This window comes from Dreissena polymorpha, chromosome 2 (assembly GCF_020536995.1).
Source record: "Dreissena polymorpha isolate Duluth1 chromosome 2, UMN_Dpol_1.0, whole genome shotgun sequence".
NCBI classification, from domain to species: domain Eukaryota; kingdom Metazoa; phylum Mollusca; class Bivalvia; order Myida; family Dreissenidae; genus Dreissena; species Dreissena polymorpha.
In genome coordinates this window covers 24,787,919-25,031,711 of record NC_068356.1, presented here as the reverse complement: position 1 = coordinate 25,031,711, position 243,793 = coordinate 24,787,919, and the positions used below count along the sequence as shown (strand labels likewise).

General features: G+C 35.5%; 9 protein-coding genes across 28 annotated transcripts in view; 5 read left to right on the top strand and 4 right to left on the bottom strand.

Annotated features, from left to right (window-relative positions):
* The first annotated feature begins 10,106 nt into the window (after positions 1 to 10,106).
* LOC127869598 (melatonin receptor type 1B-B-like) lies at positions 10,107 to 22,061 on the top strand. The gene is made up of 7 exons (XM_052412254.1): positions 10,107 to 10,112; positions 11,131 to 11,440; positions 11,816 to 11,982; positions 12,785 to 12,895; positions 15,019 to 15,182; positions 20,980 to 21,186; positions 21,678 to 22,061. Exons 1-7 carry the CDS (start codon positions 10,107 to 10,109, stop codon positions 21,937 to 21,939), a joined length of 1,227 nt encoding a protein of 408 aa, XP_052268214.1. The 3' UTR covers positions 21,940 to 22,061.
* Positions 22,062 to 31,974: 9,913 nt separating this feature from the next.
* Positions 31,975 to 140,664, top strand: LOC127866295 (protein FAM149B1-like). Of its 8 annotated transcripts, none has more exons than XM_052406758.1 (18): positions 31,975 to 32,447; positions 47,208 to 47,388; positions 83,518 to 83,613; positions 83,890 to 84,034; positions 93,380 to 93,522; positions 94,520 to 94,666; positions 108,280 to 108,450; positions 108,762 to 108,894; positions 111,044 to 111,095; positions 113,977 to 114,068; positions 114,504 to 114,610; positions 115,369 to 115,531; positions 116,106 to 116,261; positions 118,325 to 118,441; positions 126,463 to 126,553; positions 126,839 to 126,973; positions 131,595 to 131,658; positions 134,023 to 140,664. In XM_052406758.1, exons 2-18 carry the CDS (start codon positions 47,258 to 47,260, stop codon positions 134,036 to 134,038), a joined length of 1,959 nt encoding a protein of 652 aa, XP_052262718.1. In that variant the 5' UTR covers positions 31,975 to 32,447; positions 47,208 to 47,257; the 3' UTR covers positions 134,039 to 140,664. The 8 variants fall into 8 exon arrangements, 7 of the variants coding, with proteins under 7 accessions (XP_052262718.1, XP_052262719.1, XP_052262717.1 ...); XR_008042945.1 differs by lacking the exons at positions 31,975 to 32,447; positions 47,208 to 47,388 and adding an exon at positions 75,809 to 76,854 and having other exon boundaries at positions 134,023 to 135,030; positions 135,185 to 140,664; XM_052406759.1 differs by lacking the exon at positions 47,208 to 47,388.
* Positions 140,665 to 157,824: 17,160 nt separating this feature from the next.
* Positions 157,825 to 168,859, bottom strand: LOC127866294 (voltage-dependent calcium channel gamma-5 subunit-like). Its single transcript, XM_052406751.1, has 4 exons — positions 168,747 to 168,859; positions 160,857 to 160,943; positions 160,378 to 160,512; positions 157,825 to 159,112 (listed from the first exon to the last, which is right to left on the bottom strand). The coding sequence occupies exons 1-4, from the start codon at positions 168,790 to 168,792 to the stop codon at positions 158,817 to 158,819; spliced, it is 564 nt and encodes a 187-aa protein (XP_052262711.1). The 5' UTR covers positions 168,793 to 168,859; the 3' UTR covers positions 157,825 to 158,816.
* A 1,779-nt stretch (positions 168,860 to 170,638) lies between these two features.
* Positions 170,639 to 189,146, top strand: LOC127866292 (testis-expressed protein 47-like). Of its 3 annotated transcripts, none has more exons than XM_052406750.1 (8): positions 170,639 to 170,785; positions 181,997 to 182,069; positions 182,472 to 182,575; positions 183,807 to 183,911; positions 184,208 to 184,366; positions 186,433 to 186,496; positions 187,318 to 187,419; positions 188,556 to 189,146. In XM_052406750.1, the coding sequence occupies exons 1-8, from the start codon at positions 170,687 to 170,689 to the stop codon at positions 188,597 to 188,599; spliced, it is 750 nt and encodes a 249-aa protein (XP_052262710.1). In that variant the 5' UTR covers positions 170,639 to 170,686; the 3' UTR covers positions 188,600 to 189,146. The 3 variants fall into 3 exon arrangements, with proteins under 3 accessions (XP_052262710.1, XP_052262709.1, XP_052262708.1); XM_052406748.1 differs by lacking the exon at positions 170,639 to 170,785 and adding an exon at positions 180,019 to 180,489; XM_052406749.1 differs by lacking the exons at positions 170,639 to 170,785; positions 186,433 to 186,496; positions 187,318 to 187,419; positions 188,556 to 189,146 and adding exons at positions 179,967 to 180,489; positions 185,594 to 186,412.
* Positions 189,147 to 192,428: 3,282 nt separating this feature from the next.
* LOC127866291 (progestin and adipoQ receptor family member 3-like) lies at positions 192,429 to 207,128 on the bottom strand. 5 transcript variants are annotated; one of them, XM_052406743.1, is made up of 7 exons: positions 207,014 to 207,128; positions 205,209 to 205,629; positions 204,833 to 204,995; positions 204,397 to 204,549; positions 201,799 to 201,996; positions 201,340 to 201,430; positions 192,429 to 193,028 (listed from the first exon to the last, which is right to left on the bottom strand). In XM_052406743.1, the coding sequence occupies exons 2-7, from the start codon at positions 205,466 to 205,468 to the stop codon at positions 192,895 to 192,897; spliced, it is 999 nt and encodes a 332-aa protein (XP_052262703.1). In that variant the 5' UTR covers positions 205,469 to 205,629; positions 207,014 to 207,128; the 3' UTR covers positions 192,429 to 192,894. The 5 variants fall into 5 exon arrangements, with proteins under 5 accessions (XP_052262703.1, XP_052262704.1, XP_052262705.1 ...); XM_052406744.1 differs by having other exon boundaries at positions 207,019 to 207,115; XM_052406745.1 differs by having other exon boundaries at positions 206,992 to 207,062.
* Positions 207,129 to 208,466: 1,338 nt separating this feature from the next.
* On the top strand, positions 208,467 to 218,885 carry LOC127866290 (dynein axonemal light chain 4-like). Its single transcript, XM_052406742.1, has 3 exons — positions 208,467 to 208,644; positions 216,185 to 216,268; positions 217,945 to 218,885. The coding sequence occupies exons 1-3, from the start codon at positions 208,567 to 208,569 to the stop codon at positions 218,107 to 218,109; spliced, it is 327 nt and encodes a 108-aa protein (XP_052262702.1). The 5' UTR covers positions 208,467 to 208,566; the 3' UTR covers positions 218,110 to 218,885.
* Positions 218,886 to 219,859: 974 nt separating this feature from the next.
* LOC127866289 (solute carrier family 15 member 4-like) lies at positions 219,860 to 238,371 on the top strand. 5 transcript variants are annotated; one of them, XM_052406737.1, is made up of 11 exons: positions 219,860 to 220,288; positions 228,662 to 228,974; positions 230,514 to 230,612; positions 231,054 to 231,124; positions 231,372 to 231,511; positions 232,564 to 232,733; positions 233,419 to 233,609; positions 233,828 to 234,014; positions 234,335 to 234,535; positions 234,918 to 235,052; positions 237,382 to 238,371. In XM_052406737.1, exons 1-11 carry the CDS (start codon positions 220,247 to 220,249, stop codon positions 237,648 to 237,650), a joined length of 1,818 nt encoding a protein of 605 aa, XP_052262697.1. In that variant the 5' UTR covers positions 219,860 to 220,246; the 3' UTR covers positions 237,651 to 238,371. The 5 variants fall into 5 exon arrangements, with proteins under 5 accessions (XP_052262697.1, XP_052262696.1, XP_052262698.1 ...); XM_052406736.1 differs by lacking the exon at positions 230,514 to 230,612 and adding an exon at positions 230,369 to 230,466 and having other exon boundaries at positions 228,662 to 228,975; XM_052406738.1 differs by lacking the exons at positions 219,860 to 220,288; positions 230,514 to 230,612 and adding exons at positions 228,056 to 228,301; positions 230,369 to 230,466 and having other exon boundaries at positions 228,662 to 228,975.
* A 2,114-nt stretch (positions 238,372 to 240,485) lies between these two features.
* On the bottom strand, positions 240,486 to 242,744 carry LOC127869597 (uncharacterized). Its single transcript, XM_052412252.1, has 2 exons — positions 242,324 to 242,744; positions 240,486 to 242,215 (listed from the first exon to the last, which is right to left on the bottom strand). The coding sequence occupies exons 1-2, from the start codon at positions 242,742 to 242,744 to the stop codon at positions 240,486 to 240,488; spliced, it is 2,151 nt and encodes a 716-aa protein (XP_052268212.1).
* Positions 242,745 to 243,233: 489 nt separating this feature from the next.
* LOC127866282 (inactive serine/threonine-protein kinase TEX14-like) overlaps positions 243,234 to 243,793 on the bottom strand; it is a 31,130-nt gene continuing 30,570 nt past the window's right edge. For all 3 annotated transcript variants that reach the window (XM_052406727.1, XM_052406728.1, XM_052406729.1), the window contains one exon: positions 243,234 to 243,775. In XM_052406727.1, coding sequence (XP_052262687.1) covers positions 243,602 to 243,775 — 174 coding nt within the window. In that variant the 3' untranslated portion in view covers positions 243,234 to 243,601. The remainder of the gene's footprint in view (positions 243,776 to 243,793) is intronic.

Here is a 243,793-nt window from a genome sequence, read left to right as displayed (position 1 = left end):
CAAACTCACATGCTTCCGGGAACGGGAATTGAACCCCGGTCCCCGAGGTGATAGTCGCGTGTCATAACCACTGCGCGTAACAGACAGCCTACTAAAAATTACTCTGTCGAGGTTCTGAATCGGGATTTATTTGCGCATTTAAACAAAATGTTCCCCAGAGTGCATTATTATGCATCTTATACTATCAACGTACACATTAATAATATTGTTGTCATTTATGTTTAATACCATTTGAATTTACTTTATTATTCATTGCTTATATTGAAGCGAATGGCAAAGTTCAAAAAGAGAGTACGAACAACAGATTAAAGTTATCTGTTAAACACAATAACTGCTAATATCTCTAAATGCGATAAAAGCTTCCGTATTGGTTAAATATTTAGAGTTGATCGCGACAACAGCAACACAATCAGAGCCGATTACATGTCATTATAACTGCTAATATCTCCAAACGCGATAAGAGCCACCATGTAATCTTAATATATAGGGTTGATTCTGTAGGAGTGGAAGCGTCGTTACCTCGTGACAACACATTTATAGAACATTCTCGGAAAACATCTCGATCATAGGACTCAGTTCACCATTCTGCAAGCAAGAAGCGATATCTTAAAGTTGTTGCAAGCTTGTAGCCAAGGAACTTTTCAAAATGATGAATCCGAAGACAAAAGAGTTCATGGATAGAATTGAGAGCTGCTTTTCGGAGGTAAATTTATAATAACTATTGCATCGATAAGGTACTTCAAAAGTGGAACATAAAAAAGTGTTGTCAACGTTTATCTTTTGTAAATGTTATATTATCATTCTAAAAATCACTACTTAAAATTAAGTAATATATATTTATATGTATTGTATTTTATATATTTATAGAAACGTGCGATTGTATAAACATATACGTAAATTACATGTACATTGTATTTTGATACTAGTAAGCGGTATAGTAGTGTCATTCATAAAGCTTGTTTCATATTAAAGCATACCACATGCTTTATTTAATATGTATATTAAACCGTAACACATAGCTACTTCTGCGATACTTCATTCTTCGTATATATCCATTCTTGGCATTTTATTTTAATAAGAAAAACTACCAAACACTGTAAGCCAGAAAAGATAATACCCCCCAAAGTATAGTCCAAACATTTATCTTTAATAGATACAAACAACATCAACAAACATATATTTGTTATTGTCCCCTACCGGTTTCACTCTGTGTGTCCGTAGGTCCGTCAATCTGTCACACTTTTCTGGATCCTGCGATAACTTTGAAAGTTCTTCATATTTTTTCATGAAACTTGAAACATGGACAGATGGCAATATGGAGATTATGCACGTCATTTCATTTTGTTCCTATGTCAAGAATTTTGGTTGCTATGGCAACAGATAGACTAGAAATACTGCTGAAAACGGTGAATCCTGCACACTTTTCTGGATCCTGCGATAACTTTAAAAGTTCTTGATATTTTTTCATGAAACTGGCAGCATGGATAGATGGCAATATGGACATTATGCACGTCATTTCATTTTGTTCGTACGTCAAAAATTGTGGTTGCTATGGCAACCCAAAATAAATAAATCTGAAAATGCTGGAATTTCTGACAATGATGGAGCCGGTAGGGGACCATATTGCTTGACAATAGCCTCGTTTATTTAATTTTTTATTTATTTATTTTTAAGCATTCATTTATTTGTTTTTATTTATTTATTTATTTATTATTTATTTATTTTTATTATTATTTTTTTTTTTGGGGGGGGGGGGGGGGGGGGTAAACAAACGCTTTTAACATTGCGCAATTGTTTATACCAACAACACATATTGTAAACATGGAAGTCATCCTAAGTATCGAGACTAATGCCCAGTAAGCACGACCGACTTCTCTCGGAAGTCTATCATAAACATGTTGACCCAAGTATATCATTCTACGATACCAGTCGAAGGTGAGCTACGTCGGTTAGTCGTATTCAAACGTGTGTCATTTAAAAGTACTGGTTTAAACGAATTTGTGAAATGTTTCATAAACAAAAATCAACCACGCTACTTTCAAATATGAAATATCAACGTATTAGTGTAATTTTATATAATTTTCGAACCATTGTTTCGGTATGTTTTTATTTGTCTCTGTAACAATCTATAAACCTCATTTTTCATAAAACTTCAGTGACTTTGTTTCTCCTCAAGTGATGTTTCGATCATGGCCATATCATCGGCTAAAAGCAAATTGGCTAATGACTAATACGACAGGTTAAGACCGAAGTCAACGTCTGTGTCTTGTTTTAATACATATAAGAGGTAAAAGTAGAGAATAACCCATTCTCATATAAACATTATATATACGGGTTACTCTATGCTTCATAATGTTCACGAGGATGTTTACACATAATAATTTAAAGTAATCATGAAAGTTATGTAAGAATCAAATTTGCGGAGATACCAGAAAGCTATCGGTTGGATTGCTGCCGTTCTACACGTGAATATATACATATATATTCAAATATCAGTATATTTGCACGACATTTATTATCTGTATTAATGATCGGCTACGGATTTTAACGGAATATTCATGAAAGCGCGATTAAATGCGACATAAAAACTACATGTGTGTATGCTAACATTCGTCAACAAACCGGTACCGCCATCTCGTCTTCTGAGACCGGGCTACATCTATATTTCTGGTATAAAACATGACAATAAATGGAATATAATCATAACAATTGCCTTTTTTTATCATCCTTATCAAACCATACAAAACCTTTACCATAGTGTTTAAACAGAATTGACTTAAAAATGTCATAGAAAATAAATCTTTGAAAGGATCGGTTAAAATGGAAAGTTTTTGGATACCTAGACAAGTACTTATTTCAGGTACAGACAAAACAGAATAGAGAGTTTATTAAGACTTATACAAATGTACATCGTCTAAATACATGAAATATAATACAAAATATTGTCATGTGTCTATATATTGAACTAATGGGTTATAGCAGAATGTAATGTAACAATTTGAGACAAAGTATAATTAACAAAATAGTACGACTTTAAATAAAAATAGAAAAATATCATTTCACTGGCAGTAAGATATATTTAGTTTGCGTTGATAATATTATTTGTGAAAAAATATCTTACGGTTAGAGCTTCCTTCATATATTTACACAAATTTATAATTTCAATTTTACAATAAAGTACGGAACTTAAAAACTGATGGATTCACGTAGAAAACAGATTTTATTTATGTTTGCCTTATTTGACGGAAACATGGACATTTACATATTAAGTGGAATTCGTCTTCTATGTCCCTTTGAACACAACATTGGCAATATCGTGCATTACGATTAATATGGTTACGTGTGTATCTTCCAGTTTGAATTATCAAAGGGTGGGCAGAAGCCCTTATTTTAACAAGGTATATACGCAAACTTGTTGGCAATAAATGCGTTTCGTATTCAAGAGTTGTTTTGAATATCCTATACATATCTAAAACAGAACTATTATCATATTGCCAAACCATTCTTGTTTAAATGTTTCTATAATTCTACATTTCAATTCACACAGAAACGACTTTGTATTTATCATATTTGCATGTATATGTATATGAAAATCCATAATTATTTAACAACTTTTTTACATTCGATAACCATTTTGTATACCCTTTATCACAATCATTTATCGCTTGGTTATACACACTTTGTATGATAATATTTCGATATTTTACAATGCGAACATATCTATTTACATATAGTGTTTGTCATCCAAATTCACTATACATCGTAGCATTACATGTGTTGCTTTTAACATTTAACAACCTTTTGCAAAATTTTAAGTGAATGCGATCAATATCGTTTAATTTATTAAAGCCCCATACCGCTGATGCATAATTTAAAATCGAGCACACAAAGGCATCGAGCAATTGACACAATATTCTAGGTTTAAGATCGTACTCTTTGCATTAAAAAAGCAAGGTATTCATAGCCTTTAAGAGCTTTTCCTACTAAATGTTCCTGATTTAATATAAAACTACCAGTATAATTAATAATAGTGCCCAGATAGTTAAAATTATCGACTACTTCTTTAGATTCTCCTTTATATGTTAATATGTCAGGTACCAGAATGAGCCCTCTATAATGTACTGAAGGGATTATAATCCCTATACATATGAAGGGTGATATATCCGACCCTTGTAATTATAGAGGCATCACCTTATTAAGTAACTTCGCAAAGCTGTTTACCTGTGTACTCAACCAGCGAATTTCAACATGGTGTGAAATAAACGATGTTATATCTGACGCGCAGTTTAGGTTTAGAAAAGGCAGGTCAACAATAGATGCGGTTTTCATACTCCATTCAATTATTCAAAAATATGTTAATATGAATAAACGATTGTATTGTTGTTTCATAGATATGAAACGTTGTTTTGATTCTATATATTTAAATGCACTGTGGTTAAAGTTATACAAGTCCAATTTGGACGGCAAAATATTGCGCATAATACGCAGTATGTACCAGTCGGTCAAAGCATAAGTTAGACATTGTAACACATATTCGAAGTATTTTAATATAGCAATCGGACTAAGACATAACATCGCCGATCCTTTTTTTCTCTTTTCGTGGACGATCTTGAAATGTTTTTACAAAATAGACATAATGCTGGAATAAATATACAAGACATATGTTTAATTCTACTTTTGTTTGCAGACGATATGATTGTCATAGGTAAAACGCCGGAAGTCCTACAACAGTCTATCGACCGTTTATATGAATATTGTAATACCTGGGGTTTGCAAGTTAACATTCTAACAAACAAACTTATTGTTTTCCGCAAACGCGGAGCTTTCAAACGTAATGAGCGGTGGGTATATGGTAACGAAAACATAGACATTGTTAACGATTTTTTATCTGGGTTTAACCCTTAATTACACAGGGAACTTTAATCTCAATACTAATACTTTGCGTGGTAAGGGCTTAAAAGCACTCAGAGTATTGTTACCCAACCTGAAAACTTATAATTGTTAACCAATGGTAGCTTTGCAGTTATTTGATGCTTTTGTATCTTTAATTATCACATACTCGTGTGAAATAAGGGGTTTCTCAATGTGTAGCGAGTTGGAAAAATTGCACCTTAAATTCTGCAAAGCTGTTCTTGGTGTCAGAAAATCAACCTCAAGTGTAACCGTTTACGGTGAACTTGGTAGATACCTGTTGTATATTAACAGATATGTACGTATCGTAAAATATTGGTTTAAAATAACTAGAAGCGAAAACATTATATTACGATATATATTGGAAGATGGTCTAATTGCCGTAAATGATAATACATTGAACTGGTTTGGGAAGGTTAGGGACTTACTATCTAAGTACGGATTTAATAATGTTTGGTCTAATAACTCACAAATCAACGAGATTAATTTGTTGTCTTTGTTTAAACAAAGAGTTATCGACGAATACTTACAAGAGTGGAATCGAGATATTAAAGATAATAGGGTACTAATTGTATACAAAGCAAGATAATACAGACTGGAAGATATGATAGATTACAACGAAACTTGCGACTCTGCCAATTATGTGACAGTAATGAAATAGAAGATGAAAACCACTTTTTGTTGAAATGTTCTAAATTTGCCCAAATACGAGAAAACTACATTAAAACCTATTATAGAGTCAGACCTAGTATGTTCAAACTCACAATATTATTAACTACAGAAAATAAAAATGAAATGCTAAAGTTAGGAAAATTCATTTCAGAAGAACTCAAGATTCGGTATCGTTATACCAATAATAATGAATAATTTATACAATGTATTTGTTATATAGTTTAAAATAAAATATTGAATACAATATGACATCATGTGATATGTATATTTGAACATGTATTGTTTTTATTATATGATGATATAGACGTTGCATTCATATTAATTATATGTATTATCCGGTACTGTTTCGATACCTGATTTTGTGAGTGTGATTCGAATGTATAATGTGTGCTCCTTCGAAAGTATAATTATTGTTATATTTTGAAATTAAAATTGTTTTTATATTATACTGATTATAGACTATGCCGATGTGTTATGATACAAGTTCAACTGTAATTGTGCCGTTGCTACTTAAATTGTATGTGGTTTGGATGGGCACTGTTATATTCAATGCTCCTTCAATTTACAATTAATGTTTTACCTTAATGATTACAAAAGCAGTAAAATGCATACATATGTAGCAATATACACTGTTAAAATGTGATTTAAAACGAGTTTTGTTCAAGTATCTCTAAAATTCACCCATAACTATTATATATCATTTCTGCTAAATCCACTTACTATATTCATGTATTTTGTATTATTGTTTTTGTTTAACACTAGAAACCGTAAAGTTTCTGTGTAATAAAATTATGTTCTGTTCTGTTCCTCTATAATGGAGAATGGTTAAAACTACAATTCAATATACCAGAACAATCTGAATAGTATTGCCAAGAATCCGTACACTCCTTGTTTAATGTCCTTCATGTGATACCGTATAACAGTTTAATTCAAAGAAAACACTACGCATAAACGAGTTGTGTTCTTCCTGTTAAAACAGAAGAGTCTTTATAAATGATCAGTGCTCAAGTAGCGTCTGAATATTTCAGAAGCGAATTAATTGCCATTCAGTAGAAGCCAAAATCTACAATGTAAGCGTCTCCTTATATGTGTATATGAAAAACTTGAAATGGATAATGGTAGTATTTATATTTTTTGCAATTAGTGTATTATTATTAATGTAAAATTGTTTCAGAGCATATATATCAAAACACGCTTCAGAACACCGCGCTACTGCTGAAGGTGGCAGGCCTCAACAAGTGCGAGGGACTTGTTTATTGAACGTTTGAACAGAACAACTATCGCATGTTCATTCAGCGCAAAAACATAACAACACAAATGCATTAACAATAATATAAATACCGGTACTATGACATAACACATGGTTGACAAGCACACACAATACGTTACTTGTACATAAATATTAGTCCTTTATGAAACAGTTACATGTAAGTCGCGCTCTGGGAAACCCGGTCTTAATGCATGTGCACGTCATCCCAGTTTAGCATGTGCAGTCCAAGTGCGCTTATCAGGAGCGACAATGTCCGGTTTGTTTAAATGATATTTTTTCAAAACGTCACTGCAGTCAAAGTGTCGTCTTATTTTTGGGCGGACTGTGCAGGCTAATCTGGGACGATACTTCACGCACATGCACTTATATTTGAGTGGTGTTCTGAGAAAACTGGGCATAATGCATGTGCGTAAAGTGTCGTCCCAGGTAAGCCTGTGCAGTCTGCACATGCTAATCAGGGACGACACTTTCCGCTTTTATTGTATTTTTAGTTTCAAGGAAGTCCCTCCTTACCGAAAATCAAGTTTGGGCGGAAAGTGTCGTCCCTGATTAGCCTGTGCGGACTGCACAGGCTTACCTGGGACGACACTTTACGCACATGCATTATGCCCAGTTTTCTCAGAACAAGGCTCACTTAGTTCGATTTCCCCAGAGTGCGGCTCAAGTGCGGATTGCTTCTAAAGTTCTTCACGTTGTAGTACAAATGAGGCGATAAGTACTATTTAACCGACACGCGTTCGGGCTATCTGTATCATGTCGCTTAAATAAACTCAAATGTACCATATATGGTATATAATAAAAATCACATATTGCTCGCATTCGTCGCGGTAGATGGCGCAATTAAAGGTATACATGTTTACATTATCGACAGCGCAATTCAACGGAAAACATGGCACCTTTGATTCGAGTCATCAGTACACAAAGCGACTAGGAAAATGCGATTCCATAATACAGATATCGCGATTAAAATCATTTAATTAAACTGATCAAAGACTATTTCTACAAGGAAGTGCGGCAGCATTTACGCGACGTTAATTTGTATATAACGTGTTACATGTGAAATATGTCTTTCGATGCTAATGTCTTCATAAAAACACTACGCTACAAACGGCTGCATTATAGAGGGTGACACCCTCCTCTTATGGTACGCAGTATTCAATGAGTGATTTCATGCAAACAGGTGTTCAATGTGACAGCTGGTTAAAATACACTTAACGCTGATCTTTAAACGACTTCATCCCATGGCAAGCATTCACCATGTGGTCATTCCACTTTAGATGGTGATCAGTTTATATATTCTAATCCATTAATTTGTTTTGAGAACCCATGACCATGTACTTTGACTTTGTTGTTTTTGTTTTTCATTAAGAAGAAGCGGATGTTTTAAACCCGGTAGGCTCCTGTATACGCAAGCCCCCCCCCCCCCCCCCCCCAATTGGATGCCTGTTCGTGATTTCATTTAAAAACAGCATCATCATCAAAAGGGGGCATGTGTAAACTAGAGCTTACTGGGTTTAAGTGAGTTTAGTTAGAACTTACTTCCAAGATGGCGACGTTTTCGTGTTATTTAAGGAGTAGTGGATATTTTCACCTGGTAAGCCACTTTATATCTATATTCATTTTAAATGAATACGCCTTTTCGGCTCTACGGTGTTTGTCCTTCCCTCGAGTTTTTGTTTCAAGATCGTAGACGTTCTGATAAAAAGGTTATTGAAGGACAACCGTCTACAAATTTGTTGTCTACTGACGAGACATTTGAGAAATCGGATGTTCAAATATCATTTTCTCTTATAACACGCAATATTGACAAATATGCACAGTAAAATATAACTAAAATCTCAATTATTTAATGTTCCTGACGCCGCTTCATCTCTGATAATTAATTTATTGCAAACACATGTTTTAACCCCATATTATGAAGTGACTTCTTTTACGCACATTTTGGGACCTGACTTCCAAATGACAAACAGCTCATTCCTTTGTTAAAGAGCTTGACACGTAATACCCCCCATCTTTAATAAAGTGTTTATGTGTACTTCAATATTATAGTTTTATAGCATGTTATTTGGTGCAAGTGTTAAACACGTTACTTACTAACAATATATCAATGCTGTACGAAAAACCTGCCAACCGACTGAATCAAATTCACAACTTTCAAGAGGTTGGGGTGTGGGTTGGCTAATGTACGGGATAATAGAATATTTATCAGCCCTTTTTCAGTAACATTCTTATTAATTTAATGTATTGTATGACGTGTCTCCCTTATTCTAATATGAACGTTTGTTTAACCATTATTTTACTGTCTTTTGATAGGATGCAGGATAGAGGGCGATAATAAGTGCATCTTTCGTTGCCGTATATGTACTTAGAAATAATAAATTAGCGGAGGACTGAGATATCATGCCATAAATGCATGGACCATATGAGTTTAAATTTATTATATGCCAAAAAAAAATCATTAAACAGAGCCATACTAAAACAGCAAATAAAATCACACGAACCAGACAAAAACATGTTCAGCTGATGTTTGTTGTGTTTTATTGTATTTTATAAAGTCTACATAGACAAGTCTGACATATAATTGCTATGGGTGCTACTTAATTACCCGTTTCGCTCCGTATATGGCATGATGCTAGTTTCTCACGTTTTTTTTATTAAAATAAACCATTATCCGTGTAAGATCATTTTTTCACACGATGTATCTGCATACATTTTCAAGTGTATTCAGCATTTACATTCATGGTAAACTATTCGTTTGGGTCGGAATGAATTCGTTTTGCATTTGACATAGTAACATTATTTAAGATTAGTAGGCAATGTTAGGAACAAAACGAAATAACCTATGTAAGTGAGCCACGGAGCGTATATTGACCTAGAGTCCGTGAGTGAGCCAGTCATTTATTTCCTCATTACAACAGTTTTAAATAATATCCGAGACGTATATATCGTTATATGTTTTCAATAAATGTATAAATTGACCAATTCTACTGATATCATAACGTGTATTGCATTTGCACAAATCATTCTATACATTACAAGTTCACTTTTTTCGATTATAATAGGTTCACCAACTCAGAACTTGTTTAAAAGGAGATCGCCTAAATGTGTTATACCAAAGTTACATACATGTATTAGTATCGTTATAGTAAAACGCGTTAAATGTCATTGTATTAAATACACAGTTAATACCGGTGATATCTTGTTAGCAAGTGTCAGATATTCCAAATTGCTTCAGGCATTCCGAATAGCAATAATGGATGTATTTGGTCACATAAACATTATAATAGTATCGAACCGGCTTTACCCTTTTCTGTTGTTCATTAATCTTTTATTGCACGTATGATGCCATTGTTGTGTGTGTTCAACTGGCGTAGTTCTTCGACGTAATCTTTTTTTGTTTGATTGGTGGGTTTTCATGTACGTTTCGCTTTCTAGAGCGGTATACACTTCGTAACGCCTTCTTAATTCATCTTGGCATCCTCTACGTCTTTAACTGTCGTCTTGATACCTGGAAATAGTAAGCATAGTATTCCGTTTAGTAAGCATACTATTCCGTTTTAGGCATATTCAAACATAAGTATGTTCATATTTATAAAATTAAACAGTTAGAGTTACACTGTGTAAAGAATACCGTCAAATGCCTTTTATTACGCACATCAAATGTTAGCGTTAAGAATATGAAAAAACATATAATAATAATAATAATAAATAATAATAATAAAACAATAAATACAAACAAAACAGGATAACTCTTGATCTCTAAAGAAAAATTGATCTCCAAAATTTTCGCACCAATGCCGGATTCATTCACGACAGTTATTTCGTGTAAAACCTTCGAGCAATTAAAATAATAGTGATTTATGTGATTTGATACTGTACACGTGCGTTAATACTGTGAATTATAATATAAATTGATATTTGTACAGTCGATTTGCCGGGTCTCTTTCAATAACTTGGTACACAAACCCATGGCAGCACAAACACTATAGAGCCGAAAGAGCGTATTCCTTTAAAAGAAAAAAACATAAAATGGCTTACCGGATGAAAATATCCTCTACTCCTTCAAGAAAGACATGGGCACGGCGCAATCTTGGAAGTAAGTTCCAACTTACCTCACACAAACCCAGAAATTAACAGTTTACGCAGCCCCCCCCCCCCCCCCCCCCTGCATCCTCTTTGATGTAAATACGATTATCACAAGTACATTTCTTAAACATCAAGATATTGTACCAACTTCACGCACCAACTCTATTAGTACCGCATGTGCAAAATTTCAGTATCGAAATCAGACCAACGTCACGGATGATGACTCACTTCCGGTGTCATTTCCGGCGTCCTGTAACGAGTCAATTGTGGGCGAGATCCGGCACTATCTGACGCCGCTTGTAGAGTCCCACTTCCTGTTGGCGCTCATCTACTGCATCCTCGTCGTCGCGGCTCTCTTCGTCGGCTCTATCGGCAACATCATCATCCTGGCAGTGAGCACGACGACGCGCGCCATGAACCGCGTCGGCCGGGACTTCGTCATTAACCTGGCGCTGGCCGACCTTTGTGTGGCGCTGATTTCCGACCCCATGTGCATCCTCGGTGAGTTGGTTAGCCGTGGATCGGTATAAATATTTTGTGTGAGCAAATCGGAATACTAGTAATTAAAGAAAATAATTCAAATTTACTTCCGAATCAATTTAGAATAAATAGCAGTCATAAAACGTTGGTGGTGAGAGTATTATATTTAATAAGAATTTTTAAAAACTTAGAAACACAATTGGATGACGGACACATTTTACCATTTTACTGCATCATCAAATCTATAGTATACGTATACTTTAAGTATATACGTGTGTGCTTCAAACCGAAAAAGGACAAAGCTGCATTCGTTATCATTATAATAATGTCACGCAAGTAGTCTCCCATCACCTATTTAGACGTTTATATTGTCCCTGTCCGTATCACTCCCTGCAGGCGTGCTGAAGGGCGAGCGATGGTTCCAGAGCCGCTGGTTGCTATGCGAGGTGGTCGCCTCCATGTGCCTCACAGCCTGCTTCTGCGCTTTCTTAAGCCTCACCCTCCTCACGTTAAACCGATACGTGTTCGTCTGCAAGAACGTCTGGTACGACACAATCTTCAAGGTAACCAGCAAAGTACTATTTTAAAGTTTAACCGTATGAGCCTTAGGCCTATTGCGAATTTATTCGTATAGCGAAAAGCAATTAGAGAAGATAATAAGTGATATCTGTTTTGTTAGACTATCATGTCCCATTTATAAAAAATAGCATATAAAATGCCTATGTTGTATTTGCTGTAGTTTTAAATCATAGTGAATAAAATATCATTTTTATTTTTGCATTTCGATTGTAAATTGAGAAAAAAAAAGATAAACAAACTCAATAAATGTACGCGAACAAGGTTTACAAACACTTGCATTAATTTCTAAACTAAAAGAAATCTTTGACGACGATCCATGATTAAAAGTTGAGCATGATAACAATGGTTGTGATGGTGGTGGTAATTATGATGCCGATGACAATGATGATGATGCTAATGCAGCAACTGCTGCTGCTAATGATGATGATGATTACGACGAAGACGACGACGATGATGATGATGATTATGATGATGATGATGATGATGATAATGATGATGATGATGATTATAATGATGATGATGATGATGATGCTGATGACGACGACGGTGGTGATGGTGATGATGATAATGATGACGATGATGATGATGATGATGATGATGATGGTGATGATGATGATGATGATTATGATGATGATGATGATGATGATGATGATGATGATGATGATGATGATGATGATGATGATGATGATGATGATAGTGGAGGTGGTTTTGGCTTTGGTGATGATGGTCATAAATATAATGGAGATAATGATACATATGATTGTAAGTATGGTATTTCATCATCAGAGGCCTGTGTGCATCTTGATGTGCGCATGCGCGTGGGTGCTGGCCTTCCTGTTTGAATTCCCGAACTTTGTCGGCTGGGGAGACCACTACTTTGACCAAAAGAGCCAGCAGGTAAGCGTCATTTTCCTCACAATACGCTCATGCATGTGCTATGTTCTGTCATTGTTTTTGCATAATGATGATAATAAGGAGGTCAACAAGGATTGACATATCCGTTGGTCCACGAAACCTTACGAAGTAAACTAGATTTTACCGTCACATCTAGCATTACAAACTCTTGCTATGACATTTCGATACTTACGCAGTTGAGCCGATGACCATATTCATTCCACCCAAATAACTCAACCACAACAGGACTTTGAACATAACGGAATTTGAGTTTTTTATTATTAAAATCGGTTATTGCTTTATAAACTTGATATGTTCGTTTCATCAAGAACCAACAGCAATAACTAGAACGCCCAAATTGTACCCACAATATTTTGGTTAAAAACATTACAAATGCATGCCAATCTTACGATTTCACCCAACCTTATTGCCATATTGACCTTATTTTATTATGCTTTCTCTTCTTATTTACGTTTTCCTATTTTTGTATGTTACAGTCTGTGTCAAACAGTTAGAAAAAAAACTTTTTTTTAAAAATCAAATTGTGACGAGTCCTTTTAAGGCTTGCGTTCATAGTTTACTTCTTGATTTATTTGTCCTGATGTGGTTATTGTTTCTTCTCCTCTCAGGTTGTGCACATTTACGGTGATTCATTTCCATCCAATTTCCTTCACATGCTTTACGGCTACGACTTTAAACCATGAAACGCGTCAGAAAATAAACCAGCAAAATGAAATCAACAACACAAGCATACAAAATGCCGTTGATTGCCATCAGTGCTGACGTACATTTTGTGTGAACATTTAGTGGCAAAAACGTGTTTGCTTAAAATGCAATTGGTAGAAAGAATATCGACAAGAACAAACGAACTTTCGAATTATATTTTTCTTTGCAATCAAATTTTCACTGATGCGTTACAATATTTGCCAGGGGCACATTCAGCAATATTTTAACCCAAACATATGCTACAACGTGTGAACTAAATTATCATACATGATGTGTATATTATATCGTAAATAACAAAAACACATTTCGCTTTAGAATCGCCAGAGCAAAATAATTCAATATTACCGATAGAACTGACCTCGCGACGCGGTAGGAGAATGTATTGTTCTATGTCATTCAGCTCTTTTATAATGCGAAGTCGATTTGTTGTAAAGGATCAAGCTAATTTGATGCGTTATCTTAACATATCGCACCCAACTTTTCACTTTTACTTTGGAATTAGTCCGTCGATATTAATTGCGTATTGTTGACGATGCAAATAGATAACAATTCTATAAAATTAGCGCTCGACCTTCAATAAAGATGGTTATTGAGAAGCTTAATACGATGTGTTGCTTCAATGTTATGTTGTGTTTGCGCTCACCTGCACAACATTGTTGCCTTTTGTAATGAGGAAAAAATGCAAAATTACATGTGTGCTTTGTAGAAAGTGCATGTTTCATTCGACTTTGAATTGTTCACAGCGTGTCGAATGTGGTTCACGATGTATGTAATTTCCTTCGCTTTTCAGAACAAGTCAATTTCGTTGTTATGTCACAGGTTAGCCCATTGTGGCATAATGGATCTCTTTTGCCAGAGACGATGATCTTAGAAACGCATCTACTGATAGAAATAAATAAAATTAATCGGTCGGTTGTGTGATTGTTGACTTAATGATTCAAGGACTCGTGTCTTAGCGTCGCTTTTAAGTGATACAAACATCAAACTTTATTTATTGTGGCCAACTTGTTTATCTTTGTGTGATTTCATTAGCAAAATAATTTAAAGCTTGTAACCGCTATGAGAAGCTTAAACTTATTACTATAATTGCTTATTTTATTCCATTTTATAAATGTCCATACTCAATCCAAGTATGTCATGGTTTTATTGTATTGTACATGAGATGCTAGTACGACTTTTGCTGTTGTCACTTACGTCGAGGACAATACTTGAATTAAAAGTATCATTGACATGGGTAGCATAAAACTGTTTCATGTCTTTATCAAATTGATGCATGACATGGTCATTATATATACCTTATAAATAGCAGGTGTCTCCGTTTGATTCAAATTACAAAGGCCATCAGCCAATACAACCCCAAATATTTCTTACACATACTATGGTGTTTCCGTTTTCCGCAGTGTATCTGGGACCGCACGGCCAGCTTCTCGTACACGCTTGTGGTGGCGGCAGGACTTATCGGCTCCCCGCTGCTGTTGATGGGCGTCTGCTTCGTGCTGATCTTCTACAAGATCTACCAAAGCAAGATGGACGTCTACTCTCTGAATGTTGACGATCCCCTCAGGTATAAAATGGAAAGATCTGTTCTGGTGATCGTGTAAATTTCGCATTTGTCATCATTGATTTGGTCTTTAATTTGGGTACTGTGCCGAAAATATCTAAACAGTATTTAAACCTAACAAGGTATGTCTATCACAAGGGTGTATACTTGCACATGAACGCTAAACCTTTGAGTTGGCATGATAAAATATATTGGATACTATAAATTGTATACATAATTTATAATTACCTATATGTATTACATCAAGGTACCATACAACCATTAAATATAGTACGATTAGTTTCTGTACAGCTATATAGTAGACCTAGTTAGGGAATGCCTTAGGACTTGGGTTCTCAAATCAAGTGAGCAATGCGCATGACGTGAGTAATGGTATGTTGCATTATAAGCGATACATAAAAATGGAAACATTTAATCATAAATAAAGGATTTGTTTAATCCGATTTTAATATTATTTTATCGTTTGTTCTTAGTTCTATAAAGGTAAAGCGAAATAAAAATACAATTAGACGACAGGATGAAAGTTAAACTAAAATTATATTTTGGTAAATCACGTAAGAATATTTTCCCCTCCTAACTCTGTCTGAGTGTGGACTTGCGGGGATAAACAATAATTTATATATTACAAGAAAACCTTTATTCTTTATGTCGCTTACCTTGACATGTCGAATTTAAACTGTAACTTGTAGAGTGTGTGATGTTTGTGTAATAACGGTAGTTTTATCTAGGTTTTTACTTTGCAGTACAAATACTTAGCGAAATTCTGAGAAGTTAGTGTAGCAAATTAAAGATTCTACATTTAAAATGGAAAACAAACACACAAGTAAATTTTAGCGTGGGGCAAATGTTTACACCAGGGGCATACTTTTAACAAACTTAGGAGTGGACCACCATACGATGTCGCAACCAAGTATTAAACCTTTGATCCTTGTTTTTCAGAGAGTAAGATTGTCAACGTTATTTACTATATATTTCTCTATACATCTTGTGACCATCGAGCTTGGTTAGCTTTAACCCCAGGTGTATGATTTGAACCTATTAAAAGAGGACACATATCCTATGTTGTACACCAAATATAAAACCCCTGGCGAATGCTGTTAAAGACATGATGTAAAGTCATATTTACTAATAATAAGTCTTCGTAAGTAATTTTACCCCCAGGCGTGGCAAGTTTTGATCACATAGGGCATGATTTATGACAACTCGTGCCAGATCCTATAGTTATTAAACAAGTTCAGGAACTTTGTAAGTAAGCGAGCCTTTTGCGAGCTTACTAACGAATTTCCTGGGCGAGTTTAATAAAATATGGTATGATATGAGAACGAGTGTCAGATCTTTTTATCACATGCTTTTAAACCCACAAATTAAATAAATATTCACGAAAACATAATGATAAATCCCGAATGTTGTTTCCATTTCTTGACGTCATTTGACGTTGCAACGTCATTTCAGCAAAATAACAAATTGCGATTGGTCAATAAACGAAAAAAGCCAAAAAAAAACACTTAAAAAGTATATTACACATGTGTAAGATAAAAATATATGTAATTGTTATATTACATGGGAAACAGGGTATGGCATGTGATAAATAAATGAATATTTGTTGGTTTCGATAGTTTATCGATGTAAATTCATGAATGATCAAATACATAGCTTTTTTCCCGACTGGCGCAGTGATTAGTCAGAAAATAGTGGAAGGCGTGAAACCATTATCGAGCGACGATTACCGAGTTTTCATACACAGCTTGTGCTTTTTGCTCCTTTTTCGAAATAAACACTGATAATAACGCGTTAACACGTGCGTAAATCGTGCATTTAAGTTTGAAATAGAGATCAGACTTCAAAATTGGGCGACCTATTCCTCTGTCTCTTTTAGTCGGCCAATCCCTTTAATTCTCGGAAACTGAGTACACTGTATTAGATTACTTTATAAAACATATTACTTTATAAAACATTGAAACACATTTATAATGGCGTTGTACCTAACTCCAGGAAGTACTTCAAACCTATCACCCTAAAAAATGCACGACAAATAAATACGACTGATGCACATGTCTATATATGCGGCACATGTATTATTGCACAAGAATCTCTTGGGTTTTAACAATTACCAACTAATCTTTTATAAAGATTACATGTTTTAGTTAAAAGTAAAGCCGTACCATAAAAAAGTCATGCATCACTTTGAAAATGTTTAATGACAAAGTACAAGGAGAGAATAAATTAAGGAAATATCTATATTACTGACTAGATATAGTTTTCTGTTTATCAATATTTTGTATTAAAAGAAATAAATATATTTTTCAAGTGTCCTGTCCTGATTTAAGAACACGGCTGTTGTATTCCAGGACTCTTTATAGGCCTTTATTAAATCTGTCTCTTTCTTTCAGTGGCCAGTTTTCAGTAATATTTTGACAAATCTTTCAAATTGAACTACCGTGCCACTGTGTATTTTTGTTGGATGCAGTTATTTTGAATACATTAGTAAATTGTCCGTATGTAGGTACTTCGCCAGTATATTGCAGTATAATATTATGTTAATTATAATATAAAGAAGTCCATATATTTTTAAAGGCAACTCTATGATATCATGAAATTTATTTGCATGGTAAATACAAAAAAAAACTTGTGGTTTTTACACCAATTCAGCTTTTTAAAGAACTGCTTTGAAAGCACAGAGCGAATTTTATCAAAACTGTTCTATAATGTTTATGTTGAGGTTTTTTAAAACATACATTAATCTTGACCTGTACGCATATAAGTAGAACTATTTCACCGCAGTTAGTAGGAAGTGGAAGTGACCGTCGACCAGTCCGCTTGCCCTCTGTGGCATCATGATACCAGTTCTTGGAATTACAACAAAGCCAAATTTGATTTCTTCATCGTCCGAACCAACGCACTGACGCAATACTTTGTCACATATAGAAGAAACATCAACAGTATAGTATGAGAATTAAACACACGCATCATGAAGGCCGCTAAAACAATACCTATAGGAGGCAATTAAAGTTAGTCTCAATACTTGACGCAATAATGCGCATGACAATCGGACATAAGCAAGCGATCAGACTGAGACCAATCCCAGACACGCGAACACAATCAAAACTCCAATACAGTAAGGTCCGAAATTTGAAGATCAAGCCGGAAAGTACAATAAAACTGATAAATTACATCCACACTTCAAATAGAGGGAGATACAATCAAGCTGTGGAGACTGATATCAAAACCTTTAATGCCGAGATCAAAAGGGATTATTCTGGAAAAAAGGAAGGAACCTTGACTGTAAAGGCGACCAAAATGCTTTGGCAAAAGTATACTCAAAGAAAGGCAACACAACAGTACCGAGGGAACTCAAAAAAGAAGTCCTACATGAAGAAAGAGAAGAAAATAACAACGCGCATGAAGCCATGGAACAGATCACACTAGATGAACAAAAGGATCTGTCAAATAGCTGAAATGATCCCACATACAATACATACCTCCAGAAGATATTTGACATATCAACGTTAGTTGGTCGCAGGACCAGGTACTCCAGTAATTGGAAGGAGGACAGGATGATTATGTCATGAAGAAATGGAAGAACAAGTCGATCGTAACTCTGAAGATACCGATCCATTAAACTGGTTACCGTTAGTCGCATCTGAAAGACCATGCAGCGCATCGTCAAACGGCATGCAGTGGTACATGTAGACAGAGAACATTATAGCGCCATGATAAGCCGGTTTCAGAAGATACAAGCCAATGTCATGTAAGACGCATTCCAGAAGATGACCAGGACTAGTGGAGGCATTTGACAAGGCGTGGAGGGACGGTCTCCTTTTGAAGTTTATCCGCAGTGACGTGCAGTTCTACATTAATCGGGTTATGACGTGTAACTTGCACAGCCGGAGAGTACTTGTGTCGGTTTACGGTTTCTGTTGGCAAAGCGTGATTTTGCGCCAAGAGGTCTTACAAGGGGGAGTTTTATCACCTACCCTGTTTATTTTCCATTTGGACCACATATCGCCAGAAGCAGCCCAATACGCAGCTGATCTGATGAGTTTGTGCTCAGAATATAAAACAACAAACGCCCCACACAGAATGCAATTAGCTTTACATAAGATATCAGCTTGATGGGCAAAGTGATGCGAGCAAGAAAGCCATGACGGTGGCTATGTTTGAAGGATGGTACCACAGAAAGCATGGATAATTTCTGCACAGATGAAACAAAAGCTGTAAAAAATGGAGCTTGAGCATCTGTAAAGTACCCAGACAGTAAGTCTCAGGCACATAAAATACCTAAAGGCCTCAACTGCACAAACTGCAGATCTGTTGTGGAAACATTGATTTATAATTCAATAACCGTCAGCAGCAAAGCTGAAATAGACTCCCAGATAGTATTACAGATGCTTTGTCAGTATTGGAAGCAACAACAGCCGATTAACTATCTCGCCTCTACAAATGCTTCGGAATTGTGCTCCAGTGGGTAACCTCTCACTATGGAATACATAGACATGATGAAACTGGTAGCAACAATGACCAAAGAGAAGAATAATTAGTCTAAACAAATGGGAACCATCGTCACAAATCTGTTCACGCGTAACAGCCACGCGACAGCTTCCATTAGCTTGACATACTAGAACAAATGATATTATTCTGACTGCGAACAGCGCCCAAAATACACAACCACCACATGCACAAGAGATTCCACCTCGTGCCATCAACTCAGTACACCAGTGAAGAAGTCGACCAAACGTCTGAGCTCATTGTCGATGAATACAGGGTCCGCCAACCGTTTAGGGAAAATCAAACAGCCGTTTCTTAATTGCCACCGGACTCCACGTAGAGTGGCGATCGAGGAGGAGAAGAAAAGAAACAGTAGTAAAATGTGACCACAAACCACTAAGGAAAATATAGAGATGCTTTACGGATAGGTTAACGCTCTTCATAAGACCGGTCGTTTCCTTCCCTCTAAACTCCAAGTGCAGTGGCAATATTTTCCACAACGCTGACATGGTCGTGGAAAAGTTTCTCAAACAAGACTATTGCCAAGCAATATATGTCCCCTACCGGCTCCTTATTGTCAGATTATTATTTTTTATTTGTTGCCATAGCAACCAGAATTTTTTACCTAAGAACAAAATGAAATGACGTGCATAATGTCCATATTGCCATCTATCTATGCTTTAAGTTTCATGAAAAAATATGAAGAACTTTTAAAGTTATCTCAGGAACCAGAAAAGTGTGACAGACAGACAGACTCACAGACAGACTTACAGGCGCACAGAGCGCAAACCATAAGTCCCCTCCGGTGAAACCGGTAGGGGACAATAAAATGTAGTTTACGTTAAATACCTGTATTCAAAATCTTCTTCACCTAAACTGCTGACCGTATTTTGAAAACCAATCCATGGCAAAGTGCATTTGGAACCCTTCTTTTGTACACGTTTGTTTAAGTTGTGAACAAACTTATCGTATCTGGAAGGTTATCTTTCCTATAGTGTACAATAACACAATCCGTGTGATAAAGCAGCATTATGGGGCTTTGCGAGTTACAATAGTGTCAGTAGTTGTTAAATTTAGTACAGAACACCGGCCCATGGTGACTTTTTGCAATCGATTTTTATTCCAAATACGAGTTAGTTTAATTAAACGTCAATAACACCTTAGATAAAACTTTAAAATTGTATGAATGAAGGCGTCACAAAAAAATCTATTCTGTTTCAAATAGCTAGCTTGATTATGGCTTACGTTCTAGTTTGGAGTTTAGTGAATACCAGCGCCGTTCTGTGGAGTACATGATATAATATGTTCTCACCAGGATGCAAAAGGTCTGGGTAGAGTCTCTGAGGTCCTCCAAGACGCTGCTTGTCATCTTTATCGCGTTTGTCGTTTGCTGGACGCCGTACGCCATCGTGACGGCTCTCGACGTTGAGAATGCGTTTCCCATGGAGCTGCATTTGTTCATCACCCTCCTGGCGCACCTGCACTCCAGTCTCAACTTCACCATCTATATGTCCTTTAACAAGTAAGACCGTTTACTTACTTTAACAACGGGTATTGTATCAATATTAGCATCGATCGGTATAACCAACGCCTCTTTTAAGAAATGAACTATTTCTTTTAAGAAATGAACTATTTCTTTTAAGAAATGAACTATTTGTTTAAACACGTATTTTAATTGTACAAATCGAAAATATGTGCAATGATCACGACAACGGAAAAACACCATTTGACATTTGCCAATGTTTAACTTAATCTTCCTGTGAATTATTTACCAATTGTTAGTTTACATTCAATTGTTATTTGTAGTATAGCTAACGGTTAGTTTTATGCAATCTATTAAATTAGAAACCCCAATATATCCAATACAATTCTTTTTTTCTATTGAAGAGCATTTAATGAAAACGTATAGCGTTAAAATCGTTATGAGAAAAAACACAATATAGTAATAGTACATTAAAAGTTAACTTACTCTATTATATATTTATTTGACTGCTAACACACGCCCTGTTTTAGAACGTTCCGGCGCACGGTGATGACCATGCTCTGCTGTCGCGTGTCCAGTCGGTCGTCCAGGAGCTCCATGGGCACATCGGAAACCAGCGACTCTGTCAAGTCAGGCTCCAAGTTCTCACACGACCTGCCGCTCGACCAGAAGAACGCTTACACGATCAAGTCTGGAGAGCCGGTGGGGACCCTGGCTCTGCGTCCCAGCAAGGTTGACAAGTTAGCGGGGATGGGGATGGCTATGTCATCGGGGATGGATATGAGGTTTTAGAGAGAATGTAAATAAAGGAAGATAGAGTAGGTTTTTAAGAAAAACAAGAAAGATTTGTATTGTCAGTAAGGCCAACGTGTATACTCACTAAGACATAAAAACATTGTCATAAAGTAGTTCAGGCGACAGTGAATTTTTTTTATATACATAATTATCTAAACGTAGACTAACACTTGCACGATAAATTGTCACGTTTAAGCGTGTAAATTGTCAGTAATAAATATGAAGGGAACGTACTTGAAAAGCAATGAATAATTTCTGCTAAAAATGTGCACCTTGACAGCTTGGAATGACAAATGTATTTTTTAGGTTTGGTGTTTGTGTTGTCGAAATTGTACGTTATAAAATGGTGTTTAAAGAAAAATGTGCATCCCACAAAATAAGAACACACGCAATAATTGCCAATCTGTGTATATGACATATGATAAATAACGAGTACTGTTGTTTATAAGACAATATGGAAATATAACCATGGCAAATAAACACAGAATTGTAAAACTAAAACTAGAACCATATTCAATCGCCATTAATACCATTTACCAATTCAGATACAATTTCGTCATAGAATACCTTAGTTATAATCTTGTCACTTAACAAGTGTGTATTAACCAGTCTTAGTAGTTACGTGGCCCCTGAGCTTAATGTTTCAATAATAACAATTTTATGTAAATTTACAACATTACTACAGTCAGCTATTGTTTGGTTTTGTTCTTTGGGTATTGTTAAGTTTTGTAAACTGTGATATAATAGTAATAGTACTTAGTCGTATGCGTATATAGTTCTTGTTAAAATACTCGAGCATATGATGAGATAGAACTGTCCTTCATTCTGTCTTTCCGACATCTGGATCGAATCCTAAACTTCGCGATCCAATGTTTGAAGTAAAACTTTGTAATTAAATATATATACGAAATTTTTAAAACGTTTTTACTTAGCTCCATTCAATCTTTTCTTACTTATTGAATACCTTGTATGTGTAAAGAAATAGTTATATCCAACACATGTATAGCTTTGTCCATTTTGCCCCAATCCAGCGTCAAGTCCTTTGGAATTGCTGAGCTACAGACATGCATGCACGAACATTTATCATCCGGTATAACACATGTATGTAATGAAAAACACATAGTGGTTAGGTAAACATATATACTCTGTGATTTAAAGATGTACTGTATGATATCTAGATGGATGTCTTTAAACTCTCGTTCTTTTATAATACTTTACATGATTGATAGTGTTAAGTTTAGTATAGTGTCTGATGTTTTGGTGGAGTTAAGGTCCACTGACACACCTTTGCTTTTAATCCTGTATCTGTCATTTTCACCTTGTAGCAGACCGTGTATGCGCTTCATCTCTGTAAGCCCTACACGCATAGAGACGCTCGATTGGTCATTGTCGGCTCGGGTACTACTTACATGTACCCCGGATACTCTTAAGTATACTTACATGAACCCCGGGAACGGTAAATATACTAAAACGTACCCGGGAATTTTAAAGCTAAATCGGTCGTTGTCGGCATTTTTTTAAAATTAATTATGTTCACATTTATGTCAATTTTTGGTTAAATGGTCCCTATATATTATCGAAACTCATACTCAAAAAGATTGATGCAGGTTTTTTAAAAGAGAAGTTTGTTTAAAATAATCGGTAGCGCGTTTTACGACATCGGATTTTGGGCGGGAATACAACTCGGGTACAGTCTAATATCGACAGGGTACGAATAAGTATATTTACCGTTCCCGAGGTACATGTAAGTATACATGTACTTAAGTATATTCGGGGTACATGTAAGTAGTACCCAAGCCGACAATGACCAATCGAGCCATAGTGACGCACATATGCAGTATTGAACAGCTGTAAGTCTGTTTGTGTATAGTGTCAGCATGTCGTTGTCGGTGGACTTTTGCAGCGTTATTGACCAAGCAAATGTTGTCCGAGCTCCTTTATATAACTGCCAGATGGACTGCGATACAATGTTTTCGGATTGGTTATAACAAAGTTCATGTTTTCTGTGTCAAAGGGCTCGAATCGGCTTACTCTTCACGAGATTGAGCAGCATCAAGTGTCTTCGGTAAGCAATGTGGTGCAAAAGTATTACGAGCGCCTCATTTGGAGATATGATTCCTGTTTCAATAAAAAAAACTCTTGTTTTCTTGATGAAGCATGTACGCTTTGCTGTGTATATTGATTCGTTGGTAGATACACAAAAATGTTGTTAATATGGATATTGTATAAGTGTTAATAAAACAAAAACACCTTACATGTATTTGTTATAATTCTTATTTATTAGCCCTATTGATCTAATTTAATTCGCTACGCTTGGATAACCTTTACATGGGCCAACCAAGTTGTTGCCCTAAAAATGTTGCGGTACATTATCTCAAAACGTTGTGCATGAAATTCACGTGAACAATTGCTGTTTCTTCGCCTACGCTGACTATCCGTTGTTATCGACAGCAAAACTCTGTACGTGAGTTATTCCCGAGGACCTGATGTGAAACTATAGCTGCATGAAATGCATTCGATAAACTTGGCTATGCAAAAAGCCTTATCATAGGACCCAGCAGGCCGGATTATTGTGTTGTTGATAATATCATTTGAACGTGACCAATTATACGAGTGTGTCTTCAGATCTATCTATTTGATTATAATGAGATTGCTCACTATCCAGTATGTTCGTTTTAACTATCCTTTTATGATATTATGGTGGCTGAGTCCAGCTTAATCGTTCTGTTGTGTTGGCGGACTTGAAGAGCGACTAATCGACGATGCACCAGAACGACAAATACATTTCGCAGTGCGCGCCAGAACGACAGGTACATGTACGCAGTACGCACCAGTACGCGCCAGAACGATAGATACATGTACGCAGTTCGCGCCAGAACGACAGATACATGTACGCAGTGAATATAGATAATTGATGAAGCTCACGAAACACCCTTAGGAGGTAAATTCTTAATAACCCTCGCTAGTATGTCACTTAAGGCAAGTGACCAAATGGTTATACATGACGATAAATACAACACGTCATAAAACATACAAATAACCAAAGCTGGGGTCACTGCCTTGGGACGCTCAACGCAAATTATTAGGGAATTTAAACTTGTTTAATGACGCGTCGAACCTCACGCTTAGCCCAGAATACGAAACTGCACGTTTTTGTTACACATAATTAAATTTATCATCGCGTTAGAAAACATATTCAAGATTAATTGATTTTAAATTCAAGCCCTTTGTTTACAATTTCAAAAAATCTGAACAGTATTATGTCGCTTACGTTTAGCATCGACCGTTAAAGGGAAAGTATTTATATAAATATCTATCTGGAGTTAACATAGATTTTAAATATGTTAAGTCCTCATATCCAGGAGAAGTTCTTAGGGTTTCTAGAGAATTGTGTCTTAGATAATCAATAAATCACACAGTCTGTTCAGGAAGTACGGTGTCCGTGTCTGCAGTTACGCAAGGTTTAGTGGTCTAATTACAGACACGGTAGCTCCTTACCAGACTCCGCGGATGCGCTGGCTTGACATTGTGTAAAGGTATCATACCTAGGAGAATTCCTAAGGTTTCTAGCCAGATCTATTGTATATTATCAATCAATATTTGTTTCAATGACATTTAAAATAGTTGAACGCTTCGTATTTCTTGGCTAAACCAAACATATTTCTTCAAAATAAGTTTACTGATGTTAACCAATTATTCCTTTCGATATCATCTTGTCCTCGTTTTAACAATATATAGCAATATAGGACATCGATTTTTGTCAAACAAATGTTATATGAGCCTGCGCAATCTCGCAGTCAGCTAAGGAGCCACGATGTCTGTTATAAAGTCATATAAGGATTGGTAGTCTCATACGCGGACAGTGTAGCTCCTGACAAGACTGTATGGTTGCAAGCGCTGGGCCTAATATGTCATAAGACCCATTTTTGAAAGACGCGACTCATGTGCACTTAACATTATGTTTTATACACACCTCTATGTAATCTACCATGTTCTCCAAATACAACACTGTCATTAACGGAATAAATAACACCAAGGAACAATTTGCAATATCTCATCTGAACTTGTTCGATAGTATTTGAAAGTTCTCTACCGTCTATTTCAAAGCCAATAGTAAAAATATGTTTGACTATGGAATCAAACAATTTACTTTGAAATGAAAAAATATCCAACATTTCTCTGACTTAATTAAATCCTTAATAAAGGATTTAATTGCAAAAGTAGCTGTTCTGGTCTGAACTGCAAGTGTACCTTTAGCTTTTATGAACAACAAGGGATTGCCAAGCAATAGTGTCCCCTACCGGCTCCACCATTGTCAGAAATTACACCATTGTCAGATTTTTTTTATTTGTTGCTATAGCAACCAGAATTTTTGACGTAGGAACAAAATGAAATGACGTGCATAATGTCCATATTGCCATCTATCCATGTTTCCAGTTTCATGAAAAAATATGAAAAACTTTTAAAGTTATCTTAGGATCCAGAAAACCACCATTTTCAGCAGTATTTCTAGTCTATTTGTTGCCAAAGCAATCAGAATTTTTGACGTTGGAACAAAATGAAATAACGTGCATAAGTCCATATCAATAGCCATCTATCCATGTTTCAAGTTTCATGAAAAAATATTAAGAACTTGTAAAGTTATCGCAGGATCCAGAAAAGTGTGACGGACAGACTGACAGACAGACTGGCAGACAGACGGTGTGCAAACCATAAGTCCCCCTCCGGTGAAACTGGTAGGGAACAATAAGCTGCTAAAAGTAGTCCTATCATCCTATGCATTCATATTCAGACAGTCCAGTTATCTAATGGTTATCATGAAGCCAATGCGCGTATGACCGAAGCGCCGTTTCTATATGCAATAATTTCGGTTTTGTTTGGGTGAATATTCATAACCGCATTTTTCAAAATTTCTGGGAGAGATAGAGAGTTCACTTCCGATGTTAATTCAACAGCAGTCGGTGTAAGCGCGGCTTGCGACGTCGTCAACGTTAGTATACGTACTCCGCGGGGATAAAATACCGCTGGCATATAGTCATAGAAAGGGAGACAACTCGTTATTGCACAGGTTAAACAGATTATTCTGCTGCCTAGTAGCTGCCTAGGTTCAATTGCCTAGTACCTATGTTGCAATAAAAGTTATCATCATGACTAGCAAACATCCGACATTTAAAAACATTGATTTTAAAACTGATATAGTCTTCTTCTATCAACATTTTAAATATAGTTTTAAATAGCTTTCGGAGAATCCGATTATCAGTGTGATAATATGTAAAGCACCTACATAAAAAACATTTGCACAACGCCTTCGGTCACATGCGACTTCATTATTGGTTCTCTTTGAATTCAAAACTTGGTATTGTTTGTCGTCATTTTTATTCAACTCTAGGTTGAACATCGCATTTAAGCTCCATTGATTGTCCTCTAAAAGAATGGTTTTACAATAATCATACGTCTCACTTGCATATATAGCGGTATACTTAGTTTTGACCGTCTTTCGTGAATTCACAAAATAAATAGCCCATGGATTATTACGCAATACAATACATTCTTTTTTGAAGTTCAATACTTGCTTTGCCGAACACATATTTTTAAACTCTCTAGAGAGTGTAACATAGGGCCGGTTATCTATTACCGGTACATAATTTAGTCGCGTTCTGAGAAAACAGAACATAATGCATGTGCGTAAAGTGTCGTCACAGATTCGCCTGTGCAGTCCGCACAGGCTAATCAGGGACGACACTTTTCGCCTTAATTGGATTTTTGCTAAGAAGAGACTTCATTTAAACGAAAAATGTCATTAAAGCGGAAAGTGTCGTCCCTGAATAGCCTGTGCGGATTGCACACGCTAATCTGGGACGACACTTTACGCACATGCATTATGCCCAGTTTTCTCAAAACACGACTTAATTAGTCAGTCAAAACTTCAGTAAGAACGCGTTCTTTTCCTGTTTAGCAGTTCATCATTTCTTGTCATCAGAATTGCAATTTCTATATTCTTACTTCGTTTTATAATTTACTTTCGTTTTGTTTCTTGAATGTTTTTACATATTTATTTATTACCAACTGCTTTGCCGATATCCGCGTAAGCTATTGCAACTCATATGTCTGAATACCCAGAGATCAGCATGTTATTTGAAATACTTGCTGAAAATTTTGCTTCTTTGTATTCTTCCGTGTGTTTTTGTATATTTTACCCATTTTTTTCTTCATTTTTTTCGAAAATATAATTGCTATTGGCAGCAACAATGCATTTTCCTGTAGAACATTTTGAGCAAACAGGTAAATTATCATATTAGTCATTCAAGTCAATACAAAAATGTTACTTTTGAATAAAATATGTGTTGACACTTGCACCATTGTAAGTAACGAATGTACAGTTTCCCAGTACATCGTCATAAATACGTCCATTTCAAATACATCTATGCATATCATTGGATAAATTAGCTCATTAATGGTATATAGCATTAATGGTATATAGTCCAATAAATGTTTGAAACGTGCTTCCGAATCTTCAGCTAAATATATGTGCATGCATCTACCAGGGTAAATTACTTTTATAGCAGAAATATAAGAATCCATAAAAGATCGATTTGGGGATGCATAATTTATATACACTATTATATCTCAAAGACCTGAGTCTAGTTTAAGTAGAAGTAATCAAATCTTTTTAATATTAGTATTTATATTTCTAAAAAAGGCATGAACAAACATCACGGACTCTAGATTACACGGATATGAAACGGGACCGTTACGCCAAATATCTTGTTGTGTCTAAGTCACGTGACCGTGTCGTATCTGTCGATCTTTTATCGAAGCGCCGATGTTATACATTTGATGTACCCACTCACGTATTTTGTTAAATTATAGTTTCATTTCTAGGCCGATTATGACAAATTATATATCATTAGAAAGCTTACGTTATGTAGTTTTCAGATATATAAATATATATTAAGTTTTTCTTCTGATTTTGGCAGCTCGGCGAGTTATAACTTTAACTTTTGCAAATATCATACCGTTTTGGAGTTTTAGAATCTAGATTTACGGTTGACATTTTCGTACTTTATACCGATTTGTAGCGTTTATATTTGGAGTTCAGTTTTAAAAATAACATCTTGCTTAGGAGAATAGAATTCTGTATATGATAGAAAAAAAATTGGTTTAAAAATGAAAGCAAGTAAGGAATGAAGGCGGAAATAAGTAGCGCGCGGGCCTAACGAACCGAACTGATGGCGATTATGCTTTTGTTTAGATACCGGCCATTGAATTTCCTTTGCCACGATTATTATATTTTTTATGGAATATATTGAAATATTTTGTTCTAGAGACATATCCATAAAGCTAAGTATTAATGAAGCTTAATAAATTTACGATTTCAGCTCTTGATTATAACACAGAAAGGGTGTTAATTTTATGATGAAACAGCGTATACAAATGTATAGCGGACCCTCTTGATATTTTTCGGCTTTGCATACTTCAAATATAATGGGTGTCAAAACATTCATCGTTTGTTGTTTATTATCAAAAAGGTAATTATGTAAAATTATATGAAAGGTTATTAACCATAAATTATCAATTAATTAAAATTATTTAAAGATTCTTGAAAATCACGGTCAACTGTCTATGCATGTATATTGAAATATCTTTATAAGTTAACAGAGTTATAAATATATAGAATTCTAAATTAAAACTCTGTATTATTTGTATTTTTCGGAAAGATTATTTAACCCCGTTGTGGTCAAATGAGAATGCTGTTTTTAATTATGTTGTTCCGTACACTACCATACACTCTTTATAGGACTACGAAATGACGGAGTTTTTTTACCGGTACCCGCTAAATACGTTAAATGTTAAGTATTAGATTTTTTAAATGTTTAAAATGTACATGTATAGGTATTAAGCACTTATAATTATTGTGATTTAGCTGGCTGACATCTATACAGTATTTAGTTTATGGCAATCTGTATGGGCAGATGACTATAAATGTTTTCAATACGCTACATATCTTATAAACGCAAAATTGAGTATTTGGCGTTACATTACTCCAAGAAATGACCACTAATACCACGAGAAGACATGGAGGTATCATAAAAAGTGTAAACTGACCAGACATTGCCACCTGTGGTTAGGGACCAATATACAAGTATAGGTCCCTGCTCTGGCGTATGACACCATAGTGTTATTTAGTATTGGTCGGCACAGTTTCTGATCATAACGAGATTATTGGTTTGTGCTGAACACAGGGGCAATAAAACCACAGATCTATCAATAAACAAGATTGTTGAGATATCTTTTTTTGAACACCGCGATGAAAATGCTCAAACCATGGACTCTAGATTACACGGATAAGAAACATGGCAACATTCTCAGAATCATCACTGCTATATGTGTAATCACCTAACAATTCGTCTAAAAATAATTTATATATTTGAGTTGAAGACGATGTACTGTTGTTAAAGTCTAAATAAACTATCTGTCTGCCTGTCTAAAGTCAAGCCGTCATCGTCCCGGTGAAAAAAAATCTGATTTTCAATAGTTGGACATGATGCCCTGATGTCAAAATACGAAATGACCCGCGTAACACGGACCGTGATTTTCAAGAATCTTTAATAAATTGATAATTTAAGGTAAATAACATTTCAAATAATTATACATAATTACCTTGTTGATAATAAACAGCAAACGATGAATGTTTTTGACACCCATTTTATTTCAAGTATGCATGCAAAGCCGAATAATATCGAGAGGGTCCGCTATATACGCTGTTTCATCATAAATTTTACACCCTTTCTGTGTTATAAACAAGAGCTGAAATCGTTAATTTATTAAGATTCATTTATAATAAGCTTTATTGATATGTTTCGTGAACAAAATACTACAATATATTCCATAAAAAATATAATAAGATGGCAAAAGAAATTCAATGGCCGGTTTCTAAACAAAAGCATAATCGCCAAGACCGTAGCATCAGTTCAGTGCGTTAGGAACGCGCGCTACATTTTCCCGCCTTCATTCCTTATTTACTTTCGTTTTTAAAAAAAAAATTTTTCTATCGTATACAGAATTCTATTCTCCTAAGCAAGATGTAATTTTTAAAACTGAACTCCAAATATAAACGCTACAAATTGGTATTAAGTACGAACATGTCAACCGTAAATCTAGATTCTAAAACTCCAACACGGTATGATATTTGCAAAAGTTAAAGTTATAACTCGCCGGGCTGTCGAAATCAGAAGAAAAACTTAATATATATTGATATATCTGTTTACTACGTAACGTAAGCTTTCTAATGATATATAATTTGTCAAAATCGGCCGAGAAATGAAACTATAATTTAACAAAAGACGTGAGTGGGTACATCAAAATGTATAACCTCGGCGCTTCGCTGTACGCTAATCGTAAAAGATCGATAGCCACAACACGTTAAAACGCGCGGTTGTAAAACATAAAATGTGTATTTCTTGTGTTTAACTCGCTATAAATCCATTAATAACAACGGGAATATACTAAAAGTTATATTTTTTGAAAGAGGAATTAATAAGCAACAAGATAACGTATAAACCAATAAAATCGGATGAATAGTTTTTGTATAAGTTTGAATTTACTACAGTAAGGGTCAAATACTCGATTCATCTCCTGTCAATATACACTCCGTGGTCCAATACATCGGAAACAACCTTTCTAATGATACAACTTATGTATGCAGCGGTTGGTACACAGACATTCACAACAGTGTGCCTATAGTGCGTAGTTATTATTTATGAGGTTTTCTGCGCCATATGTGGCTGCACTATATGTGGACACAACGTATTCTCGAAAAATAAAATCGCCACTATTATATTTCATTTAAAACATTTTGTAAGTTGAAACACCGTCTCTAAGATCCAAGAGTATGCGAATAAATTCAGAACTGTCCCGAGTCGTCCCATAATCTAGATCCGGCGCAATGGTGCCTCATACACTTTGACGAAATAAAACATGTGGTTGTAGCCTATGGATGACAGCGACATTAAAGTTCGTACACAAAATCCGCCATTTTGTTTGTTTAGAAATGGCTGTCAATTGATCGCAACAACGAACACAATATTTGTTTAATGAAAACACTGCAATACAAGGACCTTTCAAGAACAATCTTACTGCGGGTTATTTTAGATATAAGTACACTTGGTTTTGTAAAGCTTATTAAGTGTATCAATATAATAATTATATTTCTGCAATTAAGCATATCTTTGCAACTGTCGGTGCCAGTGGCAGTGATATTGAGTGAATAGTTACAGTATTGTCTATAGAAACTTACCGAAAACGATTTAAATAAGATATTTATACACAGATTTGGCTCATTTGTTCATATAATTCATATTTAAAAAGTTGTTTGTATGAACTTGATCATACCCTTTCCACATTTGGATGACTGTGCTGAGGAAAAGACCACATTATGGGGCTCAAGAAATATCAGCCAACATGACTGGGAGGTACATGAGAAAAACTGCAATACCTCTAGAGATGTGAGTATCAGTATTACTATTTTGAAAACAAATCCAATCTAGTATTCGTTGAAATAATACAAGTTTTAAAATTAGTAAAACTAACCCACGTGTCCTATTAGTCTTATTTATTTTATTTTTATTTTTTTCACCAAAGTTTTTCAACTGCTACATTTGAGTTAAGTTGATTCTCATTAGTGGGTATAAAAGATTAACCCAAATCTTGCTCATTCTGTTGGTACTGCCTTTTGATATTTATAGATGTTCATATTAAATGTTAGCTTTTTTCCTCCCCACTTTGGGCCAGGTATCGGTCAAAGTGGGGAAAGGAGCGTCATTTTCACCCAATATTTTAAATAAAAAATAATTGATGTAAAATGCTTGCATGAATAATATAAAGGTTTAAAAAGGCAATTTTTTTTTGTTTTAATGGGTTGTGATTCACGGTTCCCGCTGACGATCGCCATTGGCGCCAATGGCGACAAAATAAAAATTCTGGAGACAAATTTTCGCAAATGGCGATTTAGAAAAAATCCACATTTTTTCTGCTTAATATTTCCTTTAAATGACATACAACGCTCTCTTCACCAGCCGCTTAACGGCAGTCACAATGCAATTGATTTCTGTGATGTAAGCGACACTGATGACAATTAAGCATGCGACTGTCGCAAAGTGGTATGTTATGGTGATAATTGACCTTTCCACAGCCGATTGATTGACAGGCTTATTAACCAATCCGATTACAGCATAGATTAGGCCTGTTTCTATCTGCCATTTTATCCGTCAAACTCGCCGTTGTCCGACACATTAGCTTATACGTAATTCTGTGTTTTAAACAAAGAAAATGGTTAAAAGGTGCTGTTATGGCACTTGTTATTCAGACACAATGTATCCGAAACGGTTAAAAGATGGAACTACGTTTTTTCCGTTCCCTAAACTGGGATATTATTAATGCTAATGAAATGGGTAATAACAAAGACAATCAGTTATAATTTTTAATAGTATCACATAGACTAAAGCATTTTTATTTCTTTCGGTTTAAGTCTTCCGAATTTAATGTAGCTAGTTTTATATCGTTAAAAGTTAAGAAACTATTTTAAAATGTGCATGTAATTATCAATTGGTTCCAATAAGTGTCATTTTACACCATATGTGGGCTTTCTACTAATCCGTTATCAAAACAGATGCCGCAAACTGTAAATGACCCTTGACACTTTGATACCCAGTCTGATTAGCGAGGTTTTTTGTACATGAAAATTCTTTCAACTTCTTATATTTTAAACATTGCAAAAATAGTTTGAGAGGAAATTAATAATATATTGTGTATGTTACTTTTTTGACGACATTGACTTATATGTTATACGATTATAACAATGCTCATGGGTCATTTTGACCAAACGCATTGTAGATATGTGTTATATCGGATTTCAATAAACGTTCTTTGTCTTCTTATATAATAAATTTACTTACCTGTGCCACATTTGCGATGTTGCCATCGGTTGCAAAATTAAAGGCTTTTAATTAAAAAACTGAAGCATCTATAACTCAAGGAAAAGTTTTGTGACAAACGAACAATTCATTCTGTATGTGATAATTGGCGATAATTGGCCGACTTTGATTATAAAATTAACATACGACTTTTAAGTAGACTAATAAAAAAATTATGACTATTTAATAGATATGATAATTATATTCAGCATAACAATTCAATTATAATAAAAAATATTGTATGGCCTTTCTGGTATACCATGAGGCCTTTTTGGTTCACTTATGCGATCTTTTTGGGAAGCCTTTTTGGTAAACGGCCTTTCTGGTACTATATCTTTGAGGGGAGCTAAACACCCATTTGATACATTACATTTAACACATTTTGAATAAAACATGATAGCAATAGAAAAATTTCATGTAATTTGGACCGAACTCATTGGGAATATCTTCCAACATACCGATTATCGATTCAAGTAGCCAGTTTTATGACGGACTTCGGCGGAGTGACCTCCCTTGAAATCGGGGGCGTGGCTTCACTCTCTCTGTCGAAAGGTCAATTGCGATGATTTGGGGTGTTGTTATAAGTTATCATAATTGGTTGTCAGTTTTATTGCTTCAGAGATATTAAGACAACATTGAAATATACCGACTTTGCGCTTTAATGTGAAGTATTTGTCACAGTGTATGAAGCCGATTCAAGACTGTAACGTTGACAACCATGACAATCAAAAAAGTAAGTATTGATTGTTTGTAGCACAATTGGTGTAATTATAGGAAATAATTAAACATTTAACATGTATTGGTTCTATTTAAACGTGACATGATATTTCTGTTTCACTTGTCAAAATAAGAAAGTTAGGCGTGTTTAACGCCCTGTAGACAGTGACTGTAGATTCTGATAATGTTGAGACTCATTCATAAATGCAAACGGCCCCCCACTAACATTCACCAGCTAACACAAAAAATCAGAATTTCCTTTCTTTCAATATGATTTCCAACACACAATCTATGCTGTGTGTACTCTTTATATTCTAAGAACTAATCAATTCATTCCCTACAGGATGTACTGTTTTAAAAAAAGGTGAACAGTGTAGAGCACATCAAAATCAATTTGAAATTTGATATACACAAATGCTTATTTTATTTGACTGTGTTGTGTTATGGGCTGCATGTAGTAGGTCATATGATAGAACACATTGATATTATTTACATGCTACACATTACTTGATAACTATTAGTATTATATTAATATTATATTTCCATTTTTGTATATTCAGATTAGCAGAAAGCTGCTGAAGCACCCAAACTGTAGCAACATATACAGGCTGCTTTATCAACAAGACTTACAACTAATTGAATGTGCCTTAATAAAATGAACTTGTTAAATGGGTTGTTATTATTAATAATATTGTTATTAAATCAATTTATTTAATTTATTTAAAATACTGCAAAATGCTCAGATTTTGTTTGTATTATATAAATAACATGATCTTCATTGTCCCAATGTAGCCCCAGTGTGGCTACACATTTTTAAATTTGGCGAAAATAAGTGGCGACAACTTTTTAAAGCCCAGAGGGAGCCCTCTGATTGTATGTTTCTGTACATCTTTGGATGAATTTATTATCGCTGAATCGCAGTACATTGGCTGATTTTTTAAAATAATGTTCAAAATATGTTGAAAACACATATAAAACCTAATCACCCTGTAAAATTAACCGTTAAATTTAAAAACATCCAGGCCTGAGCGCCACCTCGGAAGTAGCCTTTGCTTATTGATTAATGCATCTCAAAAAAGAGGTGGCGCGAGTTATTAACATCCGTGTACAGTTCCAACTGTATATCTTTATCAGCTTCAAATACGTTTTTTGGGTAATTAATATCAGATGGCTGAAAGAAAAAATGTACATAGTACTTTGAAAGTGGAAGGATACTCTAGCATGCTGTTTTTTGACTGCTCTTAATGGTAAACAGAACATTTTTCTTTTGCTTGTATAGATAGCATTCCGTTTCAGACCTGTTAAGAGATCCACACTTTAAACAACATAAAAATCTATAACACATTGACCTATGCTTGTGCATGCGCAAGGGAAGTTGACATTAAAAATCAATCATAATTTGTTTTGGCGTTAGAGGGTTTATATGAGTATTCACCCCTGTCTATTTCATTCTCATGTTAATTATGATTTGTCTACTTTATCATTAATACATAAAATGTCAGTTCTCGACAAAGTCTTGTTTAATAAGAAAACATTATTTGAGGGCTAGTTCTTCAAGACTGCTTTGTAGCAACAACCTTATAAAATAAGTCAAAACCAAGTCCAAATTAAAATGCAACTTTGTAAAAAAGTGTTCTAATGCCATGTTGGTCTTCTTAGGAAGAATTTGTCTTTGAGCAAAAAACGGATGTTGCATGACAATTATAGTTTCAATACAAAATGACAACTTATTGTTGCAAAAGTGATTTGAAATCAAAGATTGAAACACAAATTTATAGCATCATCAGAGAACATTGGATCTTCTAGAGGATAGTTAGGTTTATGTGGAGATTTTTATAAGCAATGTTTTCATGGAGCAGAGTTTATATATTCAAAATTTTTAATTGATCATTGACCCTAACATTTGTCAGGTAAAATTAGTACATGTATATGTTCAAGATGTGGTTACTTACACTACCCAAGTTATGAGGTGAATCACACTGACTTTTATGTTTTAAAGAGACAATTGATGATATCACCATTCTTTTCAATGCAAGTTTATTATTGCTCTCCAAATGTCCTCCTTACATGTATATGGTTATAGTGAAACCTATAGCAACCACAATTTGGATGAATCTTGCTCACCTCAGGAAATTGTTTATACATTAAATGCTATGTAAATAATATTGTTTCTTAATATTACCAAAAAGTTCATTTTTATATGTACACATATTTTAGATTTCAAAGATTTTAGTGTAATCATTTTGATGAATACTTTATTTAAAAAAAGATCAGGTAAGTAGTATTTAAACAAGTAAATTCTTTGAATTAATATACTCCACCAAGTAAATTTTGTTTATATTTTGGTGCAAACCCTTGATGTATGGTAGAATCCTAAAATAAAATGTATCCACGGGGTGCAATTTACAGCAGACCAAAAAACAGGTACAATGTATGAAACAAAAAAACGGCAGTATAAGCCTGATTTTCTGTTTTTACAGACCAAAATGTGGATGAATGAACAGGGCAATGACTGTAAAATAATAAAAGTGTAAGGTTTATTGCTTGTATGCATTAAAATTATGTAGCCCTGAAAATTTACATCATTTAAAAACAACAATTTTATTTTCTAATTGTTTGATATGCAGGAATGTTACTTTAATATTAAAGTAAGAATTAATTTTCCAATTATTACATGATACAAGGGAGGTACAATGTAATTCAGTCACAGCAAGTATTTAGTGCAGAACTGGAATTTTTACTTAATCAGTTCTATCCACATTGCTTGGTTGCTTATGTGCTTCTTGTAATATATACATCTATTTTCTGCCTAAAGGTACCAGGGTGCTTTTTATGATATTATCTGATCAAAAGATACTGCTTGAATACAGGCTTTGTCTAGATATGGAAATAGTGAACTAGATATCACTATACAAATACATAGGCAGTACACATAACACTGCCAAGGCCATTATTACTTTAGTGGAGTAATGGTAAGACATTGACAAGCATAGTGTCCATGATCAAATGCTTAACTTTGTATAGAAGCATTGCATTCACAAACATAAGAAGTCTGAACATGTCTGTTTTGTTTTATTAGAGTATAATCTTTAGTTATACAGAAACAGTACTGTGATGCCAGTATAAAGTAGTGTGTTAATATGAAAGTTTTGTTGTTAACATAACATCTTTTTAGCCCACCTGGTTAGCTTTTGTGATCGTCTTTTGTCTGTCGTGCAACGTCAACATTTGCCTTGTTAACACTCTAGAGGCCACATTTATTTTCCGATCTTCATGAAATTTGGTAAGAAGATTTGTGTCTTGTTCTGGGAAAACTGGGCTTATCTTGGACGAGTTCGAAAATGGTTCAGGTTGGTTGGAAAACATGGCGGCCATGGGGCAGGGCAATTTTCCTTACATGGCTATAGTAAAACCTTGTTAGCACTCTTAAAGGGGCCTTTTCACGTTTAGGTAAATTGACATAATTGAAAAAAGTTTTTTCAGATCCGCAAATTTTCGTTTTAGTTATGATATTTGTGAGGAAACAGTAATACTGAACATTTACCATGCTCTAAAATTGCCATTAAATTAATCTTTTGACGATTTAAAAAACCCGAAAATTATAAAGCGTTTCAACGCGAAACGAATTAATAATTTGGATAGTTCTGTTGCAGGGCTCAACATTAACGGTTGTCCTATTGTCCCTGGCAAGTAAAAGTTGAGTCCGGGCAAGTTATTTTATAATCTAGTTGTCCACCCGGGCAAGTGCAAAAAAGAACAAAGAGCATTTAATTTAGACTTTAATTATTTTGTTAAATGTTCACAAATAAAAAAAGATTTTGTGGTGTATCATTTTGATCTTTATTAAAGAATATGAGATTTACAGTTTATGTGATATTTCATGTTTGGGCAAGTGGCTTTACGTTCAGGGCAAGTAGATTTTCTAAGAACTTGCCCGGCAGGGCAAGTTGGGTTTTAGGTTAATGTTGAGCCCTGTGTTGTTGCCGTTATATTTTGAGAAACTACGAGGATTGCTTATATAAAGTATAAAATACATCTAATATTGTATTCGGAAGGATGGTCGCGTGGTCTAAATGGTTTATACTTTTACTCCAGGGGTCAGTGGTTCGAGCCCTGCTGAGGGTTACCTTTTTTTCTTTTTTAAATTTTATTCTTGACTTTTTACTGGTGCTTTTTATATCCAATGTTAACATTTATCAATATAAAGCATTTAGTGACAAACTTCAAAACATGCCAAAATCTGTAAAAAGGCCCCTTTAAAGTTACATTTATAGTTCACTCTTCATGAAACTTGGTCAGAACATTTTGTTTTAATGATATCTTGGGCTGAAAAGAACAGGTCAGTTCCTTTGAATCTCAGGTGAGCGACTTTGGGCCTTCAGGCCCTCTTGTTTATAACAGGTTTTAAATGAAGTTGAAGACCCTTGTTATTAGATTGGGGTCTGGTTGGGTAGGGTGGTGGTGTTCAACAGGTGGTTGCCAGTCAATTACTTTAGTTTGCATTTAAAAGTCTTGAATCATGGGTCCATTTTGGATATTGTAAGATTGCTGGAGACAGCTTTGGTTTGTATTCAGGGTTAAGTTAAAAGTCTTTGATACCGAAAAAAAGGAAAAACTATTTGCACTATATAACTTGAGTTTGGATGGTGGTATTGTAATTGAAATTGTGTATGTAGCTGACAGACAGACCCTGCATGCATATACAATTATTTAAATGAAATAAAAAAAGTAAACCATTAAAAAACTGGTTTCTCAGCATTGCCATATGCCCTGTTACTTGTATTAGTTATCTACATAGTTTATAATGAATGCATTTTTTATTCTCTTGCTTATACCATTTAATATTTATTGTTGCATATGTTTGTTTTTTCAGCTTTATAATTTCATACTGGATACCTTTAAGGAATACCATGAACCAAAACATATAATATCCCTTAATAATTAAGTCATTTGAATGTTATTGCCAACCACTTGAACAGTTGTGAATTATTAGGGCTCAACAATCACTCTGTGAATCCGTGCAAATATAGAACCACCCCATATTAGACCAATTTTAGCCGCTTCATGCGAAAATGTGTCTTCTGCAATATTTGGCAGATGTAGCTCAAGACCAGCCTGCCCATTTGCCTAGTCTAGTCAGCAGCTACTTTGTCTGCCACAAAATCAAGATTGCTGTTCTCATTAGAGGCCAGGGTAGCTCCGACCATGGGCTTGTTGGTTTGGAGCTATGTTGGGCGTATATGGCATAAGACCCATTTCTGCATGATGCAGCTCATTAAAAAAGTGCCTGTCCATTTTGCAAGTGGTAGCTTGCATAGTATGCCTTTTATACTTGCAATGCCTGGTGAATATTTGCTTCTCATGAATTTTGTATGATTACACTGTATGCATTCATTGTTTTACCGCAAGATATGGTTTGTATCCAAAGCATTCTTAATGTAAGTCAGTACGTCATTTGTATTGAATAATACAAAATTTACAAAATGTCAACTGGTGTAAAATATTTATGATAAGCTTGATCATTGTAAACAGTTTTGATGATAATTATTGGCCTTATTGTTTATTGTTCAATATTTTTACACAAAACGCTTATTGAGGCAGATACTGAAAGGTATTGTTTTTATTCAATAGTTGTTCTGCCTTATTGGCACATTGTTATGTTTAGAATTGATATAATCTGTTTGAAGAGTTTTGAACCAAGAAGAAGGGTCAAGTGGCAAGTTTTTAAATTAAATGATTGAACGTGTAGTGCAAATTTAATGGTGTATATGATAATTGCTTATGATATCTAATTAAGTACATTACTATGTGTTAAATAGCAAAACATACAATCTTAGATACTGCTAAAATGGAATGATACTTATTTTAGCCTGGCAATGGGAAAATGGTGTTTAATGCATTTGCTTAAAGTGTTGTCCAAGATTAGCCTGTGCCATCCACACACTCTTATCAGGGACAACACTGTCCGCTTTTATGATATTTTGCATACATGGACTCCTTGCAAAAATTCAATTAAGGCGAAAGCTTGATCTCTGATTAGCCTAGGCTTTATGCACATGCATTAAACCTTGTGTCATCCCTGATTAGCCTAGGCTCTGTGCATATGCATTAAGCTTATTGTGTCATCCCTTATTAGCCTAGGCTCTGTGCACATGCATTAAACCTAGTGTCATCCCTGATTAGCCTAGGCTCTATGCACATGCATTAAACCTAGTGTCATCCCTGATTAGCCTAGGCTCTATGCACATGCATTAAACCTAGTGTAATCCCTGATTAGCCTAGGCTCTATGCACATGCATTAAACCTAGTGTCATCCCTGATTAGCCTAGGCTCTATGCACATGCATTAAACCTAGTGTCATCCCTGATTAGCCTAGGCTCTATGCACATGCATTAAACCTAGTTTTCCCATAGTGAGGCTCGTTTATGATCCTGGAGTCACAAAACTCCAAAGCCATGACAATTTTGAATTAATTTATTTTTGCAAAGTCATCAACTTTATTATAAGGCATTTAATGATGATAATTAAACAGCCCCGAATTTATCAGCATCTTATTTAAAAATGTATGTAATATGAGATTTTGCTCTGTACATGACATTGTACTGCATGGATTAAAGCCATATTATCCAACCCCTGAAACTCTTTCCTCCATGAAAATCCGGCCTTTAATAAATATTACTTTAAAGCTCACCTAAGCATTAAGTGCCCAAGGTGAGCTATTGAGATCAGTTTATGTCCAACGACATGCAGTGTGTTTGTTCACAAATCATTCAGATACCATTTCCACTATTTCACAGTCACTGTGTAGTTTCATGTTGTATTATAACTTTGCAGTTCAATCCACATCAAACAAACACTGCCAATGGGAGGCATGTTGACTGAGTTCAGTAAATATTGTTCAATTCATTCTTTTGGGTTCACCATGACATTGTATTTAACTCTTTCCCCCATAAGAAGCAAAGTGAAAATGGTTTTTATGCCCCCTTCGAAGAAGAGGGGGTATATTGTTTTGCTCATGTCGGTCCGTCGGTATGTATGTCCGTCCGTCCACCAGATGGTTTCCGGATGATAACTCAAGAACGCTTAGGCCTAGGATCATGAAACTTCATAGGCACATTGATCATGAATGCAGATGACCCCTATTGATTTTCAGGTCACTAGGTCAAAGGTCAAGGTCACTGTGACCCGAAATAGTAAAATGGTTTCCGGATGATAACTCAAGAACGCTTATTCCTAGGATCATAAAACTTCATAGGTACATTGATCATGACTCGCAGATGCCCCTTATTGATTTTCAGGTCACTAGGTCAAAGGTCAAGGTCACAGTGACCCGAAATTGTAAAATGGTTTCCTGATGATAACTCAAGAATAATTAGGCCTAGGATCATGAAACTTAATAGGTACATTGATCATGACGGGCAGATGACCCCTATTGATTTTCAGGTCACTAGGTCAAAGGTCAAGGTCACAGTGACAAAAAAAAATTCACACAATGGCTGCCACTACAACTGACAGCCCATATTGGGGCATGCATGTTTTACAAACAGCCCTTGTTTCAACCAGCATAAAACTAGAACAGCCTGCCAGTAAATCGCAGTCTGTTCAGTTTTTATGCTTTTTGCTGCTCATCAGTAACTAAGGGTTGGAAAAGGAGCCTTTTAAACTTGAATCTAATAAGAAAGGTATTTAATAAAATGTAACTTTCTAAGGGACTGCAAATGCGTCAAAATACGTATCTAAGTGGTATAAAGGGTTAACTTCTATTTCAGTTTCATCTCCTAAAAGCTGTATAGGGATTTACTTTATATTCTTTAACATCTTTTCTGTGTTTAAGTTTTTACCATACATTTTTTTTGTGTAATATTCAGTTCAAAAAGGATATATTAAATACATTCAGTTGGTTAACTTTTGTAGGTAAAAAACATAAGTTTAAAGGCAAGATAAAATTGTTCTTTGATGTTTGATAATCCATGCAGTCTTGTCAGGGGCTACTTTGTTCGCTATAAAGTAATGCAAAGATTTGTGGTCTCGGTGGACAGGATAGATTCTGACCTGCCTTCAAAACTTATATTTGTTATCCTCTTTAATATAAAGAATACAGTCATATGGATTATTTGTGGCATGTTCTAAAGTCATATCGCAGTTTGATAATCTTATCAGAGAATCCTATGAAAATGTTCAAAATACATCTCTTTTGTGTTTTCCACCATAAATTATGTACAAATTAATTGAAACTCTGTACAGCTTTTCTATTGTTGCATGTGTAACAGTTTTATCAAATCAGAATCAGAAAAATAAGATTTGGCAAGCATATTAAAGGGAACTTTTCACAGATTTTGGCAGATATTGAAGTTTTTCATTAAATGCTTTATATTGATAAATGTCAACATTGGATCTAAAAAGCTACAGTAAAAAACAAGAATACAAGTAAATAAAGAAAAAAAAAAGTAACTCTCAAGAAGGCTTTAACCACTGACCCCTGGAGTAAAAGTCTAATGCTTCGACCACTCAGCCGTCCGTGCTCATACAATGAGTGATGTATTTTATACTTTATATAATCAATCCTTTATAATTATCAGGTTTTTAAATCGTCAAAAGATGCATATAATGGATATTTTAGAGAATGGTAAATGTTCAGTATTACTGTTTCCACACAAATATCATAACTACAACGCAATTTGCGAATCTGAAAGTTTTTTAAAATTTTGTCAAACAAAACGTGAAAAGGTCCCTTTAAAATGTGGCTTCAAAACTTCAATTGTTCTATTTCTATAGCAATCCGTCTTTGTTATAAAATATCTGTTATGAGATATTTGTCGGCTTTTAATTAATGAAACACTTCATTGGCAATAATACATCTGATACTTATACTTTCAGCCAGTGCACGAAAATGATATTTTCCAATACTCATGCAGGAAGACATGTTCCATGGATTTTTAGCTCTGTAGATATGGCATAAACAATTTGTTTTTTGTTGAAAGAAAAGGATTGCCATTTTTTTTTTTTAATGCACTACACATTTGTTAACCAAAAGTAAATATCTTAATGGTCTCATCATAACAAAGTTTTGTTCAGCAGTCAAATATTAAAGAACACAATTTCCCCAAGGAATACCTGACATTGTACATGAAGTTTAATGGTGCAAGTTTTTTATCAGGACAAAGGATTTACATGTAATATATGAGAACTGTATAATTCTTACTTGTTATTGTTTACATCATGTAAACAAAACAAATTTAGCAATGCGTTTACAATTACAAATTTAACTAGAAATGGCGCGGCAGAGGCCGACGCGTATCCCCACGCCGCATGTTTGACCCAGGGGTGCCTCAGGGTTGGTAATGGAGCCATGCATAGTTGAGATTGACCGTATTGTCATAAGAGAAATTCAGTATCAATTAGAAGTGAATCGTTGTAGAAATGAAGAAGTTAAGTAAAAGGCAATTTTGGGTGGGTGTGGCCTACGTGGGCGGGGTGCCCCAGGGTTGATTATGGGGCTATGCATAGTTGAGATTGACCGTTTTATCATAAGAATAGTTCAGTATCAATTAGAAGTGAATTGGTTTAGAAATGAAGAAATTATAGTAAAAGGCAATTTTGTGTGGGTGTGGCCTATTTGGGCGGGGGGCGCCCCAGGGTTGGTAATCGGGCCATGCATAGTTGAGATTGACCGTATTGTCATAAGAGAAATTCAGTATCAATTAGAAGTGAATCGGTGTAGAAATGAAGAAGTTATAGTAAAAGGCAATTTTGGGTGGGTGTGGCCTATGTGGGTGGGGCGCCTCAGGGTTGGTAATGGGGCCATGCCTAGTTGAGATTGACTGTATTGTCATGCATAGTTGGGATTGACCGTATTGTCATAAGAGAATTTCAGTATCAACTTGAGGTGAATCGGTGTAAAAATGAAGAACTTATAGTAAAAGACAATTTTGGGTGGGTGTGGTCTATGTGGGCTGGGCGCCCCAGGGTTGGTAATGGGGCCATGCATAGTTGAGATTTACCGTATTGTCATAAGAGAGGTTCAGTATCAATTTGAAGTAAATCGGTGCAGAAATGAAGAAGTTAATGTAAAATAACATAAAAAATGAGTGAAAATCTCTGACCCGGCCCCGCCCCAACCCCCCATAACTTTTGACCCAGGGGTCAGATCAAAATTTCAAATAGAGCAGGGTCGCACATATGCTCATAGCTACCATGTGTGTAAGTTTCTAGGTTCTAGTGCTTATAGTGTAGGAGGAGAAAGTGGCCAGGACGGACAGACAGACAGACAGACGGACGGCGGAGATAACCTCAATATTCACATTTGAAAAAACATAGAACAATATTATTTGATATACTTATTTTTGACATACTGATGATACGCAACAACAAACAGGTTGGTTTGTAAAATCATGTGAGATTGCCAAACCATGCATCCATAGATATTATTATTGTTAATAATACTTTAAGGCTTTGAACATTTATTAATTCTGAACTATTTAATCATTTGCATTCATAAACAGTTCAATAGTCTTGAATTTTCCTTGATTATCAACCAAAACTTTTTAGCTCATAGAGTTTGAAAATGGTTCTGTTTGGTTGAAAAACATGGCCACCAGGGGGCATTTTAATTTTAGTGGCTATAGTAAAACCTTGTTAACACTCTAAAGCTCACGTTTATTGTCCGATCTTCATGAAACTTGGTTAGAACATTTGTCCCAATTATGTCATAGATGGGTTTACAAATATTTCCGTTTGGCTGAAAAACATGACCACCTGGGGGCGGGGCATTTTTCCTTATATGGCTATAGTAAAACCTTGTTAATAGTCTAGAGGCCACATTTATTGTCTGATCTTCATGAAACTTGGTCAGAAGATTTGTCCCAATGATATCTTTGAAAAATTCAAAAATGGTTCCAGTTGCGTCGTGTGGCGTCAAAATTTGCCTTGTTAACACTCAAGACGCCACATTTATTGTCCGATCTATATGAAATTTGGTCAGAAGATTTGTGCCCATGATATCTTGTTAGTACTCAAAAAGTTAAATTTATAGTTTTATCTTCATGAAACTTCGATCGTCAGAACATTTGAACAAATGATATCTTGGGCTGAACAGAACAGTTCATTTGTATCTCAGGTGAGCGACTTTTGGCCTTAAGGGCCCTCTTGTTTCATTATTTATATTATGTCTTTGACCTGCAGGCTAGCAGATAACAAAAAATCTTGTAAACCATAAGATAAAACAGTTGTGGCCTGTGTGTAAACAAGTGAAAAATTATGGCCGCAATTTAGTAAAGGGTCAATGCCACTGATAAGATGGGCTCACATTATATGGTTGAAAAGGCATATTATTTATATATGGTATTTGAACAATTCTTTTAAATATTGGTGCCGGTCGATATTGAATAACAATATACAGGGCATACACTTAACCATAAAGCCATGTTGAATTCAAGGTTTAAGTCACCACTCTGCTGTTACAGATCAAACTACAGCCTATTTAAAGAGTTTAAATACGTCGTGTATTGTTTTATACGTCTATTATTTTATTGAAGATAGTTTTACAATATCTGGCAAATTATAAAAATATATGTAGCTGTTTGAAGATAACAGAGTTAATACTGCTGCCTGCTGTGTTTCATTATATAACGAAATCAATGAAACACTTAAGTGGTGAAATGGGTGTTCATATAATTATAATAGACGAACAAAACTGACAGACAATGGAGAGATGATTGGAATTTGTGATCTAACATATTGAGCTACTGCTGATTTAACTAGAGATTATTTTAACTATTTTTCAATGACAATTGGGAGAATTATAGCTTGGATATTTTGTTCTATTCCAGTTCTTGTTTACCAAAATTGCTTTAGTTATTAAGAGGATAAAGTGATTAAGAGTGTTTTACCATTGGGTTATGCAAATGTATGTCTGAATGACCTTTTAAACCAAAGCCAAATGTATTTGTAATACCTTTAATATATTCTGAATTATGTCAGGCAAGAATCAACTTAAGAATTGAAATGTTAAAATTCAGTGCTTGATTATATGAAAACGTTCAAACCTGTATCTAGTCTTGATTTTGAATGTGTCGAATCAATTTGGACGTTAACCAAGATTTTTTATAGACCAGTGTAAACAGAAATGTGAAGAAGTGAATACAGGGATTTGTATTAATAAGATTGAAATTTAAAAGATATTGTGCCTGCTGAGAAAAGATTTCAATGGGATGTTTTAGCAGTTTACTGCTTGAAGTTCAGAGTTGAATTGGCCTTTGGATCTAACCACAGCAGTTGTATATTAATGAACAATTTGTACTTCTCCTTGATATAAATGTGTCCTATCAATGGAACATTACCGAGTGTAACTTTATTTAAGTGTAGTATAGTACATAGGTTTTAGAATATATGTGTGAAATGGATTATGCCATTAACCTAATCTTGGAATAATTGTTCACAAGAAAAAAGAAGGAAATTATATATAAATGGTTGGTTTTAAAAGATTCAAATAAAAAATGGTGACTGATCTTTAATCAAAATAAATATCGGAAATTAATGGTTATTACCAAAAGTTTCAAAATCAAACATTTCTTTCAGTTAGTGTCACTTGAGTGTTTTCAAACATGGGCTAGTGATTTGAAGTGACCATGTTACATTTGGAGATTGTGGGCATGAGTCCCAGAGCAGGTGGGGCTATGCGTATCGGATATACCGACCGGTCGGCAAGCGTTACACCAACCCTCCGTGAGGCGCATACACCTTCTCTGCTATTGTCAAGGTATGTGAAACATGGACATTTTTATCAGTGGTATTTGGTTGGTGCCGTTTTCTTCATGGAATGGATTTTCGCAGCAGTCTCATCTGTTTTCTTTGCAATGCACTGCTTATTTAATTACAATTCATGTGTGACCAATGCAATCCATTGTCAATTGAAATTCCTTCTTGTTTTAAATCTTAAAAAAAAATCTGTACAAAGGTTTTATTAAAGGGCAGACTTATTCAAAACTTCCGTTTAGCCTATCTCAATTTAATGTTGTTATCAATTATGGTAAAATTACTACAAAACTATAACCACTCTTTGGAATCATTACAAGGTTATACCAAAAATAATAATGATGAAAGATTTTAAAAAGAATAGAAAACATTGTGTTAGGGTTTAAACTTGATCCCCTGGATCAAAAGACGTACCACTTGGCTATTCTTGCTTTTGTGACACTTAGCTAATCTGTCTTACTTGAATGTTTCTGCAATCTTTATTCCACAAAAGAAATTTCATTGTTTCCAGTATTTGATAGTTTATGAAATTATTGGTAATGTAATTTTTTTTTCCTTAATTTGATATACTTTTTTTTGGGGGGGGGGGGGGAGATACACAAACTTGGATAATTTTCAATTAAGCAAAAATCTTTTACTCGAGTCTGATAAACATTGTTTATTTCTTTTGTTATACATGGGCTGCTTCCTGAAAAAAGAAACATATACATGTTTGGATGTTGATGTGTATGGTGCATTCATTTTGAAGTTGAACAGTGAAAAAATAATAAAGTTACGCACTTCATGATGTCATGTAATGTTACATTTCCTGTGTGAGATTGAAGTCAGTTGAGTAGCTTTGAAAATATATCACATGCTGTATTTAAATTCTGTATGATTTCTCATCTGAATTCTATACCTTGTCATGTGGGGACAGAAACAATGTCAGCCAGTCATCTTGAAATACATAAATAAAAATTTTGAAGTCAGATCATTTGCCATATTTTCATGAAACTTGCAAAAGATATTATTTTGTAACCTATTGATATCCATGACGAGTTTTTGAAATGGTTCAGTTTATTTAAAACATTACTGCCTGAAGACAAGTCTCATATTAAATAAGAAGTTTAAAACATGTTATACAATTGCAAGACTATTTAAATATTAAGATTGTATATGATCATATAACAAGTATATTCTACTTTGTACCACAATCTTGACCTCACATCAGTATACGGCTGTTTTGCTCAGGTAATTTCTTTACTTTTATATTGGAATCTCATTTTATATACTGGTATAAATACCATACGTGAAAAATCAGCATTTCCTTACTTTCAAAATTCAAATATTTATGCCATTAATCTTTATTTCTGAACCCTTTTGCTAAATCTAGGCTTCTAGATGTGGAGCAATGAACATTGGAAGGGTCTCAGCTTGTTTACTATTTATTAATTTGCGCTCAGAGAAAACTTATGCATGTAAATTAAGCATCATCACAGATTAATCAATGGCTAAATCTGGGATACTTTCCATCTTAAATAAATTTTAATTCAGACAAAACTACTTTTAAAAGAAACATTCTGTAAAAGTCAAGGTGGATATGCTAAAACTTTCACAGGTCAATGACCTTAGTCTGAAGATTATTGTAAATTAAGGAATTTTAGATGAGACTTTAGGCAAATTTATGGCCCTTTGTCTGTTTTTCCACTACATACTATAAACAGGGGTGTGAATTTCCGATCGTGTTGTCCGGGGAAGATTTCCACAATCTGCGTAAATTCCTTTAAAAAATGGGGGAGGTGGATAGAACCAATTATGCGGGTGCATTTCATAAAAGGTTAAAACTTTCTGCATCTGTTTATTATTGGCTGCATCTTGCTCCGACTTTTACAGTTGAAAGAACTTGATGTTCATTATGTGTACACAATCATTAATAAAGGAATCGTGACAGCAACCTGAGATTTGGCTTAATTACGGCCCTTAACCCTTTGCATGCTGGTAAATTTGTTGTCTGCTAAAACGTTGTCTGCTGAATTTCTAAAATTTGCATTTTCTTTGATTTTTTTCAAAGAATACTATCAGAATAGCAAACAGTTTGGATCCTGATGAGACGCCACGTTCTGTGGCGTCTCATCTGATTCCAAACTGTTTGCAAAGGCCTTCAAAATTCGGTTCCAGCACTGAAAGAGTTAATATTCTGGTTTTCTGTAGAAGATAAAGTTTATTGTTCTTTTGGGGAAACAGTGACGCTGACACATTTCCTGTTATGTTTATTATGTCCCCCACCACTATAGTGGGGGAGATATTGTTTTTGCCCTGTCTGTTGGTTTGTTTGTGTGTTTGTTTGCGCAAACTTTAACATTTGCAATAACTTTTGCAATATAAAAGATAGCAACTTGATATTTGGCATGCATGTGTATCTCATTTTGAGTGGTGAAAGGTCAAGGTCATCCTTCAAGGTCAAATATATAGCTTCAAAGCGGCTCAAAGGGGACATAGTGTTTCTGACAAAAACATTTCTTGTTTTTTATTTGCTCTCTCTTGCTCCTGTTGTTCAGGGGCAAAACTCAGTGGCACAACTGAACAATTTGGCACGGCCTGAAGACCTAGAAAGAAAACATTCTCCCGTTGACTGCAAACAATGTGTATTGTTGACATTGATTACCGGTACCTACAAAATGTTGGTTCAAGTCTTTTGTCAATAAAAGAATATTTGCTCCAACCTGTGTAAATTTGACGAAAAAGTAAAGAGTACCTTGACAAAAATGTGATCAGAAAATCGATGGTCATTGAAACATAATTGCTTTTATGTTTGAAGATTGAAGGGGTTATTACCATAATGATCCTGTACTTTCTATATACTTATTATTTGCTTTGTGTGTTCAAAGTACCTACTAAATTCATGTAAAGAAGAAAAAAGTGCATGATATTAATTATACCTATTAACTTTCATGAATGGCAGGATAAATGACAAAATCTGTTCAGATTTTGTGGTTGTCTAATTTTTTTGTCATATTTGTTGTACTTTTTTTGTATCATAGAAAGGTGTGTGTCCGCCATCCGTGTCGTGCTAAAACCTTAACATTTTGTCAAGGTTTTGAACATTGGCTCTAAAATCAAAGTGCTTCAATCTACAACTTTTAAATTTCATATAAAGGTGCACCTTGATGAGTTCTACATGCCACACCCATTTTTGGATCACTGCGTCAACAGTCAAGGTCACCGTGACCTTTAAAAAAAAAATAAAATCTGACAGTCTTTCATTTATTAAAAACTGCACCTGCAGCCAAGCCTGGCACCTGTTATACGGTGCTCTTGTTTCTTCTTCTTGGTACTTTAATCCTTTAAACACTAGCTATTTTAATAGCCATACCAACATGTTTTATGTTATTCATGGTACACAATAGTTATGACATTTAACTATTTTTAACTTATCAATAAAACATGCACAAAGCTAGTAGTGCTCATCAGAAAATGTGCACTCGTCCTAAGCTTAGAGACTTAAATTGTCAGAAAAGTGGCCAAATTAGGGTTTTGTCTTTATGAAAGTGTGAAAAGAAAGATTAAATAATAAAAATAGCTTTAATTTGGACATTGTATCTGGGGACACTGTTTTCTTTTATTTAAAAACCATCAGTTTATAACATTGGGCATGTTTATTTGCCCCCTTTTATTTATACCCGCAGTTTATTAACACATTTATAAATTGGTTATCAAAATGTTATAAGCAACAGACCATAGAATCTATAGTACCTCTGGGCATTACGACTTATTTATCTGTGTTATGCAAGATTTAGGAAAAAAAAGTAATATAGGGATATAAACAAAGCTGACTGATTCAAAAATTCACATTCACTCCAAATCACATCCCATATGAACTGTTATTATTTAAATGACAGATATGATTGATGCATACAACTGGTCAGCATGTTTTGTGAGTAGGATTTAGGGTTAGTTTTTTTGTGGTGATGTGAAGATCTGTATTACAACTATTTACCAGTATAGAGCATTGCTTTTTTTCTCGTCTCATTGCATCTTGTGAAATCAGGGCCTGTCTTGCAATTTTGGACTGGGCTTCAGACTGAATGTGGCAGAGTCAGGCATTGGCTGCTGTTGTGTTCATGTCATTAACTTGTTTTTATGCTCTCCCAAAATTTATTTTGGGGGGAGCATATTGTCTCCGCTTTGTTTGTCCGTGTGTGTGTCTTTCTGTCCGTCCATGCACATTTTTGTCCGGGCTATTTCTCAGCAGCTAATGACCGGAATTCAATTAATCTTTATGGAAAGCTTCACTACCAAGAGATGTGTATATTATCAGCGGGTTCTAGTCGGATAATTTTTCACAGAGTTATGGCCCTTTGAAATTTTCTATAAAAAAATTATTGTCCCCCCAACTACTGTGCCCCATTTTTGTCCGGGCTATTTCTCAGCAACTAATGACCGGAATTAAATGAAACTTTATGGGAAGCTTCTCTACCAAGAGGAGATGTGCATATTATCAGCGGGTTCTGGTCGGATGATTTTTCACACAGTTATGGCCCATTGAAATTTTCTATAAAAAATGTCTTGTCCCCCCAACTACTGTGCCCCATTTTTTTCCGGGCTATTTCTCAGCAATTAATGACCGGAATTCAATGAATCTTTATGGGAAACTTCACGACCAAGAGGAGATGTGCATATTATCAGCGGGTTCTGGTCGGATAATTTTTCACAGAGTTATGGCCCTTTGAAATTTTCTATAAAAAATTATTGTCCCCCCAACTACTGTGCCCCATTTTTGTTTGGACTATTTCTCAGCAACTAATGACCGGAATTCAATGAAACTTTATGGGAAGCTTCACTACCAAGAGAAGATGTGCATATTATCAGCACATTCTGGTCGGATGATTTTTCACAGAGTTATGGCCCTTTGAAATCTTTTATAAAAAAATTATTGTCCCCCCCAACTACTGTGCCCTCAAGACGTTTCCTTTTATCTGAATATATAGTGCAATATTGTGACAAAAAAAACTTTTGGGGAGCTTCACCCGTCTCCGACAGTTTTTGTTAGTAATCATGTCTGACCTGCAATGTCTTTCTAGAAAAATTGTTGATAAAAACCTGCAGGCTCTTGTCTAGGCATTTATAAATTTCCCATGATTCAGTACAGCCAAGGAGGACTGTGTTCACAATGGTTTTGAAGACATGGAAGATTGTTTTCAAGGCACTTTTATGTATCAATCTTGATCAAACTGGGTCAGAATATTTTTCTTTACACTATGATAATGACTTCCTTTTCTGGGTCACATTTGTTAAAAAACTTGGTCACCAAGTTTAGACAAATTTTGAATCACTCTAGAAATCACATTAATAATTTAATCTTGATATTATGGTTTATCAGAATCTTTTCCTTTCAATATCTACAAGTTTAAATCTGGGTCAAATGTGTCTGAATACTAGGCCATCAGGTCTAAGTTAAGAAAAACATCTTTAACACTTTTGATGAAACTATGTCAGAAGTTTCATCTTTATAATACCAAGGTCTAGTAAAAACCTTGGTCAAGTGGGGTCACTTTTATATCTCAGTGTTGATGAAACATTGTCGCATGTTCAGAATGTTTATCATTGTAAAAGGCCAAGTTTGAATCTTTTTTAAGAGGGAAAAAACAAGGTAACCAGGTCAAGTATTCTTTAATTGTCCATGAAACTCAGGTGAGTGCTTCAAAGCCATCATGCACCTCGTGTTTTATTAGCTCAACTGAGCACAACGAACTAATGGTGAGCTTTGTGTTTGCCTTTTGTCTGTCGTGCGTAATCTGTTGTCAAAATTTACATTGTTAACACTCTAGAAGCCACATTTATTGTCCAACCTTCAGGAAACTTGGTCAAAACATGTGTCAAAATAATATCTCAAACAAGTGTGAAAATGTTTGGGGTTGGTTGAAAAACATGGCCGGCAGGGGAACTAGGCAGTTTTCCATAATATAATAAAGCCTTGTGAACACTCTTAGAAGTCCAATGTACATCATGAAACTTTGTCAGAACATTTGTTCTTAAGATGTCTTGGTTTAGATTGAAAATGGTTATGGTCTGTGGCCTCCTGGGGGCGTGGCATTTTTCTTTATATGGCTAAAGTAAAACCTTGTTAACACTCTAGAAGTCGCATTTTTAATCCAATCTTTAGGGAATTTGTTCAGAACATGTGTCCCAATAATATATTTAAAATGAGATCAAAAATGGATCGGGTTGGTTGAAAAAAATGGCCACCGGGGGGGGGGGGGCAGTTTTCCTTTAATGACAATAGTAAAACCTTGTTAATTTTCTAAAAGTCACATTTTGGTCAAATCTTCATGAAACTTAGTCAGAACATTTGTTGTTATTATACATGTGTATCATAGGTGAGTTCAAAAGGTTTCAGTTTGTTGAAAAAACATGGTCACCAGGGGGCAGGGCATTTTTCCTTATATGGCTATTTTAAAACTTTGTTATCTCTCTAGAAGTCACTATTTCAGTCCAGTCTTCAGGAAACTTGGTCAGAACTTTTGTCCCAATAATATCTTGATTGAGATCGAAAATAGATCCAGTTTGTTGAAAAACATGGCCACCTGGGGGCGGTGCATTTTTTCTCATATGGCTTAAATAAAACCATGTTAACACTCTAGAAGTAACATTTATGATCTCAAATCTTTATAAAACTTGGTGAGAGAATCTGTAGAAATTATAGTTCGAAAATGATTATGGTTTGTTGAAAAACATGGCCCCATGGTGGCTGGGCATTTTTGCCGAACCTTGTTTACACCGTAGAAGTTACATTTCAATAAAAATGAAAGTTAGTCAGCACTTGTTATACTGACTTTGATTGATTTTTCAAATCTTTTTCGGTTTGTTGAAAAACATGGCTGCTGGTGGCCAAGGTAATTTTCCTTATATGGCTATAGTGAAAACTTGTTGATGCTATACTAGCCACATTTATTGGAAAGTCTGCATGAAACTTGGTCAGAACAATTGTCTCAATTAAATATCGCATTAGATTGGAACTGGGTCATGAGAGCTCAAAACTGGGTCACTAGGTCAAATACAAAAAACATATTAATACTTTTGAAATCACCTTTTTTGTCCAATTTTTATGAATTAGCTTTCTCAGAATAGTCTACTTCCTTTGGATCTCAGGTAATCAATCACCTTAGGGCCCATATGGTCCTCTTGAACAAACAGTGTGGACAATAAAGTTTAACACAGTAATTTCCAAAAAAATGAACAATAATAATGAGATTTTTGATACTTTGCTATCTCAGATTTCAATACCAAACACGCATGATTCGAAATGTGACCTTAAGTTCTAGATTGTTGATTCCGTTCCTTTATGGAAAGTAAAGAAAGTACAATATCCTGTTTTAAATATTTATTTGCACAAGGTAAGGTATCTGCTTATGTAGGATTTATATGTTTACATGAGACATAGAAATTTTAAGGGAAAATCCTTGTATCTTGGTTTTTGATAAGACCGAAGTCTTATGTCAACATCATTAATAATTTATAGAACAATATTGCTCTGATTGAAGGCTAATATTGAACCCACTTTAAGAGATAAAATGTGTTTTTGGCAAAAGTTGGCAAACTGATCTTGTTGTCTCTGTAGGGCCAGCTTGAAATTAAATACATGGTTTTGTTTTATGCAAATGTTGTAGTATGAAACATTCTATCATTATACCCCCATGACTATTGGTAATTGGGGCTATATAGGAGGCACTTTGTCAGTCTGTTTGTAGGTCTGTCGGTCTGTCCCAAATTTTCATCCGATCTTCACCAAACTTGGTCACAAGTTGTATCTAGATGTTGTCTAGGTCAAGTTTGCATATGGGTCATGCCGGATCAAAAACTACGTCAAGGGGTCACTTAGTACGTTTTAAACAGAAAGTTTTTTCCGGACTATAGCTATGTAATTTATCGTTAGATTTTAAAATGACTTGGTGCATTTGTTCACCATCATGGAGCAGTGTGTCATGCAAAAGAAGTACGTCAATATCTCAAAGGTCAAGGTCACACTTGTAGTTCAAAGGTCAAATGCTTGTCCAGGCCATAACTTTGTCATTTATTGTGAGACTTTAAAATCATTTGGCACATTTGTTCACCATAATTGGACGGTGTGTCCTGCGAAAGAATAACATCAATATCTCCAAGGTCAAGGTCACACTTTGAGTTCAAAGGTATAAAATGGCCATAAATAAGCTTTTTTGGGCCATAACTATGTCGTTCATTGTGAGAAATTAAAATCAGTTGGCACATTTGTTCACCATCATTGGACGGTATGTTGGGCGAAAGAATTTTGTTGATATCTCCAAGGTCAAGGTCACACTTTGAGTTCAAAGTTAAAAAATGGCTATAAATTAGCTTGTCCGGGCCATAACTATGTTGTTCATTGTGAGATTTTGAAATCATTTGGTACATTTGTTCACCATCATTATACGTCCATTACCATTGGTAATTGGGGGCTATATAGGAGTCACCTTGTCGGTCTGTCAGTCCGTTGGTCGGTCTGTTGGTCTGTCAAAAATTTTATCCGATCTTCATCAAACTTGGTCACAAGTTGTATCTAGATGCGGTATAGGTCAAGTTTGAATGTGTCCTGCCGGGTCAAAAACAAGGTCACAGGGTCACTTAGTGTGTTTTAAACTGAAAGTTTCTCCGGACCATGACTTTGTCATTTATCATTAGATTTTAAAATAACTTGGTAATGTTCACCATCATGGGACGGTGTGTCATTTGAAAAAAGTACATGAATATCTCTAAGGTCAAGGTCACACTTGTAGTTCAAAGGTCAAGTGCTTGTCCAGGCCATAACTTTATCATTTATTGTGAGATTTTAAAATCATTTGGCAAATTTGTTCACCATCATTGGACGGTGTGTCACGCAAAAGAATTACATCGATATTTCCAAGGTCAAGGTCACACTTAGAGTTCAAAGATCAAAAATTGCCATAAATGAGCTTGTCCAGACAATAACTATGTCGTTCATTGTGAGATTTTAAAATCATTTGGCACATTTGTTCACCCTCATTGGACGGTGTGTCTTGGGAAAGAATTTTGTTGATATCTCACAGGTCAAGGTCACACTAAAAGTTCAAAGGTCAAAAATGGTCATAAATGAGCTTGTCCGGGTCATAACTATGTTGTTCATTGTGAGATTTTAAAATAATTTGGCAGATGTGTTAACCATCATTGGCCGGTGTGTCGTGCGAAAGAATTTTGTCGATATCTCGAAGGTCAAGGTCACACTTTGAGTTCAAAGGTCAAAAATGGCCATAAATGAGCTTGTCCGGGCCATAACTATGTCATTCTTTGTGAGATTTTAAAGTTACTAGGTACATTTGTTCACAATCATTGGACAATGTGTCATGCAAAAGAATTATGTCAATATCTCCAAGGTCAAGGTCACACTTGGAGTTCATAAGTGAAAAATGGCCATAAATGAGCTTGTCCGGGCCATAACTATGTCATTCATTGTGAGATTTAAAAATGACTTTGTACATTATTTTTGTTCACAGTCATTGGACGGCATGTCATGCGAAAGAATTCAAGAGTGCAAAGGTCAAAATGGCCATAAATAATAGTGGCATAATAATTCTAAAAAATCGCCATAAATAAGATTCTCTTGTTTTGTGAAGACAGCATGCAAATTAGTCTGTGTTAATGCGGCAGGTGGGAGTATACGTCTGTGACATAGCTTTAGTTTGACAGTGTGTCACGCAAAATAATGACATCAATATCTCGAAGGTCAAGGTATCACTTTGAGTTCCAAGGTCAAAAATGGCCATAAATGAGCTTGTCCAGGCCATAACTATATCGTTCATTGTGAGATTTTTAAATCATTTGGCATATTTGTTCACCATCATTGGCCGGTGTGTTGCGCGAAAGAATTACGTTGATATTTCTAAGGTCAAGGTCACACTTTGAGTTCAAAGGTCAAAAATGGCCATAAATGAGCTTGTCCAGGCCATAATTATGTCATTCATTGTAAGATTTTAAAATCATTTGGCACATTTGTTCACCATAATTGGATGGTTTGTTGCGCAAAAGAATTATGTCAATATTTTCAAGGTCACACTTTGAATTCAAAGGTCAAAAATGAGCTTGTCCGGGCCATAACTATGTCGTTGATTGTAAGATTTAAAAATCATTTGGCACATCTGTTAACCATTATTGGACGGTGTGTCATGCGAAAGTATAACGTCGATATCACCAAGGTTATATAAGGTCAAACTTTGAGTTCAAAGGTCAAAAATGGCCATAAATGAGCTTGTCTTGCCCATAACTATGTTGTTCATTGTGAGATTTTAAAATCATTTGGCACATTTGTTCACCATCATTGAATGGTGTGTTGCGCGAAAGAATTACGTCAATATCTCCAAGGTCAAGGTCACACTTTGAGTTCAAAGGTCAAAAATGGCCATAAATGAGCTTGTATGGGCAATTACTATGTTGTTCATTGTAAGATTTTAAATTCATTTGGCACATTCGTTCACCAACATTGGACGGTTTGTCATGCAAAAGAATTACGTTGATATCTCCAAGGTCAAGGTCACACTTTGAGTTCTAAGGTCAAAAATGGCCATAAAGGATATTGCCCGGGCCATAACTATGTCATTCATTGTGAGATTTTTTTTTAAAACGTACATTAATTTTGTTCACAGTCATTGGATGGCGTGTCATGCATAAGAATTCATGAGGTGAGAGGTCAAAATGGCCATAAATGATAATGGCATAATATTTCTTAAAAATCACCATAAATAAGCTTCTCTTGTTTTGTAAAGACAGCATGCAAAATATTCTGTGTCAATGCAGCATGTGGGGGTATACGTCACGTCTGTGGCAAAGCTCTAGTTTTAGCCAATGCCATAGGGCATTGCAGTTAATGTAAAAGTGTTTCTATTGTGAGTTTTTATGCTCCCCCAAAATTTTGCGCGGGAGCATATAGTCGCCGCTTCGTCTGTCTGTGCGTCCGTCCGTGCACAATTTTTGTCCAGGCTAGTTCTCAGCAATTAATTACCGGAATTCAATTAAACTTTATGGGAAGCTTCACTACCAAGAGGAGATGTGATTATCAGCCGGTTCTGGTCGGATGATTTTTCACAGAGTTATGGCCCTTTGAAATTTTCTATAAACTGTACATATAGCGCAATTCATTGGAATTCAATGAAGCTTTATGGAAAGCTTAACTACCTTGAGGAGATGCGCATGTTATTTGTGGGTTCTGGTTAGATGATTTATTTTAAGAGTTATAGCCTTTTGAAATTTTTAAGTTGCTAAACCATCTATCGTATTATTTTGTCCAAAGTTATGCCCCTCAAGATGTTTCCTATTATCTGAATATATAGTGCAATATTATGACAAAAAAGCCTTTGGGAAGCATCATCCCTCTCCGACAGTTTCTTGTATAAATTGGTTATCAAAGCCTTATTGATTTCTCCAACTTAAAATATAATTGATTTGATGATTTTGTATGAAGTGCATACTATTATGTCGTCCTTAATGTCAATAAATTTGAATTGTGTTATAATTGCTAGTCGAAAAGCTTAATAATTTGAAAGAATGTTATTTAAAGTCATCAAAATTTTGCTTAGGGACATAATATTTACTGTGAAATCATTTAAATTTTGTGTGGTTTGAACTTGACTAAAAAAAATTAGCGGATATAATTTGTAAGTCTTAAATTCGCACAATTTCAATATCACTGGATTCTTTTTTATCAATTGATGCTATACCCAATTGTGTAACCTTTCTTACACTTCAGAAGTCAAATAAATGGGCAAATCTTCATAAAACTTTGTCAGCACATTTCTTCTAAATGATATCTGAGCCAAGTTCCATTTAAAAACATGGCTGCCTGGAGGCAGTTCGGTTTTCCTTATATGGCAATAGTAAAACCTTGTTAACACTCAAGTTTCACATAAATACTACTCAGGTTAGAGGCCCTCTTGTTAGCGAGACAAAGAGTCCACATGAAAGACATGGGCACGGTGTAATTGAAGCTACAACTGTTTACCATTGCGTTGGATTCAATTATAATTTGTTAAAACTTTTGATGTGCGCTATAAATAAAATGCACAATTTCCACAAGGATTACATCTGCTTGCCATCATTAGTCAGTTTAGTTACCTGACATTATTTTATAGAAGAGGATCGCGAGTAAACCGAAGATGTAACAAAACCGATAAACTTCCGGACATTCCCTGAATTTATTGACTGATAATGACACGGGGATTTTCACACAGCTGACTGATTCCCAAACATTCGCAATTTGATTGCCTTAGGGCAATGTTTCAGGAATATTGTAAAATAAATAAAATCATAAGACCACTTTTGTCCTGAGGAGTTTTAATTTATATTCTATTAAATATATATACCAGTAATGATTACCGGAAATCCGCAAATATAATATGCCATCGTGTAAAATATTGGTCCAAATTCATCGGTAAAAATTGAAAATCCGAATATAATACGCACATAAAAAATCGTGTCCGAAATCTACCATGACGCTGTCATTTCAAACAAATGTGTCAATATATTTTTGTGTTGTGGAAAAAGCAAATCAATTAGGCGTTATCAACAATCTGTTTCACAGTAATACCTCAGTATATTGATCGCGATGTGTTATCGGGCCGTTGTCAATACAATTGCATAATAAATATTTCTGTCTATTGTTTATATTACTGTTGTTTGTTTTATTTACGCAAGCATATGGTTGATTTGATATCAATGTAACAATTTTAAGACAATTCTTTCTTAGATAAATGGTTGCCCTGAAAAGGGCTGTTTTGTTGTTTCTCGAGTGACGAATCGATCAGAGGTCACTTTCGTCGAATCCCTCGAAATCGCTCTTGTCATGGTCGCTTTGGGAAAAGCGGGCAATTTCTTCCGAAGACATGCCTTGCGGTGAATCAACATCCGTGTAGTATGTCTCCTCTCCAGTTGGATGATTCTCTTCATCTGCCACGAGGTCCGGAACTGCTTGCAATAAGATCCTATAAAAGTACGTCATCTTCTCTGCCATCAAGACAGTTGCTGATGCAGCACTTCTTGAATGCATGCTGAATGATTGCAGGATCTAGTTGCTGCCAGCAGTCGACTATCCACAGGCAGATCTCCTTCTGTTTTCGTTTCCCGTTGTGGTTATCGAAACCGACTAAAAATCTGCCCTTTTGATGATACAGTGGTGTTTGTTGGCAAATATGACTTCAGAGGCGTTTGATCAGCATTCTGGATCAATTTGAAATTGTAAAGCTTTCTTTCTCGGATGATGTAACGTTGAAATTCAAGCAGCTTGTCTTCGTAATCTTCCAGCAGCTTCTGCCCTATGTGGGTGCGCCATCGTACGGGAAGGCTGTGGCGCTCCATAAACCTCCACACCCACATGTGCAAGGCCTTGAATGTCTCCATCCCTTCTATCCCTTTGGCAAGTTTTTTGGCTTCAAAGCCCAGTTCCATGGTTGAGACGGTTTTTCCTAGTCGAGGCCGGTCGTTTACTAAATCAAGAAGCCTCATTTCTAGTTGAGGGAACTTGGCCGCCTGCCCTCGCTCAGCCCGTTGGTTTTTTTTTCTGGCGAAGCAGACTGGGTTTCTGCTTGCGCCACAGACGAACACATGCTTCATTACAGCCAAACTCGCGTCCGGCTGCTCTGTTGCCATGTGCCTCTGCATAGGAAATAGCAGCTAGCTTTTCCTTGGCAGTGTACGATGCACGTACTATGCCCATTGCCACAATTCAAGATTGGCGCTAACAAGTGCCTTTTTTGACAATAACAAGATCGGCGCCAAAAAGTGCCTTTTCCGACAATTTCAAGATAATTAAATTTTGGAGCGAAATATTTACAGATCCAACAATTGTCAGGGTACTAATTGTCCATCCATGTAAAGAAGTAGCGTTTTCACAGGAGGGCATAGGGGCATGGCACACTCGCACATTTATATTATGTGTATATTTGCTAATGTATTACCAAAACTGCGTTTGAATCCCCCAAAACTGGCTTACGCGTTTATGCATAGACTGTGTGTTAAAATGCCCTTTTTAGCTCATCTATTTTTTGAAAAAAAATTATTAGCTATTGCCATCACCTTGGCGTCAGCGTCGGCGTCCGGTTAAGTTTTGCGTTTAGGTCCACTTTTCTCAGAAAGTATCAATGCTATTGCATTCAAACTTGGTACACTTACTTACTATCATGAGGGGACTGAGCAGGCAAAGTTAGATAACTCTGGCGTGCATTTTGACAGAATTATGTGCCCTTTTTATACTTTGAAAATTGAAAATTTTGGTTAAGTTTTGCGTTTAGGTCCACTTTTCTCAGAAAGTATCAATGCTTTTGCATTCAAACTTGGTACCATTACTTACTATCATGAGGGGACTGGGCAGGCAAAGTTAGATAACTCTGGCGTGCATTTTGACAGAATTATGTGCCCTTTTTATACTTAGAAAATTGAAAATTTTGGTTAAGTTTTGTGTTTAGGTCCATTTTATTCCTTAAGTATCAAAGCTATTGCTTTCATACTTGCAACACTTACTAACTATCATAAGGGGACTGTGCAGGCAAAGAAATGTAACTCTGACTGGCATTTTTAAAGAATTATGTGCCCTTTTTAAACTTAGAAAATTGAAAATTTGGTTAAGTTTTGTGTTTAGGTCCACTTTATTCCTACAGTATAAAAGCTATTGCTTTCATACTTGCAACACTTATTAACTATCATAAGGGGACTGTGCAGGCAAAGTTATGTAACTCTGACTGGCATTTGGACGGAATTATGGGCCCTTTATACTTAGAAAATTGAAAATTTGGTTAAGTTTTGTGTTTTGGTCCACTTTACCCCTTAAAGTATCATAGATATTGCTTTCATACTTGGAACACTCGCAAACTATCATAAGGGTACAGTAAAAGGACAAGTTGCATAACTCTGGTTGTCATTTTTTTATGGAATTATGGCCCTTTTTTGACTTAGTAACTTTGAATATATGGTTAAATTTTGTGTTTCAATCCACTGTACTTCTTAAGTATCAAGGCTATTGCTTTCAAACTTCAAATACTTTCATGCTATCATGAGGTTACTGTACCTGGCAAGTTGAATTTTACCTTGACCTTTGAATGACCTTGACTCTCAAGGTTAAATTATTAAATTTTGCTAAAATTGCCATAACTTCTTTATTTATGATTAGATTTAATTGATACTTTGACAAAACTACTCTTACCTGACATACCACAATAGACTCCACCCAAACCATCCCCCGTGCCCTCCCCCCCCCCTCCCCCCCAATTTTTTTTTTTTTTTTTTTTTTTTTTTTTAAGATCATCTCACAAATGACCACCACACCCTCACACTATACCCCCCCCCCCACCCACCCCCCCCCCCAAATTGTATTTTTGAAACGGTTAAAAAACAAAATTTTATTTTTATTATTTTATGTTTTAAATACCGTCCAACCATCGCACCCAAAAATCCCCCACCCCCCCTCCCCCCACCCGAATCCCCCCTCCCCTAATTTTTTTTTTTTTTTTTTTTTTTTAAGATCATCTCACAAATTACCACCACACCCTCACACTATACCCACCCCCCACCCCCACCCCAATTTTTTTTTTTTTTTGAAACGGTTAAAAAACACAAATATTTATTTTTATTATTTTATGTTTGAAATACCGTCCAACCATCGCACCAAAGAATCCCCCCCCCCCCCAATTCCCCCCACCCCCGAATTTTTTTTTTTTGCGTTTTTTTTTCGCATTTTTGGAAGATAATCTAATAAATTCCACACCCCCACACTATACACCCCTCTTCACTCCACCCCTCCCTCCTTTGTGATTGAAAATGAGAGTCCCTTCACCTTTAAAAAGAAAATAGATCATCAGAGCGGTCTGCACGGCAACGGTGCTCTTGTTGACTAAACTATGCCATGCCCCTATGCCCTCCTGTGAAATCTTGTTAACACTCTAGAGGCCACATTTATTTTTCGATCTTCATGAAACTTGGTAAGAAGATTCATCCTAATAATATCTTGGACAAGTTCAAAAATGATGCCGGTTTGTTGAAAAATATGGCAGCCTGGAGGCGGGGCATTTTTCCTTAAATGGCTATAGTAAAACGTTGTTAAAACTCTAGAGGCCAAATTTATTGTCTGATCATCTGTCATCATCATCATGAAACTTAGTCAGAAGATAGTTCCCAATAATTTCTTGGATGAGTTCGAAAATGGTTATGGTTGCTTGAAAAACATGGCCGCCAAGGGGTGGGGCATTTTTGCGTCATATGGCTAAATATGGCTATAGTAAAACCTTGTTAAGACTTTAGGGTCCACATTTGTTGTCTGATCTTCACGAAACTTGGTCAGAAGATTTGTTCCAATAATATCTTGGATGATTTTGAAAATTGTTCCGTTTGGTTGCTTAAACATGGCCACCAGGGGGAGCAGAGCATTTGTCCTTATATGGCTATTGTAAAACCTTGTTAACACTAAAAGTCACATTTTTAGTCCAATCTCATGAAACTTGGTCAGAACATTTGTTCTAATGATATATTAGATGTGTTCCGAAACAGTTCTGGTCTGTTGAAAAACATGGCCACCTTGGGGCAGGGCATTTTTCCTTATATGGCTATTATAAAGCAAAACCTTGTTTACACTCTACATCTATTGTCCAATCATCAATAAACTTTGTAAGAAGATTTGTCCTAATATTATCTTGGACGAGTTTGAAAATTGTTTTAGTGGCTTGAAAAACATGGCCACCAAGGGGCGGGGCGTTCTCTTTATATGGCTATTATAAAAAAAATTAACACTCTTGAGTCCACATTTATTGTCCAATCCTTTACCTGTCATACCTGATTAGCCTGTGCGTACTGCACACGCTTATATGGGACGACATTTTACGCACATCCATTCAATCCCCTTTTTACAGTGCACAGCTCAAATCATTTAATGACCCAGAAAATATAGAACAGATATGAAAAAACTGGCTGAAATATTTAATCTTCAAATGTGACCTGGGCCTTAAGCAAGCTTTTCTGGATAATGAGATTTGCACATGGTCTCAATTAGCACGAGACTTTGTACAAATGTTTATGATAATTCTTTTAACGGTTCATGATGTATAGAGTAGACACAAAAATAGAGGCTTACAGCTCTAACATTAAATAATGACATTTTTGCTGGAGATGGTTTGAACAGCATGTGTATCAATGACCACAACATTTCAACCCTTGGAAGGGCTTGTTAACACTATGTCTGATTATTTTAGTTTTTGGAAAGATGTTCTTACATGCCACATTATGTATATCAGTAAGAAAGTTGTTTGCAAATGTGAAGATATACTTAACATGCATTTATTTTATAATCACAATTTTAAAATAGGTCTTAGTAGTATATATAATAAATCCATGTATGACAATGGAATTTGATTTGTTAGGGATATTGTTAATACCTCTGGACAATTTTTACAACAATCTGTTTTAGAAAATCATATTGGCACAAAGATCAACTTCTTATTTCATGAAGGATTGATTAGAACTGTCAAGTTATTAAAAAGCCTAATACAGAATGTGCATTTATATCATCTTACTTGAATAGCATAGTTTTTATGCAAAACCCAAACCAAAATGTTTATACAACTTTTATTATCAATTCTGATGTACCGACTTGCCAAACAAAGTGGAATACATTTTTCAACAACATTGAATGGAAAAATGTACATAGTCTCGTTTTAATATTTCCAAAAATAGTTACACTCAATGGTTTCAAACAAGAATAATACATAGAATCCTAGGAACTAAATCTCTATTGTATAAAATGAACATTTTGCAAGATAACATGTGCACTTTTTGTAAAGAAAGTGAGGAAACTATAGAACATCTGTTTTGGGATTGCTGTTTTACACAGAGAATTGTGAATTATGTTGTTGAATTTTTATGTGCACATAATGTGCAAAAACACTCAGAAATAAGTTGTAAAACAATGATATTGGGAAGTACAAAAAGTTATATGACTGATATAAATATTCTTATGCTAGAATTGAAGAAATATATATACCATTGTCAGAGAAAGGGGATAATTCCATCCATACAAGGGCTTACAATGAGCCTGACTTTGTCTTTCAAAATCCAAAACAATGTTAAGTGTCATGAAACAGAACTACAGTCTTGGGCAATTTTAAGTTTGTTTGCTGAACCAATAGCATAATATGATTATAATTTATCCTCTCAAAGGGGCCTTTTCACAGATTTTGGCATGTTTTGAAGTTTGTCATTAAATGCTTTATATTGATAAATGTAAACATGTACAGTCCACTCTCGTAATCTCGAAGTCGGCGGGAACAAGAAAAAATATCGAGATAACGAGAGTTCGAGATATCCGATAAGGCGTTTTCAAAGAAAAAATTTACCTTGTTTTTAACATCTAAATACCTGCTAAGTGGTCTAACTAAAGCCGTCACCGTGTGGCATAATACTCTCTACCTGATATATACGCGTTTTTTCGAGGCACGATTAGTTTTGCTATTTAAATGCTTAAAATGACGTTTTAAGTATAACATAATTGCATGAACACACGCGGTTATAATTTTTCTAAACTGTCGAATAAACATCCGGTAATGTTGCTATTTAAAGTTATGATGCAATTGACGTCCAATCAAGACGAGGGTTTTCCATCTGAACATGTGTAAATCACGTTACGGAATACTGAACTGTACATGTACAGTTTGTAGTTTGAAATGCAAAGTTAAATCGATTATTAGTCCATGATCAAATAAAAATTAAAAGCCATTTTGAGTCTTGTCTTTATTATCTTTATTACTCAATATCCCCAGAGTGACAGTTAAAGTGACAGGCCTTACTCAAGTGTTAATGGCTAACGAAATAACACACGTGTGATCATTGATGCAATTAACGGATCAATTTCCTACCGCACAGTATCGGGAGCAGCCGGGCGAAGCGGGACGGTGAAGTATCAAAGACAAAATTTCTCACCTTTTGCCGACACTGGAACAGTTATTCGCACTTCGAGATAAACCACAGTAAATACATGTAAAATCGGGACTCAGGACAAATTTTATATCGACATATCGAATTATTCGACATAACGAAAATCGAGATATGCGATGTTTATTTACATAGATAAAGAAGGAAAAACGTTGGGACATTGAGCTTACTTCGACATATCGAGAATATCGAGATATCCGATGTCGAGATAACGAGAGTGGACTGTAATTTTAAAAGCTCCAGTAAAAAATCAAACATTAAATTTAAAAAAGGAAAAAAAGTAGCCCGTAGCAGGGCTCGAACCAGTGACCCCCAGAATCCTGAAGTAAAAACGCATAAGCCAATTGAGCTATCCTGCCAAGCTTACATAAGTAGTGTATTTTATACGTTATAATAGCAATCTTCGTAGTTTCACAAATTTAAACGACAACAACAGAACTCCCCAAATTATTCAATTGTTTCGCGTTGCAACGCTTTATAATTTTTAGGTTTTTAAATCGTCAAAAGATGCATATAATAGCTATATTAGACCATGGCAAATGTTCAGTAATACTGTTTCCTCACATATATCATAACTAAACCGAAAATGTGCAAATCTGAAACAACTTTTTTCAATTTTGTCAATTTACAAAACCGTGAAAAGATCCCTTTAAAAACTCCACAATCAACCATTTTAAAGATCCCAATTAACAGTACTTAATAAAAGTATCACTAGTCCGAAACCTTTTTATACTTCCACAATGAAAATAGTTTGTGCATATGCTTTACATAACACTACATGTACATTTGCTCTCCATTTTTATGTCCCCCACTATAGTAGTGGGGGACATATTGTTTTTGCCCTGTCTGTCTGTCTGTTGGTCTGTTGGTCTGTACGTTGGTCTGTTGGTCTGTTTGCGCCAACTTTAACATTTTGCAATAACTTTTGCTATATTGAAGATAGCAACTTCATATTTGGCATGCATGTGTATCTCATGAAGCTGCACATTTTGAGTGGTAAAAAGTCAAAGTCATCCTTCAAGGTCAGAGGTCAAATATATGTGGCCAAAATCGCTCATTTTATGAATACTTTTGCAATATTGAAGATAGCAACTTGATATTTGGCATGCATGTGTATCTCATGGAGCTGCACATTTTGAGTGGTGAAAGGTCAAGGTCAAGGTCATCCTTCAAGGTCAGAGGTCAAATATGTGTGGCCCAAATCGCTTATTTTATAAATACTTTTGCAATATTGAAGATAGCAACTTGATATTTGGCATGCATGTGCATCTCATGGACCTGCACATTTTGAGTGGTGAAAGGTCAAGGTCAAGGTCATCCTTCAAGGTCAGAGGTCAAATTTATGTGGCCCAAATCGCTTATTTTATGAATACTTTTGCAATATTGAAGATAGCAACTTGATATTTGGCATGCATGTGTATCTCATGGAGCTGCACATTTTGAGTGGTGAAAGGTCAAGGTCATCCTTTACAAGGTCAAGGTCATCCTTCAAGGTCAAACATCATATAGGGGGACATTGTGTTTCACAAACACATCTTGTTCATAATATACTTTATTTGCTTTTTAAAGATGTTTAAACGTTTGTAGATGATATAGTGTATATGTATGTATAAGGATATTATATTCTAACACTTGATTAGAACACTGTTTATTGACGCATACTAACACAAACATATGTACGGTATGGAGCAGGATGACCTCAACCTGCACATACCTATGGATGAGGCAAATAAAGTATTAAAAAAAATAAAAAATAAAATAAAATAAAAATGTCTGATTATGTTTGAAACTAATTGAACATTAAATCTGTCAGATATACATTTTTTAACCATGAAATTTTATTATTTCTTATTAAACATGTATGACAGTGTCTCTGACAGTTCCCAATTGTTTATCAGACATGGCAATTTTTTCTCAAATTTCTCAGACTGTCTAGTAGATTTTATGGAGTCAACCTGTGAGCCCCCCAGTTTCATGAAGATCCTTATAAAAAATGTCAAAAATATTGAGCAGGAGATATATTGGTGTCTCTTTTTCTTGACCTTTAGCCTGAATAAAAGATTTATGCTGATTGTACATTGTCTCAAAGACCTTATAATCTAAACCAAATTTTATGAAAATCCTTCAAAGGGTACATGTATAAAAAATATGCACTTTTGCGTGGAAGAAGGACATTCATATAATCTCCTTCTTAACAGCACACATGATTACATGTTTTTCTTAAATGTATTGAAGCATACAATTACTCTAGTTTAGTTACAATTACACTTGTTTGATTATAATTTGATACCGTTATCTATCCTACTGCCAAATTCAAGGGAAGTTAAAGATTGTATTATAAATCTTTAAACAATGGGCTAAGTTATTTCCCTTTAGATAATCTCCATTATAAATTTTTGTTTAAAAACAAAATATGATACACAATGATACACAATGGTATCATTAAATATTTTAGTTATACTGGGATTGAATACTGGAATCACCATGGACGTCTGTTTATTGGTCGGTCTGTTTATACATTTAATCGTCTGTCTTTCTGTCAAAACTTGATCTCAGGCACTCTCCTCAAGTTTTCATTTACCTACAACATTCCAACTTTTAGGCAATGTGTAGTATGTTATATTTTACATTTGCAATTTTATCATCCTACATGAAAAACATTCAATTACTTCATGATTATTTATATGAACTATAAGCAAAGTAACTTCTCAAATCACAACATTCAAGGGTTTTATATTTGGTATGAAGCATCATATGGTAGTCTTCTTTTAATTGTGTTACATTGTGTCCCTGGGGTAACTACTGGCAAGGCCATGAGGTTACAAGGTAATGTAGACTTTTACAGCTCAATAACTTAAAAAAATTACTCTGAAACCACAATCACAGAAGTTTAATATCATGTAAAATTGTATCTAGGACCTCTACACATTTTGTTTTAATGGGCCAAGGTTCATAACTGTTCTACACCACGGGAATCACATGATTTATATAGACTTGTACATCAAAATAACTTTGAAAAATATTGTTCTCCATGTTTAAAAATCTCTTTGTTACAAGTTCTCTTTGTGTTCTTTTTAAGTCTTACATGATCAAATGAGAAATAAGGATTCTGGTGTATTAAAAGCCAAGTATAATATAATACAAAGATTTTACAGACCAATGGTTATTAGTCCCCTACCGGTTTCACCGGAGGGGACTTATGGTTTGCGCTCCGTCTGTCTGTCTGTCCGTCCGTCCGTCACACTTTTCTCGATCCTGCGATAACTTTGAAAGTTCTTTTTTTTTTCATGAAACTTGGAACATGGATAGATGGCAATATGGACATTAAGCATGTCATTTCATTTTGTTCCTACGAAAAAAATTCTGGTTGCTATGGCAATAAATAGACTAGAAATACTGCTGAAATTGTTGGTTTTCTGGATCCTGCGATAACTTTAAAAGTTCTTAATATTTTTTCATGAAACTTGGAACATGGATAGATGGCAATATGAACATTATGCACGTCATTTCATTTTGTTCCTACGTCAAAAATTCTGGTTGCTATGGCAACAAATACAAAAAATATTCTGACAATGGTGGAATTTCTGACAATGGTGGAGCCGGTAGGGGACTTTTATTGCTTGGCAATAGTCTTGTTGTTTTTACTAATGACAACTAGTATTTATTCTGACTACAGTTTTCACTGGTTTGTAATTGAATTTTGTTGGATAAAATTACTTCTAAAATGAAGAGTAGTTAACTGTTGATCCGAACAAGTTTAAAATCTAATGAAATAAAACATACTTCTATTGCTGATTAGTCAAAGAAAAAAATACCTTTGGGCAGAATAATGATCACAGGATTGTTATTGTTTATGGGAATCCAATGGTGAGTTTGATTTAGTTTATTTCAGTGCACATGTTTCTATTAAATTTGCAAATAAACTAATAAAATAGCCTGCAAAATAACATTCAGGTGAGTGCATTGTACTCGTCACGGTAAAATTATGTGGCATTTTCCTCATAATTTTGCATTAGTGTCTCTTTGATGAAACTACAAACAGAATGCAAGAGCATGTTACTCTTGATGACCCCAGACTCTGTAAGACTTATTGCTGGGTTTTCTGAATGTATTGAGTCCTCCTTATTGGTTAACCCTTTGCATGCTGGGAAATTTATCGTCTGCTAAAATGTCGTCTGCTGAATTATCACAATTAGCATTTCTTCGATTTAAAAAAAAAAAAAATACTATCAGAATAGCAAACAGTTTGGATCCAGATGAGACGCCACGTTCTGTGGCGTCTCATCTGGATCCAAACTGTTTGCAAAGGCCTTCAAAATTCGGTTCCCGCACTGAAAGGGTTAATTATGCGTAGTAGTTGTGACTCTTGAGTATTGCAATCAACAAACAAGTCTTGCCTTAAACCCACTGTTTATGATAGGCTAACCCAATCACTCCAGGCATTTGTTACTGTATTTACATTGAGTGTTTGAAGTAACTCTGGGTTATGCAATAAATATTTGAAGGCCAAGAAGTCAAACAAATGTGGGTACTAGGGAAAGGGATAGTTATCTGAAACAAGAAATATCTTTTAAAAAGATATATGGGCGTTGGTTGTGGTTGGAGTTTATGAAAGGTAAAGAGTTCAATGAATGAGATCAAGGATAGCGGATGTCTTTCTGTGCAGATACAAAACAGAAAACCAAAAGAATAATGGAAGTGAAATTAAAACATATGAGCCAACCGGCCACATGCGAAGTATCCGTACATATTTTAAATATTTATACGCGTGTTCTTCGAACAAACCTTTTTTAGTGGTTTGTTGGGCATTGCTATTTTATCGAAAATTAATAGTATCGAGAATCGTCGCGCTCATGCTTAATACATTAGTCAATATGGTGGAATAATTTTTGTTAAATTAATTAAAAATAACATTTATCATGGTATTGTTGGAAACACATAAAGAATCTATTATTGACATACCATAATTATATCGCTGGATATCTTCACTTAACATCTTTTTGGTCTAAAGAAAATTGCAGTTCACATAGTTCACGCTATTGCGTCTATATAATGATTATTTTACTGGCCGCGAACTCCGTTCAGAACATAAGGTATTCGTGAAGACCCAGCAATGACCTGTGTATAAACTCTGACATTCACACACACTAACCGCGAACTGACGAAGGTGTAGAATCTACGCACAAATTGTATTGATGTGAAGAGTTTAGTGTAAAACTGTTCTATCTATCATGCCTTTTCATAAGAGATAAAATAGTTTCATGCTGAACATGCAGTAAAACAATGTTAGAAAAACGCGGCCATGTTTCCAATGTTCTGGTGGTATTCTCAAATCAGCCAATGGACTAAATGAAGTGTATTCATTCATGGGTAGCCGCAGGCATTTTTATGAATGTGACCTAAAGGTCACCAAAGGTCAAAAGTGATGTTAATCAGCTACGTTGTAAAAATGGCACATTTGTGTTCACAATTATAAAGCAGCTGTTAGCAAGATATTTTAATTTTACATTAATGTGCCACAATATGGGAAAATGGGGCTTAATTTATTTGTGTAAAGTGTAATCCCTCAAATACTTATGGAATTTAATATTCAACAAAATACAGCTGGCCAATATCTGATACTTGTGAACTGTATTAGCATAAATTACGAGCTTGACTTGGTTCAAGGGTTCAAGAATTCATTATTAGTTTGTTCATGCATACATTTCAAAAGTAATTTCAATAACACCATAACAATTTTAGTGGTTTGTACTTAAATCTATATTTTTGCAGCATGATAACCATTACATTCCTTTTAATAATATATAACAGGCTGTCCCTAGGCAGTGTTTGCACAACTGCCCCGCGGTGCCTGGACTTCAAAATCTATTTTCCCGCTGCCCTTATTTTTCCAATCATATCACATTGATGCTTGAAAATTTTACAAGCGCTTGTAAGCTCTGGTCCAAATGTCTGCGCTCGGCCGACATCAAATCAACACGAAATATCGCCCTTGTGTTGGTATCCCAAAAGGCGATATATCGTGTTAAAAATATCGTGCGTCGCCGCGACTGTTGCGAAAAATATCGTGCATCGCCACAACTGTCAAGCAAAATATCGTGCTTCACCGCAACTGTCCTGCAAAATATTGTGCGTCGCCTCGAATGTTGCACAAAATATTGTGTAACACTTTGTGGGTCGTGTCTCGCGTTCAAAGGGTAAAGCACGAAACACTAAGCAACACACAATATTTTAGGCGACAGTCGCGGGGACGCACAATATTTGATTATCAAATATCGCCCATATTATCAGAATCTCGTGTATCGCGGTCTAATTTCAGACCTCAACACACGAAGCAATACTCAATATTTTGCGCGACAGTCGCGGCAAAGCGCGATATTTGTACTGTTCAAATATCGCTGTAAAAAATGTTGCCTGTAAATTTTACGTCATCAAGCATGTGCATCATGTCGTATATATCTTTTGATATAATATTATTTTATAATAATATTTATGTCTGATCAGCAATTAAAATGTATTTATTGATATAGCAAGCTTTTTACCTCTTTTACTTCAATCTGGCCATAGATAAATATTTAATATTACATAAATATTTTATATAAACGTATATTTGATGATAGGAAAATCGCTTGGAATAACCATTTTAAATATATCACTGAGTTCCCTAGGTTGAGTTATTAGTTGTTCGATTCTATGGTTCAACGTGCATTATGTTCTTTTTGTTTAAATCATATTAGACATGCACAAAAGTAACAGCTTGAACTTTATCTGTATATAATTATATAATAGTCATTTATATTATATCTGTAACCCTGTTAAGCAATATGAAACAAACGTTTTGTGCCCTTCAAAAGCGTATTTGTTAGCAAATATAAATATTATAAAATATGTTGTTTGCACTGTATGCAGTTTTATTTATGACGATAATTTATTTGATTAAGCATTATACATGTAAAAGGTATTTAAAAGGTGAAACAATACCAACAACAAAAATACCGTCTAATTAATGTATCAATAGACTGGACATTAATGTTGCTCGTCAATAATCTGGATAACCTACATGTATAAATGATGATTACACATGTCCTGAAAAGAAATCTTCTGGTTTCATATTGATGTCTTAGTCTTGAAGTTAAATGTTATCTACAAATCTGCAATCCTATTGGATGCGATACAGATTATAATGATATATTATCTTAAAATTGATAGAAATTTTACTACATCGTTCAAATTTCTGAATAGTTTTAAACATTTTTCCTTGTCAATATATATCAAAATTATTCTGAAAATTAATTAATTTGTACTCAGGTTTACTAATGCTAGAATAATCCCTATAAGTGTGTTGAGGGCAGCCATATTAATAATAAATGGTTAAAAATTACTGTAACACCGTTTAAAAAACGTGACAGTCAACAGGGGATAGTATTACAGCGATATTTGAACAGTACAAATATCCCATGTAGCCGCAACCGTCGCGCAAAATATTGAGTATCGCTTCGTGCATTGTGTGTCACGGTCTGAAATTAGACCGCAATGCACAAGATTTGGATAATATGGGCGATATATGTATAATAAAATATCGTGTGTCGCCATGACTGTAGCACAAAATATTGTGCATAGTTTCGTGTTTCGTGCATTGCCCTTTGAACGCGAGACATGACACACGAAGCAATACACAAGATTTTGCGGGACAGTCGGGGTGACGCACAATATTTTGCGCAACAGTCGCGGTGACACACAATATTTTACGTGACAGTCGCGGCATTCCACGATATTTTGCGCGACAGTAGAGGCGACGCACGATGTATTCAACACGATATATCGCCTTTTTGACTACCAACTAGATATTTCGGGGTACATTCTCGCATGTTGCTTCGTGTATCGCACAAAATATCGTGCATCGCCGCGACTGATGCTCAAAATATCGTGCGTCGCCGCGACTGTCATGCAAAATATCGTGTATCGCTTCGTGTGTCGTGTGTTGCCCTTAATGCAAGAAGGGCAAGATTATAGATTGGCACTATCCTGATTCCGTAACCAGCCCAAAGTAAGCTGTCAATGTAGAAGTGCACAAACACGAACAAAGACAAAGACATTTTTTCATATTTTATTCCAACATTTTAATTCATATCTGCTGTAACAGATTTTTGTTGTTTAGACAACGGCCCTTTCAGTCTGTAAGTTTATAGGTTGTAGTTTTCTTGAATAAAAAAAATGATGACTTTTATGAATATTTAAGATTACTAAATGAATTTTTCGCAATATAGCAGCCAGGATAGTTTTGTGTCAATGTATAATGCGCATCAACTTTTTAATTTGAAATTTGGAGATAATAAACTGCCCGCCATACATGTCAACTTCTGGTACTATTTTCTTGGTCAGGACTGACTCTAATGATCTTTGCTGTCAGAGAGTGTAATAAGTTTAAAGTGTTTAAATACTTTCAAAGAAGTATAGATTTTGATGCAGAATATGCATTTAAAAAAAAGAAGAAAAAAGAATGTTGTCATGCGAAAGGGGGTCAGCGCCCTGCTGCACCAACCCCCTTCCTTGCTGTCTTGCTGCTGTGCCTGACCAAATCCTGGGAAAATTTCTATAATTATTATTTAATTAATAATTCATAAAGTTCAGGTAAATGGTGGCAAGCTTATATTATAATTGTACTGTAGTATTACGTCTAATATCTGTTTGAACAAAACAGCTGACAGTTCTCTTATTGTGTAAAATTAGTATTTACTGAATATTGCATGTTTCAATACATCTCACAATGTTTTTAGAATAACTTAAATTGAAAGAACTGTAAGTTGGGTTTTGAAATGATTTTCCTTTAATCTCATTTTCAAATATTGGTACAAGAAAATGTAGTTAACATAACTGTTCAATTGTTCCCAAAAATCAAAATCTTTATTTTTTTTTAAACAGCCAAACATTTTTACAAAGACAATATAAAGAATTCCTCTATAGATAATTATTATACTATCATTTAATTTTTTTGTCAAGTATAAGCTTATAAAACTGTTTTAGTAACCATTAAATTTGGCTTATTACTTCGGAAGTTTTATTTCAAATTAACCTTCATTTAGGCTGGAAATATATTCACAGGTTGAATAGTGTCTATTTACTTTCACTAACTCTTATCAGATAACCTCATACTGGTCAGTTAAATGTTACTTGATAATATATACCAACGCCAGTGATCAAACATTAAAATAAAGTTTAGATATGTTTATTACCGAAAGATCCATTGATCTTCAACCTTGGTAAATTGAACTCCCTATGGTTACAGTGATGTTTGTGGATGGATTAGATTGTTCATACTTGTTTGCAGCCAGTTTGCTGTTCATTGTTACTTTGTTTACGGAGTCATACCACCAGTGGTAATAGAGGGTTGAGTCGTTACTCAGTAACTCGGCTCTAGCTAAAAGAAATCAGTGAGCCGATGGCTTGTCTCTGTAGAGTTGAACAATAGGATGTGTTTTTTATTAGAGAAGACCTATTCATGATTGGAGACATCAATCCTGTAAATAGACACCGTTAAAAAGTTTATTGGTATTCGGAATGTAAAGGATATCTATTATTTGACATAGAAACTCAGAAAGCATAGAGTATGACTTCAATAAGTTTGAAGTCTTTTGTATTTTAAACTGAAATAGAAGAAAGAAATATGAGCTGGCTTATTGGTGAAATAATTTGTGACAGTTAAACCATGTGATTTTTTGTGAGTGTTAGTGCCATAGCTTTTAAGTTTTTTTCCTTTCACTTAATATTGAAAAGCTGTTATTACAAATAATTGCCTGACAGTATTCGGAGGGTGACATAATGGATTAATTGTTGGTTGTATAGGAATAATGGGCACAGAGGTGGCTGCTAGGCCCACCCTAACCCCAGGCCTGACCTCCAATAGTCAGGGACCTGGGCCCAAAAAAAGGGAGCGCAAACGCTCGTTTTCTAGTTCTGCAAGTGTGACAAGTAATGGAAGTTCACTTCGTACGATTTACAGCCGAGATGTTAGTCTTAGGATACAGAGACGGAAGTACAGTCTTGCCACTGCCATAGTGTGTGTTGGTGCTAAAATACATCATCGTTCGTCCCCGGCTCAAAGCCTTCAGGATGAAAAGTCACGAACTCATAATGTCTTCCGGGAAAACACCAAACTTTCTTCTACCACGCTAGACCAACTTAGAGAAACAAGTTTCAATCCAAGTTTCAACTCTTCAGACTCATCTTCTTTCAATAAAAAACCAAACCCAGCAGTCTTAGACTCGCATGACTACAAAAGTCGCTACCGATGTGCGCCAAGTGACAATGTGATGACGGAGGATGTCATATATCAGGACACTGTTGAGTGCCGTGTTTCAGAGGAATCTCAGTCTCAGGAATCTCAGTTTAGCGTGTCAGATCAGTCAACGCTCAGTTCTGACACAAGAACAGAGTGGTCCGACAACAGCAGCTCAGAATTCGATGCGGACTTTAATCAAAACTTTTTTCGCATTGACATATCTAGGTATGTTTGTCATGTCATTTTTATTTTCTTATGTTGATCTTTGGGAAATAAATAAATTTATCCTACATGTAAATGATAATGTTTAAGTAGTGTAAAATATGACCTGAATTTATAATCGTAGTTGAACATTTACCAATTGTGAATTGGAAAACATACTGAACACATTTTTACTGTACAATAACAATTTACCGGCCTTAAATAAAGTCTCTCTTCTCAAAGACCACTTATTATTTTGATAGATCAAACAAAAGGACTATTAATCTAAATCTGTGGGTGTTTTTTTTCAATTTGGAAGTGATTTATAACATATTTAAGATATTTAATCATAAGCACATGACATTGGTGGTAAGCGTTTTCTTCAAGACAGGGTTATTAATTTGAGATAAATATTGCCAGGTGTTAGCCTTAAGATTTAAGAATTTGTAATAAATATGACATTGTTTTATAATCATTTAAAATAATTGTGTGACTTTAAGGCAGTTATAATGATGACATGCCATAATTCTTCAGGTAAAAATTAGGCCATTCTGTTACAATTGCCAGGGCATTTTACTTTATGGCATTAGAACTGAAAACAATATTCCTCCTCGTGATGCACAATAAACACATAATACTTTGAATTTTCACTTCTGGTCAATGTTAACAACAAAAATGTTTCAGAATTACATAAACACGTACATTTACCATATCTGGATGTAAAACACACAGGGGCACCATGTGTGTGGTGTCAAAAAGTGAGTTGTTGAATATTCATCTATTTGATGTCCATTCAAGACAGGTATTCCAATTAATATGAATTACATGATTTTAATGACACTCCTAAGATGTTAATTTATTGTGCTTGACATTTCATTTTTGAACAGTTAAGATTGCATGAAAGAATTATTTTCAGACAATATGGATTTAATTTGAATAATTTACATTTTTTAGGTATTCACATTATAATTTAGAAAAAAAGTTTCCTTTCCCACACACATTTTAATTAAGCATATTATTGCTGTATGGATATTTAAATTAATTTCATGGTGGCATTGCTGTTGCTCTGACACGTTTGGCAATATGTCAATTAAGACTATTAAATATGCAGGGGATATAAAAACTAATGACAAAATGTGATTAATTTCACTAAATATTAATTAACCATATTTATGTTTACCCCGAAACAACACAATAATGTAAAAAATGGTTTTATTCCCTGGCATAAATCATCTGCATTTCAATTAAGAAATATTTGAAAATTCACATAATTACATTGGGATTTACAAACGAACAATCATTAGAATATATGTGCATGTCTGAAAAAAAAGACTAAAAACTATTAAGCTTTTAATTCTGATTTTCATGCAATTATCTGTAAATTTTCAACATGTTTGAATCACTTATTTAAAATAAATTAACCAATATTCTTTACAAAATAGGAAGCTAGTTGTATTTTTGTGTATAAAAGAAAAAAATATTTGCAACAAGGGTTAAGAATATTCTGGCAAGTAAATATTTGTTTTAAAAACCGAGTTTTTTAAGTTTTAAAAACTAGGCAACAATTCAAATATCCTTTCAGTGGGACTGCTGGTGTATTATACTGGTAGATTTCCATAACTCATATACCGACATTATATTTACTGGCTTTGTGCATATGTCCACCGCCTAGCGATCAGGAGGTCCTGTTCCAATCACCATACTAGAAGCTATCTCAAGACACAAAGCACTGGTTCAACCCAGGAAAACACTTGAGTGGTTCAATAAACCTAAAGCTTTTGACCCAATCACGCTTAAATAAGTAGGCTTAAACTTGTCTTAACTGAAATTAATTCAGAACAGGAACATACATTTTATCCCTAGATAAACTTTCTTACAAGAGCAGTAGTTTTGCAAAATTCAAACACGTGTAGAGGAGTTACTCAAGGATTTGCCAAGTATATTTTCTATTTTGTGATATGAAACTTAATTGCCATCTGTTTGGGGCCTTTTCATATAATATGTATTTATTAAAGTAACCTAATACTGACAATCACCAAATATTCGCAAAATATTTTGTTAAATAGAGTTCACCCATAAAAAAATCAGTGTTCCTTATAGCAACTTATGCGGAAGACGTTGGATCTTGGACATATCCGATGAAATTTGCTGATGTCAGATAATATTCATCCAACAAAAAAACAACAACAATATCTAAGACTTTGATTAAAAATGAACATGAAACTATGAATATGTATGAAAAGATACCAACTGATTAATTTTATTTTACTTCAATATGTTATTTAACAATAAAATTAAACAGATGTAATCAACCAGTCGAACTGGCAATCTTTGCTGGTGACTTAACAAACTCCAAGCTTGATTCTTACAACTGGTCAAATATTGCATCTAGTTTTCTGACGTAGGCGACACAACAAAACTTTGAGGGGTTGAAATTAAAGTGTACTGTTTGCAAAAAAGTAGGACATTTCTTTGCGGGATCACAAGAACAGCTCCCTTTAAGAAAATTCTTATCGAGGAAATTCAAGATATAAAGCGAATATTAATACAAAATTAAGCTTATTACTTTCTTACTGATATGACTGAAGTGGCATTCAGAATAATAAACACAAGTAATAAAAGGGTATAAAATGAGCCGCGTTCTGATAAAACTGGGCTTATTGCATGTGGGTAAAGTGTCATCCCAGATTAGCCTGTGCAGTCCGCACAGGCTAATCAGGGACGACACTTTCCGCTTAAACTAGATTTTCGGTAAGGAGGGACTTCCTTGAAACTAAAAATACCATAAAAGCGGAAAGTGTCGTCCCTGATTAACTTGTGCGGACTGCACAGGCTAATCTGGGACGACACTTTACGCACATGCATTATAACCAGCTTTCACAGAACAAAACACAAATAGCTAAAAACACCTTTTTCGGCACGAACGTTGCCATCTGGATTGTCATGTGAAGTCTAGTAAATTTTAAAGTTATTTGACCTCATATCCTTTAAGATTTTTTTGTCTTTCACATTGGTTGCTTATAGCAATAATCAAAATTTTAACATGAGATGTGGTATGGTAACATAGATTTAACAAGATACAAAATGATTTTTTGTGGGACAATCAATATTCCATGTTAATGTCCCCGCCACAAACAATATTGTGCTCCAAAGCCCATTTTGCGTTTGCTTGCAAATATTCGGGTATTGTAGCCGGAAACTCACATGGAATATATTGTGACACAAAAAATTAAAACTAGTATTTTGTATTGCGTTAAATCTATGTTACCAAACCACATCTAACGTTGAAATTTTGGCTATATTGCTAAAAGGAAATTTTTTTTTTATGTGTTAACTTTATTTATCGAAATATTGTAAGATATATTCGTTGATTTTGAGTGTTTATGTGCTTTTAAAATATAGCAGTTAGCTCTTGCAGTGATGGATACTTTCAAAATTATGTACATAGACTTCAATTCATTTTCATTACAAATTCTGTGATGAAAGAGGTTCAACCATTTCGCTGTGTTTTATTGAATCAATATCACTAGGACAAATTATGACTGTTATGTCAAGAAGACTTTGTTCTTGAAAAGTGTCTTGACCTTTTTTGTCATCAGTGTAAAAACAGTTATGATATTACATTGTTTGTTTGGTATTACATATTATCATTCTTACTTCAACCAACAAGGTTTTGTTACAAGTGTTTTTGTGTTTGAGAATAGTGTGTTGTTGTTTTCTCTGAACAAGAAAATATTAACAGGGGACTTCACAGGCTATTTTTTTCCAACCCTTTACACACATACATTAAGCCTGCTTTAATTCCTCGAGACCAGCTCGTATTTAAAGTGACTTTACATCAGTCATACTAATATGAACTTGTATACTTGTGACTCAGATAACAAATGCATTTCAATTTAATATTCAGGTGTTACTGGACAAAATTCTCATGACAAATCAGAAACTAATGTGAATACGCCTTGGTTTGTAAATAATATTGGTGCAATTTGCAAGAACATGCAGGAACAGGCAACCTGGACTGGACTTACTTTGAAAAGAAGTCATTTATATCAGTGTTTTTTTTCTACCATTTTGATTGGAAAATTTGCAGCGTTTTGACTAAAATTGGTAAATTAGTGTTGTTATATATTATAGTGTTTCTAAATTAAGAATACAGGACTGGTGTTTTCAGAAATATTGAGATCTAAAAATAAAAAATAAACAATTTTGGAAATCTTTATTTAGAATTTTTAGCTCTCTTTGGGAAATATAAATACTTTTGTCCATTAGGAATGGGGCCCATTACCGGACCGGATTTTGAATGAAAGAAAAAGTATATTGTATACAACAAGTGTGAAGTGGCCAATAATAATAAAAACATTAATTGCAGGATTTAAAGTTAGGAGTGGGGAATAAAATTATATTTATGAATATTTGTCTGCTGTTTAACACTAAAAAAAAGCCTCTTTCATTCTCATAATCCCTAAATGACTGAGGCCTCGTCACACGTGATGTTACAGGCAAAGGAACTTAAATTGACACAAGAAACTATTAATTGACAATCAAATTTTTCAAACTACATGTAGGAGGCAATTTCAAATATTGCAAATTCTATACTCTAGTTTGAAACTTGTAAAGATTTTACACTTACAAATTTACATACATTGTACTATACTATAAAGGAATGTAAAATGTTTAGCCAGTTTCTCAGGAATGACATGATGGATATCATGTAAAGTTGTTGCATTTATTCCCCGCGTGAATATTGAATATATAGGCATAGTTAACGGTATTTTGAAATATATGGGCCTTTTAATACTTGGAAATTGTACATATATGCTATATAGACAGGTTACAGGTCATCAAACTTACATGATTGTCACCTTCACCTTTATGAGAAACTAGGGATTTCTAGTTTACATCAATTACACATATTGATTGTTGGCCTGGTATTTTTAGTGCAACTATTGTTTTATTAGTCTCCAGTGATGTTTATGGTGTGAAATAATTATTCTTAATGTTTTTTGTCCAAGATTGGGCGACCTTGTGTCTGTTTAATGATTATGAAAGTCTATTGGTCTCTGGGAAATTGTCTGTTTTATTGTTCCTGTTGATAGAACGGTTCGTAAAACATATTGATTCAGAGTCATAATTTCTTAGCTAATTGGTTTCATATGTCACCACAATGAGTTCTATATGTCAGCTTGAATGTAGAGTGTTAAAATTCATTTGGTAGTTCTGGGAAATTGAATATTACTGCCTGGTAATAAAAATACTGCACACTCATTATTTGTGACATACATGAGTGGAGTGTGCACTAAGTTTTCTATTATCTTAATTGCAAAATATATGCTCTTTATTTAAAGGGAAAGGTGTTTTCAAGTTTGTATTATGCATTTTAATTATGATTCCTTAGGAATAGGATATATTGTTTAACCTGATTACTTAGGATGTATTGTTTAACCTTTCAACAGATTTTAATTGTTGTAGTCTGTACAATTTTTTTTACAAAAGTATTTTATTATCCCCCGCCATAGGCGGAGGGATATTGTTTTGGCGTTGTCCATCCGTCTTTCCGTTCTTCTGTCTTTCCGTCCTTCCGTCCGGAGCAATATCTTTGAAGTGCTTTGGCGAATTTCATTGAAACTTGCTTTTTAATATAAGCTTACAGCTTTATCTCCATTGACACATGAGCCAGAGCCATGAAACTTGCCATAGTTTTTTTCAATCATCTGGGGGTGCTTCACATTCAACACCCATAATCCTATGTGCCAAGGTCAAGGTCATAGATTGAGGTCAAAGGTCACAAATTTGATCATTTTGTTCATTAATTAGTCATTCCATTACTATGCCATGAAACTTGCCATAGTTGTTCTCTATCATCTGGGGTTGCTTCACATTCAACACCCATAATCCTAGGGGCTAAGGTCAAGGTCACACATTGAGGTCAAAGGTTACACCCATCCATAAACAAAATTTATATGGCGGGGGATATCAATTCAACGAATTTGCTTGTTATTATTAATGTTTTAACTATTGTTTAACCTACCCCTGAACACTTTGAGATTGTTGCATTTTCTACAGAGTTGTCTTACATTGATAGTCATGGTCATGCTTGATGTGCAAAAGCCTTGATTATAATCCAAAGTTAATACATCCTCACCTTGCATCACTATTGCATTTTGTGACAGATGCTTGGATGCATAAATCATGAGTGAAACCAACAGATTGTATATATTTGTCCTGCAGTAAATGTTCTTCGGCAAATCTGCCTTATATAAATATTTTTACAATTGAGAAGGATATGTGGTGTTGTTTCACATATATCTAAACAGTTGATAGTACTATTTCACATATAATTTTACAGCAGATGGTACTATTTCACATATAATTTTACAGCAGATGGTATTATTTAACATATATATGTACTGATGGTATTATTTCACATCTACCTTTGTTCCATGGTGCCTTGCCTGCTTTACATGCTTTCATATAGAACAATAATTTGTAAGCATATTGACAGCATGGAGGCATGAACCTGCATGTTCTGGGTTCATATGACTCATTCACACCACTATGCTGCACTCCATTGTTCTCATTTGCATATCAGTGTGTTATTGGTACATTTGGTGTCGGCTGGTTGCTCCCCGTTTTTGTCCAAACAGACACAGGTCCCTGAAACCTAAACAGAACTGTTCTGTGTTGCAGACGAGGCTTATCGCGAGGTGTTCTAGACGAGCATCCGTCCCTTGAGATTGTCACAGCAACGAACTTCACCAAGACCATCGCAGATGCTATTGCCAAGTAAGACACAACTTTCTTTTGTTGAAAAAGTGTGGATGCTTTTATTGTTTTTTCATCTTTTAAAATGTGTTGTTGATTTTTGCTTCAAACAATCAGTTTGTTAATAGTTTAAAAAAAATTTAAACATACAAACATTTTAATTAAATATTCAAAATCAGTTGGAGCTGGTTAACTAATGGCAATTTAAAAACTGAAACACTGTAACAACTGGCAAAAAATCTGACTACAAAAACAAAAATGAACATAACATAAACTCCACTCTTGCTATCTCCACAGTTACCAAGAGCCGTTGAGCAGTCAGCAGTCGTCCCCAACGATCACCGAGGATGCAGCTAGCTCGGGCCAGTCCCTACAGGGTGACCTGTGCGCCACGGGTTACACCACGGAGCGCAGCAGCGTTGAATCAAGCTACTCATGGGATGTAAGTCACAACTTCCAATCACTCAGAACCAGAGTGAACATGGCTTTATGCAACCAGCAGAAAACCAGAACAACTTGCAAGTAATTACTCTCAGTTTGTTGTTTGCTGCTCATCAGTATCTTATGGTTGGAAATGTAGATGCTAAAACTTGAATCTTCTCTGAAATCTAATTTGAATTTCTAAGGGACTACATATGTGGGCAAAGTGTGTAGCTGAGTGGTAAATGGTTAACCCTTTGCATGCTGGGAAATTTGTCGTCTGCTAAAATGTCTTCTGCTGAATTTCTAAAATAAGCATTTTCTTTCATTTTTTGCAAAGAATACTATCAGAATAGCAAACAGTTTGGATCCTGATGAGACGCCATGTTCTGTGGCGTCTCATCTGGATCCAAACTGTTTGCAAAGGCCTTTTAAATTCGGTTCCAGCACTCAAAGTGTTAATAGCCTAGAGGTAAGTGCTTTTACCTTATGAGCATAAAAAGGTAAAAGGTTTGAGTCTCATACAAGGCTGACATGGCTGGTTGCCTACCCAGCAGCTAGTTGAAAAGAGCGGTACAGATTATACCTTCTTGCCAAGCCTCCATCATAAAAGATATTAAACAGGAATGAAAATTTTCATAAGTCCAACTGGCTGGCCTTTTTTGAGAAGGGTGACACTATAACTTTACATAGGCTTCTTATCATAAAGCATTCTATGAACCCTTGTGATGGAAACCTTCAAAAACGTGTGTAAGCATTTTGCATTTTTGGTTAGGAATTGACTATTTTAGCTCTTTGTTTAATTGCCATGATTAAACTGACAAAACTTTTAATCAATAATGAACAAATTAAAAAGCTTATTTTTTAAATTGATTTTCACAAAACTTTTACATACATCCTTTAAAGTAGGTATGTTGGTAATGTCTTATAAAGGATTCAATGACAATCGGACCATTATGTCTAGCCCTTGGTATACTATAATTTGTTGTAAATATCCATTAAAAATTTGATCCAAAGATTTTTAACAAAAATGTTTTTAAATTGTTTGAAATGTGCTGTTGCATCACGATGACAACAGACTGCGGAATATTTCATTTTAAATAAAACATATTTATCTTTTAAAATTGCACTTAAAGTAGAGATTATAACACTTGTCATATTTATCCCATTACCTTGCTGTGAAAATCATCATGTTAGTTATTAAACTTTTTCAGTTTTTTTCCTCATTTGAGAAATAACCCACCTTGTTGAATCATCCATTTAGACTGTCAATGCTGTCAGAACAGGCTTGCTCTTCTCAGAATATGATGTAATATTCAGAATATTTTATTTCATATTTGATAAATGAATAATGAAAGTAAAAAATGACAGGTTATTAATTTCCCATGCATTTAGAAGTTAGATCTTATTAGTAAATCAAAGCATTCATAGACCACATCGGCGCAGTCAATTTGAGTGCATTTGGTTGCAGTGTCATAAGCCCATTATTATCTGCAGTTGGAATGCACACAGTTTTATAGGGACATGACAATTTAATACCATTTATTGTGATATGATCGTTAATAATTGTACTGCTTACAGTATCCGGGTGTCTGACGGGTGTGTGGTATTGACTGTTTCAAAAGATTTGCTCCAAGTGGAGGCATATCTGCCTGTGTTGTGAAATTTAAGCCTGTTCAAATCTTAAATTTTTACATTATGCACGTTAGATTGAAGTTTAATTCTACCATTACTGATTCAGAAAATCATGATCTCTAGTGTGATTCTCCTGCTTTCATTAAAATATATCAAATGTCCTTGATTGAATCTGGTAGGCTTGAATCCTACTGAAGCAAATGACCTATTAATGCGTAAAGAAAGATACGGTTTTCTGTAAAATTTCAATTTCAAATTGGAATTTAGTTGCATAGTTTGTATTGAAATGTATAAATCATAGCTTACTTGTGAGTTATTGGCTTTGTAGGGTCTAGGATTGATAGTGTTGTATTGTTGTCATGGTTACAACTTGTTAAACTTAATTTTAATACAACATGCTTGGTGCTCAGTGAGCTGTTGGTAAAGAAGACCAGCTCCTACCTCAGTTTGTTGGACACCATGAGTTTAAGATCTTGTCAGAACAAAAAAGATCAGGGCATGACAGCAATCTCTTGTTAAACACTGTCATTTTTGCTAGCACTTACCTTTATATCATAGCCCTCTTGTTTGTTGATGTGTTTCTACAGGACTCATTAAAATCCAATGGGTATTTCTTTATAAGAAATAAATATAAGCATCTTATGGATGGGGATTTTTTTGTATGCCCCCCTTCGAAGAAGAGGGGGTATATTGTTTTGCACATGTCGGTAGGTCGGTTGGTCCGTCCGTCCACCAGATGGTTTCCGGATGATAACTCAAGAACGCTTAGGCCTAGGATCATGAAACTTCATAGGTACATTGCTCATGACTGGCAGATGACCCCTATTGATTTTGAGGTCACTAGGTTAAAGGTCAAGGTCACAGTGACTCGAAATAGTATAACGGTTTCCGGATGATAACTCAAGAAAGCTTACGCCTAGGATCATCAAACTTCATAGGTACATTGATCATGACTGGCAGGTGACCCCTATTAATTCTGAGGTCACTAGGTCAAAGGTCAAGGTCACAGTAACTCAAAACAGTAAAATGGTTTCCTGATGATAACTCAAGAATACTTAGGCCTATGATCATGAAACTTCATAGGTACATTGATCATGACTGGCAGATGACCCCTATGGATTTTCAAGTTACTAGGTCAAAGGTCAAGTTCACAGTGACAAAAAACGTATTCACACAGTGGCTGCCACTACAACTGACAGCCCATATGGGGGGCATGCATGTTTTACAAACATCCCTTGTTTTATTATTAATTCTAATGTTGTTTTTTCTCTAGTAAAAGTACAATCAAACAGATCACTGCTATAATGACATATGTCAGGTAAAAAGTCCACTTGGATTATTGATTAAACTGTCTTAATTCAAGGGTGTGGCGTATCATCTTCACTATCATCTTTCATGAGTCAGAGTTTTTGCCAGGCTTTAAAACATGTTGTGGCCGACATGTGATTTTAAATTTACATTGAATGCAACATGTACAAACTATATCTTATAAATTGGGTGAAAATTCAATAAAATTCCAAAATTTGAAAATAAAATTATTATTATGCCCCCCTTCGAAGATGAGGGGTATATTGTTTTGCACATGTTGGTCGGTCCGTCCACCAGATGGTTTCCGGATGATAACTCAAGAACGCTTAGGCCTAGGATCATGAAACTTTATAGGTACATAGGATCATGACTGGCAGATGACCCCTATTGATTTTCAGATCACTAGATCAAAGGTAAAGGTCACAGTGATTCAAAATAGTAAAATGGTTTCCGGATGATAACTAAAGAATGCCTAGGCCTAGGATCATGAAACTTATAGGTACATTAATCATCACTGGCAGATGACCCCTATTGATTTTCAGGTCACAGGTCAAGGTCACAGTGACTCAAAATAATAAAATGGTTTCCGGATGATAACTTAAGAATGCTTACGCCTGGGATCATGAAACTTCATAGGTACATTGATCATGACTGGTAGATGACCCCTATTAATTTTCAGGTCACTAGGTCAAAGGTCAAGGTCACAGTGACTTGAACTAGTAAAATGGTTTCCTGATTATAACTCAAGAATGCTTACGCCTAGGATCATTAAACTTCATAGGTACATTGATCATGACTGGCAGATGACCCTATTAATTTTCAGGTCACTAGGTCAAAGGTCAAGGTCACAGTGACTGGAAACAGTAAAATGGTTTCCTGATGATAACTCAAGAATAATTAGGCCTAGGATCATGAAATTTCATAGGAACATTGATCATGACTGGCAGATGCCCCCTATTGATTTTCAGGTCACTAGGTCAATGGTTAAGGTCACCGTAACAAAAAATGTATTCACACAATGGCTGCCACAACAACTGACAGCCCATATTGGGGGCATGCATGTTTTACGAACAGCCCTTGTTCCTAATGGTCTTTATGTAAATTGCATTTTCCCTGTTTTTTGTTTTACATAGAATATTCACTGCAATAAAATACATCCATATATAGTTTGGTTGTGATGCAATGGCAAGCATTTACAGACTTGCCATCTTAAAAATATAGTGTTGTAATCTTTTAAATGCCAAAATACTAACTGAGGTCTGCAAATTTATTTTTAAAAACCTGCATGCGTGAATTTTCACAGTATATTGAAGACAGTCATGCAGGTAGTATTTAGTCTCTTTTGCTTTAAGAAAGAAACGTAAAACTGACAGATAAATAAAAATGAAATTTATACTATTTTTGTATGAGAAATGATTATAGACTTAGTTTGTACATGTTTGAGTGCTTAACATCCTAGTTTGTCAATGTTTACTGTTCAGATATTGTGAATCCATGGAGTGGATCACCCCATATTCTGATGTGCAGCATGATAACCAATCAATTAGACAGTATATTTTTATGAAGACCAATCAGTTAGACAGTATATTTTATGGGTGTACTTTCAATCATTGAGAACATGCCATTTTTTAAGGAGATTTGAGATTATTACTACACCAGATGGGACAAAAGGTTGTTTTCTTTATAAGTACATTGAAAGGTTAACAATATGGTTATCTATTTAAAATATATGCAGCTCTGAAATAAACCATTAAGCAGTTAAACAATTAAATTAAATAAAAAACAAGTAACTTGTTTGTGTGATAAACTTTTTCTTAGTACGTAGGCCACTTAATAATAAGGATAAAATTTTCAAGTTTTTTTAAGAATTCAAATTCTTGTAACAATTTCCTAAGTAAACATTTTTGCTTAATAATTTATTAAATTATAAAAGTTATCATTTTCTTGCAGTTATTTGGGATTTTAGTTATATTTTGTATTAAAAAAATCAGCCAACATTTGTATAGGCCTTTTTATGCACCCGGATCGAAAGATCGCGTGTATATTGTTTTTGGCCTGTCTGTCTGTCATTCATTGTGTGTGTCCCAAAACTTTAAACTTGGTTAAAGTTTTGCGATACTTTTGCAATATTGAAGATAGCAACTTCATTGGTATTTGGCATGCATGTGTATCTCATGGAGCTGCACATTTTGAGTGGTGAAAGGTCAAGGTCATCCTTCAAGATCAAAGGTCTAAAAAAACAAATCCAAGGGAAGTAATAAGCTTTAAAAGGGAGATAATTTCTAAGCCTGCCAAATGATATATTGAAATTTTATTTCAAAGCGGCACAATAGGGGGCATTGTGTTTCTGACAAAAACATCTCTTCTTCATCAATAATCATTGATTTTATGGAGAAAATTTTGATTGTTAATTCTGTATATCTTGTTATCATCATGTTGTGACAGTAAAATGTGATTAAGGAACCAAAACCACATCAATTGATATTCTTAATCCTCAGTTGTTAAGGGGATAGGGCATTATAGGAATGTCTTCTGTCCGTCAGTCTGGATTCTTTTGTGTCCGCTCCATATCTCATATATAATTTGTTGGATTTTTAGCTCACCTGATTGCTCAGTGAGCTTTTGTGACCGGTCTTTGTCCATCGTCCGTCCGTCCATTTTTGTTCGTAAACACTGTAGAAGCCATATTTATAGTCAGATCTACATGAAACTTGGTCAGAAGATTTGTCTCAATGATATCTCGATCGAGTTCGAAACTGGGTCATGCTGGGTCAAAAACTAGGTCAAAAAAAAAGGAAAAGCTTGTAAACACTGTAGAAGTCACATTTAATGCCCAATCTTCATATAACTTTGTCTAAATGTCTGTCTTAATGATATGTTGGTTGAGTTCAAAAGTGGTTCCGGTCCATTGAAAAACATGGCCGCCAGTGGGCGGGGCAGTTTTCCTTATATGGCTATAGAGAAACCTTGTAAACACTCTAGAAGTCACAATTTTGGCCCAATTATCATGAAAGTTAATCAAAACATTGGTTTTATTGATATGTCAGACGAGTTTGAAAATGGTCCAGATCAGTAAAAAAACATGGCCGCCAGTGGGCAGGGCATTTTTCTCAATATGTATATAATGAAAACATGTGAACACTCTAGATAACACATTTTTTTGCCCAATTTTCATGAAATTTGGTCAGAACATCTGTTTCCTTGATACAAGAGTTGAGTTGGAAAATGGTTCCAGTCAGTTGAATAACATGGCTGCCGGGGGGGGGGGGCAGTTTTCTTATATTTATATAGTAAAAAAAAGCTTGTGAACACTCTAGAAGTCACATTTTTTGCCCATGAAACTTGGTGAAAACATTGGTTTAATATATATCTCAGAGGAGTTTGCAAATGGTCCCGATGGGTCAATAAACATGGCTGCCAGGGGGGTGGGGCAGTTTTCCTTATGTGACTATATAGAGAAACCTTGTGATCGAATACTTTAGAAGTCACATATTTTGCCTAATCATCGTGAAACTAAGTCAATACATTGGTTTTATTGATTTCTTGGACAAGTTGGAAAATTGCTAAGATCGGTGAAACACACTTTTTAGCTCACCTGATTGCTCAGGTGAGGTTTTAGGATTGGTCTTTGTCCGCTGTCCGTCCTTCCACATTTGGTTTGTAAACACTCTAGCATTCACATTTCTCAAGCATTCTGTATCAAAGTTGCTGAAAGATCTCAGTCAAGTTTGATGATGAGCAAAATCACATAATCAATGCCATAATTATTGCCCTTAGATTGTTCAAATTTTCATTATATTATCCAAAATCTTTGTAAGCAAAGTTTGATGTTTGGTAAGGGGGGTCAACTCAAAATATAGGTCACCATTTCAAATCTTACAAAAACAAAAACACTCCTTACGCCAGAGTTTTGGTTCAATAATGATGAAACTTGACCAGGATGTTTGTCTGGTCAATATCTAGGTCAAGTTTGACATTAGGTAAAGATTGAATGAACCGACTCCTCTCAGGTGAGCGAACTAGGGCCAAGATGGCCCTCTTGTCATACAACTTAGTCTCAAATGTTTAAAGCGCAAGGAGAACACAGGCAAAAGGCACAAGCCAAACAATCTGGTTTAAGTTCACGGTACTACTTTCCTGTAAAACATTTTAGCCCCTACTTTTGTATGTGATCCTATTATATAACAAACTCATTGTAGGATTTTCATAAAACCTACCAACAAATTTAATGTCATTGATGCATAGTGCAGAAAGCATGAGTCAGTAATTATGGCTGAAGGTCAATGTCATATTTGAAGGATCAATTATTTGAGCCTTCATTATCATTTCATCTTTTTATCTCCTTTATGCTTTGAAGGAGTTTAATGAAACTCGGCCTACCATGTTAAGGTTGTTGAAACTATGTGTAGTAAGCAAGAGTCAGACATTATGGGTCAAGGTCATTCTTCAAGGTAAAAAATTAGAGCTTCAATTTTTGCGTCTCCTCTATGTATCCTTTACTCTTGAACATTGGTTACATTATTTAACCCTTTACCACTTAGATACGTATTTTGACACACTTGTAGTCCCTTAGAAAGTTAAATTTAATTAAAGACCTTTCTTACTAGATTCAAGTTTTAACGGCTTCATTTCCAACCCTTAGAAATTGATGAGTAGCAAACAGCTTACAATCTGAACACACTGTAAGTAACTCCCAGGCTGTTCTGGTTTTATGCTGTTTGCACATAGCCATTTTCAATATGCTTCTTAGTGTGAAAGGTTTAAGTCATGGATGCAATGTTTAGAAGGCAGAAGTCGACCCTAGTTGCAAAAATTCAAAGTCGAACTTGAAGGTCAATAGTTGAGCTGTCTTTTTTTGTATCTTCTTCTTATCTCCTGATAACATTGAAGGAATTTATGTCACTCAGAAGATCTCTATAACTCAGGAGTCAATCACACTGGATCATAATCAAGGTCACCTCTTCAAGGTAGCAAGAATATCAGCGGGAATATAGTTGTCTCTTGGACTGCCGCATGATATTCGAGTTAACATTATTTCAAGCAAGTTTGAATTGTCAATTCTCAGTTATCAAAAAACAAATGTTCCAGCTTTGCCTTATATGTAGAATGGAATCAGAGCAGGTTTTATCTAGCAGTTAAATGTTACCATTAGAGTGCTTATTTGGTCATGTTTTGAACATTTTCACATATAAGTGCTATTAAATATTAGGCTATGTCGAGGAAAAGTGTGGATGATAATTGTTTATTTTGTAAAACACACATCCCTGAATATAAGAATCATGTCCTTAAGTTGTGAAATTGCTTCCTCTGTCAAAAGATATGCCTGATTTATGTCAAATTGTATTCAGTTTCAAATTTGTTGAGCATTAAAAAAATTGTAAAACTTTTTGGCATTTAGAAATCGACTTTTTGATGAATGGGCTTGAAATCAGAAATACCCACTAATCGGTTGCAAACAGAGCAGGTGCATTATAAATCCTTTCAAAATCACAACGGTTAATACTGTTGTTATTTGAATGTTACTATCATTGGTTGATAAATGGGTTGTTTGTACCTATATAATAGATGTGTTTTTCTATAGTTGAGAAGATCCGGATAATCCCTATTGATAAGTGCATTTTGTCATGAAGGGTGTTAAATGAAATCTACTGAGGTGTGAAAAGTGACTTATTAATTACAAAAATCTGTTTGTTGCCGCATCTTTAAACAATATTCACACTTGCTTAGACAAGGACACAGCATGTATTGATCTTCTCTGAAATTTGTTTTGCAAAGAATGAAAAGGCTTCAATAATTGTGTTTTAAATCTGTTAATTTATTACATGATCTGTTGAAACAACATTCATAAAAGTGCAAAATCAAGCTGTGTCTAATTTGCATAAATATTTGTACAAACACTGTGCAGTGGTAATCAATTCCCGTTGAAATAAATATCCATCAACAAGTAGTTGAAAGCATGCCTAGACACCAGCCAGCAGTATTGTGCAATGAGTAAATAACTGATAGCAATAGTGAACATTACAACGTTAAGAGATGTTCAAAGGAATATAGGCATCAAAATAGAACATAAATATTGACTGCTACTAAGAAGCAATGCTCATCAGTAATTAAATAGTAGAAGAGATCATTTCACAGATGCACCTAGTTTGATTTACAAAAAAATGCAAACTGACTAATGAGGTCATTCCCAAATTTGATTACTAACTTTAAATCAGAAGATTTTTGCTCCCATTTAAAAGTTTGTGTTATATATACATATATCAGCAACTCAACTAAACTTTAAAGAGGTTGTCATTGATTTTTTACAGTAACTTCTACCTATGCAAATTTCCATGAAATGCACACAATGATCGACTCTTTCAATTACCAAATGAAAATAATAATCCTTTCCTGTTGATCCTATCAATAATGTGTTCATTTTCAGGAGTTTGACCGGCAAGCTGCCAAGACAGTACAGAGGTTGTTTGATGAGATAGATTCAGTGTTGTTTGAACTGCGGTCAAACCAGGCCGAGCACAGCATCTACAAGGAGTGCCAAGAATGGGGGACACTCTTTCCACATTTACGGTTAATACTGTCTGATGTTTGTTTGCGAACATTTGGTGTCTGGCTCATATGTTTTGTTGTATGTCAAGGAATTTATAAATGCATTTGCACAAATGATAATCATACCATTACCAAGTGTTGCTTATAACAAACATGCTGCTCACTTGAATGTCAAGGTCACAGTGGACACCTGGAGATTTATTAAGTGAAAGTACATTTTATGTATGGCTAATAACTTTGTCTTGAATTATAAACTTTTGAAATTAATTGGTGTAAGTAATCATCATATCAAGGCAACAAGTCATGTGCAACAACGATGTTGCTTGCTTCAAGGTCAAGGTTAAAGGAGATATTTGGGAGTTTTAAGATATTCCATGTATGTGAATAGTGAAGATATGTGTCGGGTCATTTACATTGTTATGCAGGAAGGGATCCCAACATTAATATGCTCAAATGATCATAATATCAAGGCCACATGTTGCACGCAGCAAACGTTATTCATGCTTCAAGGTAAGGTCACAATGGACACTTAGAGTAGTGTGCACATTCCTTATATTGCCAATAAATCTGTAGTGTATTATTGAATATTGAAATAAATTGGCACAGATATTTATCATATATATAATAAAAGAACTAGGGTCACCATGGTTACAATTGACACTTGAAGTTTGTTCCTAGACCTTATATGTGTTAAGGATAGTAATATTATGAGTGTTAAACAACACTTGTTTGGGTTTCCAGTGAAATATGGGGGGGGGGGGGGGGGCATCCGTGTCATTGGAAACATTTCTTGTTTGACTTAAATCAGGAATTACTTGTTCAAGCAAAATGTTAATTACTATAAATAGCAGTCATGTCACAGAAAAACACTGTAATCTTAATATGGTTCACAACACAAGAAAAATAATTTTGGTTAGACTCAAATCCAATGAATTAAGGGGAGGAAATAGCAAATAAAATATGCTTTTACTTATCAAAGTTCTTTATCAATGCTTGAATGTATTGTGTTGTATTACAGGGTACTTGGTCGTCAGCTGGTTCCAGGCCAGGAGGTGGGGTACGAGATGATTGAGCGGGAGTTGACGCGACCAAGCACCACCAGCAGCATGGGCATTGAGGAAGTCACAGATCAAGACCTCTCCCTCAACTCAACTGACTCTCAGGGGTAGGGGAGGCGAGGATGCCTTAACTGTTGTATTTGTGCCACACTCTGGAGAACGGGGCTTTATGCGTGTGGGTATAGTATCATCCCAGATGATAATCTGCACAGGCTAATCAGGGACAAAACTATCCACCTAAAGTGGATTTTTTTCTAACAAGAGGCTTCCTTTAAATGAAAAACTCTATGAAAAGAGGAAAGTGTTGTCCCTGATTAACCTTATCAGACTGCACAGGCTCACCTGGGATGACACTTTACGGACATGCACCAAACCCCGTTTTCCCAGAGATAGGCTTATTTTTGATAGCTACTAACAAGCACTCAGGGATGCAGAGCTCTAAGACTGCGTTGCCATTCTTATTTCAAAGCTACCGCCGCCTGTTTTCATTCAGCATGAGCACTTTGCCATCTTATAAAGACTATCAGGTGTATTGTCTCTTCAAAGATGGGTTTATACCTTAGTTTTAGACTTAAAATATTCAACCCACAGGCTTGAGACACTTTTGTGTAAGTTTTTCATTGTAAGAGTCAGTAAAATCATTTTAATATGCCTCAAAAAGGTTCTAACTTGTGACCTTGCTATTGGGATTAAGATACTCAAAGCATTTAAAGATGGCTGAAAAAAACACAAAATAAAAATTAAACGGTTATGTTTGGGCTTAAAATTTAACCTCATCTATAGAACATATGGTTATACTTTTACAAACATTTTGTGACAGGCATTATTAATATAAACACTATACTTGCGGTAGACAAACAGTCAATGGTCGGCTTTAACTTATGGAAATGGTAGGATATGTTTACTCTTTATTGATAACAATCAAAATGTCTCAATGCCCAGTCCCTATACAAACTCTTCAGATTTGGCTATTTTGGTTACTTACTTGGCGTAAAATTGAACTTTTGATGTAAATGAATGTTGTTTTTAAAGAGTTTGTAGTCAAATATTTTAATATTTTAAGTGGTCCTGCTCTGATTTTCAGACAAATTTAAGTTCTGCTGTACTCTGCAGTTTGATTAATTTCTCAAAGCTCAAAGAGGATTAAAAGAAGTGCAATATTTTGCATAAGCCATGTGTAAATTAAATAATTTTGTAATAATTGTCTGACGTCCCGCTTTATTTATTTGATATAAAGCCAAACGATCACAATTTCTTTAGTGTAATTAATCTAGGATAGAATTTCAAAAATATTTATCCATGTTTCGAAGTTTGCCATTAAATGTTTTGAATTGATAAATGTAAACAATGAAATTAAAGAGCGCCAGTATTAAACAAAAATATATGTAAAAAAAGAAAAAAAAGTAATCAACACCTTGGCTCGAACCACTGACCCTTAGAGTAAAAGTATAGTGCTTTTACCATAAGCTTGGCCATCTATGCTAATCAGTCTGCAAAATTCCCCTATCGCCTGATCGCCAATGCTATGAAATCTCGGCTCTGGCGATAGAAAAATTGAATATAGATCACCTGAATTGCGATGAAAAAAAATCAGAGAAAATAAACCAATAAATAATCAATTTACGCATTTCATGAGTAAATTCTTACAGTGACACCGCTTGGATACTTCCCTTAGTTTTCTATCATTAGAGATCTCCCTTAACTGTTATAGAGAGTTTAAAGTCCGGCTTGCGTATTTAAAATGTAATACTTTTGGTAAACTGAACTTTAATTCTACGCCGATAAATGAAATAATAGTGCGATTTTTTTTTTTAATTAAGTAAAACAGTGGAATGTGTGTTATTAATAGCTTTGAAATTATGAAATAACCGTTACAATGTAACACTTCAATATTTGCACATGTCATAAAGTCACCGATGACCCTTTTAAAATATCGGTTTATTATCATGATCGACTGATGTAAAAGCTTATCCAGGCTTAGATCAAAAGATGAAAGCTAGAGTTTTGATAGTTCTCTGGAAGCGCAATTAATACACCGCCTTGCAGGCGGAGTTAAGCGGTACATTGAATATCGATAGTATCCAATGAGAACGCGCGCATTCTATATACATATGCAGTAGTTTACCTAAGCGATGAAATGACGTTGTTATGGATATATATTTACGCACAAAAAGTTAACACGGGCAACACATTCCCAACAGTAAATATGAATACGACTCACTCTAGGATTTTAACTGTTAACTTGTTTCGTGTTTCAAAACTCTTAAAAAATAATTCCCCAGTCTATGCTCAATTTATTTTGAATTCATTACCATACACACGAAAACTAACTCACCCATGCATAGTGCCAATGTATCCATACGTAAACGACTTTATTTTATATCCCTCTTAGTGTATTATGTTAGTAAATGCATACAAATAAAAAAATATATTTTCAAAATATAGTGATCAATTGAATCAAAACACTTGAACTCATAAAACAAAATTTTAACATTCTAGCTAATTAATATGTGCCCATTGGCTCTTATTGAACAAGACATGTGGGTCTGTAACGAATGCGAATAAATGTGTTGGTATATACAGTAGTGCACAAAATTTAAGACACCCTCGCTTTCCATGCGGTAAACGTGATGTTTGTACATGTCCCGCATAATTTTTGCGAACTTCTAATCAGGACCTTGAGTCAACACAATATACATGAACACAGTTTATTTGAAGCACGAATGTTTTTTTTACGTCGCGTTAACATTAAAATTCAGAAGTGTTTTTCGACAGAAAATTTATTTATGCACTGAAATGCTCAATATCCACAAGGATTACACCTGCTTTTCATCATCAGTCTTAAGTAACTGGCCATGATTTTTTCATGAATGCATATACCCATAGAGACCGATTAGTGTGGTAGATTAATCAATTTAATTAGGCTTTAATTTAAAGCATGTATGTGACAGAAGGCATGAGTACGGCGGGCATTTTGACTGCTAATTAAAATAATAGTAGTAAAATGAGATTTCTAATTTGGGTTTAAGCTCTACAATATGTAATAATCATATACATTATAATGTAGAAAGGGCGTTGGATTGTGATGACAATATTTAAGTACTGCTGATTTTTATGATGCACATGGAAATCACAAGTTGTATTTGTATGAATTGATTTATGTGACTTAATATGTAAGGATTTATTTAATTTGTAAATATACTAGTATTTGTTTGTCATTGATGATGATAGGCTTGGTGTAATGAAGGGTATTATAAAACATAGTTACAAGTGAAGAGTTTATTAAACGCTGAACAGAAACCACTTCTCCTTTTATTGGCCTCACTTCTCCCTAATTTAGACTCGATTCTCCCTAATTTCAGCTGTTCTCCCTCAAATTTGAACCTAGGCTGAGCCTCGGTGTTTATCATTGATATGATTAAGATCGATACATGTGAGCACCGGCTTTGTATTTTTACTGGTAACTTCTTGCTGCCGAGAATTACACTTTTATTGTACTGCTAAAGCTAACCATTTTTAAACTGAAACTGCAAGCTACTACAGAATAAAAGTTTAATACCTGGAATACTGATTTGTTTACAATCTTACGGTTACCCCCCAAATGCAATCTATATATAACGACTGTTTTCGTCCTTTCATGATAATGTCATTGTAAATTAATTCAACTTTTTTCTGGCTATGAAAACTTTCCTCTGGCTATGACATTTTTAAAGTTTCATAGCCACATTGGCTATGAAGACAAAAAAGTGAGTTTTGCAGACTGGCTAATATGTTAACAGAGGTATTTTGTAATTTATATAAACAATCATTGTAATATTACATTTTCAATGATTACAACATAACTCCAAATTACTCCATGGTTTCAAGTTTGTAATGCTCTAAAACTTTCAGATTTTTAAATCGTCTAAAGATGCATATAATTGATATTTTAGAGCATGGTAAATGTTCAGTATTACTACTTTAATCTTACAAAAAAAATACAAAATTACAACACAAATTTGAAAATCTGAAACAAATGTTTTCAATTTTGTCTATTTATCAAAACATGAACAGGTCCTTTTAAGGTATGACAAGTATGATTTTCTCAAATATGTTTGAACAACTGTCTTCTTCACTTGTGGCCAATTAGGACAAGAGACACTTAATGAAATCTCCCCCTATCACAGTGAAACTAACACTGGTTTCATCTCTGTAAACCTGTTGTCACAAAACATTCTCAATCAAGTTGATATGCATTGATTTTTAATCCCTTGAACATGGGAAACAAATATTTCTCACTTGAATCCAATTTAAACTGTAGCTTTAACACACTTGTTTATGGCTGTATTCTTTTTAAATGGCCAAAGGATGGCTATAAAAGGTCAATTATTTGCGCGAGAGAAAGTTTATAAAAAAAATTCCCATCAATTTTGACTTACATAGCTAGTTAACTCCTATGTTTCATGAAACTTAAATTAATTATAATCTAAATATAGGACTTATTTCTCATTTTAACATAAATGATTTATGAACTTTTTTTATAAAACTGGTCTCTTTTCAAGGTACTCTTGTTTGCTATGCTGCTCAAGCAGTATAGTTTACCTCATCAATTATTGACTCATATCGTGGATATCAGGTCTTTCCATCAGTCGTTGTCATTATAGCAAGCTGCATTGTTGTGGAAACAATGCATAAAAAGTGAACTGTTTCAATCATGAAATAATGAGTGTAATGACTATAATAATGGAGCACTTTTGTACTGTATCCCTATTATAGCGCGATCCCTGCATATTGTCATTTTCTAGATTTTTTATCAGTGTAATGTTTTCAATATTTAATAATTTGTGCAAAGAAACTAACAACTGATTAACCTTTTCAAAATATAGGCACATAATTACAAAATTGAAAAATAGTATTTTAAAATAGGTATAATAAAAAAATCTGAACAACACACTTCCGAAAAGATTGCATTCATTGAAGATGTTTTGTTAGTCAGCTTACATTTGAAATTCTTTCTTCAGTCACTTTGGTTATGCTTCAAGTTGTCATTACGTGTGTACAGTTTTGTGACAGAGGCGTGTTGTAAAAAACTTGTGTTGTGACAACAGCAAGGTAGCTGGGCGTCCTAGCAGAATAATTGTATTAGAGTGTTCACAATGAAATCTGTCACCCACTTGTTGATATGAGATGATTTTAATTACATTTTTTACAACAGATAGCTTAGAAAAATTATCCACGGTATCCAAATGCAAATAGCCTTTTAAAGATAATTGTGCGCATGAGTGCTAATTGAAACTGTTCAACAAAACCTTTTTGAATTCTGATAACATCATGCTAAAAAAATCATTTCAACGATTCGCTGCCTGTTAGTATTAAGAAAAATGTGTCACTGTGGTTATTATCACCTGTTGTTTGACTTCCACAAAATCAAACATGCTTGATAGTTGGCAAGGCTTTTTATCACATTAAATCCATTACGGAACAAAGATCAATGCAATTTCAATCTATTTCTATCAGTGAGACCGCAGTCTCTTATCTGTCAAGCAGTGGTTGTACATACCAGGGACCATGAGCACACAGTTGCTATCATCAGGCCGCACTTGGAACTACTTTTTATACAATTTGTATTGGAAAATTGCATAAAATATTGATTCAACAATAGTACTGCCACAGGGATGTTGTTATGATGGCAGTACCAGGTTTTCAAGGGCAGAATGAGTGATAAAAAGAGATGAAAAAATTCATTGTTTATCAACACGTCATGCTTAAAATGATTACAGCTTTCAGTCAGCTCTCAAAAACTCTCAACATTGAACAAATAGCCTTCCATAATCTTGCTCTTGACAGTGTTTATATTTGTCTTTTCCTATTGAGCAATAAAACAGTTTTATCAAGAAAATGAAGTTTTAGAAAAAGGCTTTTTTTCATTAACCTATTTGTTTGTGCGCCTTAATGGTGGTATCTAACCAGGCGACATATGTATAATGTACTGTTACTTTTTGGTCAGCATCATGCAGCAGCATACTTCTTCACATGTCTGGACCATAGACAACTCAAGATGTAAATGAAGAATAGTGCCCAGCACGAGAATCAAAACTCAGCAATCTGCTTTGGAGTTAATGCCCTTTGTTATTTTATTTTTTTTATACTTTCAGAAGCATAAATCAAAGACAGTATGACATTATCGACCATATTTCACGCCAGCTTTCAGGCACAAGGCGTAGCACTTACGACTCACAGAGGTCTATTGTTATTAAATAAGTTTTCATCTCATCAACTGACTTTAGAATGTGGGTTTATTAAAATGCCATTTAAGTAATATTCCAAATAATGTATATTTGTTTCTTGAAATAGTTTTTACATAAAGATGTCAAAGTGTAATTTGAAGCATTAACAGATCATCTGATATTGCATCGTTATCACAATTCTATTTTCTATCAAATGAATCTGTGACATTCTGTAGCTATAAACCGTCTTCATTCAGTAAATAATTCCACATTCAAGTTAATGTATGTGCAAATATTTGTTTGTGTCGTATGGAAAATATAATGATTGATTACCATTTTTAATAGAACCTTGGCCTTAAAGGTGGCATAAATATGTGCTCATCTGTTGAACTTGATTCTAGAGAAATTGAAAATCTTGTTTCCCTGTAACAATAAAGGGGGATGGATCAGGTTTTATATTTATTTATGCTAGGCACTGAACGACTTTAATACACGAGTTAATGATAACCTGGTCATTGCACTCTAGCTGGAGTGAAATTGTAATGTTTAATCATTTAACTCTGGTATATTGACAAATTTTTTTGGACTATTTTAAAAACATTTATTTAATATATTTATATATATAAACTTGGCTAGAGTAACTCGCCCTTGAGTGGGATGAGTTAACGGTATAAGTCTATAATAACAAGCTTTGTGATCAAAGCCGGGGCTAAGCTTGTGCAGGCTATCATATCATATGAGTCTATTTTATAAATAATTATTTGATTCCCAGCTTATGTTCATTTGAAAACAGTTGATAAACAAAACCCACTGAATTCGCCCATGAGTCAGACACTTTCGCCCTTAACACGGACACAGATTTGTATGTTTTTTATTGTCTACCCAAACTTTACAACAACGGAACCATTTGTAGCACTGAGGGAAAACAAAGAAAAGTACAAACAAAGATCAAACATGTGATTCTTGTTGCTTGTGAGCTATGGGATTCCTTATAGATTGAGTCGTGTTAATTCGAATGAATATGTGGTTAATTCTCAACTGCATGCTAATAGATAAACTAATGTTCGCCATAAAGGCAAATTTTGTTTGCCTTAAGGGTTACTTGAGTTGTAATACATGTTTTACTGTAAAATCTATACAATCATGCAAACCACTTCAAATTGCCTTTCATTATTACAGAATAAGGTAATGATTTCGATATCAAGTCATTTGTATATGATGTGTAACGTATCTGACAAAAATGCTGATGGTATAAAAATGATCGATGATGAACGATAATTGAAAACCCTGAATTGCTGTCACCAGAACTTATGAATACTGTAACAAATCCGAATTCAGAGTGAGATAATATTTGATAACATTTTATATCAAAATTTTATTTATTTTGAGTATGAAGGCTAAAGTTATTGTTATAACATCACAAATCATGCTAAACAAAACTCATCTTCGCAAACCACAAAGATAAAAATGTCTGACTCAAGGGCAAAATCGACTCAAGCCGGCGAGTTACCCTACCCTTTTCCCACTATTAATTTGTTAAAATACAAAAAATGTTAAGTTGCTCAATAATATGTCACACATTTAAAAACAAATTGTACAAAAGCATGAACAGAAATGTTTTGATTGCTGTGTAAGATCATTTGATCATACAACTAAAAAATTAAAATACGATCTTTCACTTGAGTCAACATATATTCTCTATCTCATCAGTTTACACAAGGTGGTTGACTGTGTATCCTGTGTAAAAAGTAAAAAGTTATAAGTAATTTTAAGCTTAAAAATCATCTCATAAATGGTAAAGATGTGATCACAGTCCTTAATATTTATGCCCCCCTTCGAAGAAGAGGGGGTATATTGATTTGCACATGTCGGTCCCTCGGTCTGTCCACCAGATGGTTTCTGGATGATAACTCAAGAACGCTTAGGCCTAGGATCATGAAACTTCATAGGTACATTGATCATGACTGGCAGATGACCCCTATTGATTTTCAGGTCACTAGGTCAAAGGTCAAGGTTACAGTGACTCGAAACAGTAAAATGGTTTCTGGATGATACCTCAAGAATGCTTACGCCTAGGATCATGAAACTTCATACTAGGTACATTGATCATGACTGACAGATGGCCCCTATTGATTTTCAGGTCACTAGATCAAAGGTCAAGGTCACAGTGACTCGAAACAGTAAAATGGTTTCCGGATGATAACTCAAGATTGCTTACGCCTAGGATCATGAAACTTCATAGGAACATTGATCATGACTGGCAGATGACCCATATTGATTTTCAGGTCACTAGGTCAAAGGTCAAGGTCATAGTGACTCGAAACAGTAAAACAGTTTCCGGATGATAGCTCAAGAATGCTTATGCCTAGGATCATGAAACTTCATAGATAAATTGATAATGACTGGAAGATTACCCCTATTGATTTTCATGTCACTAGGTCAAAGATCAAGGTCACAGTGACTTGAAATAGTAAATGGTTTCCAGATGATAACTCAAGAATAATTAGGCCTAGGATCATGAAACTTCATAGAACCATTGATAATGATTGGCAGATGACCCCTATTGATTTTCATGTCACTAGGTCAAAGGTCAAGGTCACAGTGACAAAAAACGTATTCACACAATGGCTGCCACTACAACTGACAGCCCATATGGGGGGCATGCACGTTTGACAAACAGCCCTTGTTATGTTAATGGTTACTAGAAGACATCACTTTATTTATACATAATTGTGCTGGCATTAATGAACATCAGCAACAAATAGGATAGAAGTTGATTTAAGTCAGACTTTAAAGTGTAATGTGATCTTGTTTAATTCTTTATTAGCTTAATGTTAATAATTTGTGAACATTTCATTAAATAATAAAAAAACAGCCTTTTTCATTTTCTTGTTTCCCAAGTATTGGAAACCATGAAAGGCTTTATACTTGATCAATGTTCCATTTAACATGTTTATCTGCTTTAAGATGATAGCAATTTTTCCCCGCTGTCTTAACAGCGTAATACCCAGTAAGCCTCTTATAGTGACATTAAGCATGGCATCATCAACATGGGAATTTTCATGGCATGCACTTTCCTTGATATTCAATCAATATAAAGAATATCAGTGCCTCCTAGGGACTTAGATCATTAAGCAAAAAACAAGTCATTTGTTTCCACCAACATCGCCAAAATAATAAAGGTGTGTATTTGGGAGGAACATTAACTTTTTAAACAAATCCCAATTTAATAAACGTATGCGATGACATGCAGAAATCTTCCACATCTTTTTAAAACTTTTTTTCTTTAGGTTATTTACTTAACTTTAAATGAGTGTACCAAATTTGATTTATTGTAAACTAAATAGTTTTTTGAGCTTAAACAATCGAAAACTTAACATGGAAAACAAAATAGCGTAGGGTATGTACAAACAATGCGTAATGGGTTAGTCAGTAGAAACAAACAACATATTTTTAAGGCTTGAAGTCAAACCATGTATTTGATAAAGGTGATTTGCTAAAAGGTAATGTGGAAAAAAAATCTGATTGAAACATTTTGTATTCACTATGAGTTTGATACGCATCATCAATGCTTAGTAACTATTGTATTGGTGGAAAAGATTTTACATGAAATAACTTAAAACTCCAAAAGCACACACAGATATAAAAACCATATAAATGAGAAATAACTGTTCAGTTGTTTCCATAGGTAATTTGGCAAATAGTTTTCAACCAATATACCGGGTAATTGTTAAAAAATGTTACATTCATTCAACTTAAATGTATATTATATGAAGTAAATTAAGTAAAGAGTCTTCCCATCCAAATATCTATTATTACAAGAAGACTCTCAAGCAAAGTCCTTTGGGTTTACTGTAAGCATCATAGTCTCTTAAATTAATGATTGAGTATGTATCTGGCTGTAACTGATGTGACATTGGGCTTCATTTGTTTAATGACCTGTTTCAGAGCAGAATGAAATAAAATATTGATTAGTGAAGAGTTTTTCCCGGAACTGCTTGTATTTCATAACAATACATCATCAGTTATTGATAAAGTATCTGTTTTTAGCTCAACTCAGCACAACATGCTCATGGTGAGCTTTTTTTGTCTGTCATACGTTAAAAATTGGTTCCAATCAGTTAAAAAACATGGCTGCCAGGTGGTGGGACAGTTTTAATATATTAAATAAATGAAACCATGTGGACACTCAAGAAGTCACATTATTTGCCCTATCATCATGAAACTTGTTCAGAATATTTTTCATAATTATATGTCAGCTGAGTTTGAAAATGGTTTTGATATGTGAAAAACATGGCTGCCAGAGGTCATGGCTATAGAAAATCTTAGAGATTCTAGAGTCACATTTATTGCCGAATCTTCACCAATCTTTTTCAGAACATTTGTCTCAATTATATATCAGATGAGTTCAAAAGTGGGTCACATAAGGTCAAACTCTGGATCACATTGTCATAAAAGAAAGATCTTCTAATACTTTACAGGAAAATTGTATTGTCCAATCTTCAGGAATCTTGGTAATAACATGGCCCCAGTTATAGCTCTGTGAAGTTTGAAACTGCGTTTTGAAGGGTCAAGTTCTAAACTTGGTCATGCGGGATCAAAAAGTAGGATACTTGGTCAAAGTTAAAGAAAGATCTTCTGAATACTTTAAAGGCTCATGTATTGCTAAATTTCATGAAACTTATTAAGAATATGTGTACACATGATATCTTAGCCTAGTTCAAAACTGGTTAAATCAGAGTAAAAGATAAGGTCTTCAGGTCAATTAAAGAAAAAGCGTGTGAACATTCTAGAGGCAATATTTATTTCCAAGCTTCATTCAACTTTAGGACAAAATTTTTCCCAAAGATTTCTAAACCAAGTGGGAAACTGGGTCACATCATAATTTGAAAAAGCTTAACAACAATTTGGAGACCACATTTTTTTATGCCCCCGAAGGAGGGCATATAGTCATCGGCTCATCGCACTGTCCGTCCGTCGTCTGTCTGTCTTTCCGTCACACTTTTGCGTTTAGGTTAAAAAAATACTCATAACTTCTATGTCGCTTCAGATGTAACCTTCATTTTTGGTATGCATGTGTATATGGACAAGACCTTTCCATACGCACAAAAATGTTGACCCCTTTGACCTTGACCTTGAACTTAGGGTCCGCGTTTAGGTTTCGAAATCTGCATCTAGGTTTAGAAAAAAGCGTTTTTCGGGGGCATATGTCTTCCAATGGAGACAGCTATTGCTTGTTTAATCTTTGTGATATTTATTTGGAACATTTGTCCTGATGTTATCTGGGCAGAAAGAGGAACTTGGTCACATGGGTATACAAAACTAGGTCAGTGTATCAAATTAAATCTAAAGTTTGCAGACTCTCTAGGAATCTCATGTTTTTGGCCAATTATCATGAAACTTGTAAATAATATTTTTTCTAAGGATGTTTTGTCAGAGTTCTGAAATAGTTCACATAACGTCGTAAAAGCTGATCAGTTAAGCAGAACAGTTAAGTTCCTTTGAATCTCAGTTGAGCAGCCTTTGCTTTTGATCCTTGTGTAAGGATAATAGATAATTAGATATTTTTGTAAAATTATCTATGAAAAGATAACATGAGACATGTTACTTTCAAGGCATTAAATCACCTTTTATTTAATTGTTAATTAATGTGTTTGAGCTGACACTGTTGTTCATTTCAAAGAAGTATCAAGTTTACTCCAGGAATGAAGCCTGAGTTTACTTGATTTACTGCTGAGCTTTGGCAACTATTGTTTACATTGGCACATACAATGAAATTATGGTTGATATGTATGTCGGAGAAAACATGCATAATGCAGAGCCATCAAACTATGAATGCAAGGAAGCATAAAATCACGATATTGATGTCATAGTTTTATTAGAAATGCATTACGAATGTAATTTAAAGCAAAACTAAAATGTCATTCTTTATTAATATAATTGTTTGTTAGTGTTTTATTTCATGTCACTTCATTGGAACAGCTATTCCCAAAGGTGTCGTTATACAATTTTATGAATGTTCACAGATATTGTACGCATTAAATGTAAAAAAAAAACCTGGTCAGGTTGCCCTGTGTTTGTACTTAATAAATTGTTTTGCCATTTGTTTCACAGTATCAGTCCACATAAATGTTTTGGCGGCAAACTACTTGTTTCTTTTTTTTAAGAGTTTAAATTGAAACATTATATGTGTCATCAACCAGGGCTCAACATTAACTTTTGAAGCCACTTGTCCGGTCGGACATGTAAACCAAAATTTCACTTGTCCTGACCAAAAAGCAACTTGTCCTGACCATTATATCTTATTCTGCTCAGTACTTTGCAAAATAATGAAATAATACAAAATGCTCAAATCATAAAGACTTTAATCGTTCAAAATACATGTTAACATAATTGTAGGCAGGGCCAAAGAAAAAAAATATGTCTGGAGCCGTTGACCCAACTGACCCTATTTTTTACCGCCAACCCTAAACTTTTTTCTCGCTCCGAGTACGAAAAAATTTAGAACGAAAAGTTGAAAGATTGATCTTTCTTTTAATGCCAAAAGTAATGGTTTGTTAAGCAGAAATAGGTGTCCGCATCTTAAGTTAACCCGAACTTGACACAAAGACTGAGCCGACATTTTCTTTCGCCATTTTGTATTGAAACTGGAATTCAGTGTAGCGGAAAAAATCCAATAACAGGGCAAAGTCATATTTATATTGAATAAAACTTGACTGATTTTAAAAGGTAAATACATTTTAAACATTATTTCAAATAATTGTAATTTAAATTTCTGTAATTTGTAATATAATTTAATTATACAAACCGATCGTACCCTTGATTCGAAGTTTGACAGCTTTGCATTTGTTTTTATGTGAACATTTCCGTGTTTTATTAAATGAAAACATAACCTCAAGTGTGCAACAGTACTTGCTATATCAATAAGGTAAATATCTGTAATATCTTTCATAGTTTTTGTGCACAAATTTTCTTTAAATTATTTAAAACATGTTGATACGAAATAGTTATCTTTAGTCCTGAGTACGGTGTAGTATCAATTGAAAATATCGGAAAATCTCGGGCTTTGTCGTATAAACGTAAACAAAATATAATCGACACAGTTTTGTGGTAACTCCACATAAATAATGGATTTAAAATTTTAAAGGTATTTTTTCTCAGTAATTAAATTATCAAGACCACTTGTCCCGTCAGCTTAGCAAATTCTTTATTTACTTGTCCGGACTAACAATTTAGTTGTCCCGGACAGTCGGACTACCGTTAATTTTGAGTCCTGTCAGCATAAGTGTAGATGTGCAAGTTAATTTTTTTTATTATCCACACTTTTCTGTGGATTTGCCTTTAATCATAGTGGACAAAACAGTTGCTTGGGTCACATCTAAAATAGAGTTTGTGACCATGCCCAAACAGGTTTATGGAAAGCAAAGTTTTAGCAAAGAGGAAATTGTTATGAAAAGCCTTATGCATTGGTTTATAGCAATTGGCTGATGTGTGGCAATTGTTTTCATGTTCAGGTTATCAGTGAGCGGACGGAGCGTGCGGGCAATAGTACCCCCTCCAGAGGCCCGCTCACGCTCATCAAGCACGCCATCATCTCAACTGTCAGAGTTCTCGTTCCTGGAGGAAGAGATATTTGACTGCGAAGGAGAGTACGAGGAAATCATTGCCATTGACTACAAAGACATGTATGTAGTTCAACAAATAAAAAGTTTTTTAAGTATCATTTGCCGAAACATGTAGGTTGTAGATGAAATCATTTCCCACAGGGTTTGCTTAAATATTTGATGTTCTAATAATAGTGTCTAGTGTTCTTAGCTGTGAAAATATGTTTTGATTGCATCCCTGCATACTTCATTGAATACACTGATATAATTTTATCGATAGAGAAAACAGCTTGTCAGGTACTGAAGTGGCCCATTTTTTTTAAAGAAGGGAAGTTATTCAGCAAGATAATTTTAGAATCATGTCATGGATGATCTCCCTGTCTACATTTCAGCTATGAGGAACAGTCTGACCACAAGAAGCAGCTAACCCCAAGGCGGCGGCGTGTTGCCTATCCACCTATCACCCCAAATGCCAACTTCAAAGATAGCGTTGCGAGTTCAGCATTTGATTGCATGTGGCATGAGGTAACACAAAATATGTTGGGGCTAAGAACTTCTGATTCTTCCTCCTTTAAGTTTGTTATTTCAAATCCTCTGTAATTGCTGGATCTGATTTTATGGGTGTTGCAGAACAATTTAAGGGGAAATGTCTTGGTCTTTTCCCATATTTACAAAACTCAGTGACAATTTAAGGAAATTCCTCAAAATAATAAAACTCTGGCTCTTTCATGTTTATTTCTCTTTTAACATCAATAAACATTTATAAATATTGCAAAAATTATTAATATTGTGTTTTTTTGTAATCAGTAAACATAAGATTTCATTAAGAAAATTTGATCTGAATATTTACCTTAAATGCAATTTTATTTGAGATTTTGCTAAAACATTTTTATGAATAAAAGCCCTGAAGTACGTGTTTCTGGACCCACATATGTCTCAACTATACTTTTAGACATTGTTTGTATTACAAATGATTTTTAGCTGGGCTGTTTTCAGAGAAAACCCGAGGTATTGTCATAGCCAGCTCGTCGTCCGCTGTCAGCCATCCGATGTAGGTGTCGTGCTAAAACCTTTACATTGGCTCGAAAATCAAAGTGCTTCCACCTACAACTTTGAAACTTCATATGTAGATGCACCTTGATGAGTTCTACACGCCACACCCATTTTTGGGTCACTAGGTCAAAGGTCAAGGTCGCTGTGACCTCTAATATAAAACTTTAACATAGGCTCTAAAATCGAAATGCTTTCACCTACAACTTTGAAACAAAGGTCAAGGTCACTGTGACCTCTAATATAAAACTTTAACATAAACCTTAACATTCTCTCTAAAATGAAAGTGCTTTCACCTACAACTTTAAAACTTCATATGTACATGCACCTTGATGAGTTCTACACGCCACACCCATTTTTGGGTCACTAGGTCAAAGGTCAAGGTCGCTGTGACCTCTAATATAAAACTTTAACTTAGCCTCTACGATAAAAGTGCTTCCACCTACAATTTTTAAACTTCATATGTACATTCACCTTCCTCATTTCTACACGCCACACCCATTTGTATACGCCCATTTTTAAAAACGGGACGAATTATTGTTTCACCCTTAGCGCGCGGCCTCCACAGCAGTGTCTGCTCTCTAATTCAAATAGTTTTCATCTGATCTTCACCAAACTTGGTCAGAAGTTGTGTCTAGACAATATCTAGGTCAAGTTCGAATATGGGTCATGCCGGGTCAAAAACTAGGTCACGGGGTCACTTAGTGCATTTCAAGGATTAAGCATGGTGTCCGCTCTCTAATTGAAGTAGTTTTCACCCGATCTTCACCAAATGTGGTCAGAAGTTGTGTCTAGATGATATGTAGGTCAAGTTTAAATATGGGTCATTCCTGGTCAAAAACTAGGTCACGAGGTTACTTAGTGCATTTCAAGCATTTAGCATGGTGTCCGCTCTCTAATTGAAGTAGTTTTCATCTGATCTTCACCTAATTTGGTCAGAAGTTGTGTCTAGATGATATGTAGGTCAAGTTCGCATATGGGTCATACCAGGTTAAAAACGAGGTCACAAGGTCACATAGTGCATTTCAAGCATTTAGCATGGTGTCCGCTCTCTAATTGAAGTAGTTTTCATGTCAGATGTTACATCTAAATGATATCTAGGTCAAGTTCAAATATGGGTCATGCCAGGTCAATAACTTGGTCTCGAGGTCACTTAGTGCATTTCAAGCATTGAGTATGGTGTCCAAAACCTTCGAACGGGCGTATCTTGTAACAGTTTGGCCCTCTTGTTAGCTTGGCTGTTTTTGGAGAAAACACGAGGTATTGTCATAGCTAGCTCGTCGTCCGCCGTCTGCTATCCGCCGTAGGCGTGGTGCTAAAACCTTAACATTGGTTCTAAAATCAAAGTGCTTCCACCAACAACTTTGAAACTTCATAAGTAGATGCACCTTGATGAGTTCTACACGCCACACCAATTTTTAGCGTTTGCACCCGTTATGCGGTGCTCTTGTTTCACTTAAGTATTCAGATATTAAATTAATTGCCCCATTTAACTGCCTAACAACAAAACTTATATTCATACAATTGTAAGTATGTTGATGTAATGATATGTTTGTTACGTTTGGTTACTTTAGTTGATGCTTTTGTTTAAGTTTCTGTATCAACATGTCTTTTTTTGTTTCAGATAATTTCATGGATGAGACCATTATTGAAAAAATACTCAAGTACCATTTTTGGTACGTAAAAACTGCATTTGCATTTAATTTAACATAATTATAAATAATTTCAAAACTGTCAACATCTGATTTCCTGTCACAAAGTTATCTAACCCAACATCCAACCAAATGTTGTGTCTCAATTAAATATTGTCTTTTGGTATAAGGTTGTTTTGTCTTCATTTGAGTGTACTTGTATATACATGTATTCTGAAAGTCATAGGCTCTGATTTACAGATGTGTAACTTTAAGTTTGCAATGTACAGTTTCTGCTGACTCTAAACTTAAGTTTCAATTAACAATATCTTCTGATGTTAAGTTCACTTTGTTAGATATTAAAATGCTTTCACTTCATGCAGTACAAACTCAGGGCTTAGATGGTAGATATTGTTTTTGTAAACACAAACATGTGGATTTCAAATTGTTGAGCCTCATTGTTCAAAAATAGTTATTATACAACATGCTGCCAGTGTAGCTTTAAAACTGGACTGAGAGACATATCTGGAGCTACACTGTGGATTGAGAGGCATATCTGGAGCTACACTGTGGACTGAGAGGCATATCCCGAGCTACACTGGATTGAGAGGCATATCTGGAGCTACACTGTGGACTGAGAGGCATATCTGGTGCTACACTGTGGATTGAGAGGCATATCTGGAGCTAAACTGCGGACTGAGAGGCATATTTGGAGCTACGCTGGATTAAGAGGCATATCTGAAGCTACACTTTGGATTGAGAGGCATATCTGGAGCTACACTGGACTGAGAGGCATATCTGGAGCTACACTGTGGATTGAGAGGCATATCTGGAGCTACACTGTGGACTGAGAGGCATATCAGGAGCTACACTGTGGATTGAGAGGCATATTGGGCGCTACACTGTGGATTGAGAGGCATATCTTGAGCTACACTGTGGACTGAGAGGCATATCAGGAGCTACACTGTGGATTGAGAGGCATATCTGGAGCTACACTGTGGACTGAGAGGCATATCTGGAGCTACACTGTGGATTGAGAGGCATATCTGGAGCTACACTGTGGATTGAGAGGCATATCTGGAGCTACACTGTGGATTGAGAGGCATATCTGGCGCTAAACTGTGGATTGAGAGGCATATCTGGCGCTACACTGTGGATTGAGAGGCATATCTGGAGCTACACTGTGGACTGAGAGGCATATCTGGAGCTAAACTGTGGACTGAGAGGCATATCTGGAGCTACACTGTGGACTGAGAGGCATATCTGGAGCTGCACAGTGGACTGAGAGGCATATCTGGAGCTATACTGTGGATTGAGAGGCATATCTGGAGCTAAACGGTGGATTGAGAGGCATATCTGGAGCTACACTGTGGACTGAGAGGCATATCTGGAGCTACAGGGGGGATGTAGAGGCATATCTGGAGCTACACTATGGACTGAAAGGCATATCTGGAGCTACACGGTGGATTAAAAGGCATATTTGTAGATACACTGTGGATTGAGAGGCATATCTGGAGCTACATTGTGGACTGAGAGGCATATCTGGAGCTACACTGTGGATTGAGAGGCATATCTGGAGCTACTATTTTGATGGAGAGGCATATCTGGAGCTACTATGTGGATTGAGAGGCATATCTGGAGCTACACTGTGGATTGAGAGGCATATCTGGAGCTACACTGTGGACTGAGAGGCATATCTGGAGCAACACTGTGAACTGAGAGGCATATCTGGAGCTACACAGTGGAGTGAGGGGCATATCTGGAGCTACACTGTGGATTGAGAGGCATATCTGGAGCTACACTATGGATTGAGAGGCATATCTGGAGCTACACTATGAACTGAGAGTCATATCTGGAGCTACACTGTGGACTGAGAGGCATATCTGGAGCTACACAGTGGACTGAGGGGCATATCTGGAGCTACACTATGGATTGAGAGGCATATCTGGAGCTACACTGTGGATTGAGAGGCATATCTGGAGCTACACTGGATTGAGAGGCATATCTGGAGCAATGCTGGATTGAGCGGCATATCTGGAGCTACACTGCAGACTGAGAGGTATATTTGGAGCTAAGCTGGATTAAGAGGCATATCTGGAGCTACACTGCGGACTGAGAGGCATATTTGGAGCTACACTATGGATTGAGAGGCATATCTAGAGCCACACTGTGGATTGAGAGGCATATTTGGAGCTACACTGTGGATTGAGAGGCATATCTAGAGCCACACTGTGGATTGAGAGGCATATATGGAGCTACACTGTGGATTGAGAGGCATATCTGGAGCTACACTATGGATTGAGAGGCATATCTAGAGCTACACTGTTGATTGAGAAGCATATTTGGAGCTACGCTGGTTTGAGAGGCATATCTGGAGCTACACTGCGGACTTAGAGGCATATTTGAAGCTAAGCTGGATTGGGAGGCATATCTGGAGCTACACTGTGGACTGAGAGGCATATTTGGAGCTACACTATGGATTGAGAGGCATATTTAGAGCTACACTGTGGATTGAGAGGCATATTTGGAGCTACGCTGGATTGAGAGGCATATCTGGAGCTACACTGCGGACTGAGAGGCATGTTTGGAGCTAAGCTGGATTGAGAGGCATATCTGGAGCTACACTGTGGACTGAGAGGCATATTTGTAGCTACACTGTGGATTGAGAGGCATATCTGGAGCTACACTGTGGACTGAGAGGCATATTTTGAGCAACACTGTGGACTGAGAGGCATATCTGGAGCTACACTGTGGACTTAGAGGCATATCTGGAGCTACACTGGATTAAGAGGCATATCTGGAGCTACACTGTGTGGACAGTCCAAAGGTCATTTAGCGCTATGTGGCTCACATAGTTTTTTATGTGGGAGTTTCACATCCTTAATCTTCATAGAAGAGTTCCATTCAGAGGTTTGCTCTGTTTCAGATTCGAAGCCTCAGATTCACTCTATAAAGGCAGAACAGCTGAGGAATGAATCCACACCAGCGCCTCCTTCCAGGGAAAATTCAAATATGAAGGTACTCACTTCTCACGAGGTCTTAAAAAATGAGTCTGGTCAAAATCTGTGCTTGAATGGTTTTCATCTCTCATGTAAAGAAAGTATGTAAATCAACAATGATTTTATTAATAAAATTCAACTTTCCATCATTATTACTGCAACTTGTGATGTTTAAGATTTCTGTCATTGAAGAACATAAAGTTTTCAAACAGTTCATATTTCCATTTAAATTAACTTCTTTCACAGGCCTTAGTGTCTGTACTTTTAGAAAAATCAATTTAAATTCAATATTTGAAAGAAAACTACATGGATATAAGTATTCTTACTGTCATGATTCAGAAAAAATGTTTCCTGGAAATGCTCTTTCCTAAAATTTACTCCACACAAAAAAAGTCCCTGTTCATTTTATATCTTGATTTGAACTGAGTTGTCAGTGCCTTGTTCCATATTACAGAACTCTCTGGGTAGTCGGGCGCATACGATGATAGAGCCCAGGCAGCTGGATGACCTTCTTAAGATTTCACGCAAAATTGCTATCCCTAGAGAGGCCTCCACCCTTGGGTATGTTAACTTGACCTTCAGTGAAGGACTGCAGGAAAATGTTGTTTCTGATCTTTTCCCTGTTTGTATGCATGGTATAAGGGTGTTTCATGGTTTATTCCTATAAAAGTGACAAATGTTAGATAGATTGATAACTTCATATTTTACCATGAAGAATTAATGTAAAAAAATATTGTTATTGTCCCCTACCGGTGAAACCGGAGGGGACTTATGGTTTGCACTCCGTCTGTCAGTCTGTCTGTCTGTCAGTCTGTCTGTCAGTCAGTCTGTCACACTTTTCTGGATCCTGCGATAACTTGAAAAGTTCTTAATATTTTTTCATGAAACTTGAAATATGGATAGATGGCAATATGGAAATTATGCACGTCATTTCATTTTGTTCCTACGTCAAAAATTCTGGTTCCTATGGCAACAAATAAAAACTTTTTTTTTTACCGACAATGGTGGAGTTTCAATGGTAGGGGACCATATTGCTTGGCAATCTCTTGTTTCTACTGTAACTTGATATACAAATATTTTGTAAATAAAATGAAAACAAATACAGGTTGCTATCCACCAGTTGAATTATCAATATTTCCATACTGATCATAAAGAGACTATATTTAAAATAAACAGAAATTTCATCTTCTGGCAACTTGTCCCATGAACTGCAATCTGTAAGTCATTGACTTAAATAAGAAAATAATAATAAGACTAACAACATTCGTGATAAGTGCAATGGACACAGAATAACATGTGACATTCCTGGAATTTTCCAGTGAAATTCCTGATGCTCAACCAGCGTTTCCGTCTGCCCGCCCAGTCTCCAGTGTGCCCACAGGGGGTGCAAGGAGGGCTCATTCAACCCGGGTTCCTTTTATCCGGAATATCAAGAGCAGTGTCAAGCTGGCGCCCATTGATCGCTCAAAGACTCCCAGTATGGTAAGTGGTGACTGCTATAACAGGGGTCATCTACTTTTAAAAAGGCATAAATGACCTTTATAATGTGTACAGAGCAAAGTGGGTTATAATTTTAATAGTGACTGGATTTCATTTAGGAAACAAGCTAGTAATTTCAATCCCAAGTTTTTTGTACCATGTGACAGGGTACGAGTGCCTTGAGTTCAGATAACTTGATTGATGTCGATATTTGAAAGTCTTATTAGCTTGGCTGTTTTCAGAGAAAACCCGAGGTATTGTCATAGCCAGCTAGCCGTCCGCATCGTGATAAAACCTTAACAATGGCTCTTAAATCAAAGTGCTTCCACCTACAACTTTGAAAATCATATGTAGCTGCACCTTGATGAGTTCTACTCGCCACACCCATTTTTGGGTCACTTTGTCAAAGGTCAAGGTCCTTGTGACCTCTAACCACAGCCGAGCGTTGGCACCCGCTATGCGGTGCTCTTGTTTTCTATTGATGCTGGTATATAATAATATAATTATATGTTTGTGTTATATTTTATTTCATTACGTCTGATTTCACAGAAGATGTAATACATTTATTTACCTCTAGGATGAAGAGCGAGCATCTGCTCTCAGGGTGCGAAAAATCGACATTGGTGTGAATGGTCCCATCACTTCATCTCCCACGTACAACTCCCGCAATGGGGCCCTGCCTCCTATTGGCACTCCAGGGCCGCTAGACATTGAGACTGGGCACCGTTTTCAGGTATTACTTGCACTAGACTTTGTAAGCTTTTCTTATGTATTTTTTTGTCGTTGCTTCCAGTGTTTTCATGCATTTTAACACAACATTATATGTGTACCATTAAATGGAAGTTGCAGAATTTAATATCAATTTGTAGTTCAGTGAAAAGTTGTATGAGAAATTATAACTTGAGTCTTAATTGGCCCGTTTGTATATTGCTTGACTAACATTTGACGATTTGCAGACTCAATTGCCATCCACTTTTCTTCTTTGGAGATAGGATGTTGATTTACCCTCTAATTTAAGTATAAGTGAATGTCATGTACACTAAATACTGGTTATAAAACTTAACCAGGAAATAAATGAAAATTATTGTAAGTGACCACTGTTATGGGATTGAAAGACTGTTAAATACAACAACAAAAAATCAAAAAGACATTAAAACAAGCAATTACATAAATGTGTTACAATAAAAAATAAAACTTCCTTGACAGAAAATAATATTGAATAAATTGCCAGAATTATTTATGCAAAAGAACCACACAATATATCAATAAAAATGTTTTTTAATTGACATACATATAATCTTAGATCTGCAACTTTCATTACTGTCACAGGCTTGCATAATTTTTTAACAATATAACAAAATATTTTTTCCATTTTGAGTTTTCTAGTATGTTTGAAAGTAAAATATTTTATGTTTAATAAAGCTTACCGGTAGCTGTTAACTCTTTGTTTGAACTCAGTTTTTATTTTTGTGCATTTAATTGTCACAGTTTTCTTACTTAGAGAGTAAAAGGTTGTGTATTCACAAACATCAATTTTACTTTAAATTTCATAGCACATTAAACTGGATTTAAAGTGTCTTCAATATTTCTTGAAACATAAATTCCCATAAAGACCAGTTGGTTTCTATTTTAAACTTACCTGAGCACGTAGTGCACATGGTGAGTTTTTGTTATCGCCTTTTGTCCTTCGTGCATCTTTACCTTGTGAACACTTGTGGCTACATTTATTGCTCCATGAAACTACATCGTATGTCATAGCATTTGTCTAAATGATAATTTGGCTTAGTTTTTATTTACTGGATCACGTGGGGTATAAAACTAGTTCAAAACTTTTATCTAGGTCAAGTTTGAAACTGGATCATGAGGGGGTCAAACACTAGATAAATAGGTCAAAGTCAAGAAAAAAATTGTTGACACGTTAGAGGTCAAATTGATTGCCCTCTTTATGAAACTTGTTTTGAACATTTGTCCCGATAATATCTCAGATGAGTTAAAAACTGGGTCGTTTTCTTGAAAAACAAGGTCACTAAGGTAAAATAGAAGGAAACGTTTGTGAACACTTTAGATGTCATGTCTGAACATTTGATGTTATGATAAATCAGACAAGAAAAATATGGTTTCTGTCTATTTATGCGCGGCAGATTTGCTGATGTGGCAGCAGAAAATAAAATTTGTATAAATCTAGGGTTAGTTCTAAAATGATGGTTGTTTAAAAAACATGTCAGCAAGTTGTTAGGGCAGTTGTCCTTACAAGTCTTGTGTTACATCTTGTGAATACTACAATCTCAGTTAAGTTCTTTGTGGTCTCAGGTGAGCGCTTTAGGGCCTGTGGTCCTCTTGCTTTTTAAAGCTCTAACATTAATTTGCAATAAAGATAAGCTTACCCAGTTTTTTGTTGTGTCAGTCAATGTTTGTGATAACACAACCAGAGGGGTGTAATATAGATTCCTGCTAAGTTGCCTAGACAGTGTAGGCTCTAGAGAAAAGGAGGAAATAGATTTAGAGGAGTTGGAGAGTTCTGTAAAAAGTTTATTTGTTAATCTGGTGGGGAGGGGGCTTGATCTTATAACAGTTGATTTTTAGGCATTCTTAATTTCAACAATCATATGTCAGTAAAGTAATTATTACCATCAGTAATGTTAAACTTCTTTTATTGAAACCGAGCTTGATTTGGATATAATTTAGTATGACTGGAATTCAAATGCAGTGTGCATTGTGTTTACTAACAATGTCCATTGTTCTGTTGATTTTTTTTGCGTTTCTAATCCACCTCTGCCATTCCACGTTCCGTTCCAGAGAAAAACAGTGACAAGTCGAGCAAGCAGTGCGGTAGATAAAGATTTAAGAGTTGCTTATCGGGACCGATTTATCGGCCTAACTGATGCTCGTCCCAGTACTACCCACGCCTTTAGGGTATTGATGTTCTTCCATAGTTTTACTTAATTCTACACTTTGCTTTTGTTTTGGGTCTTTTTGTCTGTTTGGGTCTCATTTTCTGTTGGTAAAGCATTACTTCTGCAAGGACCATTTATGATTATTAATAGCATTTACAAACATAATTTGAAAACAAATTTGGTGGGATGTACGATTGAATAATACCTATTGAACTTTCATGAAATTAATTAGTTATTCTGTAAAGTTTCTCCTATAAATATGAGGTCGATATATAATCGGTAGATTACTTCTAATTACTTGGACTACGGTAAAGTGGGTCACTTATTTTGTTAAGTCCAGATTGATGTCAAATGGATGCTCCTTGCAGTAAGCTGTTAGTTGTTACTGGGCATGCCAATATAGTTCACTGTAATCAATTAACTTTGAAATGTAATCCTTGCACTTATCTCCACTTTTTAGCTCTTCTGAGCACAACCTGCTCTTGGTGAGCTTTAGTGATCGTCTTGTGTCAGTTGTTAGTCGTTTGTCTTCAACATTTGTCTTATGAACATTCTAGGAGCTGCATTGGAAGCTGCTAAATCTTGTTCACTTATTTGAAACATAAGTCCCAATGATACATGTACCTTGGTCAAGTTTAAACTCGGTCGTGTTGGAACAGAAACAGATCAATTTGGATCTTATTGAACAAAAAATGGTATGAACTCTGACATAGTTTTATCCAATATCACAATATTCATGAAAATTGGTCATAACATTTGTCCCAATTTTAGTTCAAAACTGGTTCAGATGGGGTCGAAAACTAGTTTACTAGGTCTAATTAAAGAAAAAGCTTGTGAACACTAGAGGCTTAATTAATTGCCCAATCTTCAGGAAACTATTTCACTTTTAAATTGGTTAAGACAGTTGTATCTCAGCTGATTCAAAATACGTTAATGTGATCATAAACTAGTTCACAAGGTCAAATAAAAAAAAAAAGCTTGTGAAAAGTCTATGAATGCTACATTTATTGCCCAGTCTTCTTGAAATTCGTGAAAACAGTTGTCCCGATGATAGGTTAGTGAAGTTCAATGTGGTTGATATGGTAAAAAGTAGGTCACCGAGGTCAAACGAAAGAACCAGCTTGATGACACCCGAGATGCAATGTTTATGCACACACTTGATTACGAGATGCAATGTTTATGCACACACTTGATTACAATGTTTATGCACACACTTGATTACAATGTTTATGCACACACTTGATTACAATGTTTATGCACACACTTGATTACAATGTTTATGCACACACTTGATTACAATATGTATGCACACACTTGATTACAATGTTTATGCACACACTTGATTACAATGTTTATGCACACCCTTGATTACAATGTTTATGCACACACTTGATTACAATGTTTATGCACACACTTGATTACAATGTTTATGCACACACTTGATTACATTTGGTAATAACATTTTCACAAGGATAACTTAGCCAATATTAGGGCTGTAACGATACATTAGAATATTCGAATTACTCGAATACGGCTGTGGACGAATCGTATTCGTTATTCACCACCTCCCGAACCGAATATTTGACAAATACAAACATGTTAACATGGTTTCGAGTTTGAAAGTTTAATCATCGTATATTACCTTACAAATGAAGGTTCATACAATAAACCCCTATATTTAAATGGTCTTCTCCTTATTTCGGCGTTTTTCATCATGTTTACCCCACCCACTATGTTACACAGTGATATTATGATATCAACAAAAATGGTGGGCATCTGTTTAATATTTACGACATTGAATTGAAAAATCTTTCCATGGTTGTTTAATGTTTATTTAGGTAAATACGAGTGATTTGATGCTCAAACATACACACAATGGATTAGCAGATGGAATTTCTTTTTTGTTTATCTTAACGACAATGATTGTGCAACTTACCAACAAACATGGAACCTAGCATGTCAAGTTCCTTAATTGTTCTACTCAAGAATTGTATTGGTACTAGTGATGTTTTTTTTTAAACTGTGTTAAAAGTTTAAGCAGTTCTGGTCAGTGTTTTGTTATTTCAAAGTATTATATTGCATATTTTCAGTATGCAATGATACTCAATTAATCAAATTGACAAATACCCATAGTTTCATATTATATAATGTCATGTCAAATTGTCAGTATTACTTTTGTTCATTGAAATTCATATTCACGAATAAATATTCGTATTCGCCACCTTGTATTCGTGATACGTATCGTATTCTTCTCCTAGTGTATTCGTTACAGCCCTAGCCAATATCAAAACTGTTTCAAGCAAGATAAAAAAATTGGCCACTTGCTCAAATACAAAAACACATTAAAAGCTGACCTCACATAAGGTATAATGGTGAAAGTTAGAATACACCTAGTACTTGTAAATTTCACCCTCTGTGTCTGTCTATTTAACCTTTTGTGTATTTATCTACATGTATCTCAGTCTGTCTTTCCACACAACTAATCTAAACAATAATCCTATGATACTTGGTATTCAAATATCAAGAGCCTGGTATAAAAAAAGGACAATTCTTTGCCACAATTAGTAAAAAACATTAAACAATTATTTCTAAATACACAATGAGCAATAAATGTAAAGTTTATTAATTAATCACTACCAAATGTAATATTTCCTGTCAGTGTTTTATCACAACAGCAAGAAAATTTTACTTTTATGTTAATACACATTTGCTGTATACAAAGCAATTATAAAGGTATGTGTAAGTAGTAGGGGAGTCTGCAATGCTTGTAATAATGGATTTTAAAACGAGTCGGGCTTTGAAAAAGCAGTCTTAATGCATATGCCTAAAGTATGTCCCAGAATAGTTTTAAATGAAAATCCAGTCTAGACCAAAATTGTTGTCCCCTTTTAGCATGTGCTGACTGCACAGGTTAATCGGAGATGATACTTTACCCACATGCATTAAGTCGAGTTTTCCCACTGAGCTAAAAGAAAATGCATGTACCCAATCAGTAACATAAGATTCTATTGTTTGTACTGTGTCTTCAATTCAGAGCCATTTGTCTGACATGTGTATCTTAGAAATGTTTTATTGAGTTTGAGCTTGTGTGACATTTTGGAAAGACATAAATTACATAATGTACTTTAGTTTGTTTTTTATACGCCCGTATAAAATACGGGACGTATTATGTGAAACCCCTTGGCGGGCGGGCGGCGGGCGGAAGGCATCACTTTGTCCGGACTCTAATTCAAATTGTATTCATCCGATCTTCACCAAACTTGGTCAGCAGTTGCATCTAGTTGATATCTAGGCCAAGTTCGAATATGGGTCATGCTGGGTCAAAAACTAGGTCATAGGGTCAATAAGTGCATTTTCAAAGGGGCCACTTTGTCCGGACTCTATTTCAAATTGTATTCATCCGATCTTCACCAAACTTGGTCAGCAGTTGCATCTAGTTGATATATAGGCCAAGTTCGAATATGGGTCATGCCGGGTCAAAAACTAGGTCATAGGGTCAATTAGTGCATTTTCAACGGCGCCACTTTGTCCGGACTCTAATTCAAATTGTATTCATCCGATCTTCACCAAACTTGGTCAGTAGTTGCATCTAGTTGATATCTAGGTCAAGTCCGAATATGGGTCATGCTGGGTCAAAAACTAGGTCAAAGGGTCAATTAGTGCATTTTACTTTGTCCGGACTCTAATTCAAATTGTATAAATCTTATCTTCACCAAACTTGGTCAGTAGTTGCATCTAGTTGATATCTAGGCCAAGTTCGAATATGGGTCATGCCAGGTAAAAAACTAGGTCATAGGGTCAATTAGTCCATTTTCAACAGCGCCACTTTGTCCGGACTCTTATTTATATTTTTATTGTTTCTTTACATAAACGATTAATTTGATAAACTGTGACATTGGAACAAAGGAAAACAACCGTGAATCTTACTTTGCGTGAACAGGTGTGTGGGGGGTGGTAAATTTAGCCACTTGACGAATAATTTATGATTACGTTTTCTTGTAACAGCATCAGTTTTTAGGTGGAAATCGTTAATATTATATATATTTATGTGATATTATTTAGTGCTGTTTATATTATGGGCTAAGGTTGTACTTTTTAATGATTATTTTTTTATTTCAATTTTTCCTGTATTGATTTTTTTTCAAAATATTTGGTTAATGTAGTATTATATTATGCTGAAGAATATAAGTAAATTCTTGGAAAAAAATCTTTCTTTTGCTATAATAAAATGCATTTAAAACTGCTTGGAAATGCAATCTAGAAGGGTCTGAAAATGATTTAAATCAATTTTTGTCCGGGGGACTTAGCCCCCCTTTATCCCCTTGACAAAGGCGCTGCCCCTTGACCCCGCTGGTGGCCTGCAGAGCCAGACCCCTGGCTTGTTTTCAGGATTGGCAATCTGGTCCTGTTATGACCCCTGTAATAATATCTAGGTCAACTTCAAATATGGGTCATGCCGGGTCAAAAACTAGGTCACTTAGTGCATTTCAAGCATTTAGCATGGTGTCCAAAACCTTCAAACGGGCGTATCTTGTGACAGTTTGGCACTCTTGTTATGAAATGTAAGTCTTCTGAAGAATGTGATTGGCACCATTTTGAATGGTTTTGGGGGTGTTGATAGGTTTTGAGTTGTTTTTGTGTAACCAGTTGTTTTCCCCTTGTATCCTTGTCCTTTTCAATTTCTGGCTCTATGCAACAGCTTACATTTTTAGCTCGACTATTGTATATAAAATAAATATAGTGGAGCTATCCTACTCACCCTGGCGTAAGCGTTAGCGTCTGCGTTAGCGTTAGCGTGCAAATCTTAAAGTTTTCGTACTACCCCAAATATTTTCTTTGTCCCTTGACATATTGCTTTCATATTTTGAATACTTGTTTACCAACATGACCCCAACGTATAAACAAGAGCAGACAACTCTATCAAGCATTTTGTCATAATTATGGCCCCTTTTCCACTTAGAATATGCAGCAAATGTTAAAGTTTGCGTACTACCCCAACTATTTTCAATGTCCCTTGACATATTGCTTTCATATTTTGCATACTTGTTTACCAACATGACCCCAACCTATAAACAAGAGCAGACAACTCTATCAAGCATTTTGTCATAATCATGGCCCCTTTCCACTTAAAATATGCAGCAAATGTTAAAGTTTGCGTACTACCCCAACTATTTTCAATGTCCCGTGACATATTGCTTTCATATTTTGCATACTTGTTTACCAACATCACCCCAACCTAAAAACAAGAGCAGACAAGTCTATCAAGCATTTTGTCATAATTATGGCCCCTTTTCCACTTAGAATATGCAGCAAATGTTAAAGTTTGCGTACTACCCTAACTATTTTCAATGTCCCTTGACATATTGCTTTCATATTTTGCATACATGTTTACCAACATGACCCCAACCTATAAACAAGAGCAGACAACTCTATCAAGCATTTTGTCATAATCATGGCCCCTTTCCACTTAGAATATGCAGCAAATGTTAAAGTTTGCGTACTACCCCAACTATTTTCAATGTCCCGTGACATATTGCTTTCATATTTTGCACCCTTGTTTACCAACATCACCCCAACCTATAAACAAGAGCTGACAACTCTATCAAGCATTTTGTCATAATTATTGCCCCTTTTATACTAAGAATATGCATATTATTGATAAATCTATGTTAAAGTTTGCGTACTACCCCAAATATTTCCTATATCCTTTGACATATTGCTTTTATTATAAGTTGCATACTTGTTTACCAACATGACCCCAACCTATAAACAAGAGCAGACCTATGTATCAAGCATTTTGACATAATTATGGCCCCCTTTTACACTTATATAATTTAACATTTTGCTTAAATTCCCGTAACTTTTTTATTTATGATCACATTTTATTATTACTTTGACAAAACAACACTTACCTGAATACCACAATGGATTCCACCCAAACAATACCCCACGCCCCAACCCAAAATCCCTCCACCCCCCCAATATTTTTTTTTAAACATCATCTAATAAATTACCACACATCACATTATACCCCCCTCACACCCCCCCACCCCCCTAACCCCCCCCCCCCCCCCAATTTTTTTTTAAACATCATCTAATAAATGACCACACCCCACATTATACCCCCCTTTCACCCCCCTACCCCCCCCCCCCAATTTTTTATTTTTAATTTTTATTTTTGAAAGATCGTCAAATTAATTATTGAATATGAGCAATTTCCCCATGATGGCTTACGTTATACTGTCAAGCACTCGAATAGTCGAGCGTGCTGTCCTCTGACAGCTCTTGTTAATCTTCTTTATTACAATTTCTTACAGAAATAACTCTACAGTAACAAACAGCTGTATTGTATGTTAATATGGCCAGGTTCTTGAAGTTTGTGATTATATGTATAAAGACAAAACACATGTGCCAGCATGGACTATTAGTAATTAATGAACATAACAAAGATTTCTAAGAGATGAACTTTCATTTCCATATGGATGAAATAGGAATTCAAGTTGTTAATATAAGTTCTATAAAGATATATGTGATTTAAGTATAAAGTATGTGTATAAAATTATAAATATTAAGGTTTAATAGTAAAATTCAAATTTGATGGTTTAATAACTGATTTTTTATATCATTTCACTTCATATAATAAAGGTTAAGTTTAAGCAACCAAACATTATTTTGAGAACTCCTTGTGAACAACTGTTTACATATTTATTTCAGATGAGCATGGTGCATGTAACTGACAACCATTTTCACCCTTCTAGCATATTGTATCTGCCTGCCACAAGCCCTCTGCAAATTATTCGCAAATTGCATGTCTTTTTTTGTACTAAATGGTCTTGCCTCAGACAATATCTAGATATCAGTTAATAAAATTATGTCAGAAGGTAATTCCATGGCTTTTATATAGACTGGATACCATACTTACCATAAAAATGCACTTTAGATAGACAATATGAGTTGCGTTCTGAGAAAACAGGCATAATGCATTTGTGTAAAGTGTCGTCCCAGATTAGCCTGTGCAGTCTGCACAGGCTAATCAGGGACAACACTTTCTGCCTAAACAAGATTTTTGGTAAGAAAAATACCATAAAAGCGGAAAGTGTCGTCCCTGATAAGCCTGTGTGGACTGCACAGGCTAATCTGGGATGACACTTTACGCACATGCATTAAGCCCAATTTTCTCAAAACTAGACACATATTAAGCTGTCACTGACCTTCATGCATGATTATATCGAAATACAGTTGTCAGGAATGTATAAGCTTCTGTACTGTAAGGAATTTAATCAATTGAAGCATACCTTACTAAATAAACTATTATGACCCTCATTAAACTTGTGCAAAGTATGTACAACAAACCTTAACATAGATATAGGGATTGGTCATAGTGTTTACTTGGACCATAATCATGCAAAATTTGGTTTTATGCCATGTTTGGCCAGCGTAGCTCCAGACTAGCATGTGATTTCGTTCAGACTGGTCTGCGAACTACGCTTGCCATACTAATATATGGCATAAGACCCATTTTTGTATTACTTGGCTCATATATGTTTATTGCGTTCATGAGTGAAAAGTTAATATCATTTAGCTGTAATGGCTGTTAAATGAGAGTTTCATAACAGACTTAGTTAAGTTAACTTTATTTGGAAAAAAGGTTTAGTTTAGGGATTATATAATATGATGTATGTTACTTTTCATGCCCCCTGTAGGGTGGCATGTAGCAGTCTATCTGTCTGTCTGTCAGTCTGTGCGTCCGTCCGAAAACTTTTACATTGGCCATAACTTTTTCACTATTGAAGATAGCAACTTGATATTTGGCATGTATGTGTATCACATGGAGCTGCACATTTTGAGTGGTGAAAGGTCAAATTCATCCATCAAAGTCAAAGGTAAAAAAAAAAAAGCAGCGCAGTAGAGGGCATTGTGTTTCTGACAAACACATCTAATGTTTACATTCAATTTAATTTAATTGAGAGGAGATTAAAAACAAAAACATATAATTGTTAAAATCTTTGTCCAATTATTGTATCTGTGTTGATTTTTCAGTCGGAGACCCCGTCAGGCCAAGGTAGAAGGGCATCTACACCATTTAACTCTAGTGCATTTAACAACCCGTCCATATCAAGAAACAGCTATGGTAGGTCATATAATGGATCAAATCCTGCTTCAAACACAATCAAGCAAAACAAATTGGGTTTTTATATTTGTTCATTGGGTTGAGCTTGATGGTAAAGAAAGCTCATATTTACACTCAATTTGATTTTCTAAGAACAAGCATTAGTATCATTATAGTAGACATAACATTACCAATGCCATTGTGGGCAATTTTTAGCATGCTCCCACCGATCCTTTGATTAGTCTAGGTTATACCATGTATACATTAGACCCTTACAAATGTTTATTTATTATTTCTGTATTGCAGGTGCAGGTATGCACCAGCACCTGGATGTCAGGGGGAGTGGCCTGCAGCCATCACATGACATTGGTCACCTAGGTAACATCCCCCAGGAGGAGGACCACGAGGGGCTGGATGAGCCAGTGCACCCGAACCAGTGGAGTAAGTGACGGCCCAGCACAAGCGCTGTCATGGCTTTGTTTGTTCTGCCATGCACAAGTCTCCATATGCCAATACAAGGGTGTGAATTTGTAGCCAAGAGCTTTATAAAAGTAGAATGCTTAGTCTGTAAATACTAGGTTGAAAAGTCATAACAATGTGCTTTATAGAAGTATTATGCTTAGTCTGTAAATACTAGGTTGAAAAGTCATAACAAAGTGCTTAATAGAAGCAGTATGCTGTAAATACTGGGTTGAAAGTCATAACAAAGTGCTTTATAGAAGTACAGTCTACTCTTGTTATCTCTAAGTCGGGGGGAACAAGAAAAAATATCGAGATAACAAGAGTTCGAGATATCCAATAAGGCGTTTTCAAAGAAAAAATGAGACAAAAATTTAACTTGTATTTAACATCTATATACCTGCTAAGTGGTCTAATTAAAGCCGTCACCGTGTGGCATAATACTCTCTACTACGCTATCTATTACCTGATATATACGCGTTTTTATGAGGCACAAATAAATTTGCTATTTAAATGCTTAAAATGACATTTTGAGTTTTACTCAATTTCATGAACACATGCGGTTATCATTTTCTAAACTGTCGAGTAAACATCCGGTAATGTTGCTTTTTTAAGTTATGATGCAATTGACGTCCAATCAAGATGAGGGTTTTTCATCTGAACATGCGTAAATCACGTTCCGGAATACTTAATTGTACATGTACATTTTGTAGTTTGAAATGCAAAGTTCAATTGATTATATAAAATAAACCCACAGGTTATAAAGTGGCAGGCCTTACTCAAGTGTTAATGGCTAACGACATTACACACATGTGGTCATTGATACAATTAACGGATCAATTATCTACCGCACAATTTGGGAGCAACTGGGCGAAGCGGGACAATGAAGTATCAAAGAAAAAAATTCTCACCTTTGCCGACACTGGGACAGTTATTGTCACTTCGAGATAAACTACAGTAAATACATGTAAAATCGGGACAAATTTTTATATCGAGATATCGAATTATTTCGACATAACAAAAATCGAGATATGCGATGTTTATTAATATAGATAAAGAAGCAAAAAAGTTTGGACATTGAGCTTCCTTCGATACATCGAGAAAATTGAGATATCCCATGTTGAGATAACGAGATTAGAATGTAGTATGCTTAGTCTGTAAATACTAGGTCGAAAAGTCTTAACAAAGTGCTTTATAGAAGTATTATGGTTAGTCTGTTAATACTAGGTTGAAAAGTCATAACAAAGTGCTTTATAGAAGTATTATGGTTAGTCTGTTAATACTAGGTCGAAAAGTTATAACAAAGTGCTTTATAGAAGTATTATGGTTAGTCTGTAAATACTAGGTCGAAAAGTCATAACAAAGTGCTTTATAGAAGTATTATGGTTAGTCTGTTAATACTAGGTTGAAAAGTCATAACAAAGTGCTTTATAAAAGTAGTATGGTTAGTTTCTTCTGCGCCACACAAGTCTTGTTATGTCAATACTAGGGTGTGAAGTTGTAGTCAAGTACTTTAGGGAAGTAGTATGCTTAGTTTGTTCCGGCACAGGCTAGTCTTGTTATGCCAAAACAAGGACGGGAAGTCATAGTATCAGAAGTAGTTGTTGATTTAATCTTGTTGATAAATTACTGCTTATAAGTTGTACTGTCACATATATTTCATATTGTTTCTGTTTCATGATGTCAGGTGAATGTGGTAATAAGCCAAATGTATGCATTTAGTTTTTGCTTTTAGTTTGTTTTTTTTTCCCCTGAAAGAATACGAGAAAATAGGGTTTGCATTATTTACAGGTGTATGATAAAATACAGTTGTATACATTATGTTGTTGGAGAAAATACCATTAAAATTGGTCATTGAATAGCCAAAGTCTAACAAAAATGGGTTGTGGTTATATTTTTTCTATGGGTGACTAAATGTATGGTGACATGATGAAATTTGGGTTGCTGTTCTATGTTGTTATGCATGGAAGAGATGCAAAAGATTTGTGTTCCTTTTTACAGTCCATGACCCAGTGTAGTGAAGTAAAAATTGGCTTTCATTTCAATACATAGCACAACATGTCAGATGCATCAATAGTAATAATAATAATAATAAAAGTAATGAGCAGCGTCATGTGAGAATTTTGTCTTATGAGCATATCTTGCATGACCTTAAAGCGGTCTGATGCTATGCTGGCAGCAGATGGCATATGATTCATTTTTGTATTGCCTGGCTCTAATAATAGTAACAATAACTAATTTTCCTTCAGAACATGTTGCCTTATCGTGAAAAATAAGTTAACAGATTGCGTTTTGACTTATTATATACATTCCTAATTTATGGCTGGCTATATCATTAACCAGGTTTTCCTAAGGAAAAAACTGGTTATTAGATTGGCGAATGCGGGCGGGCTGGCTGGCGGGCGGGCGGAACAAGCTTGTCCGGGCCATAACTATGTCGTTCATTGTCAGATTTTAAAATCATTTGGCACATTTGTTCACCATCATTGGACGGTGTGTCGCGCGAAATAATTACGTCGATATCTCCAAGGTCAAGGTCACACTTTGAGTTCAAAAGTCAAAAATGGCCATAAATGAGCTTGTCCTGGCCATAACTATGTCATTCATTGTGAGATTTTAAAATCATTTGGCACATTTGTTCACCATCATGGGACGGTGTGTCGCACGAAAGAATCACGTCAATATCTCCAATGTCAAGGTCGCCACGACTAAAAATAGATTAAAAAAAAAAAAAAAAATTACAAAGGGGGTTAATTTTGTTTGTTCATTTCAAAAGTTCAGTTTGAGTTTTCTCCCTTTATCAGATTTTTTTTCACAATGAAAACCTGGTTTTGTGACAATTTTGTCCCTTGTTTTCATCTGGTTTTCTGATACAAAATAAACAGGACACTTGTGCTATGAAACTGTTTGAATAATAGATATTTTTGTTTCTGTTAAATTTTTATGCCCCCCCTTCGAAGAAGAGGGGGTATATTGTTTTGCTCATGTCGGTCCGTCGGTTGGTCGGTCCGTTCGTCCGTCCACCAGATGGTTTCCTGATGATAACTCAAGAACGCTTAGGCCTTGGATCATGAAACGTCATAGATACATTGATCATGACTGGCAGAAGACCCCTGTTGATTTTCAGGTCACTAGGTCAAAGGTCAAGGTCACAGTGACTCGAAATAGTAAAATGGTTTCCGGATGTTAACTACAGAACGCTTAGGCCTAGGATCATGAAACTTCATTGGTAGATTGATCATGACTGGCAGATGACCCCTATTGATTTTCATATCACTAGGTCAAAGGTCAAGGTCAAAGTGACTTGAAATAGTAAAATGGTTTCCGGATGATAACTCAAGAATGCTTAGGCCTAGGATCATGAAACTTCATAGGTAGATTGATCATGATTGGCAGATGACCCCTATTGATTTTCATGTCACTAGGTCAAAGGTCAAGGTTACAGTGACTCTAAATATTAAAATTGTTTCCGGATGATAACTCAAGAATGCTTAGGCCTATGGTCATGAAACTTCATAGGAAGATTGATCATGACTGGCAGATGACCCCTATTGATTTTCAGGTCACTAGGTGAAAGGTCAAGGTCACAGTCACTCAAAATAGTAAAATGGTTTCCGGATGATAACTCAAGAATGCTTACGTCTAGGATCATGAAACTTAATAGGTACATTGATCATGACTGGCAGATGACCTCTATTGATTTTCAGGTCACTAGGTCAAGGTCACAGTGACTCGAAACAGTAAAATGGTTTCCGGATGATAACTCTAGAATGCTTACGCCTAGGATCATGAAACTTCATAGGTACATTGATCATGACTGGCAGATGACCCCTATTGATTTTCAGGTCACTAGGTCAAAGGTCAAGGTCACAGTGACTCAAAACAGTAAAATGATTTCCTGATGATAACTCAAGAATAATTAGGCAAAGGATCATGAAACTTCATAGGTACATTGATCATCACTGGCAGATGACCCTATTGATTTTCAGGTCACTAGGTCAAAGGTCAAGGTCACAGTGACAAAAACCGTATTCACACAATGGCTGCCACTACAACTGACAGCTCATATGGGGGCCATGCATGTTTTACAAACAGCCATTGTCTTAAGAGTTGTTTTATTTGTTAAGTTTTGATTTTATAAGGAGAAGACCTTCTGTTTTAATATGCTTTCTAATTACCTTTTTTGTAAAAGATGAAACACTTGCTTATGTTCTCCTTTACAATTGTTTGTTACATTAAATATTGGAATGTTTAATGATCTGAAATAAGATCAGTCTTAATTTAAACTGTTTTTGCTCATATGAAAAAATTACTATCATAATGGAAGCCCAAACATGTGTATAGACTATAACTTTATAAACTTATCAGAATAGTTTGTATGTGCAGGAAAACAAAATTTACTGTTCATTTCTTACTTAAATTGACTTTGTTTCGTTGTTGTTTTGTTCTTGTTTAGTTTATTTTTTACAGCATGTCAAAAATATCATTTTGTCACATGCTTGATGCATCACAAAATCATCTTCATCACACCGTGGTACATCTTCATTCACATATTTAGTTGTCACTGTTGCCTCAAATGTTTTGTGTCATTGTGTTGGTGTAGGCAAAGTACGCACTCAGTATGGTGGCCCACCGCCGGCTAGTGCACCGTCTATGGTGTATTATAAGTAACGGTAACTGTTTGTACACCCTCACGTTAACACCTTGTGTGTCCCTTGCAACAATATATATACTGACCCAGTACACTGTCTAGAATCACTGTTTCCACAAATGTCCAACTAATGTTAAACCTATGTGTTGTTTATTCAAACATTGCCCTAAGATAAATGGTGTTATCTTGTGAATTCTAGCAGTTTATGATGAGTTTTCTTCACAAAATCTATGATGAGTTTTGATTAAAACATTTTTGTGACATTGCTTCATATATTTACCATTTTAAAGGGTTCCTGACATGTATTTATTATACTGACTAACATAAAGGTTTCTAAAACAACAATACTTTGTCTAATTTGCCATTCTGTTTCCTGCATGATGGCTATTAACTGTTACAAGCAGATGCTAGAGTGCTTCCAATTATTTGTCAATAAATGTCACTATCCCATCTAGGATATTGGTAGGATGGTAGATTGTGTCTGCCTGTATCTTTGGATGAACCATTGATACAAACAAACTTATTGACCCTCAACAATTACATTTGCGGAGCAGACAATTACATTTGCGGAGCAGACAGAAGTTGTTTGCTTGATAATTTTATTTCTGGGCATTTGTGTTAGTGTCAAGTAAGATGAAACAACCAGGATATATGTACTCTCAAGCATTCATGGGGTTTATAGGGTATGGAAAAATAGAATTGTTTTCTGTGTCAGCACATACTTGTACAATGAATTATTGTCAGTATCTTTTAAATATGCCTGTCCTTACCAGTGGTTATTAAAATTGAAAACTTAGAGATTTGATGATTATTGCATGCATAAGGGAGTTCCCAATTTTACCTCTAAACATTTAAATAGAAGCATAATTGTTATGAAACAGTAGTTCTGAAGCTCAGTGTACCAAACAAAGAATTGCCAATGTTTATGTATAACATTTCACTTGTTGTTGTGTTGCCTATGTTACAAATTCCTTGAATTGCAGATTGATTCCTTCATGATATCACAGATCTCCAGATCACTGCAGATTTGTTTAGAAATGAAATGGCAGTATCAGCACTTTAAACATGGCACAATTGTTCAACACATGAATTAGAAACAATAATTAATCAACCATGTTTCTTTGGAATATAACTGCCTACTTAAATAAACAAAAATCATATTTGGCCTTGCAGTGCTTATGCGGTAACAGTTTTTTTGTTGTTGTCGTATTTTTAAAGAAACTTTTATTAATATCTTTTAATAAAGATATGAAATTGATCATGATTCATTTAAACTGGTGCTTATTGTGCTACAATACTGTTCATTAAATGCTTTTACAAGGTGTATCCCCTGTCATGCATGATGCAAGATGTAAAATACTTTGCTTCCATGTATTCCTGCTGTGGTACATGAAGTGTGTTATTTACAATTTATCACACACAGTTTGGTTTGCTGTCCTCCAGTTTGTTCCAGGCACGCCTGAATGACCTCTGTTTTCCTCATTAGTTTGTTCCAGGCACGCCTGAATGACCTCTGTTTTCCTCATTAGTTTGTTCCAGGCACGCCTGAATGACCTCTGTTTTCCTCATTATAAGCTTTAATGAATGTATATGAGCCACGTTCTGAGAAAACTGGGCACAATGCATGTACGTTAAGTGTTGTCCCAGATTAGCCTGTGCAGTCGGCACAGGCTAATCAGGGAAGACACTTTCCACTTTTATGACATTTTTCGTTTAAATGAAGTCTCTTCTTAGCAAAAATCCAATTTAGGCGGAAAGTGTCGTCCTTGATTAGCCTGTGCGGACTGCACAGGCTACTCTGGGACAACACTTTACGCACATGCATTATGCCCCGTTTTCTCAGAACATGACTAATATGAGCCACACTCTGGGGAAAGCTTAGCTTAAAGCATGTGTGTAAAGATTAGCTTGTGAAGTCCACTCTGGGGAATCAGGGAAGACAATTCTGCTTTTATGGAATTTTCCTTATTAATTAGATGAAGTATCTTCTTAATAAAAACGCAGTAAAGGTTGAAAATGTCGTCCCAAATTAGCCTGTGCTGACTGCACTTTACGCACATGTATTAAGCTTTTCATAGAGTGCGACTTATATGAATTATTATTTAGGTTTGAAACCAAAATGTGTGTTATGTGGCATTTCATGTTTTCACTTTTAATGTTGATACACATTTAATATAAATTTGGTGATTTAAACTAAAATTAAATACTTATTCAATGTACAAATATTATTTTACATTTTTATTTTGTTTCTTTTCTGTCACTTTCTCCTGATTTCATATTGTGAGTGCAAGGTTTTTGTTTAGAATTTGTAGAATATATCTAGCAAATGTCTTCTAAAATTTAAATGACTGTAAAATATTTGTGTTGTTATTCTTTTCAGCTCCTTCGAACCCTAGTCACAACAACCCATACCGCCGTGGTCGGCAAGTGAGTTCGCTGGTTCGCTCATGAACTATCGGTACACAACACTTCCAATTCATCATTTCACTCTTCTTTTCAACTACATGTACATGAAAACAGCTTCATACAAGAGTACATAACAAGTACAAGAAAAGTGTATAAAATAAATGACTCGTGCCAAATTGCCAGGGAATATATTAACAGGGAATACAGATCTGAACTACTTTGAATAATTGTTTTGTGATTGAAAGTGCTTCTGGGAAATAAGGTTATATTTTTGAACATTTATCTAAGTTTTCTGGAAGCATGATAATAAATCTGCTGCAAGCATTCAGCTGATTGAGACTGCATGCATGCTTGCAGCTGCATGATGAGCATAGTTATAGGGAGGAGTGCAGGATCTGGGTTACATGGAAAACAACCATTGGTGATGTTGACAATTATGGATTCCTCTCACATGATATTGGATGGAACAATTGGGGAGAATGGAAGCTTTGTATGGTGTTTGTATCTGTATCTGCCTCAGATCGGAGGCTGTCCAGTGTTTGCTAGAATTTACTTTTTGTGATGGTAGCAATTATATCTCTGTCACTTAGGGCAAATCTTTTGCAGATATTTTTATGTTCAATGTTTGCTTTCTGTGATTCAGGGAAATTTTGAATTAAAAAAGTGTTTACTTAGGTAAATATATACAATAAAAGATTTGAATAATGCCTTATGTCATTTTCATTTTTCAGCTTATTGACTTTTATTTCAACACTTTTCCCATGAATTAAAACTATTCCTTATTTATTATACCACCACAAACAAAGTTTAGGGGGGTATATAGGAGTGAACTTGTCTGTCGGCCTGTCTATCGGTCCGTATTAAGTGTCCGCTCTCTAATTCAAGTAGTTTTCATCCGATCTTCACCAAACTTGGTCAGAAGTTGTATCTACATGATGTCTAGGCCAAGTTCGAACATGGGCCTTGCCAGGTCAAAAACTAGGTCACGGGGTCACTTAGTGCGTTTTAAACATTCAGCATGTCTGCTCTCTAATTCAGGTAGTTTTCATCCGATCTTCACCAAACTTGGTCAGAAGTTGTATCTAGATGATGTCTAGGCCAAGTTCGAACATGGGCCTTGCCGGGTCAAAAACTAGGTCACGGGGTCACTTAGTGCGTTTTAAACATTCAGCATGTTGTCCGCTCTCTAATTCAAGTAGTTTTCATCCAATCTTCACCAAACTTGGTCAGAAATTGTATCTACTTGATGTCTAGGCCAAGTTCGAACATTGGCCTTGCCGGGTCAAAAAATAGGTCATGGGGTCACTTAGTGCGTTTAAAACATTCAGCATGTTGTCCGCTATCTAATTCAAGTAGTTTTCATCCAATCTTCAACAAACTTGGTCAGAAGTTGTATCTAGATGATCTAAAGGCCAAGTTCGAACATGGGACTTGCCGGGTCAAAAACTATGTCACGGGGTCACTTAGTGCGTTTAACATTCAGCATGGTGTCCTCTCTCTTATTCAAGTAGTTTTCATCAGATCTTCACCAAACTTGGTCAGAAGTTTTATTTAGATGATCTGAAGGCCTAGTTCGAACATGGGCCATGCCACATCAAAAACTAGGTCACAGGATCACTCAGTACGTTTTACACATTGAGCATGGTGTCCGCTCTCTAATTCAAGTAGTTGAAATCTGATCTTCACCAAACTTGGTCAGAAGTTGTAACTAGATGATGTGTAGGTCAAGTTCGAACATGGGCCATGCCGGGTCAAAAACTAGGTCACAGGGTCATTTAGTGTGTTTTAAACCTCACCATGTTGTCCACTCTCTAATTCAAGTAGTTTTTATCCAATCTTCACCAAAATTGGTCAGAAGTTGTATCTTGATAATGTCTAGGGCAAGTTTGAATATGGGTCATGCCGGGTCAAAAACAAGGTCACGGGGTCACTTAGTGCGTTTTAAACATCACAATGTTGTCTGCTTTCTAATTCAAGTAGTTTTCATCCAATCTTTACCAAACTTTGTCAGAAGTTGTATCTAGATGATGTCTAGGTCAACTTTGAATATGGGTCATGCCGGGTCAAAAACTAGGTCACGGGGTATCTTAGTGCGTTTTAAACCTCGCCATGTTGTCCGCTCTCTAATTCAAGTAGTTTTCATCCAATCCTCACCAAACTTGGTCACAAGTTTTATCTAAATGATCTCTAGGACAAATTTAAACATGGGCCATTCTGGGCCTAAAACTAGGTCACGGGTATACTTAGTGCGATTTTAGCTCACCTGAGCACAACCTGCTCATGGTGAGCTTTTGTGATCGCTTTTTGTCCGTCGTCCGTTGTGCGTTGTGCGGCGTCAACATTTGCCTTGTTAACTCTCTAGAGGTCACATTAATTGTCCAATCTTCATAAAATTTGCTCAGAAGATTGGTTTTAATGATATCTTGGATGAGTTCGAAAATGGTTACGTTTGCTTGAAAAACATGGCTGCCAAGGGGCGGGGCATTTTTCCTTATATGGCTATAGTAAAATCTTGTTAAAACTCTAGAGGCCACATTTATTGTCTGATCTTCATAAAACTTGGTCAGAAGATTCATACCAATAATATCTTGGACGAGTTCAAAAATGATGCTGGTTGGATGAAAAACATAGCCGCCAGGGGTGGGGCATTTTTCCTTATATGGCTATAGTAAAACCTTGTTAACACTTTAGAGCTTACATTTATTTTCCGATCTTCATGAAACTTGCTCATAAGATTTGTCCCACTGATAACTTGGATGAGTTCAAAAATGGTAATCTTTGCTTGAAAAACATGGCTGCCAAGGGGCGGGGCATTTTTCCTAATATGGCTATATAAGGCTATAGTAAAATCTTGTTAACACTCTAGAGGCCACAATTATTGTCCGATCTTCATGAAACTCGGTCAGAAGATTCATCCCAATAATATCTTGGACGAGTTCTAAAATGATGCCGGTTGGTTGAAAAACATTGCCACCACAGGGGCGGGGCTATTTTCCTTGTATGGCTATAGTAAAACCTTGTTAACACTCTAGAGGTCACATTTATTTTCCGATCATCATAAAACTTGGTCAGAAGATTTGTCCCAATGATATCTTGGATGAGTTCGAAAATGGTTTTGGTTGCTTTAAAAACATGGCCACCAGGGGCGAGGCATTTTTCCTTATATGGCTATTTATGGCTATAGTAAAACCTTGTTAACACTCTAGAGGCTACATTTAAAGTCCAATGTTTATGAAATTTGGTCAAAAGATTGGTGTCAATGATATCTTGGATGAGTTCGAAAATGGTTACGTTTGCTTGATAAAAATGGCTTCCAAGGGGCGGGCATTTTTCCTTAAATGGCTATAGTAAAATCTGTTTAGCACTCTTAGAAGCCACATTTACTGTCCGATCTTCATGAAACTTGGTCAGAAGATTCATCCCGATAATATCTTGGACGAGTCCAAAAATTATGCCGGTTGGTTGAAAAACATGGCTGCCAGGGAGCGGGGCATTTTTCCTTATATGGCTGTAGTAAAACCTTGTTAACACTCTAGAGGCCACATTTATTTTCCGATCTTCGTGAAAATTGGTCAGAAGATTTGTCCCAATAATATCTTGTTATCTCAGGTGAGCGACTTTGGGCCTTTCAGGCCCTCTTGTTTAACATTCAGCATGGTGTCCGCTCTCTAATTCAAGTAGTTTACATCGAATCTTCACCAAACTTGTTCAGAAGTTTTATGGGGATGATCTTAAGGCCAAGTTAGAACATGGGCCTTTCTGTGTCAAAAACAAGGTCAAGGTGTCCCTAAGTGCGTTTTAAAAATTGAGCATGGTTTCCGCTGTTTTTTTTTAAGACGACATGCAAAATATTGTGTCAATGCGGCATGTGGTGGTATTTGTCACGTCTGTGACAAAGCTCTAGTTGAATTAGTATATATTACATTATGCATGGACATACTATTTTCATTAACAAAGCTGTAAGTCACTTTCATTTATTTAAATATATTGTTGGATCTAATTTACTATTCTACATTCTTACCCAAGAATAACGTATTAATGTGTGACATATGAACTGCTATAATATTGTGCAAGACACGTAATAATTTGTTAAAATCTTAATTTGTTGGAGGTAAACATGTTATTTTTTTTAATTGATGTTTCCTAGTTTTAACGAAATGATTCGCTTTAGTGTTTCCTGTGACCTTAAAATGTTTTTTTACTGTTATATGACATAGAAATTAACAGTGCTTAGTAAAACTTAATAAATGTTGTAATTAATCAAGTTAATGTGTATGTACTAGCGGGGATATTTTGTATAGAATGTTTAAGACCAAAGAAATAATGTGCAGTGTTGTCCTGTGTTTAGTCAGTCTTTGACAAGAACTAAGATCCTTGTGAAAGCTGTGTATAATTATTATACATTTATTCATTTGTTGTGCTCAACAGTTAATAAATATTTGAATGCCTCAACACAAGGAGGCATTAATTATTTTACTTGTCCATCTGTACACCTCAAAGATCTTGTTTTCATATTCCCTTTAACCACCTGGAAGATCTACCTCAAACTTTCACAGTAAAATATCTTAAGTGTGCTGCTTAAAGAAAGGAATTTCAGCTGCAACCACCTTAGTCTGAATGAGGGCATTTTGTCCGTTTTTCATGCCCAAATAGTCTGAATGAGGGCCTTTTGTCCATTTTTCATTCCCTTAGTCTGAATGAGGGCCTTTTGTCCATTTTTCATGCCCAAAATATTGTGTTTTCAACTCCTCTGAACCAAATGGGTGGATCCGCTCAAAATTCAGCACTTTAATAACCTGAAGGTGAAGATGATTGTAAAGCAAGGAATTTTTGCAGTGAAGAGTTGGTGAAATTATGGCCCTTTGTGTTTTTGTCCATTTTAGAATGTAAAGTGGATTTGTGTGTGTCCAAACACATGTTGTGGGTAACCAGTGTCACCCACACATTTCTAGTTTATAAATATGCCTATATGTAATTTTTGGGAGGACTGTTAACAGTTTTAAAACATCTGCTATCTACATTAAGGTCTCATTTTTGTATGAACTTATGATCTAGCAACTATAGTTACAACAACAACAAGGCAGTACATTATTTTACACATAAAATATAAAGAATGAAGATTTTGATCTTATACAAAAAGTCAAAACGTAATAATGTATTCCTGATGAAAGTTATGTGTGTAAGTTTTATTGTCATGGAGTCATCATGGTATACCAAAGTATACAGCTGTTGAATATGAAGTTTGATGAATATTTGCTTAAATTTAAGATAAGGATGTAATTTTCGTTTAAGAATGCCATGGTGTCACGTTCTGCACCTTGTCATGTATCTGCAGTTTAGTGTGTGCACAATTGTAGTTGTCCCAATTGCCTTAAAATTTTCTTTGAAATACTCGTTGTTATTACCTCAGAATTCCTGTAACTAGGAAGCATATCATGGCAAACGTTTTCTTGCTACTGCCTGCTGTGTTTTGTAGCTGCTTATTTCCTTAAGCTGCAGGACCCTCTTGTTTGTTTTAAAGCATTTATGAGCAATATTAAATGTCCCACTTCATGCAAACATGGGTCTTATGACATTTGGTACCAGCGTTTCTTTAGACCATTCTGCGCATTTTCGCATTCTGGTCAGGAAAACCCCTGTCCATGACTGAATAGCAGCCATTCTTGCACCTGACCATACTGCTTAGTCTGGGTGTGAGTTTCCCTGGCCACATTATAAACTATACCCATTTTTGCATGACACCTTTCATATTGTATTGTGTTCTGCATATAAGCAGAAAAGCTTAAAAATTAAATAAATGAATAAATTATTGCTGTGAGTGAAAAGTTATCACATCAAGCCTGTTCATGTTAACCTTGTAATCCAAATTGTGAGTGTTGAGTCATTTGAAAATAATGTTACCAAACACGAATATTCGATGATATGCATAAATCTCATAGCTTTTAAGTCAAATTCAACACAGAAGCAGTGCTCTTGTATGTAAGATATTCATTTATTTACCGTTTACAAATGGCAGTGACATGTTTTATTTATGTTGTTGTATCTCTCAGATTATGTCCAGAAATGCAACTAAGCTTGTGGTAGCAACACTAACTGAATAAACACAAGTTTCATTACAATTATGTTTTATGAACATGTAATATTTATTAAGTTTTCTGATATCTTTTGCAAATATACATATCAGAAAATTAAGTGTGATATATTTTTGTCATTTACTGTAACTCACTTCATTACAAATAACAGTCATATAGTCTGAACAAGTCAGAGTGTTACACCTAATCAAGCAATAAAACCCTGATGCAAGTCTTTGAAAGGCAATGCATGGAAAAAAAACTCTGTTTGCATATTGCTGTGCATGTTCTTTGAATTTGTTGTAGGGTCAAATCTAGCCTCAAAAGCTACTAAGAGTTTTACATGTATTTTCTTCTATTTTTTTGTCATATTTTTGTCTCCACCGTCTTAGTGATGACTGTGGTTGTAGACTGTTTATGGCAATTTTTTGTTACTGAATATACTGTATATAGATAACCATGTATATTATTAAACCCAGATGTCAGAGTCTCTGTAAATAGTGAACTAGGAATAGCTCTTCTTTAAAATAAATATGGAATGATGATACTTGTTGTTTTGTATTCAATAAATATACTTTTCTTGATTGTTTTTTATCATAATCATTGTCTTCATTTCCTTAGGCTTAGCATCAACAATTAGTTTAATAATGAATAGATTGATGTATTTCAAAATGTTTTTAAATAAATAACCTGAACATGACATGTTATTCTTACAAAACCATTTAACATTCTTGATAATGAAATCTCTAGCAGTTACCTCCCTTGATAAATGAATCGAGGAGAATACTGTCCACGCGGAGTTGTAGTTCCATACTCTCGTTACCATCACAAGAAAATCCTACCAGATTTTGAAGGATTGTACTTTTGGTTAAAGTATTATATTATTAAAAGTAGTATAATTTTCTTTTACGTTTTGAAAATAGTGTATAAAGTTAGATTCATAATGAAACTCTAGAAATGGCCCTGCAGAGGCTGACATGTATCCCCACGCCGCATGTTTGACCCAGGGGTGCCCCAGGGTTGGTAATGGGGCCATGCATAGTTGAGATTAACTGTATTGTCATAAGAGAGGTTCAGTATCAATTTGAAGTGAATCAGTGTAGAATTGAAGAAATTATAGTAAAAGGCAATTTTGGGTGGGCGTGGCCTATGTGGGCGGGGCGCCCCAGGGTTGGTAATGGGGCCATGCATAGCTGAGATTGACCGTATTGTCATAAGAGAGGTTCAGTATCAATTTGAAGTGAATCGGTGTTGAAATGAAGAAATTATAGTAAAAGGCAATTTTGGGTGGGCGTGGCCTATGTGGGCGGGGCGCCCCAGGGTTGGTAATGGGGCCATGCATAGTTGAGATTGACCGTATTGTCATAAGAGTGGTTCAGTATCAATTTGAAGACAATCTGTGTAGAAAGGAAGAAATTATAGTAAAACAACTTTAAAAAATGAGTAAAAATCTCTGACACATCCCCACCCTAACCCCCATAACTTTTGACCCAGGGGTCAGATCAAAATTCCAAATAGTGCAGGGTCGCACATATGCTCATAGCTACCATGTGTGTAAGTTACAAGGTTCTAGTGCTTATAGTGTAGGAGGAGAAAGTGGCCAGGACGGACGGACGGAAGATGGAGATAACCACAATATCCCCACTTTTTCTCCGAAAAGCGTGGGGATAATAAATTACCTATATTTAAAACAAGTAAAAATGTTGCTAGACTATCATCATGTAGTTGGTTATGAAGGCAGGGATTTAATCCAGCGTTGCGATAATGTATAAGCTTGGAAGGGATTTTATCCAGGCATTATAATATTCAAGGGATAAAGGGTTTGATGAAATGTTTCACAGTCGCAGTAACTATATTTAGTTTATTTGGATATGTTCCCAAATAGGAAATACATTTAGCAATGTTAACATAGACACTTTTGATAACTTAACTGGGATGCATCTCATGATTTTCTTCATTACACAAATTATTTAAGATTTTAATTGAATGATTGTCATAGTAAATTGAACATTTAAGTTTTCATTTAAGCTTACATAATTAATACAGAAAAGCAACTGTCATGCTCCTGCCCATGAAACAGATGAAAACTTATCCTTACTTCACTGAATACCATGTGAATTAGATTTGCGGGCCACTGTTTATGACCTCGCCAACTATGATTCATTCTACTTTTTATACTTGCACACATAAAAAGCCACTAAATAAGCTAGAGAAGTATGGCGTCACTAGTAGCATCCAACGCTGGGGCGATAACTTCCTCACAGAAAGGGGTGCGAAAGTTCTGGTGAAAAGAGAGGAATCAAAACCTGCTTCAGTCGACTGCGTCAAGTGCACAATCCTAGGTCCCCTGCTGTTCCTCTGCCAATTAAACGATCTGCCAAATTCGGTTAAGTCTTCCGTTTATCTATTTTTACATGATTGCCTACGCTATCTTGTATCTTCTTTTCCCTCCTTCGTAGGAGAACCATGCAGATGCACGTAGAATAGTAAAAAGAACAATATAACACCGTCCATCAATACTTTTTACACAATGGATGAGGTTTAATACACTATGTTCTCACTATATTAACACTAGTGTGTATGTTTAAGACAACATCTATTTACGCTTTTGTTCAATTCAGCCTATTTTCTTAGTATTTTCTGCTTACAGGAAGAGCTATTGGTATAGGAGGTTAATTGCCGTACCAAACCCGTCAATAATACTTTTCTAGCGCAATCTAGACCGAATAGCAGACGGCTACAGTGCTTTTCGAATATATAAAGTTCAGGATTTGTTGGTGTCTGAAGTAATGGACGAAATAGTGGCCAACAATTTATGATCACTTGAGTTTTGGTAGGAGCATCTAATATGCTAAAATCACTGTTTGAGATAAACTTCCGCTGGTGTGTTATGTCTGGTAATACGGTTTGTCTTACATTGTCCAATGATGAACACTCGAGGAGGAAATTACTAGTTGTTTCTATTCCTTGCTGACACAATTGATAAATCTGATCGAAGTCGTACTGATTTAAGTTTTTACATATAGATTGTAAGTAGTTAGTAAGTTCCACTTGCCAGACGCAGTTTCACTTTAATACGGGCGGAGTCCCTAGATGTGAATTCTGGAGCGAATATAGGTAGCACCCTCCCTTGTCTGAAAACTTCATCACGCAAGAACGTAAGAGTTGAATGCAGCTTCAAGGAACCGTTGACCTTGGTCGACCAGTATGTATTCACCGCTTTATACAGTTTAGCTTTCTAAGTGAATTTTGATGGCATGCCTTCAACAATATCTTCAAGCGACCCCCAACTCCTACTTCCATAGAATTTTACGTGTTCCAGTTACCCAACTATTTCTGTCAATTGTTTTCACATAAATTTGCCTAATTTGAATTTGATTGTCGATGCTGCTTTCATCAAGCGAGCAAATGTTATGTAAGAATGAGAGAGCACGAATATGAACTTGTGCTTGTATATGAAGAAGTCCCGTTTTGAGGTAAATTGCACAGTTTGCTGTATTATCTGGCAGCTGAAGTATTTCTTTAACAACTTTTCTTTGAAATGTTTCTAGCTTGTTGATCATTGATTCTGTCGGAAGTAGTAGCTCTAACCCATATAACAATACTAGGGTGACATAAGTCAGATAAAGGTGCACTATGGTGGATATATTCATTTTAAATGTCCTCGATAACCATTTCCAAACAAACAATAAGCAGCTCTTCGTCCTTTCTTAAGGTTTTCTTCCACATTTTCCTTTTGAATCACTGATAGTGACTCAGTTCTTGTAATGCAAAGATGAATTGCCCGTTGAACGGTTGGAAGTTCACAGTTGTTCATAACAAAAGTGTCTTTTGAAGATTTCGAACGCTTAAGACTAAATTTGATGTGTACAGACTTAGTTGTCTGCAATATATATCGTTCCATGTTGGCGAATTCAGCTTATGTATTCAACAAGGCTTGAGCCTCGGCTGCAGAGGTAGCACATAAACAAATATCGTGTGCACATGCACTAGCGGCGAATATCACCGATGGACGAACCCATACCAGACTCCTGTAGACTATTCAGCAAGGGATTAACATAACACTTGTACAAGTCCGTACTTAACACGCCACCCTGGCGTACGCGCTGATTAACACGAAATGGAGTGGAAATACTACCACGCCACTTGATGGAGCTTACTGAATCTCTGTGAAAACTGTTTATTAATGTACAATGTCGACCTGTTACACCAATGTTGAACATACGTCTCATCAAATGTCCATGATCGACCACATCGAAAGCCGAGCGTGTATCCAGAACTGAGAAAGATCAAATTTAAGTCTATTTTACTGTCTTTACTCTCTTTGTAGAGTTCCTCAATAATAAAGGCTGCGTTCGCAGGTCATGACCCTTAAGTGAAACATCTTTGAACCTTGTTTTGCGACTGTTCGAAGAACTGACTCGATAATTCTCCCGATGACAGGGAGGACTGTTATACCACGGTAATTTGTAGAGACTGTTGTCTCCTTTATTTTTAAAATCAGATGTGTTTGTTAGAAACACAATGACCCTATTGCGTCGCTTTGAAATAAAATTGCAATATATCATTTGGCAGGTTTAGAAATTATCTTCTTTTTAAAGCTTATTACTTCCCTTGGATTGTATTTTTTTACTTTTACCTTGAAGGATTACCTTGACCTTGACCTTTCACAACTCAAAATGTGCAGCTCCATGAGATACACATGCATGCCAAATATCAAGTTGCTATCTTCAATATTGCAAAAGTTATGGCAATTGTTGAAAATTTCGGACGGACGGACAGACAGTTCAAATGCTATATGCCCCCCTACCGGGAGCATACACATTGGAAACACAAGTCCTGCATTAAGAATATTCGGAAATTGACCAGTTTCAAAAAATTTGTTTACAAGCACAAGTAAAAACTGTTTGACATCACTGTCACAAGATAATAAATGTTCAGCACTCAAGTTATGTATATCAGGCGCTTTGCCAGTGTCCCTATTCCGAATTGCTTTGTCGAGCTCATCCAACGTGACAGCAGTTATTTTATGTTGAGAAGCCATGCTCGCAATCATTTCACACTCTTCCTGAACAAGTTCATGATAATCCCTGTCAAATAAATCATCCTGACTTTGCATACCTAGTAATGTTTTTTTTTTAATTCCTGTATAATATTTTCATCTTTTTCGCTGGTTGTTAACTAAGTGATGAAACAGTTTCGAGTAGGAAGTTCTACCCTCAATTACTTTTTGTTTAAAATCGAAGTCTTTCTGTGCAACAACTTGCCTATATGTAGCTCTAAACGCTTTCTTGGTTGCTAATTTTTCCAAAAGTAACTGATTATCGGGATCGAAGGGGCGTCCTGCCCTTTTTCAAGCTAAGAACGCCTGTTTTGCTAGACCGTACTGATCCTTCATGTCAAGATTCCAGTACTAAAACTTCGGTTGAGACTTATGTTTGCGCTTTATTTTACAAGACTGTTTTGGGGATTCTCTTAAAATTTCACAGAATTTGCCGACTACCTTTTCAAAATTACACTTTGTGTCATGAACGTCTTCAGTACTAGATAAAACTTTGATTTTTTCGCTGACTAATTGTGCGCACTGTACAGTATTAACCTTATTCCAGTTTATACGTGAAGAGACAGTTTGTTCATCCTTAACTGAGAGTTTCACAACACATGATAACAATTCCAATTTGACTGGTTAATGATCAGAAGTATTCATCCACATATCGCTTAAAACGACTTTGGTAGAAACGACGAGAGAAATTCACCACCACGGGGATTCATATATGTTTTACTACTACATTCAAACTTCAAATTAAAGTCAGAGATAAATTCATAAAAGTATGTTTTTCTTGCAGATAATCTAGAGGCATTTAGACTTTCGTTCAGATCGCCGCCGATGATTATAAAGTTGTCAGACTGGTACTTAATACAAATTTCTCGTACTTTGTCTATTGTATCACAAATTCATTCACGTTGCCAGATAACCCTTTACACGGTAGATTTACAGACAAACTAACTAGACCTTTATGTTGATTAAAGTTTTCTAAATGTATAAACTGGACACGGTTACCACCGTCTTCAAGCACTTTGATTTTAGAGTCCATTGAACTATACCAAACAACACCGACGCCTCCAAATCCGCGTGGCATTTGAGTAGGAAGGATCGGATCGAGACAGTTCCTTTTCCTGCATATTTTACGCCTTCGCCGATTATACCTAGTAGCGGAATTTGCGTTTGAAAAAGCCAATGTTCTTGCAAAAGTATCAAATCATTTGTCTCGAACAGTGTATTTACTGTTAAAGCACTAGTTGCAATGTTTTTGCAGTTATATGACACAATTTTAAAAGGTTTTTGAGTCACTGAATCAACCGACGGCAAATACTTAAGTCATTATGTTCTGAAGGCTGGCATAATATAAAAAAAGGGGTGCTGGTCAGGGAACCTATGCTCTGTACCATTACTCACCATATAGTTGACCATGAAAAGGTTGGATATTTTGCCGGTTTGGTGTGTATCAGTGCCTAAATAGTCAGATCTAGAGTGATTCTGTATTTGTGAAATGTTTTGAGTACTAGCTGTATGTACCTGGTCGCCCACTTCAGTTGTTTGTTCACGGTCTTCTGCTACATTGTCTAAAATGTCCGATATGTTTAAATTGTTACGTTTCTCTGCGTCTCAACTACCGGGTTTGAGAATGACTCCGAGTTTAAGCCTGAAATAAACCTTTCATTGAAAAGGAACTCGAAAGGTTTATCGAACACAAAGTTTGTCAGTTTATTATGCAAATTTGCCATTCTTGTTTGGAACAAATTATTGTGCGATTCAGATACCAGTTGCGGACCTAGGCTTGTAACAGTTGGTGGGTTAACCGTAGCCGTATTCACATTATTTGCATTTTCAAGAGTTTCGGTACGTTTTTTATAATTTGCAAACTATTTATAAGCTCTTGGTTCTTTAATTCAAGTTTCTTCACAAATGACTCGAGCTTATTTGCATCCTTCAGCCTCTCCTAACATTTCAATTGAGCAAGTCTAAGGTCTTCTTCCTTTTTTGATATTTTGTTCTCACGTTCTCTTATTTCTGGTATTTTTATAGAGTACATACAATTAGCATTAGTTTTCACACTTGAACCTCCAGACGTATCATTGAAAGTTTTAATGACGTTTGCTCTTCAAAGTTATCACCAGTTTGTTCGCTATCGAAGATAATCACCGAATCAGTCGTAATACCGCTCAAGGTTTGTTCTATAGCAGTATTTTAGGCCAAAATGTCAAGTGCTAGAGTTTGCTGTAAATGATCAGTTACAGCGTATGAATTAATACATGGAATTGTACGTCTTTGTGTAGGAGGACTAGATTTAGATTTTCCTCGAGTATTTGATTTCTCCGCATTTAATGCTTTAGCTGGCGCACTTGTTTCAGAAGTTTTACAAAATCTACAGCAAAACGACTCGTCAGGCGATGCACTTAATAGTTCAATTTCGTCTTTCTGAAGCTTTTATAATGAATCCAACACATCGCACATTCAAAAGTCGCAGGGACCACCATTTACTTTATCAAGACCTAACCTAACTTCATTTTTTGGCCAGCACCTGGGAAATCTCACACTTAGACGTGTTAATCTGAAACTCTGCCGTGAATCCAGCCAAAGTACAACTTACCTTGCCTTGATACTGTCAACCAGGGAATACACCTCTATTGTCTGGGACCCAAACCGACATAAAGACGTGGACAAAAAAACAGGCAGCATGATTCATCATCAGCGACTACAACAACAAAACACCAGGCCACGTCAGGAAAATGCTGGAAGGTAGGAAAGACGGAAGGCAAACAGATTGATCTTCTTCTACAATGGTGTTAAGAGGATTATGCCATCCCTGCCAAACCATGACTTTCTGACCCGGTTCGCCAATCTTAACACTAAGTATCCCTCCACCCTCTTATCCGTTGTGTCTATTTCAAAAGGCCCTACAAAGCGGATATACGGAACCAGATTGCAGCGAGTCATCTTAAAATTCGGACCAAATTATAAACAGACTGTTCATGGTCACAAAGTGGTCATGTGTTCATACTGTATTATGATCTTGTAATTTATTAGACACGGTTTGACAGAAATATATTGACTGCGTGTTTCACTTAAAGAACACTTTTCTAAATTACATTATTTTTCGTTTCCCACACTTCACTAATAATATATAATGACATGTATCATGATGCTGTGTGTATAAAATTATCATTTCTTTTTTTAAGAAAGTAAACTCAATCATTATTTCTGGTAACAAACTTAAACTGACCGCTAAATATATGGATACAATAGAACAGATAAAATTGTGCATCGCGGGCCTGGTATTTTAATTGTCGATTATTACTGCGTAGTAAAAATCGCTATATTGGCGACAGTGGAACTCTATTTGCGATCATGGGCAGTTATCTGGATAGTAATATACACACGCCGGTCATGCGGATACTTTGATAACGGATGGCACTTAACAGAGAACAAAGAACTTCAAGGTCACGCGCAAGTGGTAAGTTTTTCAATTTCTGTTCATTTGGTTTTCAGACACGGAACATTGTTTGGCCGATTAATGGTATAGCACTTCATATTGCAAAGTAAGAAATTCGCGAAATAACGGTTGATTATATGGCAAAAAGGATAACATTCCATCGGACATCAACATGAACAAACTGATCAGTACATATTTCAACAAAATAAGAATATTAACAAAAACATTAAGATCGTGTTTACTATTTGAATTTCACGATCAATGTGTTTATTAAATTTTACAAGTGTTCAAGTTGTAGTTAACTGCGGTATTTAAGGAAATTAAATTGTTTAACGAGTCGGAATCCACATTTTAATTGAAACTTCTTTTGCCGATCATCTCAATGAAAATGGCACTTCTGTTCCAGACTACCCGGTATTTTTAACAGATATGCTCACCATTTTAGTGAACAATAAATGCAAAATTCGTTGTTGAATACTATTTTAGTAGGCCGGCAATAATTTAAAGATTTCTATACTGACGTGAATTAAAATTCAATGAACGAAAATTTGTCTAAATTACTTATAGCTTTGAAATATAATCATGTTTTCATGGAATATTCAATTAAGACACGACATATTAGGGATTTAAATCTTACTATTTTAGCGTGAATTTCTTTTTTCTTTTTCTTTTGTCGATTGTTTCGTTTAAACGTACATAGATTCCCCCTTCGATGTCTGCTTCCTTGGTTCTACACCGGTACTATCGCCGGTCTACAACATATCAGACTTCCAAATGTGTTAAGTCTTCGTTATCCGACGTGTCCGTTATTAGGAAACAGCGTGTCTACAACATCGTGCATAAGGAAACAGCGTGTCTACAACATCGTGTCTACAACAGCGTGTCTACAACATCGTGCATACCACAGCGTGTCTACAACATCGTGCATACCACGGCGTGTCTACAACATCGTGCATACCACCACAGCGTGTCTACAACATCGTGCATACCACAGCGCGTCTACAACATCGTGCATACCACAGCGTGTCTACAACATCGTGCATACCACAGCGTGTCTACAACATCGTGCATACCACGGCGTGTCTACAACATCGTGCATACCACCACAGCGTGTCTACAACATCGTGCATACCACAGCGTGTCTACAACATCGTGCATACCACCACAGCGTGTCTACAACATCGTGCATTCCACAGCGTGTCTACAACATCGTGCATACCACAGCGTGTCTACAACATCGTGCATACCGCCTACAGCGTGTCTACAACATCGTGCATACCGCCTACAGCGTGTCTACAACATCGCGCATACCGCCTACAGCGTGTCTACAACATCGTGCATACCGCCTACAGCGTGTCTACAACATCGTGCATACCACAGCGTGTCTACAACTTCGTGCATACCACAGCGTGTCTACAACCTCGTGCATACCGCCCAGCGTGTCTACAACATCGCGCATACCGCCTACAGCGTGTCTACAACATCGTGCATACCACAGCGTGTCTACAACATCGTGCATACCACAGCGTGTCTACAACATCGTGCATACCAGGAAACAGCGTGTCTACAACATCGTGCATACCGGAAACAGCGTTTCTACAACATCGTGCATACCACAGCGTGTCTACAACATCGTGCATACCACAGCGTGTCTACAACATCGTGCATACCACCTACAGCGTGTCTACAACATCGTGCATACCACCTACATCGTGTCTACAACATCGTGCATACCACAGCGTGTCTACAACATCGTGCATACCACAGCGTGTCTACAACATCGTGCATACCACCTACAGCGTGTCTACAACATCGTGCATACCAGGAAAAAGCGTGTCTACAACATCGTGCATACCAGGAAACAGCGTGTCTACAACATCGTGTCTACAACAGCGTGTCTACAACATCGTGCATACCACCTACAGCGTGTCTACAACTTCGTGCATACCACCTACAGCGTGTCTACAACATCGTGCATACCACCTACAGCGTGTCTACAACATCGTGCATACCACCTACAGCGTGTCTACATCATCGTGCATACCACCTACAGCGTGTCTACAACATCGTGCATACCACCTTTTAAAACAAGCTCTTCTGCATCTTCGTTCATGTTTTATTGATCACAGTAATTGCACTACATGCTGTTAAAGGAAACACTTTGGTAAAAGAAGTAAAAATATAAATAAGCGCATTTTCAACAAAGACATTGATAACATGCATACCACCTATTAAAACATACTCTATCTTCGTTTATTTGTTGAGTTCTATCAAAATTTCAGTATTTGAAGCACAATAATTACTCTGCATACTGTAATAGCAAACACTTAATTGCAATATTTCTTAGTATTTTTATTTTGTTGAAAATGTGTTCTGATCATCATTTATGTTTATGATTTTTCCGAGGGATTTTTCTCATTATTTGGCAAAAATCGAACTTCTCAATTAAATGTCTTTTTTATAATTCAAAAGGATTTACCATTTATCCACTAAACCATGTACAGTATATCGAAACAAATATTTAGGATATAAGTTAAACTTAAACGGAAGAACTTATTTTTCGAACGTGGCTTTTGTTTTTCTCCATTATCAAAGTGCCATCCGTTATCGAAGTATCAGAATGGCCAGCGTGATTCAGTATGTGCAAATGTACCTTGATCTTTCAAGGACATTGAAGAACAGCTGAACTGTAAGATTTTGTATTTAACTGAAGACAATTAAATCTTCATTTATTCTATTAATTTACTGGACTGTTGGGTATGTATAACAAATTCTACTCAGGCGAGCTAATTTAAATCAATTAAAACGTTATGCAAAACGTATTGAACTATTGTACATAACGTATAAGAAAAATATCTGACATGTCGTTGAATCCTTCGATCATCCAGTTATGATTTTTTTTGACGATATAATCACATAATATAATAATAATGCTATAAATTATCGCAATAATGTCTATAATGTCAGAAAATGACAAGCACACGCACGATTGTTGCTGAAAGTCCCAGAGGCTACAGATTTAGTTGTTTTTTTATGAATCATAATTTCTGGTAAGCGACATAATTGGGAAAACAGCCTTGTTACGTGGGTTGGATTGATCAGTAATTATTGCCTGCAGAAATCATTAATCTAAGTAAGTGAGTGAGTCACGAACTGAAATTAATGAGACAATTAATGAGAGTGCAGCCCCGATTTGATGAAGAGTGGATGTATGGCAAGCGGTTCTATGGCAAGCAATTCGACGCATAATCCCAAGAAACTAGGTTTTTCATGAAAACCTAGGTTCTCATTCTGAGAACCTAGGTTCTCATGAGAACCTAGGTTTTCAAATGAGAACCTAGGTTCTCATTTGAAAACTTGGGTTCTTAAAGCCATGTGCAATATTCAAGCGAGAACCTAGGTTCTCATGAGAAACCTAGTTTCTTGGGATTATGCGTCGAACCGCTTGCCATATGTATGCATAGTTGTGAGTTGTTTGGAACTTTGGGTTAATACAAGTGTGTGACCCGTTTAATTCAACCTTTAATAACGAAATTTCAGGTTTAAATGTTAAAATTATTGAAAACACCTGGTCTGATGATTTTGCATAATGCCGATTCAAATCTGGATGTGGTGCGAAGGTACGATTAACAACATGGATTGTACTACAGTGTAATTAAATTTTAAAAAAATCAAAGCGTTGAAGGTACTGTAGTTACTCACTCTTTAAATGTGTATCTAATATTACAGTCACGGGACGTGAACTTCAACTTATTTAACGAAGGCCAATCAAACAGCCACGAAAAATTCTAACACCAATCTAATCTTATTTAATTGTCTACAGTGATGAGATTTTGAAAGGAATCCAAACCTGCTTCAGTCGACTGCGGTGTACCCAAGTGCACAATCCTAGGTCCCCTGCTATTCCTCTGCCAGATTCAGTTACGTCATCCGTCCATCTCTTTTCAGATGATTGCCTACTCTATCGCACAGTCGAAAGTCGCAGAGACCACCAAATACTACATCAAGACATTACCTAACTACATTTTTGGCCAACAAATTCCACACTCTGCCATATAATGTCAAATATGAAACTAACTGGAATAAAATTGCTACCGCGCAATTTTTAACGGCGAAGCTGTTTAACCCAGCTTTTCCCCTTTATTGACCTTTACAACAGCCAATAAATCGTTGAAGACATTTTCCCGCTATCGTAATCATGTTTTATGTGCATTCGCGTTAAACCAATGCATATATTCTGCCAACAAAATTATTTTAGGTAATACGAACAACCGCAATTCTTTCCTTCCACCCATACAACAGATGTCGGATTGCCATTATTGTAATACTGAACAGATATTGGCATATGTTTTTTGCATTACTCGAAGTATTCATTCTGGAATATTGACTGTACGTGTGGGCATTGACCTGACATTTCCCGTTTTCAGCCCAAAAAAATGTCTTATCGAATGCTATTAAGACGATTTTATACTACATCAAATTCCCATAGGGTCTCATTATAAAACGATCAATATTCTAGACATTTTGCTTGCCTTTTCTTTATTTCAGATTTTGCAATAATCATTTTAAAGATTGATGTGTCTCCCGTTAACCATATTTTGCAACTTCCAAGAAACTTCCATTCGCCCAAATTCAGCCACCCTCAGAAAACGTAGTAAATGTACCAAAATATTGCGTCCACGCATATGACACGTGAAATGACAACGAAATGCATGGGTGCGATTTATAATTGGCTTTTAAATTTTAACCCATAGCCTAGCGTCTAGAAAAAAAGGCCTTGGCAAACAGCGTAGACCCAGAATGAGACGCCGCATGATGCGAAGTATCATCAGGGTCTGCGCTGTTTGCTTAAAGGAATTTCTGTTAAAAATGTTCTTAATATATAAATAAATATACTAGACATCCCTAATTTTGGAAATAAATTGATCCAATTTAGAAGGATGGGAGAGTCCACTAGGCATAAATGGGTTAAACAAGAAGAGAAAATGAAATCTTTATAAATAAGCACCACGTAGGCACGTACAAGGCTTCAGTAACCAAGAACGAAGTCCCTTCCGATCTTTAACGCATGAAAAAAAAATTGGGTAATTAGTCGAAATTTAGCTGGAAAACGGGGTGTTTGAGATTCAATGCATGCTGTGTTGCAAAATGAATATTGATATCAGGTCACATCAAATTAGTATCAATTCCACTGTGAATACGTTTCGCCTGTTTTACACACAGGTGGTTAGCGTGTGGCTATGATATTAATTAGTGAAAACATCATTTTGAATGATAAATAATTATATTATAACGAAAAATTAACTTTTCTGAAAAAAAAAATATTTCACTATCAAATATATATATAACAAGGTATGCAACTCAAAATCAGCCCAAAACGGGGTGCATCGCTTTGAACAGCCATATCTTCATAAATTTTGCAGCGATTTTCACGATCTCGGTCTTATTCAACGCAGAAATGAATTTCCTTTCTGGAAATGTATATGTCTTGCAATATTTTAACAAATGCTGGGTCAACTTTTAAGAAATAACACGATACACAACACGCATGACCCAGTTGACAGTGATCATGCTGTCTTTAAGACTGAAATCTTCACGGAGTAAAGGGCAACTTCCCTACAAAGTTCATGTAGTTCGATACCATAATTCAATAAAACGTATGAAAAAACATTATTACCGTTCTTGTCGTTACATTCTGCATCAAGACTAACTGTCCAGCGCCGTTTGAAACCTTTGTTTACAAACATTTCAACTAACTGACATTTTAAACATACGAGTGATTTCATTGGTCCAATGCGGAGGTGTGTCTTTACGACTGGAGATTTCATTCATGCATTCAGTCTCCACAGGAGTGATGTTTACATTGAAATCAGATAACCAATCAGATGCGTCGTTACCGGGCACTCTCAACAAGATGGCCGCCGTTACAGTAGACTTAGCAGGTGTAATTTATCAACAAATTTTGGTTAATAACACAATCAATTGAAATTAAATTGTGTAAATAAAAGGTAAATTTGATATTAAATAACAATATTAATAACCTAATCCCTATTTTGAGCAACAAAACTTTAACCGACTGCATGAAAAATAGCCACATTATTTATATATATTTGATAGTGAAATATTTTTTTTTTCAGAAAAGTTAATTTTTCGTTATAATATGATTATTTATCATTCAAAATGATGTTTTCACTAATTCATATCATAGCCACACGCTAACCACCTGTGTGTATGTCGACATATCTGAATTGTCAATTGATCACATTTGACTAATTTCGTGTAATGTGCATTGTTTATAACCAAAGCATATAGATCTACTTTTGACATTTAACTTAAATATTAAGAATGTACAACAAGCCATACACATATCGCACAGTTCATGAATAATCTGCTATGTTTGCTTTCCTATTTAATTCACGTTAGGCATAGAGCTGTGTTAAGTATAAGATGGTAAAAATAGCACCACACTGGAATTGGGAACGTCCCATTTTGTACACGGGTATTTTCTACTCATTTATCTGTTGTGTACTGGAATGTTTTCCATTCTTTGTGTATTTATATATTAAATTATTTTTTCGTACAATAAGGGCATTTACCATAGATAAATAAAACATAGTGCAAGTTTAAACATAATTATGTTTGTATGCAGAAATCTGCAAATGCAACCGAGTTTACCAACGGCTATTATTAGATAAACTGCTCCGGTTCATTTGAACAGCAGTAATGTAGAGTACATGACGTAGCGTGTGACGAAGAAGAAAGTTTATCGCGTTCATAAACTCATTTGAATTTATGAAGTGATAGAATGGCATAAGGGTCTTTATAAAAGTATGCTAAAATAATTATTAAAGACCCTAGATGCAAAATCGTCAATTATTGAGTTAAATGGATAATAGATGGATTTTAAAGGATAATTAAAGGTAAGATACTAGTTCTTACGTGTTTTGATTTTTGTTTGTACTTGTGTCGTTCCCTGTTGTCGGGGAAATGATTTTAACATGGGCGCCATTGATGCATCGGATCACACACGGCATACCCATAACATTATATAAAAAACACGTTCTGCGCGTCCTTAAATTCGTCGTCCGAAGTCGGAAAACGTATTGCCCTGTATATTTTGTCAAATAAAGTGTCAGTCGCTGCAATGGTCTGTTTACTCGTCAAAATTGTCAAGGTCGTTGATAGCTAAAGAAACTTCAGCGTACAGTTTATTTAGTATTGACAGAGCTGTACAAAGTCGCGCCAGTCAAAAATCATAAAAAGCGACATTTAAAGTTATGGTAGCCAGAACTAGGTCGTCGATGGTGTACATGTATGTTTAGCTGAAATAATTCGCGTTCAGAATAAATCTGAGTCTGCCAAAGCAAAAATCATCAAAAGACTCTTAGGCGGCAATTTATATTAACTACATGTATGTTGACATCGACAGCATTTTGTCAGAGCAATCGCCGCCATATTGGATTTTGATCATTTTCTTTCGAAAATAAAATGAATTATAGTAAAGTAAAATCAATCATCTTTTCGCGGTCGTAATGTATTAAAATTAAAATTCGCATACTGCGTAAAAATTGAATGTAGGCATATGATGATATTTTTACTTGTTTTACAGTTTGTGTGTGAATTTTTTAAAGACTATTTTGCGTACCATAACAAATACATGTATATCACTACGCATGGTTACATTTGTTAGATTTTAAGCGCTTTTATGACTGAATTAAAATTATTGTTAAGGTTATTAGATCTATTTATGTTAAATGTCACGTTGAAAAATCAAATGGGATAAATAGAATACTAGGATTAGCGTTGAATACAGAGAAGTTTATGTTGCTCGGCTCGAACACCGAAAGCGCTCGCCAAGGCTCGCGCTTCCGGCGTTCTAAGCCTCGCAACATAAACTTCTCTGTATTCAACGCTAACCTAGTATTCTCTATGTCAAGCGAATGTTGTGGTTGTGATTATAGTTAATACAATTAAGTTTACTTGTAGAAATTGCATTATTTAAGGATGGGTTCTTAATAACGGATCGTAGAATTTATTATGTTTTATTATGTAAATAGTTGAAATGAAGTTGTCTTTTTATAGACAGTTGAATGTACAATAAAACTGTGTACGTGTTTCGTATATGTTAAAGTTCCAGATCATCCTTTATTTAACAATAGGCGAATAGGACAAAGACTAAGCTCAATCTTCATTATCAACATTATTATTATCATGATTATTATTCCAATAAATACCTCTTTGTCATTTGAAAATCTATATAGCCATAAATAACCACGTTTTATTTTTTCAATAATTACTGTGTATAGGCTATTTTTTTAAATCAATGCAAGACTTATCAAATATTATATTAACGTCTGTGTACAAAAAGTAAGGAAAATTCCAGCGTCCCAATATCAACCCATTCTGCCCCTATAAGGCACGATGTATCATCCAAGTAGTTTATTTCAAAAGATACCAGTATAGGTGATAGTCATTCACCTTGTCTGAGACCTGAATAACTTTCAAAGGCGGATCCTATATTGTTATCAAGTCTTACTTGAATGTACATACGTGTATATGGATATATACATTTTATGACCTACGTCGGATACCATGTGCGTATTCTTTCACCCAAATGTTTTCTCTGATAATATTATAACATGCTTTCGTAAAATACACGAATGAGTAACATAATTGTTCATTTTGGTTAATGAAATGCGTTATTCCCATGTAGATTAAGTATATTATCTGTCTTACCCACTTTGGTTTGAAATCAGGTCTCATAGGTCTGTGCTTTAATTAAAATAAGACACTTTCAACCCAGTCTGACAATCTAGCAAAGAATATGTTGAATGTTTGAAAGGTATGTGTTAATACAAAGAACAATTTTTGTGTTACCAAACCAGCTTGATTATCAGCAAATGACATCTGATTTTTTGACGCTGAAACACGTCAACTGTCAAAAAAGTAAATTATGCAAACAATAGAAATTTCATAAAATATTTGAACCGTCGTTTAGTATAAATATCCTTAAACCATGCGATTTCTGGATATGTTAACATGACTGTAAAGTTATTACAACCGTAATCACAACATACGCTTGACGTTAAAACCGCTTTTACATTGTGAGTTTGCACAATAAAAACAATCCACAAACTTAATTTACGCAGAAAATGTTTATTAATGATTAACAAAACAGATCAAACACAATTTTTATATCAATTGCATAGACAGCTCTCGTGTATTGGAAACAAAAGAAAATGTAACGATTGCTAAGTAGTCTCAGTTAAACACATTAATATGTTAAAACTCCCGTTACATGGACAAAACAAAAGTCATATTCAAAACACATTCTGATATGTTAAAATAAATATAATTCTTTCCACAAAATTTATATAGACCTAGCATATGTACATTATACTACATTTGATATATGGTTGCACTTAATAAGCTCCATTATAATTTGAAGTTATTACACATATCAAATTGCATATATACTATCGATAGTTGTAAATATGAAAACCTAGTATTTAATAATACATGTATGTATTGTTGCATTAAAGTGTATTACTACTTTGTTTAATAATACAATATCCACTTGGGCTTTTGGCCTCTGGATGTATTGTTTAATAAACTTGCTAATATACATATATTATAAACTATTTGTATACTCCGATAAATGTATAAATATAATAGTAATAATTATTATTGTAATCGTGCAAATGTGTAAACAAGCACACACGCGCATGTTCCAGTTAAAATGTGCAAGTACGCTAACACATGGGGTATGTAGACATTCAATACACTGTTATTGAAATAGACGGCTTAACTAATCATGTGTTCAATACATGTATTCCAGCACACCGGTACGATAATTAATATAAATAAATCCAACATGCATGTACAATTATCAATCATTTTGTCTTCGTAGACTCATCGACGAACCTATTCTTACACTTTAAAATACATGTGCTAATGCCGAAACTCTCAAAGGCGGCTTAGGTATCCATTATATAGCTGAGAACACATAAAGATTTTTTAGTACATGGTGGGTACCAAATGCTTTATAAGTTTTTTAATAGGCTTGTGCATGCAGTGACATGTACATATTCGTGAACGTTTTTCATCGTTAATTATTGAACACTATCTCATCTCATCCTTTTAAACAGTAAAATGTCCGTGTTCGTTGTTTACCCACAGCTGACTCCATCGTCACCTCGCCCTTACAGTATTATTGTCGGGTTCGTTGTTCCGCTCAACGTATCTTTCTCCACATCCAGCTTGTCCTCGAGGCCGGGTATGATGCGTACCATGTCGTCCCTGCTCGCGTGCCGCTGCATGAATTGTGTCACGAATACCACCGCCGTCGCCTCGGCGATCATGAACGCTATACCGGCGAAGAAGAAGGACCAGCCGTACTCGTACTCGAACTTTTTGCCTTCCTTGCCCTTGGTGCGGTATCCAACCTCGTCATTGATGGCCGAGATGTAGAAGATGATGCCGACAGCCAGCATCAGGCCTGCAACACGGGATTACAAATGCCAATTAACATAAAATATTCAATTTAGCAAACTAATATGAGACTTACCAATAGATAATAGTCAATGTATTGATGTAATTACCGTTTTGAGTTTATATTTGAGTTGTAAATAACAGCACATGGTTGCATGGTCCAATTGATATACTAGATATACTTCAAATCATTCGACACACAACCGTATGCATACAGAAAGGCTGATTGATTTTGAATTCTTTGATTATTTAAAGTATCAAAGCTTTTAAAAACATAAATACACTATAGCGCAGGCTTGGTTGGGCTGCAGCTACACTGGCCGCATGTGGCATAAGAACAATGTTCACATGACGCTGGTCATGCGAATGTTGCGCATTAGGGAATATAAGTTCATTACATTAACAAACTAAGGCTCCTGTATTTTGTCTGGTATATACGTTTTCTTTGCACATTTTTAATCAAATCAAACGCTCCTTCAACAAGCCTCTAGTAAATATAAACGAGCTCTTTATCTTACTTCCTGGAAGGAAAGAAGGCATCAATTATTGTTAACGCAATAACTTGTCACACTTTTCCCAGAATCATGCGTAATTATGCCTACGGGCATGGTTAAATACAACTCGTACTACTACTACTGTCTACTGTTAGTACTTAATTGAGACATAATAGGTTTAAAGCCACACACCTTGAAATAAAATACACGTTAATTCATACATATGGATGCAATTTGAAAGTATGCAAAATTGTCGTTTAAATTAGCCTAGTTAGCAAGTAATTTATTATTTTTCAAACGGTTTTTAAAACCGAAAGTAGGATTTCCATACGTATACATGTGTGCGTCAATTTCGAAAAACATGATTATTTTTAAGTTTTAAAGCTAAAAAAAAGACGGATTTTTACCTTGTTACCACCAGATATATTATAATTGGCTTAGATAAAATTAAATCTATAGCCTAGTTAGCAAATAATTTATTATTTTTCAAAGGGTACCGCTTTTAAACCGAAAATATGTTTCTTATTTATTCTTAAATTTACTATGCCAAATAAGGTGTGTGGCTTTAAAGCGATAATTTTCATCGCATTGTTGATGATCGTAAATTTTGCAAATACGTGCATAACAATTGCCTGAGAAACAATCCTCCCAATGTAAATGATATGGATTGAACCAGACGTACTGATTTGGATTGAACCAGACGTACTGGTATGGATTGAACCAGACGTACTGGTATGGATTGAACCAGACGTTCTGGTATGGATTGAACCAGACGTACCTGCGAGTACGAATATCACAGCCGCAAAGAGGGTCTTCATGTCCTGTCGGATGTTACCAAGGATACCCAGTATGACAGCCACTGTGATCATCACCAGGGAGACCACGGGAAACATGGCAGCCATCCGCGTGGCCCCTGAACCGATCAAAACATAATATAACCCAGTATGCTTGTATTTTTGTACTCACGTTATTATTTTTTTTTGTTGCGCTATATAAAATTGAAACATAATACGCGATACAGTAGGTTATATTGAGACGTTTATTTACACTCGAATAATTCATAAAACCTAAAATTGTCGTGGTTTCAAATACATTTTTTTAATTCAACCGAAATACGATATACCTATAAGTTTCCATCTTATATATGTGTGTGAAAACCTTACACGCGCATCAACGTTCACATTTTCAATCTACGCAAAAGGGGAATAGCTCCAAACAAACGCGGTCTCCGTAAAGCCCGATGTATGCGTTACCTACTCAGAATGGCGTACGAGGTTTGCGCGCCTTCATCTCGTTCGCCATCCGTCTTGATGGAGCTGTACGACGTACAGAAGTGGCGGCCGTCTGCAACAGAAACGCTGTCAGAAACTACAGCTTAGGTAAACATACACTCATAAAATTGTTGGATAAACTACAAGTAATTAACTAGACTGCTGGTTGGTGATGGAATAGCATGCGTGGTTGGGGATGGAATATCACGCGTGATTGGCGATGGGATAGCATGCGTGGTTGCGGATGGGATAGCATGCGTTGTAGGGGATGGTATATCATGCGTGGTTGGGGATGGGATATGCATGCGGGAGGGGACTTGCATGGGTCAATATTGCTCATTTACACGATTTGATGAAATGCTGCCGAAATTCATGCGTTTAAGTGGACGGTAAATTATTCCCTGTGAGAGTTCTTGAACATACAAGTTAATATATTAATAAGTTCAGACAAGGACAAATACTGCATATACCGTCAGCGTCAGCCGCCGAAGGCAAAGCTATAGCATTTTAAGCGAAAGGGTTTCTTTAGGGCCACTGTTTTTTACCCAATGCTGACAATAATATATATTATAATTAATATCGCGATTTTGAATCGTTATCAAGCATTCTCCTATCGTGTTCTCGCCGCTTGCAATCAATATGTCTACAATGCGAAACAACGAGCATTCCCAACATAACTATATACACTTGCGACACATAATTCCCTATTCGCAGAGCACATTTGCCTGTAATGTCTCATGTTTGAAGACGTAATAGATGCAACCACGATATCCCTCCATTGATCTTAATTACTGTCAAACATTTCTCGCACATCTCCAAGTGGTACAGATTTTCGTCACATAGATATATCTTGTGTTGCAATTGGCGTCTTCATAGATAGTTGGAATGAAGAAACAATATCAAAGAAAAGAAAACGAAATGTACCGTTTTTCTCAAGAAGCAAAACAGTAATTATTCCTTTTTAACATCGCATTGTAAATAAATTTAGAAATATTTCTTAAAGCGGGTATATACGATTTTGTCAAATATTTATGAATTTATATAAACTGTGTAAAAAACTTATTATATATATATTTCAATATAAATTAAAATAAAAGTTAAGAAGAACATATGTCGAAAAATGCGAAATAAGCCAGATATTTAATTCTGAAATTGAAAACGGCTGTACAGCCGAATTCGCCAGCATGTATACCATACATGTACGATGTGCATCTAAACTTAGTTTAACGGTTTATTTGAATTCATGCAACGATATCTATTCATACGACACACGAACACTATCTCCGATCCTAATACAAAGACGAATGCTTCGTTTATTGTAGGAAAATATGTACGTCACTATCGGCTCGGGGCGCTAATTTGTCTTTGCTGCATTTTATGAAATTCTGCTTTAATGTATAATTTTTCTTGCCTATTTTGTGTTATTGTTACATATTTTATCAATATATTACAATTAAGCACATATAAAAAATCGTATATACCCGCTTTAATTGTGTTATGTTAGTACTGGACATCATAGATGTGAACTTGTTGACCGTGTAAACGATGCGTTAACGTTGTTCTTAATTCTTAAATAATTCTGATTCAACCATGTTTCTGCAAAACGGATTGCCTTTAATTTTTCTCTCTCAATTTTACTGTATATTCTAGTTTTTTTTTTTATTATGAGTGGGCGCATAGTTTAAATTTTACAAAGACCTTATACGTGAGTTTGGCGAATTAATAATTTTGCACCAAAGTTTATGAACCCTCTCTTCATGTTAAACGACCTAGTTAACTACTGTAAACAGCGTCGATTGCTGTTAAAATGGCATAGCGGAATTCCCCCCCCCCCCCTTAAGATAAGCAAATACTACACCATGCAAATACCCCCTTTTCAAGACGACAATCATTTAGTAACAATGTTGCATTAATACAATCGCTATCAAAATATAAACAATTAAAAAAATATTGTTTTCAATACACGCCTCCAGTGAGAATTCTCATACGTATAGAGGTATTTCATGAACAACTCACTCATACCGGTCCGTTATATGACTTAAACTTATTTTCCTAAGCTAGCCCGCTTAAAGTGTTCCTATGTCTAAAACGTATGAAACGTTGTGATTCAAATTACGCTATGCATCATGACTTTATCACATAAAACAAAAGCTTTCACGTGGTAAAATACTGTCTCCTGCAAAGTGACATAAACTTTAATAATGCATAAGAAATTGCAATTTGATATATGTCCAGAGCAGACATGGAAGTATCTGTTTGCCAGAGAAGGGGTGTTATATATATATGGATGTAATCGTAGGCTTTTTACACGTAGCCGCCAAGACATGTCAATATCCGAATTATATTATTTGGTGGGTTCCAGTAGAACGGACTATGTCTCTTTGCTAATGGCTTCTGCCAGTGCCAAGTACTGATGTGTTCATGGTTATTTCAGGACTGACTTTTATTGGGTAATCTACAAAAGCAGCATAGAAGGGAGTTAATTGATGGTATATCAAGGGCAAATGCACGTGTTAAAAATGACACAGCAATATCTGGTAAAACTACTTGTGCGTTCATTAAGTCGTTTAAATCGCTGGTGTTAACTTGTTGCACATTTCCCAATTAACAATCTTGAAAATAACCAGCACGTTTGTACTTTAAGGCGGACTGCAATTGGTGTTGTTAATCGATGCTTCTTCTAAACCTTGAATAATGTTGACATTCACGTAAATATGTATGTACATAAAAGTATACCAGTCTTGGCATTGATTTAAAAGATAATGATGTTGTTAATGAGAATAGCGCGAGCGCTTGCTTTTATTTCAGTTCGATTCTGTGGAAACCAATTTTATATCAAATAACGAGAATAAATGCACATAAACCGTTTTACGCGGTGTTCCAATTTGGAATGGTGGGGTTTGGGAAAATAACTTCATATTTAAGATACATGTTACAACTTATTTCATTTTAAAGGGAACTTTTTACAGATTTTGTTATGTAATGAGGTCTTTCATTAAATGCTTCAAAATGATAAATGTAAAGATTGGAACTAAATTGCTCTAGTAAATAACAAGAATACAATTAAAGAAAAGAGACATAAATAATTCTCAAAGGGGCTCGAACCACTGACCCTTGGGGCTAACCACTGACCCTTGGAGTAAAAGTCTGGCACTTAGACCACTCGGCAATCCATGCTTATATAGTAAATTATGTATTTTACACTATAGATAAGCAATCCTTGTAATGTCCCAAAAAATAGCGATAACAATTAGTACTTTCCAATTTATTTAATCGTTTCGCGATTGTTACGCTTTATAATTGTCAGGTTTTCAAATCGTCAAACGATGCATTTTATTGATGTGTTCGAACTTAGTAAATTTTCAGTAATACTGTTTCCTCGCAAATATCTTAACTGCAACGAAAATTTGCAAACCTGAAAATTTTTCCAGTTTTTTCAATTTACTAAAACGTGAAAAGGTCTCTAGGCTGAATAAGAACTAAACAAGCATGAAACGCGAATAAGCATTTGTTGTATTGTATGCATATATACAAAAGTGCATATGATAAAATGAAATTCGAAAAATATCCTTTATTAAGGACACGTGAAAAATTGTCCAGTGTTTCGAGACTGCACAACAAACAAAAATACAACGTATTCGAAAGGTACATTAAAAGCATGAATTGTTTATACCAGTGAAAGGGAACCCAAAATCTCATTATCTGTACTTTGACATATTTACTATTCATGTTAGTGCAAATACAAATTAACATCAAAAGAATGTATTGTCGTTTATGACTGAATAACGATAAGTAAGTACTAACGGTTCATACAATTAGCTGGGTTTTGAACGTCAATCGAAAAACTGTAGACGCCAACGCCTAAGAGATGAGGTTCTATTCAGTGTGCAAAACATAGTAACAGTCTATCATGTAAGGGTGAAATTATGGCCTAACATTACAATGACATAACTATATTAATAATTATTTAAGCACAGTTTTTGTGTATGCTTTTGAGAAGTTTATTAGTTCCTAAGACTAAGGATCCGCCAGTTTGAGCAAAATAAACTCGCTAATTGTCATTTTAAAACAATACACCTCCATTTGAACGCTTTATGCTTACAGCATTAAATTGATATTTGATATAAGATTTCTTTTGGGAAACAATCTCTCGACTTTAGTAATTATGATTATCAAATAGATTGATATGTTAAGCATTTGGGCCCTTCGACTAACAAACCGTTTGATCTCAATCGAACGAATACCGCACATTTTGATCTAAAATGTATTATTAAAAACCACGTAAACGGCTTGCTCTGTTGAGAAAGCCTAATAAGAAAAGGACATTTCTACGAAAATAAACAAGTAATAACAAAAGCAAACGCATTGAAACGCCTATAGTTATTATAAATTTGATACTTATAGACCTCCAAGTATTCTTCAGATCTTTAATGCGTACCATGTTTATTTGATACTTGGTTTTTAATTTTGCCCATAACAATAATTCAGCTGTTTTCTTCATTGTATCATGCCGCATAAAGTGGTAAATCGGGTACTCGGGTTAACGCTAAATGTTTGTGTAGCTATACTGTAGTCATATTCAAAAAATATTCGGTTCGATGGCTTATTAATTGGAATTTGCAATTTTCTTAATATATATTTTATATACACATGCTTGTTCTTATATAATTTGTTTTTTTTCTCCATTTTTGAATTTTAAGTACAATAGAGAACTGTTAAATAGTGTCAACAAGCAGGAATTCAGCTGAAACTTGTATTTCTGTTGCTCATGTAAATATTTAGAATAAATTATTATAAATCTGACTTAACATTTCGTTTGATAGCTGTTTTATTTGAGTTGCAATCGAAAAGTGTTGATATTTCTATATAATACGTGTTTGCAAACGTCTTTTCTCAATTTTTGATTTTGACGATATATAACACAAAAGAATGGTTATCAAACATTTGAAGGCAGTGTTCACGAACTATTATAAATGCGTTTTCAATTACCAATAATATATAACAATCTTCCACGACAAACAACGCGTTGCACAAAGTAATGCAGCATTGTTCTTGCGCTAATTAAAACAAACTTAATTTTAAATGAGCACAATGACCAGAATCATACCTGTATTACCGCACACTTTCCATAGTCCCATTTGAGCGTCGACCCGTTGTATTTTAGTACTATTTCCAATTAAATTTTCACTAGTTTCAGTTGTAAACAACCACGCATCTGTCGCCACGGACAATGCTAACGTTGTAACAGCAATAGCCCCTATCACAACTGACGTCACCATAAGTCCTCGAGGTGAAAACGTCATGTTTGTTATGAGTTTATTTTATATACAGCTTTAAAGCATGTACAGATGACGTGATAATTATGGATATTCGAATTTCTTAGTCTTATATTCGGCAACGCATGCCATTTAGACCAGAAACCTCGCACACTATTTTGATAGTGTTCTGCAGAAACACCCGTGGGACGCTGAGTCTATCGGCGCCCCTAAGACAAATTGTATTGCTAAGGTTACTTAGTTTTCCAATATCACCTATAATGTCGGTATCCATATAATGGCATATAAACAGCTTTCAATAAAACATGTTGTATTATTCCAAGTACAAAGTCAGTCGCATTCTGTATATGTTTATTTACATGTCATTGTTAATTTAGGATTGCTATGTACATGTATATACATTAAATTGATCATACACGAGTATGACTTTCCTCGATTCGAAAGATATTTGTTTTAACAAGTAACATCAATAATACAGCCTTTTATTGGCGAACCATATGTTCAACAAAACTCCCCTGATGTTCTGAGTAATAAAACGAATTTCAACAATGCGCAAAACAATGGGCCTGACTTCTTAAAATAAGACAAGATCTAATAGTAAGCCAAGAATGGCTTGAGACGCAATATTGGCCAATCGATATAAACCGATGAAGGTTATAATATTGCCTGGCTTAATAGAGTTGATGGTCTTGGGTTACTGGCAATCCATCTGCTGTCTAGAACCAATTATGTTAGGCGCGGAATGCGCAATGGAGTTAAAGAAGAGAATTGTATACACAACGAGTAACGCTGCATTCACGGTAAAAACAGTTCAGTATTTATGGTTTGCGATAAACTATCTATACGCCTACTTTATACAGATTTCACTATCTGCGGCAGTGTAAGTTATAATCGTATGGTGCTTACAGTGCTATGGTAATTTATTTGTTCACGTCTTTATACTTAATACGGCTTTAATAGCTGACATTTTATGCGGGTCGTCTAGCTCAGTTGGTAGAGCGCTGGAGTACGCATCCAATGATCCCGCGTTCGACCCCTGGCTCGACAAAAACAAAATTCGCATATGTGGGACTGGGACATGAAATCCTTTATAAGATCATTCTTCTATACACCTGATTTAAACAGGGCATTGGTCAGTGACTATAATGCGTATGTGAACTTAAGTACTTTTACTTGTAAACCAGCTTACCCAGGACAAGTGTATGTTTGCTTACTGACGCTATGCTATTACTTAAATACTGTTGAACACGGCTCCCCTTCCTATGGGATTGTATAATGTGTTCAATTTCAAAAGAAAGATGCCAGTTACTTTCAGAGCTGTCAATCATGAAAGATTGTCATATAGTGTATCTTGAGTATCAGTGGTCGGGTGTATATGTGATACAATTTGGCAAATAACCATTGATCATGTCGCTTTAAGACGAGACTAGAATACGCTCCTTACTACTAGTACATGTAATGAAAAGCCATATTGTTGCCGAGAAATGTCTCTGGGTTTGGCAAATACGGGGCAAAAACAAATTCTTGCCAGTCTGGAATTCTAGATAATCCCAAGGGGGTAATAAAGATATTATTATAAGATATTATTATTAGACCCTCTTATATAAAACAATACCAATATTAATGCTTTTCAAATACAATTTATATAACATACAGTATATAGTTCTTCAGTTAATGCAGGCACATGTAATTTTATGATACACAATTTGATATTAATTAGCGGTAAATACAATGTTAATATAAAGGAAATAATCTAGCTGTTGTATATAGTGCGTTCAATCTTTATAATAAAAATACAAGGATGCACATACAAGTTTTAATCATGCAAAGTAGAAAGAAAGAAAGAAAGAAAGAAAGAAAGAAAGAAAGAAAGAAAGAAAGAAAGAAAGAAAGAAAGAAGAAAGAAAGAAAGAAAGAAAGAAAGAAAGAAAAAGAAAGAAAGAAAGAAAGAAAGAAAGAAAGAAAGAAAGAATGAAAGAAAGAAAGAAGAAAGAAAGAAAGAAAGAAAGAAAGAAAGAAAGAAAGAAAGAAAGAAAGAAAGAAAGAAAGAAAAAAGACAGAAAGAAACAAATCAATAAATACATAAAATAATAAATAAATAAATACATAAAATAATTATTAATTAATTAATAAGTACATGAATAAATGAATGACTAAAGAAAGAAAGAAAGAAAGAAAGAAAGAAAGAAAGAAAGAAAGAAAGAAAGAAAGAAAGAAAGAAAGAAAGAAAGGAAGAAAGAAAGAAAGAAAGAAAATGAACTAAAAAAAATAAGAATCGACAGTCATTCCAAACTAGCGAGCGCATGAGATTGAGTTAAATACATATTATATAACATGACAGATAAAATTGTTAATGAAATAATGACTTTCAATGAGTAAATTGTTTTTACACAGCAAACTGTATGTGGCAAATTGCGCGAGATCAGTCTGCGATAATTTGTCAAAGATCGTTTGATATATCAAGTTTTATATCTTTTTGGAAGGTATTTTTTTTACGAAGATCGCTGTTAATGCTGTTAACTATATAAGAACGATATGGTGCCATAACAATATTCAGGACCTAGGGCCGCTGCTATTTCTCATCTTCATCAACGACCTACCAGACGGACTGAAGTCATCTTCAATGCTGTTCGCTGATGACTGCATTGTCTATCACCAAGTCAGAGCCAAAGAGGACTGTGACATCTTGCAGAACGACCTACAAACCCTATCTGAATGGGAACAAACATTGGGTATGGAGTTCCACCCACAGAAATGCAGTGTACTTAGAGTCACCTGAATTCTTAATCTAAATATGTAGTATTGTGTACTTTATCTGCATTATCTCTTCTAACCTTATATACTCTGAATATATAATATTACAGTGTACTTAATTTGCATCACCTCTTGTATTTGTATATAATCTATATTTCTATCCATCCCTATAAATGTGTATAAAGCGCCACTACCCGTTGAGTAATTGTCAAGTTTGACTGGTCAACGCACCGATGTAGATGTAGATGGGGACACATGTAATTTAAACGTTTATATACGAAAACTGTGGTGTTTTACTATATTTTAATTGTTAACCACTTCACACGACTGAATAATTTAACAGTTGAAGTTCTTCTAGGTTTATGCAAGATTATTTTGCTTGCTTGTTGTGTAAAAGTTTTTATTTTGAGGTGTCCCTGCTTGTGTGCTCATATCGGTAAACAGCAAAGGTTGGCAGAGCTGAGTCTCGGGGGATAATGCTGATGCGCTATTGAGTTTGTCACCTCTTGTGGTAACGCCTGCTGTAGCTAGGCAGGCCGATGCGAGAAGGGCAATCCTTATTACACATAACGCACACAAAGTGGCGTTCAGTCGGGGTAAGGGCGGTGCGCGTTTTTCGCAGGCTTCTCTTTTTAGTTGCATGCTCTGATCTGCTTGCCTCATTTTCCTTGATTCCTCAGTTTATTGACTATCGCCAGGCGGTGCGTTCTTCGACCAGAGTTTCCACATCTTTGAAGTATATATTGCATGCATCCTTGTACATGGGGCTGGGCGATCCACATGTCGCGTGCCAATCGCAAGCTGGTCGTACTTTTGGTAGATGCCAATCCTCCATTCGGCGCACGTGACCAAGCAAGCGGAGACGAAGTTGAGTAAGAAGGGCAAACATGATTGGGATCCCAGCACGTTATATAATTTCACTTTGCGGGATACGATCATGACCTTGATTTTTAAATTGCGCTTTAAGCATCGCATGTTAAATGTGTTGAGGTGGCGTTCATGTCGCATGATGGTCGTCTAGATTTCGCTATCTTGGTCTTCTCTTTAAGAAGCTAAAATCCCCAGAGTGTCTTTGCCAGCCTGTCCATTGTAGCTGAGCCTTTTCTACCTCAGCATCAATTGAAAGGTTTCTGATGATGGTGTACCCAATGAACGTGAAGTCGTCAACCACCCCAAGACCCATTGGTATAGTCCCTGATCTTGGGGATGGGGCATCAGATCTTTTCCGAATGGCGGAACAGTCCGAGTCTACTGACCAGGTCAACAGCCTTTGTTAGATCGATAAGGACCTAGCCCAAAAGGTATACTATGTTTCTGCAGTTTTATTGGAGTTGATGCATTGTGAATATCATGTCGGTGGTGGATCTTCCGAAGCCACACTGGGACTCAATGTACAACTTCGCTGCAAGGGTCTGGAGTCGGTTTAGGAGTATGCGGAAAAAGACCTTCCCGACCACGCTCAGCAGAGGTATGCCTCTGTAGTTGTTACAATAACCCCGGTAAACCTTGTTCTTGTATAGGGTGACTATGGTACGTGGCATCTCGCATGTCTTGTGGTATTGCGCTTTCCTCTCAGCCGAAGTAGGGTGGTCTTTCCGCATATTAAGGCCTCCGGTGATGAACTACTATCGCAATGTGATAATGCAAATATCAAATTCCTTTAATGCATAAAATTAATAAAAACAACACTAAATAATTGAATTGCAATTACTGTTGGTGATTTCCTTTTACCGGCAATTTGTATTTGGGTTAATTGGCCATGTTGTCATAGAAACTAATAACCAAAATGGCGGCCTCCGCAGTAAGTCGAGAAGATTCATTACTTGGAGAGCGAAGACCGTCGCTCCTCGAAGTTATAGAGGACAAGAATAGAGCATTAAATAAGGTTATATATTTTATGTATTGCTTTTCTCCAGATTCAACAAATTTGTTTTGCTTATTGAATTAAACTACGTTCCATCGTCCCGTGAACAAACATTTAGAAAAATGAGTGGGTGGGGCACGGAGTGTATATTGACAGGAGATGAATCGAGTATTTGACCCTTACTGTAGTAAATTCAATCTTATACAAAAACTATTCATCCGATTTTATTGGTTTATACGTTATCTTGTTGCTTATTAATTCCTCTTTCAAAAAAATATAACTTTTAGTATATTCCCGTTGTTATTAATGCATTTATAGCGAGTTAAACACAAGAAATACACATTTTATGTTTTACCACCGCGCGTTTTAACGTGTTGTGGCTATCGATCTTTTACGATTAGCGTACAGCGAAGCGCCGAGGTTATACATTTTGATGTACCCACTCACGTCTTTTGTTAAATTATAGTTTCATTTCTCGGCCGATTTTGACAAATTATATATCATTAGAAAGCTTACGTTACGTAGTAAACAGATATATCAATATATATTAAGTTTTTCTTCTGATTTCGACAGCCCGGCGAGTTATAACTTTAACTTTTGCAAATATCATACCGTTTTGGAGTTTTAGAATCTAGATTTACGGTTGACATGTTCGTACTTAATACCAATTTGTAGCGTTTATATTTGGAGTTCAGTTTTAAAAATTACATCTTGCTTAGGAGAATAGAATTCTGTATACGATAGGAAAATTTTTTGTTTAAAAACGAAAGTAATTAAGGAATGAAGGCGGGAAAATGTAGCGCGCGTTCCTAACGCACTGAACTGATGCTACGGTCTTGGCGATTATGCTTTTGTTTAGAAACCGGCCATTGAATTTCTTTTGCCATATTATTATATTTTTTATGGAATATATTGTAGTAATTTGTTCACGAAACATATCAATAAAGCTTATTATAAATGAATCTTAATAAATTAACGATTTCAGCTCTTGTTTATAACACAGAAAGGGTGTAAAATTTATGATGAAACAGCGTATATAGCGGACCCTTTCGATATTATTCGGCTTTGCATGCATACTTGAAATAAAATGGGTGTCAAAAACATTCATCGTTTGCTGTTTATTATCAACAAGGTAATTATGTATAATTATTTGAAATTTTATTTACCTTAAATTATCAATTTATTAAAGATTCTTAAAAATCACGGTCCGTGTTACGCGGGTCATTTCGTATTTTGACATCAGGGCATCATGTCCAACTATTGAAAATCAGATTTTTTTTCACCGGGACGATGACGGCTTGGATTAAGACAGGCAGACAGATAGTTTATTCAGACTTAAACAACAGTACATCGTCTTCAACTCAAATATATAAATTATTTTTAGACGAATTGTTAGGTGATTACACATATAGCAGTGATGATTCTGAATGTTGCCATGTTTCTTATCCGTGTAATATAGAGTCCATGGTTTGAGCATTTTTATCGCGGTGTTCAAAAAAGATATCTCAATAATCTTGTTTATTGATAGATCTGTGGTTTTATTGCCCCTGTGTTCAGCACAAACCAATTATCTCGTTATGATCAGATACTGTGCCGACCAATACTAAATAACACTGTGGTGTCATACGCCACAGCAGGGACCTATACTTGTATTTTGGTCCCTAACCACAGGTGGCAATGTCTGGTCAGATTACACTTTTTAAGATACCTCCATGTCTTCTCGTGGTATTAGTGGTCATTTCTTGGAGTAATGTAACGCCAAATACTCAATTTTGCGTTTATAAGATATGTAGCGTATTGAAAACATTTATAGTCATCTGCCCATACAGATTGCCATAAACTAAATACTGTAGAGATGTCAGCCAGCTAAATCACAATAATTATTTATAAGTGCTTAATATCTATACATGTACATTTTAAACATTTAAAAAATCTAATACTTAACATTTAACGTATTTAGCGGGTACCGGTAAAAAAATTCCGTCATTTCGTAGTCCTATAAAGAGTGTATGGTAGTGTACGGAACAACATAATTAAAAACAGCATTCTCATTTGACCACAACGGGGTTAAATAATCTTTCCGAAAAATACAAATAATACAGATTTTTAATTTAGAATTTTATATATTTATAACTCTGTTAACTTATAAAGATATTTCAATATACATGCATAGACAGTTGACCGTGATTTTCAAGAATCTTTAAATAATTTTAATTAATTGATAATTTATGGTTAATAACCTTTCATATAATTTTACATAATTACCTTTTTGATAATAAACAACAAACGATGAATGTTTTGACACCCATTATATTTGAAGTATGCAAAGCCGAAAAATATCAAGAGGGTCCGCTATACATTTGTATACAGTACGCGGTTTCATCATAAAATTAACACCCTTTCTGTGTTATAATCAAGAGCTGAAATCGTAAATTTATTAAGCTTCATTAATACTTAGCTTTATGGATATGTCTCTAGAACAAAATATTTCGATATATTTCATAAAAAATATTATAATCATGGCAAAGGAAATTCAATGGCCGGTATCTAAACAAAAGCATAATCGCCAAGACCGTAGCATCAGTTCAGTGCGTTAGGAACGCGCGCTACATTTTCCCGCCTTCATTCCTTAATTACTTTCGTTTTTAAACAATTTTTTTTTCTATCGTATACAGAATACTATTCTCTTAAGCAAGATGTAATTTTTAAAACTGAACTCCAAATATAAACGCTACAAATCGGTATAAAGTACGAACATGTCAACCGTAAATCTAGATTCTAAAACTCCAAAACGGTATGTTATTTGCAAAAGTTAAAGTTATAACTCGCCGGGCTGTCGAAATCAGAAGAAAAACTTAATATATATTGATATATCTGAAAACTACGTTACGTAAGCTTTCTAATGATATATAATTTGTCAAAATCGGCCTAGAAATGAAACTATAATTTAACAAAATACGTGAGTGGGTACATCAAATTTATAACCTCGGCGCTTCGATAAAAGATCGATAGTTACGACACGGTCACGTGACTTAGACACAACAAGATATTTGGCGTAACGGTCCCGTTTCTTATCCGTGTAATCTAGAATCCGTGGGTGGGGAAATGTAAACAATGAATGTCTTACACGTTCCAACTTATTTATTCCTTATTAAAGTTTCCAAATCGAATCAAAATAAAATTATATTGTTACTAGCTATGTATTTATATAAAACTTCTTTAAAAGACGTTCCTCAACGTTTATTTTATCCCCTATCTGTCAATGTCATATTCCCCTTTTTTGTCAAGTAGCTGCCTACTTTAATTATTCCTTAGCATTCAGTATATCCAAAGAGATGATATTTAAATATTCAGTTTATGTTGTTTTAATAGAATTTAGTTTATTAGTTGCAATAATCCAACTCCCAGCTATTGACCCTCAGGGAGTTGCAATTGGTTATGGCATATTTCATGTCAAGTCTCTATTCCAACTTGTTGACACTCTCAAATATTAAGCTACTTTTTATATTGGTAATATTTGGAGAAATTCCAAAGAATTTAGCCAATATAAACAGTATCTCTAAATTCTTTGCGCGTCTTATAAATATAACTAGTCAAGTCTCCCGCCCGAAGACTGGGCAGTATCTATCTTATCTATCTTCTAGTAAGGTCAAACCCCCTCAAGAATGTTAGTACAAATGAAATAAAAAGATATAGAAGAGAGAAAGAAGTGTGTAACTTTTTAAAAACAGGTTAAAAACAGATCAAGTATTCTTATGGGGAGATATGTTCAACCCGGCTAACAGCCAGGCTGAACTCGGGTCCAGGGAGGGTGACAATATTAGGAGGTAGAGCATTCCAGTGGATGATTGTTCTGGGAAAGAAGGAAAACTTATGATAATCAGTTGTGGTTTGAATATTATGGAATGTTTGTGTATGGGAGGTTCTTGATTGTCTAGTGTTAGGTTTGAGGTAGTGAGGTATAGGAATGGCTACCAGGTTATGCAAGATGTTGTGAAACATAACCAGGCGCTGGTTAATATGGCGGAGGTCAAGGCTTCGCCAGATTAAGGAAGAAAGCATGTCTGTGACACTGGATTGCCTACTGAAGTCCTGTTTGGCCCAACGGGCAGCCCTACGCTGAACTGACTCAAGTTGTTCAATGCGAGTCACGGTATGCGGGGACCACACAGAGGAGCTGTACACCAGCTGGGGTCTGACCAGTGTTTTGTATGCAGTGGATTTGAGTTCTGGAGAATGTACTATTAGGTTGCGTCTGAGAAAACCTATTGTTTGATTTGCTTTTTTTGTGATTTTGTCGATGTGGTTATTGAAAGAAAGGTCATGGGATATGGTGACGCTGAGGTATTTAGCAGAAGGGACAGATTCTAGAATGGTGTTATGTAATAGATATTGTGTTGGTATGACTGTTTTGCGTTTTGTGATTTGGATGACTTGGCATTTTGATGGATTGAATTGCATATCCCACTTTGTTTCCCATTGTTTGAGTTGTTGTAGATCAGTAATTTTATGCTGTAAAATGCTGTAGTATATTATCGTCAGTAATGTCATGGGACACCTGGACAGGAACAACATCCTTACTGACTGCCAGCATGGATTCAGAAGGAGGCGGAGTTGTAAAACCCAACTCCTGACCCTGTCGGATGAACTCCTGAAGTTTCTAGACAAAGGGAAACACATGACCTTGCCATCCTGGACTTCAGCAAGGCATTTGACAAAGTTCCACACCAGCATTTGTTAACCAAGCTGCACCACTACGGCATACGCGGCCAGACCCTGAAGTGGATCCGAGCCTTCCTGACGGAGCAGTCTAAGATCCCCCCCTAAGGGAGTCTTCTGGGACTGATCCTCTTTCTTGTCCACATTAACTACCTCCCCCTTAATGTCTCTTCCAAGGCTAGGCTATTCGTAGACGACTGTATGGTATACAGAGAAATATCCTCGGAGTGTGAGTGTGAGCTGCTTCAGGAATACCTCCGTCATCTGTGGGACTGGGAGAAGCCTTGGGGACCTGATTTAACCCTGCTGCATTCTATGAGTACACAGAAAGCGATCCCCTATCCTATTCAGTTACACCCTTAAAGGCCACACACATGCATGTGAAGAAGCTTCAAAATACCATGGGGTTGAGCTGCCAAAGGGCATGTCCTGGAAGCCACATATTCAAAAGGTCACCAAGAAATGCAAAGTTTCCTTGGTTTCCTATGCAGGAACCTATGGAAAGGCAATTAGGAGGTAAAAGGCGCAGCACACTTTTGCCTCGTTTGCCCAAACTTAGAGTACTGTGGCACTGTGTGGAGCCCATACCATAAGGAACAGATCCATGATCTGGAGATGGTCCAAAGAAGAGCAGCCTGCTATGTCATGAATAGATACCACAACACCATTAGCGTCACATCAATGCTCGACCACCTACAGTGGAAAACTCTAGAGTCCAGAAGGACCAAATCCAAACTGACAATCGTCTACAAGATGACCAACAACCTTGTGGACATACCTGTAACCAAGTACCTTTCCCTGGCTTGAGCTGTACACGGGGTAACCACTCCATCAAGTACCTGCCATTATCAACATCCACTTCATACTATTGCCACAGCCTTTTTCTTAATATAATCAGCACTTGAAACAGCCTACCGGCTTTTATCGCTGAATCCCCGACTTGGTATCTTTCAAGCGGGGGGCTAGCAACAACCAGATTCTAAATAAGTTGTCAGCGCCAGCTACAAAGTAACTCCTAATGACCCCTCATGGCTGTGCCGGTTGAGGTATTAACCTCTTTTGGGCCACCGTAGCCGGAGAGGCATGAGAGAGGAGGATGAAACCTAGCTGGTGACTCTGCTTTACTTTCCTCTGTCTTTTAACTATCAAGCTCTTCTTACTTTACTGTTTTTACTCTTTAGCTTCGTTCTATCCCCACCTGTTGCGTAATAATAATGTGTGATGGCAGCGACGTATGATGTAGATGAAGATGAATCGGTTATATTAGCAACATAAACTATTTTCTGGCATCAATAAACACAAAACCATCATATATATATCACTAATGCGAAAATTAATACAACTTACATAATGTGGTGTGCTTGCATAATAATCCAAAGTTTCAAACACGTCAACGGTTCATGAAAAAGTGTCAGTTTTGCAATGGAAAAGGACGAGTATTCCGAACTTGAAAATATGATTATCTCCAGAATTTCCCGCAAGATATATATTGTGTCTAATCAACCAATCGTTATACACTGACTTTCTACGGAACCTCTGTAAGATAGACCGAATATTCAATTCAAAACTTCGCCTTTCGGTTTGATAACAGTGAGTTTTTGTATCAACATTTGTTTTGAGTATTTATCCACAAACAACACACAAATTGATAGCAATGGTAACAGGTATTGTGTTTGTTTTGCTGTTTAAGATTGATTGAATTTGATTTATAGATAAACTTGAGACTTATTCTTTATACATTGAATTTGGTTTAATCAGGAAGAACGCTGAGCTGTAGGTATGTACCTATAAAAGCTCAGAGCATTCAAGAAGAACTAATCCATTTATTAATAAATATATGGGTATGTCATTGAAATATACAATAATCAAAGGGAAGTTGTTGACGATGAGTTTTTGTCACTCCATGATTGGCCTTGTGATAGGTTAGATAAATTAAGAAGCAAGATTTTTAATATACTCATATCTATGGATGACTCTTTTTAAACTTTAATAAATTGCTAAGCATACCATTTGTTACTGCTCTGATCCAAGTTTCAAAGGCAGGGTAACGATTTATTATACAAGTTAAAATTATAACTGCCCTTACTATTTTACTGTGTTACTCTAGAACTTTGGGGATGTAGAAACAAACCCCATGGAATACCCTCGCAGAACACTCCAGCCAATTTCTTCTACATCAGAATATTAGAAGCATACATAAAAAACTTAACAACATTGAAAATAGTTTTGTAGACTTTGATGCCCTATGTAACGGAAACGAAACTTTGAGCAGAAATAAGAAAGAATGCATTGTACCTGTATAATATAATAATATAATATGATAATAAAGTTAGAAAAGACCATACAAATCACTCAGCGGGATGATTTATTTATTTTCCATTTCTTCTTAGAACTAAAAGATGTTTAGAACTTGAAATTATTCTTCCAGAATTTAGGTTGTTATACATGACCATTCTTTATGTTACATAATTGGACCCGTATATTGTCACCCAAATACAGCAGTATATTTTTAGAAAGACTTAATATCTGCCTAGATTAAGCTCAAGATACATGCAACAGAATAGTTCTTAAGGGAGACATAAACAAAAACAGAAACATTTTCATTAATACAATTTTAAGATACCTTAAAACAATTTGTACAATGCTATATAAAATCAACCAACATGAGTAAATCTGCAGTCATGCACATTGATTGATGTTATTGTTATTTTTTTGTTAAATAAAATTGTTACATTCAGGCCCCATGTTCACAAATGTGTTTGACATTGAAAATCGATTTCAATTTGCTTTGTGAACACGGGGCCAGGAATTTTGTTAGCAGACAATTTCATCAGTGATCACTATGAAACCTACATATGTATTGATTGCAAACTCTCAATCCACTGTAATGTCATGCAAGGTTTCACCATGAAACCTACGTATGTATTGATTGCAAACTCTCAATCCACTGTAATTTCGTGCAAGGTTTCACTATGAAACCTACGTGTGTATTGATTGCAAACTCTCAGTCCACTGTATTGTCGTGCAAGGTTTCACTATGAAACCTACGTATGTATTGATTGCAAACTCTCAATCCACTGTAATGTCGTGCAAGGTTTCACTATGAAACCTACGTATGTAGTGATTGCAAACTCTTAATCCACTGTAATGTCGTGCAAGGTTTCACTATGAAACCTACGTATGTATTGATTGCAAACTCTCAATCCACTGTAATGTCGTGCAAGGTTTCACTATGAAACCTACGTATGTATTGATTGCAAACTCTCAATCCACTGTAATGTCGTGCAAGGTTTCACTATGAAACCTACGTGTGTATTGATTGCAAACTCTCAATCCACTGTAATGTTGTGCAAGGTTTCACTATGAAACCTACGTATGTATTGATTTCAAACTCTCAATCCTCTGTAATGTCGTGCAAGGTTTCATAGTTTAATTAGCAGACAGAGTAGCTTCTGACCATAATGCACAAATAGGCAGGCTGGTCTGGAGTTTTGCTGGCCGCATATGGCATAAGACTCATTTTCACATAATGCAGTTCACATACATAGTTAATTGAATATGATTCCCCTGTTTTTGAGAAGGCAGTACAGGAAGGATGAACTGACAGACATCGAGATTGTGATATATACAATCTACTGAGAAAAGCATTACAAATTTGGTCAGCTGGATGGCAGTGCAATTAAGTTGGAAAAAGTGATTACTACATGTATACATTCCAGCCTTTGTGGACTTTTTTAGTTTCATTAACATAGTGTGATCTCTGTAACACTTCAGGTATCCTGATACATTCATCTAGGGATATAAAATTGATATTGACAATTTTACGTATTGAATCTTTTATGACACACTTAAGCCTATTATTTTAAAGAAACAATACTTATACATGTACTTATTAATAACAATATTATAACATGAACTCAACCCCTAATAATTACTGGCCTCATTTTGATTTTGAGTGTTTTACTCTCTTTTTTTAATGGCTTGACAAAACTTTAATATGTGAGCTTTATAAAAATATGATAAAATTATAATCTTTAATTTACTACTTTTTGTAAATATTGAGAAATGAAAAATGCATGTAATTACATGTATTTGATATAATTAAATTATATATGGTAATACCTTTAAAAGTTTGCTTTTGCATTGTATTGTATCATTACATTAAACAAGTTATTCATTTTACTCATACATGTATTATCTACAAATTATAAAATGAATACCTTTTCCAATTACAATCCATGTGAATGCTTATAAACTGCATAAAACTTTAATAAGACACTGAATAAATACGATCAGATTTGTTTGCCATAGATAAATTACAATGTGATCTTTTGAAATGGAGACTTTGTTAAACAAAAGTGCCTGGTCTTGCCTTGGTGATTTTGAATGATTGATAGCCTTTAATTTGACTATTCATGGGTTTTAGGTATTTGCTCAGTTATCATGTTGCATACAGCTACCAATGGTAGCCTGAAAGTATATCTCTGAAGATAAGGTGATATTGCCTAGCAGGAATATTGTGTCAATAAAGACTTTGAGACTAATCAGGAGCAGTTTTCATATTACAAACCTGCACGTTAGATCATGTAAAAGTGATAGAACTCCCTCGTGGAAGGATACAGTGACAATCTTATTGTGACAGATTTATTTATTGAAAGTATAATTCACACTTGTTGTATTCTTATTCTTTTAATTGAACATTCATGTGACATTGAATATTACAATAGAGTTAGTAGTGCTGTATATATTCACAAAGACCGTTAAAAGGATTTAAAATGGCTGAGCCGGATACCATGGGAACAGAACCTAAGACTGTAGAGGACCCTGCACCTGCAGAGGGGAACACAGGGGCCGAGGGGGCTCTTAAAGGGGTGAAACTGAGGTCAAAAGTGAAGAAAAGGTTCACAAGCCCCAAGAGGGGCAAAAAAGTGGAGGAGTATGATTGGCCAAAGAGGAGTTACTTTGAGACCAGGTGTCTTGTGGAGAGAGAGGAGGGGGCCAAACTGGTTAGGCACCAGACGGAAAACAAATGATGATGCACCTTGCAATTTATTGTCTCCTACCGGTTTCACTGGAGGGGACTTATGGTTTTCGCTCGGTGTGTCTGTCTGCCACTGAGTCTGTCTGTCACACTTTTCTGGATCCTGCGATTACTTTTAAAGTTTTTCATATTTTTTCAAAACTTGAAACAACATGGATAGATGGCAATATGGACATTATGCATGTCATTTCATTTTGTTCCTACTTCAAAAATTCTGATTGCTATGGCAACAAATATAAAATTTAAAAAACTGACAATTGTGGAGCCGGTAGGGGACATATCGGTATATTGCTTGGCAATAGTCTTGTTTATTTTATATTTTGATGTCTAGGTACATATAGGGATTGACCTGTCAGTTATTCTGTCTGTCAGTCTGTACTTTGTTTACCTTAGATGACATGGTTCTTAAATATTAAATATTTCCTTTTAAAAGCTTATACTTGATGGATTTTATCAATGAACTATTTGTCAACACAGCCACATAACTTGACCTCATTTTGACATCCGCATTGACCTTAATTTGGATTAAGTCTAATTCAAAAGGTCTGAACTCTTTATTTTCCCAAAATAACTCATTTGGTCTTATATCAATATTTCTTGCTACAAAGATATGATACTTGCATGCATGTTATCAATGAGCACTGTCAACACACATCACTTGATTAAATTTTTACTATAATATTAGTATTTGGACTTACTAAATCAGAATGTTAAAGTTCTTTGTTAACCCAAATTGCCTGTTTGATTAACATCAATACTACTTACTAAAAAGTTTGATGCTTACATTCAACACTCTGCAAACTCATATTACCAGACCTCAGTTTGACCTTGACCTCAGTTTGACCTTGACCTCAGTTTGACCAAGACTTTTTTAAGTGGGCTAATGAATCGTTACTGACGAATCTTTCACCAGAGGCATCAGTTTATATTGAACGCAACATTTCGCTATATTAATTTTCAAAAGATTTATTCACCTCGTCTATAAAAATGTGCAGATTAAGATCATCCTGTTCCATACCTTAAAATGGAATAAAGAACGATGTCTATTTACATTTGGTACTGTAAAACACTATTTGTAGCGTGTGAGTGTTTTTAGAAGGCAGGCCCAGCCAACAATCAGCGCCTAGATCTCTGAATGGCTTATGACATATTGCCTATAAAATCGAATTGTATTGTAAGTTGACAGATTAATAAGGCAATGGAGTGAACAGTGATAAAAAAGCTAGGAAAGAGGTGTGTGGTCAAAATCCTGAAGTGATTGGTCAATTATAACCAATCTCCTGAGCTCTTATTGAGCTGTCATATTATGTTATGTTCTTCATAATGAAGGATTTTATTTAGGTGGTCATTTTCTTTAATCAAATCTTTGTGACATGAAAGACTATGGTTATGTTTCGCTTATGTTTGAAGACAATAGGATAGGCAACATTTTATTTGTCAATTAAGTAATTCAAAACTTTTCCTATTTTCAGAAAAACTTGGTTCATCGGCTGGTGTATATTGGAAAGCTCAAGCTTGACCTTCCAGACAGACAGGTGGTTGGAAGTAAATATGTTTTTTTTTAATTCAACCATGATTGTTTTCTGATTATGTTTGGTTGTAATAATATGGTTATTATATAATATGTTATTTTATATGAATTGACAAAAGATATTTAAAAATATTTCATTTCGTCATTTCAATAATTATATAATTAGCATTATTTTAAGAGTTAAGAAATTGTTGGTTGGATAGCACTGCAATTTTTTTTTTTGATTTTTCCAATGTCACAAACATACCTTTCATGATGCAATGTAGAAAATGAATAAAAAAAACAAAATTATTTGAATTATGAATGATCTCATTTGTACAATATCTTAAACAAAGTCAGATTATACAATACACACAAACCAATGAGTAAGCTACCAGTATGAATGTGTTTCACTATAACTGAATGTTGACTTTCAGCTCACTATGAGAAGCTTCTAAAGAATCTACAGAACAACTTCCAGACTGAGCCCATGACTGGACTGCTGCTGGTCTATCTCAAACACATTGTACATATACTAGAGGTAGGGACACACATCATATATATCAGTTGTCTATCTCAAACACATTGTACATATACTAGGGGTAGGAACACACATCATGTATATCATTTGTCTATCTCTAGCACATTGTACATATACAAGAGGTAGGGACACACATCATGTGTATCATTTGTCTATCTCTTACACATTGTACATATCCTAGAGGTAGGGACACACATCATGTATATCATTTGTCTATCTCTTACACATTGTATATATCCTAGAGGTAGGGACACACATCGTGTATATCATTTGTCTACCTCTTACACATTGTACATATCCTAGAGGTAGGGACACACATCATGTATATCATGTGTCTATCTCTTACACATTGTACAAATACAAGAGGTAGGGACACACATCATTAATATCATTTGTCTATCTCTAACACATTGTTCATGTACTAGAGGTAGGGACACACATAATTAATATCATTTGTCTATATCAAACACATTGTACATGTACTAGAGGTAGGGACACGTATCATGTATATGTATTAGAGGTAGGGACACATATCATTAATATCAATTGTCTATCTCTAACATATTTTACATGTATTAAAGGTAGGGACACACATTGTACATGTAATAGAGGTAGGGACACATATCATTAATATCATTTGTCTATCTCAAACACATTGTACATGTATTAGAGGTAGGGAAAACACATCATTAGTTTCATTTGTCTATCTCTAACATATTGTAAATGTACTTAAGGTAGAAAGCACACATCATTAGTTTCATTTGTCTATCTCTTACACATTGAACATGTACTAGAGGTAGGGACACACATCATAAATGTCATTTGTCTATCTCTAACACATTGTACATTTAGTAGAGGTAGGGACACACAACATTAGTTTCATTTGTCTATCTCTCACACAATGTGCGTGTACTAGAGGTAGGGAGCACACATCATTAGTTTCATTTGTCTATCTTTAACACATTGTACATGGACTGGAGGTAGGGACACACATCATTAATGGCATTTGTCTATCTCTAACACATGTACATTTTCTAGAGGTAGGAACACACATAATTAGTTTCATTTGTCTATCTCTAACACATTGTACAACTAGTATGGCTGACAGTGTTTTCATTAAAAACATATCAAATATCATATTCTGGCTCTTTAATTGTCATGCAACCGTGTATGGGGGATTTTTTTCAAGCAAACTGCTGAGCTGGTCCCCATTAATGCTGTTATGTTTCAGTGCTCTTCTGACATGGTAACACAGGTGATGAGAGACATTGTCAACTTCCAGCGATCCAGTGAGGGATTCCTGGCAGGGGCAAAAATACTTGTCATTTCACATGATATATCCTTTCAGAAGCATTTCTATCAATTTAAAGATGAATTATAAAATATTGCACCCTTTACAACTCATAGAAACTTTTTCAGGTTCTGACTAAATTAATTGTTGATAATAGCCTGTGTTTATTCTTTTTTACTTTTTAAAAATTTAATATCAATAATTGGGTTCTGTACTCTATTTTCCATAGACACAATTTTGTATGAATATATCATTAAATAAGCAATATATTTCTGCTATTTAAGGCAAACATCACTTTTTGCCTCCAAAATCCTTTCCCAGTATTTCCTTAACTGGTGCACGTTCCCACACGTCTGTACCAAGGCTGGGACTTCAGGCAGCTGGACATCCAGGCTGCACGCATGGAGGCCTATGAGTCCTCCGAGGGGGCAGACAGAATCATCATAGACATCCTGGGACAGCTACTCAAACTGGGCAACAAACTGGCTATCACACCTAAGGTACGCCCACTCCACCAGGACTGTGAAAATTCTCAAATTTAATTGTTAATATATTTCCAAATAATTAAACAATTACAAAAGGATGAATTATATGTTATGAGTATTGTTTTTGGTGATATGTATTGTTTGTGCTGCGGTAAAAGTGCATGTTGAAATTGAACAGTGATAATGCTTTTTGTTTGTGAATCTAAATTGCTTGGTAGCTACCAGTTAGTCAAGGATTTAGTTGAACAGTTCTGTGTTGATAATTTAAGGGTATATGAGCCACATCATGCGAAAATGGGTCTTAAGTCATACACAGTCAGGCTAGGAGTTACCATGTGGGGTATAAAGTCACGCAAGTTTTCATTGTCTCTATAGACTCAGTAACTCCTGACCAGACTGCATGGACTTGCAGGCTCTTCTTAAGCTGTGCTGGATTCAAATGATTTGACACAACTCACATGAAAAAAAAGATGGCAGTGATGCTATTCTTATATTTTGTAATTACTGATTTATTGTAATGTTAAAGGGGTCCCGCTCTGTTTATAAAATAAAGCCATATCAGCACTTATCCACTTACAAGAAATTTCATTTTAAATAGGTATTCCGCCTTGATGTTGGTTTGTGTTCGTTAAAGGATTATATCGATGAGATGAATACAACTTCTTTCAGTTCTTAGCTGCTTCACACCCATATCAATTGCGGGGTGTTGGGACGTTTTTGGTGACATATGATCATTTTAAGATACCTTTGATTATGGATATATTGATAAAACACAGAAATACTGTGTGAAAAAAATAAGAAAAAAGTCAACAGAAGGGGTAACCAGCAAACATGTGTATCATTTTTTAAATATTCATTAACTTGTACAGACCTGTTTGAAGATAAAGCTATTTTACATGTTATATATAGTATTAAAAATAATTAAAAAATCTTTCAAAATAGGTATCAGATGATTTTCATGTATTTGTTTAAAACACTTCAATAATTATTTACCTGATCCATGTGTGCATGATTATTATTGCAAAATATCTTCTTTTAAGATACATGTATTTCTGGTCAATAGCTATTTTCTATTTTGCCTATTGCACTGCTGTAATGACAACTTAAATTCTATACTTTAACATGTTCTAATATCAAGTAGACAGCTACACCCATAAGAAATATTATTACAAACTTACTGTATTTATGACAACTGTAACCTGATTGACAATCTCATTGAACAGTATGTACATGCATGTTTAGAGCTCAGCAGATGAGAAGGTGGAACAAAAGGTAAAGCTGGCTGCACACATGTGTATTTGCTGTGATGGGTTAGGTTGGCTGGCCCTTATTACTGCATGCATTTTGTTTGCACAGGTTCTGTTATGAAGTGTGTCAAGCAAGTCACAGTCAGTTATTGAACTTGAAACTTGAATATTTTATTTTTAATAATCCCAACAAAAATGTCCAGAGATACATGAATGTGTAGAGCATCCAGATATAGTAGCTACAATTGAGGGCATTGACTTGTACAGGGTATGCTCTTTATTAAAAAATTGATAAAAATGTACAACTGTATTAATGGTGTATTTTATATTTTAAAAAATATGTTTTTATTAAAATGATTTTTTAAGAACACTACAAGAGTGTACTTTTTGTGTTATGATGCTATTAAACAAAATATGTCTCAAGACAAAACATGCCAAATGCTAGTGTAGATTTACAAACATTTCATTTTACAGTTTCTATTGATCACTAGGAGGAATATTTATACCTTTTTAAGCTTAATGGCAATATAAAGCTGTATTGTTTTCTGGTATTCCAACTTCATTATTGGGGATCCCTTGAAAGACCCTTTAAAAAGTGTAATACATGTGCTCACAACTTAACCTTCAAAATGTATTATGTGATTGTAAAATATGTTACTGGTATGTTTGGGTTCCTTTATTTTCTTGTATTTCCTAGGGTTTTAGATAGTAAGTCCCAATATCCAAGTTTTGATATGAAATCTTGCAGATATGGTTTCATGCAACAGAAACACAAGTCTGGTTCTGGTCTCGTATAGATGTGATAATTAAACCCATGCATGATGCATGTTGCAGATATCCTTCAAGACAACGCTAGACCAGCTTCATGAGAAGTTTGGAGACCTCCTTCCTCAACAAGGTGAGACACACACTTAGGCTGTTCCTGACTTGGCATGCAGTTTGTTCGAACTACTTTTCATTCATATTTGAACTTTTGTAACACATGTAACTGTATTAATCTCATTCTGTACATCTTGACCTTTTATTAGTTGTCCTTTAAAACATTGCCTTCAATTATTTCATAAATACTTAATAATATCTTTTATCCCTGTAAATAGCGCAACTAGGTGTAATGATCTCAATGGCATGGTTGAATTAATATTTTTAAAGTTATTATTTATGTATGGCAAATTGACGGGACAATCTTTTTTTTACTGCAAAATTGATATTGTAAAATTATGTGACATCACTTTTGCATGTAACTGCAATTTTATCAGAATTAAGATTACTAGTGGCCAACTTGCTCTACAGTTTATTATTTTCAGTTGTATTTGTAGGCACTTAAGCAGAAAAAGAAACTGACATTTTGGTCATGGTTGCCCACACGTTTTCTTTGAAAACTTCTTGTACAGAGGAAATATTAGCAACATCAGTCAAAAATGGGTTTTATGCCATATGTGACCAGCAAAGTTCTCTGACCAGTCTGAACCAGAGCTGCCCCTGTCAGTTATAAAGTAACAAGGTTACATGGTTTCATCCGGAGACATGATTTAGAATGTATAAAGGTTGGTCTGGAGCTACATGGGCCACGTATGGAATAAGACCCATTTTTGCATGATGCTGCTTATGTGAGGATTTGTCCAGACAATCTAGAGACCCCTACAAATGTTAGTGACCATTTGCTAATGAGCCCCTGTTTATCACCATCCCTACTGACATCAAATGCTTGTTTTCTGGCAGCTCACCTGCACTACTTGAGTGAGGAGAATGACAGCACAATGGTGCTACCAGAGGAATATCTGGCCATGTATGAGAAACCCTTCGACATCACTCTGGAGAGCGGTACATACTAGCACCTGTGTAGATCACTTACAGGGATCTGCCACCCACCTTTATGCATCAATACTTTTTAATGTTGTTAAAATAAACAAATATAAAAGTGTTTTGTACTGGAATTAAATACAAACAAAAGAATATCATACTAAAATAGTTTTAAGGTTAATAATGTATAATTAATCTTGTAAAATATGTTTAAGGACGCAATTGAGTTTGAATTCTGGAAACGACTCAAGCATGTAATAGATGTTAATAGAGGTCCTGAGTATCACTCAGAATGGTGTACAATATCAGCTTTGCATCATAATCTCAACCTCTAACCCTTTCCTTCTCAGAGGCAAAAAGAAAATGGCTATGTGAAAACAGCATAAAACCAGAACAGCCTGTGAGTAACTCACAGTCTGTTCAGGTTGTATGCTGTTTGCTGCTCATCAGTATCTAAGGGTGGGAAATGTAAACTTGAAAACTTGAATCTAGTAAGAAAGGTTTTTAATTAAATTTAGCTTTCTTAGGGACTAAAAATGCGTCATAATACGTTTCTAAGTGGTTAATGTATTTGTTGTGGATTTATTTTATAAAACATGTATCATCTTAAACCTGGTCTGCATCTATGCCATCCAGTAATCTTAGTCATGAACATAAATATTAGACAAAGTCAATTTCAAAGCAAAAATGTCACAAGTAGTGTCATTGTTTATTTAGACTTAATTTGAATTTCAAAAGTGAAATTTATTATAATGACATTATGGGTTTTGACATATTTACTTGATGGATGGATTTTAACATTCAACTTACACTCATATTGCAACATGCATTAAAAACATTATTTACAACAAACAGTCTGGTATGAATGTTTAAGCGCACGTGTAATGTATCATTATGTGTTAAGAACGATCTTAATATATTCATGTCTGTATTTGAAATGTTAAGTGAAGAACAGAAAGAACGTAAGATCAGTCATTACCAGGTCTCATTTGAGTAAGGCTGTTCTGTCTCCACTATGCATACATCTCTCAATGCATAGAATGCCTATCTATCATCATGTAATGAATATTTAACAGGAGCAATTTTCTATTGATTTGGCACTTTACATTCATGATAAATGCTTTTTTCTTGTTCTTTATGTCCATATTGTATTGCAGAAATGGTGTGGCCTCTACCAACGAAGCTTTTCCCCTACAACTGAATGATATCTGCTTCAGTGAAATATCCATCAACAAACCATTAATGAAAAAAAAATTAACGTTGGTCTCTCACATTTATTGAGTTGAATGCAATTAAATGTTGTGTGAATTGATTGAGTTATTAATAATGCAGACTGGCATTTGAAAGGATGCACATTTTAGAGCTCTTTGTGATTTCACTGTCTATGAATATTTTATGCTTTATCAAGAAAGAGATTGTTATTTAATGGACCCATTATGTGCCTTTTGTTTTCAAAAATGGACATTTTGTCAGTTAGTTAAGGTTGCAATAGGTCTATTCACACTAAATGCATTGTTACTCAATACAGTTTGTTTCATATTTGGACATAATCAGATAAAGGTTGATTTATTGGTTCTTATTTATTTGTTAAAAATATTTGTACATTAGTGATGCCATGTTTTCACTGTTTCTTATGGAAGCATCCAATAGCATCTATACAACACAAGCAGTATAAAGACCATATAGAAATATAAAATGAAGTGTCTGTGATATGTTAAATGTTGTAAATAAATAAAAAGTTAACTGTATGTTCTTGTAGTTTTCATATGGCAAGCTGTTCCCATTACCAATAGAACACACATGCAGGCTTTTCCCCAGGCAGTTTTAGCACAGCGGGCCCGCGGTGCCTGGACTTAAAAATCTATTTTGTTGCAGGGCTTGTTATCCCCCGCCAGAGGCGGAGGGATATTGTTTTGGCGTTGTCCATCCGTCCGTCCGGCACTTATGTGTCCGGAGCCATATCTTGGAAGTGCTTTGGCGGATTTCATTGAAACTTCGTATGAGTATATATATGCATAAGAGGATGATGCACACCAAATGGCATTGTACACCATCTGTTAAAAACAGAGTTATGGCCCTTTGTATCTTGAAAAAATGCTTTTTACTATAGGTTCTTTTGTATCCGGAGCCATATCTTGGAAGTGCTTTGGCGGATTTCATTGAAACTTGGTATGAGTATATATATGCATAAGAGGATGATGCACGCCAAATGGCATTGTACACCATCTGTTAAAAACAGAGTTATGGCCCTTTGTATCTTGAAAAAATGCTTTTTACTATAGGCACTTTTGTGTCCGGAGCCATATCTTGGAAGTGCTTTGGCGGATTTCATTGAAACTTGGTATGAGTATATATATGCATAAGAGGATGATGCATGCCAAATGGCATTGTATACCATCTGTTAAAAACAGAGTTATGGCCCTTTGTATCTTGAAAAAATGCTTTTTACTATAGGCACTTTTGTGTCCGGAGCCATATCTTGGAAGTGCTTTGGCGGATTTTTTTGAAACTTGGTATGAGTATATTAGCCCTGCCAGAGGCGGAGGGATATTGTTTTGGCGCTGTCCGTCCGGCTGTCCGTCCGTCCGTCACTTTTGTGTCCGGAGCCATATCTTGGAAGTGCTTTGGCATATTTCATTGAAACTTCGTATGAGTATATATAAGCATAAGAGGATGATTCACGCCAAATGGCATTGTACACCATCTGTTAAAAACAGATTTATAGCCCTTTGTATCTTGAAAAAATGCTTTTTACTATAGGCACTTTTGTGACCGGAGCCATATCTTTTTTAACATAACAGACGTTGTGTTCACTCTGCAACACTCTGAAAATTGAGTGTATATAAACATTGAATGTTTTTGTGGAAAACGCACGACTTATTAATTCACCTAAATAAATTGTGAAGGCTTAAGAACCTTCCTTTGTCTTAGTTTTGTGTTATTGTCCTCCGTCCGTCCATCTATCATTATGTTCATCCGTCCAATTTGCACCCATCCTCAAACAAAGCATATGTTGCGGGGGATACCTTGGGCCTTTCAGGCCCTCTTGTTTTTTCCGATCATGTCTTTATGTTTGTTATTTAATGTAATAACGCATGACTTAAATGAAATAAATTTAGTAAAAACAAATAAATAGTTAACAAAAATGTCTTTAAATAGCATTTAAGTAAAACATATTTTCATTTAGCACATGAAGCAAATAAAACAGCAATCCCTGCATCAACTCCCTTTCAGCACTGCCTTGCCGCTTTGCCTGGCCAAAATCCTGGGGAAATGTCTGCACTTGTGTCAGAAAAGCTGCCTTTAAGGGGATTGGTACAAAGATTTTCATATTTTTGAAAAAAAAATCATTAAATGGTTTTATTAACAAAACTGTTAAGTTGGTATAGTTTAAAAAAAAAAAAAATATTATAAAAAAGTGCCTTCCCTGGGGTTTTGAATCTGGAAGGTAAACCTAATAAGCTACCACTGCACCATTGGAGGCTTTAAATTTTAGTGGGTAGTATAAAAGATATGTCTTTTATACATGTTTTGCTTTAAAGCTATAAAAAGCATTTCACATAATTAAGTGTTTTTTTAATTATTTAATTTTTATTGATGGTTATCCATAAATAAACAGATTACTTTTAACATTTTTCTTTGTCAAGAGTGAAAGTTCACTTTTTTTTTTTTAAAGCATATATTCTTTTTTGAACCTATTACATATTTCTGAAAGTTGTTCTTTTTTGTTATGTCTCTTTAAAGCTTAATTTAATAACCAAAATGTAAACTGTGCAATAACTGACATACATAATGATTTTATAATTGTTGATGTCCCAATTTTGTGACCACTGTTCTTGCTTTCACTGAGTGTTTACATCAAGCATTGATCACAAAGCTCTTTAAGTCACTTGGTCTATCAATGTTAATGCACCTTTTTATTAAGTTGAAACTTGATTATTTAAGCTCGATTATCTCGAATGCCAAAAGTAATTGAAATCACGTTCTAGTCAGTTTCATGGGTAGACAATATTTGGTGTCCTCAGAGATTCTAAAAACGCTCTCAGTCTAACCATTTAAAGAACATATTTTTGGTGAAAACTTTTCAAGTTTATAAACATTAAATGATTGCAAAAATGGTAAAGGTGTTTTGAACCTTCCGTCCGTCAAGATTTTGTCTCTGCCCTAAAAAATTGTAATGCCTGGAGAAGTAATTTATATTGCTTAAAACTGTTACTATCTATGACACGACAATGTGTAACCTGCAACTACAATGCTTTGTCACTTGTGATGACAATTTGCAGAATACAACAACCATGCTTTGTCACTTGTCATGACAATTTTCAGCATACAACTACCATGCTTTGTCACTTGTCCTGACAATTTTCAGCATACAACTACCATGCTTTGTCACTTGTCATGACAATTTTCAGCATACAACTACCATGCTTTGTCACTTGTCTTGACAATTTTCAGCATACAACTACCATGCTTTGTCACTTGTCATGACAATTTGCTGCATACAACTATCATGCTTTGTCACTTGTCATGTTAATATTCAACATACAACTACCATGCTTTGTCACTTGTCCTGACAATTTTCAGCATACAACTACCATGCTTTGTCACTTGTCATGACAATTTTCAGCATACAACAACCATGCTTTGTTACTTGTCATGACAATTTGCAGCAAACAACTCTCATGCTTTGTCACTTGTCATGACAATTTTCAGTATACAACAACAATGCTTTGTCACTTGTCATGACAATTTGCAGCATACAACAACCATGCTTTGTCACTTGTCATGACAATTTGAAGCATACAACACCCATGCTTTGTCACTTGTCATGACAGTTTGCAGCATACAACAACCATGCTTTGTCACCTGTCATGTAAGTTCCACTTTGTAACATACTAAATGCCAACAAGTTATTCCAATATTACTTCAGGTTATTATCATTACCCATTACAAGATTATGTGACACAAACTCCTCTGTGATAGGGCAAGATCACAATTCAAGGCCAAAAGTAACAAACAATGTTTCCCTGAGAAGCATGTATTTCGGGTCATATGTTGCTTTCGAAGACAAGTAGTGTTTAATATTGCATGGCATCCTATAACAATTAACATTGAACAAGATGTATGTGATATTAGCCTAAATTACCAGAAACAAAGAGAACAATGCCTGATTTGTCTAAGAGATATCATCTAGGCAAAAATAAAGAGGTGATAAACTTAAATATGTGCATGGGAAATTCAGTGCAGACTTCTAAAAGTTCATATTTTACCGGATGTTTCCGACACATGTGTGATAAAATTTCAAGACCACTCTTTGATAGATGTGGCATCAATATTTACTAAAACCTTTAGCCAAACATTATAATTTTATGAACTACGATCACAAATATTTTTAAAGACACTCATGTAGTAGATTATTTTCTACAAATGTAAACAACAGTCTTCTTGTAACCTTTGCAACACTTGTTTTCACGGACTATATTTAGCCTAGTCCTGCTAGGCACTGGTTGTGCAGGGGTGTGTCATGCGGTAGTTCATGATGTCAAATAGAATGAGCTGCATCCAGGAAAAAGCCAGCACAATGCCCATGTGCCACATCTGGTGACTAGAGCCGATCATGTTGAAACAACCTGAAACAAATTGTTACCAGTGCTTGATGTTTGTTTGAGATTATGTTTTATTTTTTATCCTTTACATTGCAGGTTTAATTACATTTTTTACACATTCAAAGGGACTTTCTTGCAAATGTTCTTTTTTTAATGTGATTTTTGGCTGTTTCTAGTGTTAGACGTTGCCATCATATCTTAAACACTGTTATTAATCCATGTCTTTTCCAAATTTTAGATGAAAACTTTTATGAATGCTTTCTTTATCCATAAACTTATTTGCTATCTATAAAGGAAACAACCTTCTGTACATTTGCGTTAGTCATTACTCTTGAGTTTAATTTTGCTTGTTTGATTGTATTGTAAACATTTTTTCCTTTTCAAATTGTCATCTTGTCAGTCTTTGTGCTTTTTACATTTGAACTTTTCATATTTAGTTCAACATCTATTAATACATATGCAAATCTGCACTTTCCAAGGGACGTAACCTTACCTACTTAACTGAATTTTCAAGGAAGAGTCTACTATTTCACCCCATCTCCATCATAACTACTTTGTAACAAATACTAGTATGATAAGGTGCTATAAGTTCGTAATTCATCGACCATTCTAAAACTTAGAAAGAGTACAGAATAAACAAATAGAAGGAATTAAGTTTAGCATTTGCCAATATATTATGTACTACTAATGTTGCTCATGCCTTATGGCATTATACATGAAACGATGATGTAACTACACATGATGCAAAGTTTATTGAACATACATGTACCCTAGGAACAGTTTGAAGAATAAATATTTACCATGTTTTCTATGTAGTTGAAAATCCTAATTATTAGATTGGAGTATGGGGGACGGGCAGTGAAGTGGCAAATAGGTGGTTTCGTAAGTTTTAAATGACCAATCCTTATGAAATGTTGGATACCACAAGCTTAGAGAGTATATACATTGATAGCTTAACGAGTCACAACAATTGTCCTTACACACCATATTTTAATAACACCACCTTAAATAGCATCCTTTGTTACTTAAAACAATTCTAGTTCATTTCGGATTTTTTAATGTGCAGCTTTAATATTTCTAGAAAGTGTTGTGAACAGAGTTTTGCATCCCAAGCGATTGGCCGGATATATCAATTCAAGGAATTTCCTTGTTATAAAAATAAATAAAATAAATAATTTCATGAGCATTTATAACCAAAAAAACCGTGTTCAATGACCAGCTAATAGTATTGATTTTAATATATGATTTTCAAATATAACACTGCTTTAACTGTCAATAAGCCCCTTTAAATTAATAAAGGTGAAATCTCTCATTTTATATAACAATGGACAGTAAAACCTTAAAAAAATAGCAGATGTTTTCTCACTTCTTCTCTTATCAAAATGTACCTAAAAGGTAAACTGCTCATATGCATTAACATTTCTTATACATCTTTCAGGCTGGCTAGCTCAGTTGAAATGCTGGACAATAAATCTGAGGATCGCCGGTTTCTACGGCCATCCTCCTCCTAACTCTTATTAAAGTACGACAAAGCAGTTGCACTTAAAACTCGTAAACAAGCTATCCAAGGAAAAGTATTAAGTTGGTTACTGATTTTGACAGTAATTGACAATGTGATACATCTGAAATACTTTTGAAAACAGCGCAAAAACCAAATTAACAAACATACTGGAAACACAAAGATTCATGTGCTGGGTTTATCACTTTATTTTCTAAAAGTAAGAAATTAAAATAATTAGAACAATATAAAATAGAATAAAAATAAAATCACAGACAATAAAACATCATACATACATAGTGATTAAACATTTGTGCATGAGAACATAACAGTGCATAGTAGTCAAGAATACCAAGAAGAAATGTAAATTTGTGTTAGATTTATTTCAGAGATTCTAAATACTGATATTACTGTTTTGGATATTGATGTTTCATTATATACAAATGTGTTTGTGTTTTATCAAAAGCAATATAGAATGTCCATTTGCAAGTTTTGGTTTTCTGATGTTTAAAGACTCAATTTTGTTATAGCAATATCTTTTTTTTTTCTCTCAAGTTTTTTTTCCCAGCAGCATCTTTGAATGAAAAAAATGGATTGAATCCATGTTGCAGTCTTAAAAATATATTTGCAAATTTTTCATTTCATATAAAAATATAAATGTTCGAGGCAATCTTTAAATGTTTTTTTTTCAAAAACAGAAAAGAAATCATACTAGATTTAAAGCAAACTGTAATATATCAAGTTTAATAAAGATAAAAAAAAATTGTTGAAGATAGGGAGACTAAACTGCTTTAAAGGCTGTTACTGATTTATTGCCTAGATTTTCTCTAAAACTGCTTTGACCGAACAAAAACACTTTTGCATACAGAAACTACTTAATATCTTCTTCAAATGTTTCTAGCTCTACATTTCTTCAATTGATTTGGTTGATAATATATCAGATATTATGATATGATATTATGATAGAGATATAATGCCCATTAATATTTGTATGAATATTAGTTTATTGTTGGACTAAGAGGACACAAATGTCGGCACAAACCAACATACATGCTATCTTTTATATAGGGCATACAAACAAATATGAAAAAGCAATTGATATGGACATAATAAAAGAAATGAAACAAGAGGGCCATGATGGCCCTGTATCGCTCCACTGTTTTTTCTATGCGAGAAAACGTGCAATGCGCATGGGTTGAAATGTACTCAAGCATGTGACTTTCTCTTTCTATCCCACTGGGGGTTTAAAGTTGGAAGGGTGAGCTTTTTTATATATGGAAAAAGTTACTACCCTGTAAACTAAACAGACTTAAAAGCCCGGGAATTGTTGCACAGGTCCTTTGCACAGGCATGATCATTGTCAACTGGGTCATACGAGTTGTGTATTGTGTTATTTCTTAAAAGTTGACCCAGCATTTGTAAAAATATTGCAAGACATATACATTTCCAGAAAGGAAATTCATTTCTGCGTTGAATAAGACCGAGATCGTGAACATCGCTGCACAATTGATGAAGATATGGCTGTTCAAAGCGATGCACCCCGTTTTGGGCTGATTTTGAGCTGCATACCTTGTTATATATACATTTGATAGTGAATTATTTTTTTCATAAAAGTTAATTTTTCGTTATAATATGATAATTTATCATTCAAAATGATGTTTTCACTAATTAATATCATAGCCACACGCTAACCACCTGTGGATATATGGTCACTTTCGACATTTTTAAATAAAACCCGACTTTTTTCAGTTTGTAAGAAAAACATTCATAACAAAAACATTCATAACACATGTTCTTACTTCAATGCCTTTGTAAGCAGTCACCAACTGACCTAAAATGGCACTAAATGACAGGGTTTTATCTCATGTTTACAAGATGTTGATGTTGTTGTTGGTCACAGCCAAATGGCCGCGGTAATCTCCACTGGTAAACGTCATATGTTCAGTTTTGTGTCCCCCGGGGCCGGGTCAAATTTGAGCCCAGGGGAATAATTTGAACAAATTTGGTAGAGGACTATTAGATATCACTACATACCAAATTTAGTAGCCCAAGGCTCTATAATTAAGAACAAACTGTCAAGAAGATTTTTAAAGTTTGCACACATTAGGCCTTATTTAAGCATATGTTCATTTTTGTGACCCCTGGGGCAAGGTCAAATTTGTTCCCAGGGGCATAATTTTAACAAACTAAGTAGAGAACTATTATATGTCACTACCTTCTGAATTTGGTAGAAATAGGCCCAATGGTTATGGACAAGAAGATTTTTATAGTTTGCACAAAATGGGCCCAATATAAGCATATGTTCAATTTTGTGACCTCTGGGGAACGGTCAAATTTGATCCCAGGGGCTTAATTTGAACAAACTTGGTAGAGGACTATAAGATGTCATTACATACCAAATTTGGTAGCCCTATGCCATACGGTTATGGACAAGAAGATTTTTAAAGTTTGCACAAAATAGGCCTTATATAAGCAAATTTTCGATTTTTTTACCCCCCAGGGCAGGGTCAAATTTGACCCCAGGGGCATAATTTGAACAAACTTGGTAGAGAACTATTAGATGTCACTACATACCAAATTTGGTAGCCCTAGGCTCAATGGTTATGGCCGTAAAGATTTTTAAAGTTTTTACAAAAAAGGCCTTATATAAGCAAATTTTCAATTTTTTGACCCCCCGGGGCAGGGTCAAATTTGACCCCAGGGGCATAATTTGAACAAACTTGGTAGAGGACTATAAGATGTCACTACATACCAAATTTGGTAGCCCTTGGCCCAATGGTCATGGACAGTTAGATTTGTAAAAGTTTTCAAAACAATAGGCCTTATATAAGCAAATGTTCAATTTTTTGACCCCCCGGGGCAGGGTCAAATTTGACCCCTTGGGCATAATTTGAACAAACTTGGTAGAGGACTATAAGATGTCACTACATACCAAATTTGGTAGCCCTAGGCCCAATGGTTATGGACGAGAAGATTTTTAAAGTTTGCACAAAATAGGCCTTATATAAGCAAATTTTCAATTTTTTAACCCCCCGGGGCAGGGTCAAATTTGACCCCATGGGCATAATTTGAACAAACTTGGTAGAGGACTATAAGATGTCACTACATACTAAATTTGGTAGCCCTTCGCCCAATGGTTATGGACAAGAAGATTTTTAAAGTTTGCACAAAATAGGTCTTATATACGCAAATTTTCATTTTTTTTACCCCCCGGGGCAGGGTCAAATTTAATTCCACGGGCATAATTTGAACAAACTTGGTAGAGGACTATAAGATGTCACTACATACCAAATTTGGTAGCCCTAGGCCCAATGTTTATGGAAAAGAAGATTCTTAAAGTTTGCACAAAATAGGCCTTATATAAGCAAGTTTTCAATTTTTTGACCCCCCGGGGCAAGGTCAAATTTGACCCCAGGGGCATAATTTGAACAAACTTGGTAGAGGACTATAAGATGTCACTACCTACTAAATTTGGTAGCCCTAAGCCCAATGGTTATGGACAAGAAGATTTTTAAAGTTTGCACAAAATAGGCCTTATATTACAATTTTTCAATTTTTTGACCCCCCGGGGCAGGGTCAAATTTGACCCCAGGGGCATAATTTGTACAAATATGAAAGAGGTTCACCACATGAACATTCCTGAGAAATTTTATCAGAATTGGACCAGTAGTTTAGGAGATGTTTAAAGAAAAAGTTAACGCACACACGCACGAACAACGGACACAGGACCATGACATAGGCCCCGCTTGCCTTCGGCCAGTGGAGCTTAAAACAACAACATTTATATTTAAAAACATTTCCAGCAAAATATTGCTCTGAAACATTCATATCAGCAGTCATACAATAAGAAAATCTACTTTATAAAAGCCTCTATTTACTGTAGATATGAAAAATAATCAAATGCTTATATGAAATGCCCACATAATGGTTTGCAAGAGGTAGTGTAGATATTTGATAGTAGTGAGAACACAAAGAACGTTTTTGTGTTATTTATTCTACCTTACATGGCAGATTCGCTGAAATGAGCTTTTCTCTATGCATAGTTCTCGATGTTGATTTGAGTTTGAGTCTAGCAACAATTTCTTAAATATAGAGATGACTGAGATCGCTTAAAGTTTCAAAATACTGTATTTTTTTGGTTCATACATGAAATATACTTGAATAACACAATAATACTCATTTCAGATATGTTAACGAATAAATGTGACAAACGTTTGATGAACAGTTGATCTGCATAGTGAAATGTTTTTATAATAAAATAGTTTTTAACTTCTTATACAGTAAACATTTTCAAACCTTCCTTGATACTTATTGTATATTATAACACCCTCTTAGTAATTAATGTAATACAAATAACCAAATATGCTTTTATATGTTTATATCCTGACTCTATTGTTATTTTTAGGAATGTTTGTTTCTTACTTTTTGAAGGGTTTTCTAGTGCCCAAACAGTGATGTTAGTTGTTATCCACTGTTGCCAAAACTGAGCAGAGAATCTCCTTATATCCCTTACTTTCATAAATTAGTATCGGCTCTTCTCATTAGCATCATGCCTTTAAACAAAAACTGTCAAGATGTGCTTTAAATTTTAAATGCAGTTTTCGTAGGATAGACACAGTTTTACTACGGATAGACATGCTATACCCTTCGGAAGTAATGTGGCTGCATGTAAACAAGAATACAATTTTAATCATAATAAATTAACAATCATCATCAATGTCATTTCTGAATCACAGAACAGGTTAAGCTTGATAACTTGAAACAATAAATAGCTTTAAATATTAATGTATAATAATACAATACGAAATACTGCATTGTAAAATCTTAAGTATTTACTACCCAGCTAGCGTCTCAAATAGTTCCAAGCGAACCATTATATTTTAACAACATAAATAAATGAACAATATGTAATTTAGCATAAAAATCTTGTTAAAATGAAGAAAGAGGAGTGATAATTAGAAGTTTATCACCTATTTGAAATCAAATCCATATAATAACACTACACCATATTCCTACATAGGACATCATCTATGTAAATTGCTGCATCTATTTTGACAGTGCAGGAATTTCAGTTATATTGTTAAAATCTGACTCAACATACAACATGTGATGGAAAAAACAAGAGGTACATGACAAGATTTAAATATATTAGAACTGATAAATTACTATCTTTTTAAAATTTAAATACATTGCATTTTGTAGACACAATGAAAGCAGCAGTAATTGTGTGTACTAATATTCAGACGGATTTAGTTTTGGACAACATGTACAAATTATGTATGACATGTACATTATATATTAAACAGCTGCTGGAAGATTATAACATATGAAAACATCAAAATACTGATAAAACCATTGTAGAACAAGAATATCCACATTTCCATAATGTTTTATACCTATGAGTGCGTGGATATAAATAATCCAATATACCCCACAGTTTATTTTACAACAAGCATATATTAAACAATTGTTATCTTATGTTAAAAAGACCCTACATAACACTTAGGGTGTGCATCAAAATTGCAAACTACAGTGTATATCACAGCATATATAGGAGATTTCTTCAGGGATGATTAAATTTAATTATGATTTTAGTGCATAAATAGGAACATATCCATATATAATGAAGAGGAAATAGACGCATAAATGGAGACATTGGTGAATTTCAGGACAAATTTTATCACAGGGTTCAGCATCAGAAATGGCATCCTCTTCGAGTCTGAAACAACAACAAGTCTCGGCCCGCGGAATGCCAGTATGCATACGCCAGGACCACTATCAAGTGCCACCATTGATGACTTGAACCAAGAAAGTTAAAAGTCCCTGAAAATAAACAATACATCATGTCGTTATTATTATAGCTATTTTCATTTGTACTTGCACTGTACAATTACTAGTACTTTAAATTAAAATCATTTATAAACATATTTAACACAATATTCAAGTGAAAAAAAACAGTTACCTGTTTTATAGCTATGATATAGAGCAAACACAAATCTATATCCAATAAATATAGGATGCTTTTACTTCCAGGACCTTTTCAAGATAGATTTATAATTTAACTTCTCTTTTGTAGCATCCACAATTGCAATATTTTTTTTTGTTAGACTGTATGCATCAGTCTATGTACACCCCATTTAAACATTTCTTTTTATACAATGTTTTATTAATAATTAAACAAAAGAGTTCATACTCTGGCATGATGTACTGTTTACTTGTCAAGGCCTGTTTACTTTCCAAGTACAGTGGAACACCAGACAATCCAGGGACAATTTAAAACTTCCAGTAAAGAGAAAATTCTGGTTTTGAGATGAAATAGAATATTGATATACAGAAGATTAACTACATAGTCTTTTCGTTTACAAACACAGCACCTTCATTCATTGCGCTCTTCTTTAAGCTGCAATTCACAAACTTTTAACTTTGGTCTAATGTGCACTAAACCAAGCCCTAGAACTATGAAGACGGGTACAATATTGTTAAAAGAGGCCCAATTTTAATCTGAAGAATGACCACTTTCCCCGCATTGGGCAGATTCCAGTTTTCTGGACATTGTTTCATGAATGTTTAAATTGTTAAAAACATGTATGGTAAATTGAAGAAGATTACAGTACTGAGGATCCAGTCTAGAAGATTAACACTCTCAGTGACTGTTGTAATGTATTACAAATTCTGTCTTTTATAAACAAGATTTGGTATTTGTGTGACAATGTGCATCAGAAAAATTAGATTTAAAAACATACATACACAAAGGTCAGTTGGGAAAGCGTGTTTGCAAAAAGCTTATGGTTAGCAATAAAGAGTAATATACACAGTATATGTTAAAAGTGACTTTACCTGGAAAGAATCTCTCTGGAAACTTGGAGATGTAGAACGCAAATGCAAGCATCCCCAGCATGTACATCACAACAACTTTAGGAATGAACATCTGAAAACATCACAACCACCTTAGGAATTAAATTCTGAAACCATTACAATGATTTTAGGGAACTAAAACTGTTTTGTTAATAGGTAAAAAAGATAATATTATGTCTAATCTTAGTCCATTCTTATACAATATACTCCTCTAATAATTTTTATATTAAAAGACAGAATGTGCATCTCACAGCTTGAAATTCACTGAAAATCTGGCGGTCATGGTTAAGGTGCATACAAATAGAAATGGGTACTATAGGTATTTAAAACAAAGGCAAGTAGATCAGCTTTTCATTACGATACCGCTACTCATATTGAGGACCTGGTTATCTCTATTGATTTTAAAACACTTCAATTTCCTTCTAATAGCAACTAACTTACTCTGACAATTTCTTCCTCCCAGCCGCCGTTCAGGAAGAACCAGTGTGAGGCAGGTATGACTCCATATGCTACCAATCCTACGTAGACCGCCATACGCTGCTTGAACCAGTGAACAGAGAAGTAGCGTGGATGAAACTGGACAAATACCACCAGGGCAGACAGCACAGCTATAGAGAATAGATATATATCCCTCCATATCTGAAAATAACAAAATTATATCTTTGATGCCTTTGTTGGCTCTATCATCAATTATGGAGCAGAAGTTTGGGGATATACTCTATTATCTATTATGGAGCAGAAGTTTGGGGATATACTAAGTCAAAAGAATTAGAAAAGTTGCATCTAAAATTCTTAAAACGTCTATTTAAAGTTAGACTTAATACATGTTATAGTATAGTATATGGCGAAATTGGGAAATATCCGCTTTATATACATAGATATATACGTATTCTGAAATATTGGTTTAAAGGGATCTTTTCACGGTTTGGTAAATTGACAAAATTAAAGAGTTGTTTCAGATTCGCAAATTTTCGTTTTAGTTATGATATTTGTGAGGAAACAGTATTACTGAAAATTAACCATAGTCCAATATAGCCATTATATGTATCTTTTGACGATTTGAAAACATAAAAATTATAAAGCGTTGCAACGCGAAACGATTGAATAATTTGGAGAGTTCTGTTGTTGTCGTTAAAATTTACGAAACTACTAAGATTGCTTATATAAGGTATAAAATACTTAAACTGTGTATACCCGGCGGAATAGCCGAGAGGGCTAACGCGTTTTTACTTCAGACTAACTCCAGGACTCCTGGGGTCACTGGTTCAAGCCCTGGTACCGGCTACTTTTTTTCCCTTTTTTCAATTTAATTCTTGATTTTTTACTAGAGCATTTAAGATCCAATGTTTACATTTATCAATATATAGCATTTAATGACAAACTTCAAAATATGCCAAAATCTGTGAAAAGGCCGCTTTAAGCTGCAGTCAAGTGACAACATCATTTTAAAATATGTATACAAAGAAGCCGTTAGATATTGTCAAAAGGGTTGCACAAATAGGGTATATAATGTTAAAAAGATGTTAAATGTTTATGGTTTTTCAGATGTATTCGAAAATGAGCATGCTTTTGATATGAAATCATTTTTGTTTGTATTTAAATGTAGAATTGTTGACTCTTTTAAACTTAAATGTTGCAATGCTGTGAACGAAAGCTCTATGATGAAAATGTATAGGCACTCTAAAGCATCTGTGGTATATGAGCCATATCTAAATATTCTACCTAAATCATTAAGAGCATATGTTAGTAGATTACGTTTATCTGTACACCCTTTGAGAATTCAAACGGGTAGATACGCTAGAAATGTAGAGGAAAGATCTGTAAGATACTGCATGTTCTGTGTTTTAAATGACATTGAGGATGAATATCATTTTGTTTGTGTATGCCCTATGTATAATGATTTTAGAAAAAATACATAAAAAACAACTGTTATATCAAACCATCTGTTTATAAATATTTGAATTTGTTAAAAACGGTGGATAAAGTGGAACTTATTAATCTGTCACTGTTTGTCAAAAACGCGCTTTCTATACGATAAAGACTGATAAATTAGATGTCATTATATATTCATCTCCTGTATACTTATAATGTGTGTAATATATTACCAACTGCATTTGTAACAATCTTTTTTAAAAACCACGAGTTTTGCTTTCTGTGTTTTTTGTGTTTGTTTTTTATCTAACATATTTTTTTCTGCTTAGTTATTTTTTGTATTTAATCATGTGACAATATATATGTGCGATTGTATATATATATATATATATATATATATATATATATATATATATATATATATATATATATATATATATATATATATAGACGATGTACTTTGTATAAGTCTCGAATAAAAAATCTGTCTGTCAAAAAAAATCATATCATTTTACTTAATACAAGTCAATACAAATGAGTTCATGAAAAATTGAAAAATAAGCAAATATATTTTTGTACTTTATACCATTTCCATCATCGCCAAATGCCCAGCAAGAAAGAAAACAGTTTTTTGTTAACTTACCTATTAATTAATATGGTTTCAATACAATTTGAATCAAACCTTTTAAAGATGATTGATTTTAACCACCATATTCTTTATAATTGATCAGGCAATAGTTGTTACTAAAGACAACAAGAGCATCGCATAACGGGTACCACGCTCGGCTACGGGTGCAGTTTTGAATAAATGAAAGCTTGTCAGAATTATTTTTATTTTTTTTAAAGGTCACAGTGACCTTGACCTTTGACCTAGTGACCCAAAAATGGATGTGGTGTGTAGAACTCATCAAAGTGCATCCACATATGAAGTTTCAAAGTTGTAGCCTTGTAGGTGGAAGCAATTTAATTTTAGAGCCAATGTTCAAAACCTTAACAAAATGTTATGGTTTTAGCACTATGCGGATGTCGGACGACACTAGGAGCTGGCTATGACAATACCTCGGGTTTTCTCCGAAAACGCTGAGCTAAAAACACACGCTTAACCTTAGCAACTGCAACAAGCAGTATGGCTCTCCAGTTCTTTATCACATTTACAGGCATACTTACAGACATGCAGTAGAATGCATAGTGCACGGCTGGTAGATAGCATCCTATCACTCCAATAAGAATGCCTGCCAGATCTACAGCCAGCCACCGCTTACTGGCACGTTCAGAGTGGCAGCCAAACATGTGGAACCCAGCAGAACACAGCATACAGAACTGCAACAGAATAAATTAACTCAATTAATTAATAATTTCTTGTTTGACACAACATTATAATTTATGCAAACACAAAGGGACAGACTCCATCTTATAGTAGGCATAATATAACAACACTACATGTATTACAATTTATTATATACAACAGTATAAATTTATAACATGTTAACATATCAACTGTACAAGATTTCTTAAGTAAAGCTATTTAATATTATAAATGCTAGTGTTGTTGTTGTTTGCAGATTTAATGTGCCCAAGCTGTACAATTCCTGCTAAAACCTGCCTGATAACAAAAGAGCCCGATAGTAACCACGAGATGATCAGCCAGGCTGCCTTTATTGTAGGGAATTTCTATGATGTTGTCATATAGGGTGAGGAAGATGAACAGAAAGAAGCCGCCAAGATGTGACCAGATGTTGATTGTTTCATTGCTCCAAATGAACATACTGTAAAAGATCAAAAGATGCATGTTATTTTAAGATGCAAAGATTTTTTAAATGTAAAAATTTACTTAATAAGTTAACTATGAATTATTTCTAATTAAATTTAAGTTACCCGGTAATAAATATTTACAAGCATGACTTATCATGACATTTGTTTATAAAAAAAACAACATTACATTAATGTTCATTTACACAATGTTACATTGACTTTATTACCTTTTCAAACACAGTGTGAATGGCAGTGACACTCTGTAGCCATCGGTAACATAAGGGTTGCCTTGAAGGAATTCTGGGATCTCCTGGTATGCATGCAACTTGATATCTGCCTCTCCTATATCACACAGTCCTGAGCTGAGTGTGCTTTCTATACTCTGGTCAATCTCAAGGTCCAGTATTTGGTAACTGTCTCTCTTCACCAAACCTGTTCCCTGTCTGTTCTTAATGTTTTCATACCATGGGCCATCCATTGCCACCATTTTCAATTTGTGCGCTGATTTGTATTTTTATACATTATTCTTCTAAACTGGTACTTGCGATTTATTGTTGTATTCATTAAGTTCATATGTTTAATTCTTAGTTTGTTCTCACACTGACAGTGAATGAGTGATCAGTCAACCAGTTTAGAATCATCCAGTTCCTGCAAAAAACATTAATTCTTTTGACCACAATAATTCTTTCGACCACAATAATTCTTTCGGGATTAAGTGTCAATATGAGAAGATGTAAAAATAAAGGGTAAACTAATAAAGCCTTCTATATTCATATGCACATTTCACAACATAACCCATTCAATCAGTTCCAGTTAACTTTTTGACGCTGTTATCCCCCCTGTAAGCATGGTGTACGGTCGTTATACCTTAGACACTTATCATTTTGTTTTTATTGGGGCATTATCGAAAATTTAATACAAATTAATCGGAACTGCTGATTATCCGGAACTAGTTCTGGCTACCATAACTTTAAATGTCGCTTTTTATGATTTTTGACTGGCGCGACTTTATAGTTATGGACCAACCCCATTAGGAAAGTCAACCAGAAATTCCCGAAAAGTTGACAGTTAATAAATACCGGTCCAAAACAGCTTTTAAATGCAGTAATTGTCCCAAATCAACCCCTTGATCGCAAAGATTGACATTTTTTACAATTAACTGATATAATCTTTCACAAAATACTATCTTAAACATTTAAAAATTATCTATTCTGCTTTTACATATCGAGAAAAACAGCGATGTGTCAGACTTACTTGAAATGCGAATCTCCCGAGATTTCACGGTCATATGACGTTATTTCTATTTTTAGTAACATAACATGTGCTCAAGTGTTTTCAAATTCAGAATGACATTTCCCGGTATTTTATATTATTCTCGCTTGTTTAGTAAACAAATTGTAGTGTAAATACAAACTCAAAGTAAATATTATTTAAAACTACCGGATTCACGCTGAAATCAGTCTTATAATCCACCAGACGTAAGTTGTTTATCACAAATAATAGATTTCAGAAAACGAAAGTAATGTTTACAATTTCAGCAAATAATGTCAAGGTCGATCTGAAAGTATCGAAATGAAAACTCGTCACGTGACAAAGCGACCATGACGTCAAAATTGTGAATTTCGGACTGATGAGAGTTATTTTCGTATATTGTAAGATGCATTTGAAACATTTGAACAATAACATAATCCCCGATGCAGTATTTTATATTCATTTACCAATATATGTAGAAATGTATCCAAGAAAATGAGCTTTCTTTGATTTATAGCGTGACATAAATATGTTATGACTCTGGTTGACTTTCGATACGGGGTTAGCTTCAGCGTACAGGTCTGACAATACTATGTAAACTGTACGCTGAAGTTTCTTTAGATAATCCGGAACTGGTTGTGTCGTTGCTATTGGTTGCTAGTTGTTGATTTCTAAATACATGACATTGGAAAAGATCGAATTTAAAAGCCTGAACATAACGGTCTAAACAATTTCAGAAAATATGGCCGCTGGATATACATTTTATCAGCAAACACCTTACTGAACTGTTTCAAGAACGGTCATGTTGTGTCAGTCCATACTTCTTCCCCTGGGCGCGGATAAACAAACACGCCACATGGAGGCTACACTACACTTTGTTGTTGTGGTTCTGTGGTACTGAGATTTCGAAATTTAAACAGCGCACGACAACGCCTCGCCGTGGATTTACATCTCCAATAGGTTAACAAGGGTGCAGAATCAACGGGGTTTTCAGGCGTTTGCACACGAGCCAAACAGAATGTAATCACACCGTTAATTAAGAACTTTATTTTTGCAAATATCTCAAGTTATTGAAATACATTTGCAAAAATATTAAGTCTATAAAAGACGGGTTTTTTTGCAGTTTAATTGTCTTAAGGTATTAGAATACATTTTTGAATACGTCTGAAATCGTTGACAAAATTTCAAGTTCCAGTGAAACATAACCGTGAAGAACAAATCGAATGTTGAACAAGAACACAGGCTTATTAAATCAAATAATTACTATGTATTTCATATTTGCACTGAGAAGCATAAAAACTGTCTTTTATGCACTAGTTGCAATTCTTTAGAAACATTGTTTTAAAAAGCGATTTGAAATAAAGCACCACTTACAGTCGTGTATAAATCCATTAAAGTTTAAAGGTGGAACCACATTAAGTCTAGTGATCCTGCAACCTATTAACGGTAGTTTACAGCTGCCGAAATAACTATTAAAATGCTTCCAGATTGAGATATGCACGGATTACTGGTCTTGAACCTTTTTATTAAATAAAATGCAGTGCACGTTTCTACATGTCTGGACTTTTTAAGTGTTTGTGCATTACATAATATTTTTTTAATGAATCGAATATATCATCAACTTGTATGCAAGTCTGATTTGAAAAGAAAACTATTATCGGATATTTTCAAACACATTTATCTGTCATTCCAATCATTTGGTCAATATGTCTCAGTGTGTCTGAAAACTGGTATCTTATAACGCGTGTTATTTACATCTATCGGCAAACTCATCACGTGGGAAAACCAAAAACAAACCAAAAACATGTTTATAGTGTTGACCATTTTTAACGTATACTGTTTTTTACGTCTTCTGTCCTTACCCATCATATATACGATATACACACATGCATTGCATGGACATATTAAATGATAATTCAGCCACGACTAAATCTAAATCCCAAATTAGGTTAACTACCGGTATTATATCATGTATATATAATTCCAGTTTACAGCATAATGCATTACTAGTAATAACAATCTTTGATCTCAATATACAAGGATATTGCCACATTGACACTAGAAATAGGAGAATATATTTTCGTCTGATTTGGTATTCTAAAACACCTAAACATACAGATATGAGATGCACATATTGTTTTGAGTAGTCTGAATCTGACAGCACATATTTATAAACAGTCTCAGTCAGTAAAACACTTAGTGTTTTGCAACCTAAAAAATAATCGGTTAGATTTGGATACAAAACAAGTCGGGGAACAGGTGCTTCCGTTTTCCTTGGATACCATTCTTCTGAAACTTTATTTTTTTGAAAGACTTTTTAGGCCTAGGCACAGGATGGCTGAAGTAGTACCTGAAGAAAAGAAGGAGGCACCCGAGTCGAAAGCAAGAATCCACACATATCCTTTAATCAGGGTACAGTAAATTTTGTCTTCAGAAGTGAAATTAATTTAAATAATTTTGTTAAAATCTAGTCTTTGTTTTGAAAATTTGGTAATCTTGCTCAACTTTTATTCTATAGTATTGTAGTCCTCGATAGCCTTTGTCAAGGAAACATTTAAAATAATTTATTAATTAAGGCCAATAATGCAGCGATAAACGATTATGGCTTGTTCTCATTGTGTCGTGGGTTCCCTTTGTGTCGTGGTTATAGAGATCGCGTGAAATCACTTGAAAGAATGTTCGCAGGCGCTGCAGTTCGCTCGGTAAAAAGTTTGACAGAATCGGCGTTCATTTTACAGATCGAAAATGCGTCAAAAACAGGTAAATAATTCAAATAACCATAACCTGATGCATTTTTATACACAAAGAAACACTATTTCTACCCTTATATTGTTTCTAAGTAACTCAAAATCCCCTATTTATGAGTATTTCCCATGTTACATCGTCTGTTGACATTTTTAGACAATGACGGTCTGCGCATGCGCGAAGCACTTGCTGTAAACACACTAAAGTTTAGGTCACACTCAACAAATTGTTCCTTAATTGAATTGATAAAATCAATTAAGAAACAATGGGTTCACTTTGTGAATTCCAATGAAACACATTTTTGTTTTTATTTTGCAGAAACAACCTATCAGACTGATGAAATGCAAGGCATATTCTAGGGAAATGATGATGAGTGCATACAAGGCAGTGAAAGATGACCATTTGCCAGTTGATAGAGCAGCAATCATGTATGGTGTGCCAAAACAAACACTGAGGGACAGAGTGTTGAACAAAGTCAAGATCAGCTCAAGGTGGGGAAAAGATTCATTATTCACCCATGAAGAAGAACTGCTTGTTAGCCATCTGGAAGGGTTGGCCCAGGTTGGGTATGGCATTAATCGCTCTCAGTTGAAATTCTTGCAGGTGATTTGGCTGTGAAACTGGGTAGACGTTTAACTGACTCCAAACTAAGCAACAACTGGTATTATGCCTTCTTGAGACGATGGACACACAGGCTGAAAGTCATTAAACCAAGGGGTCTTTCATCAACAAGAGCAGCCGCTGTCACACAGGAGAATATTGACAGCTACTTCAGGGATTTAGATGCTATTCTTACCAAGTACTCCCTGAAGTGTAAGCCACATCTAATTTATAATCTGGATGAGACTGGCATTCAGCCAGAGCATCGACCATCAAAGGTTATCACAGGAGTTTCGTCAAGCAAAACTCAAGCTGTCACCTCTCCGAATACAGGCACCACAACCATTATAGCGTGCGTAAATGCGGCCGGAACAGCACTACCCCCTTACTATGTGTTCAAGGGAAAACGGACAAACGATGACCTATTGAAAAATGCAGCAGTTGGTGCCAACTACGCCATGTCGGATTCTGGATGGGTAAACGGGGAGGTATTGATGAAGTACCTTGAAGAACACTTTCTGAAATTTGTTCAAAGAGGACCAAACTTGAAAAACCAAAAGCTAATAAAAGTAAGACACAGGACAAAAAGAAGAAACCAAAAGTGGGTGGAAAGGCCATTACAGAAGACTCTACATACTTTCAGCTGCTAGAATACCAACAACAGAGAGAAGAAAGTAACACAAAAGAAAAAACAAATAGATTAAAACAAAATTTGCACAAATCACCCCAACCAAGCACAAGCAAAGGAAATATCGTGGACTCTGACATTGAAAGCGAAATTGAAGACGAAGATCCAGTTAACAACGTGTATGCAAGAAGTTTTCACCGCCAGGATTGGATCAGTGTGATGAACTTGTGATCGTCAAATGGGCCCAGTGCACAGCGTGTGGTCATTGGTGCCATCTGCGATTTTGTTCACAGATCAGAGTAGTGCGCCGGCTATCTGATTTCTTCTGTCCGCATTATGCTGAAAGAGAGTGTTAAATCTATTGACAGTTACTTCATCTGTTAGGTTGTTTAAATATAATTTTTATTAAATTGTTATGGATCAGTTAATTTCATTCCATCAGTATGTGATGTTTATAATTGTTGTGTTGTTGTGTAAATAGTAAGTGACTAACAAGTAATTATTGAGTTTATGCACAACAATGACTTTTGCATATTTGTCAATAAAATCAATTGTGAAGATATTTTGCAATCGCTGTTTATTGACTTTTCTTGCATTAGCTTTATTAACAGAATTTTGCTGTTTTAATTCTTAATTATTGATCAAATTGATTATTGATCAAATAATTTGTTTGTCATTTAAATTATTTATTGTTATAGAAAATAAAATTGCATATGTATTTCAATAAATTTTTATGATTATTGTTTGAAATAAATTAGTTTAAAACACACACACACACACACAATAAAACACTTACTTGGTTTGCATATTACATTCAATAAAGAATGTAACCTGCAGTTTATATTGCATTAGTGTGTTTACAGCATGACATATTTGCTTACATACAACAGCCAATCAGAATCCACGACTCAATGAGAACGTATTTCCAAGATGGCCGCTTGACATGATGTAAACAAAACAAATAGTTAGAAGTTTTTGTATTCGTTTAAATCAGCGAAAAGTATCCAAATTGATGAACAAAGGATTATACTTGTGAAATTAAATCTTAATTGATTTGAACTCTTTAGTTAATAAAATATTTTACCGATTTATACACAATTACCCACGACTTAACAAGGCAATAGCATAACCTTTAAAGATTTATTTAATTCCTGTTAAATCCATGTCAACATTGTTTAACCACCCAAAGCTGATACACACCCGCAATAACATCCTAGTGTTTTTCCCAGGCCGTTTAAGCGTGGCGCGGCACCATGCCATTTTTTTTAGCGCCACGCTACCACTTTTCAAAGACATATAGCGCCACGCTGCCCTTTCCAAAGGCCAATGCCCTGCCCTTTCATGAGCACTCCATGTTTTCTGCTCTTATTGATAACATCTTAATTTGCCCTTGACCTAACTTCTAAGCCGGATAGTATCAGATTATGGCCCCAAGGCAGCGAAGATTCGCGCGGTTGTGAATTAGTCATGCATGAATAACCCCGCGTCAATATCAATCCATAATGTAAGAGGCTATGTTATACCAAGCACACTTATAGGTTGGTGATGTGTAATCCTCCATGATAAAATCGTGCACTGTTACTTCAGAGACTTTTGATGAAAAACTCTATGTTATCCTTGTGGAAATTGTGCATTTCATGCATAATTCAGTTACTGGTCATGTACGTAATTCCGGCCACTTTTGGGACTATTTAAGAAAAATCTTTAGTGTTAGGCAACTGGTTGAAACTAAACTTCACATATATAATCCTGGGTTCAAAACTAACCTAGCATGAAAATTTAAATAGAATTAGATCAGTGAATGTTACTTAATGAACAGAAAATGATGACATGTAAACTATCCATTTTCGTAGGTTAAATGTACCTAAAAAATCGGCCACTTTTCAGTTTGATCTGCAGATAAAATTACAAAGCATTATCTTTTGACAAATGTCCTCAAATTCAGAGTATTAATCAATGTTTATACTATTAAAATTTTTGACTTGAAATTTAAATAAATGCGAAATTATTATACCAGTTACTCCCCCTACCTATTTTAATAAATATAAACAATGGGAAACTGCTAATTCATTAAAAAAAATATTTCTTTTGAATGTGTTTAATAAATTTTTTCAAACATAGCTAAAAAAGTAAACACATTTTGTTTGAAAAGTTGACTTCAGTTTTGATGATTAGTAAACGCTTATATATAATATTAAAACATGTAATCTAGTAATATTCTTATAAAGGGAGGTAATTCATATATTAAAAAATATATTTAGGTTCTGATTTTTATGTTTTGAATATAATTTTTTGTACAATTAATTGGTAAAACTTTAATTTAAGTTTATTAGATAAAATAAAAATAATTTTATCAAATATATTTGTTTCTTATATGAATATAATTGTTGAAACAAATGATGACATCACTTTCCCCACGAGCCAAATATTTCCCGCTATATTTGTGACATTTTAACACAAACGTTTACAGTGATGTGGTTCTTACATTTGCAAAACATTGAGAGTAGGGATGGTTTTCATGTTGATTTTTATAAATAAAAACAAAATATGTGCGTTAAGATCATGAAAATGATTTTACATAGGTGGCCGATTTTTTACGTACAGGCCGGAATTACGTACATGACCAGTATATCAAAACATATATTTTGACGCATATTTACATTTAAAAACACAAACAAATTAATTTTTTATTGTTATTGTCTTTACGATAATTAATTAGTGAAATAATAACTGAGACATATACTAATTAAACAAAATGGGAATTGCGTATTAGGCGGACGTATTGTACAATTTTACTTTGATATGCGCACCTGTCGCTTACATCATGATTTTAACAAGATGGCGGACATACAGAATAAATTTTGACTCGGCAAAAATGGCAAATAACGTCGTAAACGATCGAATTATCGATGGAGATTATACATTTAGAAGGAATTAATGAAATGTCTGTGACATCAACAATGCATAAAAATGGTTTAGATAACAACAACATATTTATTTGTAATCAACTCATTGGATGTATGTCACAGAAACGAGTGTTTGCATGATATTGTTAGCGATCAGTTTACTCGCAATGTTAAACATCTGACAAGATTATCGTTAGAAAATGTGATAAGACAAACATGGTTTCATTTATATGTAAGTGCATCCGTGTATAATCAGATTCATATGCATAATATTGCTTTATTTACATGTTTGTCGTGCTGTACAGTGTATTGAAATAGCATGGAACTTAAATGTACATTGCAAGGTAATTATATTAATATAAATCAAAGTAAGTTAAATACATCAATTACCATTAAATGTGCTTGTTTATATTTTGTTTTTTCCACAACTGCCTCTGATGCGATTACATGTTTCTCCCTAATTCAGGTATTCACAAAAAGTTTTTGCCATTTTTTGCCTAAACTGCGCGCTAAAATGCCCTTTTTGAAAGTAATGCACCATGCCCCTTTGCCCTCCTGGGAAAAACACTACATCCACTATGCACGATGTTTACCTGGAAACAAGACATCACATCTGAAAAGGGAGAGTACTGTTATGCAATAGGCATAATGACCAATAGAACAACACAATACAACAGAAACTTGTTAAATTGTAAATAGAAGTAATAAAAAGTTAAAATTTATTGATTCAGTTTGTATAAATAAGTTCAGTTAATCGAATGTTCTTAGTTTTTGTGTGCCTTCAGGGGTTTTTTTTACTAAGAAAGTGACGCCGATATTCGGCGTCTTCCCTTACCAGAAATTTTCCCCTCAAAATGCAATTTCCCCACCCAAAATATCATTTTTCACCAAAATATAATATTTTCCCTCAAAGAAATGTTTATTTTTCCTTTTGGCATTCAACAATTATCCAATTTGCACCAAGTACAACGATCTCGCTCTCTCTCTCCAGACGAACACAAAAAACCTGGGAATCCCAGTTATTCTTAATATAGCTCTTAAATTACGTCATGTAATCTGGGCAACTAATTGTAATAATCATGTGACTTTTACTGGATGCGCGAGAAGTGTGTTTCGTCAATTAATTACCGGAAACCAGTCGAATTTTCATCCGGGCTATATGCAAGCCAAGATATAAACGTGAAAACAGAAAAAAATGTCTCACAATTGGCATTCTTCCACAAACAAAATAAAACATTCTGACTCGGAAGATACTGAACGCATCGAGGCATTTTTTTAAGAAAGAATCATCGAAAACCGTTATAACCCAGCAGCATTCTGAGGTAATCAACATTGAACATTGTGAAAGTGAAAGTAGACAATCGGCAGCTGCCGATCCTTTCCCTGTAGCAGATCAAGATCGTCAACCCGTTCATCATGAAATTGAAATGACAAAATTGACATCGTCCCCCGACCCCAGTACAGAAATATAGTTGAAAACAGTTCCCATTATTAGATCTACACCTGCAACTTTATTAAGGACTTTGACTTTAATACGTGTTAAATGTGCTTAAGAACAAAAAGGACAGAGACAAGCCTCTTTTAATGAGTTATAGACATTGAAATGAACAGTTTTTATTTTTTCCCCTAATATGTCTCTTTCGCACTCTTTTTCCCCTTTCACCCAGCGTCCAGCGTCTTCCCCTTTCTCTAAAAAAAACCCCTGGCCTTATGCCTGTAACAATCAAGTGCATGTAATATCCTTTTTGGGTGTGGCGTCTTTATAAGAGGACACTAGGCATGTAGTGAATTTTATTACAAGTGTGCATGGAACTATCAGCTTCTGGTGGTAAACATGCTGTAAAGAAACAAATTTGACATGGATTTAACAGGAATTAAATAAATCATTAAGGGTAAACATTTAATTGTTGCATAAATTCTGTTATTCCTTTTTCAACTGATCGATGTGCAGTCACCACAGGATATATAAATTTCAAGAAATGGGCATATCAGACTAACAAATAAATAAATATACAAGTTATTTTCCAGCACAGTCCCAATTTTGTCCCCAACACTTATAGTGTTGTTTCAGAATTTGTCTTACATGGTTTGGAAATTATTTCTTTGTTGGGGTAAAAGCCAAAATGGGATTGGGAATATTCTGACCACTGTTTACTGGAAATTAGCCCTGAAATAACAATATAAATATGTAAGAATTTAGAGAATATCTTATGATCAGGACAATACTAATCTCACTGTTGTCACAATGCATATGAAATGATTATTATTTAATTTATCCAGAACTTTTGCCATCTAGACTCATAAATATGACATAATATTTTATTCATTTTTTATCCTCCGCCAAAGGTGGATAGATGTGGAATTTAGCTTGTTCGTCTGTCACAAAAATTGTAGGGCTTTATCCCAAAAACTATATAAGATATCAACATGAAAATTCATAGGTGGGAAGTGTCATGCACATGACCGATAACCCTACACTTTCTTTAATAAGAGTTATTGCCTTTTGTTTCTTTGTATGATGACTTTTTTCAGGGCTATATCTCAGACACCATGTAAGATTTCAACATGAAACTTTATGGGTGTATTGATATTAATAAGGAGGAGTGCCATGCTAAAGAACCATAACCCATCACTTTCTTTAATAAGAGTTATTGCCCTTTGTTGTTTTGTGTCATGGATATTTTCAGGGCTATATCTTAGAAATGATAAAACATTTCAACATGAAACTTCGTAGGTGTATAGAAATCAATGAGAAGAAGTGCTATGCACTAGAACCATAACCCTGCACTTTTTTAACTAAGAGTTATTGCCCTGTCTTGTTTTTGTGTGATGTAACTTTTCAAGGCTCTATCTCAGAAATGCTTCAAGATTTCAACATGAAATTTCATGGGTGTGTAAAGATCAATGTGGAGAATTGCAATTCATAAACTCAATACCCTACACTTAATTATTACCTATTAATTATTACTCTACACTTAATGATTTTACTGTATATCATTGGATTTTTACAGTTCCATAAAAAAAGTTTTTTTGGCAAGGGATATAAGTTCAATGAATTATCTTGTTTTTTCAGCATTCTGACATGAATGATGAGATGAAAACAGAAGCTATGGAATTGTGTGTAACAGCGTGTGAAAAGTTTGCCTCCAACAATGAGGTTAGTTCTAAAAGTATACATATTCTTTAAAGCTGACTTCAGATAAGTTGAAGTATTACTTTAGATATGTGTGCATAACAAATCACTGATGTTTTTCTTGAGGATATTCCAAAGTGTGATTAAAACAAGTCAATTAAATCGATAAGCTGAAAAATAATAAATTAACTTAAATATAAAATATGTTGACTTCATATGCATATTCTTATAACTATTACTTCATTTAATTACATGTATTGCAATTGCCTTAATTGTCTTTGAAAATGTTTGTATGTCATATTGTTGTATAAGTTCTGAACAGAACTAAGCACTAATGGTGAGCTTTTGTTGTCAGTCTGTGTCTGGTGCCAGTTGTTTTTCATGATGTGTCATCAGAACTTAGCGTTGTATCACTTTCGAAGCCTTATTTTTGTATCCAATCACGATGAAAATTGCTCTGAATGTTAATCTAGGCAATATCTAGTTGAAATTCGAGTCAAATGAAACGGAAAACTGGGTCACCAGGTCAAGTTAAAAACACCTCGTTACCACTCTATAGAGACCACATTAATGGCTTGACTTTGTTGACACTTGGGTAGAATGTTATATTGTCAATGTTTAAGCTGTTTTTGAATCTGGGTCATGTACATTAGCAAACGAGGTCAGCACGTCAACCCTTAGAAAAACATTGCAAGCTCTTTAGAGGCCACATTTTGGACTAAATCTTTATGAAACTTGATCAGAATGTGTTTCTTGACAATATTTAGTGTGAATCTTGAGTGGTCTACATTCTTAACTAGGTCTCAGGGTGAGATTTCAGATAAAAAGACACGGTAGAGGCCACATTTATAACTCAATCTTCATGATGATTGGTCAGAATGTTTTTCTTGACAGTATCTAGTTTGAATCAGGGTCATGGGCATCCTAAAACTAGGTCGCATGGTCAAATCTCAGAAATAGCTAGAGTTTATCTTGACAATATCTAGGCCAAGTTTGAACGGTGGTGCCATGTGTTAAAAAACTTAGTCACAAGGTCAAATAATATAAATCCACTCTAGAAGCCACATGTATGGCTTAATCATTGTCTGAATTTCAAACTTTACAACATCAAGACCATGCATGAATCTGGGTCACATGAAGTCCAAAACAAGGTCATGAGGTCAAGTCTTCAACAATTGATGTACTCAGGTATTTTCATGATGTCGTTTCTGGGAAAATAAATATAAAACACTGCACATACATACATATGTCTATCATGGCTATTTTTATGCCCCCGGTAGGGTGGCATAGAGCATTTGAACTGTCTGTCCGTCCGAAAACTTTTACATTGGCCATAACTTTTGCAATATTGAAGATACCAACTTGATATTTGGCATGCATGTGTATCTTATGGAGCTGCACATTTTGAGTGGTGAAAGGTCAAGGTCATCCTTCAAGGTCAAAGGTGAAAAAAAAATCCAAGGGAAGTAACAAGCATTAAAGGGAGATAATTTCTATATATTATTTTGGCAGGTACAGATCATTTTTACAAGGGAAGTACTATTTTTTAAAGGAATATAATAAAAAAAATATAAAAAAGTGTAGCAGTAGGGGGAATTGTGTTTCTTACAAACACATCTCTTGTTCTGTAATGTAATTAACGGTGCTACTACTACAAAGTATTAGGCCATGCTTAATGTTAGCATATTTTCTTGTTACAGAATGCTGCCAGAATGATCAAAGAAACAATGGACAAAAAGTTTGGTGCATCCTGGCATGCAGTGGTTGGGGAAGGCTTTGGATTTGAATTGACACATGAAATGAAGAACTTGCTGTATATGTTCTTTGGTGGAAATATGGCAATTTGTGTTTGGAAATGTTCATAGATCGAGTGTGAAATATGCTTGGATTGAAGAATTTAGTTATATGATGTATAACAACAATTTCATTTGAGCCAATGGGAAAAACATGTCAACTGTAATTTACTGGCTTATTTTTGTCATGTTTATCTTAACTTCAGCATTTACAGATTTTACTTTGCTTTGAGTTTATAAAAAAATAATCATTCCAGTAGATCACAAATGCTTATCATATAATGAAGTGTTGTTTTAAGGAAAATGATTGTTAGAAGATACAATTCTCATTATGTAATTTTAAAATGTATTACAGATAACTAATTATTTTGTTAAGTTGATTGTCTACCTTGATTAAAAACACTGCGAAATGTCCGGTCCAACAAGTACAATATAATGGTCATGATACAAAAAAAGTGTTATAATTCAGTCAATGTTTTTTTCATGCATAAGATATATGTTCATTAAAAGAATCCCTATTAAACCACTGATTTAACAAAAAGTAAATTTATATTGTAAATGCAGTACAAATTTAAATCATTTTAATTTATATTGCATTAAAAAGACTGATATTTTTACCGACTGTGTTTTTAATGGAAAATAGAAAAATGCAAGAAACATGAAAATATAACGATGATATTGGTTTTTGTTTTAAGGTTCGAGTCAGCAATTTCACTCCTGTATGCATTTTTCTTTAACTTCAACATCTTAGCTGATATATCATTTACACTGTTTGTGATATAATGGTATTTAACAAATGTTTACTGCATAAACTTTGTTTTTATTTGCAGAATAAATGTCAAATGCAATTTTTGGCTATTAATTTTTAGCTTGACCGTTCATAAAACAGTTCAAGCACGATTGTATTCTACTCACCTGGGGACCGCTTCATAAATAATCGTACAACAATTTTAACTTACGAGATAATTTTGTTATCTTAATAAGTAGACGAACTAGCTCCCCATGCTCGTCAAATAGATATGGCGTTTGAGATGCAAATGTAATTAATTTAGTACTGAAAATTTATAATCATATGATATGGACTTTAGCAATTATGTAACTTCGAAAAATGTATCGTATCGTAAATATGTACTACAATGTTTATTGAAACGGTCCCCTGATTGCCAGCGTTATTGTATGGATAACATTTGGGTCCATATCTCAGTTGAAAAACCATGGTCTTAAGAAGATTTTATGAACATTGATGCTAGAAAACTGTAACTACCCATATTTTCAACAAATGTTTTATTTTCAAAACATGTACTTCTAAATAAGAACAACATTAACATTTACAAAATAATATCATCTTATTTAAATCAACAAAATTGTCAAAACAGTGTTTATAAACCAACCCACATTTTGATTCTACATTTATATGGTTTGGAAATAATTTTTATCATAGAAGCGTCATAAAAAAGGTCTGTGATTCCCAGTTGTAATGGATTGATGAACTTTGTATTGATCATATGGCTTAATGTTTTGAATTATTTTGGAGGAAAACTATTAAAACATGGTTTATAACGTGAAATCTAATTTACCAACAATCACAGTGTAAGTTTCAATTGAGAATCCAATTATTTTTTCGCAGCTGTTACATAATTTGATCGTCTTGGTGCATGGGAAATGAATCTATTTGTACATGTATCAGGAAATATTAGCCAGTCGTTTGTGCATGGGTCACGAGACTAGATAATAATTATTACAGAAAATGTTATGAACACGCGCTTGAGTCACATGTAGATCTAAATATGGGTTATTATCTAGTACTTATTTGGTATTATTTTAAGTCTCATATTTAACGTACACTGTTTACTGGTTATGGGTTTTCATGTTTACAAGTCTATTGAAGTTATTATAGTTGTACAATAACGCGGCAGAAATAACTCGACCAAGTAAATATGTGATAGAACACTGTGTGGGATTGAACATATTCAAAATTATATGAATTAATATCCAAAAAATCCACCTTGTCTATATACAGGACATACTATATGCGTGGACCAGAATAAATGGGGGTTAAAAATCCATCTGGTCCATACGGAAGGTCATGAAACAACAATGTGCATCAACTTGAATAGATAGGACTTAAAAGTTCACCGATTCAGTACGGAAAGAAATGAAATAATATATGTGATCGAATATTCGAATAGGGACCGGTATTACAGACGACATGAGCTACCGATTCGACGCCGGTGGTTCGAATGGGACACAGGTGGGTACAGGTCCCGATGCTTTGTGTTTACTGAATTTATGATCAGGTATGTTCGCTTCCTTGTCGCGTATACATCTCATACCTCATGCACCTACCTATTTGCAGCCGGTTATGAATGTATGAAGTACAAATCGCTTGATTTATCATGCGTTCACCGACCTGCATGCATGATAAATGTATACTACCACACACACTCCTCGTGCAGGATGCAGATGCGTAGAGCGTCGATCATTTCAATAATGTTTGAAAGTGTCACATTTCGACATTTCAATTCAACCACGTGAGAACGCTTATGCCACGTCTTGCGATTTATATTTGAAATATGTGTATGTCGCTAATGTCACGTGTTGCCTTTTCTATTCAAACACCCTATGCCGCTAATTTAACGTGATGAAATATGTTATGTCGATAATGTCACGTGGTGCCGTTTCTATTCAATTATCCTATGTCTTCAATGTCACGTGTTGTCGATTCTAGTCGAACATGTTATTCCGCTAATTTCACGTGTTGTCATTTATATTCAAACATGTTATGACACTAATGGCACGTGTCTCAATTTCTATTCAAACATTTTTTGCCGCTACATTTACATTTATAAATGTGTGCATGTCGCTAATGTCACGTGTTGCCACATCTATCGAAACACGTTATGTCGCTGATGTCACGTGTTACCAGATCTATTCAACCACCTTATGTCGCTAAGGTCACGTGGTGTAATTTCTATTCAAACATATAATGTCGCTTATGTCACGTTTCGTTATTTCTATTCGAACCTGTAATTCCGCTAATGTCACGTGTTGCCGATTCTATTTAAACTTGGTTTGGCGCTTATGTTGCGTGTTGCCAATTGTATTAAAATATATGTTGTGTCGCTAATGATATCTAATTTCTTCAGGGGATTGTTAACACAATTTCGTATTTTTGAAAAACGTTTATTAAAAGAATCTACTGACAAAACTGTACTATATGGACATTTGAGTACTTAGTAACTATTATAATAACAGGGAAAAAATATATGTCAACCCTTTGAGATCGAACTCGGTACAAGTAGAACGATATACCACCACAGCACGTAGGCTTTGGACTTCCCAAGGAAGTATAAACACTATGTTTGTAATAAACGATGATACATTATCGATGAAAAGCGTAACAAATCCTTTATTATTTTTTTTTCCGATTTCGATTGATGAGTTTTAATAATCTAACATAGAATTGTTTAATTTTAGTCAGCAGTGTTAGTTTGCTTGTTTGATTATAATGTTTACCTTTATACATGTATTGAAAAATACTACATTCTCTTAAATGGTCATTTACCAAAGTGTGAACAAGTCGCTCTCAATATTCACGATTCTCATATCCTAAAAATAATGTATGATGTCTCCTGGAGAATAATTAATTCGGTTTTTTGAACACACACAAATCAATACGATAGGATGTTGTTGGTTTTTTATATTAGCAATGGTAAAATTAATCTTGCCATGGATAATCTTGGTTATGAATGCTGTTTGTCGTAGCATTAACACCTTAAGGCTTATTAAATCTAAAGATGACTCACAAACGTTTCCATAGCGGCATTCATTATCAAAATGTCGTGCCCGATGCATTTTTATAATAGACATTTAACTTCAATAAGGATACAAATACAGCTGGTTCTGATTATGTTTGCATTTCTGACTAGAAATACGGAGCATTTCTCTGTTTCATAATGCAAATTCTTACAGTTGGATGACACACGACATTACAGTTGCTAATACATAATTCCTCCTTCATCTGGAAGAGTGGGCGCATTGTTCATTATTGCATTAGGCTTTCATTGGACTTATTTTTTAAGTAATCATTTGCAATGCATTTGTCATTTGCGTTACGAAAAAAAGTCAATATTTATGTTGCTGGATTGATATTGGTTTATTAACAAACAACATGTCATATTTAAATGTAAAACAACCCCATTTAAATGTTACGGAATCTGGATAGTGCCATCTAAAATCTCGCCCATCTTTCATCACGAGCGACACACGACACACGAAGTATACACGATACTTTGCGCGATAGTTGCGCCGATGCACGATATTTTGCGCGACAGTCGCGGCGACGCTGAATATTTTGCGCGATACACGAAGCGACGCGCGAGAATGTACCACGAAATATCGCCATTGTGTAGGTAGCCCAAAATGTGATATATCGTGTTAAAATATCGCGCGTCGCCGCGACTGTCGCGCAAAATGTCGTGCGTCGCCGCGACTGTGGCGCAAAAGATCGTGTATCGCTTGATGTAAGAAGGGCGAGATTATACATGGCACTATCCGGATTCCGTAACATGTAGATATGAGTTGTATTGCTAGATGTATGCATACCACCACCACCACCCCCCTCCCCACATCCCCTCAAAAAGATATAATGAACAAGTTTTCTATATTTTGTTGTAACAAACAATTGCATTACATATATTTTGATTAAATTGAAACAATGTCTAATGATAAAAAATGAAACAATTTTTTGGCATGTATTTTGATAAAAATGATTAATAGCAGGTTAATTCGTTGAATTTATCGTTACTAAACGAAACTTCAAGTATTTAGTATATGTTCAAACCTTTGAGCGATCAGACCTTCATGTCATGAAAATTTATATTATGTACCGGTATTTATTTGCATTTATTTATATGATTGTGAAAAAATGAACACGTTTCTTAATATTTTGGTAGATATTACCAGAACATTTCAAAAACTACTTATAAGCGGACAAGTATGAGTCATTTACATTTACTGTACGACTGTAAATATGCAGATAACATTTAGGATTTTGCAGAATGTATACTTTTTGTAAGAATTCTATAGGCGTCGTTGCACAGCTGTGCAATAGTCAACATATTGATTTCACATCAGAGCAGTCAACCTCATATACAAGTGTCCATTTCAAAACGAAAAAAGTCTTTTTGTTGAATACTCGCAAGAACATCTTGAACAATTATTTATATTTAACCGTAATCAGTCTTTTTTGTGCGAATATTTTTAAAAACACCTTCACACTTTAATTGCTACATAATCGATATAACAATGATGAGGGGCCTTTTCACAGATTTTGGCAGTTTTTAACTTATTCATTAAATGCTTTATATCGATAAATGTAAACATTGGATCGTAAAAGCTCCAGTAAAAAATCAAGAATAAAATTAAAAAAAGGAAAAGAACATTGCCCGGACCAGGTTTCGAACCAGTGACCCCTGGAGTCCTGCCAGAGTCCTGAAGTAAAAACGCTTTAGCCTACTGAGCTATTCCACCGAGTACATATGCATGACGTATTTTATACCTTATATAAGCAATCTTCGTAGCTTCACAAAATTTAGTGTAGCGCGTGCCGCCGACTACCTGAGGCCGCCACCGAGCGCTATGTGCGCGGCTTCACAACGACGATGTGCCTTCCGAAACCCTCGGAAGGCTAATTACAAATAACAATGAATTAAAACTAATTTTTCTCAGGCTACCTGCCTTATGATTGGAAAATGAAGAGTAATTGAGTCGCCTTAAATATATACAATGCGACCAAAAGAGGGGAATCGATGCCTTCGACCGATTTCCTGAGGCCGCCACCGAGCGCTATGTGCGCGGCCTCACAATGCCGATGTTCCTTCCACGAATCCTCCGGCTTCCGTGAAGCTACATGTCACCGCCTCCGTGAGGCTACTGGCTTCCGCGAAGACACTGGCTCACGTCACCCCAAGGCCTTAGGTGAAGCTTCCGACACTGCCTTGTACGACGTCCGTAGATTCCAACCCTCTCCAAGAAACAGGAACTCTGCAGCCCGGGCAGCACCGTTTAAAGCTTGAAGCGAACGTAAATACCCAACTGCTCCAGAATACTGTTCTTTTAGAGTAACGTCCCTTTTCTTCAGATGTTGATCCGCTCGCATACACCGGAGGACTCCCCAACTTGCCTTTTTGCAAGCCTTTTATATACTGGCAAACAGAGCGCCACCTAGCTAACGGAAAGACACGATCCGGAAACTACCGACGTTTCCGAATTCCATCCGCACTCTACGGAGATCACCGATCAGCATTTCTCCTTCACTAACACAGAAACTAGCCGAATATATACGCCGGATTTTACTAGAAATATTTCTTAAATATCAAATACTCTTTAAATGCTTAATATATTACTTTTAGCCATACAATTAACTTACTTTATGAAGAACAAGTTACAATTTAATATTGTTAACGTGGCAAATGTAAAACTAAGGGAGGTAATTATACTGTAGCTGTGAAGAAACGCAAAGCATATATTTCGACAACGAATCCTTTCGTTATATTACCCACGCCTCCGATTTGACATGAGTCCCCTCATGATTCCAATATACAAAACTAATACAATCAAACACTACAACTAATCCAAAAACTGTACACAAGCAAACTTCAACAAGGGCTAACATACATATTGCAATAACGAATGTCTTCTTGAGATAATAAATGTATCAACATCAGTGCCTAAAAAAATCTACTCACTACTTAACATGGTTCGTACTGAACCAAAAACACACAAAGTCCCCATTATCAGGACACTTCCTCTTCAAGTGAAACATTCAGCCGCAGGTGTAACACCGTCGCTCCATGATGCTTGGCCTTTAACCATATCTGGGTTGTGAGGTTTCCGCGGTGCCCATGAGCTGACTAAGCCGTTTGTTGAGCATGTCAACCATCTTTTGAAGCTCATTCATTTGCTTCATTGGCTTAATTATCGTCATCGGTACCTACCGCAGACACATGTCTGTCAGGCTTAGTTCTTTCTGCACGATAAAAAGCTTCGAGCTCCACAGCGTGCCTGATGGCATCATTGAGGCTTACTGGTCGGACCTGTTTGATGCGAAGTCTCATGTCCGCACTTTGAAGAGCATCAAGAAACTGATCTTTGGCCAATGTTTCTTTCAGGTCTGCCGGTGCAGAGGGGTATGCCAGGTTGTTTAATCTTCGAATGTCTTGCCCCAGCTCTCCCAACGTTTCCGATGCTTTTTGCCTGCGATCGCGTAACTGCACTCTGTACAGTTCCGTCTGGTCAGGAGGCGCAAAACGTTCTTCTAGGGCTTGCAACAGTGAATCAAAATCTCTGGAATTGTGTGCAAGGTTTCCCAATACCCCTTGCGCTTGGCCACGCAACGACACTGCCAAATACAATCCCTTGTCGTTGTAGTCCCATTGATTAATCTCAGCGCACGTCTCAAAGTGCGCTCTATAATCTCGCCACGATGATTGACCATCATATGTAGCTGCCTTCACTGAAGCTGAAGGCTTCAATGAAGTCTTCTTTCTTGTTGTTACATTTTCTCCGGGAATAAATAACTTTGATTGAGGCTTAGGTGTCTCTGTTTCTAGACCAGGAGTAGAGAAGCGAGTCTGGATTTTGTCACGCTCTAATCTATCAAGTTCCTTCTCCAAAGTCAACGTTTCACACTTTTTAACGAGGGCTTCATTTTCCCGCTTCAACCGCTCCATTGCTTCAAGAAGACTTGCGTCACCACCTTGAGCCATTTTGAGGCCTGGGCTTGACAGGTTAGAACTGTCGATAGGTTTCTGTACCCTATCCCACCGCTGCCATCAAATATGTAGCGCGTGCCGCCGACTACCTGAGGCCGCCGCCGAGCGCTATGTGCGCGGCCTCACAACGACGATGTGCCTTCCGAAACCCTCGGAAGGCCGATTACAAATAACAATGAATTAAAACTAATTTTTCTCAGGCTACCTGCCTTATGATTGGAAAATGAAGAGTAATTGAGTCGCCTTAAATATATACAATGCGACCAAAAGAGGGGAATCGATGCCTTCGACCGATTTCCTGAGGCCGCCACCGAGCGCTATGTGCGCGGCCTCACAATGCCGATGTTCCTTCCACGAATCCTCCGGCTTCCGTGAAGCTACATGTCACCGCCTCCGTGAGGCTACTGGCTTCCGCGAAGACACTGGCTCACGTCACCCCAAGGCCTTAGGTGAAGCTTCCGACACTGCCTTGTACGACGTCCGTAGATTCCAACCCTCTCCAAGAAACAGGAACTCTGCAGCCCGGGCAGCATCTTTTAGAGTAACGTCCATTTTCTTCAGATGTTGATCCGCTCGCATACACCGGAGGACTCCCCAACTTGCGTGTGTGTTGTTGTAGGTTATTTACAGGTCGTTCCCGCGTCTTCGTGACTACATTTGGTATCGACCTGCCCCTGTGATGTTTCAGGGGAGACAATCTCAAGACAAATTCTTGTCTGGACGCAGCTCCTCCGAGGGAGTGCAGCAAGCAGCTCTGCCTTTATGGCCACTCTCGTCACCGGCCGTCGTCTTCAACCCCGAGACGGTTTCCCCAGTGCGTTGAGCGCACTGAGTACCGCCGCCCCGGGTCCACTCTCTAGGGCCACACCCTCGATGTTCTGATGCCAACACCAGGTCCACCCCGTACGTCCTCCATAATGGTAAGCTCCCTGTCCCGCTCTCTCCAGTCCCTCTCTTGGAAAGTATAGTGTGAAAGCCACACTATCTCCTAGGCCCTTGCATACAGATTGGCTCGGGCCCCCGGTCTTCAAGATCCTGGAGATAGCGAACCCCCGTCGATGTACCAGTCCCTCTCTTGGAAAGTATAGTGTGAAAGCCACACTACCTCCTTGACCCTTGCAAACAGAGTGGCTCGGGCCCCCGGTCTTCAAGGTCCTGTATCAGCGGTTGACGAGACCGCTGTATCTTCGGGGAGACAGCGAACATAGCAGTTTAGAACACGTCCGGCTCGAGGGTGGCGGACTCAGCTGGATTAGCAGAGCCGCCCGCAGAAGTTCCCTCTATAAGGAAATATGTACAGGTGAGAAGATCTTCTGCGGGTGACTCTCGCCTCGGTCGCGACGCGCACGCTCCAGCTGCTGACCGAGACTCCCCAACTTGCCTTTTTGCAAGCCTTTTATATACTGGCAAACAGAGCGCCACCTAGCTAACGGAAAGACACGATCCGGAAACTACCGACGTTTCCGAATTCCATCCGCACTCTACGGAGATCACCGATCAGCATTTCTCCTTCACTAACACAGAAACTAGCCGAATATATACGCCGGATTTTACTAGAAACATTGCTTAAATATCAAATACTCTTTAAATGCTTAATATATTACTTTTAGCCATACAATTAACTTACTTTATGAAGAACAAGTTACAATTTAATATTGTTAACGTGGCAAATGTAAAACTAAGGGAGGTTATTATACTGTAGCTGTGAAGAAACGCAAAGCATATATTTCGACTACGAATCCTTTCGTTATATTAGCGACAAAAACAGAACCTTCCAAATTATTCAATCGTTTCGCGTTGCAACGCTTTATAGTTTTTAGGTTTTAAAATCGTCAAAAGATGCATATAATGGCTTTATTAGACCATGGTAAATGTTCAGTATTACTGTTTCCTCACAAATATCATAACTAAAACGAAAATTTGCGAATCTGAAACAACTTTTTTCAATTTTGTCAATTTACCAAAGCGTGAAAAGATCCCTTTAAGCTTGTTAGTTTGTTTAAATACATTATTATATATGTTATGGGTATACAATTAAACGTATATTGTGGTTAATAAACATAATCAGGTCAACAATGCTATTCTCTGTTGCTGTTTTTTTTTCTTTCGGGTGTCTGTGCATTTATTAATTGTATTATCTTTGAAACATCAGTATGATTATTATCGAGCAAAATTATATGATATCTTCATCACGGTCACATGCTGGTGAGTTATATGAGAGGTAATAAATAGTGCAGTGTGACCAGTTGTATAGATTATATAATAAACATTGTATATAGTGCAAATGTAGAAAAACTAATAAAATACAAATGAACCTAACATTTGTATGGATATTGTGATCAGAAGACCTACTCGCTAAAAGAGAAATCAAACAGATAATAACTTGCTATGAATTATTAGTTTTCGGTGTATTTTTATATAAAAAGGAAAGAGAAACTTGTATAAAAACAATAACTCGTTAAGTCATGGCTACATTCGTGGTAAATAAAGTATGTATTCCACATAAAATTGAAATGGTATATAAAACAACAAAGGGTACCTATACATGCGTTGTATTTAAGTAGAGTTCTTAACGTTTCTGATTTTAATATAGAAATTTGAAACATCGACATACGTTTTGTAATACAAACTAGAAATAATAAGGATGTTAGTATCGTTTGAATAGGTATATCCAACTGATTAGACGATTTAACTTGAATACACGTGATGTAAATAATCTAAATGATAACCTCCTCTACCTACACTTTAAAGCAAGACACCATTATTTCAAGGGTTGTTTAAGACACATTCCTGCGACTCCAGGCTGATAAATCCTTTATCTTCGTTTTGTTGACCTTTCTTATTTGAAGACTAATAGCGACAATGAAGATTTCGGCGATACCAGTTTTGAGTCCCAACCCTTGCTGAACGCACCAGAGGACCACCGTCGGACCAGGCCTAGAACCCCAGCAATGACAAAGGAAACCGACCTGGAGGAGGCCAGGCCAAAGCAGACGGCGAGGATCACAGGTCGCAGACTGTTCACTGTGTGCAGCATACTGGTGACGGAACTATGCGAGCGACTCACGTACTATAGCGTGGTGGCCAACATGGTGCTGTTCTGCACCGACAAGCTCAAGATTTCCAGCGACAGTGCTTCGGTCATCACGCTCGTTTTTTCAGGTAAGTACATTTTTTAAATTGTATTGATTGTCGTGATTCTGGCAAACCACCAGGGGTAGATGTAAATATTTCATTAAATTCTACTTACTTTTTTGCGTTGTGTCATGATTTGCATACATATCAATGAATCTATTTAATTATACGGTTTTGTCATGAAGCTATATGCAAATAGCTCTGCGTATTAATATTGTACATCACGACATTATGATGCATCTCTTTCCGTGTGAGTTTTCGAAATATACTAGTTATTTGTATACATGTTTTTAACGTAATAACGAAAAGTTTGGTAACCAATATCAATTGTGCTTATTGAAGTACATTTTAAATATTCTTCAATTGAAATTCATGTGCCCAGAAATAAAACACGAGTAAGTTTGAGTATTATTAGTATTACTGTTGTTATTATTTTCGAGCAGAAACAGCGGAATACAGCCGTGTTTGTCGTATGCAGGATGCATGTTGGACAACATATTAAATTGATAACGCTCATTTCTAAAGTTCATCAGATGATAATGTTAACATCATAATGATACCAAAATCATACTTCATTTATCAAGAACAAAACATGAAGATAATGTAGTGAACTGCCATTAAATGATTGTTGACAATCTTATCCATGAAAGATTAAACGATGAAATTGAGGTAAATTTAAACTTCACAATATTTATTTGTCTGTAAATATATTAACACATGTTTAACTCGTGCGCTTGTGATAAGCATACATAAAGGGACAGAGGACAGGTTTATAAATAGGTAACCAATTAAGAACACAATTAAAAGAGCGTGTACAGTTTGCGTTTACCAATATGCTTGCATGTTTCTGTACCTGCATTTCATACTTTGGTCTATAAAATGAAGGAAAAAAACATTAAAGCTGACATACGAAGATAACAGGCGTTGATAAATCTAGATGAGTGTGACACAAATACTTACATTGCCAAGCTAACATTTGCTTTATCAAAGGACAGTAGTCACATTTGCCTGTGTTATACATTATATTGTGTCGCTGCTCGATGAAGCATAAATAAATTGTATTGAATAAAACGTGTGTGCTATCGTAGTTTTTTGTCGTTACACAATTGTACATATTTCTATATCAGAATCGACCCAAATAATCATTTGCAGCTTCGATTTGAATTGAAATAATCTATTTTATGTCTCTCTGACTAGTAGAACAACGTGGCTCTATTGCACGACAAATGTGCATCAAATATGGTCGTATTCCATTAAAACAGAAGTTGAAATAAATACAATACATACTAGTAGTTATCTAATTAATGCGATACCATATCAACGGAACGCTTTCAGATACAATATACAGGAACACATCTTCATACATGCACAAACGACAGCAAACCCATATCTATGGCTTAATCATAAATTTGATTTATAAGGACGGTGTACATCATCCCCGTGGTAGGCGGAATCGTGGCCGATTCTTTGGCTGGAAAATACAACACCATTCTGGGAGCAGGGCTGATCTATATACTCGGTAAAAGTCTTACATTATTTGTGATCGGAACTCTGTTACCACTTCAGGGACGGTAATGTGCATTCCCGTGGTGGGAGGAATTATCGCTGATTCTTTCGCTGGCAAATACAACACCATTCTTGGGGCTGGACTGATCTATATACTTGGTAATATATGTTTTAGGACTAACAAATCGAGTATTAAAACTAGAAGACTCAATAGCAGATTGTAATTTCTGCAATGCAACTAGCGAAATTTACGTTGCCGAGTTAAAAAATAATTGACAAAAGTCTTGTATTATTTACTTGTCCGTCGACAAAGCCTAACAGTATCATCAGTGTAAATGTATATGCAAATATCGAAGAGATCGATGAAATATGGACTTGTATAGAGTTATATGTACAACTGCAATTCCGTTAAAATATTGTCGAAAATATCCTTTGTGCACCAGCAATTGCAACTGCGTGGATTTGCACACGAAGTTAAATGCATGAAGTCTCACGGAAACCGTCTTTTTTTAAATATTTCGATGTTTTAGTCGATGTCACATAAACAATGAAAACAATTCAAAAACGAACATTTGATTACCTGTCGCGTTCATTTTACAGGCCTGTTTCTACTGCCGGCATCGGCCATAGACTATAGGAAATGGTTTGGAGGAGACGAAGACATGAGCTTAGTAAGAATGCAAAACCGACAATTGTTTTAACGTATAGTGCAGTTATTTCAAACTATTTATAAGATCGCATTATGATATAAGATGTAATTAATGTTAAAATAAATTTAGTCATTTTAGGCTATGCTTGGAACTGTTGTATGGCATTTTGTTTGTAAATAATTATTCAATTTATAGATTCATGTAATTGACGCATTTTGCCAAAACATTTTTTCTCTGACAACTTATTCTTTTCCGTTTCATATAAAAGGGGACAAGGAAAACCTATTTTTTCGTGGGTCTGGTGTTTGTTGCCATAGGGACGGGTGGAATCAAAGCCAATGTGGGTCCATTTGGGGCTGAGCAGATCAAAGATCTAGGCCCCGATGCAGTCCAGTCGTTTTTCAACTGGTTAGATTTTCTACATGTATTTAGTAGAGCATGTGTCTGTTGTATACGCAGTATTTAATTATTTAAGTATAAAATATTTCATTAAATTCATTTAGCTTATTAAAATACTAACAAATCAGAACTCCTAGAACTGTCTGAGTATATCTTTTTCGCAATTAGAACCAACTTAATCAATATGAACCAATAACACCACATTTTGGTGGATGCTAACCTTAAGAATATATTAACACACGTGTCTGTTATGTATGTCTGCATTTGAGAGCCGCTGTTATTGGTCAAACTATATGCATTGTCTCCTGAAGTTTGTTGTTGTTAATTGTGTCATGGTCATGGTGATACGAATGGTTAAATGTTATTTAATAGTTGTAGTACTAATAAATCTAATATCCGTCTTGTTTCAGTAATACATAGACTTAAATATTTAACTCGCATCGAATATGTTAAGAACATTCTCCGCAAGTAAACTAAATAATATCAAGCAAATTCCATTGACTTGCTATTTTAATGAACTATTTGCTATGTTTATATTGCTATGTACTGATTGTAGTCGCCAATACAACTGTCTGTCTGTCTTTAAGTGTGTATCTTATACAGCATTTACATATATAATATATTTAGTTAATTGGTTCTTACATCTGATAATGGTTAGGGCTTGATGGCATGTACTTGTTTAAAGCTTAGGCCAAACATACTTCGGAAGTTTCTAAAAAGCCCGTATAGATTTATGTGCAGTTATTTATTTATCAAAAAGATACTGCCAGCAATCTAACATTAGCAGTACACAGCATTTCTATTTTGCAGGCGTCTCCCCAGAATTTTGTTAAATAACAGTGGCAAAGACCCGCAATATTAAGATGTTGTTTTTTGTTTAAAAACTGTGTATGTGTCCTGTATTATTTTCATCATTTCTTGAAAGCTTTCGCAAATACATAAAGATAAAGCGAAGGGGTTCTCCTGAATTGGCGCTGTGGTAGCTCTGCGCTAAAGACCCTGTTGATTAGTGGCCTGAAGTTGCTCAATCGTACACAAGACACCATATACATGATCTGCAGGTTCTACTGGTTTATCAATGCCGGAGCCGTGGTGGCCTACTCAGGTGTGGCATACGTGCAGCAAGAAGTAGGCTTTGACTACGGCTTCCTGATTCCCCTTCTCAGTATGCTTTTGGCGATCGTGATCTTCATGATTGCCAAACAAAAATATATCCACCAACCAACAGATGGTATAACTTCTTCGGCTTTTAATTTAAATTTGTGTAATCGATGACATTAAGAAAATAATCTTTATTTTTACATAATGTGTACTATTTACTTCTAAACCAATATTAATATACATGTATTAACACATAATATTTTTGATAATAAATTACATTTTGAGATAAATAAAGTTTACAATAAAAGTTTTTTTTATTGAAATGTTAAGTTTCCTGCTTGACCCTATTTCCAATATACTGAGCATGTCAGTAGAGCCTTGCATTTTTATATTATATTTACCATAATTATAACGATACATATATATTTTTCATATAGAGAATTACTGATCATGAAAACGGCCAAGTAATTCTAAGAAAAACGCCCAAAACCCACACGTTTACTCGTATTTGCGACTGGAACAAAATGTGTCTATGTGAACAGGAACTGTCTAAGAACAAAATGAACATGTCATAGAAAGTGGAGATTACCACACAATGGAAACGCTATACTCAGTAATCTCGAAAGGAGTTGCACAATGCAAATATTTTAGAGAATTTCTCTCAATATCAGCCAATGGAATATTGGGATTTATTCATTCGGGTCTTTTGGCGGGAAATTTCTGCAACATTCGATTGGCTATTTTATTATGTCTAAACCTAGCTAGGTTAGACAGCTACGCCAAAATACATTATATGATGCTATGATTCGTTGTAGGTAGCATTGTGGCTCAGTCTTGTGGGGTGTGCTGTCAGAGTATCAACAAGTGCAAGAACCCTTCCTGGCGCAACGCACTGAAAGAGAACGGTGGTTCGTACGACCATCCGATGGTGGAAGGCGTGAAAGCCGTCCTCAAGGTCCTACCAGTCTTCGGAATTGTCATTATCTACTGGGCAGTATACTCACAGGTACCATACCAGCTTGGTTTATTTATCGGTACAAATTAATATATATGTGAACATGGATTGCAAATATTGTATTTGTTAGAATGGTACGTTTAGTTGAAACTTTTGACATTTTATAATGACCGATGGCTAGTTCTAAACGTTTGTTTGAAATAGAAAAAGTGTTTTGCTAGATAAATATTTTCGGAGCAAAAATGAGTGCAATGTTTTCTTTGCCGAAGATGAGTACGTCTTTGTTCCTACAAAGCGAGAGGATGGACATCACCGTGAACGGCGCAAAACTGCCCGCAGCCATTCTGAACATCTTCAATACGCTCATTATTCTGGTGATGATTCCCATCATGGACAGGATCGTGTACCCCACACTGGCCAAGTACGGCAAAAGTCCAACACATCTCCAGAGAATGGGTACGGATCGCATCATATCACTTGCTAGTTTCAAACAAATAAGTGGTTAAATATTAAAGGGCGTTTATTATTGAAAAATTAAATATATACATGTATCAATCAAAAATAATGAGTGTGAACATTACAATAGTTAGCAAGAAATGCCATAATGACGGTGACACGATCGACAGACAATGACATATACCAATGACTTATACTTGGTATTTTTTTATGCTAAAGTGAGCTAAAACTGCTAACAAATATAAAACTATTAATCGATTGAAATTGATCATTTCGAGAACGTACGACTACTTTTATATTAATTTATGATTAATTTTCAGGTATTGGCATATTTTTGGTTGCGTTATCGATGGTGTACGCCGGCATTATAGAAATCATACGAAAGAAAGACATGGAAAACCACGGTTTTATCTCCCAGGAGCTGTCGGGCTCAACATTCAATGCTTCTAAAATCTCCATGTTCGCACAGGTTCCGGAGTTTGCTTTGATTGGAGGCAGTGAGGTGTTCGCCAGTATTTCTGGTGAGTTCCATAAATGCATGACTTGAGACTCAGTCTCAACTTAAATAACTATTACCGGTACACGTTTATCGATAGTTATTTATATTTACAGAAAAACACGCATGTTTGTCAGGAGACATTAACTTCAATTAAATGAAAATATATAAATATCGGTTGACAAAAAAAATGTTTTTTCTTCTTTACAAAGTACAAGTATTCGTTTGCCAGGTTACGCCATGTGTTAAAGCAGTAAAGATAATCGTACATAATACGTTATTGTACATTACTGCGAGAGTCAGATATATCGTTTGTTGTTCGCATTATAGTCCAAGGTCAGCTCCGCCGTATGTAATTTTTTACTCATTTATGTATTTCATGTATTCCTACTTATGAACTTTTACAGGTTTGGAATTTGCTTACACCCAAGCCCCCGAGTTTATGCAAGGTCTCATTATGGGATTGTTCTTGATGACCTCAGGGATTGGAAGCTATGTGGCCTCACTGATTGTCACCATTGTGCAGTCATGGCGTACCAGTGGTATGTATTAAACTTGTTTTGTTTCGCGTTTTTTTTTAATTTATGCTAAGGTCACAACAAGATTGTGTCGAGCTTTACCTAGATCGCAACGCTCCTCGCCAACGGCAACATATATAATCTTAATGCCTTAAAAAGAAATGTAGTCCTTGCGCATCAGTAACCCATCGCGATAACATCCTGCGATCAACCTGTGAGCGCAGTGCATTTTTGTTGTTTCGAAATAACGTTTTGCAAGCATACACGACGCACTTCGTTTAAGTGGTACGAATATCTTTCATGGCGCAATCTAAACGGACTATCTTGCAATAAACACAGCGGTACCTCAAGTACGCCGCAAGGAACGTGGGTCTGTTGCATTATGATCAAAGTGCGACTTGTGTTTCATAAAAATAATTACCTTGGCTATTGCAATACTGTTAACAAGACGATTTTTTGAGATTTTGGTGACAATATTTAAACGTTATAATAGTAAATTAATATCGAGGTATAATTGAAGCTAAAAGCAGTAAATGAGACCTTTTCAAGCAGTAAATCTATAAATAAAATGGTGCTAAGTGTGGGTTTGTTAATGTATCTCTGCTGTCCAGTTGAGTTCATGCAAACAACTTACGCTCATCGTCCGATAACTGCGCGTTATACGCGCTTCGACATTTAAAGTGCCCGGTATTTCACAGTCTCGTAATTGCCATATACCGGTAGTCGTTGAATTATTTATGGACGATCTGCAGATAAAGGTGCCGTTTGGTTAATCAAAAACGCGGTGCAGATGCGCGTCGAGCCGATGGTCTCGGTTAACGCACGATGCCCTGAGTATTATAGAAAGTTATTAAGCACTGTCACAACCAACTGTGTGATACGCAGACAAGATTTACGTTGAGATCGGAAGAAAAACGCACGCATTTGATGAACCTTTATAGTTCGCGAGAGCACCATGAAGCCGAGGAGCGGTCACTGCACAATTTACACACGTTAGTTGATTTTCAAAACGATTTAAGTGGATCTTTAAATTTTTTTTTTGCCGTGCCTTTACCCAATCTGCGCGCAGAGATTTGACTGGAACCTGGATCAAACTGGAAAAATGTATTATGCTGAGCCTGAGAGCACGGAACGAAAACTCTACCTGGAGATATGCGTCTAACGTGCCCCAGCCGCGCGTCAGTCATGCAGTTAATCGTGCAATCATTCGGCTGTCGAACGTTCGACTCGCGATTTAAACAGTGAATTCACGAGTTCGTCGTCTATGCTATTGCGTTAAAGCCAACAATAATAACGTCCATACTTTGAGAAAAACACGCATGATGTTCAATAACGACACATAGTGGGAAAACTATTAAGAGCAAAACATGCGTGCACATGCGGCCCAGCTGTACCCCTACTGAACAATTATCTAAAAGAAATACCTACTCTGAGTTGTCAATGGAAAGAACAACACGAAATGTGCGAACGTAGCCCGTACGGGTATGCACGTATCAAGAAATACGCACGATAACCGTACGTTCGACGAAAAAATATTGACGATAGTTCAACATTATCTCGATGCAACCCTGTTATGACCAAAGCTTAATTCAGCGTGTGTGTTCGTATTGCTTCCTATATAAAGACATCTTTTGGTCTGGTCTCATTAGTAGTTTGTTGTGACTTTAGCTAATGGGTCCAGGTATATTATATTCGCTTTAACACCATTATTATTAGTGCGTATAAATTGGGTATCGATCAGTATTTTATCTACCCATATCTGTAATTTGTGATTGCTTAAAGGGATCTTTTCACGGTTTGGTAAATTGACAAAAATTGAAAAAAGTTGTTTCAGATTCGCAAATTTTCGTTTTAGTTATATATGTGATGAAACAGTATTACTGAAAATTTACTAAAGTCCAATATGGCCATTATATGTATCTTTTGACGATTTGAAAACCTAAAAATTATAAAGCGTTGCAACGCGAAACGATTGAATAATTTGGAGAGTTATGTTGTCGTTTAAATTTACGAAACTACGAAGATTGCTTATATAATGTATAAAATACTTAAACTGTGTACTACCGGCGGAATAGCCGATAGGGCTAATGCGTTTTTACTTCCGACTTACTCCAGGACTCCGGGGGTCACTGGTTCGAGCCCTGGTACCGGCTACTTTTTAAAATTTTATTCTTGATTTTTTACTGGAGCTTTTAAGATCCAATTTTTACATTTATCAATATAAAGCATTTAATGACAAACTTCAAAATAGGCCAAAATATGTGAAAAGGCCCCTTTAACTGGCTGCGCATATGAATATTTCACAATCAAATACAAACATTTAAGCGTATTACTTTATATTACATGTTTTCAGAATCCTCGGACTGGTTTCCGGAAGAAGCAAACGATGGCCACATGGAGTACATGCTGTTCTTGCTAGCCGTTCTCTCCTTACTTAGCCTGGTGGCCTTCATCTTTGTGGCGAAATGGTACAAATACAAGCAGCCACACTTCGAGGGGGAGACGGTGGTGCTGCCCCCGCCTTACGAAAACCAGTCTTACGAGTCCTATGACACTAAAGTGTCTGCTGCATTGGGCAAGAAACAATGGCCGCCAGAATTTGATGAAACATCGCGACTGTAACATAATGCATGTGTGGAAGATAAAACAATGTGGAAATATGGTTGCGCACAGATATTCCATTTTCATCATTTACATAGATTCAAGTTCAAGTTCGAAGTAGGGGCCTCACGTTTGAAGAAAGGTCATTTACTGGCTAATTGAAGTATGCAAACTATACTAGTATTGTAGTTAATGTATTGGGTACATTAACTTATAATGATTTCAAATATATACCATTGCAAATGCGTTATTTTGATATTGATAATAATAGATATCATTGAGACATACATCTATTATTTTACTATATATGAATAACATGACGATATTTTGTGAAACTTAAATTTCACGATTAAGTGATAACTGATTAGTGAATTGTATGATATATTATATAGCATGCTGTTTCTTTACTTTATTTTGTATTTAGATTACATTTGTGCTCATCATTTCAGCGTGATAAAATACACTTTTGCAGACAATGTAGTTGTGCTAGAAATGTGCATAATATTGTTTAATATGTCAATGCGATACGATAATCAGTTGTATGACTGTATTGTTCTTGTTTTATAATGCCGTAGTTATAACGTTTTTGTTGTAATGTTCCTGGACTGTTCTTTTTTATTTGATGATTTTCAGCAGTTTATTATGTTTAACAGAAAAGTTAACAAATTATGTTGATTCTTGTAATATTTTTGATGCATATCTGTATTGGATGTATTTGCTTAATAAATATATGCAGTCATAATGATTTTCCATTAATTTTCTTCATGGTTTTAACTCGATTTAATAGTTGCTTTTGAATACCCGTACTCAAGAAAATCAGCAGCAACTAGCAGACCTTATGACTTCACATCTCATACATATACTTGTATTAGTTAGTTTAACCCAAGATCTATAAAAACACATCAATATTTCTTAATAGATCATTGGTTTAACAAAACACAGTTTGTCCAAAGGTCAGAGACTGTGGCCTTACGACCGAGACTACAGCCTCCAGAATGTAAAGAACGATTTGGAATGTAGGCATACATATGTACATGGATAACCAATCCTATTGTTTATCGAAAGTGAACATGTACAGTAGTATATGAGAACGTTCTTCAAGGATGAATACAATCTTATTAAAAATTTCATGTTGATGTAGAACAGATAATGTCTAACCTTATTCCGGTAACGTGTTGTTTACAATAAACAAAAACATACAACTATGCAGAGGCGTCAGAGCTGGGGCGGCAGAGGCGGCGGCAGCCCCAATATTTCCGGCAAAAATGAAATTTCGGCAAATACCTTTTTTCATTTGTTTTTCATTTCAATACCCGTATATTTGAAAATATCTTTACCACGAAGCAAGGTAATCATGCATTCGCGGTTATGACACGCGTATTGTTTATTGCCATCACCCGCCCGCGGTAATGTACGTGTCAATTATGTTGTTAATTGATCGGTCTCTTTTATAACGATAATTCCTTAATTCTTGAGTAATTAAACCTGGGAATCTTAATTGTCGGTATGATCTATGCTTCTTGTTATTAATATAAAGGAAAGTATGACGTGAAACAAATGTACCGATATCCAACAGTCCTTAATTATCACAAAATTAAAGATAACTCAAGATACCTGAATTAATTGTAATAACTCAAAGTAAATCGATAATTCTAAAAAAAAAAATGTTTTTTACCACTTTTTTGTGTCATTTCAATATGTCTACTCCAAACCAACCAACGAATTTTAAATTTCCAAATCAAAATTTCGGGAAAAAATCCCGAAGAACGTTCTTTCAACCCACATGATCCCTATTGTTGTGTCGCCTGCTACAAAGTACAAACTACGGTCGACATATAGAGATAACTTCTCCATCATTTGTCTGTCTGTCAAAACTTTTGTCATTCAAACTATGCCTGCAATAGACGTGTATAAGGTCAGGTATCCGGTATAAAAACGCACCAGAATGCGCCATTTGATGCTAAAATTTGAAAAAAAATAATCCCGGGGGAAGCCCGGACCCCCACCATACCCAATGTCAATTTGCTTCCGACGCCCTGCTATGAATGTAAAATTTAGCTTTCATTGATGTGATAATACAGTTTAAACTGCTGAACGTAGACGTCATCAGCCAAGCTCCGCCTGTCATAGGTTGTTTCTCCCCATTATGCTCGGTACAACCTCAAGGTGGCGGGGCAGGTAGTGATGGCGTCTTTCCTTGACGAAGCTGATGAATTGGGGTCCTAATTTCTTCCGGGGTCTATCCTTCTTCCGCTCTCTTTCTATGGCGTCGGCCAACATTCTTAGTACTTGGTCATGGCGCCACCTGTAGCGCCCTTGTGCAAGGGCTGTTGGACACGATGACAGAATGTGCCGCAACGTTCCTATACTCCCACACAAAGAACAAGTGGGGTCTTCTGTCAGCTTCCATCGCTGAAGATTTGCGGGGGTTGGAAGCATGTCGTATACAGCCCGCAGGAGGAAACTTAGCTGAAGTGGTTCATATGTCCACAGTTCTTGCCACGTGAGCTTCCTCTCTGGTGTACTCCACTTCGTCCAATCCCCTTGCGGTCCAAGCTGGACCGACCTGGCTGACCTAGCTTGCTCTTCTGCGTTTCTGATTTCTCTCTGCACCAGGTCTCTCCTTTCTCTTTTCCCTGCTTTTTCCCACCTTTGAGTCTGTCTGGTGCCAAGTCCTTCTCTTCCCACGTTGATAGATCCCACAACATCCTTGTGCTTTAGACTGCTCTCTGCAGAGTCTACAGCCTTGCTCACTGACCACTTTCTCCCTGTCCTAACCTGAATTCCTGCATTGCTGACTTTACCATCTTCAGAGTCTCTGAGGGTTAGCATAAGACGTGCTTTTGCTTCTTTAAACTACTCTACTAGAGAGCTGATTGGCATCTGGAGCTTTGTTGATCGGTCATACAGTCCAATGTTGGTGAAGGATGGCGGTAGGCCTAACCACTTTCTCAGGTGCTTGCTGATCTTCTGCTCTAGCTTCTCGACGGTGCAGATAGGGACATCATTGACCATGAGTGGCCACATCACTCTTAGCAGGAGACCGTGTTGAAAGACCCATGCTTTGAACTTCCCTGGGAGTTCCGACTTGTCTTTTCTCTGCAAACCCTCAGCTACCTGCTGTTTGAGAATGTCCTGGCAATGCGTGTCTCTCAGTGAGGAATCAAACCATTCCCCTAGGCATTTAATCGGTTTGTCCTCTAGGGAGGGAATCTCTTCTCCCTGGATACACAGTTTGAACTGGCTTGTCACCTTTCCCTTCCTAACCACTAAGCTTCTCGACTTCCCCGGCTTGAACCTCATTCTTGCCCACGTTGCTGTTTTATCAAGGGCCGCCAGAATCCATCTAGCCTGTATGTGGGTTTCAGTGGTGACAGTCATGTCATCCATAAATCCCCTGTTGGATGGTAGACGAATTCCTGTGTTTGTTTTGGGCCCTCTTGACTCTCTCTCCGCTGCCTTGATGATCATATTCATGCCCATCACGAACAGTATCACCGAGATAGTACATCCCGTAACAATCCCCTTCTCCAGTTGTAACCAATTTGTAGTGAACGTGTTGCTAGAGAATCTCAAGTTGATACCGTTGAAGTAGTTCATAATGAGATTTCTTGCACTGTCTGGAATGTGGTAGTGTCGAAGAGCTGTCTCAATAAGCTTGTGTGGAATTGAGCCGTATGCGTTGGCAAGGTCTAGCCATACCACTGTGAGGTTTTTGTGGTCGATTCTAGCTTCATGAAGTAGCTGAGTGAGTGCGCTGGTGTGCTCAACACACCCTGAGAATCCTGGGATCCCACCTTTCTGCACAGAGATATCCACATACTCATTCTCCAACATGTATGTCGTCAATCGCTTAGCTAGGATTGAAAAGAAAATCTTCCCTTCCACACTCAACAACGAGATGGTGCGAAACTGGTTGATGGTCTTGGAGTTCTTCTCCTTCAGTGCCAGACATTCTTCTGCACTTTGCCAACATGACGGAACAGTAGCTTTTCGCCAAACAGTTCGCAGGAGTGACCACAGTCTTCGGAGAAGTTTAGGACATTTCTTGTAAACCTTGTATGGTATGCCACTTGGGCCTGGTGCAGAGCAAGAGCGAGCTTTCTTGACCACTTTGTTGATCTCCTTCCAAGTGGGTTCTTTCATGTTCAATGGACAGTCTGGGTCATTGACCGGTAGGATTCTACTGAACTCTCCAAGGGGTTCCTCTCTTAGTGGGTCGGAGTGGACCTCCCTCAAAAAGGTTTCTACATCCTCTTGACTGCTTTCAAGTTTCACAGACTTCTCTCCACTTAGCAAGTTCTTTGTGAACCTGTAGGGGTCACTAACGAAGGCTTTTCTCTTCTTTGCTCTATCCCTCCTTTTCCGCCTGAGCCTCTCTGCGTTTGTTAGTGTCCTCAGCCTTGATCTAACCTCTTCTCTTAGTTTAACTATTCCCTTCTTCTCAACCTTGCTTGACTGTTTGTAGCGTTTCCTTAGGGATCGCAGTTCTGCTCGGAGCTTTTTTATTTCACAGAGTCTTCTGTTTGGAACCTGCGGCGGTCTCGAGGGGTTTGCTTTCTGCTCCAGTCCAAATCTCTCCTTCCCTAAGGCGTAGGTGATCCAAGGTTATGCTTTAAGCTTCCTATCGACTGATCCTGTCAATGCTGTCTGAAGAACTTGGTCCAAATCCTCATCAAACGATGACCATCCACTGTTGTTCATAGCTGGCCAGGCGATCTTGGATCTTCTTTCTTCAGAAGTCGGTTGCGTTCTCTCCTTGGTAGGGACGGTCTTGTCCTTATTCCTTCCTGCAGCGGGTGGTGTGCACCAAGAATCTGGGAAGGCAAGTTCTTCTTGGCTTGGATGCAATGGTGATTCTTCTGCACTTCCATCTCCCTGCTCTGTAGGGGTCATACTTGGTATGGTCCCCTGCTCTCCAAAAAGCTCATCAAGTGATTGAGTCACCTCAGCTTCAGAATTGTCACCAGTTACAGCAAAAACCGGAGCTGAGAGACCACCAGTACTGTGGTTGGCAACCAGACTGGCTATCTCCCTCGTTTCACCAGGAACACCTGCACGATGCTTGGGCTTTCCCTCCAACCGACAACTGCTCTTCCCTTGATGGATCTTCATCCCTTGATAGTTTTTACAAACTTTCCCACACTGACATACGACCGTTTGATCACTAGTCAAAGACCTTAATTCTCGCCGTGTCGTTTCCGCTGAATCCGTCCTATTGGGCCCTTCATCCTCCCCCCCTCTCGGAAGGCCCTGGGGGTATTGTTTCTGTCTGTCAGTTGTAGCAATTCTGATGGCTGTCTCTTCACAGAGACAGTACAGCAAGCTGCCAACCCGCTGCACACCGGACACTAGTCTATTCCTAGATGTCAGCTGTCTATCCAGCGTCACCGGTCTTTCTCGGTTGTCATTCAGCCTATTCCTGAAAGTCACTGGTAACCCAGAAGTGAATGATGTGATAATACATTTAATATTAACTAGTCTACTTTCATTATAGAAAAACGTTTGGCTAACCTTGTTACTATGAAAAAAGGAAAGGACCTTTAAATATGTTAATGTTTTTTCATTCTCAGTATGACACCATTTATAAAAACTACATTATCATTTACTAGGTTAAATATCAATTTATTAATCAAACAACACAACAATAATTGTATCACATATAAGATTGATCACAGTCAGAGGCAAAAAAATGACTCGGAAACAATAGCTGTCACATGCTTAAACAGAACAGCAAATACATGCATGCTTTCTTAATCAACTTGTCTAAAACATGAACAATAAAACACAGATGCAGATGTACCCGTTATGAAGGAGTAGGGTTGAACAATAATGAAATACTTTACATACATGTACTTTTCTATTGCATTACGATTTTCAGACCTGGCGCCACTGAGCCAATAGGCACCACAAGCTTTATTATTTCTGACCAGGTAGCAGTGATAGACATACGACATGAACGTGATGTAGCATCATTTCTGACTTGTAAATTTGGTGATGACTTTCTGAGCATTCACAGTGTTATTAAGCAGCGTCCTGGAGGCGCCATTTCTGAGGTTCTTCACTCGATGTGTGACCTGGTGTACACCTTCATCATCCAAGTTAGACCGAACTGTTACTATGTTTGCAAATGCCCCTTCATTTGCCTGAAGAATAGTAAGCGC

Coding starts and splice junctions, on each gene's coding strand:
- LOC127869598 (XM_052412254.1), top strand. Junction 11,983..12,784: donor GGTACGACACAATCTTCAAG/GTAACCAGCAAA, acceptor TTTCATCATCAG/AGGCCTGTGTGCATCTTGAT. Junction 21,187..21,677: donor ATCTATATGTCCTTTAACAA/GTAAGACCGTTT, acceptor GCCCTGTTTTAG/AACGTTCCGGCGCACGGTGA.
- LOC127866295 (XM_052406752.1), top strand. CDS start 76,199: ATGGGCACAGAGGTGGCTGCTAGGCCCACCCTAACCCCAGGCCTGACC. Junction 108,895..111,043: donor TTGATTGCATGTGGCATGAG/GTAACACAAAAT, acceptor TTTTTGTTTCAG/ATAATTTCATGGATGAGACC. Junction 116,262..118,324: donor AGACTGGGCACCGTTTTCAG/GTATTACTTGCA, acceptor GTTCCGTTCCAG/AGAAAAACAGTGACAAGTCG.
- LOC127866294 (XM_052406751.1), bottom strand. CDS start 168,792: ATGCAGTCATCAGCGAACAGCATTGAAGATGACTTCAGTCCGTCTG. Junction 160,944..168,746: donor AGATGACTTCAGTCCGTCTG/GTAGGTCGTTGA, acceptor TTTCTGTTGCAG/ACGGCCGCCACTTCTGTACG. Junction 159,113..160,377: donor TGTGATATTCGTACTCGCAG/GTACGTCTGGTT, acceptor CCCGTGTTGCAG/GCCTGATGCTGGCTGTCGGC.
- LOC127866292 (XM_052406748.1), top strand. CDS start 180,259: ATGGCTGAGCCGGATACCATGGGAACAGAACCTAAGACTGTAGAGGAC. Junction 182,576..183,806: donor ACATTGTACATATACTAGAG/GTAGGGACACAC, acceptor GTTATGTTTCAG/TGCTCTTCTGACATGGTAAC. Junction 186,497..187,317: donor AGACCTCCTTCCTCAACAAG/GTGAGACACACA, acceptor GTTTTCTGGCAG/CTCACCTGCACTACTTGAGT.
- LOC127866291 (XM_052406743.1), bottom strand. CDS start 205,468: ATGGTGGCAATGGATGGCCCATGGTATGAAAACATTAAGAACAGACAG. Junction 204,550..204,832: donor TCGGGCTCTTTTGTTATCAG/GCAGGTTTTAGC, acceptor ATTCTGTTGCAG/TTCTGTATGCTGTGTTCTGC. Junction 193,029..201,339: donor TCCAGAGAGATTCTTTCCAG/GTAAAGTCACTT, acceptor AATTTGTTTCAG/GTTGTTTCAACATGATCGGC.
- LOC127866290 (XM_052406742.1), top strand. CDS start 208,567: ATGGCTGAAGTAGTACCTGAAGAAAAGAAGGAGGCACCCGAGTCGAAA. Junction 208,645..216,184: donor ACACATATCCTTTAATCAGG/GTACAGTAAATT, acceptor TTGTTTTTTCAG/CATTCTGACATGAATGATGA. Junction 216,269..217,944: donor AGTTTGCCTCCAACAATGAG/GTTAGTTCTAAA, acceptor TTCTTGTTACAG/AATGCTGCCAGAATGATCAA.
- LOC127866289 (XM_052406737.1), top strand. CDS start 220,247: ATGAGCTACCGATTCGACGCCGGTGGTTCGAATGGGACACAG. Junction 220,289..228,661: donor GTGGTTCGAATGGGACACAG/GTGGGTACAGGT, acceptor TCTTATTTGAAG/ACTAATAGCGACAATGAAGA. Junction 233,610..233,827: donor ACTGGGCAGTATACTCACAG/GTACCATACCAG, acceptor TCTTTGCCGAAG/ATGAGTACGTCTTTGTTCCT.
- LOC127869597 (XM_052412252.1), bottom strand. CDS start 242,744: ATGAAGATCCATCAAGGGAAGAGCAGTTGTCGGTTGGAGGGAAAGCCC. Junction 242,216..242,323: donor CTGGCCAGCTATGAACAACA/GTGGATGGTCAT, acceptor CCTACGCCTTAG/GGAAGGAGAGATTTGGACTG.